The sequence below is a fragment of the Capra hircus genome, chromosome 11 (genome assembly GCF_001704415.2).
Source record: "Capra hircus breed San Clemente chromosome 11, ASM170441v1, whole genome shotgun sequence".
Classification (NCBI taxonomy): Eukaryota; Metazoa; Chordata; class Mammalia; order Artiodactyla; family Bovidae; genus Capra; species Capra hircus.
The window spans coordinates 91771635-92043970 of record NC_030818.1 but is presented as its reverse complement, the minus strand read 5'-3'; the positions used below and the strand labels follow the sequence as shown (position 1 = coordinate 92043970).

Sequence of the window (272336 nt, the reverse complement as noted above, 5' to 3'; positions counted from 1 at the left end):
ACACCCTGCGGCCTGTGGGATCTTAGTTCCAGGGAACCTGAGTCCCCTGCGGTGGAACAGTGAAGCCTGAACCACTGAGCCACCAGAGAAATCCCTCTGCATGCATTTCAGATTGTAGCTACCTCTCTGTTAGCATCCCTTCTTCCAAAGGTTTGTTGAGGTCTTCTTTTCTGCTGTGCTCCTGTCCCAGCTTCGTTGTGATCATGAGCTGGTTTATACCTGCTCTTACCCTTCACTGTCAGTTTCAGGGCCTGAGGAGGGACAGAGGGCAGATACCTGGGCTGATACCATGTCCAAGTGGCTGTCAATCAAAGTCCTGCCTCCCACTGTGTCCTCACCCCCTCCTACCTGGCTTCTGCCCCTGCCCATCCCTGGAGCACACTCCCTGGGTCTCTAGGACCAGGTCTACAGGATCACTTTCTGTTCTCACATGACTTAACGGCTTGGTAACGTTTGACCCTCTCAAGCTTGTTCTTGTTTGACTCTGTCCTGCCTTAGATTCTTGGGGGGACACAGTGTCATGAAGACCCTTCCTGTGTTTCTCCAAACCTCTGCCGAAGCCTCTGGATCTAATTTTCTGGCTTCTCTTCCCTCTGCTTCCTCTGAAATATTATTATTTCTCAGGGGTCCCTTCTCAGCCCCCATTCCTTCTTACCCTAGAGAGTTTCCCTGAGGGCTTCCTCCCTCCCCACAAATTCAGAGGTTTCCCTCCAAAAGCTGATCATTTCCAAATGCTGGCTCCCTGCCCTGATCCCTCACGTGGATCCAGATCCCATCTCCAGCTGTGTCCCAGACCCCTCTTCTTGAGAGGCCTTATGTCAAAAGCTGGCCTTGGCTTTTCCCTCCTCCTGAATCTGTTTCTCTTCCTAGGAAAGGCCACCATCTTCTGTTTAGTTGCCCAGAAACTTGGGTGTCATCCTTGACCATCCTGTTTTCTGTTTCCACACTCAACTGCTCACCAAGTTCTACTACTTTACCTCTCTAATAAATCTCTCCGTGCCCATCCACACTTCACCCCTAAAGCTTCTCTTCACTGGTCTCCCTGTCCCCTGCATTCCACACTACTGCTCACCTCCTGTTAAACAGCAAATTTCACCAAGCTGCTAATGGCTCCCACGACTTAGGAATTAAGTCCAAATGGCCCCCAAGGCTAGAGTTGCCAGATTTAGCACACAAAATACAGGATGTCCAGTTAAATTTGAATTTCAGATAAACAATCTTTTTTTTTTTTTTTTTTTGTTTAAGTGTAAGTATGTCCCACTTACTATCTGGCATCTGGATCCTTTCCACACCCCAACCTCATTTCTTGCTATGCTGTATTTCACATCTGACTCTCAGGCTAGACCGAACTGTTTGAACTTGAACTCCTCAGCTGGAAGAGACAGCTCTCACCAATAAGCTCTTCTTACCTGCTGCCCCCACCCCGAAAGGCCCTGTTCCCTTCTTGCCCTGACCAGCCTCTGCTCACCCCTGGGGTTCCCTCCTCTAAGAAGGCTCTCTGCTCCCTCATAACTGCTGCTCACTCACTCAGTTGTGTCTGACTCCTAGCGACCCCGTGGACTGTCCATGGAATTTTCCCAGGAAAGAACACTGGAGTGGGTTGCTATTTCCTCCCCCAGGGGGATCTTCCCAACCCAGAGACTGCATCCACGTCTCTTGTTTCTCCTGCATTGGCAGGCGGATTCTTTACCCACTGGGCCACCTGGGAAGCCTTCCTCAGAATAGATTTGGCTCCTTCCCTGAGTGGCCAGAGGCCCGTTTCCCTGGACGGCAGCACTTCATCGGCTGGCTTGTCCCCTTAGTTGGCTCTTTTTCTCTCTGTTGCCGACAAGGAGCCGTCAGCAACTCTGTGACCCACATCTGGACCAGCCCGCATGGCCCCATCCAGCTGGAGGCTCCCGGGGGCCTGGAGCCTTGGCTGAGGCCCCAGCTTTCTTTCTGCTCTCTTGGCCTGGGTCCCAGTCTGTTGGTTCACACTCCTCCCTTGCTTGAATTCCCATGAAAAGTGGCCTCCACCCGTAGCCCCCTGCCCAGGACTAGATTACAAGATGCTGAGACAATGGAGGCGGTGAGCCAGATTTCTATCAGGCCTGCCTTGCCATCCCCCGCAGCACTCGCCTGTGCATCTAGGGGTCAGATGCTGACAGCAGAGGTCATAGAGCGCAAGGCTCACTCACACCGGGCCTGCCTGCCCCTGTGGGGGTAAAGGGGAGGGAGCTTGGCCTTAAAGTTGGGACCCTGGCTTTGAATCCCAGTCCTGACCCTTTCGAGCGCCATGCAGAAAGGCCAGATGAGCACACCCCCTCCCCTGGTGCCTCATTTTCTTGTCTGTAAAGTGGGGACAGCAAGGAGACCAAACCAGTCAATCCTCAAAGAAATCAACTCTGAATATTCATTGGAAGGACTGATGCTGAAGCTGAAGCTCCAATACTTAGACCACCTGATCCAAAGAACCAGCTCACTGGAAAAGACCCTGATGCTGGGAAAGATTGAAGTCAAACGGAGAAAAGAGTGGCAGAGGATGAGATGGTTGGATAACATCAGTGACTCCATGGACATGAATTTGGGCAACCTTTGGGAGAGAGTGAGGGAAGTCTGGAGTCCTGCAATCCATGGGGTTGCAAAGAGTTGGACACAACTTAGCGACTAAACAACAAAGTGGGGATAATAATGTTTATCTCACAGCATATGCTGTCAAAGAAGTGTGGCTAACACATGCAAGGGCACACAGCAGCAAATAGGATGCGGCTCCGGCCTTCGCTTGCCTTGCTCAAGGCTGGTGGCTGCAGGATGCTGGGACCAGAGCGCTCCTGGCAGCTTTCTTTCTTCCCAGCGTCACTAACAGGGTATCACTAACCAGTCTCGAGGAGGAGGGCTGTTAGAGCCCACTCTCCACCCCCGCTCTGGCTCCGTTCAGCATCTCCACTGTGAATCAATAGCCCAGGTGAGCACAGAGGAGCTGACAAAGCAAGCTAAAGGTGAGGACAATTAAACAGAGAGGCACAAGGCTAGAGGACAAAGCGGTTGGCCGGGAGCTGGAGAAACCAGGGCCTCCTGCCTCCTCCAGTTTGCCTCTTTCTCTGTCCCAGCACCCTTCAGATCCCAGAGGAATGGGCACTGTGGCCATGTGGTCTATGCTGACTCAGCTTCCACCTTGGTGGAGCAGGGTCCCCCATAGACATTCTTGGGACATTTCTCAGCACTCCTTACTCTTCATCCCATTTATTTATTGATGTCATTATTTATGTCTCAAACTGTCATGCAAAGAGAAAAAAAGAATGGGAAAAAAATTAAGGGAACAGAATATTCAAAACTAGGAATTCCTTGGTGATCCAGTGGTTAAGACTTGGTGCTTTCACTGCCAGGGGCCCGTGTTTGATTCCTGGTTGGTGGGGGCTAAGATTCCACAAGCCATGGGCTCAAAAAAAAAAAAAAAAAAGAGAGAGAGAAAAGAAAAAAGAAAACAACCCAGAAACTGTAGGACAATTACAAAAGGTCAAACACATGTGTAATGAAAATCCCAAAAGGGAAGAAAGAGGCAAAGGAGGAGGAGAGATTTTGGAAGAAAGAATGGCTGAGAATTTTCCAAAATTGATGACAGACTCTCTCTGCCACCTGCTTCCAAATTGTGAGCGCCTTGAGGACAGGAGTCTGTCAGTTTGCAAATGATAATAACCGAAAATGTTTAGGATGACATTTAAGAAGTGTTTTTTAAAAGTTACATGTATACACACAGCCTTTCATTTCCAACTTCAACACATAAAGACCTCAGGAGGTATCATTTCCAGCCTTGCAGGAAGACCAAACTGAAGAAACTGCAAATCTTGGGTCCAACAGAGAACTGAGTTCACAGGGCACACCCTTCCTGAAAAACTGGACTCAGGGGGAAAACACAGAATCACAACCTGATAAGCCTCCCCAGGGGAGCCTCTGGAGCCGTAATGGGCAGGAGCACTCCTGATGGTAACTGATAGATTGCTGGAGGCTCAGTGTGGACCACGTTGAGAGTTTAAAATTCCTAGATAAAATATATGTGGGCTTTAGCTCCAGGTTTTATCTCCAGGTTCTCACAAAGAAGGCTAGAGAGAAATTCTCTCTCACTTCTAGAAGGAGCAGAGGAAGAGTCACTGTTGTTTAGTCGCTAAGTCAAGTCTGACTTTTTTGTGATCTCATGGACTGTACCCTGCCATTAGCCTGCCAGACTCCTCTGTCCATGGAATTTCCCAGATAAGAATACTGGAGTGTGTTGCCATTTCCTTCTTCAGGGGATCTTCCCAATCCAGGGATCAAACCCAAGTCTCCTGCGTTGCAGGTGGATTCTTTACCAATGAGCAACAGGGAAGGAATTGACCACTTTTCAAATACACCTAGGTCTCTGTCTGTAAGGGAGCCGTGTGGTGCCAATGATAAAGATGCCAGTGCATCCCACTGCATCCCACTGCCACTGTGGGTTCAACCCCTGGATCGGGAAGATCCCCCGGAGAAGGAAATGGCAACCCACTCCAGCGTTCTTGCCTGGAGAACCCCGTGGACAGAGGATCTTGGCAGGCTCTAGTACCATGGGGTCTCAAAGAGTCAGACCCAACTGAGCATGAAAGCACAACACATTTGTCAGTAACAAAGGTCTGCCTCCAAGGAAAACTGCTTTACAGAGTCTTATCTGATCTTGGTAAAGGGCAGACGTCCTGTCTTAAATGGGAGTGAGGGAGGAGCTAAGAAGCTCACAGTTCAGGAACTTATGCAGTGCACGTGTGCTCAGCCATGTCCAACTCTTTGAGATCCCATGGACTGTAGCCCTCCAGGCTCCTCTGTCCTTGGGGTTTTCCAGGCAAGAATATTGGAGTGGGTTGCCATTTCTTCCTCTAAGAGATCTTCCTGACCCTGGGATCAAACCTGAGTCTCTTGTGTTTCTTGCATTGGCAGGCAGAATAAAGTCACAGCCCAGCCACTCAGGCACACTACAAAAATGGAACAAACAACTGGGATTTAATCGTAAGACTACAGAATGCTTCCCTCCCCAGTGCCATAGCACACGTCAACAGGTCAACTATTGTTTAGAGAGCTGCAAGACAAAGATGCTATTTAAGATAGACTTCTTAGGGAGACTCAAAGACAATAGGAGAGAAAACAGCAAGGAACTAGAAGAAACTGAAGCCTCTGGCACCTATGGCTGCAGCAAACCTGAAAGACAGCCCTGCTTTTAGCGAGGTTAACATAAAACTTCACACTAAAAGCCTGGTTACCTCAGTTCCTAGTACCAGATACCTCATGGCCAGCTTTCAACAAAAAATTACAAGCCTTGCCAAAGGACACAAAACAGCCTGGTATGAAGAGACAAAGCAAGCATCACACCAAGACTCAAATATAATGCAAGATTTGGACTTGTCAGATAAAGTATTTGAAGCTATGATTAACATATTAAGGGGATTAATATGGAAAGAGTAGGCAGCATGTAAGAACAGATAAATAATGTAAGCAGAGGAAGAAATTCTAAGACTCAGAAGGAAATGCTAGAAATCAAAATCACTGTAACAAAAATGAAGAATGCCTTTGATAGGCGTATCAGTAGACTAGATACAGCCAAAGAAAGAATTGATGAGTCTCAAAATATGTCAATAGAAGCATTCCAATTTGAAATGCAAACAAGAAAAACTCTGTCACTTGTATTCAACATAGTATTAGAAGTCCTAGCCACCGCAATCAGACAAGAAAAAGAAATAAAAGGAATTCAAAATGGAAAGAAAGAAATAAAACTGCCACTATTTGCAGATGACATGATACTACACAAAGAATATCCTAAAGATGGGACCAAAATACTGCTAGAGCTCATCAATGAATTTAGTGAAGTCATGGGATAAAAATACACAGAAATCTATGATACTTATATATTTATAACAAATGATTAGGAGGAAATTAAGAAAACAATCCCATTCATAATTGCTTCAAAAAGAGTAAAATACATAGGAATAAATCTAACTAAGGAGGTAAAAGTCAATACACATATTCAAGGCAATCCCTACTGAAATGGCAAAGGCACGTTTTCACAGAACTAGAACACACAATTCTAAAACTTTAGTCCGGAAATACAAAAGGCCCTGAATAGCCAAAATAATCTTGAGGGAGAAGAACAACGTTGGAAGTATCACATTCCCTGGTTTCAAGCTATACTGCAAACTCACAGTAATCAAAACAGTAGGCACACAAATAGACACATAGATGGATGGAATAGAACAGAGAGTCCAGAACTGAACCCATACTTATATGAGCAGTCAATCTTTGACAAAGAAGGCAGGAATATACAACGAGGAAAGACAGCCACTTCAATAAGTGGTGTTGGCCAAACTGGACAGCTACACGCCAAAGAATCATCTTACACCATGCACAAAAATAAATTCATAATGAATTAAAGACTTAGATGTAAGACCTGAAACCATAAAACTTCTAGAAGAAAACAAAGTCAGCACACTTCTTGACATTGGTCTTAGTAGTATTTATATATATATACATGTGTCAGGCAAGGCAAACAAAACCAAAAATAAACAGATGGGGTTACATCAAACTCAAAACCTTTTGTACTGCGAAGAGTTTCCCAGGTGGTAAAGGATCTGCCTGCCTATGCAGGAAACACAAGAGACGCAAGTTTTATCCCTAGGTTGGGAAGATCCCTTGGAGGAGGAAATGGTATCTGTCCCAGTATTCTCACCTGGAAGATCCCCTGGCCAGAGGAGCCGGGCAGGCTACAGTCCATGGGGTTGCAAAGAGTCAGACACGGCTGAGCAGCTGAGCACACAGGAAAGGAAACCATCAGCAAAACAACACCCACTGAATTGGAGAAGATATTTGCAAATGATACATCTGATGAGGGTTTAGTATCTAAAATATACAAAAATCTCATACAACTCAACACCAAAAAACAAACAACCCAGTTAAAACATGGACAGATGATCTGAAAAGACGTTTTTCCAAAGAAGACATACAGATGGCCAACAGGCACGTGAGAAGATCCTCAGTATCACTAATCATCAGGAAAATGAGGATCAAAACCAAAATGAGATATCGCTTCACATTTGTCAGAATGGCTATTATTTAAAAAAAAAAAAACTGTTGGTGAGGTTGTAGAGAAAAGGGAAATCTGTATGCAGGTCAAGAAGCAACAGTTAGAACTGGACATGGAATAACAGACTGGTTCCAAATCAGGAAAGGAGTACGTCTAGGCTGTGTATCGTCACCCTGCTTATTTAGCTTATATGCAGAGTACATCAAGCGAAATGCCAGGCTGGACAAAGCACAAGCTGGAATCAAGATTGCCGGGAGAAATATCAATAACCTCACATACACAGATGACACCACCCTTATGGCAGAAAATGAAGAACTAAAGAGCCTCTTGATGAAAGTGAAAGAGGAGAGTGAAAAAGTTGGCTTAAAACTCAACATTCAGAAAACGAAGATCATGGCATCCAGCCATGTCAAATAGATGGGGAAAACATGGAACAGTGACAGACTTTATTTTTGGGGGGCTCCAAAATTACTGCAGATGGTGACTGCAGTCATTAAATTAAAAGACGTTCGTTCCTTGGAAGAAAAGCTATGACCAACATAGACAGCATATTAAAAAGTAGAGACATTACTTTGTCAACAAAGGTTTGCCTAGTCAAAGCTATGGTTTTTCCAGGAGTCATGTATGGATGTAAGAGTGGGACTATAAAGAAAGCTGAGCACCAAAGAATTGATGTTCTTAAACTGTGGTGTTGGAGAAGTCTCTTGAGAGTTCAACTGCAAGGAGATCAAACCAGTCCATCCTAAAGGAAATCAGTCCTGAATATTCATTGGAAAGACTGATCCTGAAGCTGAAACTCCAATACTTTGGCCACCTGATGCATGGAACTGACTCATTGGAAAAGACCCTGATGCTGGGAAAGATCGAAGGCAGGAGCAGAAGGGAACAACAGAAGATGAGATGGTTGGATGGCATCACTGACTCAATGGACATGAGTTTGAGCAAGCTCTGAGAGTTGATGATGGACAGGGAAGCCTGGCATGCTGCAGTCCATGGGGTCACAAAGAGTCAGACATGACTCAGCGACTGAACTGAACTGAGAGAAAAGGGAACCCTTGTGCACTATTGGTGGGAAAGTAAATGTCTATATCCAGTCAAACTGTTTCCCAAAGTTGCTTAATTAGCTTTGTTTCTTCCCCCTTTGCCTTCTGCGGGGTGCTGTTATTTCATTTGTCATACAGTTGAGTTTATCTGTTACTGTTTGAATCACTTTGGGGGTTGTCCTTGCACCCTAGTTGCTTCTATTAATTAGCTTTAGAGTATGTGAAACATTGTCAAGGTTCTGTGAGTCAGAGCTACACAAGAAGACAAAGAAATTCCACTGGTCTTTCTCTTCACCACCTTATGTGTGCTTCTCCTTCTTTCTACCTTGTTTGCACCTAACCCCTGTAGATGGCCAATCCCATTAGCCTCTGGTTTATCCTTACTGTATTTCTTCTGCTCAAATGAGCAGACATATATATTTTCTTATGTCTCTTTTAAAAATATATTTATCTTGAAAACACTCGGTCAACATTTCTATAATGTAGATTCCAAGCCTGAGATTTCTGCTGTGTACTGTGTGTGTCTCTGCAGAGCAGAGCAGCGGCTCAGTGAAATGATGAAGAATGAATGAATTCTTGACTGCACACTAATGCACTGGGTGACTTAGGGAAAGTCTCATCATGTTTCTGGACTTCAGTTATTCCAACTTTGTAGGCAAGGGAATGCTCTTCCAGCTCTGATGCAATAGCACACTGTGACGAATGCTGCAAAACATGCAGATCCACCTTGTTTTATTGCACTTCACAGATAACTTTTTTTTTGTACATTGTACATCCAACCAATCTATCAGGGCCATTTTTTTCTAACAGCATTTGCTTGTTTCGTGTCTTTATGCCACATTTTGGTGATTCTCTCAACATTTCAAATATTTTCGTGATTTTTATATTTGTTATGGTAACCTATGATCAGTGATCTTTTTAATCTATTTGTTCATTTATTTTTGGCTGTGCTGGGTCTTCACTGCTGTGTGGGATTTCCTCTAGTTGCAGCGAGCAGGGACTACTCTCTAGGTTGTGATGTGCGGGCTTCTTGTTGCAATGGATTCTCTTGCGGCAGAGCACAAGCTCTAGAACCCTTGGGCTTCACTAGTTGCAGCCCAGGGGCTTGTTAGTTGTGGCTTGCTGGCTCTAGAGCTCGGGTTCAGTTGAGGTTGTGGCATAGTAGGGGCTTTGTTGCTCTGTAGCCCATGGGATGTTCCCAGACCAGGGATCCAATCCTGTCTCCTGCACTGGCAGGGGATTCTTTACCACTGAGCTACCTGGGAACGCCCTAAACGACTACTCAACGCACAGATAAGTCAGAGACTTTCTCCATCACGGCTTCTCAGCTCTGAACTAGGCTCAGTGACTTTCCACGGAGGCTGCTGAATTGCCTGAGCTTATGTCAGCGTGCAACTGTTTTTTTTTTTTCTTACAACATTCACTGACATCCTGTGTATTAATTCTTTGGACTACTCCTTAACTTATGTCACTCTTGGGTTTTCAGAGGCAGTGTGACCCAAGAGGATCTTTCTTCCTAGGGGCAAAGAGGCTTGCAGCCTGGAAACCATCCACTGACCAAAAGGGTGATTCTGACAGCGAGGACTTCCGGCCCTGAAATTGCTGTCAGAATTGCAGGTTGGGGTGGCAGGACCTGCCTGGCCCCCTGTGTGTCACACTTGGTCAGTGTTGCTTCTTGTGGCTGGTTTGAGAGCTAAGACCGTCTCCTTCCCCTTTTCACGTGGGCTGAGGGAATTGGTCTTCACTGCCTTTCGTTTGGTTCAAGAGGCCAGGGCTAAAAATGGTTTCACTTGTGCCTACTATCAGCAAATGTCCCCTGGCTGCAGTACAGGAAATATACAAAGGCCGCAGCACGAAGGAGGCTCTCTCTGGACACATTCTTTTTGATGACGTGCTCCCTGGGCTGCTACCTTAAATGACTCCGGAGGCTCTGTTCATATAGAAAGAATACAAAGCACTAAGGAGGCTGGTCTGCTGGTCTCCGTGCTGGTAGAGTTCCCTGAAATCCTGCAGTGCAGGGGCCCTGGTGCTGCCTCCATCCATTTCCTGAGCCGAAAACCCAAGGCTTAGTTCCACTGAAAATCAGGGAAAGGGAGAACTTTAAGAAATCCTCTGCTTCCAAATTCAGGCAGTTCCAGCATTTTTCAAAAGGTTGGCAGGAAAGTTGGCTGTTGTTGTTCAGGTGCTAAGTCATGTCCAACTCTTTGTGACCCCATGAACTGCAGCACACCAGGCTTCCCTGTCCTTCACCATCTCCGGCACTTTGTTCAAACTTATGTCCATTGAGTCAGTGATGCCATCCAACCATCTCATCCTCCGTTGTCCCCTTCTCCTCCTGCCTTCAGTCTTCTCCAGTATTAGAGTCTTTCCCAATGAATCAGTTCTTCGTACCAGGTAGCCAAAGTAGTGGAGCTTCAACTTTAGCATTAGTCCTTCCAATGAACATTCAGGGTTGATTTCCTTTAGGATTGAGAGGTTTGATCTCCTTGCATGAAATTTAGTACCAAAAATATTATTTGAAAAAAGAGAGAGAGAAATGTCCCAATCAGGTCTTTTCAGAAAATCCCAGGTTTGGTAAAATGGAACAGAGTCCTTTGCTACAGGACTTGTCAGAGTCTTTCATATACTGAAGACTCTGTAAATCCAAGAGGAAGAGGTGGACTGTGGCATTTCTTAAATTTATTTCACTATAGAATTTCCTTTCCCCGCCTTTTTTTGGGAAACTAACGTTTCAGGAAGCATACTGGGAAACTTCCGTGCAAGAATATGTTATCCCCCCAAGTCAGCTTTCCTCAAGAACAATGCATTAGTGAAATGTAAAGTTGCTACAGCACCGGGAACCCATTCTAATCCCCGAGGAACTCTGTGTGTAGCAGAAATTTTTATGGCTCACAGCCATTCATCCCACAGACATGTTGAGAAGCAAACTCTAGGCCTCATTGCAAGCTTAGGCTGGGGATATCTATCAAGAACTAGGAAAAGTATGAGATTGTGTCCTGCTTGTGAGCTACTGTGGGTACCTGTAGGAAACGCAAGAGTCCTGGGTCAGAGACAAAGGACTTTATTACTCACAGCATGGCAAGTGAGTATATTAGTGTATTTGTATACTGATCAAATATACATACGTTTGCATGTTTATATACACAAACATCAGTATATTTGTCCCAGTGAGTCCCACGGGGGTAGGATGCTTGGTTTAGAAAATAAATACAGAGGATACCTGGTTAAATTTGAAATTTAGATAAATGATAAATGCCTTTCTTTAATTTATCTCAAATATTGCATGAGACATATCTATACTAAAAAAGTAGTGACTGGAATTTCCCTGGCAGTCCAGTGGTTAAGACTCTGCGCTTCTACTGCTGGGTTCCATCCCTGACCAAGGAACTGAGATCCTGCATGCCTTCCCGTGTAGCAGATAAATAAATAAGTAGCCATTGCTTATTTGAAACTCAACCTTACATGGGCATCCTATAGTTCAGTAGGCAAATCTACACACATCCAGTTGGATACCTCATATGCGGTGGGTTGCAATACAAGAGATGAGCCCTGAGCTTTGAGAACCCCAAACCTTTTCTTTTTAAAAATATTTATTACATTATTTTTGTCTGTGTTGGGTCTTAGTTTTGTCTCATTGGAGTTCTTGGGCTTACTTACCTGCGAGGCACCCGGGATCTTAGTTCCTGACCAGGAACCCATTCCCTGCATTGGAAGGCAAATTCCCAAATGCTGGACCACCAGGGAAGTCCCAGAGAGCCCCAAACTTCAATAGTGGGCAGGAAGCATGCCTGCCTTTCGATTCAGAGACAAAGACTCTCCATCATCCAAGGCTGTTCACCGTGCAAACGTTCTTAAAAAGATAGTCTGCAACAAACAGCTGTCAGTGTCTCCACTTTCAAGATCTGAGACACCCATGGAGATCTGACTCCCAAAATATCCCAGGTATGGGGAAGAGGGGATGGCTGAGGTCTCTCTCCTCTGGAGTCAGTTTAAGTGCTCGTCAACGGGGCTGCATTCTACCCATTTCTCTTGCTAACCTCCCTCTCCCTCCTCTAGTTACAGTCTGTCTCCTTTGCAGGAGGAAAGGGGGTTATATGATAATTCAAGTTCAGTTCTAATGAAATAACAGATGGCTGCAGGAGCTCCCTGGTGGTCCAGTGGTAAGGACTCAGCACTATCACTGCCAGGGCCAGGGTTCAGGGAACTAAGATCCCTGCAAGTCACACAGAACTCCCCCCCGCCGCAAAAAAAAAAAAAGAGAGAGTGAAAGATGGATGAGAGTGCACGCATGCATGCTAAGTCACTTTAGTCGGGTCCAACTCTTTTGACCCCACGGACTGTAGCCCTCCAGGCTCCTCTGTCCATGGGATTCTCCATCAAGAATACTGGAGTGGGTTGCCATGCCCTCCTCCAGTGGATATTCCCAACCCAGGGATTAAAGTCACATCTCTTATGTGACTTATCTCTTATGCATTAGCAGTTGGGTTCTTTACCGCTAGTGCCACCTGGGAAGCCCATGAGAGTACATAGTCTCCCCCTTTCAGTTCATCCAGCAAGTGTTTGCCCAGTGCCTACTGTGCATGGTCCAAGTGTGAGGGTGGACACTGGAGCTGCAGTGGGGCAGGAGACTGACCGGATCCCTGCCCACAGGGAGCTCACAGTCTAATGCATTTGAAAAGGGGAGCAAGAGGAAAAATGACCTCTCCTTTCTGAAAGGAACAGCTCCAGAGGCAAAGACCCTGCTCAGTTCTCTGCCTGGAGGCCTCACTGCGGCCACGTGGGCTGCTCTTTGCTGCCCACCACCTCATGTGTCTCTATTTCCTCGACTTTGCTCCACTGCAGCTGCTGCCTGGCAATGTCTCCCCTCCACCCCTTGCCTCCTGCTAATACCCTGTTTCTGTTTGGAAAATTTCAGCTCAAATCCTGCCACCTCCATGAACCTTCCTCAGAATGATGCTCCTCTTTTTTTTTTTAATTATAAATTTAAATTTATTTATTTTTGTATGTGTTCCAATAAAACTTTATTTACAAAAGCCTGACGGTAAGCTGAACTTGGGGGCAGGCCATAATTTGCCAATGGCTGTCCTAAAACCTGGAGAGATTTACATAGCCATCTGGAAATAGTGATATATACAGCCTGTGATATATACAACTCAAGACTTGTTGATTTGTTCATTCCATTAATCTTTTTGTTTGTTTGTTTGTTTTTATTGGAGGATAATTGTTTTACAGGATTTTTTTGTTATATACATATATCCCCTCCCTTTTGAAACTCCTTCCCATCTCCCTCATTCTAGGTTGATACAGAGCCCCTGTTTGAGTTTCCTGAGCCATATAGTAAATTCTTGTTGGCTGTTTTACATATGGTAATGTAAGTTTCCATGTTACTCTTTCCAAACATCTCACCCTCTCATCCCCTCTCCCCATGTCCATGAATCTATTCTCTATATCTGTTTCTTCATTGCTGCCCTGTAAATTCTTCAGTACTATTTTTTAAGATTCTGTATATATGAGTTAGAATACAATATTTATGTTTTATCTTTTTGACTTACTTCACTCTGTATAATAGGTTCTAGCTTCATCCACCTCATTAGAACTGACTCAAATGCATTCCTTTTTATGGTTGAGTAATATTCCATTGTATGTATATACCACAACTTCTTTATCCATTCTTCTGTTGATGGACATCGAGGTTGCTTCCTTGTTCTAGCTACTGCAAATAGTGCTACAGTGAACAATGGGATATGTGCATCTTATTCAGTTTTGGTTTCCTCAGGGTATATGCCTAGGAGTGGGATTGCTGGGTCATATGGTGGTTTTATTCCTAGTGTTTTTTAATCTCCATACCGTCTTCCATAGTGGCTGTGTAAATTTACATTCCCACCAACAGTGCAAGAACATTCCCTTTTCTCTACATCCTCCCCAACACTGTTTGTAGACTTTTTGATAAGGGCCATTCTGACAGGTGTGAGGTGATCTCTCATTTTGATTTGCATTTCTCTAATAATGAGTAATGTTGAGCGTCTTTTCATGTGTTTGTTAGACATCTGTATGTCTTCTTTGGAGAAATGTCTGTTTAGGTCTTTTCCCTCCTTTTTGATTGGGTTATATGGTTTTCTAAGTTGTATGAGCTGCTTGTATATTTTGGAAATTAATCCTTTTTCAGTTGTTTCATTTGCTATTATTTTCTCACATTCTGAGGGTTGTCTTTTCACCTTGCTTAGAATTTCCTTTGCTGTGCAAAAGCTTTTAGGTTTAATCAGGTCCCACTTGTTTACTTTTGTTTTTATTTCCATTACTCTAGGAGGTGGGTCATAGAGAATCTTGCTTTGATTTTTGTCATCGAGTGTTCTGCCTTTTTCCTCTAAAAGTTATATAGTTTCTGGTCTTACATTTAGGTCTTTAGTCCATTTTGAGTTTATCTTTGTGTATGGTATAGGAAGTATCCTAATTTCATTCTTTTACATGTAGCTGTCCAGTTTTCCCAGCATCATTTATTTAAGTGGCTGTCTTTGCCTCATTGCATATTCTTACCTCCTTTGTCAACAGTAAGATATGCATAGGGGCATAGGTTTATTTCTGGGCTTTCTATCTTGTTCCATCGGTCTATATTTCTGTTTTTGTGCCAGTACCAAACTGTCTTGATGACTGTAGCTTTGTGCTATAATCTGAAGTCAGAAAAATTGATTCCTCCAGCTCTGTCCTTTCTCAAGATGACTTTGGTTTTTCAGGGTCTCTTGTGTTTCCATATGATCTTTATTTTTAATTGCAGGATAATGAAAAGACGCTTACTCCTTGGAAGGAAAGTTATGACTAACCTAGACAGCATATTAAAAAGCAGAGACATTACTTTGCCAACAAAGGTCTGTCTAGTCAAGGCTATGGTTTTTCCAGTAGTCATGTATGGATGAGAAAGTTGGACTATAAAGAAAGCTGAGCACCAAAGAACTGATCCTTTTGAACTGTGGTGTTGGAGAAGATTCTTGAGAGTCCCTTGGACTGCAAGGAGATCCAGCCAGTTCATCCTAAAGGAAATCAATTCTGGGTGTTCACTGGAAGGACTGATGTTGAAGCTGAAACTCCAATACTTTGGCCACCTGATGAGAAGAGCTGACTCATCTGAAAAGACCCTGATGCTGGGAAAGATTGAGAGCAGGTGGAAAAGGGGATGACAGAGGATGAGATGGTTGGATGGCATCACCTACTCAATGGGCATGGGTTTGGGTGGACTCCGGAAATTGGTGATGGACAGGGAGGCCTGGCGTGCTGCGGTTCATGGGTTGCAAAGAGTTGGACATGACTGAGCGACTGAACTGAACTGAATTACCATATTGTTGGTTTCTGTCATACATCACATGAATCAGCCATAAGTATACATATGTCCACTCCTTCTTGAACCTCCCTCCCACCTCCCACACCATCCCACCCCTCTAGGTTGTCACGGAGCACCAGATTTGAGCTCCCTGCTTCATGCAGTGAATTTCCACTGGCTATCTAATTGTTGTTGTTGTTCAGTCATGCAGTCATGTCTGACTATTTTCAGCCCCATGGACTGCAGCACACCAAGCTTCCCTGTCTCTCTCCATCTCCCGGCGCTCACTCAAACTCACATCCATCGAGTCAGTGATGCCATCCAACCATCTCATCCTCTGTCATCCCCTTCTCCTCCTGCCTTCAGTCTTTCCCAGCATCAGGGCCTTTTCCAATGAGTCAGTTCTTTGCATCAGGTGGCCAAAGTATTGGAGCTTTAGCTTCATCATCAGTCCTTCCAATGAATATTCAGGACTGATTTCCTTTAGGATATACTGGTTGGATTTCCTTGCAGTCCAAGGGACTCTCAAGAGTCTTCTCTAACACCACAGTTCAAAAGCATCAATTCTTTGGCACTCAGCCTTCTTTATGGTCTAACTCTCACATCCATACATGACTACTGGAAAACCCATAACTTTGACTATACAGACCTTTGTTGGTAAAGTACTGTCTCTGCTTTTTAATATGCTATCTAGGTTTGTCATAGCTTTTCTTTCAAGGAGCAAGCGTCTTTTAATTTCATGGCTGCGTCACCATCTGCAATGATTTTGGAGCCCAAGAAAATAAAGTCTGTCACTGTTTCCATTGTGTCCCCACCTATTTGCCATGAAGTGATGGGACCAGATGGTATGATCTTCATTTTTTGAATGTTGAGTTTTAAGTCAGCTTTTTCACTTCCCTCTTTCATCAAAAGACTCTTTGCTGCTGCTGCTGCTGCTAAGTCGCTTCAGTCGTGTCCAATTCTGTGCGACCCCATAGACGGCAGCCCACCAGGCTTCCCCGTCCCTGGGATTCTCCAGGCAAGAATGCTGGAGTGGGTTGCCATGTCCTTCTCCAATTTGTCACCCTGCTTATTTAACTCAAATGCAGAGTACATCATGTGAAATGCCAGGTTGGATGAATATAAGCTGAAATCAAGAATGCCAGGATAAATATTAATAGCTTCACATATGCAGATGATACCACTCATGGCAGAGAAAAAGACTCTTTAGTTCCTCTTTTTTTTTTCTGTGATGAGTGGTATCATCTGCACGGACATGACTGACGTGACTTAGCGTCTCCATGGCTGCCCTGCAGATAGGTTCATCAATACTATTTTTCTAGATTCCATATTTATGTGGGTTAATATGCAATATCCCTTTTTCTCTTTCTGACTTACATCACTCTGTATAATAGGCTCAGGGTGCATCCACCTGTTTAGAACTGAGTCAGAATGATGCTCCCTTGCTTCACGCTCCCACCTGGGTTTCAGCCTCCTTTTGAGCACTGTGGATACATAACCTGCTCTGAATCAGAAATAGAGGGAGGGGCCCTGAGCCTGGACTCTGAGGTCAGACCTCCTGGGTTCCAGGACAGGCTTGGCCGCCTTAAAGCTGAGCCACCCTGTGAAAATCACCCTGGCTCTTTATCTCTGCTTCTCTCATCTGTCGAGAGGGGTCTCAGTGAGGATTGAATGGGGAAAGTCAGGACAAAGACCCAGCATAAAGCAGATGCTTGACCATCAAGTGTGAAACTGAACGCTGGTGAGAAGCTGCTATCTAACACAGGGTGTTCAGCCTGGCACTCCGTGGTGACCTAGAGGGATGGGTTGGGGGGAGGGGAGGGAGGCTCAAGACCAAGGGGATATACATATAATTATGGCTGATTCACCTTGTGGTATAGCAGAAACCAGCACAACACTGTAAAGCAGTTTTCCTCCAATTAAAAAATCAATTCAAAAAATTGCATTATTTTTTTTTAAATGTCACAGTGAAGATGATTATGACAAACTGCTTTACCTTCAGTTTCTGTTGATGCCTCACAACAGCCCTAGCTGGCAAGTATTATAACTCCCACTCTACAGATGTGGAAACTGAGGCTCAGAGACCTCAAGGGATTTGCCCAAGCTGTGCTAGCGAGTGCTGGAGCTGGGTCTCAAACCCTAGCTGGCCTGACTCCAGAGTTCATGTTCTTCCAGAAACAGAAAACCTATGGGGCCTGGGGGCCAAGGTAGCTGAGGACACTGGTCATGGCTTCTGGAAGGCGAGGAACCATGAACCCAAAAGGTGACGATTTTCCATCCTAAGGGGCTCCATATGGAACTCTGGTTGGCTCTGTCTAACACCTTTTCTTGCCGCTCTGCAGGTCCAACGTGAAAGAAATGGGCCATCCGCAAGATGAGTAGATAGCTGAACCTCTGGTTGTCTTGGCAATGCTGTTCCCGACCTCCCACCTCCACCCTTGCCAAGATTTTCCCATAATAAGTCGTTCTGAGGCTTCGCAGAACACAGGCAGCTGATTTCCGTCCACTCTGGCTCCGCCTCCCCATCCCGCCCGCTCCTGTGTCCTTGCTCCGGGGCCCCCGGATGAGTGCTGGAGCTGAGCCCTGCTCCAAGGCCTCCTGCTTGCATGGGACTGGTCTGTTCACTGGAGAGTCAGGACCCTGAGTGTCCTGATGCCGAAGGGAACTGAGGGCCATGCCTGGAGCAGCGGTGGGCAGAGGAAAGCGCTTGACTTAAGCTGGTGGATACAGCCTGCCCCTGATCCCCTCAAGGCATCCCCAGGGACCGATGGCCTCTCTCCTTCTCAGTTCTGCTGACAAATATGGACTCCTCAACTCTCTCTGGCAGCAAACTCTATCCCATCTCCTCTCTGCCAGTTCAGTTCACAGCAGCCACATCCCTTCTCACCCCTCATTGACAGGAAGTCTTGAATCATACTTTTGTGTTTCCAGGGAACTCTGAGGATGCTGTGGGTGTCTTGTCGCTGCAGCCAACAGACGGCCTCATGGCGCTGCTTGGCCACAGACCTCAGTCTGTCTGCTTGGGCTGCCCCATGTGGCCAGGGTTCTTGTTCAGGCCACCGTGACCCACCCAAGGTGAGGCGCTCCACTGGCAACTCACCCCCAGTGTGGTGAGCTCATCCACCTGTGCATGAGGCCCCAACCCTCGGTGCCCACACCCCAAAGCTCTCTGGGGCAGGCAGAGGGGGACTTCTGCACTTCTTAGCACCCTGTCCCCCAGCCTTCTCCCCAGTCCCAGGAACCCACCCAGAGGGTCGGCACCTTCCTTTTCTCCCTCTACAAAGATTAAGAGCGTGTTCTGTCCTGTTTCTCTTCAGGAGACTTACCACGTGGACCAGGGCCTTGGAAATGCACTCAACTTTCAAACTCTCCCTGGACGGGAGGGTGTTCAGGCCTGGCTGAGGGTGGGGCCTCCCCTCATTCCTTCCTGAGCCAAATAACCTCTCCTCCCAGCACTCACAGCCTCTCGTATCAGATTGGCAAAGGAGGCCTCTCTCCCCAGCCTGGAGAAAACAAAGCTCAAGTTAAGCTCTCCCTATGGACCAGCTCTTCATGCTAAAGACAGCATCCACAGCCAGTGGCCAGCCCCCACAACTCCCCTGAGAGGTGGGGTTCATGAATCCACTTTAGGGATAGGCCAGCCCTTCCGTGATGGACTTCATCATAATCAGAAAGGCTGTCATTTGCCAAGTGCCTATGAAACAGCTCACATGTGGGACGCATGTCTCAGATGGCACTGCCCATGCTGGAGATCTGCGAAAATCAGTCCAATGCTCTCTACTCTGATTGTTTTTGCTTTATGGCCACACTGGATCTTTGTCTTTGTGTGGGCTTTCTCTAGCGGCAAGCGGGGGGCCACTCTTCATTGTGATGCACCGGCTTCTCATTGCGGTGGCTTCTCTTGTTGTGGAGCACAGACTCTAGGCTCATGCGCTCCGTAGTTGTGGCACACGGGCTTAGTTGCTCCTTGGCAGGGTGTTTCTTCCCAGATCAGGGATCGAACCCATGTCCCCTGCGCTGGCAGGCAGATTTCTCTCTACTGCACTGCCAGGGAAGTCCACACCCCAGCTTTTCACCCTAATTTTATAGTACCTGGAGGTCGAAAGCTTCTGCAAGCTTACTGCTTTGTGTAAGCTAAACTTCTTACACAATTTGACCCAGAATGTAATGACCTCACACAATGGAAGTTTATTTTTCTCTCATGATAAGATCTAGGAGTTTGGTTCCAAGTTGGTGGGGTAGATGTGGGGTGCAGGCTGCTGATGGGTCTGCCATTGTCAACACAGGGACCCTAGGGTCATCCCACAGACAGAAAGGGGACAAGCAGGGTGGGAGTTTTCGGGACCAGGCCTGAAATGGCACTCATCACATCTTATCATCTGCAACTCCATCATTTGGCCAAACCTAACCTCAAGGAGGCTGGGGAATGTAGGAAGCTGTGAGCCCAGGAAGGAGCAGCACGGATGTCATGGACTCAGTGGTCTCTGCCAAACCAAGCTTTCTCAGATCCTTAGCTTTTCCCTCTTTGCTTGTGATCTCTGTTTCGTATTGAAGTGAAGTGAAGTCGCTCAGTCATGTCCAACTCTTTTGGGACCCCATAAACTGTAGCGTACCAGGCTCCTCTGTCCATGAGATTTTCCAGGCAACAGTACTGGAGTGGATTGCCATTTCCTTCTCCAGGGGATCTTCCCAACCCAGGGCTCGAACCCAGGTCTCCCGCACTGTAGACAGACGCTTTACCGTCTGAGCCACCAGGGAAGTCGCCTCAAACAGGAAACTTAGTTCTCTCTGAGTTACACAAATACACACACCTACAGGTACACTCTGTATCAAGCATTGGTGGGATTGGCACATGTTACTGATAATCTGGAGGTAGAGAGGGGGTAGTGTTACAAATAGCTTCTGGGAAGAGTGGAAAATCTTCATTATCCTAAAGCTCTCCTTTGTCCAACCCTGCTTGTCTGGAAGTGGGCTGGTCCCCCCTCCTCATGCTGGCTTTCTCCATTTTGCTGGCCTTCTCCCCTGCTTCTTCCTCTCCCTCCACCTCATTTCTTATTCTTCCTTTCAAGAAATCCCAGTCCCAAACAAAGCCTTCCTACATCTTATCGTACCCAACCTCATGAGTCTCTCCAAGAAGTTTATCAAGATGTTTCCCCCAAAGACAGTTTCCAGCCCTTAAGAGCTTTGTTCACATTCTCGGTAACCCCTGGAGTAGGTATTCTTACCTTAGTTGATACTTCGGACATCAGGAGAAGCAAAGAACTTGCTTAATTAAAGATCCGATATATAATAAACTCCCCACTTGGCCAGTAGACTTGACTTGGGGGCCGCAGGCTATGGGCTAAGTGTAGCTAAAGAAAGACCCTGACATTTCTTAGGAGCTCTGTATGGTCCTAGGGCTTGATATGTCTTATTTGAGCTGGAATCCTCCCCCGCCCTGATCCCGCCCTCTGCAACTCCTGCCCCCTTTTCACAAAGAAAGTGAGCATCAGAGACAGAGAAGCAACTTGCTTGAAGTCAGCAGCAGGCCGGACAACCCTTTCCTGCCCAGGTAGTCTCCCCCTCTGGGGGCAGAAGCCTGGAAACCTGGATGTTAGCTCCAGATCTGCTCCTATTTGCTCTGGGGCCTTGGCTACACCCCTTGCCAGAGTTAACCCAGTGGGACTGGATTCAGCAGTTTCTCCCAGAGCAGATGCTCAGAAGGCCAGGATTCTACCTCTGCCAACTGTGCTCAAGCTTCTCTAGCCAAGAGACTGTCCTGCTTTTGCAGGCTCAGTTTTGACCCCAGGTTGTAGGCTCATGATGGGCTTTATAGGAAAGGAGTTTGTATTCCCTGTCACCCCCTGACCCCACATCTCCTCCCGCCAGAGTTCCTCATGTAACCAGCAACCTGAGAACTCTGCTGGCCCCAGACTGCTTTCCAAATAACCGAGAGGGCTAAGTTCCTGAGGAAGGAAGGGATTAGACAAATAAGAAGCCAATCCAAAAGCTTTCTTCTTGTTCTGGTCTTGGGGAGTAGCACACGTTCAGTGCTTCAGGATGTCCTCTCTCTGGCTTCCCAGTGCCTCTCCCACCTTCAGACAGCCAGAGCAGGGACCTCCCTGGTGCTCCCGTGGTTAAGCCTCTGTATTCCCAATGTAGGGGGCCTGGGTTAGATCCCGGCTCAGGGAACTAGATCCCACACTCTCCAACGAAGACTCAGCACAGCCAAACAAATAAATAATTTTAAAAAGTAAAACAACCAGAGCACTTTGCCAAGGGTGACCAATTTGTCTCGGTTTGCCTGGGACTTGTCTCATTTTTCAAACAGAAAAACTAGCATTCCAAGAACACCTGTTCACTCCTAGGCAAACTGGGAGGTCAGTTTGCTCTTACCTTTAATATTTTCTTCCTTAAGAATAATATACAATTATTTAAAGTACATATGGACTAAAAAGAAATTTTTAGAACAGAAAGGTGTATTTTGTCTTTGTTTTTCATATATGCCTTTATTTTATTATGTTGAAAAGGTGCCATTCAAAACTTGATTAACTTGAGATAGGACTTTTGTGTTTATCCTTTTGATAGTTCAAAGGAACTGCACCAGAGTTTTCTTATTTTTACTCAAACAACTGTAAATCATACAGGATTTCTTTCATATCGGTTGCAAATTTGAAAACTATTCCCAAGCCTACATGCTTACTATTGCATTCAACTTTCCTGATAACTATTGCACAATTATCTTTTTTATATAAAATATTATTATAACAAAGTTGTTTGGATTTTAAAAGCAACTTACCATACAGCCAGAGTTAGGTGTTTTTTTTTTTTTGGTAATGAACTAAAAAAAAAAAAAGAAGAATGGCTTGGGCTTCGCTGGTTGTCCAGTAGTTAAGAATCCGCCTGCCGATGTAGGAGTCATGGGACAGATCCCTAATCTGGGAAGATCCCACGTGCAGCAGAGCAACCAAGCCCACTGACCACAACTACTGAGCCTGCACCCTGGAACCCATGATTCATGAGGCCATGTGCGGCAGCCGCTGGAGCCCAGGTGCCCTAGAGCCTGTGTCCTGTAACAGAAGGCATTGCAATGAGAAGTCCATGTACCACAACCAGATGTGGTCCTGCTCACCGAAACCAGGGAAAGTTGGGACAGCAACCCAGCCAAAAATAAATAAATAAATAAATGATTTTTTTAAATTACAAAGCTTAGTGATTGAGAATGATTAAGAATTCAGTCTCTGGAATCAGATGTACAAGGACTGAGTCCTGTCTCTGCCCCTTATGGGCTGTGCATCACTGGACAAGTCATCACTCCCCCTGGAGTCTTAGTTTCCTCAGCTGTAAAATGGAGATAATAAAAGCATTTGGCTTCAAAGGGTTGGTGTGAAGATATACTGAGCTGGTGTTTCGTAATATATAGCCCCCAGGGTCACAGAGAAGATACAGACCTAGCCTCACCCGTGAGCATCCGATAGACTGAGATGGGTGAAGGAGGCTGGTACTGAGTGTCCCTGGAGCACGAGGAGGGGCTGGTGAAGTTGGCCCAGGGGATGACAGAAGACTCTTGAGGGATGGAGAGACATTTGAGTGGGGCTTTAACGATAGACAAATAGGAGTTACTCAAGAGGAGAATGGATTAAAAAAAAAAAATAAAAAAATAAAAAATAAAATAAAAAAAAAAAAAAAGAGGAGAATGGAGAAGAATATTCCCAGCAAAGGAAACAGGCTGGGGAAGTGCGTGTCTGTTCAGATTCAGCTGAGCTGGAACTATGTTTCTGGAATCTCCTCTGGGTTGGGGTTGGCCGTAAGAAAACTTTGCATGAGGTTTGGGAAGTGCAAGTGAATGTAGCCTTGTTTGTGGTCAGGTGATGAGGACAGAAACTGTTGCAGCTCATGAAGGCTGGCCAACATCTACTGGCTCTCTCTGTGTTTTTTTTTTTTTTTTAATGGTATGATGCAGCAGGCAGGCCCACACCTGCTCCAGCTCTCTTTCTTCTTCTTTTTTGAGTCCTCATTTGGTTTCTTATAAAGTCATTGAAAGCAGAGTATCTCAGAGTCACTTTTGTGATTTTGTTAAGAAACTACTACATGGCGTAAAATGAAAATTTTCTTTTCTTTTTTTAAACTGAATTATAGTTGTTTACAAAGTTGTGTTATTACTGCTGTACAGCAAAGTGACTCAGTTATACATATATACACATTCTTTTTTTTATTCTTTTCCATGATGGTTTATCATGGGTTTGAATATAGTTCTCTGTGTTATCCAGAAGGACCTTGTTTTCCTTCAGTTTCTTCTGCGTCTTTCCGGTCAGTTTCTTCAATGAAGACTCCACTTCTGCAAGCCAATCACGTGATGGAAGCTAGAGGCCAGGATGCGAGGAGAGACCACGTGGGTTGGTTTGCTCCCGTGAGAACCAGCTTCCCCTCGCTCTCCTCAATTCCTCATCATTTTCCCTCTCTGCTGCCTGCCCTGCTGGCCTCGGATGCAGCAGTAGGCGCAGTGACCATCGCGATGTGCAAACGATTTGCGCGCTGTGCCCCTCTCATCACTGCATCAAGTCAGCTCCCTGGAAGACACGGCCGTTCTCTCCCACGCCTAGTGGTTTTGCTTCTCCCAATGAAACCTGACTGATACCCTGAGTCCTGTGTGGCTGGGAGTTGGAGAACTGGCAACATGGGCAAGGGAGGGGGAGGGGGGGTGACAGAAAATGAGGATAGAGAGGTTGGCTGGGGTCCGCGGACTTGAAAGGCATAAATGTCTGGGCAGGGGGCTTGCAGTTTATCCTGCTGTTATTGAGGAACCATGGGAAGTTTTTGCGCAGGAAAGTGATGTGGCCAGATGGGCACTCTCTCTATAACATGCTTGATTTCTTTGATCATATGTTTTTTATGAGCCAAGCCCTGGGTTGGGTTCTGGGAGAGAAAAAGAGAAGGTCAGACATGGGTCTCACCCCACCCCCACCCCGCCCACACACATACACCCCCCCATCCCAGGGGCTTGTAGGCATATATGAGTTCATTCTCTCATGTGCAGAAGGAACTTCAAGGCAGAGAGTGGTCAGAACCACAAGATGAGTGCTGGTAAGGCAGCGTATTTCCTCAGTTAGAATATGACTTTCTTAAACCATATTTCTTTTGTACTTCCCCTTCCAGGGTTGAGTATATAGCCATTGCTTCTTGGATCGACTTGAAAAATGCTAGTTCTCACTTTGTCAGAAGGAGATAAAAAACCAAAAACCCTGCAAACTTAGGGATTTACACTAAGCAAACAGAGGTTTCAAAAATTGTCTTGTCTCCCCTTGTCTTCATTTACCTAAAAGTGGAGGTGAATCTGGTTATTAATGAGGGGGTGGGACAAAGAGACCATCAACTCTGTGTCCAGGGGTCCTGGCTGGTCAGAGTTGGGGTTCAGATGCCTTAGTACGTAGGTCTAGTTAGGCGATGTCCTCCACCCAGCCACAGGCTATTGTACCCACTGATTCACGCAGGGCTGAGGCGCTGTCTGGGAGGGGCACCCGTGTTCAGACATATGTCTAGGCTCAGACACATGCAGGGGTGTGTGGCAGAATGTGGTGGAGGAGGGAGGGACCGACTGTCAAGGAAGGGACAAGGGACTTGGGGACTTCCCTGGTGGTCCAGTGGTTAAGAATCCTCCTACCAATGTAGGGGATAGGGGTTCAATCCCTGGTCTAGGAACTATGTTCCACATGCTGTGGAGAAAGTAAGCCTGTATGCAACAACTCCTGAGCCTGCACGCCGAGGGCCCGTGCTCTGCAACAATGGAAGTCACTGCAAAGAGAAGCCACACGCTGCAAATAGAGTAGTCCCTTGCACTGCAGCTAGAAAAAAGCCGGCACAGCAGTGAAGAGCCCGCACAGCCAAAGATAAGTCAGTGAACATTTAAAGGCCAAGGGACCTGATGTGGCACAGCAGACTCAGCCCCAGGGCCAAGGAGGGGGACCCGGGGCCTTAGCGGCCATTGTGGAAAACCGCCAGCATCTTCCTGGTCCTCCTGGGAATGCAGGAGCTGTCTCTCTAAACTCCATAACATGTGAGTGTCCAAGAAGCCCTGCTATGGGGTTCCAAGACAGTGTGCAGCCCAGAGAGGAAAGCGCTTTCTCCTTTACAGCCACAGGCAAACCATGGTGGCATGGTGAGGCCTGAAGTGTGGGTGGCAGTGTTACAGGCTGGACTGTGGTGGCCTTGGAGCCTTGGAGAGGATGGGGGGCTGGCCGTATCAGATGATGTCTCCTGCTCAGCTAGCAGCAATGTCACCTTTGGCATTAGTCACTGTCTACTTCTGAGAGCCTTGGCCGTGGCAGTGACATGGAGTGGCAGCCAGGACTGACTCCTCAGGGACCACATCACACTCCTTGGAACTGGAGTTCCTGTGTGAGCAGGTAGGTTTCCAACTTGCAGAACTGAAGGCCAACTGTTAGGGGGACGTTGTTTGTATTCAGAGTTGGCAAGATCTGGGAACGTTCGATGATACCAAAATAAGGATGGAGTGGGTAGAAGGATGGTAATCGGATGGGTAGAGAACTGGAAATCTCTTAGGGAGGAGGAGATTGGTAGGATTTTGTGGAGCCTGGCAAGGAGATATAATACGTGGCTCAGACGGTAAAGAGTCCGCCTGCAATGCAGGAGACCCAGGTTCAATCTCTGAGTTGGGAAGATCCCCTAGAGAAGGGAATGACTACCTACCCCAGTATTCTTGCCTGGAGAATCCCATGGACAGTGAAGGCTACAGTCCGTGGGGCTGCAAAGATTCAGACACACTGATCCACTAACACTTTCACTTCGCTTCAGGAGTGGGGGAGGACCACAACTCCCTGCAGAGCTCGGATGGTGGGAGGAGCTGGAACCCATGGAAGAAAGCCATGCAGATGCAGATTCCCCTTCAGCTCAAGGAAGAACCTTGGAGAGCGAGATCCCTTCACGTAATAGTGAGTACCTGGCTCCGCAGGATTCTGGCAGAGGTGGGTGATTCAATGAGGAGGATGCTGAGAACCTGCAGACTCTAAGCACTGGGTCTCATGAACCAGTCAAATAAAAGTTTGAAAATTATTTTTGGTATCAACACCAGAAAAGGGAGGAAGAACACACACATATGCCTTCCCAAGAGAGGATTTATTAATCATATACCCAAAAAACATGTAAGAAAATATAATTTATGTATCCAGTTTCTGTCGCCACAACAGAGTATCATAAAGCAGTGAATATGAAGAAATTACAACTGGAAACCACAGCCTGGATGTGCCTTAGAAACATAATATCAAAGGGGAAAGAAGACTCACAAAAGACCTGCCACATGATACCATGTATATAAAAGTTTCAAAATGAAGCTAAACCAAAGAATATGTTCTTTAGGGGTGGATACATCTGTGAAAAGACTATTTTTGAAAAGTGAAGGCATCAGAAACACTGCTTTAGGTAGTGATTACAGCGGGTGGGGAGGAAGCCCCGAGCTGGAGCAGGGAAGCACACAGATGACCTTGACAATATCAGCAACTTCTAGCATCCTAATGCACGTGGTTGAAGGACAGACATTTGCTTCATTGCAAAGCTTTGTGACTTCACAGTGTAACATATATTGGGCTTTCCTGGTGATCCAGTGGTTGAGAATCTGCCTTGCAATGCAGGTGATACAAACTCCATCCCCTGGTCCAGGATGATCCCACATGCCTCAGGACAACTAAGCCTGTGTGCTACAATTACTGAGCCTGTGCTCTTGAGCCTGGGAGCTACAGCTACTGAGCCCATGCGCAGCAAATACTGAAGTCCAAGTGTGCTAGGACCCATGCTCCACAAGAGAAGCCCCTGTAGGGAGAAGCCCGCACACCACCGCCAGAGAGTAGCTCCCACTCTCTGCAACTAGAGGAAAACCCCTAGCAGCAGTGAAGACCCAGCACAGTCCAAATAAATAAATACATACATAAATAAATACATTTTGTTTTCAAAAAGAAAAATGTGACATATATTTTTGTCTGTTTGATATTTGCAAAAAACAAACAAACAAAAACACCATGGGCTATATTCAGAATTATGCAAATATGTATATACATGTATATATATGTTTAAACTTTTTTTTTTTTAGTCCTTTCATATTTGGCAGTTTTTTTTACAGCAGCGATTGAAAAAAAAATGTTTTAGACAGAATTCTTTCCAACTGGGCATCGACGTTGACAGTGACGCAGAAACAAAGTTGAATGTTGGACTTGTTCTAGAACTTGCGCTTCGCTCAGTCCTTTTCAACCATCCAGTGTCACCTGAGTATGTGGAAACTCTTTTGCTCACTTGTGCAAATGCAGGAAATTGAGGAACCATACCTCTGGCTGGAAGCTTGCAGCAGGCAGACTGCAGGGCTGGCTGGGGATGCTGTGCAAGCGGAAAATGGGGATGCAATTTGGAGTTTGGAAAGTGTGGTGGTGGAAAGGCAGAGTGGTGAGGAAAGGGGTGAGGGGAAGGATTGCTATAAATGAACTTCAGGAAGGTGAGACTGTGTATCTTTCCTGCTCTTAGGATGGGGGTAGAGTCCACCCTGTGCTCTGGTTCCCCTCTGACCATTACTCTTTGTGGGGTGAGGAGTCTCCAGGGCCAAGGGGACATGCTTTCTCAGAGCTTCCATCTTCCCCTTCTTGGAACCACATCCCTGGTACCTGGCATTCTCTACCCAGAGGTCCTGGGGCCTGCCTCCTGAGGGCAGACCACGCTGGCCCACACTAGCCAGTGTGCACAGGCCTAGGACCATGATGGCTGTGCAGCGACCATATGCGGACACGGTTTAGAGCAAATTGTGCAGGTAGGCGAGGCCCCTATGGTGGTTGATATGGAGCCGTGGGTGGGGACAGGAGGAGAGGAAAGGGCTGGGAACCTTCATTGGTATTCTCATGCCGCTGCACAACTTTTATGGAGTGGGGAGCTGTCCAAGGCTACCTGCATGTCTAAGATTGTCCCCATGTCTGTGAGCCAGTCCCAATAACGTGAAGACAGGATGTGGGATTGAGAGACCACTCTGGCCAATGTGCCCATGTCAGAGGTTTCGGGGGACAGGGGCAGGGATACTCCACGTGCCTGTGTTATCTCCTGACCACAACATAGGACGCTTAGGCATGAACTGCTCTGCAGGTACCGGCTGAACATGGCTCAAGGGTCCTAAGCTCTAGGCTCTCCCTGGCTCTGCCACCAACCAGCTTGGACAAATCAGCTCCCTTCTCTATACATTGAAGGTGGAAGATACCAGGAATCTTGGCCGGTATCAGGGCAAGGAGTATCTCAGTGGAGGAACCACCATCCACCCAAGTGTTCAGCCCCCTGGAGTCACCTCTCTGTGACTCTGGTCCGCCCTGTCTCTTACCAAGATGACTGCACCCAGCAAGCTGAGCCCGTTGCCCTCTTCGTACCCCATCTCAGCTCCATCCTGAAGAAATATCCCAGCAGCAGCGATATGATGGCTGTGGTAGGCAACCTCTAAGATGAACCCCCCTCCCCTGCCCCAGAATTCCCACCTCTAATATTCATTTCCTCACAGAGTCCTCCCTCTGAGTGTGAGCTGAAACTGGGAGCTTGATTCTAATGAGCAGAATATAGAAAAAGTAAAAAGTGATGGATGTCCTGTCCAAGATTAGAGTACAAAACCCCTGTGACTTCTATCATTCTCTTGGTCTTGGAGGGAAACCGGCTGCTGTGTTGTGAGCTGCTCTGTGGAGAGGCCCACAAGACAAGGAGCTGGGGGAGGTGTCCAATCAACAGGAAGGGAAGAACCAAGACCCTCAGTCCCGTGGCCCGTGAGCAATCGAATCCTGCCAGCAAACCCTTGGGGGAGCTTAGAAATTGATCTAACAGGCCATCTCCCAGTAGAGATGGCAGCCCCAGATGACATCGTGAGTCCAGCCTTCAGAGAGATCTGGGCCAGAGGCAGGCAGTTAAGCTGCTCCTGGCTTTCTCACCCCAGAAACCGTGAGACAATGAATGTTTGTGCTTTTAAGCCACTAAATGCTGGAATGCTTTTAAAGCAACAACAGTAACCAATCCTTCCCTTGCCAAACCTGATGGTCCCTGGTCTTCTACATGCCCCCCTCCCTTTTTTTTTTGCTACATCCAATCTGGAGAATCCCAGGGACGGGGGAGCCTGGTAGGCTGCCATCTATGGGGTCACACAGAGTGGGACACGACTGAAGTGACTTATCAGCAGCAGCAGTCCTAGTTGCAGCGCACGGGATATTCACTGTGTCCTGAGGGATCCTTCCTTGCACTGTGGGCTTCTCTCTGGTTGTGGCACTTGGGCTCCAGAGAACACAGGCTCAGTAGTTGCAGTGAGAGGGCCTAGTTGCCCTGTGGCACATGGGATCTTAGTTCCCTGACCAGGGATCTGTTTCTCCTGCTTAGAATCTCTGCAAAAATGGGGCTGTTGCTTCTCCACCACTGCATCTCTGAAAATTCAGGGCAATACCGTGATCAGTATCTACCAGCATTAACAACCAGCAATGCTAAAGAAGCTGAAGTTGAACGGTTCTATGAACACCTACAAGACCTTCTAGAACTAACACCCCAAAAAGATGTCCTTTTCATTATAGGGGAATAGAATGCAAAAGTAAGTCAAGAGATACCTGGAGTAACAGGAAAATTTGGCCCTGGAGTGCAAAACAAAGCATGTCAAGGGCTAACAGAGTTTTGCCAAGAGAACACACTGGTCACAGCAAACACCCTCTTTCAGCAACACAACAGAAGACTCTACACATGGACATCACCAGATGGTCAATACTGAAATCAGATTGATTATATTCTTTGCAGCCAAAGATGGAGAAGGTCTAGAGTCAGCAAAAACAAGACTGGGAGCTGACTGTGACTCAGATGATGAACACCTTATTGTTAAATTCAGACTGAAATTGAAGAAAGTAGGGAAAACCACCAGACCATTCAGGTATGATCTAAATCAAATCCCTTAAGATTATACAGTGGAAGTGAGAAATAAATTCAAGGGATTAGATCTGATAGAGTGCCTGAAGAACTATGGATGGAGGTTTGTGACATTGTACAGCAGGTGGTGATCAAGACCACCCCCAATAAAAAGAAATGCAAAAGGGAAAAATGGTTGTTTGAATAGGCCTTAGAAATAGCTGAGAAAAGAAGAGAACTGAAAGGCAAAGGAGAAAAGGAAAGACATATCCATTTGAATACAGAGTCCCAAAGAATAGCAAGGAGAGATAAGAAAGCCTGGCTCGGCTATTAATGCAAAGAAATAGAGGGAAACAACACAATGGGAAAGACTAGAGATCTCTTCAAGAAAATTAGAGATACCAAGGGAATTATTTCATGTAAAGATGGGCACAATAAAGGACAGAATTGGTGTGGACTTAACAAAAGCAGAAGATATTAAGAAGAATTGGCAAGAATACACAGAAGAACTATACAAAAAAGATGTTCATGACCCAAATAACCACGATGGTGTGATCACTCACCTAGAGCCAGACATCCTGGAATGCAAAGTCAAGTGGACCTTAGGAAGCATCACTACGAACAAAGCTAGAGGAGGAGACGGAAATCTGGTTGAGCTATTTCAAATCCTAACAGATGATGCTGTTAAAGTACTGCCCTCAATATGTCAGCAAATTTGGAAAACTCAGCAGTGGCCACAGGACTGGAAAAGGTCAGTTTTTATTTCATTCCCAAAGAAAGGCAATGCCAAAGAATGCTCAAACTATCACACAATTGCACTCCTTTCACATGCTAGCAAAGTAATGCTCAAAATTCTCCAAGCCATGTTTCAACAGTATGTGAACTGTGAACTTCCAGATGTTCAAGCTGGGTTTAGAAAAGGCAGAGGAACAAGAGATCGTATTGCCAACATCCATTGGATCATCAAAAAAATAAAAGAGTTCCAGAAAAACATCTCAGTTCAGTTCAGTTGCTCAGTCGTGTCTGACTCTTTGCAACCCCATGAATCGCAGCACGCCAGGCCTCCCTGTCCATCACCATCTCCCGGAGTTCACTCAGACTCACTTCCATCGAGTCCGTGATGCCATCCAGCCATCTCATCCTCTGTCGTCCCCTTCTCCTCCTGCCCCCAATCCCTCCCAGCATCAGACTCTTTTCCAATGAGTCAACTCTTTGCATGAGGTGGCCAAAGTACTGGATCTTCAGCTTTAGCATCATTCCTTCCAAAGAAATCCCAGGGTTGATCTCCTTCAGAATGGACTGGTTGGATCTCCTTGCAGTCCAAGGGACTCTCAAGAGTCTTCTCCAACACCACAGTCCAAAAGCATCAATTCTTCAGCGCTCAGCTTTCTTCACAGTCCAACTCTCACATCCATACATGACCACTGGAAAAACCATAGCCTTGACTAGAGGGACCTTAGTCGGCAAAGTAATGTCTCTGCTTTTGAATATACTAACTAGGTTGGTCATAACTTTTCTTCTAAGGAGTAAGAGTCTTTATTGACTATGCCAAAGCCTGTGACTGTGTGGATCACAACAAACTGTGGAAAATTCTTCAAGAGATGGGAATACTGGACCACCTAACCTGCCTCCTGAGAAATTTGCATGCAGGTCAAGAAGCAACAGTTAGAACCGAACATGGAACAGCAGTCTGGTTCCAAATTGGGAAAGGAGTACATCAAGGCTATATATTGTCACCCTGCTTATTTAACTTATATTCAGGGTACATCTTGTGAAATGCCAGGCTGGATGAAGCACAAGCTGGAATCAAGACTGCCGGGAGATGACAGGCAGATGACACCATCCTTATGTCAGAAAGTGAAGAGGAACTAAAGAACCTCTTGATGAAGGTGAAAGAGAAGAGTGAAAAAGTTGTCTTAAAACTCAGCATTCAGAAAACTAAGGTCATGGCATCTGGTCCCATCACTGCATGGCAAATAGATGGGGAAACAATGGAAACAGTGATAGACTTTATGTTTTGAGGCTCCAAATTCACTGCAAATGATGACTGCCGCCATGAAATTAAAAGATGCTTGCTCCTGGAAGAAAAGCTATGACCAACCTAGACAGCATATTAAAAAGCAGAGACATTACTTTGCCAACAAAGGTTCGTCTAGTCAAAACTATGGCTTTTCCAGTAGTCATGTATGGATGTGAGAGTTGGACTATAAAGAAAGCTGAGTGCCAAAGAATTGATGCTTTTGAACTGTGGTGTTTTGGGAAGACTCTTGAGAGTCCCTTGGACTGCAAGGAGATCCAACCAGTCCATCCTAAAGGAAATCAGTCCTGAATATTCATCTGAAGGACTGATGCTGAAGCTGAAGCTACAATACTTTGGCCACTTGATGCATTGAACTGAGACTCATTCGAAAAGACCCTGATGCTGGGAAAGATGGAAGGCAGGAGGAGAAGGGGATGACAGAGGATGAGATGGTTGGATGGCATCACCAACTCAATGGACATGAGTTTGTGTAAACTCTGGAGTTGGTGATGGACAGGGAAGCCTGGTGTGCTGCAGTTCATGGGGTCACAAAGAGTCGGACAGGACTGAGCAACTGAACTGAACTGGTGGGGACATGGCCCTTACAGGATGCAAGTACTCCTGGGACAGATACATGTCCATTCAGGGACCCTGGAGCAGTGCTTCTTCAAAACAAGAGGCCTCTTTCCCCAGTCCTGCCCATGCCTGGGCTGGAGACATAGATTGCCATTGCCTAGCTGGGCTGGACACTGCACAAGCTTACTGGGACCCTCGTGGGTTCATTTCTTTCTTTCTTTCTTTTTTTTTTTTTTTTGAGATTTTTTTTGTTATGGATCATTTTCTAAACTCAACTGAATTTTTTTTTAAGGTTTAGCTATTTTTGTTAAAGAATTACAAGGCACTTGAGGAAACTAGCAGTTACTTTGACTCATCCACTAGTCAGAATAAACTTGTATCAGAATAATGAGATGTTAGTCTGCTACGTAAATCTCAGAAGCTCTTTGTAGCCTCTTTCCCAACAAAACTCTTTATTGAACTTGTTACAAATTTGCTCCTGTTTTATGTTTTGGTTTTTTGGCCACAAGGCATGTGGGGTCTTAGCTCCCTGACCAGGAATTGAATCCACACTCCTTGTAATTGGAAGGTTAACTGCTGGACCTCCAGGGAAACCTCTGGAGGGTTGTTTGTTACAACCACCAAACACATAGTGACTTCAAACACAGACACATCTATTATCCTATGGTTCTGATGTCCGCAGTCTGACACGGGTCTCACTGGATTAAGTTCACGGCATCGGCAAGGCTGTACGGCTTTCCTGAAGCTCCCGGGGACAGTCCGTCTCCTCGACTTTCCAGCTCCAGAGGCTGTCAGCGTCCCTCGACTTATGGCTTCTTCTACCCTCAGAGCAGAGATGAGGGTTTGAATCCTGGCATCGCATCACCCCAACCTCTCCTTCATTCCTAGACCTCTTCTGCCTCCATCACCCACGTTTAAATATTCTTGTCTTGGACTCACCCAGATAATCTAGAATTTTTACATCTGATTTTTAAGATCAGCTGATTAGCAACTTTAATTCCATCCACTGCCTCCACTCCCTTTGCCACATAATGTAACACACTCACAGTTTCTGGGATTCTGACCTGGATGTCCTCAGGCGCTGGTATTACTGCTTGCTGTTCTTAGTAATTGGGCTTCCCTGGTGGCTCAGAGGTTAAAGTGTCTGCCGGGTTTGATCCCTGGGTTGGGAAGATTCCCTGGAGAAGGAAATGGCAACCCACTCCAGTATTCTTGCCTGGAGAATCCCATGGACGGAGGAGCCTGGTGGCCTACAGTCCATGGGGTCACAAAGAGTCGGACACGACTGAGGGACTTCACTTATTCTTAGTAATTAATTAATTAGGCTGCATTGGGTCTTAGCTGTGGCACACAGGATCTTCGTTATGGCATGTAGGACCTTGCGTTTCAGTGCACAGGCTTAGCTGCTCCGAGGTATGTGGGACGTTTGTTCCCAGACCAGGGATCGAACCCACGTCCGCTCTGGTGCAAGGTGGATTTTTAACCACTGGGCCCACCAGGGAGGTCCCAAGGAGGCCAGTATCCTGCTTCCACACCTTGTTGTACTGCAGACTCCAGGGCCCTTGCAGCAGACAGGGGTGGAGTCAGAGGCTCTGGAGTTTGTGTTTTACCCCTGGGGCAGTGAGAAGGCAGGAGGTGGGGGCTGGGGGAGAGCAGAGCAGGTGGGGCTGATGGGGAGTGGGGCGGTTTCCTGGTTCCTCTCACCTCCAAAGAGCCTCCTTCCCCTGCGGCCTCAACAGCTGTCCCCTCCTCCCACCAGCTTCAGGCCCAGGTGGACTCCAAGGTGGGTGAATTAAAACTCAGGCCTTGGGCGTGTCTCTGTTAAGAGCAGAACTCCAGACTTCCCAGGTGGGTTCTTCTGACTCCTGAAAACTTGCTTGTCTGTTTTAAGGTCCGTGTCACCCTGGTCGCCTTCAGGCTGTTGAAGAGACCCCGGTCTTTGATGCAACTTGTGGCAAAAGCCATTCCGATGTGTGTCTCTTTGCGATCCTGAAATGCCTGCATTCTGAGTCACATACAGGTGTCGAGGAGAGCCTGCAGGGGGCTTGTCAGAACCTGCAGATGAATTCCAGTGGGAGCAGGGATGTCGCAACCAGATGGAAAGGAGGCATTTTGTCAAGAGAAGAACTGGAGGAGACGACTGATGATCTGAATGGGAAGTTATTGTTCAGTCACTAAGCTTTGTGCGACTCTTTGTGACCCTGTCGACTAAAAAGATGCAAGTTAAGTTTTAATTGGGGCAAAATGAGACCTGCAGCCTGGGAGATCGCTCTGAGAGATCGCTCTGAGAGATTGCTCCAAAGAGGCAGTGGGGTAAAATCAATATATAAGATTTTGGTGATGGAGGAGGGTTCAGGGTTGGGAACTCATGTACACCTGTGGTGGATTCATCTCAATGTATGGCAAAACAAATACAGTATTGTAAAGTAAAAAAATAAAATAAAATACATAAAGAATCTTGAAGACAAGATTTTGGCGAAGAGGCAGTTCAATACCATTAAGCTCTCCTTTTACAAAAGGTTTTCTGCTAGTTAGGAAGATGTGATGTCACCATGAAGGAATTTAGTGCCTCTTAGATATGAGGAGATTTAAGGACTGAAATAATAAAACCTGTTCCTAAAACATCCAACTATCTAAAGACCTGTCCTACCAGATTCCCTGGAACACAGAGCATCTCGCTACACTTCCTCAGGGGCTGTTGAAGGTCAACAGCTACAGCAGCAGGGGATTCAGTCTCCCTAAAGGCAGATGGCAAAGGCCCCTGATGTTCAGTCACTGGCAAAGCTCTCAGCAGGTGCCAATTTGGAGTTGACAAGTGCTTTTCTGGATATGGCTTCCTGGTGGCTCAGAGGATAAAGCATCTGCCTGCAATGCAGGAGACCTGGGTTCGATCCCTGGGTTGGGAAGATCCCCTGGAGAAGGAAATGGCAACCCACTCCAGTGTTCTTGCCTGGAGAATCCCATGGACAGAGGAGCCTGGCGGGCTGCAGTCCATGGGGTTGCAGAGTCAGACACGACTGAGTGACTTCACTTTTGCTGTCACTTTCTGGATATGAGGAGATGCAAGGATTGGGATCATGAAATCAGTTCCTGAAAATATCCAACTCTCTAAAGACCTGTTCCACCAGTTTCCCTGGAGCGCAGAAACAGGCAGATGGTAAATGCCCCTGCCATTGTTCAGTCGCCAGCAAATGCTCTGGACAAGTGCCAGTTTGTAGCTGATAACCTCATGGACTGCAGCACACTAGGCTCCCCTGTCCTCCACTATCTCCTAGAGATTGCTTAAATCCATATCCTTCGAGGCGGTGATGCTATCTAACAGTCTGATCCTCCACCACCTCCTTCTCCTTTTGCCTTCAGTCTTTCCTATCATCAGGTTTTTTTCCAATGAGCCAGCTCTTTGCATCAGACAGCCAAAGTATTAGAGCTTCTGCTTCGTGATTCCCTTCATGAATCACAGCCTTGTCTTGGCGAAGGGGCTTGTGTAGCTCAATGAAGCTATGTGCCATGCTGCACAGGACCACCCAAGATGAATGGGTCATAGTGAAGAGTTCTGACAAAACGTGGTCCACTGGAGAAGGAAATGGCAACCTGCTCCAGTATTCTTGCCTGAAGAACCCTATGAATGAGGAGTGAAAGAAAGTTGCTTGCTTAGTCATGTCTGACTCTTTGTGACCCCATGGACTATATATAGCCTGTTAGGATTCTCTGCCCATGGAATTCTCCAGGCAAGAATACTGGAGAGGGTAGAAGTTCCTTCTATAGGGGATCTTCCGCACCTAGGGATTGAATCCATGTCTCCTGCATTACAGGCAGACTCTTACCATCTGAACCATCAGGGAAGGCTCTGCCCAACCCCACTAGGCCTCCTCTGCTCTAGAGGCCACACCCCATCCCCATCTTCTGACCTATTTCATTGGCTCCCTTTCAGGCCACAGGTGTGCTGTTCTTCTTGTCAACTCAGCCTTTGATTATGCTGTTCCCTCCTGTAACACTCTTCCCTCTCTCTTCCCTCTGTTACTTTCTACTCATCCTTCAGAAGCCAGCTTGTTGCAGAGAAGTCAATTCTGATTCCATGCTAGAACTGTTTCTTTGATTCACTTTTCGTTGCTTTTGTTATTACAGTCATACATAGCTGACTCAGAGCACCCTACCACTCTGCCTGGCTGTTAAACTAAAGTGCCTTTGTCCAGCTCACAGAGATATAATCTGACCCTGCTCACCTGTGAATGGCTACAAAAAATGAAGAGATGAACACACCCCTTTCCAAAGGCTGGCCCTTCCCAGAGATGTTTTGCAAGATGAAAAACCCTTTTTACTTTCTTCTTCACTTTGTTTCCCTCTCCATTCTGCCGTTTGACTTTAGAGAAGTAATGAGAAACTTCTCTCTCTGGCTCTATAAAAGAACCTGAAATCCAGACCCAGATGAGATGGTTACTTTGACAAATTAGTCTTCCATCTTCTTGGTCAACTGGCTTTCCAAATAAAGTCATACTCCTTGCCTCAACACTTCTAGGATTATTTGGCCTGTCGTGCAGTGAGCAGAGCAAGCTTGGACTCAGTAACAAGCTGGGTCATCACACCTTCAGGAAAGTGTTCTCTGTCCTCCTGACACACATCCGGATTTCCCCACCAGAAGCCCTCAAGGGCACCCCAGACCCTTCTCACATCCTGCACTTCTGTTCCAGCGTCTTTTAGACATTTTTTTTCTGCAGTCGTTTCTCCTTGGTTTTCTCTCCCACCAGTTCATAAGCTTCATGAGGGCAGGAAGTGAGCTGGCTTTCACTCAGTCACTGCATCCTTGGATCTTCATGTAGTGCCTGGCACACAGTAGGTGCTTAAAGAGTATTTGCTGAATGAAGGAAAGGGGATCAAGACTTGTGCCCTCTAAAAATAGAAGATGCTTCATTTGAGAGAGTGAGGCTTCCATCATCAGGAGCATTCAAGTACAACTGGATGTTTGTCTGGAGGGTACATATGTGTAGAGAGGAGTCAAGCAGGAGATGTATGTACCAGGTGAGCTTTCAGATCACCTTTGATCCCAAGAAGCTTGAGACCTGAGGAACCCATGATGAAGTGGCTGGCTGGTGATTGTCTGAGAGACCCACACTGACACCTGGCTCAAATCTAATTCACTTTTTAATCTCCCTTTATAGTTGCAATATTCAAGTCTAAGCATTTATTTTATGATTGGTGTAGTGCTGTGCTCAGTCAAGACTCTTTTTGACCCTGTGGACTGTAGCCCAGCAAGCTCTGTCCATGCAATTTTCCAGGCAAGAATACTGGAATGGGTTGCCATTTCCTTCTCCAGGGCAGTTTTCCCGATCCAGGGACTGAACCCGTGTCTTTTGCATCTACTACATTGGCAGGTGGATTCTTAACCACTGTGCCACCTGGGAAGCCTCCTGATTCTCTTTTTAAACTATGAAAACATATCATTTTCATCTCCATTATTCATTTTCTCATCTTAAGAATGGGATGATAATAATTACACCCCAACCCATGGGATTACTGTGTGTATAAAAATGCTGTCCTGATGTTCTCAGTTGGGTTTCCTAGAAGCAGAGCCTGGGAGGGGCTTCTTGAAAACTTGATTTATTAGAGGCATGTTCTCAGGAAAAGCACGGGTGGAAGGGTGGGGTTGCGTTGAGGAACACAGTTGGGGCAGAGATAGAAAGTAATGAAAGGATGTGGTCTTGGCTGCTGATTTAACCTGTCCCTCAGACTGGTTCCAAATAGGAAAAGGAGTACGTCAAGGCTGCATATTGTCACCCTGCTTATTTAACTTATATGCAGAGTACATCATGAGAAACACTGGACTGGAAAAAACACAAGCTGGAATCAAGATTGCCGGGAGAAGTATCAATAACCTCAGATATGCAGATGACACTACCCTTATGGCAGAAAGTGAAGAGGAACTAAAAAGCCTCTTGATGAAAGTGAAAGAAGAGAGTGAAAAAGTTGGCTTAAAGCTCAACATTCAGAAAACGAAGATCATGGCATCCAGTCCCATCACTTCATCAGAAATAGATGGGGAAACAGTGGAAACAGTGTCAGACTTTATTTTGGGGGCCTCCAAAATCACTGCAGATGGTGACTGCAGCCATGAAATTAAAAGACACTTACTCCTTGGAAGAAAAGTTATGACCAACCTAGATAGCATATTCAAAAGCAGAGACATTACTTTGCCAACTAAGGTCCCTCTAGTCAAGGCTATGGTTTTTCCTGTGGTCATGTATGGGTGTGAGAGTTGGACTGTGAAGAAGGCTGAGCGCTGCAGAATTGATGCTTTTGAACTGTGGTGTTGAAGAAGACTCTTGAGAGTCCCTTGGACTGCAAGGAGATCCAACCAGTCCATTTTGAAGGAGATCAGCCCTGGGGTTTCTTTGGAAGGAATGATGCTAAAGCTGAAACTCCAGTACTTTGGCCACCTCATGCAAAGAGTTGCCTCATTGGAAAAGACTCTGATGCTGGGAGGGATTGGGGGCAGGAGGAAAAGGGGACAACAGAGGATGAGATGGCTGGATGGCATCATGGACTCGATGGATGTGAGTCTGAGTGAACTCCGGGAGTTGGTGATGGACAGGGAGGCCTGGCGTGCTGCGATTCATGGGTCGCAGAGTCAGACACAACTGAGTGACTGAACTGAACTGAGCTGAACTTGGGGATCTCTGAAGCATGAACTGTATCATCTTCCAACAAGAGGGCTGACTTTCTATAACCCAGACCAGTCAGGAGTCATTGGTTGCTGGGTTCTCTGAGAGGGACCTGACCTCCCAAGCAAACAACTTCCATTTGGCCGAGGATAAGAAGAAGGCAGCTAGACTTTAGAAGCCAATCCTGGGATTTTCCCAGTGGTCAGTAGTTAAGACTCTGTGTTGTCAATGCAGGGGGTCTGGGTTGGATCTCCGGTTAGGGAAATAAGATCCCACATGCCGTTTGGTGTGGCCAAAATATACAGTTTTTTAAACAAAAGGGGAAAGAATAATGGATGACATACACTTAAATATGATTTTAAAAATAAATTTTTTAAAAAGCCAAGTGCACCAGTGGGCGTGAAGGAGACCTGGGTGGACTCCGGAAACCTCCACTGTACATGTTCATGGTCACTGGAACGGGAAGGGCTTGACCTTGGTATCCTATCGTGTTGTCAAGGAAGTGGAACCTTCCAAAGTTTCAGCAGCTTGTCCAAAGCCTAGTTATTCCAAGAGTGGAAGTAGACCTTGAATCTAGGGTGTCTGCCTCCAAATCTCTTATCCTTTAAACAATCCTGCTCCCAAGGCCGAGGCTCCCCTGGCTGGGGGAGGGTCTGGCCAGTGGGGGATCTGGGAGCCCCCAGAACCTGGAAAGAAAGGAGCTCCCACCCCAAATACTCAGCATCAATGTGTCAACCAGTCTCAGTAGGGCTCTTGCAAACTCACTCCTTCTGGTTCCCACAAAGGAAGTCAACATGGTCTGGTGAGTGAGAGCTGCTAATAAAAGCCTGCCTGAGCCCCCACTGAAGTGCAAAGGGGACTGACTGACTGTGTGAACCACAAGCCTTTCCTGACTGCAAGGAGAGAAATCAAGCCCGGGGCTACCAGGCTTCCTGCACACACGGACACCTAGGTGCACACCCACCCACAGCACACGAGCATACACACACCACACACAGTTGAACACCAAGATGCCTTTTCAGGCACCTCGCTTGTAGGCAGGCTCATGGCCACCCACAAGCACCCACTTCCTCACACTCAGCCCTGCAGCCGCACACACGGAAACACACTCGCACACTTACAAGTGCAGACACAAAGTTACAACCCACATCCAGATACCAATATGCCTCCCCACCTCACCCCCATCACAGGTGCACATTCAGAAGAACAGAAATGTACACACAGCCACACATGCGTGTGACTATCAGGGTCACTCAAGGAGTCACACGTACTCTAGAGCATATTCTTTCAGTGATCAGATACTCCTTGTGCAGTGGATGTCAGTGGTAAATAATCCACCTGCCAATATGCGAAATGCCAGAGATGCAGGTTCAGTCCCTGGGCAGGGAAGATCCCTTGGAGGAGGAAATGGCAACCCACTCCAGCATTCTTGCCTGGGAAATCCCATGAACAGAGCCCAGCAGGCTATAGTGATGGAGTAGCAAAGAGTTGGACATGGCTAAACTACTGAGTGCCCACCCACATGGCTAAACTACTGAGCGTGCGCGCACACACACACACACATATGCCGATTTGTCTAGACATGCAGGTACGTGGACACACGGACACACGTTCAAGTATCTCCACCCACTCACACACACACCGATTTGTCTAGACATGCAGGTACATGGACACACGGATACACGTTCAAGTATCTGCGCACACACACACACACACACACACACACACACAAAGACAGACACACACATGTACACGCCATAGATAACAAATACACACAACCATTTCCCTCCCCCCAGCTTTACTGAGATATAACTGACCACACACAGTCTGATTTCTCAGTGAGTGAACATGCCAAGCGGTGTAGTTTCTTGAAACATCTTGCCTCGGTGTTCTCTCCCCGCCTCCCCCTCCCCCATCCTTTTTCCCACTCCTGCTCTCCTCCCCCTTCATCTCTCCCCTCCTTCCCTCTTCTCCCAAAGTCTGTGTGTAAGTTCAGTTGCTCAGACGCATCCAACTCTTTGTGATCTCATGGACTGGAGCCTACCGGTCTCCCCTGTCCAAGGGATTCCCTAGGCAAGAATACTGGAGTGGGGTGCCATTTCCTCCTCCAAGGGCTCTTCCCTGCCCAAGGATCGAAGCCGAGTCTCCCGAGTCTCCTGCATTGGCAGGCAGATTCTTTACCACCAATGCCACCTGGGGAGTCCCCTTCCCAAAGTCCATCTCTTATTTTTCTCAGGAGATGGGTGGCTACAACCCTGTTACAGTTGTAAGAAATGCAACGTGAAAATCTTGTGGGCCTGGATTTCTTTCTTCCCTTGTGTTGCTCTGGTGCTTTTTCTTTCTTTCTCTCTGTTTTAAATTGAAGGACAGTTAATTTACAATATTCTGCTCGTTTCATGTGTACAGCAAGGTGACTCGGTTATGTATACATAGATTTTCAGACTCCTTTCCGTTATACAATGATTACTGCAAGATAACGAACAGCAAAGTTCCCTGTGCTCTACAGTAAATCCTGATGGCTCATCTATTCTATATATAGCAGTATGTATCTGCTAACCCTGTGCTCCCGATTCTTCCCTTCCCACCCTCTTTCCTCTTTGGCAACCATAAACTTGCTTTCTGTGTCTGTAAGTCTGTTTCTTTTTTGTAAATGAATTCATTAGTGCAGTGTTTTAGACCCCACATCTAAGTAATATGGTATAATATTGGGCTTTCTGTGTCTGACTTACTTCACTTAGTTTGATCATCTCTGAAAGAAAGTGTTGGTCACTCAGTCGTGTCCGACTCTTTGCAACCCCATGGACTGTAGCCCGCCGGACTCCTCAGTCCATGGCATTTTCCAGGCAAGAACACACTGGAGCGGATTGTCATTTCCTTCTTCAGGGGATCTTCCCGACTCAGGGATTGAACCCAGGTCTCCCACATTGCGGGCAGAGTCTTTACCATCTGAGCCACCAGGGAAGCCTTGACCATCTCTAGGTCTATCCATGTTACTGCAAATAGAATGATTTCATTCTCTTTTATGGCTACACGATATTCCATTTTATATATTTACATCTTCTTTATCCATTCCTCTGTTGATGGACACAATCCACCCTTTTTCTTTTGCTCAGATCAACCTGACTGCCTTTGGCTGAGGGTAGGGCCAGATGCTGATGATCTCAGAGGAGGCGGGTGCTGAGTGGGAAGGAAGATTAAAATCTGTCCTGGAACCCAGAACTTGAAGAATTTGGTTTTAAAGCTAGAGGGACAAGGAAGGGATCTAGTTTTTGGCCACGGGCTGCACCCTTTTCCCCAACTATCAGACCCAATCCCCTCTCCTTAGGAAGAAAGTCTTGAGGCTAGGGAAGAGATAGAAACTTGCTTAAGCACGGACTTGTACCCAGGTCTCTGTATCCTGTTCTGAGCAATTTTCCTCACACCAGCCACACCAACTCACAGTCAAATGGCTGGATGATAAAGATGATGGTGGTGGTGGCGATGGTGATGAAGGTTGTGATAATGATGGTATTGATAACGATGGTGATGGTGATGACGGTGATGGGGGATGATTATGATGGAATTACTGGTAGTGATGAGGGTATTGACTCACACACAGTACCTACTCATGCCAGGCTCTGTTCTACACTCTTAAGTAAATTATTACTTTCACTTTGTCCATGAGGCAGCTAAGGCACAGAAAGGTGACATCACTTGCTCAAGGTCACACAGTAACGATGCCTGGTAAGCTCAGAGAAGACAGTGCCTTGACTCAAATGCTGCACAGGCAGGATGCCAGAGCAAAGAGAGCCTGGGGAGACCCATCCACCCTCTGGGGTCTCTGTACAGATGGGGCATCTGGAGCCCAGGGGAGGGGCCCTCCCCAGGTCACACAGCAAGAGTCTCCTTCAGGGAGAGTTCCAATGCTGACGCTCAACCAAGCCAGGACTCTCTGAAATGGAGAGTCTCATTACAGAGAGAAAAAAAGTCACAGTTACAGTCAACCGCAGGCTGTCTTTGAGTATTGACAGCCTCTAGAAATGATCCGTGGTCAGTCTTGTTCAGGACCCCAGCACGGGCTGTGTACAGTGTGGGGAGACACCCGCTGCCATAGTAAGTATTAAAAATGAGGGGCTTCCCAGGCAGTCCAGGGTTAACACTCCATGCTTCCACTGCAGGGGCATGGGTTTGATTTCTGGTTGGGGAACTAGGATCCCACATGTCATGTGGCATGGCCAAGAAAACAGAAAATGGAGGTCATCTCCTCCTCACCCCACTTTCTGCTTTCTGTACAAAAAGAGACACAGGACTGGACACTTGGGTAGCTTGGTTTTGCCTATGGCAATGATTTGAGATGACCCAAGATGCCCATCCCCCTGCTCCTGTTTCTTCCCAGTTGCTTTCAATTTCTGACATTCCACCATCTGAGATTCATTCCTGTGTCCTGATAACCATTGCAGCTGTCATACAGGGACAGGTGCCTCACATATCTCATCTCATTGGCTCCTGGGAGGAGGCTTCCTCCTTACCCAGATATGGAGACTGATCCTGGGAAGGGCTGCCTCCTCCTGATCAAAGATCCCAGCTAGTAATGGTCAAGCCAAGATGGCCACCCAGGTTTTTTTTTTTTTTTTTTTTTTTTTTTAGAATTCAGGACCTTCTCTCTACTGGGGCAGCCATTGGTAACTTGGAGTCCTCCCAGCTGTGACTCCTGCCTCTAAAAAAAGGGTGGAGTGGACTTTTCATGTAGGTGCCTCCTGGCCAGTGAGCCTGGGGGCATGAAGGTGAAGCATGAAGCTGCCTGATACGGCAGCCAGAGCCAGGCACGGGGCAGGGCAGGTGCCTCCCGACGGTGCTGCAAAGCAGAGAAACAGACCAGGCTCCCAGCGCCTGGCTTGACAGCCCACAGGTCAGAAGCCAGGACTGATGGAGACAGATCTGAATCAACTTTCTTATCTAAAGAAGGGTTTTTAATTTTAAAAAATCTAAAAACTTCATACATTGATGCTTTTGAATTGTGGTGTTGGAGAAGACTCTTGAGAGTCCCTTGGACTGCAAGGAGATCCAACCAGTCCATCTTAAAGGAAATCAATCCTAAATATTCATTGGAAGGACTGATGCTGAAGCAGAAGCTCCAATCCTTTGGCTCTCTGATGCGAAGAACTGACTCATTGGAAAAGATCCCGATGCTGGGAAAGATTGAAGGTGAGAGGAGAAGGGGAAGACAGAGGATGAGATGGCTGGATGGCATCACCGACTCAATGGACAAGAGTTTGAGCAAACTCTGGGAGATAGTGAAGGACAGGGAAGCCTGGCATGCTGTAGCCCATGGGGTCGCAAAGAGTCAGACACGACTGAGCAAGTGAGGAAGTATGTGCTTACAATAAGCACTGGGTCAGGGAACATCTGAGGCAGAGGGAACAGCAGGTACAAATGCCCAGGTGTGGATTATACGTGACCTGTTTGAGGGACAGCACAGAGGAGACGGTGGCTGGAGCCTTCGGGGGCCCAGGAAGAGTGGTGACCAGGGAGCCAGGTTGTGCCTGAGCTGAGGTCTGCAGGGTGAGGAGGGGAGCAGAGGGAATTAGCATGACTTAGCGGGGGGGGGGGGGGGGGGGGAACCTCATGCCCACTGGGTTTAGTGACTCAAAAATTCAAAGAATAACTTTATATAATTGACCATAGGAGCTCACATTTATTCGGTGCCTTACTATATTTAGAACCTCTTTTATGTGAACATATGTCACTTTTTATTCTAACATACCCCTGGGAGGCAGAGATAATTATCTCCATTTTATAGGTAACTATCTATAGAAGAATAGATAGGTATAGGACAGAAAATGTAAGTGATTCTTTTTCCCCTCAAGGTCACCTGGCTTGTGGAATTTCAGGAACAAAAACTGAACCGAGCTGATCCCAGGCTGGTTCTATTACACATTGTTTTTTTTCTAATGCCCAGAACATGACGTTCATTCAAACTCTTAAGAAGACCCAGGACATTAGCGTTTTTAAGTTGCATTTTTATTTTATTTATGTGCTTAATTTGAAAAATAGAGAAGATATTCTCAGGGAATAACAATCCTGAAATATACAAGGGTTTAAGTGGATTATTTCTTTGAGCTTTTTTGAAAGTTGAGAGGAACACACTTTTAACACGGTGGAATGTAGCTTTATTAGTTTTGGTTGCGAAAATAAAATTTTATTTCAACTGGTAGAATTCTTTGGCGCTGGAAGCACTGACAGTTTTCAAAAATGAACCCAAGAGCCTTAAAAAACTTGGCCTTCTCCCTGTTTCTGCCTTTTGAAATTAGATATATGTAAATGCCAGAGGTGGAATTTAACATCATCAGAAAACAAATGACTTCCAAGTACCAAACCAAATAAAAAGGATATATCCTTGCCTGGAGATGATGATTTTAATAGTATTTCCCTGGTTCAATAAAGGATGGAGAAGCTGATGGGCCTTTAAGGAGCCAAGTCAGCCTCTGGTCTCCTGGGCTTGTCAATTCCTCCCATCTTATTTATTGTCCAACTGGAAGGAAAGCAATTATCTGATGCCAGTCTCAAGTCAGAAAGCCTTTTCTTCCTTCCTTCTCTCCCTCCCTCTCCCCACTTCCTTGCCTCAGTAGGGGAGGAAGGCACTGTTCCTTTACCCTCTCCTTTCTGTTAATGCAGCCTGCAAATTAAACTGACAAAGACAGATTAACTGGAGAAAAAGGCATGTGTTCCTTTATTGATGCTAATATTTTTATATGAGGGGGCTTCACAGGAAAAATAAAAGTGAAAACCCAAAGAAGGGATTAGACCTGAGGTCTTATCCATCATTTTAACAAAGGATAATAAATGGTGGAGAAGTGACTAGACAAAGTAAAGGAGTTGGGGCTACTAGGGGTGGTAAATTGTGGGAAGGTATATATCTGGAGGAAGCTAATGGAAGATAAGTGTTATTTGAGTCAGGTTGTTTTGTTTATGCAGACTCACCTGATTGCTGGTGATAAAGGTTGCTCTCCTTCTGGTATGCGTGGGGGTTGGAGGTGGGGGAGGTGGACCTTCACAAGGAGAATTTATGTCATCATTATGAAGGGAAATTTATGCCCTGCTTTTAGGCAGAAAGGTAAGAGGGGGAAAGTGGTAGCAGAGAGTTTTCCCTGTGTCTGCTGCTTCCCAATTACCTTCAGATCCAAATAGTCTTTATGCCAAAGTGACGTATTTTGGGGGTGGTGTATTTTTTTAAATTGTTTTGTTTGATAAGTAGAGAACTTTGTTCACATAAATGCTCCACCATTTTATTTTATTTTATTGGCCATACCACGCGGCATATGGGATCTTAGCTTCCCGACCCAGGGATCAAACTCCTGCCCCCTGTACTGGGAGCACAGAGATTTCACCACTGGACGCTGGGGGTGGGGAGGCTGGGGTGGGGGTGGGGTCGGGTGGCAAGTTCTGTTTCCCTTAATTCCTCCTTCCCTCCCTTCCTTTCTTCTTTCTTTCCTGCCCTCCTTCCTTTTGGACTCCTCTCTCCTTCCTTCCCGTGTGACTTTACTTTTCAGTGACAGTGATAGCAGGGGTGGGACTAATCCCTCCAAGGCAAACTCCGTCCTGCCTTCCTCAGTCCCCAGGGATGATCACTCCAGAGGCTCCCTTCTGTGGACAGGATAAAAGGCGAATTCTTGGTCTCGGCGCCGTCCAAGCCTCTCCGCCATGGCCCCTTAGCCTCGGGCCGGTGGCCCTGTGGCGCCGGGGGAGGACCTTGCCTGTCCTATCCTCTGTCCTTTGCGTGAGCTCCTCTCCTTCCTGTTCTCATCCCCCCAGCTGCCCTCTTGCACCCACACTTCCTCCAGGACTCAGTACTCAGCCTCACCTGCTTCTCCTAACTTGACTATTTCTGGAAGGTGCTGTTGAACACTTTCCCCTTTTGGCCCTGAGAGTTTCCCCTCCTTTCTGGGGCCTGAGGAGCACGTGAGAGAAGAAAGAATGAAACCCAGCTCTGAAAAGTTCTAGTAGGTAATTTTGAGGAAGTCACTCCCCCGTAGTCCGAAACTCATTTCCTCATCTGTAAATTGAAGGGCACGGCTGGCCATCTCCTGGGGCTCCAGGGCCCTGTGCGTCTCTGGTTCCGGGAAAGTTTCCCATTTCTTTGAGCCGGGATTTCTGTGGGTCTGGCTCATCAAACTCTGCAGACCCCGGTCTTCCCCCTGCCCCCTCCCGCTCACTCCCAGCATGCCCCTGCTGATAAGCTCTTCCCCACAAAAGCCTTGAACAGACAATTTCCCATCAACTGAAATGGACTGATGGGGCTTGTAGCTACACAGGAAGTTTTGTTCCTACAGTTATGATAAGTGCTACGAAGGGGACACCTGTGAACTCTGACCCAGTGACATTTCACTCAGGTCCTTAGCCAGGTATAAAAATAGAAGAAGATGTGTTTTTTTTTCTGTTTATTTGCAGGCGGTCCTGCAGACTCAGGATGCCAATCCTTTTTTGTTTTCTACCTTGCAAACATTTTGCAGTTTACCCATTAATTCATGTGGCATCTTTCCAGTATGTGTTGTATTTTGATGTAGTCAAATTTATTTATATTTTTCTTTAAGGTCAGTGCTCTGTGTGTGTGTGTTTAAATAAACACTTACCTATTCTGGAGTAATAATGATATTTTCCTCTGAAGGTTTTAGTTTCTCTTTCCTTTAGGTCAGTTACTCATGTGATCTGTGGCATGGATGTGCACACACACGTGTGTGTGTGCACGCGCATGTGTGTGTGTGCACGTGTGTGTGTGCGCACATGTGTGTGTTAGGAATCTAATTTTACTTTTCATATGGATTGCTCAGAAACACTTTTTAAAATTGTGATAAAGGTCATCACATAAAATTCACATTCAAAATGGGTAAGCCGTGTTTAAGTGCACAGTTCAGGCCATTTAATGCATTCACCGTGCTGTGGAACCCTCGGCACTGTCTATTTCCACAGTGTTCTTCATCAGCCCGAGAGGAAACCAAGTACCCACTTGGCAGTCACTCCCGAGCTCCCTCCCCCAGCCCCTGGTAACCATTTATCTGCTTTCTGTCTCTATGAATTTGCCTATTTTGGATATTTCCATAAAGTTGAGTCATACAATACATGATCTTTTGTGTCTGGTTTCTTTCACTTAGCATGTTTTCAAGGTTCATCCACATGGTAACATGAATCGGTATTTCATTCCTTTTTATGCCAAATAATATTCCACTGTATGGATGTACCAGGTTTTCTTTATCCAGTCACTGCTTGAAGGACACTTGGATTGTTTCCGCTTTTCTGCTGTTATCAATAGCGATGCTATCAGCATGCCCGTGCAAGGTCTTGTTTGCCCACCTGTTTCCAATTCTTTTGGGTTCAGCAATTCTTCCTCCGCTGATCTGTAGCCCCATTTCTGGCCTACACTGAGTGTCCACATGCTTGTGGAAACTCTTCGTAGGCTCCTTATTTCGTTTCCTTAGTCCAGTAATCCATCCTGGCACCAACCCTATGCTGTTAGAGTTTCATGGTGTGTCTTGATATCTGGCTGAACAACAGCCCATGGCTCACCTCCCTGTTTAGTCAAGACTGTCTTGGTTACACCTGGCCCTTTGCTCTTCCATTCAGGTTTTAAGAGCAGCTTGCCAAGTTCCACAAAACTCTGCTGGGATTTGTTTTGATAATATAGGTTGATTTGCAGAAAATGGCTATCTTTGTGATGCTGAAGCCTTCCAGCACACACTCATGGCTCTTTCTCCTCCTCCCTAAAGACTTTGGCTCTGCTTGGGTCAAAGAGAGATTTGGCTCTCCCCTAAGTCTTCACCTGGTGAATTCCTCCTTCTTCTGGTCTCAGGGTCCCCTGCAACCTGTAGTTATCCCTCAGAGCCCTGATCACAAAGGTCCCCTAATCATTCATTGGGTGGGTCTTCTTGGTTAAATGTCTGGGCTGCAGCCATCCCCCAGGGCTACGATCCTACATGTTTACCTTGATATCCTCAGCTTGAAGATCAGGGGCTGACAGATACCGAGGTCCCAGTATTTGTTAAAAGAATGAGGAAGGCCTTCTGGATGCAGAGCACTTTGGTTAGACCTAGAGAGGTGGGGAACAAGAGTTACCTAACTTGCCTCTGCTTCGGCTTTCTTTTCTGAAAATTGGGGGATGGGATTAGCATGCACAGAGGATGACATGAGCTGAAGTATGTGAGAGGCACCTGGAGCAATGCCTGGCAAGTCATCAGAGCTACCTGTGCTCATCTGCCTCATCCCTCTGTCAATATTCAGCCTCACACTCATGTGATTCCAAAGCCCTTTCCCCAACATTATCCCATTTTGATTTTGCCTCTACCATGAACTAGTCACCTTATTCCCTTTCAGCATATGACACAAAGTAGTCTCAGACAGGAAGAATGACTCATCTAAGACCTTAAACCTAGAAGTCTTAACCCAAAGCTAATGTATGAAATCTTGAAGGTGTTTTACAGATCAGCCATTCAGTCAGTAAAAGTGCCAGTTAGATTTTGAGAGCTATATGTTTGTGCATACATGCTCAGTTGCTTTAGTCATGTCCGACTCTTTGTGACCCTATGGACCATAGACCGCCAGGTGCCTCTGTTCATGGGATTCTCCAGGGAAGAATACTGGAGTGGGTTGCCATGCCCTGCTCCAAGGGATCTTCCTGACCCTGGAATCAAACCCGAGTCTCCAAGATTGCAGGCAGATTACTGCTGAGCCACCAAGGAAGAACTAGATAGGTCTTCCCAAAACAAACAAATCCAGATCCAAAGTATTGACTTAAATTATTTTTATTTTATTGTTACTGAAATAGGTATAAACCTAAAATTAACCAGGAAGCTGTCATGCTCACACTCTATAAACCAACCGTAAAACCAAAACAACATTTCTAAGTAGATACAAACGCAACCTCAAAACCAATAAAATACACAATAAGAACATTAAATTAATGTGACTTTTGCATTGAGTATAATAGCGGAGGGATGTTTTTACATGTTCTATTTCCTGTGTCCTGGTCTTTTGATTTTGATCACGATGAGCTATCATTTGAGCCACTTGAATTACTGTCATAGTTTTCTTAAAAAACAAACAAACAAACTCATTTATTGTCCAGTTTGATGGACTGAACAATTGAAACAATGCATCCTTAGATGCAACAATGAAAACATGGGGAATGATGCACTTAGTATAACATCATTCGTATATTTACTGTGATACTCACCACTAATGAACTATTGCAAGTGAGTTCACCCAAGACAATAATGGAGCGGTTTGTGCTTTTGCAAAGGATGTATTGTGCTGATTGTCATGGAACACCTCCTTCCTGAGCAGCCATGTGGGGTTGATGATTCAATTCTCCCACCCATTTACTCTGCAGGAACTGTAACAAGAGGGAAAGGGTCAGGGCACAACTTTTGAAAGAATGACATAGTCCAAGGATACAACATAAACCAATTAGAGCCAAATGGAACCAAAGATGATAACTTAATCCTCAATCAGCAAGTGAAATGACACACCCAGAGGTGCCATGGCAGTTCCAAAGCACTGTTAAAAGACCAAGGAGTGGGCACGATGGCCCAAATCCTGGAACTCTCACCCCTTCCCCCAAATAGTTGGAATAATCCCCTCGCTTATTAGCATATGAAATTACCCAGCCTATAAAAATGAAACACACCAAATTTCGTGGCCCAGTTTGCCCTCTGCAATGGCCCACACTCTCTGGAGTGTGCTGCTTTCTATATCTGAATAAATCCACTTCTTACCTATGACTTTGTCTCTCACTGAATTCTTTCTGCAATGAGACATCAAGAACCTGAGCTTCATTAGGTCCTGAAACCAGGTACTGGGAGTTTTGGCTGGGTTTGAGTCCCAGCCATGTGGGTTCAAGTCCCAAGCAGGGTTTTGGCTGGGTTTGAGTCCCAATCTGAGGTAAAAGGTTTCAGAATCATCAGGAACCTCCATCCTCCCAGGTTTCCAGAAGTCACTTGACCTCCTGCAGCCTCTTATATCCTTCACATATTTGATCAGGGCTCTGTTCTTTTCTCATTAGCATGAAACAATTAAAATGGTGCATCATACCCAGGCTCTGTGCCATTTTCATGGTGTCAAATTACAGTTTCAACTCGTTAAAATATTCAAGAAGCTAATTTCTTAGCCCCTGAAGTTGAAGTTCAAAGGCAAATGATCCCCGCCAGATAAAATTCTGTGTTTCGCAGCAGCAGAATGTATGGCCTGGAGCCCGAGAAGTGAGATAATCGTTGTGGCTACCAGCATAGAACTAAGTCAGCCGGCTGTGCCTACATCAACTCTCCAGAAGTGAAATGTAGTCACGCCGAGCTCAGAAGCACAAACTGTGAAATAGATTTTTTTAAAAAAATTTGTTTTCTAGTTCCGTTCTAAAATAATTCTAGTGGAGAACCATAGGGCCTGTGCAGAATTCTGTTTGAGGAACTCTGGGCCCGAAGACTACTAAGTCTGGGAACAAACCCTGGCAGGGCCGGCGCTAGGTGCCCAGTGACCAGCCCCTCCCATGCGGAGCTCAGGATGTTTGGGGGCTCCAGCGAGAGTGGCTCCCGGCTGCCTGTCGCTGTCATCTGCACCCTTCCTTCCCCAGGAAACAAACAGTGGATCAGACCTCCCAGGCTCTCCTCTTCCCTCGTGTCTGGCGGGGCGCCAGGGCTTCGGGGCTCCTCCCCGCGGTCCTGGGTGACAGACCCCACCCCACCCTCCGATGCTCCGGGTACCCCCTCCGCCCCCGCCCCACGGCCACCCCCACCACGCGCAGGCCCAAGAAGGCAAAGAGGCCCAGCCACCCTCACCAGGGATTGTCTTTTCTTTTTTTGCTGGTTTCAGGCTTTTTTCTGCCTGAGTGAAAATGAAACAAACACCCCCCTGCGCCGCCCTGCCACCAGACACACACGCGCACCAGCACTCGCGCACTAGCGCGCGGGGCCTCCCAGCGGCCGTGTCCGGGGCGGGACCCGCTCTGCACAAACACCGCGGGCCGGGCCGAGCTGGGAGCGTGCCGCCCGCTGCCCAGCGCCCGCCGGCTCCCTCGCGCCCCTGCCCGCCGCCCCGGAGGAGCGCCCGGCGGCCGGCAGACGGGAGCGCAGGCGGCACACCCCGCCCCGGCACGCCCCGCGGGGCTCGGGGGGAGGCAGCGAGCCGACTATTCCGGCAGCCGAGGACGCCGCCGGGGAGCCGAGGCTCCGGCCAGCCCCCAGCGCGCCCAGCTTCTGCAGATCAGGTGGGTCCCACGAGGCGCCGCCCCAGCCCCCTGAGCCCGCGAGCCCCCGGGGGCCTGGAGCCGGGTGGGGGCGGCGCGACGAGAGAACGGGCCGCCGCGCCGGCCCTGCCCTGTTGCTGCCCTGCCCGTGTCCCCGCTTTTGTTCTGAGCGCTCCCGCGGTGCCCAACTCTGACCCGGTCTCTGTCCCATCCCGTCCCCGTCGCAGCCTCTGCCCAGCCTTCCGGACTCGGGCCTCTTGAAGCGCTGCGGGCAGGGCTTCCCACGGGGTCCCGGGGGGGTGGAGGCGGGAGAAGGCAGGCTCAGGGGGCGCAGGGCGGGACCAGCGAGGAAGTCTCGGAAGGAGGGAGGGCTCTGCCCCATCTACGGGGCAGGAGGAGGAAAGGGGCGCCCTCGCCCTGGACAGGGTGGGAAGAGGATCCCTCCGGGAACGGGGCTCCTGGGAGGGCGAAGGAGGGGCGCAGGAACCCCTCAGAGCCGGGGGCGCCGAGAGGGAGAGGTCGGGGAGCTCAGAAAGCCGAGGACCAAGCCCAACACCCAGCACGGGGAAAGTTTCAAACGTAGTAACTTCGGCAGCTACGAGGCCGGAGGCGTCGGGGTGATGGGAGGCGATCGGGGCCCTTGAAGTCTTCAGACCACCACATTCCCACTCCAAAGGGACACCACCCTGCGTTTGAAAATGGCAGAAAAGCAGCTAAACAGAATGATTGCACAAACTCTTGAAAGGCGTCCAAGAAACAGTAAAGTGGAAAAAAATGTCAGCACGCAAAGAGAGAAAGCAGAGCGACTTGAGATTCCCATTCTTCCCGCGGGCCGGGGAGGGGAGGGACTTAGACGCGGAGGTTTGTCAGCCAGCGCGCTCCTCTCTGCGGAGGCGAGACCCGAGCCCCTGCGGCGGCGTTGGTGGCTTTGCTTGTCGTTTGCGCTCCTCCTCAGCAGGCCTCGTGGCCTCCTCCGTTTACTTAGAAATGGGTGGGTCTCAAGGGGCCGGAGGTGGGGCGGGGAGCATCTGGCCCAGCTGCTTCCTAGCTGGGAAACCCTTTCCCAGGGAGAGCCTCCGTTTCTGAGACCACGAAATAGAGACAGCTGTGAGTGAGGAAATGCCAAGGGCAGAGGGGCTGGGGTGGGTGGGGGGTCGCGTGTACCTGGGGGAAGGTTGTGGGTGTTCTGTCGTCCTTCTGCACCTCTTGGGCTACGCGAAGTTCTTTCTTCCTTCCTGGGAGTCATTTCTGGGTCTTCCTTGCCTTCCTTCCCACGTTGAGGGGGGAGGGGGCAGGTGCAGATTCTTAGTTATTGTTACATGGAACAGGTGCACAATGACTGAACGAGCTAGCGCTGGAGACGTCCCTCGGGTTCATCTGGTTATGGGGATTTCAAACTTTGCCCCTGAGAGGCCTAGAGGCCTGGCTCAAGGGGCACCATGGTGGGGGAGGGGAGCCTGGGCTGCAGGGCGCTGATCTTTCCCTTCCATCTTTCAGACAGAACCAGTTCAGGTCTGTCTTTGCCTCCTCTAGATACTGGGAAACCCTGGAGGCTGTTTTCAGTATCAGATTCTTCAGATCCAGTCTGATCTGGCCCATTTTGATGTAGCAACTGAGTCTAGAGGTGTGCAAAGTGATTTGGGCAAGACCCACCAGTGGCCAAGCCTTGCCAGGAAACCTGTGTCCTTAGTCATTGGTCAGGAACACCTTTTCCCGTTACTGGTGGCTCTGAGCTTTTAGCATCGGCCCACCCAGACCCTAAAACCAGGACCACCAGGGCCACCTCTCTACCCTCGGGAGAAACAGCCCAGGAGTCTCCTTCGCTAAGCTTTCCAGGCCTTCAGCGAGCCTTTCACATACAGTTTGGTTTCACAGGCTGAGGTCAAAAGAATTAGGTTCTCCAGAAACTAATCAGCACACTGCAGCTTGCTTTGCCCAGCCTAACAGGTATCAACCGACTTTATCGTTGAGGCAATGTAGGCTGAGAGACCAAGTAACTTGCTGGTGGGCACTCAGTTCCTAAATCGCAGCTGGGATTTGAAAGCAGCTCTGTCTCTAAGGCTTCTGCTCTTTGCATTGCATCATCTCTCAGGATGGCTAGAAACTTATTAATGGGCAATTGTCATGGAGATTGAGGCAAGGGTGCGGGGAGAAAGACTGAAGGGGGACTGGTTAAGGGAGGGGGCTGACATTTATATAGGTGCATTCATAGCATAAATACACTTGTATTTTAACTGAATGTTTTCTGCCCTGTGCATTTGTGGACACTCAATCACTAAGTCAAATTGGACTCTTTTGCGACCCCATGGACGGCATCCTGCCATGCTCCCCTGTCCATGGGATTCTCCAGGCAAAAATACTGGAATGGGTTGCCATTCCCTCCTCCAGGGGATCTTCCTGACCAGTGATCCAACTTCTTTCCCGCTGAGCCACCTTTTCTGCCCTGTATATTCTCATTATTTTAGTTTTCATTTTCTAGATACTTTGCAATTATTTTCTTGAGCTAAGTTTTAACTAAAGTATACTTTTCATACAATTAAATTCACAGTTTGTAAGTGCTAGGTTTACCACATTTTGACAGTTGTTTGTACTCATGTGACCATCACCCAAAATGAGATAAGAGATATGAATTACCCAGGGACGGCAGAGCCTGGTGGACTGCTGTCTATGGGGTCGCACAGAGTCGGACATGACTGAAGCGACTTAGCAGCAGCAGCAGCAGCAGCAGCAGCAGCAGCAGAAGGATCCCATTTGTAGTGAATTTGACTTCCACCCTTCCAAGCAACCAGTTGGTGATTTTCTTCATCACTGATTAATTTTGCCTGCTCTGGAACATCACATAAATGGAATTGTACTGTGTGTCTTTTTCATGTCTGGCTTATTTCATCTGGCACAGTGTTAAATTCACCCAAGTTGTTGTGTATATGAGTGGTTTGTTCCTTTTTAATGCTGAATAGTATTCCATTTTATGGATATACCATCATTGCATATTTATTCTCCTGTTGATGGATATTTGAGTTATTTCCAATTTGGGCTATTATTTCTTCAAGAAGTCTTTTGTGGTCATTTGTTATCACTTAGGAGAGAAATTGTGGGATCATAAAGGGTACCATTTTACATTCCCACAGCAAAGCCTAAGATGTAATTATTCCACATCCTTGTCAAGATATGGTATTGTCCATCTTTTTTGTTTTAGCCTTTTTTAGTGCCTGCATAGTAGTATTTTATAGCTTCTATTCTTATGATAGAATTTTAAGAGTTCTTGGAGAACACAGCATGATCAGGGTGAAGAATATGAAATAAGATGCAAAGAGCCAACTCACTGGAAAAGACCCTGATGTTAAGAAAGACTGAAGGCAAAAGGAAAAGGGGCCAGGAGAGAATGAGATGGTTGGTTAGCATCACTGACTCAATGGCCATGAATCTGAGCAAACTTGGGGAGGTAGGGAAGGACAGAGGAGCCTGGCGAGCTACAGTCCCTAGAACTGCAAAGAGTCCGACACGGCTTAGCAACTGAAAAACAGCAACACGGTGGAGGTCATTGGGAGGCATGACTCCTGCGGGAAGGGACCAAATGGTGGCTGGAATTGTGATTTTAGGAATAGGAATTTATGGGCTCAGGAAAGAGCTCTCTCATGTCAGAATGGAGATTTAAAGATCTGGTCCTTGTACTCTGTAAATAGGCAAGTTGACTCATGCTCGTGGCTTTAAGTGCTAGCTCTGTAACAATCATCTTTATCTCCAGTTCAGATCTCTATTATAAGCCCCCAGTTCACATGTTTAACTGCCCTTTGGGTATCTCTTCTTGGATGTCCCAGAGGCAATGCAGACTGGACAACTCCAGAACAGAATTCATTATCTCCTTTTGGCTTTCTGTCAGGGATCACTGAATGAATAATTGTGCTACTCGCTAAGAGAATACAGAAAGAGGAATGTCTGAGGTTGAGCAATGAGATACTGAATTTAGTTCCAAGCTAACTCTTGTGGAACAATCTCGGAAGATAAGGACTCGATCAGTTCAGTTCAGTTGCTCAGTCCTGTCTGACTCTTTGTGACCCCATGAACCGTAGCACGCCAGACCTCCCTGTCCATCACCAACTCCCAGAGTCCATCCAAACCCATGTCCATTGATTTGGTGATGCCATCCAACCATCTCATCCTCTGTCATCCCCTTCTCCTCCTGCCCTCAATCTTTCTCAACATCAGGGTCTTTTCAAATGAGTTAGCTCTTCGCATCAGGTGGCCAAAGTATTGGAGTTTCAGCTTCAGCATCAGTCCTTCCAGTGAAAACCCAGGACTGATCTCCTTTAGGATGGACTGGTTGGATCTCCTTGCAGTCCAAGGGATTCTCAAGAGTCTTCTCCAACACCACAGTTCAAAAGCGTCGATTCTTCGGCGCTCTGCCTTCTTCACAGTCCAACTCTCACATCCATACATGACCACTGGAAAAACCATAGCCTTGACTAGAGAGACTTTTGTTGGCAAAGTAATATCTCTGCTTTCTAATATGCTGTCTAGTTTGGTCATAACTTTCCTTCCAAGGAGTAAGCATCTTTTAATTTCATGGCTGCAATCACCATCTGCGGTGATTTTGGAGCCCAGAAAAATAAAGTCAGCCACTGTTTCCCCATCTATTTGCCATGAAGTGATGGGACTGGATGCCATGATCTTAGTTTTCTGAATGTTGAGCTTTAAGCTAAATTTTTCACTCTCCTTTTTCACTTTCATCAAGAGGCTCTTTAGTTCTTCTTCACTTTCTGCCATAAGGGTGGTGTCATCTGCATATCTGAGGTGATTGATATTTCTCCCGGCAATCTTGATTCCAGCTTATGTTTCCTCCAGTCCAGCGTTTCTCATGATGTACTCTGCATATAAGTCAAATAAGCAGAGTGACAATATATAGCCTTGACTCACTCCTTTTCCTATTTGAAACCAGTCTGTTGTTTCATGGTCAGTTCTAACTATTGCTTCCTGACCTGCACACAGGTTTCTCAAGAGGCAGGTCAAGTGGTTTGGATCTCTTTGGATCTCAAAGCCATCTCTTTAAGAATTTTCCACAGTTTATTGTGATCCACACAGTCTAAGGCTTAGGCATAGTCAATAAAGCAGAAATAGATGCTTTTCTGGAACTCTCTTGCTTTTTTGATGATCCAGGTCCACTCCTGGTTTGGGACCTCTGGGCTTTTCCCCATGCTGCTTCCTCTGCTTAGAAAACCATTCCCTCCTCCCCTAAAAACCTACTTACAGACTCCTACTCATCCTTCAAGACCCAGCGTAATCATCTCTAAGATGCCAGTCTCTTCATTCTGCTTCTTGCCCCCCGCCGTGAATTAGGCACTTCCCCACATGGATCTCTGGACATCCTGCAGTGCACACTCTGACACATTTGGTCACATGTCATATTTCTCCCCTCCTTGACCATGAACTGCTGGAACCCACCGTGCACGTGACCACAGGGCTCTTTGCCTGGCTCACCCTGCTGGCTGAGAGTGGCCTCCACTGACTGAGTTTGCGCCTCTGCTGCCTGTCAGACCTAGAACAAAATACCTCCCCTCTGAGCCTGGGCTGAAAAGCTCTGCTGATAAAAAGCTTCATGCTCGCTCCTGCAAGAGGGAGGCCAGGTAGGTCAGACTGGGAAATCAAAGAGTGATGTAGATTTGGACCATGGACTGAAGGCAAGGGGGTCGTCATTTAGTGTATTGAACCCAGAATTATTTATAAAATTCCTTGCAGTTTCTAAAAAGAGGAAGTAAAAGTATGCCATAGAAATCTCCAGACAAAGAGCTGGTCTGCTCAGCTTGTCGGAATGGGGGGTGGAGGCGCCAGACCCTCGGCTACCTCTGGTCAGACCTGGCTGCGGCTCTTGCTGGCACTGTGCTCCAACTTTGTTGCCAGATAGAGTTTCCTAAAGGAGAGGTGGCGAGGGCAGCGGGGGGACCTGAGGTTGCGTGTTTACGTGTTGTGTCCGCGGGGAAACTGCATGCAGGGGTTCTCCAGGGATCTGGGTGTAAGGGCATATGCTTCCTGCAGGGTTTGTCTCGGGCCATGTGTGGTGAGCAGATGTGAACAGCAGGATAAAGCATGGAGTTGCTCCCCGGACTGGGTCCTAACTGGAGAGTGAGTGAGCTGAGACAGAGGGGGCACATGTGGGAAGGCAGAGGGAGAGAGGATGTCTAGAAGGATATGGTCAAGAGGGTTGCATGGCTGAAAGGCTAAGTAGAGGACTGGGCCCTGGAAGGGGTCAGCTGGTTGTGGGTTGACTGCAGGACCCTGGTGGGAATGGAAAAATACTATAGCATTGTTCTTCCTGGCCAGTTAGATAAGTGAGGTCGTATATCCCCCTCACTTGAGGCTCACGAAAGCCCTGGGAAGCTGGCAAAGCAGGAATTATCCTCCCATTTTATGTGTGGGGAAACTGAGGCTTAGAGTTTTGATCTTTTGACCAAAGTTTCTCAAGAATGAAGTGAAAGAACTGAGGCATGAAAGCCCAGTCCTCACTCCAAACATAGTTTGACTTGGAGATCCTGGTGGGCTGTGGGCAGGGGAAGTGAAGGTGATTCTAAAGAAAGGGGAAGGCACGGGCTGGGGAGCAGATCCATTCCCAGCCCAAGAGAGGGCTCCTGCCTAGCATTGCCCAGCCCGGAATTAGCCCGAATGCAAAGTAGCTGCTGGAAGAGGGTGGAGAGAGAGGCCAGGTCTTGTGATTAGTTCTTAAAGAAAGTTCCCAACTCCATCCCAGTCTGGGTGTCTTATCTTTCAGAGCCTTACTTTAACATGCCCTGGTCTTGGCCACATGGGGCAGGGGTTTGTCAGGGCAAGTGATCAGGATGGGCTTCTTGGAGGAAGTGACCTTCCAACTGGTGGGTGGCCAAGGTGGGTGGGGGTGGGGTCACTGAAAAGAGCTCTGAACTGAAAGTGAGCTGATCTCACCCCACAGGCCGTGGAGACTGCCGGAGCCTCAGTTTCCTTGTTAACAAAATGGTTTGAGGCTGTGATCCAGGAAACTTGCCCTTGGGCACTATCTGCTGTTAAACAAAAGGCAGACAAGTCCAAACCCACAGGAAATGAACATTTCAAACTAAAAATGTGCCAGGGAGAAGTAGCTGCTGAGGTGTACAGAGAGATCCCAAGCTTTGAGCTTCCCACCTGTGAATTTGAGTACCAGGAACTGTGGTTCTGAAAGATGCACCTCTTGCCAAGATTCATGCTTTGAATCAGATCTTATCCAACATTCATCGGGCCCCCAGATCTTCATTTACTCCTGGTCAGAGCATCTAGAATGCACTCAGCATCTCTGCTAGACACACCTGAGATTGGCAGTGGACAGAGAGGTACAGTCCCCCCGCTGCTTCCCTGCAGAGATGGAAGTCAGCTTGGGAGACAGTCATTAAATAGCCAGCTGCACAGAGGGAGCCATGACGGAGAAGCACGGGAGGCAAGGAGGACCGGGCGGGGGGAGGGGGCAGGGGTCTGTACCTGTCAGGGCAAGTGATCAGGAAGGGCTTCCCGGAGGAAGTGACCTTCCAACTGTGGCCTGCAAGATTCGGAGGCTGAAGAGGGAAGAGTGTTTCGGGCAAAGGTAGGAGGCCCTGAGAAACAGTCATCCTCATCTTCTCCAGGGCTGTTCCCGAATCCAGATGGCCCTGGTGTCTGGAGGGGCACCGAGGGGGGTCAGCTGCCCAGCGGGGTGACGTTGTATTTGGCAGCAGCTATGTGCAAAAGCGCAGCTGTCCTTTCTCCTCTGTCAGGGAAACCACGAGTCCTCAAGTGGCCAGCCAGCTGTCCCCAAGGGGAACTTGCCTGGCATTTGCAGGCAAAGACAAGACAGTTCACAAAATCAACGGTGAGGTTTACTTTAAGGGGAACATGGCCCCCAGAGAGCAGGGACGGGGTCTGGATGCTCTAGCTTGATCTACACTTGTCTGTATGTTGGCGTTTTGTATGGCAAACTATTTTCACATGTTAGCCAGAGCTGTGCAGAGGGGGGTGTGTGCAAATTAATTGAGTGCTTAGGAATTCATTGCCTGGCATGAAAAAGCTCCCTGAATATTTGAGGCTGATGTATTGAGAAACGCAGGAGAATCCGTGGCTGCAAGCAAGGGATGAAGCTTCTAGCTCACTGAGGCAGAGGAGGCGTGTGTGTTGGAAGCATTTTTTGCTGTTGTTCATGGTATCCCTGGGGAAGCTGGAAAAGTAAGCTGCCCAGAACTAGTAGAAGTCGGGCAACAGACAGCACACTTAGGGTCTCCCAACAGGAGCTAATTGTAGTTTTTGCTGTCACTGGAGCCTCTGTAACATTTCAGTGGCATCTGAGCCTCGGTGCTTCTTCTTTAGGACACAAAGCTACTAAGTGACCATGCTGAGGTCACTCTCCTGCATTCCAAGTCCAGATGAATGGCTGGGGGAGGGTCTAGGTCATTCCATTCACGTGGAGGAAGAAGGGTCCTGATGATAAGCTGAGAAGTCACAAAATGCTCCCAAGCTGCCAAGGATTGGGGTCCAGTAGTGCCATGAAATCCTACATGTCTAAGCAGAGTCACAGGGCCATACCTACCAGAGGGAAAAGTGTTCTGGGCCTTGGTCAAGTTATGGAGCCCCTGAGCCTCAACGTTCCCATGTGTAAAATGGGTCGATGTGGATTTGAGAGATAATCTATGTGTTTAGTGCCTGATATGGTGCTGCTGCTGCTGCTAAGTCACTTCAGTCGTGTCCGACTCTTAGCAGGCTCCTCTGTCCACAGGATTTTCCAGGCGAGAGTACTGGAGTGGGGTGCCATTGCCTTCTCCGGACGTGGTGCTAGTGAGTGGCAACTACTGTTACCATTATTATTAGTAGAAGTGATAGTAACTTCATTCTGCTGTAACCAGCGCAGTTATATTCCTGAAGGAAGAAACTCAACATATGAAAATCTAGAGGAATTAAGAAGTGACCACACACATTTATACAAACAGGTTCTCTGCAGGGTGTTCCTTTAAATTTTTACCTTCACAATAGACTTATGATAAGATTTAATGTGTCAAATAAATAAACAAACAAAGGAAGGGCCCTCCTTAAATACTGCTGTTGAAGAGAACAATTTTTTTCCTGGGACTGACAGATCTGTTTGAAGGTCCTGGATTAGCTTCCTCACTGTGGAAGCCTTAAAAAAGGAAGAGGGAAGTTGATTGCCTCAGGACTTGAGGCACCGCCCCCACATACAGCCCCAGGAGAATTGGACTACACTGCCACACTCTCTCCCTGGAAAAACAGACTTCCACAAACACGGAAGGCCAGGATTAGAGCTGGAGGTCATGGTGTGCCCGTAAATGTTTCATGACCAGCTGAGAAATGAAAGCTCAGGGACTTCCCTGGCAGGCCAGTGGTTAGGATTCTGCACTCCCGCTGTAGGGGCATGCGTTTGATCCCTGGTTGGGGAGGCAAGATCCTGCAAGCCATATGACGGGCCGAAACAGCAACAACAGAGACCCTGATATGTCTCGTTTGCCAGTTTTCATAGTAGAAATATTTCCACCGTGAGTGGGGAGCATGGTGCTAGAGCGTATTCTCCACTACATCTAGATACAATAGGTATGAATAACCTTGAGTATAGCCTGTAGGGAAACAATTAGGAAGTGATGAGTTTTGATGACTACCTTTGATCTGACTACATTTCATTTAGTCTTGAGTTTATAGAATTTAATTTTTCATAGTGACTGTGTTTAACAACTTGCTCGCCAAGTTCCTGAAAATTTAACGACTGGCTCTTGCATGAGCCAGCTCCAGCGTGCTGCTGGCTGCAGAGGTCCTTGGGGACCCTAGAGGACCCAGTGAAAATTGATCGTCCCCCGAAACATGTTTCCCCTACCCCGAGGCAGTCTCTGACATGCCAGCCTTCTATTTGCTTTATTACCCTTGTCCCCACGTGAAACTATGTCTTTAATGACTTGTTAATTATTATGGATTTGTTTATTTGTTTACCAACTAGAATGTGAGCTCTGTGAGAACAAAGGCCTTCTTGGGTGGTTCATCTCTGAATCCCCAGTGCTGAGAACACCGCATGCATGCAGCTGCCCCTCAATAGCCATGGATCGAATGCATGAGCAGAGACAGGGCCAGAAGCCTTCAAGGGTTCAAATCTTGCCTCTGCTACAAAGTGCATCTTAAAAAAAAAAACTGGAGTGTAGTTTTACAGTGTTGTGTTAGTTTCAGCTGTACAGCAAGTAGATTCAGTATATTATACATATATATTCAAATTCTTTTCCCTTGTAGGTTATTAAAAGATTTTGCATAGAGTTCCCTGTGTTATTCAGTAGGTCCTTATTGGATGTTTCAAATGTGTGTGCGTGTTAGTTGCTCAGTTGTGTCTGACTCTTTGCAACTCCATGGACTGGGAGCCCGCCAGGTTCCTCTTACCCATGAAGTTCTCCAGGCAGGAATACTGTAGTGGGTTGCCATTCCCTTCTCCAGGGGGTCTTCCCAACCCAGGGATTGAATCCAGGTCTCCTGCATTGCAGGCAGATTCTTTACTATCTGAGCCACCAGGGAAGGCCCATCTTATATATAATAGTGTGTATATGTTGATCCCCAAAGGGTGCATCTTTCCTTGAGCCTCTTTATCTATAAAAGAAAAGAGTTGGAGCAGAGACCCCCAGGGTTCCCTTCAGCTCTAAAAGGTCTAAACCTGATAAAGGCATCCCTTACCCACAGTGCAGCCCAACAGGGATTCTTAGCTGAGCATCCGCAAGGGTGAAAGCCAGTGCACTGTTTCTTAGGACCGTCGGTTTTATTCTTTTCTTCTGGGGATAGCTTTTCACACTGAGTGCAGCGTGGCTTCTCTTGAGCGGCCATGACTGGCCCCAGCCCAACGTCCTGGGCTGTGCAGCCAGAGAGCTCAAGCCAGGCCCTGCCAGTTCAGGGGCAGCAGAGAGTTGGAGGCCGGTTGCATCCATCTGCAGCCACACTTTGAGACTCTCAGCGGCTGGTGAAAACAGATATTTGAGTCTCCTCCTTTTGCAGGTGGATTTTTTACCAACTGAGCTATCAGGAAAATCTGCCTGCAGGAGACCCCGGTTCGATTCCTGGGTTGGGAATATGCCCTGGAGATGGGATAGGCTACCCACTCCAGTATTCTTGGGCTTCTCTTGTGGCTCAGCGAGTAAAGAATCCGCCTGCAGTGCGGGAGACCTGGCTTCAGTTCCTGGGTTGGGAAGATCCCCAGAAGGGAAAGGCTACCCACTCCCGTATTCCGGCCTAGAGAATTCCACAGACTGTATAGTCCATGGGGTTGCGAAGAGTTGGACATGACTGAGCAACTTTCACTTCTCTTTTCCTTTCACAGGTGAGGCTGGACAGGGTTTGGGACTCTCTCTGTGAGGAGCACACCTCCCTGTCCCCAGGGAAGAGGCCACCCATTGCTGTCTAGGGAGTCTACCTGTCTCTTCTCTGTGGTCTGTTTCCCTCGGGGCTGATCTGACTGAATCCAGCCTCCTCTTCCCTGGAAGGCTCTGGGCAGAAGTAGGAACAGAGATAAACCAAGGCCGTATCTTCTGCTGCATCTTACCACCAACCCCCACTTCCCTCAGGTTGTCCCCCATCCCCCAGGGCAAGCTGGGGATGGGCCCACCCACCCCCCAACTACTGACTCTGGGTGCAGCCTCCTTGAGTGCCAGCAACCCCACGGAGCAGCTGATCTCCCAGTCCATCTGCTTTGGGGCAGCATCATAGGGATTTGTTGTTGTTGTTGTTATTTTTTGCGTAGTTCTGTGTTTGTACCATGCTTGGCTCACACTGAGATTCGGATTTGCTTTTCCTGAGGGCCAGGACTTGGGCACGCACTGCAGGGCCAGTGGGGCTCTCAGGGCTCAGCTTCCTCCTTCTCCAGAAGGCAAACTGGAAGGAGGAGCAATTCAGAAGCCAGAGACATCACCAAACAGTAACAGCTCACGCTTACTGAACACTCACTCACTCCAGATGCTGGTCTTGGAGCTTTACAGGAGCCCTGCCTTTTCATCACCCAGAAACCGGGTTTATAAGTGAGGAAATGAAGCACAGAAAGATTCAGCGATTTCCCAGGGCCACATGGTAAGGGAGAGATTTGAGACTCAGATACGGGCAAGATGACGGCGCCCTTCCTCAAAGCTGCACACTGTCTTCAGAAAGAAGACCGCAGAGCGAGCCGGGAGTTGGCAGAGTCCCCAGTCCAGGCCTCTCGCTCAACAGGTGGAGAGATCCAGGCGCAGAGAGGGGTGGAGGCTTCTCTCTGGTCACTCAGGGCCTGGGAGGTCCAGCCAGATCCCAGCAGTGCCCCTCCACTTACACTGCTTGAGGCGGGTTTGGGTACAGAGTCCAGGATTTAGCTGGAAAAGCTCAGAAACTCTTGGCTCCCTTGCCAGCCCCTCCAGGCTGTAGAGAAACAAGTGGCCCACCCGTGCTTGGATGTCACATTTCCTGTTTGTGAGCCTGGGTTGTGGTAGAGCCCTGAGGAAGGGCAAGGGGAGGACAGGGCCTTCCTTTCGGGAATTTGAATTGTTGGGTGGGAGAATTGTTGCAACATTGTGTCTAAATGTTTCATTCTTGTAGACAGGGACACCAAGGCCCCCCAAATGAAGAACCTGGCGGAAGTCACAGAGGGCTCTGGGATCACCCTGGGTTTTGGTTTTGGTCTTAGGGTTTGGTTGGTTTAGTTTTTTTTTTTTTTTTTTCTTTCTTTTCTTTCTGTTCTTTTTGAGATGATACAATCATAGAATGTGTGAGCTGGCAGAGATCTAATCAGTGCCTTGGTTCACCTCCCTCTGTTGCTCAGTTGAGAAGCTGAGGCTGGGGTGGATGTGGGCAGGAATGGGAGAGTACTCTCTTTTTTTTTAATCGTATAATGCTTTACTGTATTTGTTGTTGTTCACTCCGTAAGTGTGTCCGACTGTTTGCGACCCCATGGACTGCAGCACACCAGGCTTCCCTGTCCTTCACTAACTCTTGGAGTTTACTCAAATTCATTTCCATTCAGTCGGTGATGCCATCCAGCCATCTCATCCTCTGTCGCCCCCTTCTCCTACTCAGTCTTTCTCAGCATCAGGGTTTTTTCCAATGAGTCAACTCTTCACATCAGGTGCTTCAGCATCAGTCCTTCTAATGAATATTCAGGGTTGATTTCCTTTAGGATTGACTGATTTAGCTCTTTGCCTTCCAAAGGACTCTCAAGAGTCTTGTCCAACACCACAGTTCAAAAGCATCAGTTCTTGAGCACTCAGCCTTCTTTTTGGTCCAACTCTCACATCTATACATGACTATTGGAAAAAGAGCTTTGGCTAAACGGACCTTTGTCAGCAAAGTGACATCTCTGCTTTATAATACGCTATCTAGGTTGGTCATAGCGTTCCTTCCAAGGAGCAATCATCTTTTAACTTTATGGCTGCAGTTACTGTCCAAAGTGGTTTTGGAGACCAAGAAAATAAAATCTGCTTCTGTTTTCATTTTTTCTCCTTGTATTTGCCATGAAGTGATGGGACCAGATGCCATGATCTTAGTTTTTTGAATGTTGAGTTTTAAGCCAGCTTTCTCACTCCTCTTTCATCTTCGCCATGAGACTCTAGTTCCTCTTCGCTTTTTGCCGTTAGGGTGGTATCATCTGCATATCTGAGGCTGTTGATATTTCAGCCAGCGATCTTGATTCCAACTTGTGATTTATCCAGTCTGGCATTTCGCGTGATGTTCTCTGCACAGAAGTTAAATAATCAGGGTAACAGCCTTGCTGTACTTCCTTTCCCAATTTTGAACCAGTCTGTTGTTCCATGTCCGGTTCTAACTGTTGCTTCTTGACCTGCATACAGGTTTCTCAGGAGGCAAGCAAGGTGGTCTGGTATTCTCATCTCTTTAAGAATTTTCCAGTTTGTTGTGATCCACATAGTCAAAGGCATTAGTATAGTCAGTGGAGCAGAAGTAGATGTTTTTTCTGGGATCCAACGGATGTTGGCAATTTGATCTAAATGTTTCATAGTATATTTAACAATTACTTTATTGTTGAAAATTTGCGCCACTTAAGAAAATATTTTTTTAAATTAATTTTCATTGGATTATAGTTGATTTACAATGTTGTGTTAGTTTCTGCTGTATAGCAAAGTGAATCAGTTATACATATAGCCACTCTTTTTAAAAAAGAATTTCTTATGGCTGTGTCGGGTCTTGGTTTCCACTCTCTAGTTATGGGGCACAGGCTCCAGAGCCCACCGACTCTGTAGTATGCAGCACGTGGACTTAGTTGCCCCAAGGTATGTAAGATCTTAGGGGCTTCTCACGTGGCTCAGTGATAAAGAATATGGCTGCCAGTGCAAGAGACACAAGTTTGATCCCTGGGTCAGAAAGATCCCCTGGAGAAGCAAATAGCAAGCCGCTCCAGTATTTTTGCCTGGAAAATTCCATGGACAGGGGAGCCTGGTGGGCTATAGTCCATGGGGTTGCAAAGAGTTGGACACAACTTAGTGACTAAACAACATATGGGATCTTAGTTCCCTAACCAGGGATCAAACCTGCATCCCTTGCATTGGAAGGCAGATTCTTAACCACTGGGCCACCAGGGAGGTCCCTATATCCACTCTTCCCCACCCCCCCCACTCTTTTTAGAGTGCTTTCTTAAGATTCTAGAAGTGGCTGCTGGCAGAACACTGAGGAGAACTCATGTTTTGAATCAACATACAACAAATACCACTGAATGTCACCTCTTACCCAATGCTGATTAACTAGGAACTTTCCATCTGGTGGGGAGGCAGATATTAATCCAATAATTATGCATTTGCGTCCAAAGAGGGGTCACTGCCCTCAAGAGAAAAAAACAGGAAGCTACATGGAGAATAAGACTCTTCCCTTAGAAAGTACGTTTGTAGCTGAGACCTAAAGGACATGTAGGGTGGGGGTGAATGGGTGTGAGGGAGGTGGGGAAAGGTGTCCCAGGCAGAGGAAAGAGCACGTGCAAAGGCCCTGAGGCAGGAAGCCCCTCATTTTGTACACGAAAAAGCCGAAGCCCAGAGACTGGAAACCGATCCAGCTAAACAACCCCAAGAATCTTTCTCTCCCCTCCACGCCCCCAAATTCTCTCTAACTTTTTTGAGGGAAAGAGGCAGAAGATAAGCAACTAACTAAACAAATGAGTCAGTGGCAGAGCTGAAATGACAAGGACCCACCCCTTCATGACGAGGGAATTTTAGAAAACCCTAAAACGGGCAGTTTTTGAACCATGGGACCTTGACTAAGACAGTTAGCCCCTCAGAGCCCCTGTTTCTTCATCTGTAAAATGATGAAGCCCTTCCTGTGAAAGGACTCCTTGCTGGCTGGTCAGTGTGGGAAACAGCCAGGAACCGCCAGCTCCCGACCTGCATCTCTTCCTAGGTCAGCCCTGGGCCCGGGGTCTGAAGGGGCCTCTCTCCACCCTGTTGTTTGACTGTAATCCTATAACCCACCAGTCAGCATTAACCGTATATGGTACCAGCGTCCCATCAAGACAAAATGAATCTTGGACAGTGAACTTCTAGGAGATAAAGAGGAAACTTGGGAGCCTATTAATACTATACATCCATCATCTCAATAGACACTTAAACAGGCAGCGCTGTTACTCCTCCCAGCAGCCTTGCAAGGGGGGGAGCTCTTCTGCTCCTGGGCTTGGGAAGGACACCGAATCTCTCAGAAGGATCCTGCCTGAGCTCACATGGCTGCAGAGGGGCCACTCCGGGGCGGGGGTGGTGGGGGTGGTGAGGGGTGAGGGCAGCCCCAGCCTGCTCACCTTGGCAGCTACCTTCTGGTCTGTCTGCCCTTGAGACAGCCCTAAGCAGAGGGTCCAGGCGCCAGGAAAGTGCGGCCCAGGGCAGAGGGCAACCCTGGCAGGCAGACACACTGGCTGCCCTTCTAAACCGATAGTCTTTAAATCTTTGTTCAACATTTATCTGGGGTGGAGGGGGGAGGTGCTGGAGGAAGTGGATTTGTAGTGAATCCAAATGGTGAACCTCTTCTCCGTTCTGAATTCATTCTACACAAGAACGTTTTGCAGAACAGAAGGGATAGAAATTCACTGACAAAGTCACTTTCCCAGCTGCAGTGAGTTAATGTCCTAAAAAAACACTGGCTGTTCCCCATTTTTCTTTCTCTCTCCAGTGTGCGTTTGAGCTTTTCCAAGCCAGACAGCTTCTTGGGAGGCTCGTTAGAAGATTTGTTTTGGTTCTGTTTTTATTTGAAATTTATTTAAATATAGATGAGAACAACTAGTCTCAGAAAGGTGGACCACTCTGCCCGTCATTTATTTTGACTGAGCAGCTTGGGGTATTCTTTGGATGACATATTTGAACTTGGCTCCTTTTATTAATTAAGCACAGAAAATATTGCTTGCATTTACATAAAAGACAGCAATGCATTTTCGGAAAGTATCAGAGAACCACTAGATTTAAATAGCTTTTGGTTTGCTTTTAAGAGTAATGTATTCTCATTGTAGAGCATTTGAAAAATGTAGAGAAGTGGAAAGAATAAAGGGATCACACTACCACAATCTCATCACACAGAATTTACCTCTATGACCACGTGACACTAGGCGTTGTTTTGTTCTTGCTGTAAAATATAACATAAACTGTTTTAACATGATTTGAGTGTGCAGTTCAGTAGCACTAAGTACATTTGCTTCACCAGTCTCTAGAACTTTTCCATCATCCCAAACAGAGGCCCTGTACCAACTGAGCAAATAATTTCCCATTTCTAACTCCTTGCAGGTTTCCCTGGTGGTTCAGGGGTAAAGAATCCACCTGCAATGCAGGAGAAGTGAGTTCGATTCCTGGGTTGGGAAGATCCCCTGGAGAAGGAAATGGCAAGCCACTCCAGTAAATTAAACTACCACCACCAAGTCCTTGCAGCACGTAAAAGTGAAAGTCACTCAGTCGTGTCCAACTCTTTACGACCCCATGGACTGTATCCTGCCAGGCTCCTCTCTGTGGAAGTCTCCGGGCCAGAATACTGGAGTGGGTAGCCATTCCCTTCTGCAGGGGATCTTCCCAACCCAGGGATCGAACCCAGGTCTCCCGCCTTGCAGGCAGATTCTTTACTGAATAAGCCACCAGAGAAGCCTTTGCAGCGCATGGTAATCACTATTCTACTTTCTGTGTCTATGAATTCAGCTACTCTAAGTACCTCAGCTAAGTAAAATTACACAATATGGGTCCTTTGGTGTCTGGCTTATTTCACTTAGCATAATGTTTTCAAGGTTTATCCAGGTTGAAGCATGTGTCGGAATTTCATTCCCTTTTCAGGCCAAACAGCATTCCACTGTGTGTCTGGACTGCATTTCTTCATCCATTCACTCGTGGATGGATATCTGAGTTGTCTTCACCTTTTTAGCTTTTGGGAATAATGCTGCTTGAACATCAGTGTACCAATATTTCTCCGAGTCCCTGCTTTCAGTTCTTCTGGGTCTATCGCCAGAAGTAGGATAGCTGAATCATATTGTAATTCTGTGTTTAATTTTTTGAGGAAATGTCCTACATGTCCGGTAACTCTGATGTATAAGATCCAAAATATAAATCAAACTCTATGTGCAATTTTTAAAAAATAATTTTATTTATTTACTTTTGGGCTGTGCTGGATCTTTGTTGCTGCATGGATTTTTTCCTAGTTGCAGCAAGTGGGAGGTACTCTTTAGCCGCGGTACTCGGGCTTCTCATTGAGGTGGCTTCTCTTGTTGTGGAGTACAGGCTCTAGGGCACTTGGGCGACAGTATTTGCCACACGCAAACCACAGTTGTGGTTCCCAGGCTCTAGAGCGCAGGCTCAATAGTCATAGCACATGGTCTTGGTTGCCCCACTACAAGTGGGATCTTCCCGGATCAGGGATCGAACTGGTGTCTCCTGCATTGGCAGGTAGATTTTTTTTTTTTGCCACTGAGCCACCTGGGAAGCCCTATGTGCAATTTTGTGCCTGACTTTCTCACTTAATTTTCCGTTTTATTAACTATTCCTCAAGTTTGCGTTGTTATACCACATTTCCTTTCTCTCCACTCATTGATTTCTGGGCCACAGGAAAAGATTTTGAACTATGATGAGAAAGTAAATAACTTGCTTCTGGTAAACAGCCTTATGTTTTGTTCGTACTTGTCCCAGAAATACTCGCCAAAGATAAGTGGCTGCCCTCAAGAAATTTTTAAATTTCTCCTTGAGGATTCTTGGGGATCATCCAGTTCAGTGTTTTTAAAAGTTCTTTGTCGCCAAGAAACCTTTACTACAATAGCAAAGAGATAAAAAGGAGAGTTGATCTAGAGAAAGGTGGATGGGACTCAGAGTCCCGCTCTCTCAATCACCTCAGCTCTTCTCTGTCTCTGAGGGACTTTGGAGGGGAGATTCTGTTTTTTTTTTTTTTCTGGAACTCAGTTTAAAAACCACCAGACTGAACCAGCAATTTTATTTTAACAAAGAGTGGACATCTTGCGAGAAGAAGGGACTTGCTTGAGGTCAAGTTCATTTTTTAAAATTCATTCATTCATTCATACATTTTCTTAACCTGTAACACCTACTGCACGCATGGCAGCATCACTTAGGGAGCTTGTTAAAAATACAGATTCCCAGGACTCTTGCTTCTGGACTGCAAAGCATAGGCGCGTGGTGAGACTGGGACAGGGACCCTAGCTCCACAGTCCACACTGGGCTCTGTCGAGGGGAGGCTTCCCATTGTAGCACCTGTGTTTGCATATTCAGCCTGTCGACCCGAAAGCCCTTCCCCACCCACCACACTCCTACTCACCCTCTGAGGCCCAGTTCAAACGTAGCCCCTTCCTCTATGAAGCCTGGCTGCAACGGCTTCCTTCCTCTGAGGTCCCCAGAACACAACAGGGGGCTTCATTCTCACTCAGCCACTCACATTTTTTTTCTTTCTATCGTATGTAATTGCTTCCAGGCCTGGCTCCCTGACTACAATGTAAGCTCCTTAGGGAGTTTTTATAATCTCTGCGTGCCCCACGGTACCAGGCATAGATGGGGATGCTTTGTGATTGCTTATTGGCTGGACTTAGATCTAGTACAGCCCCATATTTAGAGGATAAAAAATAAATTGCAGCCCAGATAAAGTCTGCAATTTACAGAAGGTCATACAGCCCATCAGGTGTGTCCTGGGCTCAGCTTGGCACTGGCCAGCTGCCTGGGAGCGCTGTTAGCTGTCTGGCCTGAGCAGAGAGCATTGTCTCTTCTACCTTGCTGCTGCCTCCCATGATAGCCCAGGTTTTCTGAAATCCAGAGAGCTCCGTCTTGCTGGTGATGCAGTGTGCATGCCTGGATGCCTGGCACTGCAAGTAAAATTGAGTTTCATGAAGTTTCACAAAGTATAAAACTTCAGCAGATATTATGTGACCGCCACTTGGACCAAGCCAGTGCTCAGAACCTAAGAAAGCAAGACTAATAGGGACTGTCGGGGTGGGGCGGGGGGTGGGGAGGGGCAGCCAGCCTGCTATCCAGAGGTGGTTGCTCCAAGCCCTCCTGTTATCCTAATTTGTGATCAACAACTGATGCTTTTCTAATTAGCATGCTGGATGCTAAAATAGTTTTTTAAATTGGGAAAACAGGTGCGTTGCTTATTATGAGAAATGTTATACACGGGCTCACAGCACTGAAATCAAAGGAGTTGTGATGTTTATGTATTTACGCTGTGTGGATGGGATAGCAGTTTCTGTTCACTCCCTGCTGTTGTGTGTGTGAAGATGGTATTCCGGTCCTTTACCCCGTCCCAGCCAGGAACTCTGGGTTCTGAGGGATAAGCTGGGACAGAACCCAGCCTCTGGAAACCTGGCTTCTGCCTCTGCAGGGGTTGTTAGCCATTATTGTGCTCTTTCATGGACTCCTTTGGCATCTGTTAAAAAATTAATGTTAGGGGTTGAATTTCAGTTCAACCAAACTGAGATGCTTCCTCATCGGTAATTGGGGGTGATTCCAGTACCTGCCTCTCAGAGAGCTTAGCAAGAATTGAATAATGAATATAAAGTGCTAAGAACCCAGCCCAGCATTCAATAAATAGTAGCATTTGCTGCTGCTCCTGCTTTGTTATTGATTTATTATTATCATATAAAGTACAGACTCCTACTCTTCAGTACCTCACACTCTGGACTGGGATATCTATAATTCAATACAAGTAATTAAAGGTAGACGTAAAGGTGCAGAAGAGAAGCCCGAGAAGGGGCCAAGGTGGACACAGAGAGAATGAAATGGTTTCTGGCTGAAAGAGCACTGGGCGGTGGCTAAGCTTTTGGGTCAGCTAGACCTGGATGAGTTCTGGTTCTGATCCTTAGCTGACTGAGCTTGAGCAAGAGATAGCACCTTCCTGAGCCTCAGTTTCCCTCCCTGTAAAATGGGAGTACCAGTAGGATCCGTAAGGATGTGGTGGACGTCACCTCCTTCCCTCCCATAATCAGCCAGTTAAATCACACATCTTTGTTGCCTTGAACCATATGCCCCTCCTTGTCTTTCTAGCCAACTCTCCCCACCCCTAGAACAGTCTGTTCCTAACTGGCGAGGGATCAGGCAAGTTGCCATCCCTCCCATTGTCCCTGGGCTGGTGTGGCTGGCTCGGTTACAACCCCAGCAGGGTTGCAGAGCTGCTTGGCTTCCTGTGTCCTCATTCCTGGCCAGTGTCCTCTCCTGGTGCCCAAGGCATCTGCTCCTAACCTGGGTGGCTGTCACGCTGCAAGCCTGACATGTTCATAGGAGTGACCTAGCTTCCTATTCCATAGCAAAGGGAAGCCATAGAAGATAATGCTCTGAACTTCCTTCTCATTCCTTTCAAGTCTAGCTGAAATTGCACCCATCTCTGAGACCTAAAGAGGAAAAAATTTCTACAGGACACTGAGGAACACTCTTATCTCTGCTTCATTTTCCTTTGGTCATGTAAGGCTCTCATTGATGAGGAGGATAAAGATTTTATAGGGAAGAGTAGGAGATATCCTACTCTGTGTGAGATGGGGAGTGTATCAGTCAGGATGGAGTATGATATGCTGCAGTAACAAACAACCCCTGAATCTTAGGGATTAAATCCGTAAAGGTAGGGTTTGTTTTTTTTTTTTTGGCTATACCTCTCAGTTTGTGGGATCTTAGTTCCCCAAACTAGAGATTGAACCCAGGCCCTCAGCAGTGAGAGCATGGAGTCCTAACTTCTGGACTGCTAGGGAATTCCCTAAAGCTTTCTTTCTTACTCTAGTTATTGTGAGCATCTTGAGTCAGCCAGGGGCTGTGCTCTTCATTCAAGGAACCAGGCTGATGGAGCAGTTCCCTCCTTGAATGTACTTCATGGCGCACAGAAAGAGAGCCCTTGAGGGTCTTCCACTGGCAATAAATGCTTGGGCCAGCTCACATCTTGCTGGTCAGACTAGTCACATGGCCCTACTCAGCCACAAGGGGACCAGGAAATGAAAGCCTACCATGAAGATGGAGAGTAGTAGGAAATATTTTGTAGAACAGAATTAATGAGTACCCTAGGCACGTTACTCCATTCTTTACCTAGGGTGCTAAATCAACTCTCCAGGCTGAGATAACCAGGCTGGCGGTACAGATAGAGCAGGCTGTCAGCTCTCCTTTGTGAGTGCTAGGAAACCACAACCAGAGAGGAAAAACCCCAAGGCACTTCTCAGGCTCAAGTGTGAAGCAGAGGAACAAAGAGGCACAGGCAACTGCCAGCCTCTCTAGGGTGGGAAAAAAAGCAGCTCCTCATAAATAAGAGCAGCCATGAAGAGGCAGGTGATGCCTGCTGGGAGTTCCAGGTGCTCAATGTGTAGGGAAGGCAGAGGCAGCAAGTGTTGAACCAGGGTTTGCAAACCACGTTCTTCATCTCAGAACTACATGTGTTCTATAAGTGGAGTGCACATTCAGGTGTTTTTGCTCCATTTCTGAGCTATTTGATGTGTATAAGAGGGATGTTCTTTCTGAATTGACTGCCTCACTTATCTCCAGTGCACCTCCGATGCTTACCTTTTTCCAGTGGCATTTCTTTTATTTGTTTATTTATTTGTTTTTTGGCTGCGTCAGGTCTTAGTTGGACCGACGTGTCGTGTGGGACAGTAGTTGCGGCACGTGGGATCTTAGTTCCCCAACCAGGGATCGAACCTGTGTCCCCTGCATTGCAAGCCATGTTCTTAACCACTGGACCACCAGGGAAGTCCTGCCAGTGACATTTCTATGTCCCTTCATGGCATCCAAAATTGTTCAAGAGCAGTGCGGGTAGAAGGGGGAGGGAAGAACAGAGATGTGGCCATCCCTGGAAGAGGATTTGGGGTTTTTCTTGGACATAAATAAGGAAACTCTAGAAGAAGACCGTCGACTGAAGCCCTCAGCCCCTTCCCTGAGTGCTTGATTTCCTGTGTTACCGTTAAGAGGCATCTCCTCCTGGAGAGATGCCAGATACCTGAGTATCAGCTGCAGCTTTCCCACTTCATTGCTGAGTGGGCCCTGATAAGTTATTTCCCTGTCTTGGTGCCTCAGTTTTCTCATCTGTAAATTGAAGTGGCTCAAAAGCCTCAGACCAGACTTGAGAGGAGAGTGGTGCTGGGTGGTGAGGGTGTTCCTGTAGCCGCATGGACGAGGAGGCAGGTAAGACTCCTCTCTGAATCCTCCCAATGTCCATGGAGCCCAGAGGAAGGGAGTGACTCATTGCTGCCATGGGACACTCACCTTGGTTGCAGGATGTATGTGGCTGCAGGAGACTTGGACTTCCCACTACACTGAGCTCTATGAGAGAGAGGCCTTATTGCCTAATCCTTGTCAATCTTAAAGCCTGGACAGTGCCTGGTACTTGGTAGGTGCCAGTATTGCGTGTTAGTTGCTCAGTTGTGTCCAACTCTTTGCGACCCTATGGACTGTAGCCCACCAGGCTTCCCTGTCCTTCACTGTCTCCCAGAGCTTGCTCAGACTCATGTCCATTGAGTCGGTGATGTGATGTACACTATCTCATTTATTATGGTCTAGGAGAGCGACAATTTCATGAAAGGATGGGCATGATAAAGGACAGAAATGGTAAGGACCTAACAGAAGCAGAAGAGATTAAGAAGTCGTGGCAAGAATACACAGAAGAACTGTACAAGAAAGGTCTTAATGACCAGGATAACACCATGGTGTGGTCACTCACCTAGAGCCAGACATCCAAGATTGTGAAGTCAAGTAAGGAAGCATTACTATGAACAAAGCTAGTGGAGGTAATGGAATTCCAGCTGAGCTATTTAAAATCCTAAAAGATGATGCTGTTAAATTGCTGCGCTCCATATGCCTGGAAATTTGAAAAACTCGGCATTGGCCACAGGACTGAAAACATCAGTTTTCATTCCAGTCCAAAAGAAAGGCAATGCCAAAGAATGTTTAGACTACCATACAGTTGTGCTTATTTCACATGCTAGCAAGGTAAAAGCTCAAAGTCCTTCAAGCCAGGCCTCAACAATACATGAACCAAGAACAAGCAGGATTTAGAAAAGGCAGAGGAACTGGAGATCAAATTGCCAACATTCACTGGATCATAGAAAAAACAAACATCCACTTCTGCTTCATTGCTGCTGCTGCTGCTGCTAAGTCGCTTCAGTCGTGTCCGACTCTGTGCGACCCCATAGATGGCAGCCTACCAGGCTCCCCCGTCCCTGGGATTCTCCAAGCAAGAACACTGGAGTGGGTTGCCATTTCCTTCTCCAATGTATGAAAGTGAAAAGTGAAAGTGAAGTCACTCAGTTGTGTCCGACTCTTGGCCACCCCATGGCCTGCAGCCTACCAGGCTCCTCCGTCCATGGGATTTTCCAGGCAAGAGTACTGGAGTGGGGTGCCATTGCCTTCTCCATTAACTACACTAAAGCCTTTGACTGTGTGGATCACAACAAACTGAAAAATTCTTAAAGAGATGGGAATACCAGACCACCTTACCTGTCTCCTGAGAAACTTGTATAAAAGTCAAGAAGCAACAGTGAGAACTGAACATGGAACAATGGACTGGTTCAAAATTGGGAAAGGAGTATGTCAAGGCTGTATATTGTCACCCTGCTTTTTTAACTTCTATGAACTATAACTTCTAAGAACTATACAAAAAAGATCTTCATGACCCAGATAATCACAATGGTGTGATCACCAACCTAGAGCCAGACATCCTGGAATTCAAAGTCATGTGGGGCTTAGGAAGCATCATGACAAACAAAGCTAATGGAGATGATGGAATTCCAGTTGAGCTATTTGAAATCCTAAAAGATGATGCTGTGAAAGTGCTGCCCTCAATATGCCAGCAAATATGGAACACTCAGCAGTGGCCACAGGACTGGAAAAGGTCAGTTTTCATTCCAATCCCAAAGAAAGGCAATGCCAAAGAAAGAGCCTCTATATGAGGGTGAAAGAGTGACAAAGCTGGCTTAAAACTCGACATTCAAAAAACTAAGATCATGGCATCCAGTCCTGTCACTTCATGGCAAATAGAAGAGGAAAAAGTGGAAACAGTGACAGATTTTATTTTCTTGGGCTCCAAAATCACTGCGGACAGTGACCGCAGCCACGAACTTAAAAGATGATTGGTCCTTGAAAGGAAAGTTATGACAAACCTAGATGGCGTATTAAAAAGTAGAGATATCACTTTGCCAGCAAAGGTCCATATAGTCAAAACTATGTTTTTCCAGTAGTCATGTATGGATGTGAAAGTTGGAAGGCTTTCACATAAAGAAGGCTGGCTGAGCTCTGAAGAACTGATGCTTTCGAACGGTGGTGCTGAAAACTCTTGAGAGTCCCTTGTGTCGACTAAAAAAGATGCACAACTTGAAAGCTGCAAGTTAAGCTTTATTTGGGGCAAAATGAGGACTGCAGCTCGGGGAGCAGCACCTCAGATAGTCCTGAGAGACTGCTCCGAAGCGGCAGTGGGGGAAGGTCAATAGGTAAGGTTTTGGTGAAGGCGGAGTTCAATACCATTAAGCACTCATTTTACTAAAGGTTTTTTGCTAGTCATGAGGATTTGATGTCACCATGAAGGGATTTTGTGCTTCTCTAGGTATGAGGAGATGCAAGGATTGAGATCATAAAATCTGTTCATAAAAACATACAACTACCTAGAGACCTATCCCACCAGATTCCCTGGAGCAGAGGGCACCTCACTCCACCCTGAACCCCCTCAGGGGCTGTTGCAGGTCAACAGCTATAGCTGCATGGGGTTCCATTTCCCTAGAGGCAGATGGCAAACGCCTTTGTTGCTCAGTGGTTGGCAGTGCTCTTGATAAGTGCCAATTTGTAGTTGACACTTGAATTGCAAGGAGATAAATCAGTCAATCCTAAAGGAAATCAACCCTGAATATTCACTGGAAGGACTGATGCTGAAGCTGTAGCTCCAGTACTTTGGCCACCTGATGCAAAGAGCCGACTCATTGGAAAAGACCCTGATGCTGGGAAAGATTGAAGGCAAAAGAAGAGGCGAGCAGAGAATAAGATGGTTAGATAGCGTCACCAAGTCAATGAACATGAATTTGAGCAAACTCTGGGAGATAGTGAAGGACAGGGAAGCCTGGTGTGCTGCAGTCCATGGAGTCACTACAAGTTGGACACAAGTTAGCAACTAAGCAGCAACAACAAAAAGAGAGACATTCTCATTTACAGAGGAGAGAAACCAAGTCCCAGGAGGTCAAATGACTTGCCCAGGGTGACATATTTAGTCAATGCTCAGACCAGACTCATTCAAATGCAGGCTCTAACCACTATGCTATACTGCCTCCCACTACTATGATGAGATAGGAACAGTGCTTGTCTGTTCGTGATATTAATAATAATACAAGTTGCCTTTTTCTAAGTACTACGAGGTACCAGGAACTTTACAGATGTTATTCTTCACCTTTTAACGACTTAAGGAGTAGTAAATTATTATCCCTATTTTTATAGATGAGCAAATTGAGGCTCAGAAAGTGATGTGACTTATTCAGGGCCACACAGCAAGAAAGTTGGGGGGTGAGGGGCAGCTGGAATTTAAGCTCAGGCCTGGCTCATTCCAAGAACAGGCAGAAAAAAAGTCATCTCTGCTATGGGCTCCGTTAAGAGATTTTCTTGATTTTGTAGTTGTTTAACTTCTCACCAGGGTTCCTGGAACCTCGTCACTACAGATTAATTCTTGGACAGGCTTTTATGCTCAAGCCAACTTACTGTAAGAAAAAAAATCTAGTGTGTGTGGGGGAAGCCCAAGACAAAGCAACCTCAGGATTTTCTGGTAAATTCTTAGACTCTTAATACTTCCTGGCCTACACAGGGGAGGCAGGGCAAGCTGAGATGATTCTAGCCCCAGGCTAGAGGGGGGTAGCATGGGGTTGGGGAGAGACTGGGCTTGTGCCACCTCCTGGATTGCAAAAATAGCCACAGGAAAGAGTCTGGCTGCTGGAGAGGCTAACCTAAGGCACGGGTTGATAGTCAACACAAGCCTTGAATCCTTAAGTGTCCGAGGGGACTTCATTGAACCCTTTTTCTTTTATTGAGCTGTTTTTACGTAAGACGACCCTGTGATTTATCCTCCAAACCTGCACACCTTTGAGAGTGAATGGGGCATGAAAATGATGACCTGTTACTTGTTCACAACACGTGCAGATCAGAACTGTGGTAGGGAAAGCATCTTGATCTTACAGGCTCTGGGAAACTACCCACACCAGGTTGGGAGGGTGGGTGGCTGTGAAAAGCTAGAGACCAGGTGGTAAAACTAGGAGGGTGGTAAAATAGAACAGGAGACCAGGAGATGGGGCAGGTGGAGCAGTGACTTACCCCCCGGGACACCTCTGCTGCTCTGGCCCTGTGCTAGCCCCCGCCTGGTTAACACAGCGGCAGGAGCTGAGGTCTGCAGAGAGCATTGGGCATTTGTGGGCACACGTGTCCCTCCCGCCAGACTTGCACTTAACAAGTGCAGGGAGTGGATGCCGTTTAGTCTGTGCCCAGCCCAGCCCCAACAGTCTCAGGATTAAGTACTTGCCTTTCAAGCATTTGCTGACGATGCTGTAAATGCTAGTGGGCATGGCTTTCCTGAAGTGTGCCAGGGGAGATGATGTTCGGCTTGCAGAGGGAAGAGTCAGGGGCCCTGTCTGTGAGGAGCTGTTAGGTTCAGTGGCGAGGCAGGTGGAACTTACTGACTCTATGATCTTGCCATATTACTTGACTCTGAGCTTTGGATTCCCTGTCTGGGAAACAGATGGCTCTTTACTGATTGCGGGGCTTCCCTGGTGGCTCAGACAGTTGCCTGCTATGTTGAAGACCCTGGTTTGATCCCAGGTCAGGAAGATCCCCTGGAGAAGGGCATGGCAACCTACTCTAGTATTCTTGCCTGGAGAATCCCATGACAGAGGAGCCTGGCAGGCTACAGTCCACGGGGCTGCAAAGAATCGGACACGACTGAGCAACTAACACTTATGAAAATAGGATTCAATGAGATAGTATGTGTAAATGAAAGGCAGTTTTAATTACTAATAATAAGATTCTGGGAAGGAGGACTCAGCTCTACTGAAAAGATGTGTCTTAGAATCAATCAGAACAGTCCAGAGACGGACCAGACTACTCGGGTTGGTGGTGAAGCCTTCTCATCACTGGAAGTCTTCAAGCAGAGGCAGTCGGGCATGGATGCTATAAATGGTGTGACCACCTTTGGGAGAGAGGCTGGGTTAGCAGGAAATGGGGGAGAGGAAAGCTGAGAAGAGTGACTTGTTTACGTCCCTGTCCATGTCACTTGGAAGACCGTGCTGTCAGCCAGCGAGGGGAGCACATGGGACCAGCAGCCTGGGACTGGTGGGGACTGGCCCTTTAAGAAAGGGGGATCTGCCTCTAGGAGGGAGAACAGGAAATAGGCAGAGGCCCCTGACAGTTTTCTCTTTTTCCCATGCATCGGCCCCTTGCTGGTTCCAGGGCCTCCCATCTTGGCTGAGAGAGAGGAGGCGGCTTCCTTGGGACTTGAGCACTCAGCTGTTCCGATGGGAGCCTGGTAGAGCTTGGGACTTGGCACACCTGTTGGCCCCAGGGCACCCCTCCCTCCATCCAAGGCTGTGCTCTCCCCTCTGGCTCTGGTCTCTGGAGCCTCATCACATACTCTGGATACACCAGCTGCGTCCATCCGGGGGTTCTTCGCCCAGAGTCTGTGGCTGGACACGAGGGTGCCATGAGCCCCCGGAGCTGGCAGGCAATGCAGAGTCAGGGAGACACAGCTCCTACCTTTTCATCTAATGGGGAGGGTTAGTGGTGGTGGTGGGGGGTACGCTGAGGCAAACCCAAGGAGTTGCTTAGAATCGGACCCCTGTCTGTCTATTGCCACCATTCCATTTGCCCCACTCCATGGGATTCTGAGACAGCAGCACCCTTGCCAGGGGAACACGACCTTCCCTCTTCCAGGGGCACGTGGGGCCAGAGGCGGTCACGGGGGTGTCAGTGGGTGGTGCTGAGCTGAAAATTCAGATGTGGCTTCTCCAGCATTCCCCACAGCTTTGGTGCCTGGCTGTCCTGCCTCTCGGCTCTGCCCCTCAGGTGTCAGGGCTGTGCCCATTCACATGCCCCTTCAGGACTCCCTGCTGTTGCTCAGCGCTCCCTTCCCTTGGTGCACAGCAGACCTGCTGGCTCTTGCCTGCACGCTGGCAGCTCCCAAATCGGGCTCTGCCCAGGCTCTCTCTCCATAACAATGTTACTGAGCTGGCTTTGGCAGGTTCTTCAAACTCAGTGCTTCTAGAACCGAGCACCAATGCCCCCTCCTTCCAACCTCTCCTCTCTATTTTTCAATCAACCATCTGATCTCCTGTACCAGCCAGAAACCTGGGGACTAGCTGGGTTTCCGGATCACCTGCAGACAAATCCCTGGGCCCCACCCTGGGCATCCTGCTTGGTTAGAGCTGAGTGGACGTGATGCTCCACGTTTCTAATAAGCTGCCAGGTGATGCCGAGGCTGCTGCTTATTCTAGCCACACTGAGTCACACTGAACTAGACTCGTCTCACTCCCTTCATCCCATGGCTCACTGTTATTCTTGTTACTGGGGCTTCCCTGGTGGCTCAGACAGTAAAGAATCTGCCTGCAATGCAGGAGACCCAGGTTCTATCCCTTGGTTTGGGAAGATCCCCTGGATAAAGGCATGGCAACTCACTCTAGTATTCTTGTCTACAGAATTCCATGGACAGAGGAGGTTTGTGGGCTACAGTCCATAGGGTCGCAAAGCATCTGACAAGACTGAGCGACTAACATATACACACATTCTTATTATTATTACCATAGTTAATATGTATTGAACACTTAGGGGCCAAGCCCTATACCAGGCATGCCTGGTTTCAAAGGCATGCCTTTGTTTCAGCCTACAAAGTTGTACTGAGTACCAGGTGCTGTAATAGACAGTTCCTTATTGGTATAAAACATACAGATGTATCTGCCAGTAGAGTTGACGTTCTGGTCAAGGAAGAAAGAAATTTAAAGGAAAAATAAGTTACCTACAAAAGGAAAGTAATCTAAAATGCAGGACCATCTCGTCGCTCCAAGAATGTGACATTGAAACAAATTTTGAAAGAGAATTCAGTTCTTATAACCCAAGGTCTCAAGATGCCGCTTCTTTCTCATCTCCCAGCTCTCCCCATGACATTAGGTCTCCACATTCCCCCTGGACATTGGCCAGCCACCTCCTGGCTGAGCTCCCTGCCTGGAGATTTAACTTCTCCCACTGACCCTCATCCTTCAGCCAAAAAAGTCTTCTAAAAAGCGAATTGTTGTAGCTCTCTTTGCCTAACAGCATTCAAGGATTCCCTAGTACCTTCAGGAGGAAATGCAGATTCCTCAGGTTCGAGGCTGGTGGTGATGAGATTCAGCTCGGCCCTCCAGCTTCTCTGCCCCCACCCCACCACCATTCTGCCTCCTTCATCCTCCACACTTCAGCTATTCTGGATTGGGGCTTCTCAAATTCTGACTTTGCCGCCCACTCACCCCCAACCCCCGGCACCGGATCACCAGCCCACCCATTCTGTCTCTTCACTTTTTGCACTAGGGGAAGCACCTTCTGCCTGTCTTGGTGCCCCCCGTGTCCCCTACACTCCCTCATCCTCCTTGTAGAGCTGATCTTTGGTACCCGTCCTTTCCCTCCTATGAATCTTCAAACCCTTCTCCCCTTGTCTCTGTCTCATCACGAGTTTTTCAGGGTCAGCAGTGTACTCATGAGTATTTCCCTTTTTCTCCATGGCCTTTCTAATTGGACCCTCTCTCCAGCCCTTCCCAAGGCAAGCTGCTGGCGAGAGGTCCTTGCACTCACTGACATCCCTTCCTCACCTGAGGTTCATTCCTTGAGCCACTGCAATTCAGTGCCCAGCTGCAAGCATCCATGTGTTCTTGATGCCAGCTGCCCCGGGAAGCTCTTCTTTCACATCCTTCCCCTCGCGAGGTGATCTTATCCACTCACATCTCAGTGATGCCTAGAGCTGAATACTGACAGGCCTGTAGCATCTTTCTGGGGCATCCCACAGAGCCTGTCCCAGGGTGGCATTTCTCCTCTTCCTACAATCCTGATCAAACAGAGATGCTCTAAGGATTCTGTCTACTTTCCTCTTTCTAAAGACCACCTCCACCTCCCCGCCCACCTCCAACTGTTGCTTTCAACTCTGTAATTATGTACGGGGTTTCCGCCTCCATGGGTGGTTCTGCTAGTGTTTACAGGCTCCCAACCAATAACTATTTAGGTAACTGTCTCTAGTAGATAGAGTCGAGTCTTCCAAAAAGATGTGTTCAAGTCCTAACCCCAAGTGCCTATGGCTATGAGTTTTTTTTGGAAACAGATTCTTTGTAGATGACTCAAATTCAGATGAGGTCATCCTGGATTTGGGTGGGCTCCAATCCAATGACCAGTGCCCTTATAAGAAGAAGGAAACTTGGACACGACGCAGACGCACGTGAAGAACACTCTGTGGCTCCATAACCATGCAGGAATGGACACAGCGTAGACACCAGGATGCTTTCAAACGGCGGCGCTGTGGAAGACTCTCGAGAGTCCCATGGACTGCAAGGAGATCCAACCAGTCAGTCCTAAAGGAAATCAGCCCCGAATATTCATTGGAAGGATTGTTGCTGAAGCTGAAGCTCCGTATCTTTGCCACCTGATGTGAAAGGCTGATTCACTGGAAAAGACCCTGATGCTGGGAAAGACTGAAGTGCAGTAGGAGAAGGGGTGACAGAGGATGAGATGAGATTAGATAGCATCACCGACTCAGTGGACATGAATTTGAGCAAACTCTGGGAGACAGTGGAGGACAGAAGAGCCTGGTGTGCTACAGTCACAAAGAGCTGGACACGACTTAGCAGCTGAACAACAAGACACAAGAAATGCCAGTGACTGCTACCAGAAGCTGCGAGTTAGGTGTGATGGATTCTCCCTCATGACCTTCAGAAAGAACCAACTCTGCCGACACCTTGACTTTGGACTTCTGGCCTCTAAAACTGTGAGAGAATAAACTTCTGTTGTGTTAAGCCACGCGGTCTGTGGTATGGTCTTACGGAAGCCCTAGGAAGCTCGTATGCTGACCATCTGTCTATCTGTCCATGAGCCCACCCATCGTCAGGCCCTCCTCTGTACCAGACCCTGTGCGAGGACTAGCAGGGATCTTGGGTCAAAGCAGAGCTCCCTGCTGCCCTTGAGAACTTGCACATAGAAGGTAAGATGACATATGGACACACACACACACACACACACACACACACACGCACACACAGAGCAACCTGCTCCAAGCAGGCCATACAAGGGCAGAGCGAATTCGGGAGAGAGAGTCAGCCTTGGCCAGGAAGTGGATCTCAGAGGAGGTGGCATTGAGCTCTCAGCTCTGAAGGCTGCGCGTTCATCAGCCAGCTTTGCAGAGCAAGTGAGAACAGGCCTTCCACAGCCACCAAGCCCACGTGGGTCCCCGCCAAGGAGCCACAGGATCCTGGGAAAGTTCAGCCTCAGCTTCGTCAGCGCCCACACAGGGTGTGAGGCCCAGATAGGGACAAAGAATGTGCCTGGGGCCACATGGCCTGTGGAACCATGTCACTGGATTTATAAAGCACTTTCCTGGGCTTTCTTTTCTCTGCTGGTATTATTGGTATTGACCTCAGTTTTTAAAAAACTCTCTTCACTGCAAACCACCCCCTTGCACAGGCTCTTGGGAAAGTAATGTTTCCAGGGTGGGGCTGGGTAGGGGTGGGCCTGAGCATCCTCCTTATCTTCATGACTGCTTTAGTTCTCACCTGGCCTTGCAGTGAGCCAGGGTGGGAGAGACTTCTCTGGGGCCCTACCAGATTCCGAGTCTCCTCTCTCAAAAGCTATTTCCCCCACTTCTGCTTTTCTCTCTTCCCTGTTTCAGGGCCAGAATTGTGCTCTGTTTTTCTTTCACTGGTATGTTTGGGCCCTCACCTTGGGAGGGTTCAGTGGGGATCCTGAGTGGGCTAGCAATCCTCTGGCATCCTAGCCACCTTCCCCCCACCCCCCACCTCCTCCAAAAGCCAGACCTAGTCTTTCATAAGATGACCCCAGGACCCTGGGGGAACAGGTCTTGAGCAGAAGAGGATTTACACATCCTGAAGGGTTGGGCTGCCTGCCTCCCCTCGCAGCTTAGTTTTCCAGCCTCTCTTTAGTGACAAGAAAGAGAGGAATGCACAAGAAAGAGCCTATTCATGTTGACTCACCACGTCCCTAAGAGGCAGGAGATGTCCATCTGAAAAGGGCCAGTCACATCACCTCCTCGATGAAGCCTTCTGAGATTGCCCCAGTCAGATTTCTATAGGAGCCCAATTCAGAGCTGTACCCCAGACTCAGGCCCAGGCAAGGCAGAGTTGGACTGGGAGGACCTGTACTCCACAGATGAGAAAACAGAGGCACAGAGAAGGAAGCCGGACACGTCTATGTCACACAGTCTGGTGATGATGGCAGAGAAAGGGTTCAAACAGTACTTTTAGCTTCTGGTACAAAATGATTTTCCTTAAAAAAGGAGTCCTCATGGCCAATATATCACATTCCGGAATCAGAAGTTCTGTTTAGATGCAGGGTTTGTTTTTTCTCTTTTTATTTATTTTTTATTTTTGGCCACACTCGGCAGCTTGCAGGAGCTTAGTTCCCCAGCCAGGCATTGGACCCAGGCCCCCTGCAGTGGAAGTATGGAGTTCTAACCCCTGGAGCACCAGGGAAGTCCCATTATTTTTTCTCTATTTTGAAAATTTGATTTTGATCTGATTTGGGCAGAAGTTCCCCAGTTTTCTGCAGACCCCATTGTTTCCTATTGCATTATACCCAAAGTCACAAACTTCCGTCACCCTGGCTTCCACTCGGCATTCATTCAGCAAATATCTATTGAGCCTCTAATAGGTGCCAGGTACTGGGTGATAGGTACCAGGTGCTGATCCAGGTACTGGGAAAACCCAGAAGTGACCAAGATGGAAGACAAGCCACCCCTGCACCCCAGTAGCTCTTGGGTTCCAGTGATATTAGGTTCACAGCAGCTGCCTCATTCTAATGGGGATCCATTAACATCCCCAGCTTGGTCTGGCTTCACCACCACCAGGGATATAAGAATTTGAGGTGCGATGAAATTATGGAAAAACCTCAAGCTTGTCTTCCATTTCAGGGTTGATGACTCAGACCACACAATTCTGTGAGGTTCTTATTTTGCTTTAGTTTCCTTCCTTACAACTTGGGACTGTGATCTTTACCCTACTTTCCTCTAGGGTTGTGTGAAAGCTATCTGGGTATTTGTAGAGCTCTACAGTGAGCTCTAAACAGGGCGTGACTTTTTGACCTTGAGGGCTGCTGAAGTCTTCACCTGTTCAGAAAGCGGTTCGGCTCTGAGGAATGGTGCTGTCCTACTTGGCTTCAAGACTCTCTGCTCAGGGAGGGGTGAGAATTTCTAGGGGAGTCGGGGGGAGGGCACCCCCTCACACCCATTGCCAGATTGTGATAAGAATGATCAGGTGTTGCTTTTTCACTTCCGTCTGGGGTCATCAGCTTGAGGAAGCGGTGAGAACTGAGGGAGGGTGGAGGGGGAGGGGATTTCCTCTTTGTCGGAAGCTCAAACCCAGGCTGCCATCAGTACCTGGACCTTGCCCCTTGGTGGGAGCTCCTCCGATCTTCCAAGCTGTCAACAAAGCCAGCATCTCCCTTCTCTAGAAAGCGTCTGACCTACAGCATGAAGAACTGAGGTTAGCTTCACAGAAGGACTTCCTGGTGCCAGGGGAGAAGGCTGAGGCTCATGATGGAAGCTTGTAGAGGAAGAGGGCGGGCTCTAGCATGGCTTCGGTGGCATCTGTCCTGGAGTTAGGTGGGATGGAGGCAGATCTCAAGAAGGTTGGCTCGGTGTTGCTTGGAAAGAGTCATCGTGATTTCATTTTTCCCAGCTCTTCTCAAGGAAGTAGACTTGCAGGTACAAACCCTCCTGATTGCAGTTATTTATTGTGTGGGCTTCCGCCAGGACCATTTCAGCGCTAATGCTCACAGGTGTATGGCAATGCTTAATGATAATGGGACATTGGGCCAGAACCTCTCCTTCCCTACCTTTCTCCCACCCGCCGGGCTACTTGGTCAACATTTTTATCTGATGTAAAGCTGTGGGAGCAGCAACCTTGGATTAATTGAACACTAGAGTCTGTGGGCGGTTGAGAACCTCAAGCTCTTTCCAAGGAGTAGCTCCTTAATTCTTGCAATAATGGGTAATATGCACGTCTATACCTTTATATGTGCTGGCTGCCACCCAACTGCTATTATCCCTATCTTACAGCTGTAGAAACACAGAAGTTAAGTAAGTTGCCCAGGATTGCACAGCATACAGGGGGACTCAAACCCAGGCAGCCTGGACCCAGAGTCCACATTCAGAACCACCACGCTGGAAGCTCCTCGCCCACCTTGAGAAGTGGGGACTGTGATTATCTCCAACATACAGAAGAGGAAACCAACCAGATTGTTCCATCAGTCACAAGCATCACCAAGAATGTCTTTTATAACTGCCCGGAACACGTTTAGGGTTAAGCAAATAGCAATAGCTTGCGCCCTTTGTGTCTATAGCAAGCTTTCCCGGGAACACTTAATCCTTGTGCTCCCACAGAGGTAAGCAGGGTGGGGATCTGGACTTTCGTGTTTCCCAGCTGAAAGGGGTCTGGGATGTGAAGCTAGGGCACCTCACACCTGGGCTGCACCTATTTACGTTGGCCGCAGCTTTGAGGCCCTGTGATCCTTTGACTCGGGGTGTGGCCGAGAGACAGTCACTCAATGCTGGCTATCATCTGACAGGCCCTGGACTATCAGGGTTGGAAGGGGCCTTAGTGATTTACTGAGTGATGAGATTAGTCAGCCTGGCTGGGAATGGTTCCAGGCTCTTACCTGGACAGCCTCTGGCCTCCTTTGATCAGTGGAGCGACAGGGCCTGAGGCTTACTTGCTCTAGTTCCCTGCCTCCCAATTAAAGAATGACCACAGGTATGCGTTCCATTGTTTCGAGAGTCCTTAGCCTCAGGCTGCTTTAGGGAAAAAGAAAGATCCTGTTGGATCTCCTGGAAGATGAATCTTCTGCCTTCCAGTTTTATATGCTCTGTAGATAACCCACCTGGAGACTCTGATTCCATAACCTGGAGAGAGTCCTCCTGGAGGCAGCTCAGGAGGAAGGGCAGCAAAGACCCACCGGCTGGTTACCTTGAGTAAGTCATGGAGGTCTCAGAGCCTCTCTCCCTTTCCTGACTACAGGGTGGGTGAGCCTGAGGACCCACCGAGATAAAGGGAGAGGCTGTTTTGTAAACAGTAAAGGGGGAGACCGTGTGATCAGGGGCTGCTTGCCGGAAGGACTGATCTGTCTTGGCCCAGCTCCTTAGCCTCTAAACGCTGTCCCCCTTTCCTTTGTCCACTGACCACGGTCCAGATGCCTGGATCATTTACAACCGCTAACTTTCTCTGAGCCTGTAGAGAGGTGCTCCATGGTGCTCAGAATTGGGGTGTTGAACCCCAGAGAAGGAAACTGCAGGTTTACCCAGGACCCTACGTCCTGCAAGCCAGAGTCGGGGAAGCCAGAACGCCCAAGCGAAGGCAGTTTCCAGCAGGAAGGTTTCTGTTCATATTTGCTCTTCATATATACACAGAAAAGGCACATTTGTGATGAATTTCACAAAGTGGACACACACCTGTGTCACCACTACCCGGCTCAAGAAATGACTTGACCAGCCCCCTGGGAACTCCCTCGGGGCCCCTTCCTAGTCTCGCCCGCCCCGACTCTGACTTTTAGCACCAAGGCTTGATTTCACCTCTGAATGGTAAACAAATGGAATCTGTCCAGAGCTTCTTTCACTCAGTGCTGTGTGTGTGGGAGCTTCATCCTGGTGATGTCAGTGGCTGCAGCAGGTTCCTTCTCCCTGATGTACATGGGACGCCCACACTTGGTCACACCTGATCTGTCCGATGGTGGGCAGGGGGGTCGTTTCCAGTTTTCCATGCGCTCTGAATGTTCTAGTCCACGTCTCGGGGTGAGTTGATATGCACTTTCTTTGCAGATACGAACTTGGGGTGGAATGATAGGCTCGTAAGAGGTGGTTGGCTTGGTTGTAGTAGATGCCAGCAGGAAGGATTTAAACAAGTCGTTAAGCAGGACTTCTAGACGTGCAGACTGTGGTGGGCTCGCTCTTGTCACACCTCTTGAAATTTCCTCCGGAAAACAGGAGGAAGAGGCTGAGTTAGGCAGGCCCGCGTTGGAGGCTGGGGTGGGTAGTCCTTGGCCTCTGTCTGGTTTTGTTCCCCTTTCCATAGTCTGTCTGGGTGCCCAGTCTGTGCTCCCAAGGAGGTATCTGAGTCCACTTGGAAGGGATGGGTAGGAGGGTTTTAAGCTTCATTTCTCTGCATCAGCCAAAGCCCCCTGTGTCCTGTTTTACATTGTAGGATTTTGAGAATGACAACATGTGATTATTGTTTTGTTTTTCTTAAAAATAAAAAAGCTTTAGCTATGCAACATTGAAAATTGTTGAAGGGACCGCTGTGAGGTCCCTTCCATTTGGATAATTCTATTTTGGGATCAGGAGTGGGGTGTGGGAAGGGTTAAGCATTATTCAGTCAAAGAGCAGGGCTGGGCCTCAGTGACCTTTTTAAAGTTCTTAAAGCTCAGCTCATGATGCGGGAGATCTCAGTACCTTCTATTAAAATAGTCTTCAGACAAACAGAAAGCTTACAGGATGTGGGGGAGAGGCTCCACGTGGAGGGACGTTTGGGCAGCCTTTCAGCTAGGAGTCTTGAGGACTCGCTCCTTCAGCCACCCCTCTGCATTTTTGTTTTTGTTTTTTCTTTTTTAATTCTCCACCAGCTGTTCCTGGTGGTTGTCACTTGGGTTGTTTGGGTTCAGAATGGTTCTTGTTTTCGCCCAGGAGTGGGTGACGCTGCTGTCTGTCCTGAGGGTGGTGGCTTTCCTTCCTCCAACGCCAGGCTGAGTTTGGACCTGTAGTTTCGCTTGGTGAGGGAGGCTGGGCCCTTCCTGGGCACCGAGAGAGGAACGTCTCTGCCTTTGGCATGCAGTTCTGAGTCAACAGGCCTGATAAACAGCCCACTTCCCAGGATCAGCAAGGAACAAAGCCCCTGACGGCTACAGGATCCGCCCACCCCTCTTCCTGAAACAGCTGCTTATTCTTTTGACAGGAGTCAGAACGCTGCACCTTCGCTTCCTCCCAGCTCTGCCTCCTTCTGCAAAACGGAGCTCAATAGAACTTGGTACTTTTGCCTTTTACTCTGGGAGGAGAGAAGCAGACGATGAGGTATGTGACATGGTGGAATGATCTACCTCTGCCGGGCTGGGGTCCCTGGGGGTATGGTGAGCCGGCTGCAGCGTGGACACTCCCAGGGGAGGAGCCCCGCTCTCCCCCTGACTTCTTGCTGGAATCCTCCAGTCATTCTGGAAGACAACAAAGTCCTCCTCTCCCGGCGTTGGATCTAGAAGTGGGTGCTGGCGGGATGCTGGCTCCGTCCCTGGAAGCTCTGCTGGAGTTTGCTGCCCCTGGCAGGACCTCACAGGGTGGGGCTGCAACCTGGGGTTTTTCTGGGGCTCAAAGTGCCTGCATGCAGAGCCCTCTCGGGGCAGCACTGACCCTTCATTTACTTCGCCTTATTTCTCCTGGGAAAACTCTTGCACAATGATTCCTGGGTCAGGCAGCAAGGAAAAGCTGGCTGGACCCAGGCTTCAGATTTCCTGAAGGGGATTCTAGAAAGGGCATTGTGAGAATCCCTGCAAAAACAGGTTGTTCCGCCTGTGGTGACTGGAGCAACAGCTAGTCGTATATTTAGTCTGAGGCTTGTCTCTTAGTTTCCTCTGTCTGCGTTTACTTTGACCCTTATAATGAAAAACATAACTGGAAACAGACTTCCATGTGCCTTTTTTCCCCCCCACAAATTATACCATGTTTCTTCTAACACAGAGCATCTCTCCCTAATGCCCACCAGTTCAGAGAGATTTTAGGGTAAAAGCAGAACTCTGTCCTCACCCCCAGCACCACCTCCCTGCCAGGAGCTGGGCCAGGAGGGCACAGGGTCTGCTTTTCAAACACAGCATCCCCCCATCACCCCCTTGAGGGTAAGCCCAGTGATCTCAGCCTTTGTGAAAGGCTATAATCTCAGTTTCCTCAGCTATAAAGCTGCTGTGCTGACCAGGATGAGGGATGAACAGGATGGAGTGAGTAAGGAAGGCTCAAATGCCAGGTACACAGGAGGCACCTGGAGGTGGCAGGGGCATTGAACTGACTAAGCGCACCAGCTGGTCCAAGGAAGCCTGTGATGGGCTAGCTTTGGGCCAGTTGCTTAGTGATAACCGTGAAAGGCAGGCTTCCCAGGTGGTATTAGTGGTGAGGAACCCACCTGCCAATGCAGGAAACGTAAGAGAGGCAGGAGCCATCTTCCTGGGTCAGGAAGATCCCATGGAGGAGGGCACAGCTTCCCGCTCCAGTATTCTTGTCTGGAGAATCCCATGGACAGAAGAACCTGGTGGGCTACAGTCTATAAGGTCACAAGAGTTGGACACTGAAGCAACTTAGCATGTATGTACCCACTCATGCAACCATGAAAGGCAAAACGAAAGGATGTGGCTAAGAGACCTGGCTGCTGAATCTGTGGGTAAGCCTGCACGTCCGCTGAGGACAAAAGAAATAAAAGGATGAGGCCTGGAGGCCAGCTTTCTGGACCTGAATCCTGGCCCCACTGCTTTATGCTGTGTGACACTGGGCAAGTCACTTAACCTTTCTGAGCCTCCATTTTCATGTCTGTAAAATGAGGATAATACTAGAGTGACTTAACGGGGTCATTATGAGGCTTACCTGGGAGACTGCTGGTAAAGCGTTTAGCCCAGGCCCTGGCCTGGTTCAGTTGAGGGGCATCCAAGTGTTGCAGGGCCAGAAGCTTATTTCATTTCCAGGCTCACTTTAGGAAAAAGAATGCAAAGTGGAAGTAAATGCCGCCATCCCTTGGTATCCACTGGGGATTGGTTCTGAGACCCTCGCAGATACCAAAATCCAGGGACACTCAAGTCCCTTACATAACATGGTATGGTATTTACATAGAACCCACATACATCTTCCCATTTACTTTTAATCACCTCAAGATTACTTAGAATACCTAGTACAGTGTAAATGCTATGTAAATGGTTGCCTGCACGCAGCAAATTCGAGTTTTGCTTTTTGAAGCTTTCCTGGAATTTTTTGTTTTTTAATGTTTTTGATCCGTGGTTGGTTGAATCTGCGGATGAAACCCATGGGTATGGAAGGCTGGCCGTATTTAGGAAAGGAGGAGACATCCGAACATGTAACAAAAACTGACAAATGCTCTCCATAGGAAAAAATCCAGAAAATAACATTGTAATAAAGTGTGAAGATAATATAAAAATGATTAGTATTACTCAGCTGTCGGATGCACCTGTTATATTTTGGCTGCAAACTCTTGGACTGCCTCTTTGCTGACTTTGTAATATCATTTTAAATTGAGACAAAAAGAAGACAAATCAGTTTTTGCCTCTGCTGCTGCTGCTAAGTCGCTTCGGTTGTATCTGACTCTGTGCGACCCCATAGATCCCATAGAGTTTAGCTTCAAAAAGCAAAACTCGAATTTGCTGCGTGCAGCCCACCAGGCTCCCCTGTTCCTGGGATTCTCCAGGCAAGAACACTGGAATGGGTTGCCATTTCCTTCTCCAGTGCATGAAAGTGAAAGGTGAAAGTGAAGCTGCTCAGTCATGCCGACTCTCAGCGACCCCGTGGACTGCAGCCCACCAGGCTCCTCCGTCCCTGGGATTCTCCAGGCGAGAGTCCTGGAGTTTTGCCTCTAGTATGGTTAAGTCAAAGGTTGCATTTTATTACCTCGAGTTTAGAATAGTTTCTTTTGGCTTCACAGCTTGTTATTGGTGATGCCATGGCTGTGAATCGCTTGGCAGTTTCCTGCTCAGGTGACTCCAGCCAGAGCTCCAGAGAACTCAGCTCTTCCATCCTGAATGGGGTGGTAAGACTGTGTTGGGGGAATATGGGCACCAGGTAGCTGTGAACTCTGGATTACCGTGACCCCTGAGACCCCCCAAGTGGGGAACAGAACAGCAGTTAGTTCAGCTCCTTCTCTGGATCACAGTGGGAGGCTCCTGGGAGCTCAGCAAGGCCCACCTGGGGCAGGTTGGGTCTGCAGGGAGTGGGGTCAGGCCCCAGGCCCCACCTGCAGTCCCAGGACTGGTGTGATTCCTCCAGACAGGGCTGCACCTCGTCTCCGGGAAGCATTTGAGCCTTAACCACTCCCCACCCCAACGGGAGAGCAGGCCCAGTTTGCCAAGGGGGCCTGACATGGAGGTTTCTTAAGCTTCCAGGTCAGTTGACCTGTGGACTCAACATGACTTGGTTGGCAGTCTTCTCTCGTGATCATCACTTCCAGGAAACTGGGGCTGTTGCAGAAAGATGAGTTTGGTGTGGCTGAGTGAACCTGTCCTCGGCAATGAGACTTCCAGCCCTCTGGCTGATTTCTCACCAGGTCCCAGGTCAATCAAGAAAGACTGTGGTGGAAAGTTAAGTCCACAGGACTTGTTTCAAGGACGGGGAGACTGAGGCCAGAGAAACCATGACTCGGTTCACAAAGCCACTTCATGTGGCCGCTGGGGGTGCCATTTGAGCACCCTCTTCTTCCCTTCCCCATCGTGAGCCATGGGGCAAACGTGATGTCCGCGGGACCCTGAGCTGGGGGCAGTGGGGAGTGGAGCTGACTAGCACATCAGTCAGCGGGCAGGGAGGGCTCGCCTGTGACCCTTCTGGGTCCTGCAGTCTCTGATGGAGCCACGTGTTTCTGACTCTTTCCCGTAAAAAAAGCAGCGTCCTCATTTCGACTGCCATTTGTGGAGCGTTTACTGCCCACCAGCACAACGTGCTGTGTAAACATGGCCTCCTTTTGTCCTTTCAAGAACCCTAGAGGGGGGCGTATTTGAAGCTCCATTTTGTCTGTGTAAACAGAGGCTCAGAGCCAGAGAACTTGCCTGGGGTGTGCGTCAAGGGCTGCACAGCCTTAGCTGCCAGACTCATTTCTGCCCGGAACGCTGGATCTAAATGTTACGATGGAGGATGTGGAAGATGAATGATAGGAAGTTTCCCGAAGGGTGACTAATAGTCAGTTCCTGGCCCTCCCTCCCACCCCACTGCCCGCCCCCTCACCTGCTTTGTTTCGATTGCAACACTTGTCACTGTCTGACACGTATCGTTTTGAGTCTCCTGACCCCATGCAGTGCTCCAGAAGTGACTGCGGCTCAAGGTTGCAGGACGGGATGGGTTCCAGGGACGGGGGGGGGGACGAATCACAGGCAGAGAGGAGGATTTAGCCTGCGGGAAGGCACTACTTTCCCCCTGCTCTGCCCCAGATAATGGCTTTTCCAGGGCTTCTGAGTGCCCAGTGATTCAAGCTGAGATGCTCACCTCTCCCCCTGATGTGAGATGGGGAAATCAAGGGCCACTAGACTTCCCTTCAGAGAGGAGTTTTGCTGGAAAGGAATACCTGAACTTATACCAGATGGGGTGGAATGATGAGATTCTTTCAAGCCTTGGTTGTGTGTATCATCTGTGTGGAAGAATTAATTTATGGGCCTCATGGAAAAGTCTGACGCTCCAGGGAAACAGAAGCAGAAAAGGAGGCAGGGGAAGGGGGTAAGGAAGGTGGAGAAATGACAGTGTGACCCTGCCTTGAGAAATGCACTGGGGTTTTTAGCACCATCTGCACATATTCCAGGAGTGCGGGTGGTTTTATTTGGAAGCCATGGTAAGGGCTGAGTTCTGGGAGTGGCCCAGGAGTGGCCCGTGTGGGTGGCAGGTTGGATTCAGAGAGAAATCTCAAACACCATTGACAAGAGGGCTGAGAGATGCTCGGAGGGCTCAGGTGGAACTGGGCCTGGCTGGGCTAACCAGATGCTCTGAGGGGTGGGGCCAGGTGACTCAGATAGTCACACTCTCCCATGTAAGACAGGGTGTTAGTACCTGTAGGGCCTAATTCAGGGGCTTCCCGGGTGGCTCAGTGGTAAAGAGTCTGCCTACAATGCAGGGGAGGTTTGTGTTAGTTGCTCAGTCGTGTCCAACTGTATGCTACCCCATTGACTGTAGCCCACCAGGCTTTTCTGTCCATGGGATTCTCCAGGCAAGAATACTGGAGTGGGTTGCCATGTTCTCTTCCAGGGGATCTTCCCGACCCACGGATTGAACCCTGGTCTCCTGCATTGTAGGTGGGCTCTTTACCATCTGAGCAACAAGGAAAGGGTGCAATGCAGGGGTCATGGGTTCAGTCCCTGGTTTGAGAAGATCCCCTGGAGGAGGGCATGGCAACCCACTCCAGTATTCTTACCTGGAGAATCCCATGGGCAGAGGAGCCTGGCTGTGCTACTGCCTATAGGGTCACAAAGAATCAGACGCTACTGAGCACACACAGGGCCTAATTCTATGCTCTACCCCTCAAATGGGCTATTTAGAAGCAAGCCCACATTTCCTACTTGGTGGGTAAGATAGTCAACTACCAGTCTTCAGAATGACGCAGTTTTGAAAATTCTGAGACAAACACATCAGTGAAGGGCTTTTAGACCATATTGCCTGCCAAATGCCTCATCATATCCAGAGAGAAAAATGAAAATGTTTTCAAAGACCCACTGGTCTCCCTGCCAACCCTTCTGTCGCCGGTGCTTTGCTGAAGGACTCGAGATTGACTCATTTGGGCAGCTTCCAACTGTGAGTCTTTTAACAAGAGTGACACCTGACCACAGCAAAAAGTCAGCAGATTCAAGTCATTTATAGGATCCAGAAAGAAATGGGCTCCAAGGGACTTCCCTGGTGGTCTGGTGGTTAAGAATCTGCAGGTTAAGAATCCCTTCCAATGCAGGGGTTGATGGTTGATCCCTGGTCCAGGACCTAAGGCCGGTCCCACAAGCTGCTGGACAACTAAGCCTGCACTCTACAAGGAAGACCCAGAGCAGCCAAAATTTAAAAAATAAGAAAAATATTAAAAATGGGCTTCAAGAGTTGTCTCTGGGGCTAATTTCTGAGTTAAAAAAAATTAAACACCTGCATTTGGAGAGGGGATGAGGGTGTGTCCCTGATGTACGTGTCAGTGTTCTCTACGATGAGAGTTGTTTGTTTAACGTTTCTTACACTGCGAGAAAATTTGTGTTTGATCCTCAGCAGGTGGGGTTGATAAAGCTTCAGATGGCTGGGGCTTGATCAAAGAAAATCAAAGTCGCCTGGCCTTTCCAAAGAGCTCTTAATCAGGCTGCAGCACAGAACAGATGGATAGACCTTCGGAGCCCCTAATTTGCATCAATTTGCATTTATTGTTTAGCATGTTCTTATTCCAAAACCCTTATTCTTTTCTCTCAAATATGTTTTGAGCTTTTGCTGAGTATCAGGCACTTTGCTTTCTTCACTGGATCCTCCCAACAGCCTGTTTTATGGACATCAGTAAGAAGAACTGGCAAATTGTGAGCATTTACAGGATGCCAGGCACAATGCTAAGCATTTTACAGAGGCCATCTCTTGGAACCATCACCATTTTTATCCCCATTTTAAAGACGAGGAAACCCATCTAATGTGGTCCATTACAAGTCCAAGTGTCCCTTTTCTGAATCCCTTAGGGCCAAATATGTTGGAATTCAGAATTTTTTTTTGTATGCAGAGTATTTATCATATTTTATGTAATGTCCCAATGCAGCAGCAGTAGCACATAACAAAATACATCAATATTTATACAAAGAAACATTTAAACAGCCTCACTGAGAGGGATAAAGATTATAAATAGCCTCACATCTATTTATTAGGGCCTGGATGTCAATTGAATTATAAACAGGCTTTCAGTTTACAGAGCTTGCTGGAGTCAGATGAGGGTCTGAGAAGCTGCTGTGTGTTTGGAGTTAGCCAGTTTTGTATGTCTCAAATCGCTACTTCACTCCCAAACTCTAATCACCATCCACACTTCTCTGGGAGGGACCGCAGCAGTAGAGTGGGGTGGCCACAGTCTCAGTCCAGACCTGTTTGTTTCCAAACCCTGGCCTTTCCTTGCACGCAATGCTCATGGTATTGACATAGAAATCAAGTGGCTTTTCCCAGCCGCCAGGATGAGTTGCAAGCATTCCTCTGCATTTTGTAACTTTGCCTTGGGTCCCGGGCTCTGTGTACCAGCTCACGAGGTATTCACAAGGAAGAAGCTCAAACTGAGGTGTCCCTGTGGCCCAGCAGGTCAATCTTCTCATGGTCTGTGGAACACCACTGGTCACAGTTGTATCTGAAAGCAGGAGGGTGAGTTATGACCTGGAGTTCAGCCCTGGCTTTTCCATTTCCAAACAGAGCTCACTTTCTAAGCAAGAAATGTCATGGCTGGTAACCCCACACTTCCTCTTCTTTAACTGGATTTAATAATAAAAGTGATGAAGGGACTATCCCTGGCGGTCCACTGATTAAGACTCCGCTCTTCCAACGCAAGGGGTGGGTGCAGGTTCTATCACTGGTCAGGGAACTAAGATCCCACATACCACTCAGTGAGGCCAAAAAGTTGTTTAAAAAGTAGGGAGGAAAAAGGAAATAATAATAAAGGTGATGGAGCACAGGAGATCCAAGCCAGGAATCATTTCAGAACCCTCTTTGAAAAGAGTTAGAGAATAACCTGTTCCATGAAGGACCATCTTGGTGCCTTCTCACTTTATTTCACACACTCACTAGGTGATGGCCTCCTCTGGCTCTTTGAGGGCACGGAGGATTCAGGGTTAAATAAGAAGACATTCCTTTTGCCCTCAGGAAGCTCACAGGAATGATCAGAGGTGATGGAGCCAAATGTGGTTGTTGCCACGTAAGCCGCCTCCCAAGGTGATATGTGCGGCAACGTGAGCAGAGTGATGGGGGAGCTGGAGGAAGGAAAGGGGACTACGCTGGTGGTTAGGGGTAGGGAGTGATGTCTTGCCACTCACACGGTTCACTGGACCCAGGGTAGATAAAGCACAACCAGGGAAGCTGGAAGAAGACTCAAGGAGCTGGAGGGACTGTAGACATGTTTATTCTCTCCCAGCGGCAGCAGCAAGTCTTCAAAGACTACCGATTAACTAAGACAGACAAAAGTGGCCCGTGGCCAAGTAGATGCGAAGGCCCAGTGCTACCAAGGTCAGTAGTATTGTTGTTTACAGAACACAAGGTGAGAGGCTGTGAGAGGGTGGGACAGGAGAGCCTGACTGACTCCATGTTGGCAGTCATTTTCTCCACAGGTGGTTTCACCAAGGCCATGGCACTGGCTCCCTGCTGTCTACTCTCACGGTTCCTCCACCTGCTGGTCCTCTCCTTCTTGCCCCCTTCTCTATCCTACCTTCGAGTGTCGGCATCTTTAAGCTTCAGCCCAGGGCCCTCCTTCCCTTTTGTCTCTCTCCATTATCTCCTTGGTAATTGAATTCATTCCCTTCACGTTAAATATCATCCTTGGTCTATGGACACTCCCCCAATTGCACAGCCTGCCCACATTTCTCTGATGAACTGCAGAGTTGAGTTCTGCTTGCCTGTGAGTCTCCATTCAGATGTTCACACACTCCTTGAAATTCATGCATCCAAGAGGGAACTCATCATTATTTTCCTCCAAGCCTATTCCTCCTCCAACCAATCTCACTAAATTCTACAACCTACCTGCTTAAGCAGAAACCTTATTTCTTTCTTCCTCCCTAATGGCTAAATTGCCAGCCAAATCCTATCAATTCTCTCTCTAAAGGAGGTTTTGAATGAAATCAACCATTGAACCAGCCCATCTCCTCTTTTTTAAAGAATTTCATGTATTTAATTTTGGTTGCCCTGGCTCTTTGTTGCTAGGCAAGGGCTTTCTCTAGTTGTGGTGGGCAGACTTCTCATTGCGATGGCTTCTTTTGTTGTGGATCACAGGCTCTGAGCGTGTGGCGCTTCAGTGGCTGTAGCACATAGGCTCAACAGTAGTTGTGGCCTGAGGGCTTCAGAGCGCCTGGTATGTGGGATCATCCCAGACTAGGGATTGAACCCTTGTCCCCTGCATCAGCAGGCAGATTCTTAACCACTGGACCACCAGGGAAGTCTCCAGTCCATCTCCCCTGTTGCAATTAGAATGGTCTAGCTTGTCATTTTATCTGTTCCCCACACCCAGTGCCCAGATGGGTCTCTCTGAAGATGGGTCGGGTGACTCTCCAGCTTCAGATGCTTTTGTGCGTCCCCACCCTCTTTCCATGCCCTTCCAGCTTCTGACTGCCCCTGCCCGCCCTCTGACTCCTGGCCATCACCACCACCACCCCGCCTCTTTCATTCAGGTGGGACAGCTGCACTATTTTTTTCTTGTCCACGTTTTTTGCTTTTGTTTTCCCAAACACAGGAAGCTTTTTCTCTAATCAGCCTGGTATAGATGCTATTTCTGAAATAGTCTCATCCCTTCTCGTGGGACTTTCTTTTCCATCCTATCTTCACCCCATGGGAAGCTTTAAAATCATCTGCCCAGTGAGCCCTTCCCCAGCCACCCAAGTCAAAGTACTTCCCAAGCTGTAGTTCTCTACCCAGCACCCCTTCCCCCTTGGATCACAATTTCATGCAGCAATGAAGAAATATTTATGTACCTACTACGCGCCAGCTGTGTGGGTATGGGAGGGAAAGGCCACCTGGGAAATGGTTGGGTCTCAGTTGTAAAAGACCAGCATGCTTTCCGCTCTGAACGGTGGAGCACGTAGTTAGGATATCAGAGGCAGCAGAGCCATTGAATTGATCATTCCCCAAGGTCACATGCCGAGAGTTAGTGCTGTCGAGTCAGAGGAGGCCAGCAACTATGGGAACCATTAGCTCAACCCTCACTCTAGAAAAATGGTACAGATGAACTTGTTTGCAAAGTAGAAATAGTCACAGATGTAGAGAGCAAATTTAAGGTTATCAAGTGGGGGAGGGGCAAGATGGGATGAACTGAGAGATTGGTATTCACATACTGATCCTGCTGTGTATTAAATAGATAACTAATGAGAACCTGATGACTAATGAGAACCTTCTGTATAGCACAAGGAACTGTACTCAGTGCTCTGTGGTGACCTAACTGGGAAGGCGGAGAAGGCAATGGCATCCCACTCCAGTAACCTTGCCTGGAAAATCCCATGGATGGGGGAGCCTGGAAGGCTGCAGTCCATGGGGTCGCTAAGAGTCAGACACGACTGAGCGACTTCGCTTTCACTTTTCCCTTTCCTGCATTGGAGAAGGAAATGGCAACCCACTCCAGTGTTCTTGCCTGGAGAATCCCAGGGACAGGGGAGCCTGGTGGGCTGCTGTCTGTGGGGTCGCACAGAGTCGGACACGACTGAAGTGACTTAGCAGCAGCAGCAGCTGGGAAGGAAATCTAAAAATGAGGGGATATGTGTATATGTATAGCTGATTTACTTTACTGTATAGTGAAAACTAATACAACATTTTAGAGTAACTGTACTCCAATAAAAATGAATAAACCCTCTCCCATGTCTATGGTGGATCTTGTGATCAGTCAGGATACTTTCCCTCTGAGCCTCAAAGTGGCCTTAGCATCTTTTGCAACTCAGGCAGCCCCATCAGTTCATTGAATTGGCTATTTGCCGTTGCAGACCCATGCAATTTAAGGTAGAAACTTCTCCTTGCACGCGTGCCTGCTCAGTTGCTTCAGTCGTGTCCAACTCTTTGCAATGCTATGGACTGTGTCCCACCAGACACTTCTGTCCATGGGATTCTCCAGGCAAGAGTACTGGAGTGGGTTGCCGTGCCCTCCTTCAGGGGGTCTTCTCCATCCAGGGATCGAACTTGCATCTCCTGCATTGCAGGCGGATTCTTCACTGCTGAGCCCCTGGGGAAGCCCAGAACATGTGCCTTAGCACTTGTTAAATATTCATCACCTTTTCCTTTTAGAAAGGACATAGGTAGAAATAATTCTTGAAAAAAATCATATCCCACTCTTGATATGTTTAATCTATTTCCCCCCCTCTTCTTTTCTTTTCCCAGGAGAAAATAATGAATGTCAAAGGAAAAGTGATTCTGTCAATGCTGGTTGTCTCAACTGTCATTGTTGTGTTTTGGGAATATATCCACAGGTAATTATGGAACATGATAAAGTGATGTTAATGAACATCTCCATCAGCCAAGTCACCAGGTTGAATTGAAATTAGGATTTCTTCCTTCCTGTTTCCCTGAGCCCTAGACTTTAATGACTCTCTTTAAAATCATTAGAGCTTCAAGCACTTTCTAAGGAATTAATTATCTTTCTTCCTGCCATGTTCCTAATATCTCAATTTTTATATAGCTTTGCAGTTCTGGGCAGGCTAGAGCCAGAAACAGTAAGGTCTTATTAAGACCAAAATGTCATATTAAAATATGACCAGATATGGAAATTGCATTAAGAAATTTCAGGCAGGAATTCCACGAGAAATTCACCCTGATTTTTGCAGTCCTGAAATATTTGCAAAGTTCAAAGGAACAACTCAAAGTTGTTCACTTTTGCTGCAAAATACACTTTGAATGGCTGGTGATTCATTTGTGCCTGGCTAAACTTTTGAGTGCTTTGTCTGTTTTTTTTTTAACTCTGGAAAACAAAATGAATGAAATATTTCTGAGTTTTCAAATTCATCAGTGGATTCACCTCAAATATTTGAGCTGCTTCGTGTGTTTTGAGAAAATATAATGCCTTGGAGGTTCCAGCTGGAGAGGCTTCTGACAGAAAGAAGTCTCCCCAGGCAGCTACAAAAATGCACAATGGTTTTGACTTTAAGAGCCATCAGTACAGTTCAGCCTTTCTTTCAAAAAGGCTACCTTACACCTAGAGGTGGATGAACCTAGAGCCTGTTATACATAGTGAAAGAAGTCAGAAAGAGAGAAACAAGTGTTATATATTAACGCTTTTATATGGAATCTGGAAAGATGGTGCAGATGAAACTATCTGCAGAGCAGCAAAGGAGATGCAGACGCAAAGAACAGGCTTGTGGACACAGTGAGGGAAGGAGAGGGTGCAATGAACTGAGAGAACAGCATTGAAAAATATATATTGCCATATGTAAAATAGAGAGCCAGTGGGAATTTGCTGGATGCCGCAGGGAGATCAAATCCAATGCTCTGTGACAATTTAGAGGGGTGTGATGGGATGGGTGGTGGGAGGGAGGTTCAAGAGGGAGGGGACATATGTATATCTATGACTGATTCATGTTTATGTATGGCAGAAACCAACACAATATTGTAATTATCCTCCAATTAGAAATAAATTCAAATAAATAAATAAGGCCACCGTACAACATCTCTGGGCCAGGAGCACTGTCTTGTCACCATTGATATCTTCATGGTCTTAGTAGGTTCCCAAGTTCAAAATGATGGCCTGGATAAACATTCAGTTCAGTTCAGTTCAGTCGTTCAGTCGTGTTCGACTCTTTGCGACCCCATGAATCGCAGCACACCAGGCCTCCCTGTCTATCACCAACTCTTAGAGTTCACTCAAACTCGTGTCCATCGAGTCGGTGATGCCATCCAGCCATCTCATCCTCTCTCGTCCCCTTCTCCTCCTGCCCCCAATCCCTCCCAGCATCAGAGTCTTTTCCAATGAGTCAACTCTTCGCATGAGGTGGCCAAAGTATTGGAGTTTCAGCTTTAGCATTATTCCTTCCAAAGAACACCCAGGGCTGATCTCCTTTAGAATGGACTGGTTGGATCTCCTTGCAGTCCAAGGGACTCTCAAGAGTCTTCTCCAACACCACAGTTCAAAAGAATCAATTCTTTGGTGCTCAGCCTTCTTCACAGTCCAACTCTCACATCCATATATGACCACAGGAAAAACCATAGCCTTGACTAGATGGACCTTTGTTGGCAAAGTAATGTCTCTGCTTTTGAATATGTATAAACATTAGAATGTTGCTTTCAGTTCTTAAATTCTAAGATGTGATGAGCTGGTAGGACTGTCCTGGCTGCTTATAAAGGATCTGCACCTTCAGGTACATCAGTGGAAGGAGGAATCTCTGGACTCTGGAGCTGTTTTTCCCCAGGGTGACCTAACCAGTTCTGGAGTATTATTGTTTCATTCTGAAAAACTCGTTTTAAAAGAAACAGGACAAGCTAGAGAGTGACCATGTTAAAGGGGTCTACAAACCAGGTTTTTCAAATTGAAGGAAACTATGGGTACTTAGTCCAAAGAAAAGGTGACTCAGTGTTGGATGCAGGGACCCTGGGGCTCCCTTTTGTTGAGAGCGGAGGAAGTATCCTGGCTGGAGTCTGGAACTAGGCTGGCTGGGGCTGGTCCTGTGCCATGACTTGCCTCCTCTGTGACCCTGGGCAAGTTACTTCACCACTCTGTTCCTTGGTTTTCAATAAGTTTCCCTGTTGTTTAAAATGGGCATAATGGTAGTACCTGCTTCATAGGGTTGTTGGATTAAATAAGTTATTGTGTATAGAGCACTTAGGGCAGTGCCCTCAGAGAACGTTCGCTGCCATCACCATCATCACCACCATTCTCATCATCTGCTCAGAGGTAAGATTTGGCAAATAGAAGGAAGAGCTCCAGCAGCTGGAAGAATCCAACAGAAGAGCGAGCGTCCTTTGGGGTCTTGCCCTGAGCTGAGCTACTTGTGTAGGTAACCTTGAGAGCATTTGAGCTCTGAATGCTTGATTGGATAACCTTGGCGTTTTGAATTGCAGCCAGAGTCACACTTCCAAATTTTGGGTACTTCACAAAATTAAAATATGGGAGCCAGAGGCCCAAATGTGCATATTGGCACTAGGCTCCCATAAAGAGGGTTTATTTTGCCATGCTGGGTACACTGTCTGTGCACAGTAACTAGAGCAGCTTCTGGCTGCTCTTCAGGGCCATAGTCTGGCACCCAGACTGCAGCCACATCATTCTTCAATGTGGGGAATCTATTTGAACACCTGCAAGAGGTTTAAAAGGCAGCAGATTCTCTGCCACCCTGAGAATTGGCCTTGTGATGGTGTGAGGTGAGCTGAGGGCACTAACCTTAGACAGGTGGGCAGCACTTTAGCTAAAAAGGATTTTAAAGTAGCTCAATCAAACACGTCAACTGCTAAGTAAAGAGAGACTACTACCGATAGAGCATCCTGAAAGAATGTCATCCAGGACAGGGTTTGATTTGAGGTTGGATTTAAAAAAAAAAAAATCTTAGAATTTTAGAGATGGAAGAAACTTTAAATGTTTATGATAAAATAATGATGGTGAGGGCGATTTTGATGATAGTACCTACTAGTTATTGAGCGTTCGAATGTGCCAGGAACTGCACTAGGCATTCCCTCCAGTTCTTAAAATAGCCCTGCAAGCTAAGCATTAGTCTGCAGAGTCTGTGTATCTAGATGGGGCACACTGAGTCTCCCCAGTGTTAAACGTGAATGTCCGAGGTCACATTTTCAGGAAGATTTAGGTCTGAGGCTGTCAGAATATATAGCTTGACCCACGATACAACCCTTCCTTCGGCTGAGGGTTCTCATTTTTCAAGTGAGAAAATGGAGACCAAATAGGTGAAATGACTTAGCGGTGAATTTATGTCCAAGTTCTAATTGGAGCTCAGATCTGATTTCGTTGTCCAGGGCCCCTTCTTGAGCTGGTTGTTCACGCCAAGTGCTGTGAGGGGTACAGTGTGAAGCCCAGGGAATTCCTACCCTCAGGAGGTTAAACTCTAGATGGAGCAAGCAGATGTGTACATCAATACCGACAGTGCAAAGCGAAGGAAGGATATCAGAGGGAGAGAAAAGGAACCGTGAGAGTTCAAGGAGGCAAAGATTATGTTAGACTTAGACAGCGATCTGTTTTTTGCAGGGGGAGAGGCGTTCATTCACAAGTATTTATTGAGCAGCTACTATGTGGCAGTCACTGTACTCAGATTGTACCACAGGAGAGGGGGCATTTGAACTGTGCCTTGAAGGATGAATATGTGTTAAATATCATGCTCTGCAAGGTGGATGTTGCTGGGACCTGAAATGTCACAGGCCTCTGGGAGGGGAGGGTGAAAAGGGCAAGATGGCAAATTTAAAAGATGGAACAAGACGGCAAGTCTGACTCTACAAAATGATGTCCTGAGCGCCTGGTGGGGGTCTGAGTCCTAGTTTGCAGAGGGCCCTCCCCCTCCTCTTTCCCTTCTTCCTAACCCCCTCTTGTCGGGTCTGGAGTCAGATTCCCCAGGTTCAAGTACTGTTTCTTCTAGCAATCCAATCTTAGACAAAACCGCTTAATGCCTAGGTGCCTCCAAGGAAGCATAGATCCTCCTTCATTGATTGTTGTGAGGATTTAATGAGCTAATACATGTCAATTGCTTAGAACAGTCCCTGGCCGAGTATTAGCTGTTATGAATATTGTCAGATTAATAAACAGATTTAGAAACAAGAGATATTAGAACTTGATCCACAAGTGTTGAGCTCAGAGGGGTAACTGTAGGTGGAAAGAGGGCAAGCATTTCACTCTGGTTAAGAGATATGGACTCCCAGCAGGGGCAGAAGGCAGAGTCTGAAACAAGTATTAGTCATTTATATTTTTTTTCAGTGATGAGGGCAGCTAGGGCCAGACAGGTGCAGAGCCAGGGCAGGTGCCTGAGCCCAGGTCCAGAACTCTTTCTACCAGACTCTATCCCTTTTATTCATGGGGAGAAGGAAGCAAGAAAGATTTAACCATTGGGCACAGCTTCCATGCACAGAATGGTGGAAGAATCCAGTATGACAAGTCTTATCCCTTTGCCCCCAAAATATCTCTGAAGTCAGTGCACTCCGCTCTCTCCATCTCTTTGGCTGCCTTGACCTGGGGCCTGGACCACTGCCAACACCTCCTGAATAGTCATCCATTTACTCTCTTACTGCCTACAGAGATGACTCTGTCCCACTCCTGCCTAAAACTCTTCAAGGGCAAAATCCACAGCAGGCTACAGTGAGGGGACCTCCAACCGGAGGTCCATTTATTTCCTTCTCCATTTATTTCCTTGCACATTTAAATGCTTCCTTCCTTTTTCAGGGCCTTTGCATATATATTTTTGGTCTCCAAGAGACACTCTTTAAAATTTCTCTTCCCCTGGACTTCTAGTCATCCTTCAGAACTCAGCTGAAACATGATCCCCTCCTCTGGGAAGCCTTCCAGGTCTTCCTGTTAAGTGCTCCTAGTTACTTTTCTTCTTTCTTATTTTTTTTTTTAACATCTCTCCTTGGAGTTCACAGTCCCGTGGCTGTGTGATATAGGGTCTGCCCTCCCCACTAGCTTGTCTCTGCCGCAAGGATGTACAGGGACTCTGTCTCAGACAGCACTGTGTCCCCAGTGCTAGGCATGTGGCACAGGCTCAGCAAGTACTTGTGGACTGGAGGGAGGTGGTCTGCTGGAGGAGTCTGATAGGCACTGGTCCAGTCTTGTAGATGCCTGCAGATGGTTTCACTGCCTTCGTTAGCTTTAGAAATGCCCTTTGAGGCTGCTCCCCCTTTGAGGAGGCTCTGAGATGGTAGGGTGCCAGCTCGGCAGTCATTGGTTTTCTGGGGGAAGATAGATCCTGGGCAAGGGATGGGCCATGGTGCTCCCCACTAGGAGTCGAGAGGGGGGCCATCTGGGGAGCAAGCGCCTCTCTCTCAGTGAAGCCACTGTGGCCGATGGAGAGCTGCCATCTTCTATTTTTAAGCTAAGAGTTGAGGTTCTCCAGAGATCTTCTGCCACTGCTTGTTCTGGGTAATCCAGAAGTGATCCAAGTCCCTTGGTGTCATTGGTTTTATCTCAAAGGAAGGTAGGAGCCTCGTTCTTGTTCAGTTGCTCAGTCGTGTCTGGCTCTTTGCAATTCCATGGACTGCAGCACTCCAGGTTTCCCTATCACTATCTCCCAGAGTTTGCTCAAACTCATGTCCGTTGAGTCTGTAATGCCATCCAACCATCGTACCCTCTGTCGTCCCCTTCTCTTCCTGCCTTCAATCTTTCCCAGGATCGGGGTCTTTTCCAGTGAGTCAGTTGTTTGCATCAGGTGGCCAAAGTATTGGAGCTTCAGTTTCAGCATCAGTCCTTCCAATGATTAAGGATTGATTTCCTTTTGGATGGACTGGTTGGGTCTCCTTGCAGTCCAAGGGACTCTCAAGAGTCTTCTCCAACACCACAGTTCAAAAGCATCAATTCTTCGGTGCTCAGCATTCTTTATGGTCCAAGTCTCTCATCCATACATGACTACTGGAAAAACCATAGCTTTGACTAGATGGACCTTTATTGGGAAAGTAATGTCTCTGCTTTTTAATACATTGTCTAGGTTTGTTATACCTTTTCTTCTAAGGAGTAGGCTGTGGTCACCATCTGCAGTGATTTTGGAGCCCAAGAAAATAAAGTCTGTCACTGTTTCCATTGTTTCCCCATCTATTTGCCATGAAGTGATGGGATTGGATGCCATGACCTTATTTTTTTGAATGTTGAGTTTTAAGCCAGCTTTTTCACTGTCCTCCTTCACCTTCATCAAAAGGTTCTTTAGTTTCTCTTCACTTTCTGCCGTAAGGGTGGTGTCATCTGCATATCTGAGGTTATTGATTTTTCTCCCAGCAATCTTGATTCCAGCTTGTGCTTCATCTAGCCCAGCATTTCTCATGATGTGCTCTGCATTTAAGTTAAATAAGCAGGGTGACAATATACAGTCTTGCCATAATCCTTTACCAATTTTGAGCCAGTCCATTGTTCCATGTCTGGTTCTAACTGTTGCTTCTTGACCTGCATACAGATTTCTCAGGAGGCAGGTCAGGTGGTCTGGTATTTGTATCTCTTTCAGAATTTTCCACAGTATGTTGTGATCCACACAGTCAAAGGCTTTAGCATAGTCAGTGAGGCAGAAGTAGCTGTTTTTCTGGAACTCTCTTGCTTTTTCTATGATCCAACAGATGTTGGCAATTTGATCTCTGATTCCTCTGCCTTTTCTAAATCCAGCTTGAACATCTGGAAGTTCTTAGTTCACTTACTGTTGAAGCCTAGTTTGGAGAATTTTCTGCATTACTTTGCTAGCATGTGGAATGAATGGAAACCTGGAAGTAGCCAAAACCCAGGCTCTCAATTTGACCCGGGGCTTCAGTGATAATGGCTGCAAAATAGCTTTTCCGAATTAAAAGTAATATGATACATTTTCATTTCTCATTTGCTTTTAGCCCAGAAGGCTCTTTGTTCTGGATAAACCCATCAAGGTAAGTGCTTTTAATTCTAGGTTTCTATGGGATTCTCTCCTTGCCTGCTTTGGCTCCCCTACAGTCCATTCTTAACGTGGCAGGTGGTGACACAGCTCTGGTCACATGTGGAGGGGAAGGGTCTCAGGAGTCTGGACTGTATTCCTCCAGCCCCTTAGTCTTGTCTCTCTAGAGCCACGACTCATGTTTTGTCCTTGCTTTTCATCAAATATCTCTCTCTTCAAGTAGTCTTGTTTGGAGAACATTCCTGCCTTGCTTATAAAAAAAAAAATCAGGGTAGATATTGTCCATTATGCTACCCACCACATGTTGTATAAAGACCCTTGCAAGAAATTTCATTGTGATAAAGGATCAGGAAAAAAGTTTGGGTCTCCTGATGAACTAGTGTGTGGTGTAGTAGTATTGTTATTATTGGTCTCGAGGACTCTGCAAGCCTTGATTTTTCAATCTTTGGCTTGGCTGCCAGGAAGCTCAGAGCAAAGTGTTATGTTCAACTGCTTGAACTTTCCTTGACCTTCATTTTTGAAATAATTTCTCCCCTGGTATTAAATCTTGGCTTTTATGCTTACATGTCATATGACTTTGGCAATTTGCTCAAACCCAGTCAACCAGTATCTCAGTTACAAAAATAAAGGTAAAATTTTTATTCTCCCAGAGTGGCTCAGATGATCAAGGTCAAGTGAACATACCTACTGAGTGACTAAAATGTTTGTTTCCTCTTGCTTCATTTTTATTCTTGTATTTTTCCCCTGTTTATTGTAACCATACCTCCTTAATCATAAACTACTTCAAGCACTTCTTGAAGAGATGGGATTTAAAGCATGTTTCTTTTTTTAATTATGCTGTTCATACCTCATCACCTTATTTGTTCAACTGAAGGGTATTGTTTCCTGGCTTCCCCTTCTTTTCCCTCTTTTGGAAGGTCCCCACCCTGGAGAGGCTCTCACAGGGAGTGTGGACACGTCAGTATGTGCGTGGTGAAAGTGGCTTCTAATTACAGTTGGTTGAGCTTCTTTCTGGTTTACAGACCCTCCGATTTCCTGCGTCTGTCACTGCTGACCTTTTGTAGCAACTCAGATTCTCCTCATTTAGCCAAAAAGATCATTCTTGGAAATGTGAACTGTTTTGTTTAAAGACTACAACTGGCTACAGTCATTTTCGTCTTAGAAAGCTCTTTTGTGTGTGCCACTTATATTTAGGCTTCAAAGCCACCCTCATGGTAGGTTTCCTATCGTCGTTGTTATTATTATCTCTGACTTTTCAGAGGAGAAAATTCAAGATTCAGAGAGGGAAAATGTCCTCTCACAGTCACCCAGCTAGTAAGCGGCAGACCCAAGATGCAGATTTATGGATTAGTGTCCCCCCAACTTTGTCATTCCATTTTTCTCCTTCTCTCCCTGTGAGGGGCCCCTGGATGGGCTGTGTGCCAGGGGCTGCCCACGGGAAGGGAGATCCAGGTGGCGTCAGGTGCGTCCTCTCCCGTTCAGCTCCAGCAGCATCACTTGTGTTCATTTTACAAATGAGCGATTTTTTAAACAAAATTTTAAATGACATACCATAAAAAGAGTTTGGAAATCCCCCCGTTTGGGACTGCCTCGTTTTCTAAAAATGTTTGTCATTTTTTCTCATTTCTTAGAAACCCAGAAGTCAGTGGCAGCAGCATTCAGAAGGGCTGGTGGTTTCCGAGATGGTTTAACAATGGGTAAGGCGGTCGCATAGTGATTCGTTTATCCACCCAATACTATAGAGAGCAGATAGAATGGTTTCACAGCCATGACCTCAGTCATTTGTATTTCTGGCTTATTGGAAACACACAAGGCCTCTATTTCATGGTTGGGACTGGGCCATTAAGTTTGGCGGTCTTGTTTTTATTTTTTCCCCATTTAAGTTGAGGGTGAATGAAGTTCAGGCTAAAGTTGGGATTGTAGGAAAGCCTATCATAAACTAAAATGTTTTTATGAGGACTGTTTTATTAGTTTTCCCTCCTCTTGAAATAACCTGATGGTTGTTGGGTCATTAAATTGCTAACTGTGCTGACCTGCAAGGATAATAAGCAAGCTGAGTACTGCACCATTTCAACAAAAGTAGGTCTTTATGAATAAACGTGTAGTATTATGAACCTTTCTCCAGACATTCACTTGGTGCACGTGTTCTCTGCCTTGGAACCCATTTTCATAAGGTCCTCAGCCACCATCCTGATACCATAGTCAGCCTCCTTGCCTTCCTCAGCTTATTTTTCCCTTTGTATGTATGACCCGCAGTTACCAAGAAGAAGATGAAGACGTAGACGAAGAAAAGGAACAAAGAAAGGAAGACGAAAGCAAGCTTAAGCTGTCGGACTGGTTCAACCCATTGTAAGAAAAGAAGTGTCATCCTATTTCCAGTAAATCCTTAGCTCAGCATAAAGGGGCAGGGGCTATGGAGGCGACAGTGCCGTGGAGAACAGCCCTGACTAGAGGGACAGAGGCTTAGCATCTATTAGACCTTTACACCAGATTAGATGAGAAACTTGAGAGGCTGGTTGTCTTGACTTATTTGTTTGAGCAATAACTACAATGATTCTGACAGCAGTCAGCCAATGGCAGCAGAAGAATCACAAAATACTGGGGCTGGAAGGGGGTCTCATAGGCCACAGGGTACTATGGAAAGTTACAAAGCTAGAGTCAGAGCAAGAAAATCCTGAGATTCAGATAGCTTGTCTGTAAAATGGCAGTGATGTTACAGAAGCTCATAGGGCCATGTGTACATTCTTTAAACAAGCATACAACAAATGTTTATCAAACACTCATGATACGCTAGCTGGTGTTTTACACACTACTGGTCACTATCCATTAATGTGTTCAGAAACTAGCTGAATGGGTTAAAAGCAGCCTTTTAAAAATTGAAATCAATAGAAAATCAGAGGGCATCACCTGAGGAAGGATAGGTATTGTTAAGTGGGTTTTGCTTCTATATATATGTGTATGTACGTGTGTTTTTGATATGAAATGTATTTATTACTGTGAATCATGGTAAGAAATTCTGTACTAGGCATTGTGTTAGGTATAGGAGATAACAGAAATCAAGCAGCATGGTTATATTCAAGAAGTTCACGGTCCTGTAGGGGCTCTAGACGTGTAACTAGTGTTTGCCCAGATTGATTAAGGAGCTGTGAGCAACCTGACTTAGAAGGCTGTGGTTTGGGGAGTAGGGAGGTGGGAGTTGTCCAGGATGACCATGAGTCCTGAGGGACCAGTGGGTGGTGGTGCCAGGAAAGGGTCTAGCACTGGTGAAGGGGAGGGGCCATGAGCTCAACTAGGGATGCATATGGATTCAGCAACTTGTGGGGCAACTGGACAGAGATTCACAGGGTGCCTATCTTAGTTGTTCAGGCTATAACAAAATACCATAGACTGGATGGCTTATAAACAACAAATACGTATTTCCTACAGTTCTGGAGGCTAGGGGGGTGGTCCAAGTTCAAGGCCCCAGATGAGGACCCACTTCCTAGTATATTCATGATGGTGTTCTCACCTTATTCTCATGTGGTAGAAGGGGAAAGGGAGCTCTCAGGAGTCTCTTTACTAAGGGCACTAATCCCATTGATGAGGGCTCCAGCCTCATGACCTAATCCTCTCCCTAAGGCTCCACCCCTTACGTTTCAACACATGAATTTTGGGGGGAATAGTCAGAATAGTCAGAATAGTCAGTCTGTAGCAGTGGCCCTAAGTGAGGCAGAAGATAGGTGGTGGAGATGTAGGAAGAGGAGCCTTCAGCCTACAGGGGGCAATGGGATCTGCAGGCCCGGATGAGGCACCAGGCCAATGTCTGACATCAGCATTTAGAGGGCCAGTGGAGGGAGAGAAGTCCTAAGAGGAGCAGGAGTGGCCGTAGAGGTAGGAGGAGGATCAGGGGAGAACAGCAGCTACTGCAGCATGAGGGATCTTGGTTCTGCAAAGACTGAATGTGTTCTGGCAAGTTCTCTTATTTTGGGACAAAGGATCCATGCCAGTGTCAAAGGATGGGAATTTTGCTCCCTCCCCGCAAAGTATCATTTAAGGAGCTGGACAACAGGGTAGCCATCTATGGGATGCTAAACCATTCCTGGAGCACTGTGGTTTGATAAGCCCCTTAGGTATGTGTGTGTGTGTGTGAGGGGGGTGAGAGCCCTCACAATGGCCAGCTAGATGAGCTAGCGACATAGTTGCCAAGCTTGCTTCAAAGGAGGGTGGTACACTTTCACTGTGGTACTTCTGCTTTGCTGAGTGGGACCTGGAGGCAGGGGCCGGGGCTGCATTACTCTGGTCAGAGAAGAGAAACATCACAGCCCGCAGCTGTCACTCTCCCCATTGCCCTCCAAATGAATGATGAGCAGATATTTAAAGAATATTAATATGTAGTGGCACCAAATCTAAGCCTTCTAAGGGCACTAAAATGTATTTCTTGCATAAATGAATGAAAGATGAACAACTGAATTCACAGATGACATGTTTATAGAAATGTATCCTTTTCTGTAAACTACCAGAAGCATGTTAAGTATATTGTAGATACATTTTTTATATCAACATCTCAGCCTCATATCATCACATTCTCTTAATTTTTCTCCTACTTTCTCAGTCTCTTTAATGGGGCCCTTCCCTCTTCCCAAGCCTCAAATACTAGCTTCTGGAGGTTGAGTCCAGTATCCTCATCTCTTTTCTTTATACTATCTTCCAACATGCTCTCATCCATTTCCGTGGCATTAGATACCATCCGTGGGAGAATGACTCCCGCATTTACATCTTAAGTCCAAAGGTTTTCTCTGAGCCCCTGCTTACGTCTAACTGTGTGTCTCACAGAGTTTTTGATTCACCCCACCCCCGTTCTTCTCATTCCTATTTAAGTCAGAGTCCAGGAGACCTCTCCAATTCATCCTTCGCTCTTTCCTCCATCCATCCTACAGTCTAATCCATTAGCATGTTCTGTTAATTCTTCCTCCAGAATTCTTCCTCCAGAATTCTTCCTACATCATCTCCTTCTCGCCACCCCACAGCTCTTGTCTTTGTCCTGCTGCCTGGAAGAAGTCCAGTGAAGAACATGCTGTATGCACGCTACATCTTTCATGAACTGCTGCCCGATTCATAGAATTTTAATCCTTCCTCTGCCCAGCCCCTGGGGACCACAGTGTTCCCACTAAGAAGTATATGCACATGCTCAGTCAAGTCTGCCTCTGTGACCCCATGGACTGTAGCCTGCCAGGCTCTTCTGTCCATGGAGTTTTCCAGGCCAGAATACTGGAATGGGTTGCCATTTTCTGCTCCAGGGGGTTTTCCCATCCCAGGGATCTAATCAGCATTTCCTGCATGGGAGGCAGATTCTTTACCAATGATGCCACCTGGGAAGCCCATAAATAAGTATGTAAGATGTAAATGCTACCAGATACCTAGGTAGGTGTATGTTTGGGTTATGGAGGCCCTTCTGTGTTGCGGGAAACCTTTGGCCTGTACTTGGGGAACCTGACAAGCGGAGGTAACACAGCAGATGTGCTGCTTGGAAAGAAGGCATTTGGGCAGTTTTCTGTCTTTCCTGGTACTTTTTCCTTCTTCTAGAGCCCCATCTTGGTGACCTTGGACATCTTTTGGTCTTACACATGTGTTGCTTGCCTGCTGTCACTTCTTTTTTTGTTTTTCCGGGGTGGGGTGGGAGGGGTTCATCCAGGAAGCTGATCTCAAGCATCCTCCCACCCCCTCGTCCTCCCCTTGGCCTGCCTTTTCAGCCTGTCATCTGGCTTCCTAGTCAGGGTCACTGATGTGTGGGAATGGCCAGTGGGATTTAATAATTAACAGCTGGGAAATAGAAAATTTTAATTTTTAATGAAACATTAATTTTTAATATTACTATATATATATATATATATATATTTTTTTTTTCCTTTCCCTTGCTCAGAGGAATCTTCCCCATCAAGTAACCAAACTGGACATTGGTGTCCTGACTCAGTCCTTTCTAGAAGGTGTAGAACTGAGTGGTCGTGCAATGGAAGAGTGGCAGGTGGCAGGCTGGCCCCCTGTCAGGACTTTGAGACCCTCAAGGGGTAGGCAGGTCTCATTCCCCTGATCTTGGAGCTCAGCACGGGGCCTGACAGGGAGCAGGGACTTAGCAGAAGTACCTGGAGGAGTTTAGTGCCTTGGTCTGACCCCTCCTGTTGATTAAGTGGTAGTTCCCTTCTCCTACTCTCCAACCGCCTACTTTCTTTATTTGTGAAATGAGGGTGGTGACAGAACCCACTCTAGAAGGTAGTTTTGAGTATTCAGTGAAAGAATGAAAGCCAAGGATTGAGCCCCGATGTCTGGAAGCGTTAAATAAGAATACTATCCTTTCCTCCTTTTCCTCCTCCCCTTCCTCTTCTCTTTCTTAAAAATATTACCTTCTCACCAAATGTTCAGCTCACATGCAGCTCCATGGCTTAGCTAATGGGTTGGGTCAGAACGGCTAAGAGATCCCTGACAGGCTTCACTAAGGACGGCAATGGGGTTTGCATTCAGAAATAGTGGTTATAGAATGATAAGCCTGTGTTTGTGTGTGTGTGTGGTTTTTCTGGTTTGAAACCTGGTCATTTAACAAAGCTGGGGGTTTTATGTGACTAAAAGCATCCCATAAGCTTTTAAAAACAAAATACAAAAGCTCATTTCTCATCTGTACTGATAAAAATGCTGAAGTGTCTAAGTTGAGTGGAAATGATGAGAACCCTGGTTTTTAACCCCAGTTCGTTAGCCTAGCAAGTAAATAAATGGGCAATAGATGCAGTGGTTCGGAGCATGGACTTACCGAGTCAGACTGTCTGGGTTCGGATTCCAGCTTGGCTCCTTAGCTGCTTTGTGACCTCCAACAAGTTATTTAACTGTTCTGAGCTGCAGTTTCCGCTTTGATAAAACGGGAATCAAAATAGCAGCTTCCTCTGAAGGGTGAAGCCCTGGGTACTATGGCTTGTTCCATAGGAAGTATCCAGGGTACATTAGTTACACCCCCATTAGCTGTTTGGCCTTGGACAAGTCAACAAGCTTTTCTGAGCCTTGGTTTTCTTATCTGTACAAAGAACATAATACATGACAGGGCTTTTGCAAGGACTACCTGAGAAAGTGTGTGTGTGTGTGAAAGTGTCTCATGCAGGCCGGTGCAGATCCCAAAATAGCTGCTTTCACAATTGAGGGGAAACCGGGAGCAGCTGTCCAGGGCCGCCAAGCCGCTGGCACACCCGGGGGGGTGCAGGTAGAGCTGGGCTGTGGGGTTTGAGACGAGACCCGGAGGGGAGGGCCGGCCCGGCACTGTCCCTCCCCACCTCTGGAGGAGACTCCTGTGTGTGGAGGAGGGAAGCAGGCCTGCCGCGGGGCACTGGGAGTGGGTGGGAGGGCCTGGTTGGTTCTAGAACAGGAGGACCGCAGAGCTTGGTGGTGGAAGGACAGGAGGTGTGGACGAGTGTCTCTTGGGGGCTGGGGTGAGGAGGAGGTGACCAGGCCTTGCCCAGCCCCCCTGGAAAAACTTAGCTTCACCCCTGGCGGAGGGGCAGTGTTGTGAAAACCCACTCTCCACCCATGTGTGAGGGAGAGAGGAAGTTCTCAGAGGGCTGATCTATTTGCCAACATCTCTTTGATAGCCTCACCAAGGCCACTTGCACACAGCAGGGGCCCGATGGGGCCACCAAGACTTTGCCCCAGTCACTGGGCCTCTCCCCGCAGTGGCTGAAGTGCAGGCACATGGCGGGGCCCTTGTGTGACAGGGGTTGCTCTAAATGACTGTGCTTCAGTCTCCACTTCCCGCCAGGGAAGGGCAGTCTCTTGCAAACCCAAATGGGGTTGGAGCTGAGTCCCCACCCCATTCCCGCCTTAGCCTGGGCCCCAGCCTCTGCTCAGCCTTTCTGCATTTACTCTTTATAGTTGGTTGGTTTGTCTTCGCTCTTACATTGCTTCCTGTGTTTGTGTTGGCTCTGCCAAGTCCCTTTCAAGTGTGCTGAGTGCACAGAACACTCCCCTCCCCCACCCCCGGCTTTGTAAGGAGGAGACGTGATCTGAGAGAGGTGACAGCCAGGGTCCCCGTGTTTCATCCCTGGCTACTGTGAGCCTGCAGGATCCTTTCTTAGTGACTGTCTGCTCCTTGTATGTCAAATGAACAATAACACCAGAAACCCCTTAGTCCTATACCCAGGTTACAACCAAAAATTCCTTTCTGGCAAAAGGCAGATTGAAACAGCTTCTTCCTCTTTCATCTCTAATGTCACTGTCTTGTCCCTCTGCGTCAGGCATCAGGGCTTTCTCTGGGTCAGATGGCACCCATTGGGATAAATAAGGTCTAAAGATGCCACTGGCAGCTTAGGAAGGGGCTGGGGAGATGGGAGTGGGATATTGAAGGAAGATGAGGATAGGGGAGGCAGGAAAGGGGGACAGAGGGCATGAGCTATACAGGTAAGACCCCCCTAGGGCCCCCGCTAAAGCAGCCCCCAGGCACCTGGGCCACCGTCTCCTGTTCCTCACCCAGAAGATGCCGCAGATGTCTCACTGCCAGCTGACTGTTGGGGTTAAACTCCCATTAGGATTCAAGGATGGTTACCACCAGCCACGGCTGAGCCGTTTTCCATCAGATGTCTCCGTCCCACCTTAGCAAGGCCATCCTGACTCATGGACTCTGTTTTGTCACCAGTAAACGCCCCGAGGTTGTGACTATGACAGATTGGAAGGCGCCCGTGGTGTGGGAAGGCACTTACAACCGAGCCGTCTTAGACGATTACTACGCCAAGCAGAAAATTACCGTCGGCCTGACGGTTTTCGCCGTCGGAAGGTAGGTGTCGCTAATAAAAATAACCTTGACTTTTCCTTTGTCCCACTGTCAGAAGGTTGGTGAGGGGCTCCCTGGGCTCATGGAGGCTGTTCCTGGATGTGTCTGAATCATTAGACAGGAGAATGGAGCAATAGGACTGTTTCAGGCTCCTTTTAGCTGAGGCCCCAAGAGCCTGAGAACAAGACAGTGGATGGGAGTGGACAGCTTCCCACCTGAGCGAGGCCTCGGTTGCAGGTTAGAGTGTCTGCCACACTCACTGGGCCTGGAGTTTCCAGCACACACAGCGCCGCCTCCACTCTGACCTCCACGGCCCTCTCTGGGAATTCCAAAAATGCCAGCTATTAGACAGCCCAAACGTGTGTCATTGTTTCTCCCACACACTCAAGACCCCAACTGAGAACTAAGGACAGAAGTGACTAAGCGCGGAGCTTCCCCACGTCAGCCTGGCTGACCACTCTCCCCAGGCTTCCGCAGCTGCCTCTGCCCTTCTCCTCCTAGAGGCTTTGGCCCCCGGAGATCTGGCCAACCAGAACTTCTTCTTCCAGAGGTTGGATGGGTTCCTGTTTCTGCTTCCAGTTCCTTGTTTAGAACGACATTTCTCCCCAAACTGCAATCATTCTTACTTAAAAGTTGGAGCTGTGATAATAGTTTAAAATATAACCCATTTTGTTCCTTTGGTGATTTTTTTTTTTCTTTATCAAAACGAAAGCAAAGGTTTACTTTTCCTATTAGCCTCCTCCCTGCAACCCCCCTCCACGGGCCTTCCCATCTGTATCTTTTCCGAGCGCCACATGGGAAGTTGACTGCTCGCTTGTACAGAGAGCGGTGAAGGCCCGGGTGGATCTGAGTGAGGATCTGTGCGTCTTCACTTCCAAGACCGTCCCCAGCCCAGAGCCCGGAAGCCATCGCCCTCACCCTACTGGTCAAGTCCTGATGTCACCACCTGTGCTGATCCCAGGGGCATCTCTGATGGAGAAGGGTGACTCTGGAATTTTGACATTTTTACTGGAAGAATCTGTACTGTTATGAGTCTGGAGCAGATGCTTAGCTCACCTCATCCTTTGGTATGAGAGGGGACGAGCCAGCCACCCTGTAGACTGATTTACTCCTGATGTTTCCACAAAGAACAGAATGTGGCCAGCGGTTCCACGATGGCTTCACCCTCGTATTCGCAGCTTCACAGAACCAAACAGTAAATTGTACACCCTGAGCTCTCCTCTTGGAGGCAGGAGGGGACTGCTTGTACTCTGCAGCAATAAATCCTCCCAAGAGTGGATCTGGACTTTTAGGAGGTGTGATGTTTGGTTTGTTTTCAAATAATAGTGCCCGGAGCCAATTGCAATGCTTTCATCTCTAAATAATGTTAACCCTCACAAGGGCCCCCTCCCCTCCCCCTAGGATTGTCTTCCAAGCTTCAGGGCACAATAGATTTTTTTTTCAGAGCCATGGCAAAGTCCCTCTTCATATTGCTCAGATATATTCTACTGTAAACCCCGGGGTTTTTCCAGAGACCAATATTAAAACCACAGTTTATTTTTGTAGAAACAAATGGGAATCCAAACTGCAACTAAGGAGCAAAAACAAATGCCAGTTATTATTACTCACAAAATGTCATAACTGGCCGTGAGTGTGATCAGTAAATTAAACTTAGTCCACATCCGCTGAGCATGAGTCTGGGGGTGATGCAAGTTGTGTTAAGCCAACTCCCTCTTTCCTTCTCTATCATCCCCACGCTGTCACATGATAAGTGTGTAGTTTGGCTCACAAAAGACATGAACATGTTTTTGGAATAAATAAGTAAATAGCTAAAATACCACATCTGTTAGAAGGACCTAAGTCCAAAACACTGACAACACAAACTGCTGGCAAAAATATGGAGCAAGCAGAACTCTGATTCACTGCTGGCGAGAAGGCAAGATGGTTCAGCCGCTTTGGAAGAAAGCTGAACATATTCTTATCATACAGTCTAGCAATTGCATCCTTGGTATTCACCAAAAAAAGCTGAAACTTTATAGCCACACAAAATCTTACATACAGATGTTTAAACGCAGCTTTAGTCATAGTTTCTAAAACTTGGACATAACTAAGATGTCCTTTAGTAGGTGAATGGATTAATAAACTGTTGTGGTACGTCAGGTGGTAGAATATATTATCAGTGCAAAAAACACAAAATCTATCAAGCCATGGAAGAGATAGAGGAACCTTAAATGCATATTATTAAGTAAAAGAAACCATTCTGAAAAGATTGCCTGCTGTCAGATTCCAACCTCGTAACATTCTGGAAAAGGCAAAACTATGGAGACAGTAAAAAGATCAGTAGTTGCCAAGGGTCGGCAAAGGGGAATGGATGAATGGGCAGAATACAGAATTTTTAGGGCAGTGAAAATACTCTGTATGATATCATACATAGTGAAAAATACTTGTCATTATATATTTGTCGAAATCCATAGAATACACACAACCAAGAGTGAACTTTTTTTAGGAAAGGAAATGAGATAGTTAAAATAAGTTTAAATCAGAGGGTGTTTGCTCTGGTATTTGGATGGGTCTTATAATGGTGGTAGCTGGATAATGTATTGGTGTTTGGCGTAACCACTAGAAAATTCTCAAAGTGAATGTATAATGTGGAAGGATATTCATGTCCCCCATAACCCATTCTCTGGGTCCCAGAGAAGGAGAAGAGAGTGGCGATGCTTAGTCTTAAGGCATCCCCAAAGGACCTAAGAGGCGTGCCACCCTTTCATCTGGTAGGGCAGGATAACATTGGAGTGGATGTTGGGGTTTCTGAGAGATGCCTGAGAACTAGCGCCACCTGATGTTGATCACAGGGTACAACCTTCCAGTTATAAAATGAGCAAGTTCTGGGGATCTGATGTAAAGCATTGTGGTTATTGTTAATAATATTGTTTTCTATATTTATAAAGTTATTCAGATAATAAATCTCAAATCTTCTCCCCAAAACAGAAATGATGATTATGTGATGCGATGAAGGTGTTAACTAATGCTACTGCTGCTGCTAAGTCGCTTCAGTCGTGTCCGACTCTGTGCGACCCCATAGACGGCAGCCCACCAGGCTCCCCCGTCCCTGGGATTCTCCAGGCAAGAACACTGGAGTGGGTTGCCATTTCCTTCTCCAATGCATGAAGGTGAAAAGAGAAAGTGAAGTCACTCAGTCATGTCTGACTCTTAGCGACCCCATGGACTGCAGCCTACCAGGCTTCTCCGTCCATGGGATTTTCCAGGCAAGAGTACTGGAGTGGGGTGCCATTGCCTTCTCCGAACTAATGCTACAGTGGTGGTAATTTTGTGACATATGTGTGCTTCATGCTCAGCCACTTCAGTCATGTCTGACTCTTTGTGACTGTATGGACTGTAGCCCACCAGGCTGCTCTGTCCATGGTATTTTCCAGGCAGGAATACTGGGGCAGATTGCCATGCCCTCCTCCAGGGGATCTTCCTGACCCCAGGCGTCAAACCTGCATCTCCTGCGTCTCTTGCATCACAGGCAGATTCTCTGCCCACTGAGCCATCTGGGAAGCCCTTTTGTAATAGATGAATATACCGAATCAACACTTGGGACATCTTAAACTTAAACTATGCTATATGTCAATTATATCTCAATAAAACAGTACCAAAAAAGGACTAGCACACTTTCGCCTACCCAGAGTCTGAACCAACTGATAAATAAGACAAAGGGATAAATAAGGTAGATGGTAGTGATGATCATCTTCACTGCGGTGAAAGCTGATATTGAAGAATATGGGTTATAAAGCTGAAGGCCCTGGGCCTCCTGATGTTGAACCACAGAATTAGAAAGACGTAGGCACCCTTCATCCATAGCACGAGAAACTGCAGGTGTCTGGATGTTGGAGAAGGGCCTGTATCATTTAGCTACACTGTAGGGCCCAGAGCAGTTGTGAATACATGTTCTCTCCACCTGACTGGCTTCCAAGAGTGAGAGAGGAGGGGCTGGCCTGCCTGGTCACCTTTCAGAATCATCAGGTAAGTCACTTTATCTCCTCAAAGTTGAGTGACTGTGTGGTGGAGAGCGGCCAGAAATAATAGTACAGCAAATCCCAGTGTGTGTGTTCACCCGCTCAGTCTTGTCCGACTCTTTGAGACCCCTGTGGACTGTAGCCTGCCAGGCTCCTCCGTCCATGGAATTTTCCAGGCAAGAATACTGGAGTGGGTTTCCATTTCCTCCTCCAGGGGATCTTCCCAGTGTTCGAATCGCACCTCCCTCGTCTCCTGCATTGCAGGCTGAGTCTTTACCACTGACCCACCGGAGAAACCTGCAGAAGTCCCAGAGGTTACGTTTATCCCATTCTTCTTTGTTTCAGATACATTGAGCATTACTTGGAGGAGTTCTTAACATCTGCTAATAAGCACTTCATGGTTGGCCACCGAGTCATCTTTTACGTCATGGTGGACGACGTCTCCAGGATGCCTTTGATAGAGCTGGGCCCTCTGCGCTCCTTCAAAGTGTTTGAGGTCAAGCCTGAGAGGAGGTGGCAGGACGTCAGCATGGTGCGCATGAAGACCATCGGGGAGCACATCGTGGCCCACATCCAGCGTGAGGTTGACTTCCTCTTCTGCATGGACGTGGACCAGGTCTTCCAAGACGAGTTCGGGGTGGAGACCCTGGGTGAGTCGGTGGCCCAGCTACAGGCCTGGTGGTACAAGGCAGATCCCGATGAGTTTACCTACGAGAGGCGCAAGGAGTCTGCAGCATACATTCCCTTCGGCGAAGGGGATTTTTATTACCATGCAGCCATTTTTGGGGGAACACCCACTCAGGTCCTTAACATCACCCAGGAATGCTTCAAAGGAATCCTCAAGGACAAGAAAAATGACATAGAAGCCCAATGGCATGATGAGAGCCATCTAAACAAGTATTTCCTTCTCAACAAACCCACTAAAATCTTATCCCCAGAATACTGCTGGGATTATCACATAGGCCTACCTGCGGATATTAAGCTTGTCAAGATGTCTTGGCAGACAAAAGAGTATAATGTGGTTAGAAATAACGTCTGACTTTGTGCCAGTACATTTTTGAATTTGAGAGAGTATTATTCTGGCTACTTCCTCAGAAAAGTAACACTTAATTTTAACTTTAAAAAAAAAAAAAAACCTAACAAAAGACCAACACAGCAAGTACATATTATTTCTCCTTGTAACTTTGAGCCTTGTAATACGGGAGAATGAACCTGTGGTAATCGGATGTAAATTCCCAGTGATTTCTTACCTATTCTCAGTTGTGGGGGAGGGGAATGGATACACTATCAGTTGAACCAAAAAAGAAAAAAAATTGTCATAGACAAAAGCCAGAAACATTCTACACGTGCCAATTAACTTACTGGAGAGAAGTACGCAAAGGGAAGTGTTTGGCAACAAGATAATGATTGTGAGGGGCTGTCCTCTTGATTTCAGTGTCTTCCTGTCTCTGCTGGGTCTGAAGCAACACAGAGTTGCTTTTGCAGCAGGAGAACTCTTAGTAGGACATAGTCTACCTTGGTGATCCTCAAATGGTTTAGTCAATGGCCTTTCCTTATCAGGATATTGGCTTCTGTGCCAAGACTAGTCAAGATTCCCAGTACATATGGTGAAGATGTTGGGAATCACAGGCAATCTGAGTGGGTCAGTGGGTGCTCAGCACAAAATGAAAACAAAGCCTCCAAGTAAGTTGGCCATGAAATAAGCAAAGAGAGAGTAGAAAGACAGGGAGCTGATCCCTGTGGGGCATTGCCTTCTCTGAGGGGCACAGGGCATGCGGTTGGCATATAAATACAGCACGGATCCAGGCAGTTGTGGGTGGTCGCCAGTGAACTCAGCCATTATGACGGCCAGAGCACTGTTGTCTTGTAAGATGCTTCTTGTTTTGGCCAAGTCATATTCAGTATGCTGGACTCTGGAACTTGAGTCTTCAGATCCTTGGCCAGAGGAAGTGGATGGTGTCTGAGGAAACAAAATCCTGCAGGGGACTGGAGAGAATTGCCAGGGGTTCCATTTCCCAGACCTGGGCTTCATGACAGTCAGTTGTCAGAAACTCCTGCCACCATCTGCCCTAACCCTCAGCCCAGCAAGCCCCACGTTTGCAGGGCTGACATCAAGGAACCTCTTGTTTCCCCTTGCCCCATCTGCACTACTGAAGTATAACAACCAGACGTGTTTAATAAAATGGTTAGCTGATTTTATGTCAAAAGTAGAGGGGGTGGCGATGGGAGATCCAGTCCTTGTGACTGAACACCTTACCATTCAATTCCTTTCTGTGAGAGAAGCTATGAAATTTTATATATTATTTAAAGTTAAGCAAGTCAGTGTAAAGGGAGAAAGGAGGCAACATTTATATATGCAGGCATGTTTATATTTTGCTCGTGTTCCAGTTTATGTCATTGCTTTACATTTTCAAGTGATTGACTTAAAGAGCCGCCTCCCCGGCTTGATGCTCAGCAGTGTGGGCGTCTTTGATTAAATGAAACCTTCATTTTCTCGACTGTTTTACTGTGCCTCCTACTCTTCCGTTCTTGCCAAAATTTTTTACAACCCAGTAAAACAAAAGAAAACCAACAAAAATCCTGAAGAATTGGGCTTGTAGAAGAAAAGGGAGATCAAAGGTCAGTTAGGACTCTTGCTTCTGTATAATTCAAGTTTTGGGGAATCCATTCTGGACTAGGGAGAGTTCATGGTTTAAGTCTGAAAACAAAGAAATGACGTTTCTTCAAAGATCAGAGAAAAGGAATGAAGTTTCCTTTTGAAAGGATCTTGATTTTTTTTTTTAATTCACTTAAATTTAAAATCCAAATGGACAAACTCAAAAATCAATAGTTCAATGTTAAAAAGCTAAAATAAAATTCCTGATTTACAATTAAATAAATTATTTTCTCAGTATATTCTGGTCTTTGTCATGGATTGTGCATTTTCTCTCAAAGATGTTCAGGACTGTCAGTAACAGAATTTTAAATACTTAGACTTCAAAAAGTCATTGGGTCCTTCTAAAAAATGTATGTACAAAGATAGAAAGGCCATGGTTGAGATTTGCTAATGTTTATAACAACGCCTGCTCATATAGAGCTTCCCAAAGTGATGCACTGAAGTAATTAAATGCCAGTAGGATTAGGCTTGCCTGTGAAGGTCAGGGCGGGCAAGAGGGCAAAGGGAGAAAACCATGCCATAACCATTTCTGGTGGTTACTAGTCCTGACCTCTGGGGAATATATCTGGCCAAGGGAGCCCCAAGACCGACTTGCTGAATTTCTAGCATGACTGGGTGGGTGTGTTTGTTATGAATACAAAGTCAAAGTAGAGCAGGCTGATGTAGTGTGGTGCGTGGGATATACAAGAGGGCATGATTCCCTCATAGTAGAGACTTATTGCCATTTTGCAGATGAGCAAAGTGAGGTTCAGAAAGGTTAAACCACACAGAAAGCATCTGAGCTGTAGCTCACATCAGAGAAGCTGACAAGGATAAATGTGTTGAGCCACTTCAGGCTCCTCAAGTGGCCCCCCACACAGAGAGGGCCACATTTCCTATCAGGGAACATGCTTTATGGAAGAATCTAATAAAGGGGAATTTTTGCCATAAGAATTAATATTTTAAAAACCAGGTGTGCTCCTAGGCTCACACCACTTCCCACTTTTTCTGCACTAAACCTGCCCCACGCGTGCATGCGTGTTAAGTTGCTTCAGTTGTGTCCAGCTTTTTGTGACCCTGGGGACTAGCCTGCCAGACTCCTCTGTCCATGAGATTCTCCTGGCAAGAATACTGGAGTGAGTTGCCATGCCCTCCTCCAGGGGATTTTCCCAACCCAGAGAATGAACCCACGTCTCTTCCATCTCCTTCACTGACAGGCAGGTTCCTTACCACCAGTGCCACCTGGGACACCGAAACCTGCCCCAAGGGCATTAAATTAGTTTAAATATATCATGTGAAAATAAATAAAAGACTCTGTGATCATTCTTAACTTTAGCTTGTGCCTGCAGGACCACTATAAGCCCCATGGGCACACAGAAGCTGTTATGCCAAGGCATTTTGCCTTGGAGGGCAAAGCTGGGTGAAGGGGCAGGTGAAAGGGACAGCCATACCTTCTTCTTTCACTCTGGGGGTCCCAGGAAGCTGGAGAGAAAGAAGTTTCTGTAAGGCTGGAAGGGGCTGTCATCGCTTGTCTGTCTTGTAACGACTCATTTTTTCCTCTCAGCCAAAGTCACCATGTAATTTACTGATAGAAATATTGACAGTTCTAGGAATCTATTAAATCACCATTTATTAAATGTACCTTATGAACATGAATAACAGGCAGGTAGCATACTCACAAGTGTGAAACACCATGGAAGGCATGAATACATAATAAACGATGCATACCTTTTAAAGAGAGAAAGCTAGGGTAAGTGGGGATCTACTGTTCAAGTCTCAGGGATTCAAACCCAGCACTGTCTGACTCTAAATCCTTTGTTCTTTCCACAGCTCAAGTCTTTCTCTTTCAAACATACACACACACACACACACACACACACACACACACACACACACACACACACACACACACACACACACACACACACACACTTTAACCATTTTGTTTTTGAAACCGAGGGCATCAAGGAATCACCACCAAGAACTCTCAATTCTTGTACTAGCATTAAAGAAAGAGAACTTAGTAGACTCAAACTTCACAGATGGATGGTAGGTCTAAACTCATCCTGGAGCCTGGCTGGAAAGCAGTCAAACAGAACCTGAGCGATACGAGGCTCAGGGAAGTTCAAGGGCTGAGAGGGTACAGAGGAGAGAAGGTCTGGGAGGTGGAAGCAGTCTCAGAGGGGCTGCTTCTGAATTAAGCACTGAGAGAAGAGAAAGGAATCACTAAGAAGTGGAAATGGAATGAGGTTTCGGAGGGAGGAACAGCAGGTACGAAGCACGGACTATTCTGAGGCTTTTAGGGAGACCCTGGATGAAATCTCATAGGAGACCCTGTGTGAAAAGCAGCAAAGAGCTTGACAGGGCTTTGGCTGGTTGGGAGCTGCACATTTGCCCAGCATCTGTGCCTTTCTTTCTCGCTTTATCTCCTTCGTAGAGTCTCTGTGGTTTCCATGGCAACTAATGCCATGGTTGGGCCAAGTGACCCAGACTAAGCTAATCAACATTTTCCCTCCCCCCGCCCCCAGGGGGGCAGATGATCTAAACTAGTCCAATCAAGTTGAATCTCAGGCCTTTAACTGGAAATGTGGATGCATTAGGATGATACTGATGACGTTAGAAGCTGCTAACACGTCTGGCTTCCCAGGTGGCACTAGTGGTAAAGAACCTGCCTGCCAATGCAGGTAAACATAACTTCCCCTGGGTTGGGAAGATCCCCTGGAGGAGGAAATGGCAACCCACTCCAGTATTCTTTCCTGGAGAGTCCCAAGGACAGAGGAACCCAGTGGGCTACAGTCCACAAAGTCATATAGAGTTGTACACGACTGAAGCGACTTAGCATGCATGGAACACTTTTGGGGACCACAAGGTAGGTCAGCCTTAGGATGAAATTGACAATAGGATCCTAAGAGCAGAGGCACTGAAGGAACCGCAGTCCTCCATGACAGCCCTGGGCCAGGGGCTCCAGCCTTATCTAAAGCCTGCATGGCCTGTGGGCTCTTGAATGTGTGAGCCAACAAAGTCCCATCATTAAGACACTTGGAATCGGGTTTCTCTTAGAACTAAAAATATCCCCATTGAACAAACCCTTCTAGAATTATTAGTTCCTTAAAGTCTGCCTTTCCGTGAGCTCCAGCACCCATTACATCACCTGGCTCATAGACACTGCTAAAAGAGTGTCTATTAGATGGATGAATAAATGAATCATCACCTCCACTCGCATCATGCCTCATAAGAAGTGCTTTTTTGCAATCAAGAAAAATGTTTTTGATTGTGGACTCTGTGTCCTACTACAAAGTAGATGCGTTTCTACCTGGTCAGAGTGAGAGGTGATAGTCTCTCTGTCATGTCCAATTCTCCAACTCTTTGTGACCCCATGGACTGTAGCCCAGCAGGCTCCTCTGTCCATGGGATTCTCCAGGCAAGAATACTGGAGTGGGTAGCCATTCCTTTCTCCAGGGGATCTTCCTGACTCAGGGATCAAACCCTGGTCTGCACTGCAGGCAGAGTATTTACCATCTGAGCCACTGGAGAAGCCCTTTCTATCTGGTACCTGGAATTATTTCTTCTAGAGCTTCAGGCTGTAACCTGCAGCTCTGGGTTCAGTGTTGCTCGAGGTCAGTGATGCAGGGGACAAACTTCCGCCATCAGAGTAAAACAGCGGTTCTCAAGCAGGATGATTTTGCACAATCACCACCACTGCTGCACACACACACCCACTCCTGCACCAACTCCTGGGATATTTGGCAATGTCTTAAGATCTTATTGGTTGTACAATCTGTAGGAGGAGGGTTGCTATGCACATATAGTGGTCAGAGGCCAGGGATGCTCCTCAACATCCTACAGTGCACAGGGAAGCCCTCACAACAAAGCATTATCTGACTCAAAATGTCAATCCTGATGAGCTGGAAAAATCTGGTGTTAAATTCCCTTGAACTTCATTAAGAAAGAAACATGGGGAGCCAATATGCACAATACCCACCCATCTATATCCAGGGAATATTCCCTGATCGGTACTAAAAGCTTCCAATTCATCTGTTCTTAGTTCTCGGTAACAGTCACAGCTGGCTGCTACTGGCGCACTAAGCGCGGCCGAGAGGAGCTACCCCATGTCCGAGGTCAGGGGCAGAAGCTGGGAGGACCCCATGCCTGAAGGGCGGCGGCCAAGAGGAGTTACCCCACGTCCGAGGTCAGGGGCAGCGGCCGAGAGTGCCAGGCTGCGACGGCGCAGGAACGGCCGAGAAGAGCTACCCTGCATCCGAGGCTGGGGGCGGCGGCTGGAGGAGCAACCCAACGCCGAGGCCAGGGGCGGTGGCAGGGAAGAGCAATCCCACGTCCAAGGAGCGGTGGCTGCGCGGGCGCAGGAGGGCCTAGAGGAGCTATCCCACGTTGAAGGTCAGGAAGGGCGGCAGTGAGGAGGTACCCCTCATCCGAGGTAAGGAGCAGCAGCTGCACTTTGCTAGAGCAGCCGTGAAGAGATACCCCACGCCTAAGGTAAGAGAAATCCAAGTAAGATGGTAGATGTTGCAAGAGGGCATCAGAGGGCAGACACACTGAAACCATACTCACAGAAAACTAGTCAATCTAATCACACTAGGACCACAGCCTTGTCTAACTCAATGAAACTAAGCCATGCCCGCGGGGCAACCCAAGACTGGCGGGTTATGGTGGAGAGGTCTGACAGAATGTGGTCCACTGGAGAAGGGAATGGCAAACCACTTCAGTATTCTTGCCTTGAGAACCCCATGAACAGTATGAAAAGGCAAAATGATAGGATACTGAAAGAGGAACTTCCCAGGTCAGTAGGTGCCCAGCAGCCTACTGGAGATGAGTGGAGAAATAACTCCAGAAAGAATGAAGGGATGGAGCCAAAGCAAAAACAATACCCAGCTGTGGATGTGACTGGTGATAGAAGCAAAGTCCGATGCTGTAAAGAGCAACATTGTGTAGGAACCTGGAATGTCAGGTCCATGAATCAAGGCAAATTGGAAGTAGTCAAACAAGAGATGGCAAGAGTGAACATCGACATTATTTAACTTATATGCAGAGTACATCATGAGAAACGCTGGACTGGAAGAAACACAAGCTGGAATCAAGATTGCTGGGAGAAATATTATTAACCTCAGATATGCAGATGATACCACCCTTATGGCAGAAGGTGAAGAAGAACTAAAGAGCCTCTTGATGAAAGTGAAAGTGGAGAGTGAAAAAGTTGGCTTAAAGCTCAACATTCAGAAAACGAAGATCATGGCATCTGGTCCCATCACTTGATGGGAAATAGATGGGGAAACAGTGGAAACGGTGTCAGACTTTATGTTTTTGGGCTCCAAAATCACTGCAGATGGTGACTGCAGCCATGAAATTAAAAGACGTTTACTCCTTGGAAGAAAAGTTATGATCAACCTAGATAGCATATTCAAAAGCAGAGACATTACTTTGCTGACTAAGGTCCGTCTAGTCAAGGCTATGGTTTTTCCAGTAGTCATGTATGGATGTGAGAGTTGGACTGTGAAGAAGGCTGAGCTCTGAAGAATTGGTGCTTTTGAACTGCGGTGTTGGAGAAGACTCTTGAGGGTCCCTTGGACTGCAAGGAGATCCAACCAGTCCATTCTGAAGGAGATCAGCCCTGGGGTTTCTTTGGAAGGGATGATGCTAAAGCTGAAACTCCAGTACTTTGGCCACCTCATGCGAAGAGTTGACTCACTGGAAAAGAGTCTGATGCTGGGAGGGATTGGGGGCAGGAGGAGAAGGGGATGACAGAGGATGAGATGCCTGGATGGCATCACGGACTCGATGGATGAGACTCTGAGTGAACTCCGGGAGTTGGTGATGGACAGGGAGGCCTGGCGTGCTGCGATTCATGGGGTCGCAAAGAGTCGGACATGACTGAGCGACTGAACTGAATTGAACTGAACATTCACAGCTAAGACGCAAGTAGTTCCCCATACTGGACACCAGAGGGCAGGAATTTCCAAAGACAACACAATCCTAGGCAAATGCTGCTGATGAAAACACTAAAGATGATTAAGAACATTCTTTTCTGAACCTGGAGAGAACTGCATATTTGTAGAAAAGCATAAGAATTTTGCATAGAAATGAAGATCGCTATAAATATTTAAAGTATGTGGCTGTGAAAAATCAGCCAAAGTTAGAACACACTTTTAGTAAATTGATGCTTTGGAATTGTGGTGTTGGAGAAGACTCGAGAGTCCCTTGGACAGAAAGGAGATCAAACCAGTCAGTCCTAAAGGAAGTCAACCCTCAGTATTCACTGGACGGACTGATTCTGAAGCTGAAGTTGCAATACTTTGGCCACTTGATGTGAAGAGCCAACTCACTGGAAAAGACCTTGATGCTGGGAAAGATTGAAGGCAGGAGGAGAAGAAGGCAGGAGAGGATGAGATGATTGGATGGTATCACCAACTCAATGGACATGAATTTGAGCAAATTCCAGGAGATAGTGAAGGACAGGGAAGCCTGGCATGCTGCAGTCCACGGGGTCACAGAGAGTGGGACATGACTTAGCAACTGAGGAACAACAATAACAACAAAACTGTTCAGAATAAAAGGTGGTTATGCTAGCTAGGTGTTTTAAAGATATTTTCGTTGCAAAGGACTGACATTCCCCTTGATTTGTATAAATCCCAAAGGGAGGTTCCTGGGAGGCTACTGGAGAGTTCTACTGAATACAAGGGATAGTTGACAGCCAGATAGTGGTACACTGAGGCCAGTTCATACCTGCTTGTCAGAACTTGTTGAGTGCAATACTTCCCTACTCCCTGTTCAGAAACTTCATGTGGTTGCTTGATATCGGCCACAGTGGGAATATTTGCACCATGGAAATCAGCAAACACTAGGAATCAGGGTTTCATCCTCTTCCTTTCCATTTCCATGTGTGTGTGTTTTAAGGATTGTGTAAAAATTTACTAGCACGTCACTACAACCAGGCCATAAGGAAGAGCCAGGGAAGTACAAGGGCCTCAAGAGTTGAAAACTGTGAACTTCCCCTAAAGGTCTGCAGATACGACCAAGCTCCAACTATCTCCAGACTCAAGGTTTCTTCCTTCAAAACTCTAAATTCCTGGAAAAGAAAAGCCAAATAGCATAGCATCCATTCATGGTTTCAGCAGCTGCACCTTGGAGCAGGTTTACTGGAGGACAGATTGCTCTCTGGGGTGGTTCTCAGAGAAGGACATGCTGTTGTGAGCTGCGATGATGTCACTGAAGTATCTACGACATTTACTTATAGCCGTCTGGCTGTCAATCAGTTCTTTCCAGATATCTAAACTATTCCCTGCTACCAGGATTCAAAACCATTATGCACAATTGTAGCACAGCCTCCCTCACCTAATCGACCTCAGAAAGTGGAAATGTTAGTCACTCAGTCATGTCTGACTCTTTGCAACCCCCGTGGACTGTAGTCTGCTAGGCTCCTCTGTCCATGGAATTCTCCAGGCAAGAATTACTGGCATGGGTAGCCATTCCCTTCTCCAGGCGATCTTCCAGACCCAGGGATTGAACCTGGGTGTCTTGCATTCCAGGCAGATTCTTTACCATCTGAGCAACCAGGGAAGGGACGAGTAGACCACAGAAGCCACAGCTAACGTCAGAGGGCCAAGCTTCTCAGAGTCTGCTATCTCCAGGTAATAACCATTTTGCCTTTGGTTCCTTGGAAAGCCCATCTGACTGTTCTGCAATCTGTAAAATAAATAGTAAATTTAGGTCACATGAGAATTAGTAGTAAAAGACAAGGAAGGAAGAGGGGGAAACATTACAGTAAAACTCCTATCTTTCCAAAGGAAGGAAAAAATAAAAATAAAGGGAGGGGATGATGAGGACATTGAGGATGAGGACATTGAGGATGATGAGGATGTGCTCAAGAGCACATTTCTTTACTCCAGAATTCAGATGGCCTCTGCTGGTAAGTCTTCTATCAAGGCTAACAACAGTCTTCATCCATCATCCCAGTTTGCTTCAGACCCTTTTAAATGTGTAAAATTTAAAGGTCATAAGAGTCCAGTGGCAGGGTAACTGTCTGAATCATGTACCAGCTGGCGTGCTTTCTCCTGTCCAAGGTCCTAGTGGAAGCTCACTGCTTTTACACTCATCAGACAAGTGGGAGATTGCTGGATACCCTTATCCGTGGGAACACTGCCTCCAAAATTCAAAGTATGACATAGGAGTTATGTCTCTCTTTAGTAGTAGGAGACTTAAAGCTGCATTCTGGTTCTCAAACTTGGTTGCTTTCTGGAATTACCTGGAGAGCTAATACTGATGCTTGGTTCCAACCCCAGGAATCCTGATTCAGTTGGTATGGGTGGGCACTGGGACTTTCAAGAGCTTCGTGAAGCACTGGGAAGCCATCCCTCCACCTAGACTGGCAGAATTTTCTGGGGTAACTATTTTGGAACCCTGGATTGTATTGAAGGCTTGCGTCTTCCAGGGGAGGGCTTGAATGGTAAATTAAGATTGTTGGTGATAGTGGTTTAGTCACTAAGTTGTGTCTAACTCTTTTGTGACCCATGGACTGTAGCCCGCCAAGCTCCTCTGTCCATGGGATTTCCCAGGCAAGAATACTGGAGTGGGTTGCCATTTCCTTCTCTAGGGGATCTTCTCAACCCAGGGATTGAACCCGAGTCTCCAGGATTGACAAGCAGATTCTTTACCACTGAGCCACCAGGGAAGCCCAGATTAAGGTTAATTGCAATCGATTTCAGCTCTTGGCACATAGCAGCCACTCATGCCCTCCTCCCAGCCATTGGACAGACCGTTGTGCATGTGTTCCTGGAGTGACTTACTCACAGCTTGCGGAAGCCAGGGTGGGCAAAAAGGACCCTGTCTTCCAAATATTGGGTGTCTGTGCTCTGATTGCTTCTGATCACAGAGGTGCAGAGAGGCAAACAACGATGGGCTTCCCATCATCGCTGCAAGTCCCTCCCCTTCCAGCGGAAGTGACTTCCAGGGGACCTTAAAGGGTCCACAACCATCACCTCTCCCTTCATTGTGTTTTCTTTTTCTCCCATTGGTTCTAGATATTAAAGACAAGGACATTCAAAAATAATACATATAAAGGGAAATTAGTAAGTGACCATGAATACCCAGGGAAAGGCTCAGAAAAGACTTCAAAGACCTTAAGTTTATAAGTTAGACTGATTCTTAACACAGAGACAGCCTACAACGATCAAAAAGAGCAAAAATAATAATTGAAAGCTATAACAAAAAACAGCAAACTGCAGTGGAAAGAGGATAATCTGCTTTCCAGAGTTACCACAGAATTTGATTCAAATGTCCAGTTTTCAATAACAACAACAAAAAAATCACAAGTCATGCAAGCAAACAGGAAAGTGTGGGCCATTCAAAGGAAAAAACAAATACCAACTGTTCCTAAAAATAAAAAAAAAAAGACTTGATGGAAAATATCCTAGATAAAGACTCTAAAATAACTGTCAAAGATGCCCAAAGAACTAAAGGAAGAGGTGGAAAAATTTAAAAATGAAGTATGAACAAAATGGAAATGTCAATAGAGAGAAGATCTAAAAATAAACCAAAAAGTAATCCAGGAGCTGAAAATTACAACAACAGAAATAAAAAATCTGCTAGAGGGATTCAAAGACAGGTTTGAGGAAGTAGAAAAAAGAATCCATGAACTTGAAAATAGGACTGTGGAAATTATTGTGTCTGAGAAACTGAAAGAAAAAAGATTGCATAAGAGTGTACAGAGCTTAGGAGATGTGTGGGATACTAGCAAGCTGAGCAATATATGTATTGGAAGAGCCCCAGCAGGAGAGGAGAATGTATTTGAAAAAGTAACACTTGAAACTCTCCCAAGTTTGATGAAAGACATGACTATAAACATCCAAGAAGCTCAATACACTCCAAGTAAGAGGGGCTCAAAGTGACCCACACCAAGACACATGATAATCAAACTTTTGGACGACAAAGGGAAAATCTTGAAAGAAAGCAAGAGAGAAGTGATTCATCACATAGGACAGAACCTCAATAAGATTATTGGCAGATGGCTTCGGAAGCCAAAAGGGAGTCTTGCAGGTTGAAATGAAAGGACATTAGCCAGTTACCCAAACCTACATGAAGAAATAAAAGATTGCATAAAAGTATACATATGGGCGATTATAAAAGCTAGTATTATAACAGCTGCTTGTAACTCCACTTTCTGTTTTCTACATTGTTAAAGAGACACACACACGCATATATATATATTTTAAAATTAGTATTATTATAAACTAGTATTATTTAAAAACTAGTATTTTAAAACTGTCTAAAACTAGTATTATTATAACTTTTGTTTGTTTTCTACATTATTAAAGAGACAGATAAATATATATATACATATGTTTTATTTATTTATTTATTTATTTTTAAAATTTTATTTATTTTTTTATTTTTAAAATTTTATTTTATTTTTATTTATTTTTTTTTGTCATTTTATTTTATTTTAAATCTTTAATTCTTACATGCGTTCCCAAACATGAACCCCCCTCCCACCTCCCTCCCCATAACATCTCTCTGGGTCATCCCCATGCACCAGCTCCAAGCATGCTGTATCCTGCATCAGACATAGACTGGTGATTCAATTCTTACATGATAGTATACATGTTAGAATGTCATTCTCCCAAATCATCTCACCCTCTCCCTCCCTCTGAGTCCAAAAGTCCATTATACACATCTGTGTCTCTTTCCCTGTCTTGCATACAGGGTCGTCATTGCCATCTTCCTAAATTCCATATATATGTGTTAGTATACTGTATTGGTGTTTTTCTTTCTGGCTTACTTCACTCTGTATAATCGGCTCCAGTTTCATCCATCTCATCAGAACTGATTCAAATGAATTCTTTTTTACGGCTGAGTAATACTCCATTGTGTATATGTACCACAGCTTTCTTATCCATTCATCTGCTGGTGGACATAAAATTACCTGTCTAAAAACTAGTATTATTATTATAACTTTGGTTTGTAACTCCAAATTTTGTTTTCTACATACTTTAAGAGACTAATAAATTTAAATGAATTATTAGTTTATGTTTTGGGGCATGCAGTGTATAAAGGTGTGTAATTTCATGACATCAGCTGCCACAAGGGGTGGGGACAGAGCTGAAAAGGAACAGGGTTTTGGTGTGTCTGGGCTTCCCTGGTGGCTCAGATGGGAAACAATCTGCCTGCAATGCAGGAGACTGGGGTTCAGTCCCTGGGTCAGGAGGATCCCCTGGAGAAGGGAATGGCTACCCACTCCAGTATTCTTGCCTGGAGAATCCCATGGACAGAGCAACACCTACAGTCCATGGGGTTGCAAAGAGTCAGACTCGACTTTGGTGTGCTTATGAAGTCAAGCTGGTATAAATTCTAATTTGAGTGCTATTACTTCAGGATGTTACATGCAAACCCCAAGATTACCACAAAGACAATAGCTATAGAATGCAAACAAGAGGAAATGAGAAATAATCTCAGATACTTCACTATGGAAAAATCAACTAAACACAAAGGATGACAGTAATGCAGGAAGTAAGGGACACAAAGAAAGCTGTAAGGCATATAGCAAGCAGACAGCAAAACGGCAGAAGTTAGGTCCCTCCCTCTCAGTACTTTACTTTAAATGTAAATAAAAATAAAGGTAAAACATTTATTCTCATGTAGTGACTGGGATGAACAATGTCACGGGAAAATCCCTGCCTAAGTGACTAAATAAATGTCTCTTTCTGTTCTTGTGTGTTCTTCTTATATCGTTTCCCTGTTTATTGCAACCACGCCTTCTTAATTGTAAGCCATCTAAAACAATTCCTGAATGGAGATGGGCTTTAAAATAGGTTTCATAACATTTTTATACCGATTCATGCCTCACCACCCTATTTGTCCAGCTAAAGAGCATCGCATCCCCTGGTTCCACCACCGCCACCTTTTAACCGGCCTCCTGATGGCCCCCATCTTGGAGAGGTTCTCACAAAAAGAGAAACTTCCCTATGTGAGTAGTGAAGATAACTTCTGAATACAGTTTAACTGTAAGTAAATTTTAACTTCCTCTCTTTGTCACAATGGGTGATTAACATTGATCTACCTTTCATTTCATTGACCTTTCCTTCTACAGTGTCCAATTTCTTTGTAAGTCTACCCGCTAACATTTTTATTTCAAATATAATACTTTTGAAGTTCTAGTTTTTAATTGCTTTCATTCATTTGCTGATTCCTATCTGTTCACTCATTTTGAACAAGTTGTCCATTAAATGCTCAAACTTTTTTTTTTTTTAATAAAAGCTGCTTTAAAGTCCTTATTTACGATTTCCAATGTTTGAGTTATATTGGGGTTCATTTCTTGTCAGTATGTGTCCCATATTCCTATCTGGCATTATGGATGGCATGTAGAAATTCTGGATCTGTTATTTTCCTCTGTAGAGTGCTGATTTTTGTTTGGACAGTTAGTTAACTGATCTGGACCTAAAGTCCAAAACCTATTTCTACTGCAGAAGGCATCAGTTGAAATTACTCAATTTTTATAGCCTTGTAAATGTTGCTATCTCCTGGGGAAACTAAAGTCTTTCCTATGCACGGACAGTTAAATTGTCATCCAAGGTTTTGGTAAGAGTTTCTATGCCAAGTTTGGGGTACCTCATTCTGTGTATCCCTTTTTCTGGGATTTCCCTATGCTTTTCAGCCTCCTTAACAACTCTATCCTCTGACTCTTCAAGTCTTTCTATTGAGTTGTAGCCACTTAGCTCTATGTGAATTGAGGGATAACCTCAAATGAAAAGCTGTATAAATGTGAATTTTACCCAATACACTTCCCTCCCTTCAAGGACTGGCATATTTCAATCTCTCTCATTTACCTTCAGACATTGATAATTTTATTTAACTTTTTCTTTAAATTTAACCCAGAGCATATGACTATTATATAATATATGGGAGCATTAGTCTGGTATAACGTATTCAGTTGTGATCCAAAAGAGATTCTAATTCTGCACTAATTTAACTTAGTTATCCTCCTTTACCACCTTTTTTTCTTTGAGGAAGAACTGAAATCAACAGAAAATCTCTAACATTGATACAGCTTTTATTTTGTATATGAATCATGTATAAAGTGAAAGTGTTAGTTGCTCAGTCATGTCCAACTCTTTGTGACCCCATGAACTGCATCATGCCAGGCTTCCCTGTCCTTCACTATCTCCTGGAATTTGCTCAAATTTATGTCCATTGAGTAGGTGATGCCATCAAAGCATCTCATCCTCTGCCCCCCTTTTCTCCTTTTGCCTTCAGTCTTTCCCAGCATCAGGGTCTTTTCCAATGAGTTGACACTTTGTATCAGGTGGCCAAAATATTGAAACTTTAGCTTCAGCATCAGTCCTTCCAATGAAAATTCAGGATTGACTTCCTTTAGGGCTGACTGGTTTGATCTCCTTGCTGTCCAAGGGACTCTCAGGCGTCTTCTCCAGCACCACAATTCAAAAGCATCAATTTACCAAGTGTTAGTCACTCAGTTGCATCCAACTCTTTGAGATCCCATGGACTGTAGCCCTCCAGGATCCTCTGTCCATGGGATTTCCCAGGCAAGAATACGGGAGTGGGTAGCCATTCCCTTCTCCAGGGGATCTTCCCAGTGCAGGGAGTGAATCTGGGTTTCCCACATTGCAGGCAAATTCTTTCCCATCTGAGCCACCGGGGAAGCCCTGAATCCTGTTTGTATTATTTCAGGTAATTGTAAACCACTGGTGAACAATAATGGCTTCCTTATTCTTTTTTTGAATGGTATATTATGATGAGCTAAAGATTTTCTAATTTTGATGAAGTATACTTTATCATTTTTTCAGCTGTTGTTTTCTGTCACCTAAGGGACATTTATCTACCCCCAAATTACAAAGATATTCTCCTATGCTTTTCTCTAAAAGCAAAATACTCTCTGACATAAATCACAGCAGGATCCTCTATGACCCACCTCTGAGAGTAATGGAAATAAAAGCAAAAATAAACAAATGGGACCTAATTAAACTTAAAAGCTTTTGTACAACGAAGGAAACTATAAGCAAGGTGAAAAGACAGCCTTCAGAATGGGAGAAAATAGCAAATGAAGCAACTGACAAAGAATTAATCTCAAAAATGTACATGCAGCTCATGCAGCTCAATATCAGAAAAATAAATGACCCAGTCAAAAAATGGACCAAAGAACTAAAGAGACATTTCTCCAAAGAAGACATACAGATGGCTAACAAACACATGAAAAGATGTTCAACATCACTCATATCAGAGAAACGCAAATCAAAACCACAATGAGGTACCTCTCATGCCAGTCAGAATGGCTGCTATCAAAAAATCTACAAACAATAAATGCTGGAGAGGGTGTGGGAAAAAGAGAACCCTCTTACATTGTTGGTGGGAATGCAAACTAGTATAGGCACTATGGAGAACAGTGCGGAGATTCCTTAAAATACTGGAAATAGAACTGAGTTATGACCCAGCAATCCCACTGCTGGGCATACACACCGAGGAAACCAGAATAGAAAGAGACACGTGTACCCCAATGTTCATCACAGCACTGTCTACAATAGCCAGGACATGGAAGCAACCTAGATGTCTATCGGCAGATGAATGGATAAGTCGGTGGTACATGTACACAATGGAATATTACTCAGCCATTAAAAAGAATGCATTTGAACCAGTTCTAATGAGGTAGATGAAACTGGAGCCTATTATACAGAGTGAAGTAAGTCAGAAAGAAAAACACCAATACAGTATATTAATGCATATATGGAATTTAGAAAGATGGTAACAATAACCCTATATGTGAGACAGCAAAAGAGACACAGATGTAGAGAACAGACTTTTGGACTCTGTGGGAGAAGGTGAAGGTGGGATGATTTGAGAGAATAGCATTGAAACATGTCTATTACCATATGTGAAATAGATGACCAGTCCAAGTTCAATGCATGAAACAGGGCGCTCAAAGCAGGTGCCCTGGGAAAACCCTGAGGGATGGGATGGGGAGGGAGGGGAGACAGGGGTTCACGATGGGGGAACACATGTACATCATGGCTGATTCATGTCAATGTATAGCAGAAACCACTACAGTATTGTAAAGTAATTAGCCTCCAATAAAAATAAACAAAATACCTTTTTAGAAAACTTGTTACTTTAGCTTTTATGCTTAGATCTGTAATTCATGTTGAATTAAATTTTTGTATGGTGTGAAATACACACAATAACAGTGATGAGTTGCAAAATTTGGAGTGAGAAAAGCCAAATACAACAAGTGAATCAGTACCGTTCTATTTATGTGAAGTTTTAGAGCAGGACTAGCTGAGCTATGGTAATAGAATCAGAAAACTGGTTTCTTGGGTGTGGGAAGGTAGTAACTCCATTGGGCACAGGAAACGTTTTGGGGTTATGGAGATGTTCTTAAAGAAGTTTTTACATACACATGTACATTTGTTACAAATCCAATGAACTGTACACTTACATTGCATGTGTTTTACTTTGTTTAAATTATACACCAGTTAAAACTGTATTATGAATCTTTAAAAAATCCCCAAGGAAAGAAAGAAACTTAAGTCATGTTTTTTTTAGTTGGACAAAAGCTAGTCCCCTGGTAATGACAAAGAGAAGCTACTGGCATATGAATTGTCAGAGTAACAATGTCTAATTCTTTCATCATCAAGAGAGAATTTGATGACATCATCAATCACAGGAGACTGAAATAATAAACACACAAACTGGCGGGCATCGCAGAACCAATACTTGGTTATCTGATTCACGATTTTTCAAAGATCTCAAAATGTTCTGCCTGAGAACTGTCTACTCTCTTAGGTTTCGCTACCTGAATCCCCAAACCACTATACCATAAACATTGTCTCTGAGAAGAGCTGTATAAAATTCCTATGTAATCTTTGTGAAACAAAAGGTAAGAATTTGTCCTTAATGTCAACCATTGAGTCATATCAAGTTCCTTTTCTGTACACAGAGGATTTCATATTCCTTAGATTAAGTATCACAAAGGAGTTTTGTAAACTTGGCTCAGATTCCAAGGTCAGTATACAAATAATCAAAAAATGATAGTTTAACCACTGGCCAGTGATCTGAATCAATTTTATATTCAAATACTTTCGAGAAAGAGCATATATTTTATGCTGTTACTGATCCTATCACCTTTCTTAGAATGATCTTCATAATACTGTTTAATTAAAATAATTAATTCCTTCATAACTATACAACTTTTTAGAGTCCAATTAAGTATTTTCATAACAGTCCCTTTCTCTGACACCCACCCTGTGAGTTAGGCTTGGAAGTGGCTTTTATATTTTTCGTTTCTGTAGGAAAAGAGTCCTTTGTACGTCAGAAAAGATGTTAAGTTTTAAGATCTCTTGTATTAAGGCCAGCTTAGGCCAGCTAATGTCCTAAGTCTTTGGGAAACTAGCTCAAATTGTGTTTCTACTGACTTTACATTTTCATACAGGGAGATATCCAAGGATCAGAGGTGCCTTACATCACCCCAACCAATGTTTATTACTTCGTTTATTACAGTTTCAGTCATGGAGAAGCAGGAGTCAGCACAGCATACTCTGTGTGCATTCTGCTTCATTTAATCTAGTTTTATCTGTTTCTCTTTATTCCCAGGAAAGAATGGGATACCAAAGGAAAACAATTCAATTGTTATTATTTTTAGTGTTTCTGTGGACCTTTCAGAGAATGTACCATTTCAGGTAACTTTAAAAAATTAATGATATTTTATTCTCATGTTGGTAAAGGATCTAGGGTATTCAGAAAGGTGATAAATTTTCCCCCTGAATGAATCATCATCCAAATATATTGATCCAAATATGCCCCATTATATCCAAATATATTAGCATAAACATAGGCTTCAGCATAAAAGTTCTTTGTTTCTAATGTGATCAAAGGTAGTGTAATTTCTGTAAGTCCATATGTGCCCGGAGAAGCAATGTGAAGCTACCAAGACAGTTACCATGTAATTAATGACAGTATAATGTTAGAACATGTTGTAAACTGCCATTTTTACATGGGTGGCATTAAAAAAAAAAGTCCCTAATATTGGTGACTTCTCACATTAGGTGTGGTATTTGTCCTCTACATATTTGAGCAAGTGGAGAGATTTCCCTGGAAATTAGGAAATTTCCTTGTTTTTTCTTTTGCTTGGTTTCTTTGGCTGAGCTGCATGGCTTTTGGCAGTGAAAGAAGAGTCCTAACCATTGGACCATCAGGGAATTCCCACAAATGTCATTGTTTAAGAGTCCTAACCATTGGACCATCAGGGAATTCCCACAAATGTCATTGTTTAAACATTATTAAGCAAACTTCTCTGTCATTTGTATCTCAAATAATTACTTGTTTTTTTATGATGTAGCATGCAGTCATGATTGTCATGATTTTTATCATGTTTATTACTGTATCTCTATAACCAACAATGTATTTGGCACCTACTGTGTGTCTTAGTCTATTTTAAGCTACTTTAACAAAATTCCATAGACTGGTTGGCTTATGAACTACAGAGATTTCTCACAGTTCTGGAGGTTGAGAAGTCCAGGATCAAGGCACCAACAGATTTGGTGTCTGTTGAGGACACACTTTCTAGTTCATACACAGCCATCTTCCCAATGTGTCCTTCAGGAGCAGAAAAGTCTCTGCCATGGGGTCTCTTTTCCAAGGGCACCAATCGCATTCATGAGGGCTCCATCCTCATGATCTAATCACCCCCTAAAGGCCCTACCTCCTAATGCCATCACCTTAGGAGTTAGGGCTTCAACATACGAATTTGAGGGGAATGCAAATATTTCATATATAACATTACATGTTCATTAAATATTTGGTAATATTAGATAACAAAATTAGGTAATAAAATGAATAGGTTTATAGGGATATAAGTCCTGGGTGTTCATTGGTAGGACTGATGTTGAAACTGAAACTCCAATACTTTGGCCACCTGATGCGAAGAGCTGACTCATTTGAAAAGACCCTGATGCTGGGAAAGGTTAAGGGCAGAAGGAGAAGGGGACAACAGAGGACGAGGTGGTTGGATGGCATCACCGACTCAATTGACATGAGTTTGGGTGAACTCCGGGAGTTGGTGATGGACAGGGAGGCCTGGCGTGCTGTGGTTCATGGAGTTGCAAAGAGTTGGACATGACTGAGCGACTGGACTGAACTGAACTCTGTCTGCTTGCTAAGTTGCTTCAGTCATGTCCTAAGCTTTGCGACCCCATGGACTATGGCCTGCCAGGCTTCTCTGTTCATGGAATTCTCCAGACAAGAATACTGGAGTGGGTAGCCATTCCCTCCTCCAGGGGATCTTCCCAACCCAGGGACTGAACCTACGTCTCCTGCATTGCAGGCAGATTCTTTACCGCTGAGCCACCAGGGAAGTCCCAGGGAAATAACTCTAGTTACATTAAATGTGGAAACCCTTTATATAAGTTTGAAATTAATACAATGCTTTTCATTTATTCTAAGCACAAAGAAAGTACAGAGAATCTATCAGTGCTGGTAAGTCTTTATCCACAAATAGGCGATGACTTCTTCTTTGAAGACTAAATCAGTTGGAGGGCAATGGACTATCTGCAAGTCCTTGGCAGGGTAAACCCAAAGGCAGGGCAAACCAAAGCAACTTTACAAATTAAGGTATTTACAAGTGGAGATATTTGTTTAAGGTTGGAGCACCAGGAGTCAAAGAAAGAGCAGACTGGCAGGGTGCTATCTCTGATAGAGGAGTGAGACCTGGTTAGAGGAAGCGTGTTACAGAAGCCAGAAGCCAGCCTACAGGAACCCTGGATCTTTTAAAGCTCTGGGGAAACGCATGGGAGTTGAGTATTGGCTAAAAGACCCCCAGGTATGAATCACACACCACCCGAAAAATCATGCCATCAGAGTGTGTGCAGAGAGGAAGCTTCCTCAAAGTTTGCCCAAGATTCAGTATCCTCAGGTGTTCCTCTACTTCCCTCCCTGTGCTCACGGAAACACACGTAGTGAAGTGAAAGCAACTGTCCTTTGTGTTGCTTGCTGTCTTCAGGGTCCTTGTCTCTCTCATGGGTCCACGATTGCAACATCCCCACTAAGACCAGGGCCTCGGAACTCTCCATCACCTGAAAAAAGCAGGAAAATCCCAGGCAAAGGTGGGAACATTCAAGGAAAGCCTGCTACAGCACATGCTGTGAGAAAGAATGGATTAAAATGCTTTCTGCCAAAATGTTTTCAGTGCAATACAACCTAACAATCATCCTCTTATTCATATTAGCTCTTCTTAGCATCAGGAGTCTATAGCTGTAGCATAGTAATACTTCTCATCCAAGCCATTGTTATTGATGGAAGCGGTGCCTGGTAGAATGTCACATCTCAGCCGCATTCCAACATTGCAGTTACGCCCGTCTGTGTACATAGGCACAAAGACAATCTCATGACATGTGACTCAGCTCCACAGCTGTCTAATCCCCTTATCTCAGTCCAGAATCAGCTTTCCCAGGGTGTCTTAGCAAGAGTGCCATAGAGCTTTTATGAAAGAGGGAAAGCAAGGGCTCAGGCACAATTGCTGGTCTTTTCACCTACTATGTGACTATGGACAAGATAATAAAAGTTGTGCTTCAGTTTATTTCATAGGAGTGGATTGAATTAGATAATACTTAGGAAAGTATTCAATAAGTATTAATGAAAAAAATCTAAATGTATCTGGCAAATTAGGGAATACTCCCCTTAAGAAGGGATATTTAAATGAGACCTAAATGCTATGTGGGAATTAGCTGGTGGAACCTGTGGCGTGTTTAAGCGACTAACAAAAGGCCAGTGAGCCTGAAAAACTGTCAATGTGGGGCTAGGTAGGAAAGGTGGGTGGAAGAGTGTGAAGCGTCAGATCATGCAAAATATCATGGCTCTATAAGGAATATGGACATGATCCTTAGGACAGTGGGAGGCCACTGGACATTGGTAAATAGAATAATGATTGGTAACATTGGAGCTTCAGAAACATGTTATTGGAAGCAGAGTGGAAATAGAGCATGGGTGAAGGTGAAGTCGGTCAGTCGTGTCCGACTCTCTGTGACCCCGTGGACTGCAGCCTACCAGGCTTCTTGGTCCATGGGATTCTCCAGGCAAGAGTACTGGAGTGGTTTACCATTTCATTCTCTAAGAAATAGAGTGTGAATCAGTTGAAAAGGGAAAATGCAGGGATAAGCAGAGGGCAGCACATCGCTAATTACATGAATAGAAATATGAAGGAAGGTTCATTATATCGTGCTCTTTCCATTTGTGTACCTTTTCAAAGGTACACAAACTTTTAAAAATTGAACAGTGAGGCCAATGAAGAGGCTTTGGTAGTAGCCCAGACACGGAACGATGCTGACCTGAAGTCATATGCTGGCAGGGAATGGAGATAGGGGATGGATTTGAGATGTTTTGGAGATACAACCATCCGGGTTTAATGGTGGGTTTGATGTTGGGATTCAGAGGGGCTCTGAGTGGAGAATGACTCTCCTGTTTCTGCCGTGCAAATCCAAGCAGATTCAGTGAGTTAAGGTAACATAGAAAGAGGACCTACTTTGGGGAAAAGATGATGACTTTAAACGTCTTCCTTTGGTAGCATCTGTGCAAAATTCAAGTAGAAGACTTCAGAACACAGTTGGGTATACTAAATTTATGGGAGAAGTATCATTCTATGTAAGAACTTGAAGCCACAGAAAAATGCCCAGAAGATTGTCAGTTGAGCAAACAGAGAACTTAAGAAAAATCCTTCTGAGAATAATGATCGCATCAAGGCTGCTGAGCAGACAGGATATTTAAGGGTAACCTTAGGCAGAAAATAGGAATATATTCTCATTGTGGTAGAAGTCACTACAGGTAAATTTGGGGATGAGGTTGCAGAAAGTTGAGGGAGCTTCCGTCTGATAATTGCCATTTTCTCTGTGAATTAGAAGATGAGAACGAGAACTATGGGAACAGATAGACTCCTGGGAAGCACAGAGAATTACTCTCAGGGTGGAAATCATGATTTTTCCATGCCACAACCATCAAAGTTCATTATTAATTTTCTGCTTCACGCTTATTTTGCATTTTACATTTGATAATACATCTCAAACTCTCTCTATATTATGTGACTCTTTGCATTATTTTTCCTAATAGGTCTGTGAATACTCAAACAGAAGAATTAAAGCTATCAGACTGGTTTTTTCCCAAGTAAGAATTCCAGATCTAATACGTGTGAGATTAATCCGTAGACTGCTCAATAGGAATTAACAGATGGCAAAAATACTGTGACTGGCATTCCAAATGTTGGAGGGCAGATAGATCTTTGATGGTTATTTAAAAAAATAAGCAGTAGCCGAGATCAACTGGAAATGGACATTAGGACCTATGTCCTCCATGAATGAGAATTTAGATGATAGAAACACAAAGCACCCTAGAATGACGGAGAGTCACCAAATGTAAGGGTACATTTGAGATCGTTTGATTGTTTCTCCTCATTTCACCAATGAGAGAACCAAAGCCCAGATCCGGTGGGTGGGCTGTCTGTACACTTCGTGCTTTAATACAACAGCTTTCTTCTGGGCTCTCTGCCTCCATCTTCTTACTGTATGCACCAGGCTTTCACCTTGATGCTGTAGATCTGAGGACCTGTCTCAATTAAAACTTTGAAAGGAGACATCCAGTTACTGGATAATGATCCATGACTCATCCTCCCACAATATCACTACGTTGGTCAGATCTAATCAGACCATGCAAAGCATACCAGCTATTTAAACAGAGGTTTAAGTATAAAGAATTGCTGATTACCATATAGTCATTAAGGGGCTTCCCAGGTGATGCTAGCGGAAGAACCTGCCAATGCAGGAGGCCTCAGAGATGTCAGTTCCATCCCTGGGTTGGGAAGATCCCCTGAAGGAGGGCATGACAACCCAGTGTTCTTGCCTGGAGAATCCCATGAACAGAGGAGCCTGGCAGGCTACAGTCCATGGAGTCACAAAGAGTCAGACACTTCTAAAACAACTTAGCACCCATGGACAGCCATAAAGTCATTAACTAGGTAACCTGAAAAATGGAAAATAGAGCTCTAAGGTGTCATAGAGGGAACAGCTATAGGAAGTAATTATTTTCCCTGGTTCTAAAGAAAGAAAAGGAAGGGAATGGAATTATTACACCTTAAAAACTTAGAGACAAATCTCACAGGGCTTAAACTCTGCTGTTGCTCACCTGGTGTGGGTGCCTCTGAGCTCCAGGGAAGCCTCTTGGGGCAGAGAACCAGCCCTTCTACGGAGGAGCACGGCGAGACTGGTTCTGCACGTGTTGCAAAAACTGAAAGTTGGATTCAATTGCTCAGGAAAAGAACTGCTATTACTGTGGTAAAGATGCATTCCTGGAATGGGACTTGCAGGAACAGGATGCAGACAAGAAGCCCACAGGAAACAGAAAAGAGCAAGTTTCTTCTTCCTCCAAACTTGTAATTTTCCTCCAATGCCCTCTATTAGTAGAGCCTACCAGGGTGCCCATTGGCAAAGGAGAAATGTGATTTGCAGTGTCCCAGCTCAACATAATAAAGCAGGGTATACTGTGGTGGGTTTAACTTTGAAAGACAATAGCTTAATAACTGATACAGCATCCCCCTAATAAGACAGGTAAGTTATAGCCTCATAATTCAAGGTATTGATCAATCACAACAGGTGAAAAAAGGACAAAACCATATAATCATTTAAGCAGATTCCAAATCAGTTCAGTTCAGTCCAGTCTCTCAGTCGTGTCCGACTCTTTGCGACCCCATGAATTGCAGCACGCCAGGCCTCCCTGTCCATCACCAGCTCCTGGAGTTCACTTAGACTCATGTCCATCGAGTCAGTGATGCCATCCAGCCATCTCATCCTCTGTCATCCCCTTCTCCTCCTGCCCCCAGTCCCTCCCAGCATCAGAGTCTTTTCCAATGAGTCAGCTCTTCGCATGAGGTGGCCAAAGTACTGGAGTTTCAGCTTTAGCATCAGTCCTTCCACAGAACACCCAGGACTGATCTCCTTTAGAATGAACTGGCCTCAGTGGGCTACTTTTAAGTTTCAATCTCCATTCCTTTTTCTTTGGTGGGGTGTGTGCGTGTTTAAACAGCAGAGATTTATTTTCTCCCATTTCCGAAGGCTGGAAATAGAAGATCAAGGTATTGGCAAGTTTGGTTGCTTCTGAGGTCTCTCTTCTTGACTTGCAGCTGCCTATCTCCTTGCTGTGTCCTCACAAGGCTTTTTCTCTGTGTACACATCCCGGGTGTCTCTTACTCTTATAAGGACACCAGCCCTGTTGGCTTTGGCCCTGTTCTTATGACCTCATTTAACCTTAACGTGTTAGTTGCTCAGTCGTGTCTGACTCTTTGCGATTCCATGGACTGTAGCCCACCAGGCTCCTCTGCCCATGGAATTTTCCAGGCAAGAATACTGGAGTGGGTTGCCTTTCTCTTCTCCAGTGGGTCTTTCCGACCCAGGTATCAAACTTGGGCCTCCTGCATTGTAGGCAGGCTCTTTACCATCTGAGCCACTGGGAAAGTCCCGTTTAACCTTAATTACGTCTCTAAAGGCCCTATCTCCAAATATTCAGACTGGGGTTACCCCTTCAGCACGTGAATCTGGAGGAGACATTCAGTCCATAACAAGCTCTGAAACAGCTAATGGAATCTTTCTTTTGCTGCATGTCAACTCCTATTTCATTTTTCATTTTTTTCATTGATGATCACTAAAGCTGAACACATTTTCATATGAATATTGGCCACTTAGACATTCACTTTTGTAAACTGCCTGTTTATATCTCTTCTCTTTATCCCACACAATGGATTGTCTTTTTCTTATAGATTTGAATACACATAATATAAAATTCACTATTTTAATTGTTTAAAAATGTACAATTTGGGGCTTTCCCGGCGGTCCAGTAGTTAAGAATATGTCTTGCAATGCAAGGAAACTTGTTTAATCCCTGATGCACAAAGACTCCACATGCTGCAGAGCAGCTAAGCCCGTGGGCCATAACTACTGAGCCCGCATGCTGCAACTACTGAAGCCTGTGCTCCACAGCAAGGGAAGCCACTCAATGAGAAGCCCATGCACCACAATGAAGAGCAGCCCCTGCTCAACTAGAGAAACGCCTGTGCAGCAACCAGGACCTAGCGCCACCAAAAACTTGAGTAAATAAGTCCTTTAGAAATGTATAGCTCTAGCTATCTAATTCCAGAATATCTTCATCATAGCAAAAAAGAAGCTCTGCCCATTCAGAAGTAACTTCTCATTCCCTGCTCCTTGACAAACACTAATCTGCTTTCCATCTCTCTGGACTTGATTCTTCTGGACATTTCCTATGAAGGGAGCATAGTATGTTTTGTTACTTTTTCAATGTCTGACTTCTTTCACTTTGCATGTTTTATTTATTTATTTTCCAGATTTTATTTTATTTATTTTTTTTACTTTACAATATTGTATTGGTTTTGCCATACATCAACATGAATCCGCCATGGGTGTACACATATTCCCAATCCTGAACCCCGCCTCCCACCTCCCTCCCTGTACCATCTCTCTGGGTCAACCCACTGCACCAGCCCCAAGCAGCCTGTATCCTGCATCAAACCTAGACTGGTGATTCGTTTCTTATATGATATTATACATGTTTCAATGCCATTCTCCCAAATCAACCCACCCTCTCCCTCTCCCACAGAGATACATCTGTGTCTCTTTTGTTTTGCATGTTTTAAAGATTCATCTATATTGTAGCATGTATCAGTATTTCATTCCTTTTCATAGCTGAATAATATTCCGTGGTATGGATGTACCACACATCCATTCACCAGTAAATGGATATTAGGTTGTTTCCACTTTGGGGCTATTATAAGTAATGGTGCTATAAACATTCATGTACAAGTTTTAATTTTAAATCATACTTTCAGTCTCCTTGGGTAAACATCTAGAAGTGGGTTTACTGGGTACATGGTAATCCTAAATTAAACTTTTTGAGAAACCACCAAGCTCTTTTCCATACAGTTACATCATTTTATGTTCCCATCAACAATGCATGAGTGTTTCAGTTTCTCTACATCCTTTCCAACACTTGCTATTTTTTGTTTTGCTGGGGGTGTGTGTTTGTTTTTGCTTATGTTACGGCCATTCTAGTGTATGTGAAATATCTTATTATAGTTCTGATTTACATTTCTCTAATGACTAATGATGTTGATCTTGAGATGTCTTTGTCTGGCTTTGGCATCAAAGTAATATTGGCCTCACAGAATGAGTTAGAAAGTTCTATTTCTTTGGAAGACTTTGAGAATGTAATTGGTGTTAATTCTTTAAGTGTTTGGTAGAATTCAGCAGTTAAACCATCTGATCCTGGGCTTTCTTTGTTAGCAGATCTTCAATTACCTTTACTTGTGATAGGTCTCTAAGATTTTCTAGTTCTTCTTGAACCAGTTTTAGTAGTTTGTGTCTTTCTAGAAATTTATCCATTTCATCTATAAGGTCTATAAAAATGTCCCCATTTCTGTTCTTGATTTTAATAATTTGAGTCATCTCTGATTTTTTCCTGGTCAGTTTAATTAAAGGTATGCCAGTTTCATTAATCTTTGCAAAGAATTGACTTTTGGCTTCATTGATTCTGTCATTTTTTTTCTCTATTCAGTTCTCTCTGCGCCAGTCTTTATTATTTCCTCTTTCTGTTGCCTTTAGTTTTGTTTTCCCCTTTTTTCCCCCCCCCAGTTTCCCCCTTTTTTCCCCTTAAGGTGGAATGTGTGGTGACTAATATGAGATCTTTCTTTTTTAAAACATGGATGTTTACAGCTATACATTTCCCTCTGAGTACTGATTTTCACTGTCTCCCGTAAGGTTTAGCATGTTGTACCTTCATTTTGATTTATCTCAATTTCTTTTCTAATTTCCTCATGATTTTGGAGTTTTTTGTTTTTGTTTTTTTCCCTTATGATTTTTTTCCTTTGACACATTGGTTGTCTAGGTGGGTTGTTTAATTTCCAGATGTTTATGAATGTTCTAGACTTATTTCTGTTACTGATTTCTCATTACATTCCAGTATCATTGGAAAAGATAGTTTGTATATTTCCAGTCACTTTAAGGTGATTGAGCCTTGTCTTATGGTCTAAGATGAGATTTATCCTGGAGAGTATTCCATGTGTGTTTGAGAAGGACATGTATGTACTCTGTTGTTGGATAAAGTGTTCTGTGTGTGTCTGATTTGTTCTTTTGCCTGCTCAAATCTTCTGTTGACATCCTAAAGTGAATTTTTTCCTTTCAGCTATACACGTCTCAACTTCAGTATTTCTATTTCATTTGCTTTTATAACTTGTATCTTTAATATTCTCTATTTGTTAAGACAATGTTCTTCTGGTTTTCTTTAGTTCTCTGTCCATGGCTTCCTTTAGCACGTTGAAAGTGAAGTTGCTCAGTCGCGTCCGACTCTCTGCGACCCTGTGGACTATAGCCCACCAAGCTCCTCCATCCGTGGGATTCTCCAGGCAAGAATACTGGAGTGGGTTGCCATTTAGCATGTTAAGCATATATTAAAAGGTTGATTTAAAGTCTTTTTAGAAAAATTCAGTCAATGTCTGGACAGTTCTCATTTATTTGTTTTCCTGTGAATGGGCTATACATTCTTCTTTATTTGGATAACTCTTAAATTTTGGTTAAAAACTAGACATTTTGAGTATTATAATATAGTTTCTCTGAAAATCAGATACTTTTGCCTCCTCAGAGTTTGTTGTTCTTATTTGCTCTTGGTTGGCTGTTTGGTTTTGTTTTTACCTTTTTTCCTAGTTTCCCCACCTTTTCCCTTTAAGGTGGAAGGTGAGGCTATTAATATGAGATCTTTCTTTTCTTATGGTTGTTTGTTTAGTGGCTTTTCCAAACTATTTTTTAAAAGACTGTATTCTTTTTCTTGTTTGGTCCCAGAAGTCTCTGAGCTACCCTTAGGTTGTAGCCAGCAAGTTGTTTGACAGAGATTTCCTTAAAGTGCCTAAAACCTGAGAGAGGGAGGTGTTAGAGGGCAGAAGGAGGAGGAAGAGAAAATGAAGGAGGAGGAGGAGAAGGAGAAGGAAAAAAACAGAAAGAGAGGAAAACAAAACAAAGAGAAGAAGACACTTACATTCTTCAAAGACTTGCTCTGTGTTTGGGCCCGCCTCCAACACAGCCCAGTTGCTTATAACTCTGCCTTAGCTTTCACTTCTTGTGTGCCCTGAGCCTAAATATCTGTCGGAGGTGAAAGCCTAGGATGTTCACAGGTCTCTTCTGAATGTTCGTTCTGCCCTGAACATGTGCATGGATTCCTCAGTTCCTTGTTCTATGTGTGTCTGATTGACGCATGGAATCTTGTCAAAGCCCCTACTTCCCAAAGAACTGTCTTTCAAATGTTTCCTCCCCAGGCTTTCAGCATATATAGAGTTTAACTGAAATCTTTTGTTTCAGGCGAAAGGGGCTTGTTCTTTTACAACTTTTTTTTCAAAGAATACCCTCCCCTTCATTTCTTAGAGAATGTTAAGTACAAGAAAAAAAGCACTATGAGTCAATCCTTCAAGGAACTCTCAGGTAGCTTAAAAAGATAAACACAATCGCTGGGAATTAGATCCACTCTTCTCCCCGCTGAGTCAGATACCCACACTGAGAACATAACATGCTTTTGTCTTTTCAATGCCACTGTTATACTAGGAAGAGCATTGGTGCAAGGCTAGGTTAGAATACCTCAAAGGTTTTCTAGTCCTACCATAGTGAGTCTTTTCTTTTTTCTTTTCTTTTTGAGATAACTTTTGCTGGGTTGCTCTAAATATTTGGCCATCTTCCAAAGTTCTGACAGAGTTGATTCTGATAGTATGCAACAATGTTAACACTGGCAGCATTTCAGATTATGAAAACTGGGAAGTTCGTTTTTTAAAATATTGCTTCTGAGAAGAATCAGTGTCCATAGCTTAAGACGGTAGAGCTTGTCCAACTGTAGGAAAAAATGTTACTTTAGACTTTGGGTGACATTTCAACTATGCATCCTCAAAGATCTTGGAACAATAATATAATCAGTACATGTACTTTTGTAATGATCTCACCCTAATGATGCATCCATGAAATTAAAAGATGCTTACCCCTTGGAAGGAAAGTTATGACCAACTTAGATAGCATATTAAAAAGCAGAGACACTACTTTATTAACATAGGTCCATCTAGTCAAGGCTATGGTTTTTCCAGTAGTCATGTATGGACGTGAGAGTTGGACTGTGAAGAAAGCTGAGCACCGAAGAATTGATGGTTTTGAACTGTGGTGTTGGAGAAGACTCTTGAGAGTCCCTTGGACTGCAAGGAGATCCAACCAGTCCATTCTGAAGGAGATCAGTCCTGGGTGTTCATTGGAAGGACTGATGTTGAAGTTGAAACTCCAATACTTTGGCCGCCTGATACAAAGAGCTGACTCATTTGCAAAGACCCTGATGCTGGAAAAGACTGAGGGCAGAAGGAGAAGGGAACGACAGAGGGTAGTATGATTGGATGGCATCACCAACTCAATGGACATGAGTTTGGGTGAACTCTGCGAGTTGGTGATGGACAGGAAGGCCTGGCGTGCTGCGGTTCATGGGGTCGCAAAGAGTCAGACACGATTGAGCGACTGAACTGAAATGAACTGAGTCATTTCTGATACACTGTTTCTTCAGTTTATCATGCCATCAAGGCTCTGGGTTAGAAATAAGGAAATACTGCAGTCAGACATAGGCTTTATACATTAGCAATATCTACTACAAGTTTATTAAAAGTATTTTGCTCATAATTCTTATATCTTCCTTACAGTGCCGTAAATCGCTCAAACGTAACTACCAGCTGGGCAGCTCCAGTTGTGTGGCATGGCACTTATGATGAAGTGGTGCTGGAAAATTATTACGCAAGTCATAGAATTACTGTGGGGTTGACTGTGTTTGCTGTGGGAAGGTAGGTATTGCTGAATGACCTTTATATTCAGGTGTTTTATTTTAGAAAATGGGAGATTATCAACAATCTACCTCAAGAATTTAGAAAAAGTAGAACAAAATAAAGCCAAAGAAAGCAGAAATAAGGAGGTAATAAAGGTGAGAGCAGGAATCCATGAAATTGAAAACAGAAAAGTCTTAGAGAAAAATCAATGAAACAAAAATGTGGTTCTTTGGGGAAAAAAAAAACAAAACTCAATAAAATCCATAATCACCCAGGAAGACTAGCCAAGAAAAAAAAATAATGCAAATTACAAATATTGGGAAAGAAACAGGGTCTATCAGCTCAGACCTTGTAGACTTTAAAAGGATAATCAGGGAACAGTATAACATTCTCTACATATCTGACAACTTAGAGGACATGGACCGTATAAAGCACATACAACCACAATTCACCCAACATGAAACAGATCATTTGAATAACCCTGTATCTATTGAGGAAATAGAATTTATAATTTTAAAAACTCCCAAAGGGGCTTCCCTGGTGGCTTAGCTAGTAAAGAATCTGCTTGCAATGCAGGAGACCTGGGTTCGATCCCTGGGTTGGGATAGTCCCTTTGAGAAGGGAACAGCTACCCACTCCAGTATTCTGGCCTGGAGAATTCCATGGACTATATAAAGTCCATGGGGTCACAAAGAAAGGACTTTCACTTTCAAAGTCCTCAGGCGCAGATAGTTTCATCAGAGAATTCTGCCGAATACTTAAAGAAAAATTAACATCAATTCTACATAGTCTTTTTCAGAAAAGAGACTAGAAAGGAACACACCCCAAATCATTTTATGAAGCAAATTCTGCCTTGATATCAAAATCATACCAAAAAGAGTACGAAAAAGTATTAAGCTGAACAATACTTATCACTCATTAAAATGGTAAAGTTATCAGCTTTATACCAACTTGCTGTTAAATATTGGTAGTAATTTATTGTTTAATTAAAAGAAAACAGAAAGAGGAAGAAAGGGAGGAGGAAGGGAAGACTCCTTACTGAAGAAGTTTCCCATGACCTCCTCCCGAGACTCACTGTGGTCTCTTCAAGTTGCTGCCCCAGGATCTGTAACAAGATCCCGGGAAGTGACCCTATTCCGGGGCAGTACTTCTACCTTCAGGACACAGATGGAGTTTCTGGTTCCTTCCTACACCCTCCTGAATAGAACGCAGGGTCTTAAAAGGGTACTGTATAAGGGAAGGGGCACTGAAACCACAGCTTCAGTAACCTCACCATGAAACCCCGACTCTGTTTTAAAGAACCTCTGAAAGCTCAGGAATAAATGGCATCAATTTCCTCTGAAATTAGGAGTATAGGTGGGACTGAAACTAGGAGGATAGATTTAAAGTATCTACATGGAAATTTTCAACATGAATATCTGCTACAGGAATGAACAGTTAAGCCAATAAAATAAAACAGAAAAATGCCATGCACATATTAAAGGCTTTCTGTTTATTGGCAATAGCACTGTAGAGACCTGTAGGGAAAGACTTCCATAAATGATGTTGGAGAAAATGTCAACACAGGAAAACTTAAATTGTACCTTTACAGCATACCATGTACAAACATACAAACATCAATCACTAGGTAGTTTGAAGACCAATAGTTAAAAGAAAAACTGTGTCTTCACGAACTCAGGATAGAAAAGGATTTATTAATCAAGACATAGAAACTACTAATCACAAAGGAAAAGATTGATAAGTCTGACTGCTTATGAGTGAACTCTGGGAGTTGGTGATGGACAGGGAGGCCTGGCGTGCTGTGATTCATGGGGTCGCAAATAGTCGGACACGACTGAGCGACTGAACTGAACTGAAGGAAAAAATCAGAGAAACACAAACTGAAGGCCATTTTACAAAATACACGGTCAGGGTCATGACCAACAAGAAGAGAAATTGACAGCGTGGAAGAGACTAGGGAGACTAGAAGAGACTAGTGACTGAATGCAGTGTGCTCTGGATTGGATCCTGGAAACCGAAAAGGTCATTACGGAAGCTGGTGAAAATCACATAAAACCTGTGGTTTAGCTAATAGTCGTTTACCACTGATAATTTCCTAGTTTTGACAAATGTACTATGGTTATATAATATATTACTATTAGGGGAAGGTGGGTAGAGCATATGTGGGAGCTCTGTAATATATCTGCAACTTTTCTGTAAATCTAATGCTATGCTAAGCTTCAGTCGTGTCTGACTCTTTGCGAACCTATGGACTGTAGCCTGCCAGGGTCCTCTGTCCACGGGATTTTCCAGGCAAGAATACTGGAGTGGGTTGCCATTTCTTTCTCCAGGGGATCTTCCCAATCCAGGGACTGAACCAACATCTCTTAAGTCTCCTGTATTGGCAGGCAGGTTCTTTACCACTAGCACCACCTGGGAAGCAGGCCTTGCTAAGATCCAGTGTAGTAAGTCTAATAGCATTCCAACACAGAAAATATTTTAAAAATTGGGGGAAAAAATGTTTGCCATTGTAGCGACAGTAAGGTTTTTTTTAATTGTAAATGCCTGATATTAAGCTTTCGATTGATTGCTGAGACATCCATTTTATTTATTTTTTCATTGGCCACAATGTACAGCTTGTGGGATCTTAGTTCCCTGACCAGGGAGAAAACTTGGGCCCTGTGCCATAAAAGGGCAGAGTCGTAACCACTGGACCACCAGGGAATCCCCTGAGATATCCACTTTAAAGACATCCATCTCAAATAGAAATATTGCTTACTAGCTAAACAACTAGATAAAGAGCCAAGTCCCCATACCCATGAAATCTTCCTTTTAGAAAGTCCTGAGTGATCTGATCTACATAAATGACCACTTGCATGACCCCATTTTCCCCCTCGCTTTAACTTCCGCTTTTACGTTTAAAATTTGTCAACAGAGTGAACTTGCAAAATCCTAGTCACCCCACCCTCAACCCAGTAAAGGCAGAACCCTAGGGCCTTTGTGTTTCTCTCTTTCTTTCCCACCACCTCCAACTTTTGACCTCACTGTGTGGCCCCAGGCATGCCACGTATCCTCTAGGATTTGTGATTAATAAAGCTTATTTTCTCAAAGTTCCCTATGGTTGTTGTTGAGGTGCTCCTTGAGATTATAATAAGAATGACAAAGACTGGTCCAGCCATAATGTAGACTCTGGTGATGTCTGGTGGGAAGTAGGGATCTCTTACCACAAGTAGTAGGGACTCCAGTGAGTGCCCCCAGGCACTCCTAGCCGATAGCATCACTGTCAATAGGCAGAGATTGACACAAAACAGCCCCACATCACATCATAGACAAAAATTAACTCAAATGGATAACAGACTTAAATATGAAAGATAAAACAAGAAAGTGACTAGAAAAACATATAGGAGAGTATTTTCACTACTTTGAGGGAGCAAAGATTCCTGAAGTATGACACAAAAACACTAACCATAAAAGAAATATGGATAAATATGGACTTTGGATTTGAGTTGCTAGCTTCCAGCTCAATATAATATTTTAAGTGATATTTTTTTCATAATGTACCTAATAATTTTAGATACTCCAAACTAGAGTTTTCTCCTGACTCCATCTGTTGTATTTCTTAAGACTCTGATCAATATCCGGAACTTATTTCTAGTGATCATATACATAAGCATCATTTGAACTAGTCACATATATTGCCTTTTCTTTTTTGAATTTACCTGAGGCCATTTATTACTACAAGAATCCTTAACTGGCTGGAGAGATTGGAAATGAAAAAGTTTACCTTCAGCCCAGCAATCTTAGCACCATATTAAAGGGCATAGGGCAAAATAAGAAACCAGTGCTGACAGCGGACACAAAGCGTGTTGCCTCTGACTTTTTATGCATAATTAACTACTCTAAGTAAGCCACAGGCATCAGTAACTGCTCTTGCAATGACCTATGACCTTTCCTGCCTACAACCTCTAAAGCAAGTCCCAACTGCTCTGATAACCCTGAAAATTCAGGCTTTTGTTTTGTGCTGGGCACGGTTCAGGTTTCTGATCTCACCAAGTTTCATTCCCTCTCGTGAGAAATTCCTCTTTTCTCCTCTGATCCATAAAACCTCACCAGGGAGAGGAAAGGCAGACGATTTCACTTTTACACTACTTAAATACAACTCAAGTAGCATATCTTAACGTTTGCTTCCTTAGTAGCATTTTTCAATAAAACTACAGTAAGTGTAATTTAAATAGTATGTGTTTCACTAACATACAAGAAAATGAACTTAATTGCTTCTTATTTACTTCACAGATACGTTGACCGTTATTTGCACACATTTATAAACTCAGCTGATAAATATTTTATGGTTGGCCAGAAAGTCATCATTTACGTCATGATAGATGACTTCTCTAAGGTGCCCTGGGTAGATATGGCTCCCCTCCGAATGCTGAAAATTTTTGAAATAAAGCAAGAGAAGAGATGGCAAGACATCAGTATGATGCGTATGAAGACCATCAGTGAACACGTTGCGGATCACATCCAATATGAAGTTGACTTCCTCTTCTGCATGGATGTGGATCAAATCTTTGTAAAAAAATATGGACTGGAGACTCTGGGGGAATCAGTAGGTCAGTTACACGCTCATTGGTATAAGACAAGTCCTACAGAGTTACCTTACGAGAGAAGTCAGTTATCAGAAGCATATATACCTATTGGTAAGGGGGACTTTTATTACCATGCTGCTGTATTTGGCGGTACTCCCGTTCAGGTTCTCAGTATTGCTAGGGAGTGCTTCAGAGGAATCATGAATGACAAGAAAAATAACATTGAGGCAGTGTGGCATGATGAAAGTCACTTGAACAAGTATTTTTTCCTCCATAAACCCACTAAAATCTTGTCACCAGAATACTGCTGGGATCAGTCTGGACCTAATAGTATTAAGAATGGCACTTTCAAACTCTATTGGGCTTTTAAAAATTATGATTTTCTTAGGCAGTCGGTGTAATTTTATAGCTCTTTCTTTGTGTTGCTGAATTTAAAAGCATCATTTGGTCTTGTCTTTAAAAAATTAGTACTTGACAAATTGTAGCACCATAAAAATAATCACTAATAGAATGACAAACTAACCAACACAATTATATTCATACTTTTCATCACCTTTCTTTTTGAATCATATAGCATAGGGTACAGCAGTAACAGAATGAATATATTGACGTCAGATGGAAATATAGTGTTCTCATATCTTGTGTGAATTTCGAGGAAGTATTTTTTTGGATCACATTGGACAAAATAGAATCTATCAGGAGAAGATGAAATCTGAAATATTTTCACTGATCCAGCTAGATATATATTTCTTATATTGCTTAAGGAAAGGGATAATCTAGGGGTATGGATAAGGGAAATCGGTGCAACTATACTAATCTACTCTCTACGTAAAATTTTGAGAACATTAAACCTGCCACCAGATGGGCAGACAGTTACTAGAAAACTGGGTTATTCAAAAAGAACTGTTTTTTTTTTTCTTTTTAACTTTTTAATTTGTATTGGGGTGTAGCCTATTAACAATGTTGTGATAGTTTCAGGTGAACAGTGAAGGGACTCAGTCATACAAACGGACGTGTCCATTCTCTCCCAAACTCCCCTCCCATCCAGGCTCCCACATAACATTGAGCAGAGTTTCATGTGCCATACAGTAGGTCATTTTTTCTTATCTATGTTTAATATAACAGAGTGTACATGTCCATCCCAAATTCCCTAACTATCCCTTCTGCCCTTCCTTCCCACCTACGGCCATAAGTTAAAAATGTGTTTTAAAACTACACAGTTATCTGTTGTAAAAACTAATAAGGAAAATTTAAATATAGAGAGAAAACTAAAAGTCTTCCTATACTCTCCCTTTGAAAACCTATCACTTGAGGGGGTGGTCCTAACATGGTGGAGGAATAGGACGGGGAGACCACTTTCTCCCCGACAAATTCATCAAAAGAACATTTGAACGCTGAGTAAATTCCACAAAACAACCTCTGAATGCTGGCAGAGGACATCAGGCACCCAGAAAAGCAGCCCATTGTCTTCAAAAGGAAGTAGGAAAAAATATAAAAGATAAAAAGAGAGACAAAAGAGGTAGGGATGGAGATCCATTCAGGGAAGGGAGACTTAAAAAGGAGAGAAGTTTCCAAACACCAGGAAACACTCTCACTGGTGAGTCTGTGGCGAGCCTTGGAACCTCAGAGGGCAACACAACCGGGAGGGAAAATAAATAAATAATTAAAAGCCACAGATTACCTGCCCAGTGGTGACTCCCAGCAGAGAAACAGTGCTGACGCCTGCATCTGCCACTAGCAAGCAGGGGCTGGGCAGGGAGGCGCAGGCTGCATTGCTTAGAGTGAGGACTGGGCCTGAATGCCCCGAGGGCAATCTGAGGGAACTAACTAACAAACCAGACTGTGGGACAGTTACCCCCTGAAAAGCCCTAAACTGAAACACCGCCAGCCCCGCTCACAGCTAAGAAAGGACTGACCAGAGCTAGCCGGCTGCTGACTGGCCCATCCCCAGCCAGAGAGAGATAATGGAGAAAAGACAATCTCTTTAACAGTGGTGCTGGGAAAACTGGTCAACCACTTGCAAAAGAATGAAACTAGAACACTTTCTAACACCATACACAAAAATAAACTAAAAATGGATTAAAGATCTAAACGTAAGACCAGAAACGATAAAACTCCCAGAGGAGAACATAGGCAAAACACTCTCTGACATAAATCACAGCAGGATCCTCTATGAACCACCTTCCCAGAATATTGGAAATAAAAGCAAAAACAGACAAATGGGACCTAAATAAAATTAAAAGCTTCTGCACAACAAAGGAAAATATAAGCAAGGTGAAAAGACAGCCTTTAGAATGGGAGAGACTAATAGCAAATGAAGCAACTGACAAAGAATTAATCTCAAAAATATATAAGCAACTCCTGCAGCTCAACTCCAGAAAAATAAACAACCCAGTCAAAAAATGGGCCAAAGAACTAAATAGACATTTCTCCAAAGAAGACATACAGATGGCTAACAAACACATGAAAAGATGCTCAACATCACTCATTATCAGAGAAATGCAAATCATAACCACAATGAGGTACCATTTCATGCCAGTCAGAAAGGCTGCTATCCAAAAGTCTACAAGCAATAAATGCTGGAGAGGGTGTGGAGAAAAGGGAACCCTCTTACACTGTTGGTGGGAATGCAAACTAGTACAGCCACTATGGAAAACAGTGTGGAGATTCCTTAAAAAACTGGAAATAGAACTGCCATATGACCTAGCAATCCCACTGCTGGGCATACACACCAAAGAAACCAGAATAGAAAGAGACACATGTACCCCAATGTTCATTGCAGCACTGTTTATAATAGCCAGGATATGGAAGCAACCTAGATGTCCATCAGCAGACAAATGGATAAGAAAGCTGTGGTATGCATACACAATGAAGTATTACTCAGCCATTAAAAAGAATACATTTGAATCAGTTCTAATGAGGTGGATGAAACTGGAGCCTATTATACAGAGCAAAGTAAGCCAAAATAAAAAACACCAGTACACTATACTAACGAATATATATGGAATTTAGAAAGGTGGTAACAATAACGCTGTATGTGAGACAGCAAGAGACACAGGTGTATAGAACAGTCTTCTGGACTCTGTGGGAGAGGGCGAAGGTGGGATGATTTGGGAGAATGGCATTGAAACATGTATATCATCATATGTGAAATGAATCGCCAGACCAGGTTCAATGCATGATACAGGATGCTCGGGACTGGTGCACTGGGATGACCCAGAGGGATGGGATGGTGAGGGAGGCGGGAGGGGGGTTCAGGATGGGGAACATGTGTACACCCGTGGCAGATTCATGTCAATGTATGGTGAAACCAATACAATATTGAAAGTAATTAGCCTCCAATTAAAATAAATAAATTTATATTTAAAAAGCTATCACTCAATATTTCCTTTATTTGCATTTATATACCCACCACATGAATATATACACACACGCATGTGTGCCTGTGCATATATGCTTATACACTATTTTATATAAATTAACTTACATCACAAAATGCACAGATGCATGCAGGCATACACATTTTCTCGATTGTCAGGGTCTAGTTAGGAAAACTGGAGAAGGCAATGGCACCCCACTCCAGTACTCTTGCCTGGAAAATCCCATGGATGGAGGAGCCTGGTGGGCTGCAGTCCATGGGGTCGCTAAGAGTCGGGCATGACTGAGCGACTTCACTTTCACTTTTCCCTTTCATGCACTGGAGAAGGAAATGGCAACCCACTCCAGTGTTCTTGCCTGGAGAATCCCAGGGACGGGGGAGCCTGGTGGGCTGCCGTCTGTGGGGTCGCACAGAGTCAGACACGACTGAAGCGACTTAAATGCATTTAGGAAATTAGAACTGCTGTTCCAGGTATTTCAAACAATGGGAATTTAACGCAGGGGATTAGACATATATAAGTGATAAAAGAGTTGAGGAGAAAATAAGATATATATGTATATATACATCTTCTTCATCCATTCTGTCGATTGACACTTACTTAGGTTTTTTCCATGTTTTAACTATTGGAAATAGTGCTACTATGAATACTGGGTGCATGTATCTTTATGAATTAGAGTTTTCTCCAGATATATGCCCGTGAGTGGGATTACTGGATCATATAACTCTATTTTCAGTTTCTTAAAGACCTTCCATACTGTTCTCCATAGCTGCTGCAACAACTTACATCTCCACCGAAAGTATAGGAGGGTTCCTTTTCCTCTACCCCTCTCCAGCATTTATTATTTGTAGACTTTTAAATTATATGTATATATTCATTCAATGAAGGACTGAGGAAAAAAATTGTAGGATGTCCAGAAAGCGCTAGAACCTAACATGAGCTGCCTGGCATGAGATGAAACAACAAAGAGGATTTTTAGTCACTGCTAGAGATGCCACCCAAAGGAGACAGAGAAAGACAGAGACCACCCACCCACACACACACACACACACACACACACACACACACACACACACAGATGGGCTTTTCCCTTCTACCTTGCTCTCTTCTGCCACTGTTTTCCATTTTCTGGTGCTATACAATAATCAGAGGTAAGAGAGTCTGGAAATATGCTGCACTGGGCAGATGAGAAAAATGAGAGACCCAACAGCTGGCAGACAAATGGCTATCACCACCCACCCATTCTGCCTTGAAACGGCCATTCTCATTCTTCCCCCCATACCTAACTCTCATAAAACAACTTTATGTTTCCACTTTGCAGAATTCAACTAACTTTTGTACAAGTAAAGAATCACTTTCTTCTCAAAAAGGTGAAACACAAATTACCATCTGACATTATTTCCCTCCCCATGTTCAAGAACCCAAGATAATATGAGGTCTCCTCCCTCAGAATGGTACATGACTCTTCATAGTTTGGTGAACTCTGATATAAATTGGAAAGAAAAGAAATAACCACTCCTCATTAAGAAAGAAATTGTAGAGGAAAGAAATAGGGAAAATAATTGTGTGTGTGCTAATCACTCAGTCATGTCTGACTCTTTGCAACCCCATGGACTAGAGCCCACCAGTCTTCTCTGTCCATGAAATTTCCCAGGCAAGACTATTGGAGTGGATTGACATTTCCTTTGGTTAACATATAAAGACATACATTTGTATATAACTATATATATTGTTTCTATTTGTAATATAAATATAAGAAAAATGTGCAGGCCTGTGGCAGTTGTCATTTTTGTAGCTGGTTACAGAGTCAAATTCACATTTATCATTTCTTCCTTCTATCACTGATTTCATGTACCTTGCCCTCTGTTAGAAGCTCATCTATGTACAGTTCTTTATCTAGTGTGGTGGCTTTATACATTTGTTGTCTGGTATCTGACTCTTTAGTGGGTCTTTACTGGATTGCTGGTTTTCTCATCAGTTCAGTTCAGTCACTCAGTTGTGTCCGACTCTTTGCGACCCCATGAATCGCAGCACGCCAGGCCTCCCTGTCCATCACCAACTCCCAGAGTTCACTCAGACTCACGTCCATCGAGTCAGTGATGCCATCCAGCCATCTCATCCTCTTTTGTCCCCTTCTCCTCCTGCCCCCAATCCCTCCCAGCATCAGAGTCTTTTCCAATGAGTCAACGCTTCACATGAGGTGGCCAAAGTACTGGAGTTTCAGCTTTAGCATCATTCCTTCCAAAGAAATCCCAGGGCTGATCTCGTTTAGAATGGACTGGTTGGATCTCCTTGCAGTCCAAGGGACTCTCAAGAGTCTTCTCCAACACCACAGTTCAAAAGCATCGATTCTTTGGGGCTCAGCCTTCTTCACAGTCCAACTCTCACATTCATACATGACCACTGGAAAAGCCATAGACTTGGCTAGACGGACCTTTGTTTTCTCATAAAGACTGTCTAATAAGAAGCTCCAAGGGAACACCTTAAGTTCTGAACACAGTCCTCCTTCTACTATCATGTAGTTGCAATCTTTTTTATTTTGATAATTGTTATCAGTAGCCCCACCCAGACCCCTTCTCTGGCTGTTGACTCAGCATGAAGGAAAGATAAAAAGTTCAGAAAAAAGCATCTGATTCCAATTCAACAGGACCATCACTATGTTTCCTGGTGGAAACATGCCTTCTTTATGCCCTCATTCCTTCCTTAACTTTCTTCAGTTGCTAAGTCATGTTCAACTCTGCAACTCCATGGACTGTAGCCTGCCAGGTCCCTCTGTCCATGGGATTTCCTAGGCAAGAATACTGGAGTGGGTTGCCATTTCGTTTTCAGGGGGATCTTAGCAACCCAGGGATCAAACATGGGTCTCATGCATTGGCCACAGATTCTTTACCATTGAGCCACCAGGGAAGCCCCTCTTTGTGCCCTCAGCTCAGTTCAGTTCATTTCAGTTGCTCAGTCATGTCCGACTCTTTGTCACCCCATGGACTGCATCATGCCAGGCATTCCTGTCCAACACCAACTCCCAGAGCTTGCTCAAACTCATGTCCATTGATTGAGTCGGTGATGCTATCCAATCATCTCATCCTCTGTCGTCCCCTTCTCCTCCAGCCCTCAATCTTTCCCAGCATCAGGGTCTTTTCCAGTGAGTCAGTTCTTTGAATCAGGTGGCCAAAATACTGGAATTTCCAATTCAGCATGAGTCCTTCCAATGAATATTCAGGACTGATTTCCTGTAGGATGGACTGGTTGGATCTCCTTGCAGTCCAAGGGACTCTCAAGAGTTTTCTCCAACACCACAGCTCAAAAGCATCAATTCTTTGGTGCTCAGCTTTCTTTATAGTCCAACTCTCACACCCATACATGACTACTGAGAAAACCATAGCTTTGACTAGATGGACCTATGTTGGCAAAGTAATGTATCTGTTTTTTAATATGGTATTTAGGTTGGTCATAGCTTTTCTTCCAAGAAGCAAGCTTCTTTTAATTTCATTGCTGCAGTCATCATCTGCAGTGATTTTGGAGCCTCCCAAAATTAAGTCTGTCACTGTTTCCATTGTTTCTCCATCTATTTGCCATGACGTGATGGGACCAGATGCCATGATCTTAGTTTTTTGAATGTTGAGTTTTAAGCCAACTTTTTCACTCTCCTCTTTCACTTTCATCAAGAGGCTCTTTAGTTCTTCTTCACTTTCTGCCATAAGGGTGCTGTTATCTGCATATCTGAGTTTGTTGATATTTCTCCCAGAAATCTCGATTCCAGCTTTTGCTTCATCCAGTCCAGCATTTCTCACTGTGTACTCTGCATATAAGTTAAAAAAGCAGGGTGACAATACACAGCCTTGATGTACTACTTTCCCAATATGGAACCAGCCTGTTGTTCCATGTCTAGTTCTAACTGTTGCTTCTTGAGCTGCATACAGATTTCTCAGCAGGCAGGTAGGGTGGTCTAATATTCCCATCTCTTTCAGAATGTTCCACAGCTTGTTGTAATCCACACAGTCAAAGGCTTTGGTACAGTCAATAAAAGTGAAGTAGATGTTTATCTCAAACTCTCTTGCTTTTTTGATGATACAATGTCATAGTCAACAGAAGAGTTCAAAATGCAGCACTTGGATGGAATCTCAAAAATGACAGAATGATCTCTGTTCATTTCCAAGGCAAACCATTCAATATCACGATAATCCAAATCTATGCCCTGATCAGTATAGCTGAAGAAGCTGAAGTTGAAGCTTCATAGCTGAAGTATGAAGACCTACAAGACCTTTTAGAACTAACACCAAAAACAGATGTCTTTTCATCATAGGGGAATGGAACACAAAAGTAGGAAGTCAAGAAACACCTGGAGTAGCTGGCAAATTGGGCTTGGAGTACAGAATGAAGCAGGCAAAAGGCTAATAGAGTTTTCCAAGAGAACGCACTGGTCATAGAAAATACCCTCCTCCAACAACACAAGGGAAGACTCTACACATGGACATCACCAGATGGCCAACACCAAAATCAGACTGATTATATTCTTTGCAGCCAAAGATGGAGAAGCTCTATACAGTCAGCAAAAACAAGACTGGGAGCTGACTGTGGCTCAGATCGTGAACTCCTTATTGGCAATTCAGACTTAAATTGAAGAAAGTAGGGAAAAGCACTAGACCATTCAAGTATGACCTAAATCAAATCCCTTATGATTATACAGTGGAAGTGAGAAATAGATTTAAGGGACTAGATCTTATAGACAGAGTGCCTGATGAACTATGGATGGAGGTTCGTGACACTGTACCAGAGACAGGGATCAAGACCATCCCCAAGAAAAGGAAATGCAAAAAAGCACAATGGCTGTCTGAGGAGGCCTTACAAATAGCTGTGAAAAGATGAGAAGTGAAAAGCAAAGGAGAAAAGGAAAGATATAAGCATCTGAATGCAGAGCTCCAAAGAATAGCAAGGAGAGATAAGAAAGCCTTCCTCAGTTATCAGTGCAAAGAAATAGAGGAAAACAATAGAATGGGAAAGACTAGAGATCTCTTCAGGAAAATTAGAGAAACCAAGGGAACATTTCATGCAAAGATGGGCTCAATAAAGGACAGAATGGTATGGACCTTACAGAAGCAGAAGATATTAAGAAGAGGTGGCAAGAATACACAGAAGAACTGTACAAAAAAAGGCCTTCATGACCCAGATAATCACGATGATTGGATCACTCACACTCACCTAGAGCCAGACATCCTGGAATGTGAAGTCAAGTGGGCCTTAGGAAGCATCACTATGACCTAAGCTAGTGGAGGTGATGGAATTCCAGTTGAGTTATTTCAAATTCTGAAAGATGATGCTGTGAAAGATGAAAGTGGCACTCAATATGCCAGCAAATTCGGAAAACTCAGCAGTGGCCACAAGACTGGAAATGGTCAGTTTTCATTCCAATCCCAAAGAGAGGCAATGCCAAAGAATGCTCAAACTCCCACACAATTGCACTCATCTCACACACTAGCAGAGTAATGTTCAAAAGTCTCCAAGCCAGGTTTCAGCAATACGTGAACCGTGAACTTCCAGATGTTCAAGCTGGTTTTAGAAAAGCAGAGGAACCAGAGATCAAATTGCCAACATCCGCTGGACCATCAAAAAAGCTAGAGAATTCCAGAAAACATCTATTTCTGCATTATTGATTATGCCAAAGCCTTTGACTGTGTGGATCACAATAAACTGTGGAAAATTCTGAAAGAGATGGGAATACCAGACCACCTGACCTGCCTCCTGAGAAATCTGTATGCAGGTCAAGAAGCAACAGTTAGAACTGGACATGGAATAACAGACTGGTTCCACATAGGAAAAGGAGTACGTCAAGGCTGTATATTGTGACCCTGTTTATTTAACTTATACGCAGAGCACATCATGAGAACTGCTGAGCTGGATGAAGAACAAACTAGAATTAAGATTGCTGGGAGAAATATCAAAAAACTCAGATATGTAGATGACACCATCCTTATGGCAGAAAGTGAAGAGGAACTAAAGAGCCTCTTGACAAAAGTGAAGGTGGAGAGTGAAAAAGTTGGCTTAAAGCTCAACAATTCAGATAACTAAGATCATGGCATCCAGTTCCATCACTTCATGGGAAATAGATTGGGAAACAGTGGAAACAGTGGCAGACTTTATTTTGGGGGGCTCCAAAATCACTGAAGATGGTCACTGCAGCCATGAAATTAAAAGATGCTTATTCCTAGGAAGGAAAGTTATGACCAACCTGGACAGCATATTAAAGAGCAGAGACATTACTTTGCCAAGAAAGGTCCATCTAGTCAAGGCTATGATTTTTCCAGTGGTCATGTATGGATGTGAGAGTTGAACTATTAAGAAAGCTGAGCAATGAAGAATTGATGGTTTTGAACTGTGGTGTTGGATAAGACTCTTGAGAGTCCCTTGGACTGCAAGGAGATCAAACCAGTTCATCCTAAAGGAGATCAGTCCTGAGTGTTCATTGAAAGGACTGATATTGAAGCTGAAACTCAAATACTTTGGCCACGTGATGCAAAGAACTGACTCATTGGAAAAGATCCTGTTGCTGGGAAAGATTGAGGGCAAGACAAGAAGGGGACGACAGAGGATGAGATGGTTGGATGGCATCACCGACACGATGGACATGAGTGGGTAAACTCTGGGAGTTGGTGATGGACAGGGAGTCATGGTGTGCTGCAGTCCATGGGGTCACAAAGAGTTGGAGACAACTGAGCAACTGAACTGAACTAAACTGAAGAAAAACTCATTGGTTAGCTCAAGGTTTGAGAAAAGTTAATTTCAGGTGGAACCAGGTGTTGTCATAGCAAAACAGAATTTTAAAACAAACCTTTTAATTTTGTATAGAGAAGGGAAAAAAGTCTGACACTTGTAGTTGTTTCCTTCTGCTGCTTATGAGAGACATTTAAAAAGTCTGACAATCGCAGCCCATTTCCTCCACTTGGAGCCCCCCTAGCCTTCCTGCCTGTTTCCCTGTCAGAAATGGCCTTGATCACTGCCTCTTGTACAATGTCACAAACCTCCATCCATAGTTCTTCAGGCACGGTCAGATCTAATCCCTTCAATCTATTTGTCACTTCCACTGTATAATCATAAGGGATTTGATTTATGTCATACCTGAATGGTCCAGTGGTTTTCCCTACTTTCTTCAATTTAAGTCTGAATTTGGCAACATGGATTTCATGATCTGAGCCACAGTCAGCTAGCTCCCAGACTTGTTTTTGCTGACTGTATAGAGCTTCTCCATCTTTGGCTGCAAAGAATATAATCAATCTGATTCTGGTGTTGACCATCTGGTGATGTCCATGTATAGAGTTTTCTCTTGTGTTGTTGGAAGAGGGTGTTTGCTATGATCAATGCCACTTCATACCCGTGCCCATTAAGCAAGCACTATGGTGGCTACAGGAAGAGGCTGTCCAACATCACAGAACAAATGATCTTCTCCACTTGATTACTGAAAATCTCCTCTACTGAGATTACTCTCTGGGGAGCATTTTCATGGGATGCACATTATCCTTACACTCTGTGCCAATTTCAGCCCCTACACGACCTCGGACCTTCTTGTCACTAACGTTCCAAACTGCCAGTGTCCATTCTCACAGAAATGGTTTCCATTTGATAGTGGATTGTAGCTGCATACAGCTAAGATTTAGTTTGTTGGATCAGAGAGCATTAAGTTCGTGGTGGGTAGGACAGGTTACAACAAATTTAGAATCCTCATGGATCTAGCATTCATTTCCTCCTTGAGCTGTGCAAAATGCTCCGTACAGTACATTTCCCATTTGAATCTGCTAAGGGGCACAGAAGCTTCCTCTGCAGATTCCGCCTTATTTAGAGCCTGCCCCTGACTTGGGGATCACCAGTTTCTCAGTAAACAGGTCATAGGGGCACACTCAAATACAATATATGTTGCCTCCAATATCCAAACAGTCCCACTGAGTTTGATGCCTCTAGTTTGGAGGTAAGTGGTGCAATGAGCAGGAAACTGTCATGAGTAGATACCCACAGCAAGCTCATCAGAAATGTCAGTGGTGTGGCAAGCCACCAAACTTTGATGGGGTTCTTCTTCCACCTTCTGGTATACATTTGTAGTAGCACGACATCTAGGATTCTTGCTTTTTTCCTGCTCAAAATACCCAGCATGATGCTAACAATGATATCCTGTGAGACGCTCAGGTGACTGCAGACCCTGTGGCTCCTGTTATGACAACGCAGCTCTCGAGTTCACGTACCTCTAAGGTTTACCGATGTCTCTCTCAGGTAAAAGCAAGCTGCTTCTGATCATCTGTATTAACTGATATAAGGAAAAACATTGGTCAGTGCAGACCAAATACCCGGAACTGTGTTCATTCGCTCTGGGAACAAGATGTAACAACACCTAGAAAAAGTAGCTGTAATTGGCGTCACTGCTTAATTAACTTTATAATGATCCACAGGCATTCTCCAGATTTATCTGGCTTTTATACTAGCCAAACATGCAAGTTAAACAAGGATGTGATAGGGATCAACAGCCTGTAATATTCAAGTCCTTCATGGTAGCACTAATCTTTACAGTCTCCACATGAAGATATTATTACTCTTGATTTATTATTTAGTAGGAGAGCCTTTTACTTGACTTCCATTTGACCCTGCTTACCACGTTAACCCTTACATCATGGGTAAAAGGCTGATGTAAGTATTCAACCAGTTGCTAAATATCAATATTTCAACCATGAATCCAGGAATTCAAAAACTGCAGAGGGACTCTTTTCTGTGCTGGGACCACTGTGAGACATGAATTTGAGTAAACTCCGGGAGATAGTGAAGGACAGGGAAGCCTGATGTGCTGCAGTCCATGGGGTTGCAAAGAGTTGGATACAACTTAGCGACTGAGCTACTGTGAGATAAACTCAGGACGGAATTTAATTTAATTTATCCCCTCTTCTCCATAAGCCCTCACTGGTTCAGCAGGCCACAGTGCCATTTTCTGGCCCCTAGAAATTACTGTCAACTCAGAGCTGGTGTTCATTCTGCGTTTTCTCCCAAAGACCACAGGTCCCCCCTCAAGGTGACATACACACCCTTCAGTTAAGGGACTCCAGAGTTGTTACCTGGCTTAGATGTGGGAACATGGTAAGGCACCATACCTCTGCCCAGCAGGCCTAGAGATTTTCCAGTGATGGAAATCCCATAACTTTCATTGAATCAGAGTCCATTTCAGCACGAGTATCTCCCTACACTGATTCATTTCTCAATGACTTAGTAAAGGAACATGTCTTCTAAGGCCTTCCCCTCCTCCCTGGAAGGGGAATGCTTTGAACATGATAAATTCACTCCGAAGTTCTTATCTTCCTAAACCTTTGGATTTCTTCTACATCATACTATGGAAGCTATGACATCTTAACTTCACTGATTATAGAATAACACTGAATTCAAATTTTAGTTTAGCAACTAAGAAAACTCTTAGAACCACTTATAGTTGACTAAGAAAACATATTAAATCCAGAATCTTGGGTAAGTGCACCTGTTTCAGTAACTATAGTTCAATCCAGTATTATATTCCATTCATCTTGATCTAACATCAGTTTGAATCCATTCTCACATGTGTTTCCCTGCTACTATGAATTAGCAAGAGCTTAAAATTCTTTTAATGCAACTGTCTCCTACTGAAGCATAGTTTAAATTCTCTCCTGAGTGAGTGAAGTCGCTCAGTTGTGTCCGACTCTTTGCGATCCCATGGACTGTAGCCCACCAAGCTTCTCCGTCCATGGGATTCTCCAGGCAAGAATACTGGAGTGGGTTGCCATTTCCTTTTCCAGGAGATCTGCCCAACCCAGGGATCAAACCCAGGTCTCCCGCATTGCGGGCAGAAGCTTTAACCTCTGAGCCACCAGGGAAGCCCTCTCCAGGGGCATGCAATATCTGACTCTAGGTGTTAAGTCTTCAGGCAATGAGAATATGCATCACCTTGTAAATCAACTGTCTTGGGGGGATCATTACAACATCTTAAGCAGGAAATGCTTGTCTCCCCAGAGTTGAGGAGAAGGAGGAATTGATTCTATTGACAAAGGAAGCAAAGAAGGATTACAGTTACAAGTTTTCAGATTCATTTGAATCTGATAGGGATACAGTAAAGGGACAAAGTAGGTGATTAAACAGTTAATCCCATTAGGGAGTTGTAAGTAGAAAAATATGGGAGACCCCTGTAAGTTTAATGATTACTCAAAAAAAAAAAAAAAAAAGATTTGTTTAACCACAAAACCAAGCAGGCTTGCTTAGCAACAAAACCACATAAAAGAAGCTGAAGACGTGCCTCAAAACAATCAACAAGTGGAGGCATGAGACTCTCCTCCTGCTCAGTTGTTCGGGGAATCAGGACATGCTCTCTCCACACAGAAAAAACAGTAATTTGTGGACCTAGGAACAAGAAAATTCCCCTGTCCAACCTGGAGGAAGAATTGATAATGGAAGCCTGGTGTCTACTCAAGAATGACAAAGAAGTCCCTCTCCCCACCCCTTTTCTTTTGATTATGAAACTGCAGCCCACTAAATTCTTGGGTGCAGCACCTTCTTGCCCACCCACTGGTAAGCCTCATAAGCATTTGATGCTAGTGAATTACTTCTTGTCTATCACTTTGCCTCTCACGAATTCTTACTGTGTTGAGGTATAAAAGACTGGAGATCCATGGAGTTCCCCTGAAATGCCACAAAGTGGTTTCAAATCCACCCAAATGTTCTTATTCCTAAAGGTCCTAGTCTTTCCCATTCTGTAATTTAAGACATGGGCTTCCCTGGTGGCGCAGAGGTTAAAGCATCTGCCTGCAATGCAGGAGACCTGGGTTCAATCCCTGGGTTGGGCAGATCTCCTGGAAAAGGAAATGGCAACCCACTCCAGTATTCTTGCCTGGAGAATCCCATGGACTGAGGAGGCAGGTGGGCTACAGTCCATGGGGTCTCAGAGAGTCAAGGTACTTTTAGAAGCTGTATACTCAGCTATTCAAATTATGTATGTCACACAAATAGACTTTTAGCCTTATCTTCAGCCGCAATGACCACTCACGTGCACACATGTGCACATAGAAAATGGCACCATAAGAGCCGTCTTGTTCTGAGAGGTTGAATTTCTAGACTTTTTATTTTATTTCTCTAAACTCTCCAGAGCAGTCAGGAGCAGCAATCCCATCTCACAGACTTTGCACTATTTACAGACATAAGGGCAAGTATAGCAGCTACATAATGTCTTCCATTTGGCTGACATTTCCTACCAAGCAATAATAGGTTATAACATAATTTAAATAATTGTGATGCCACTATATGCCACAGACTTTTAGTAACCGACAAGTAGAATAGGGTTCTACTTGTAAGGTTTCATGGTAGTCAAACTTAAATAGGTGAGCAACCTGATACTAGAATTCCACTTTGAGAGGCAATTTCTTTGGTAGATAGTTTGCAAAATGGACATTATTATCCCCTCTCTATATCCATGAGGTTTTCGCATTGCCCTAAATAATGTTCTCGAACAGCCAGATGTGTGAATATAGACTAGTAATCCCCAGCCAACTGACCAGAGCACTGCAGACACACAAATGTTTCCTCCGCTGAGATGAGCTGGCCCAGCTGAGCAGCAAATGGTGCACAGACTCATGAGCAAAAAAGGGTCAAGCATTGCTGCTTTGAGCCATTAAGGTTTGGAGTGAGTTATTATACAGCAAAAGCTAACTGATTGATACCAGAGTACTCCAAGTACATAGTAGCAACCATATCAATCAGGGTCTAGTCGGGAAAATCTGGATATTTAAAATGAGGGATTCTAATTCAAGAATTGATTATGCAGATGATGAAATTGCTAAGGCACCCTCAGGGGGACAATGTGGTGACTGAGAAGCTGTGACAAACCCAAGAGCCAGAAAGAGCAGAAAGCGGTGATGTTACTTAAAAAAAAAAAACCCACCAGGGTCATCAGGGAGGGCTGGAACCCCCTACAGGCATGAAGGGCACAGCTATCTGACGGAAGCTGGAATCACAAAAACTTTAACTTTGCCCTTGTGCTTTTTCTTTAAACTGTCTAGTGTTTTTAGATATACCATAGCCGCCAACCCACCAGTTGGTCCTTGATTTCTGTGTGTCCTTCATTTCCTTATATAGGTTAATATATGTATGTAGCATATGGCCTGGCCCATAGGTCACTGTTATACCATATAGCCAAAGTTATGGTTTTTCCAGTAGTCATGTATGGATGTGAAAGTTGGACCGTGAAAAAGCCTGAGCACCAAAAAATGGATGCTTTCAAATTGTGATGCTGGAGAAGATTCTTGAGAGTCTCGGACTGCAAGGAAATCAAACTAATCAATCCCAAACCAAATCAACCCTGAATATTCATCAGAAGGACTGATCTGAAGCTGAAGTTCCAATACTTGGGTTATCTAATGTGAAGAGCCAACTCATTGGAAAAGACCCTGATAGTAGGAAAGATTGAAGGTCTTTGTTAGATAGCATCTAACCTATGGTTAGATAGCATCACCTACTCAATGGACATGAATTTGAGCAAACTCTGGAAGATAGTTGAGACTAAGAGAGATAGTTGAGACCACAGAGACTGAGACAGAACTGTGTTTGAGTGTCTCCTGTGGAGGTACGGGTCAGCAGTGGCCTGCCACAGGGACAGGGGATCTGGCTGCAGCAGACTTGTGTATGGCATAAGCCCTCTTGGAGGAAATTGCCATTAACCCCACCACAGAGCTGCCAGAACTTGCACAGGACTGGGAATTAGACTCTTAGAGGGCACAAACAGAACCTTGTGCACCAGGACCCAGAAGAAAGGAGCAGTGACCCCACAAAAGACTGACCTAGGCTTGCCTGTGAGTGTCCAAAAGTCTCCAGTGGAGGCGTGGGTCAGTGGTGGCCTGCCTCAGGGTTGGGGATACTGAGTGTAGCAGTACATACATGGGATCTTTTGAAGGAGGTCACCATTATCTTCATTGCCTCCACCATAGTTTGGCCCCAGGTATGGAGAAGGAAATGGCAACCCACTCCAGTATTCTTGCCTGGAGAATCCCATGGACAGAGGAGCCTGGTGGGCTACAGTCCATGGGGTCGCAAAGAGTCGGACACGGCTGAGCGACTTAACTAACTTAACTAAGTAGCAAGGATGGAACACACCTCCACCCATCAACAGAAAATTGGGATAAAGATTTACTGAACATGGCCCCGTCCATCAGAACAAGACCCAGTTTCCACCTCAGGCAGTACTCGCCATCAGGAAGCTTCCATAAGCCTCTTATCCTTCACTATCAGAGGGCAGAGAGACTGAAAACCACAGTCACAGAAAACTAACAGATCAAATCACATGGACCACAACCTTGTCTAACTCAATGAAACTATGAGCCAAGCCATGTAGGGCCACCCAAGACAGACTGGTCATGGTGGAGAGTTCTGACAAAATGTGGTCCACTGGAGAAGGGAATGGCAAACCACTTCAGTATTCTTGCCTTGAGTCCCCATGAACAGTATGAAAAGGCAAAAAGATAGGACAGTGAAGGATGAACTCTCCAGATTGGCAGATGCCCAATGTGCTACTGGAGATCAGGAGAAATAACTCCAGAAATAATGAAGAGACAGAGCCAAAGCAAAAACAACACCCAGCTGTGGATGTGACTGGTGATGGAAGCAAGGTCTGATGTCGTAAAGAGCAATATGGCATAGGAACCTGGAATGTTAGGTCCATGAATCAAGGCAAATTGGAAGTGGTAAAACGAGATGGTAAGAGTGAATGTAGACATTCTAGGAATCAGCAAACTAAAATGGACTGGAATGGGTGAATTTACCTCAGATGACCATTATATCTACTACTGTGGGCAAGAATCCTTAGAAGAAATGGAGTGGCCGTCATAGTCAATAAAAGAGTCCAAACTGCAGTACTTGAATGCAATCTCAAAAATGACAGAATGATCTCTGTTCGTTTCCAAGGCAAACCATTCAATATCACGGTAATCCAAGTCTATGCCAAGACCAGTATAGCTGAAGAAGCTGAAGTTGAATGATTCTATGAAGACCTACAAGACCTTTTAGAACTAACACCAAAAAAAAAAAAAAAAGGGTCTTTTTCATATAGGGGACTGGAAAGCAAAAGTAGGAAGTCAAGAAACACCTGGAGTAACTGGCATATTTTGCCTTGGAGTACAGAATGAAGTGGGGAAAAGGCTAATAGAGTTTTGCCAAGGGAATGCACTGGTCATAGCAAACACCCTCTTCCAACAATACAAGAGAAGACTCTACACATGGACATCACCAAATGGCCAACACCAAAATCAGATTGATTATATTCTTTGCAGCCAAAGATGGAGAAGCTCTATACAGTCAGCAAAAACAAGACCAGGAGCTGACTGTGGCTCAGATATGAACTCCTTATTGGCAATTCAGACTTAAATTGAAGAAAGTAGGGAAAACCACTAGACCATTCAAGTATGACATAAATCAAATCCCTTATGATTATACAGTGGAAGTGACAAATAGATTGAAGGGACTAGATCTTATAGACAGAGTGCCTGATGAACTATGGACAAAGGTTCATGACACTGTACAGGAAACATGGATAAAGACCATCCCCATGGAAAAGAAATGCAAAAAAGCACAATGGCTGTCTGAGGAGGCCTTACATATAGCTGTGAAAAGAAGAGAAGTGAAAAGCAAAGGAGAAAAAGAAAGATATAAGCATCTGAATGCAGAGTTCTAAAGAATAGCAAGAAGAGATAAGAAAGCCTTCCTCAGTTATCAGTGCAAAGAAATAGAGGAAAACAATAGAATGGGAAAGACTAGAGATCTCTTCAAGAAAATTAGAGGAAGCAAGGAAATATTTCATGCAAAGATGGGCTCAATAAAGGACAGAATGGTATGGACCTTACAGAAGCAGAAGATATTAAGAAGAGGTGGCAACAATACACAGAAGAACTGTACAAAAAAGATCTTCATGACCCAGATAATCATGATGGTGTGATCACTCACCTAGAGCCAGACATCCTGGAATGTGAAGTCAAGTGGGCCTTAGAAAGCATCACTGTGAACAAAGCTAGTGGAGGTGATGGAATTCCAGTTGAGTTATTTCTAATCCTGAAAGATGATGCTGTGAAAGTGTTGTAGTCAATATACCAGCAACTTTGGAAAACTCAGCAGTGGCCACAGGACTGGAAAAGGTCAGTTTTCATTCCAATCCCAAAGAAAGGCAATGCCAAAGAATGCTCAAACTACCTCACAGTTTCACTCATCTCACATGCTAGCAGAGTAATGTTCAAAAGTCTCCAAGCCAGGCTTCAGCAATACGTGAACTGTGAACTTCCAGATGTTCAAGCTGGTTTTAGAAAAGGCAGAGGAACCAGAGATCAAATTGCCAACATCCGCTGGACCATCGAAAAAGGAAGAGAGTAACAGAAAAATATCTCTCTGCTTTACTGACTGTGTGTATCACAATAAACTGTGGAAAATTCTGAAAGAGATGGTAATACCAGACCACCTGGCCTGCCTCTTGTGAAATCTGTATACAGGTCAAGAAGCAACAGCTAGAACTGGACATGGAACAACAGACTGGTTCCAAATAGGAAAAAGAGTACATCAGGGCTGTATATCGTCACCCTGTTTATTTAACTTATATGCAGAGTACATCATGAGAAATGCTGGGCTGGAAGAAGCACAAACTGCATTCAAGATTGCTGGCAGAAATATCAATAGCCTCAGATATGCAGATGACACCACCCTTATGACAGAAAGTGAAGAAGAACTAAAGAGCCTCTTGATGAAAGTGAAAGAGGAGAGTGAAAAAGTTGGCTTAGAACTCAACATTCAGAAAACTAAGATCATGGCATCCAGTCCCATTACTTCATGGCAAATAGATGGGGAAACAGTGGAAACAGTGGCTCCAAAATCACTGCAGATGGTGATTGCAGCCATGAAATTAAATGTCACTTGCTGCTTGGAAGGAAAGTTATGACCAACCTAGACACTTATTAATGCACCCACAGCTCACAGAACTGTGATCCAATCCAAACTCCTGACTCAAATCCCACCCTTTTGACTCCTAGCCAGTGCTCCTCCACTGACCCCCAAGGTCTCTAGATAGGAACATTTTGGATACTAATGTAGATAGCATATTAAAAAGCAGAGACATTACTTTGTCAACAAAGGTCTGTCTAGTCAAGGCTATGGTTTTTCCAGTAGTCATGTATAGATATGAGAGTTGAACTATAAAGAAAGCTGAGCACTGAGGAATTGATGCTTTTGAACTGTGGTGTTGGAGGAGACTCTTGACGGTCCCTTGGACTTCAAGGAGATCCAACCAGTCCATTCTAAAGGAGATCAGTTCATTGGAAGGACTGATGCTGAAGCTGAAACTCCAATACTTTGGCCACCTCATGCGAAGAGCTGACTCATTGGAAAAGACTCTGATGCTGGGAAAGATTGAGGGCAGGAGGAGAAGGGGACGACAGAGGATGAGATGGCTGGATGGCATCACGGACTCGATGGACGTGAGTCTGAGTGAACTCCAGGAGTTGGTGATGGACAGGGAGGCCTGGTGTGCTCCAGTCCATGGGGTTGCAAAGAGCCAGACAGGACTGAGTGACTGAACTGGGAGACAGTGAAGGACAAGAAAGCCTGGAGTACCGCAGTTCACGGTTGCACAGAGAGTCAGACGTGACTTAAGTGACTGAACAACAGCAACAATACTGGTTATCATCATCATATATTTTTATGGCAGGAACTATTGTTCCCCAAAGCCTTTGTCTTCAATGAGCACCTCATTCATGGGAACCCAGGGATAACTTAATTAGCTCTTTACTGCTGTATTCCATAGCCTGCCACATACCTCTCTCTGAATACGAATGTGACTTCTCAATTGCCTTTAAATCCCCATTCAGTGCAGTCGCTCAGTCGTGTCCGACTCTTTGTGACCCCGTGAATCACAGCACGCCAGGCCTCCGGTCCATCACCAACTCCCGGAGTTCACTCAGACTCACGTCCATCGAGTCAGTGATGCCATCCAGCCATCTCATTCTCGGTCGTCCCCTTCTCCTCCTGCCCCCAATCCCTCCCAGCATCAGAGTCTTTTCCAATGAGTCATCCCTTCACATGAGGTGGCCAAAGTACTGGAGTTTCAGCTTTAGCATCATTCCTTCCAAAGAAACCCCAGGGCTGATCTCCTTCAGAATGGACTGGTTGGATCTCCTTGCAGTCCAAGGGACTCTTAAGAGTCTTCTCCAATACCAAAGTTCAAAAGCATCAATTCTTCCGCACTCAACTTTCTTCACAGTCCAACTCTCACATCCATACATGGCCTAATAACCAATTCTAGATTCCCCCAATTTTCCGAAGTTTTTGTGGCCTACAACCCTTCTTTCTGGTATCAATACCTGAATTTATTAGTGCATTGAAAATGATTCTGATTCATCAAAACAAAAAAATTATGAAATGGTGTGTTGGGTAGGAAAATTGAACCCTCAAATCTTCATGACCTTTACACACACACAAAAACTTTCTTACTCACCATACATGAATAGTGGGGGCTGGAATCAGATAATCTGCTTCATATTGTCACCTGGGGACCCAGAATAATGGTGGGTCCACTACTGATGACACTGTTAGTCACAGTATCAGGGAAAGAGAGATGTTTCAGTGCCCCAGCCTGGACTTACCACATGCCCCTGCCAAACACGAAAGGGCTAGGAAATGCTATTTGCCATCTGCCTGGGAAGGAAGAGGGAACTAGACAGTACTGAGTAAGAGCAGTGTTTACTACAGAACGGTAGGAGGCAGTGCAGAGTACTTAGCAAATAGCAGCTGAAGATATATAAAGGGACTACGGAAGGAAATGCACACACGAGATTCTGCTGTAGGTATAAATCTGAGTACCAACCCTGAACGCATCACTTATTATCTGCTTGCTGACCTCCATACCCTTGGAAACACGTGCCATAATGTTAGTCCTTGACTGTATTACAGATAATCTCAAACTGAACTCCCTTAAGCCTCAAAGTCCCAGGTAGGAGAGTTTGATGAGCACAGCAGGTGGTTGAGGTCGCATGTCCACATTTAAGCTGCAGCCGGCAAGGGGAGGAAAGTTCTGCCTATTTCAGATTCCATTCTGGACAGAAGGATGCTTTTGCTTCTTGAATTTAGGATTCCCTCTAGAAGAAGGATGTCTGGATTTGGGGCAGCCAAGACATTAAAATGTACCTTGTATAGTCTGATTTGCATATTTAAGAATGTCATATAAACAGAATCACAGGACATAAGTCCTTTTTTTTTTCCGGCTTCTTCCACATTGAGGTCCGTTTATGTTGGTGCATGTATCAGTACTCTGGTCTTTTCTATTTCTGAGCACTGTTCCATTGTATGGACACGCCATGGCACAATTTGTTTACCTATTCACTTGTTGAACGTCTGGGTTGTTTCCACCTTTTGGCTCCTACCAAGAAAGCTACTATGAACAGTCACGAACCGGTCTGTCTATGGACATAAGCTTCCATTTCTCTTGGGTAAATATCTAGGAGAGGACTTGCTAAATTAAATGTTAAGTGCTTGCTTGAATGATTAAGAAATTGCCAAACTCTTCCAAAGTAGTACCATTTTACATTTCCACCAACAGCATGTGAGAGCTCTGGTTCTTTGCATACTCACCAACGCTAGCGTGGTCAGTTTTCTTAATTTTAGCCATTCTAATAGGTACATGGTGGTAAATATGGTGATTTCAATTTGCATTTGCTAAAGACTAATGATGCGTGTGTGCTAGTCACTTCAGTCATGCCTGACTCTTTTGACCTCATGGACGTAGCCTGCCAAGCACCTCCTCTGTCTATGGTTCTCCAGGCAAGAATACTGGAGTGGATTGCCATGCCCTCCTTCAAGGAAAGATTAATGATAATAAGGACTAATATGATATTCTCATATACTTAATTACCTTCTCTGTATGTTTTAACTTTTTGGTGAAATATCTATTTAAACATTTTGCCCATTTTAAACTATATTTGTCCCAATCTCTAGTTTCCTTTTCACTGTCTTAATTGTTTTTTCTCCCTTACATTTTATTGTTTAAATTTTACATGTAGGTCAGTAATCCATTTTGAGTTAACTTTTTTTCTTTTTTGGGGGGAGGTATGGTGCAAGGTACTGATCAAAGTTCTCTCTCTCTTTTTTTTTGCCATATGTACATCCAATTGTTTGAGTCATTTGTTTAAAAAAAAACTATCTTTTTTTTCCCCAAAATTACTTTTTCCTATTTGCCAAGATCAATTGTCCATAAAGGTGTAGATCAATTTCTGGACTCTGGGTCCTGTCCCAATAATCCTTTTGTCTATCTTAAAATCAGACAGTCTTAATCACTGTACCTTTAAATATAAAATTATACCAAAATAAAAAGGTTATTTAAAAATATAAAAGTGCAAAGGCGTAATAGAAAATGAGCAAAGCTATAAACAGTTTACAGAGAAGGAATTACGACGGCTCTTAAATATCCAAAAAGATGCTCAACGTCAGCCATAATAAAATAAATGCAAATTAAAACTCCAATGAGATACAATGCCCACCTTTCAGACTGTCAAATACTAAAAATTTTAACAGTGCATTATATTGATGAGGGTATAAGGAAATGGGTGCTTTCATACACTGATGGTACACGTTAAGCCGGAACAATTTCTATGGAAAACAATTCAGTAACATTCACTTAAATTTTAAATAGATTTAACCTTTGACCCCAAAATTCCATTGCTTGGAATTTATCCTGCAGTGTAATTCAATGTTAGGACTTCCCTGGTGTCTCAGACGGCAAAGAATCTGCCTGCAATGCAAGGGATTGGGGTTCGATCTCTGGGTTAGGATGATCCCCTGGAGAAGCGAATGGCTACCCCCTTGAGTATTCTTGCCTGGAGAATTCCACGGACAGAGAGCCTGGCAAGCTACAGTCCATGGGGTTGCAAAGGGTTGGGCACGACTGAGCGACTAACACCTAGAGTTCAGCATCTGTTCATAGAGCATGTTCAAGTTTTTCCACTGTGACATTCCTCAGAATAGCTAAGACAATAAACAATCAAAATCTCTAGCAACAGAAAACCGGTGGAATAAATCATGATATAGTCATATAACAATATACAGATCAGTAGAAAAAGGATGAGTCAAATATACAAGATGTACTGGAAAGATCTTCAAAATGTGCTAATAAAGGAGGCATTCAAAGTACTGAACAGTGTTTTCAATATGCTGCTGTGTGAAAAGGGGAACTATATACTTAAAAATGTATATATGCTTTCAGGGCACAGAATAGTTATGGAATAAAACCCAAGAAACTGTGAACAGTGGCTGTCACTAGGGATGATGGGAAAAATCGGTGCTGAGGTAGAAGAAAATTTAGTGTACATTATATAACACTTTTTCTGTTAGAATGTGTTTTTTTTCCCCAAAGGAAACCTATTTTAAAGAAGTTTTTCAATAAGAAAAACTGTTCTTTAAAAAATTTTTCAATAAGAAAAACTTCTTAAAATAGTGTTTCAATAAGAAAAACGATTTTTAAAGAAAATAAGGATGCATGCTATCTCAACACAGAGTGAACATCTCAGGAAGTGTAAGTCCATAGGATTATCATTTTTTCCATTGTGCTCTTTTGCACTTGACAAATTTTAAAACATGGAAATGTGTTTCTTCCATAATCAGAAAGATAACGACTTTTAAAATATTCTAAGAAAGCATAAGAGGAGATTAGCTTTACCTGGAATAATGGACAATGCCTAAATCAAGATAAGGAAAAAGATGTTACATTTTCTTCTGTCATCCATAAACACACATAGCGCATTTTTCATAATGCATTTCTGTAGGCAAAAGTCATCAAAACGGAAGGAAGCACAACAAAGGAAACTAAAAGCAAAGCATTTGTAAGTCCTTTAGTTTTTCAAATAAGAAAAAGGTCTACCATCTGGTAGCCTTGAGCAAAACTTCCTACCAAATGTATCATTATGACAGCATCATTATGACTTTTTAACGTTCTCATCATAAAAGGGTGGTGACATCACCATTAGCATAAAAGACTCAAACACCTGAGAAGTATTGCACAATATCTGGTTTTTCTTTTAGAATCCCTGAAATATAATGCTCGGAAAACATCCTAGGACTTTTTCTCTTTATATCACCAAAACTAAAGGTAAGGCTCTTAGGAGGGAAAGATATGAAGGTTTGGGTCATCTGGCAAATTCCCAGATAGGGATCATCCCCAAACTTTGGCCTTGAAAATACCTTGTATAAGATAGGACACACATCAACATACTACTGGCCTTTAAAAATAATGTCAGTGGGGCTTCCCAGGTGACGCTAGTGATTAAAAAAAATGTCATTGAGGGCAGATTGTCAGAAAATAATCTGGCTAAATGGAATCTTATCACAAGCATTTCTAACCATCTTGAATTTTTTTTTTTGACTGTGCTGTGCAGCCTTCAGGATCTTAGTTTCCTGACCAGGGATCAAACCTCTATCCCCTGCATTGAGAGCACAGTGTCTTAACCACTGGACTGCCAGGGAAATCTCTAATGGTCTTGGATTTAAAAGGTGGCCATATCACACTGCAGGCACAGTAAAATTGTGCCCAGTTAAAGCATTCCCAATGTGGTATTATTTATGCAAAAATTATAAGATAGAAATGTAATGCAAGCCACATTTGTAACTTGAAATGTTACAAATGTGAAGCTACACTGCAAAAATGTAAGAGAATCATAAAATTCACTTTAATGATATATTTTGCTTAATCCACAATATTTAAAATTTGTTTTCAACATGAAGATATAAGCATCTGAACGCAGGGTTCCAAAGAACAGCAAGAAGAGATAAGAAAGCCTTCTTCAATGATCAATGCAAAGAAATCGAGGAAAACAACAGAATGGGAAAGACTAGAGATCTCTTCAAGAAAATTAGAGATACCAAAGGAACATTTCATGCAAAGATGGGCTTGATAAAGGACAGAAATGGCATGGACCTAATAGAAGCAGAAGATATTAAGAAGAGGTGGCAAGAATACACAGAAGAACTGTACAAAAAAGATCTTCACGACCTGGCTAATTATGATGATGTGATCACTCATCTAGAGCCAGACATCCTGGAATGTGAAGTCAAGTGGGCCTTAGAAAGCATCACTATGCACAAAGCTAGTGGAGGTGATGGAATTCCAGTGGAGCTATTTCAAATCCTGAAAGATGATGCTGTGAAAGTGTTGTGGTCAATATGCCAGCAAATTTGGAAAACTCAGCAGTGGCCACAGGACTGGAAAAGGTCAATTTTGATTCCAATCCCAAAGAAAGGCAATGCAAAAGAATGCTCAAACTACCGCACAATTGCACTCATCTCACATGCTAGTCAAGTAATGCTCCAAATTCTCCAAGCCAGGCTTCCACAATACGTGAACTGTGAACTCCCTAATGTTCAAGCTGGTTTTAGAAAAGGCAGAGGAACAAGAGATCAAATTGCTAACATCCGCTGGATCATGGAAAAAGCAAGAAAGTTCCAGAAAAACATCTATTTCTGCTTTCTTGACTATGCCAAAGCCTTTGACTGTGTGGATCACAATAAACTGTGGAAAATTCTGAAAGAGATGGGAATACCAGACCACCTGACCTGCCTCTTGAGAAACTTGTATTCAGGTCAGGAAGCAACAGTTAGAACTGGACATGGAACAACAGACTGGTTTCAAATAGGAAAAGGAGTACATTGTCACCCTGCTTATTTAACTTATATGCAGAATACATCATGAGAAATGCTGGACTGGAAGAAACACAAGCTGGAATCAAGATTGCTGGGAGAAATATCAATAACCTCAGATATGCAGATGACACCACCCTTATGGCCGAAAGTTAAGAGGAACTAAAAAGCCTCTTGATGAAAGTGAAAGAGGAGAGTGAAAAAGTTGGCTTAAAGCTCAACATTCAGAAGACTAAGATCATGCATCTGGTCCCATCACTTCATGGGAAATAGATGGGGAAACAGTGGAAACAGTGTCAGACTTTATGTTTTTGGGCTCCAAAATCACTGCAGATGGTGACTGCAGCCATGAAATTAAAAGACGCTTACTCCTTGGAAGAAAAGTTATGACCAACCTAGATAGCATATTCAAAAGCAGAGACATTACTTTGCCGACTAAGTCCGTCTAGTCAAGGCTATGATTTTTCCAGTGGTCGTGTATGGATGTGAGAGTTGGACTGTGGAGAAGGCTGAGCGCCGAAGAATTGATGCTTTTGAATTGTGGTGTTGGAGAATACTCCTGAGAGTCCCTTGAACTGCAGTGAGATCCAACCAGTCCATTCTGAAGGAGATCAGCCCTGGGGTTTCTTTGGAAGGGATGATGCTAAAGCCGAAACTCCAGTACTTTGGCCACCTGATGAGAAGAGTTGACTCACTGGAAAAGACTCCGATGCTGGGAGGGATTGGGGGCAGGAGGAGAAGGGGACGACAGAGGATGAGATGGCTGGATGGCATCACTGACTTGATGGACATGAGTCTGAGTGAACTCCGGGAGTTGGTGATGGACAGGGAGGCCTGGCGTGCTGCGATTCATGGGGTCACAGAGAGTTGGACACGACTGAGCAACTGAACTGGACTGAATGAGAGATTCCATATTATGTTTTCATACCAAGTCTTCCAAGTCCGCTGTTGCATTAGCAACGTTTTAAGTATTTACTAGTCACTTGTTGCTAGTGACCACCATGTAGGAAGGCACAGATCTAAAACATCCTGCTCACTGAACTCATGTTCAAAAAGTAAATATCAGAGACCTCCACTTTACTCCAACACATAACCTACCAGCAGGACCTTTTTTTGGGTGATGAAATCAGTTAATGCTTGTAAACCATAACCCTTAACCTGACCAAACACCTTCAACACAAGCTTAGTCATTGGTTGAAGCCAAATATTCCATTTAAGAGCTTACTGCCTTTAATTTAAATTTTTAATCACTGTTTACAACACTGGTAGCTCAGACAGTGAATAATCTGCCCACAGTGCAGGATTAGATCCTGGGTGAGGAAGATTCGCTGGAGAAAAGAATGATTACCTACTCCAGTATTCTTGTCTCAAGGATCCCATGGACAGAGGATCCTGGCAGGCTACAATCTATGGGGTCACAAAGAGTCAGACATGACTGAGCGACTAACACTTTTTTCTCACTTTCACCTTTGAAAGAGTGTGTATGGTTTTAGGTTTCTGGCACTCTAGACTTTGATTAAATTACCAGGCAAAATCTTTGTGAGGAAAATACATGTATATATACGTATCAGCTTTGGAGTAGAATATAGCTAATGCGTAATGATATCATCCTTAGGACCCCCATTTTATTGTCACAGAAGCCTAAGTGAAATAGAATGAGTTTCACTGAATTTCATTTATGTAAATAGGATGGACTTTGATAAAGGACTTTGAAAAGAATAGTCTTCCCTTGTGGCTGGCTTCCCTTGTGGCTGGCCTCCCTTGTGGCTCAGCTGGTAAAGAATCTGCCTGCAATGCGGGAGACCTGGGTTTGACCCCTGCATTGGGAAGATCTCCTGGAGAAGGAGAAGGCTACCCATTCCAGTATTCTGTCCTGGAGAATTCCATGGACTATAGTCCATGGGGTCACAAAGAGTCGGACACGACTGAGCGACTTTCCCTTATGAAAAGAATATCACAGGACCTTTGCACCTAATCTAAAATGAATCCCTCCTAAAGGGCTCATCTTATGGGTGACTTCTCCAGTACTTCAAACACAGTAGGTGATTTTCCTGACTCAAGCCTGCTTTCTTTCTAATGCTGAGCATTCTGGAATCAGACACTTGGACCGATGGCCAAGTTTCCGCAAATTAATATGTTATTAGAAGATGGCAAGAAAGTTGTTTTCTACTTCCCAGAAACCTTTTTCTCCCCTTTTTTTTCTAGGAGACAATGGATGCCAAATGGAAACTGCTCTTATTGATTGCATTTGCTTTATCCTTGATGTTGATTATGCATCATTCTCAGTAAATATAATAGACTGATGAATTATTTTATTTAATGACTGGCAGAGTTGATCTAAAATGCTGAGTGTTGTTCAAAAACTATTAATAAGTATTCCCTAAATTAATCAGGAGTTACTTTCCCTTTGGGGAACAAATAAAATCATAAATATATTAATTCTTTCATTTTTCAACCTTCAACAAATATTTATTGAGTGCCTCCTTGGTGCCAGGCCCTATTCTAAGTTCTAGGAACTTAGTACTTAGGAACAACACAAAGTAAGCGCTCTTATGAAGCTTTACATTCTAGGTGGAGGAGATGGACAATAAGCAAAGAAATATTTAACATAATGTCAGGAGCATTGTATTTTATGTCATAACACTATGAGAAAGAAATTATGCAAGATAAGAGGATTGAGAGTGTTGGGGAGCTATTTTAGATACATTTTAAGTTATATCAATAATCCTTCTAATAGAAAAAGACTCAAAGTAACCTCCTACAGAAACACAGCTATACTGAGAAATAAATTAGTTAATCTGCTAATATTCTCTCTCACAGAAAAATTCAAATCCTTCCCTCCTCCACGGGCTTCTTTTCATGATCTTTTTAAAAGGAGTAATGCAATGCTCCTGGTGCTCTTTGACTATCAGCTAATCTGTGAGAGCTAATACCTTCTAAAATTAACCCTACTGTTTTGGTTTCATGTTCTATGTGTTATTTGCCCTTTAGAGGTATTGTGCCTTAACAGAAAGGACTGGTGGTCACTTGTAATAGTATTAATATCATCCTTTTGAAGATAATGTGCTTGCTCAAAAAGGAAATAATAGACCATAAGCTCATTGCAGGCCTGGATTTCAGAACTGTAATATCATGTCAGAATGAGATGCCATGTATTCCAGAACAGGAGCATTGTGCCTGGCATATAGTAGATACTTAGTAATTATCTGGCTAACGAGTGAATGAAAGGATCTGAATTCTATATATTTTTTTTTTGTTATTCAATTGCAACGGCAATTTTTCAAATTTAATACTAAAATGCCTTTTTATCTTGTATCCAAAGAATAAAGAAGAACCTAGAGAAGATGAATTTCTGCTGGTAAGAATCTTTTTTTCTATAAGCACTTTACAAACTGCATGGAGGGCAAACTGAACAGAGTCAAGTGGGTTCTGATGTAATGGCCGTCAGGAAGGCCAGAAAACTAGACGGACCTCTCTGGAGGCAACACTGACAAATGTGGGGGCATCAGTTCAGAAATTTTTATGCACACACATATGTGCATGCACACGAGCTTGCATGGATATCTTCCAGTTTCGCTCGCTTGACACACTCATTTGCTTAAACCAGATAAGTTTTTGACATTTTCTATGGTTTAAGCATGTATCTTTGTCCAGGATGATATTTTTCTTCAGATGGACAGCCCTCTTAAGTCAATCATGTTTTCTACCATTGATAGTTGTGTAGGACCCAAGAAATTAGTGAGTTCAGTTCAGTCACTCAGTTGTGTCCGACTCTTTGTGACCCCATGAATCGCAGCACGCCAGGCCTCCCTGTCCATCACCATCTCCCGGAGTTCACTCAGACTCACGTCCATCGAGTCCGTGATGCCATCCAGCCATCTCATCCTCTGTCGTCCCCTTCTCCTCCTGCCCCCAATCCCTCTCAGCAGCAGAGTCTTTTCCAATGAGTCAACTCTTCGCATGAGGTGGCCAAAGTACTGGAGTTTCAGCTTCAGCATCATTCCCTCCAAAGAAATCCCAGGGCTGATCTCCTTTAGGATGGACTGGTTGGATCTCCTCGCAGTCCAAGGGACTCTCAAGAGTCTTCTCCAACACCACAGTTCAAAAGCATCAATTCTTCGGCGCTCAGCCTTCTTCACAGTCCAACTCTCACATCCATACATGACCACAGGAAAAACCATAGCCTTGACTAGACGGAACTTTGTTGGCAAAGTAATGTCTCTGCTTTTCAATATGCTATCTAGAAATCAGTGAAACCAACCCTAAAAACAACTTTTTTTTTAAAGTTCTCCACTTGTCACTGTACACTTTTTAATGAAGTTGGGCAATTTGTATTTTGAAAGAGCATAAATCTTGAGCAGTCCTATAAGGAAATAACTTCAGTTAAAAGCATCTAGAAAATGTCAAAAGATACACTTTAAAGTGTTCTTTAATATATGATTTTGAAATAATTTATAGATTCACAGGCATTGCAAAGATAGTGTAAAGAAATCACCTACCTTTCACCCAATTTCCCCCAGTGTCACATGTTACACTCAATAACAATTCAATTCAATAACAAAACAGGAAATCAGTGTTGGGACAATGTATGTATATAATTAAATGACATTTTATCCCATGTGTAGATTCATGTAACCACCACAGCAAATCAAAATACAAAACTATTCCGTCACCACGAAGATCTCCTCTGAGCTACCATTTACACTCACAGCCAATTCCTCTCCCTGATTCTCCCTGAATCCCAGGACCACCAAACTTATAATTGTATTTAAATTGCATTTATAATTGTATTTATCTTGCATTTTCAGAGGCATCCTCTGATACTGCTCCAGCTTGAGGTTTCAGGTTCTCAACTCTGCCTCCTTGCTCGTGTAGGAAGAGTCTCAACTCCTTGTTGCTAATGAATAACAAGGGGCTGAGAGTTTAGGTTCCTGGCATGGTCTCCACTGACACTGACCACAGGAAGATGGCCACACTGCTAAGCAGTGGTGAAGGTTCTAACCCCCACTACACCAGTGAGGAGGGGAGGGAGGCCTCATACAGTCAGGCAAGCACAGAAGTTTTAGCTCTCCGCTTGGTCTTTGTTGGAGGGACGGATGCGGGGCCACAGTTATTGTGTCATACTGGGCTGGAGTAGAGTGAGTAGTCTCAGAGTTTTCTGTGTTGCTAGGCTGTCCTTTTCCTGGTCCTTTAATTGTAAAGAGTAGGCTTTTCTCAAGGTTCTTTTTGTGTTTATACCCATTGTTACTTCTGGGTTACTGGCTTCTCTTGGACTCGATCTGGAATACATGTGGCAGAAAACCCAGGGAACTCACCACCATGACAACGCTCGGGTTCTGGGGAGCCTGCCTGAACTGCCTTCTTTGCTTTCAGCCTTCTTAGCTTTGCTTTATAAACAATGTCCAGGGTGTCTTGCTATTTTTAGGGGTGGTTGTTGTTTGATTGCTAAGTTGTGTCTGGCTCATTGCAGCTCCGTGGACTGCAGCACACCAGGTTTCCCTGCCTTCCTTTATCTGCCAGAGTTTGCTTAAATTCAAGTCCATTGAGTTGGTGATGCTATCTCATCATCTCATCCTCTGCTATCCCCTTCTCCTTTTGACTTCAGCCTTTTCCAGCATCAGTGTCTATACCAAAGAGTTGGCTCTTTGCATCAGGTGACCTAAGCATTGGAGCTTCAGCAACAGTCCTTCAATGAATATTCAGGGTTGATTTCCTTTAGGATTGACTGGTTTGATCTCCTTGCTGTCCAAGGGACTCTCAAGAGTCTTCTCCAGCACCACAATTCAAAACCATCAGTTCTTTGGTGCTCAGCCTTCTTTACGGTCCAACTCTCTCATCCGTATATGACTACCAGAAAAACCATAGCTTTGACTATCTGGACCTCATCTCACATGCTAGCAAAGTAAAGCTTAAAATTCTCCAAGCCAGGCTTCAACAGTACATGAACCGTGAACTTCCAGATGTTCATACTGGATTTAGGAAAGGCAGAGGAACCAGAGATTAAATTGCCAACATCCATTGGATCATCGAAAAAGCAAGAGAGGTCCAGAAAAAACATCTACTTCTGCTTTATTGACTACACCAAAGTCTTTGACTGTGCGGATTACAGCAAACAGTGGAACATTCTTAAATAGATGGGAATACCAGACCACCTGACCTACCTCCTGAGAAATCTGTATGCAGGTCAAGAAGCAACTGTTAGAACTAGACATGGAACAACAGACTAGTTCCAAATTGGGAAAGGAGTACGTCAAGGCTGTATATTGTCACCCTGCTTATTTAACTTATAGGTAGAGTACATCATGCGAAATGCCTGGCTGGACAAAACACAAGCTGGAGTCAAGATTGCTGGGAGAAATATCAATCTCAGATATGCAGATGACACTTATGGCAGAAAGTGAATTGGAACTGAAGAGTCTCTTGATGAAAGTGAAAGAGGAGAGTGAAAAAGTTGACTTAAAACTCAACATTCAGAAAACCAAGATCATGGCATCCAGTCCCATCACTTCATAGCAAATAGATGGGGAAACAATGGAAACAGTGACAGACTTTATTTTGGGGGGCTCCAAAATCACTGAAAATGGTAAGGGCAGCCATGAAATTAAAAGAAGCCTGCTTCTTGGAAGAAAAGCTATGACCAACTTAGACAACATATTAAAAAGCAGAGACATTACTTTGCCAACAAAGATCTGTCTAGTCAAAGCTATGATTTTTTCCAGTAGTCACGTATGGGTGTGAGAGTTGGACCACAAAGAAAGCTGAGCACCGAAGAATTGATGCTTTTAAATTGTAGTGTTGGAGAAGACTCTTGAGAGTCCCTTGGACTGCAAGGAGATCCAATCAGTCCATCCTAAAGGAAATAAGTCCTGAATATTCATTGAATGGACTGATGCTGAAGCTGAAACTCCAATACCTTGGCCACCTGATGCGAAGAACTAGCTCACTGGAAAAGACCCTGATGCTGGAAAAGATTGAAGGCAGGAGGAGAAGGGGATGACAGAGGATGAGACGGTTGGATGGCATCACTGACTCGATGGGCATGAGTTTGAATAAGCTCTGGGAGTTGGTGATGGACAGGGAGGCCTGGCATGCTACAGTCCATGGGTTAGAAAGAGTAGGACATGACTGAGTGACTGAACTGAACTGAATTGATACGGACCTTTGTCGACAAAGTGATGTCTCTGCTCTTTAATATGCTGTCTAGGTTTGTTATAGCTTTTCTTCCAAGGAGCATGTGTCTTTTAGTTTTATGGCTGTAGTCAATGTCTGCAGTGATTTTGAAGCCCAAGAAAAGGACACCTGTCACTGCTTCCACTTTTTCCCCTTCTATTTGCCATGAAGTGATGGGACTGGATGCCATGATCTTGGTTTTTTTTAATGCTGAGTTTTAAGCCAGCTTTGTCACACTCCACTTTCATCTTCATCCAGAGGCTGTTTGGTTCCTCTTCACTTTCTGCCATTATCATCTGCACATCTGAGGTTGTCGATATTTCTCCTGGCCATCTTCATTCCAGCTTGTGATTCATCCAGCCCAGCATTTTGCATGATACCCTTGGCATGCGTGTTTGCTAAGTCACTTCAGTCAAGTCCAACTCTTTGCAACCTTGTGGACTGTAGCCGGCCAGGCTCCTCTGTCCATGGGATTCTCCAGGCAAGAATACTAGAGTCGGTTGCCATGCCCTCCTCTAGGGGATCATCCCTACCCAGGGATTGAACCTACATCCCTTACATCTCTTCCATTGGCAGGCAAGTTCTTTGCCACTAGCACCACCTACTCTATATATAAGTTAAATAAGCAAGGTGAAAATATACAGCCTTGTCATACTCCTTTCCCAATTTTAAGCCAGTCAGTTGTTCCATGTCTGCTTTCAAGTGTTGTTTCTTGACCACTTAGAGGTTTCTCAGCAGACAAGTAAGGTGGTCTGGTACTCCCATCTCCTTAAAAATCTTTCGGTTTGTTGTGATCCACACAGAGGCTTTAGTGTAGTCAGTGAAGCAGAAGTAGATGTTTTTCTGGGATTCCCTCACTTTCTCTTTGATTCAACGAATGTTCACAATTTGATCTCTGGTTCCTTAGCCTTTTCTAAACTCAGCTTGTACGTCTGGAAGTTCTCAGTTGGCGTTGCCCTTTGGGATTGGAATAATTGACCTTTTCCAGGCCTGTGGCCACTGCTGAGTTTTCCAAATTTGCTGACATATTTAGGGCAGCAATTTAACAGCATCATCTTTTTAGAATTGGAAATAGCTCAGCTGGAGTTCCATCACCTCCACTAGCTTTGTTCATAGTAGTGCTTCCTAAGGCCCACTTGACTTCACACTCCAGGATGTCTGGCTCTAGGTGAGTGACCACATCATCATCATTATCTAGGTCATTAAGACCTTTCTTGTATACATAGGGGTAGAAATAGGGAAAATTAGGACTATTCCATTTTTATGGAAGCACAGGAAACTAAAAGTTATTCTTATTTTACAAAAATTCCCCATTTATGAAAGTGAAGTCCCCTCATAACCTTGTTAATTATGTAGTTAACTTAAAAGTACAATAAAACCTTAGTGTATCCTATCTTTAAGTGGAAACCAAAGATGAACATTCAGACTCCTACTGCAACTCCTTTATTTTAAAACATGAGAGTTTTAATTACATAATAAGATACTAATGTTTGATAAATTAAATCTGCATTTTCTATGAATATGCATTATTTTCTGGCTCTGTTAATTTTAAAAATATATCCCCTCCACCAATACTGTTCCTTGTCTTCATGCCCTTGGTCATAACCTCTTCACCCTACACCACTTTCTTAGAGTAACCCTTATTATTCCAGACTCAATTTACATATTTCTTCTCCAATTGGTTTTCCCTTAACCCAAATTTAGGCTGGATGCCTTATTTATATGTGCTCATGGAGATCTGTTTTCCCCATTAGCACTTATTTTTCTTATCATCTTTCCTGCTCCTCTATCAGCTTCATGAGGACAGGAGATGATCTAAATGCTCATAGTTACAGAACCAGCAACATGAATTTGTTGAATGAGCAGATTACTCTTACATGATTTTCATTTTGTACCTAGGGATCAAGAACCAGGAGAACCTCAGCTCTCAGACTGGTTTAATCCTAAGTAAGAACCAAAAATTCTACTAAAAAATAATAATAATATAGAATTATAGCAATGCATTAATAATGTAATAATATTATATTATAATAACATAATAATAGTATAATAATATTAATATAACTCTATTTGAATGGGGAGGTTTTTTTTTTTTTTTCATCATCAAATTGTAGCTAAACTGGGAGGTTTCCAGGACTTGGAGTTTTCACTTTTAAAAGTTTTTATATACAATCATAGGACCTATTTATCAAGAATTAGACAATTAAGGGTCATAATGAGAAAGCTGTTGTCTGGTTTAATGTTCCTGGTTTTATTAGGGGGAAAAAATCTCTTTAGTAACAGCTTGAAAAATGTCATTAATAACTCCTTTTGATTTTGGCATTAACATTCAGAGGGAAATTTCATTCTTTATAATGGCTGTATACAATAATTTAATTATTAACCATTCCCTGTTGATTTTATATTGTTTGCAACTTGGGGGCTATTGTAAGTAATATTTCAGTGAATAACCTTGTACATATATTTTTGTTAACTGCTGTGTGAATTTATCTATAAGATAAATTCCCATCATGGAATCATTAGTTTAAGAGGATATAAGCATTTAAAATATTGCTTTAGGTTGCTAAATTGCCCTTTAATAATTATACTATTTATTTTCTAATCTATAGAGGATAAATGTTAATGGAGTGGAAAACATTTTGTAACTTGCAAAGCTTAATTGAAATATCTCCATTCCATTTGTATTTCTGTAATCCTTACTGAATTTGAGCATTCTTTATGTGTATTATTTGTTTATATTTCATCCCTTTTTTGTATTTATATTTTTAATGGATTGCAGTTGCAGAGAATTAGATTAATAATAATCCTTGCTTTATGATTCACTCTCATCATTATTCATGTCAAATTCACTTTGTGTGTTTTTTTGCTTATTTTTAATGAAGCAAAAATTACAAGTTCTATAACTTCAACAGGGCTTTCCTGTGATGGTTCAGTGGTAAAGAATTCACCTGCCAATGCAGGAGACACAGGTTCAGTCTTCCTGGGTGGGGAAGGTCCCCTGGGGAAGGAAATGGCAACCCATGCCAGTATTCTTCCTTGGGGAAATCCCATGGACAGAGGAGCCTGGAGGGCTACAGTCCATGGGGTCACAAAAGGTTGGAAACGACTCAGTCCTTTTCAATACCCCCACTCTATCTCCTTGCCCTACCCCTTGAAATAACCACAATCCTGAATCCTGGTTCATCATCCTCTTGCTTTCTTTTTTTAAGTGTAAATTTATATCTTCCAAGTATATTCTGGGAAGTCAATTTTAAAATTTTAGTTGTTTATGATTTTATACCCAGGATGCCATGATGTATGTAATCTTCAAAGACTTATTTTTTTCCCTTAAAATTAGATTGCTAAAATTCATCACCAATTTGCATATCATTGTCATTCATTTTGATGGCTGCATAATAATTGACTGTGGAAATATACCACAGTTTGTTCATATACTGCTTGGTCAAAGGGCACTTGCACTGTTTCCAGAGTTTAAAATAGAAAAAATTTATAGATAAAATAGCTGCCCAACATCTTCAACATTTGTCTCCCTCACTCCAGCCCCGGCCTCCTTGATATTCCAGAGATACACCAAGTAGGTTCTCACCTCAGGGCCTTTGCACCTTCTGTTTTCCTCTGTGTAGTTAAATGGCCCATTCTCTCACTTCCATCAGGACTCCACTCTAATGTTATTTTATCAGTGACACCTTCTCCAACTACTCATATAAGATAGCACCTCCCATTCCCTTTTCCCTTCACTCTGCTTTATTTTTCTCCATTGCACTCATCAACTTCTGACATATACTTATTGGCAGGTTTATTCATTTATTATCTGCCTCTCCCAATAGAATGCACCTAGAAAAAAAATCCTATGCATAGTAGACACTCAATATTTGTAGAATAATACATGAAACATCTTGACTGATTGAAATGATAGCACTTTCATAACACAACACAGCATTACATAATATTTGTAATAATATTGGTAGTAGTGGTAATAATGGTAGAAGGCATTCTTTAATTAGAGGGTTCGTGCTTTATTATTAAGCATCATATATTGGCTTACAGTCTAAAATGAAATGACCAGAAATTCCCTGGAGGTCCAGTGGTTAAGACTTGGTGCCTTTACTGCCATAGACCCAGGTTCCATCCCTGGTCAGGAAGCTAAGATCCCTTAAGCCGTGCCATGTGGCCAAAATAATAGTAATAATAATAATAAATAAAACTTTAAAAAACCAGTTCTGGGTAACATCTAATAAAAATGAACACACATAAACAGGAATCCTACTTGTAGGACTAGCTGATAAAAATAACAGCAATGATACATAAGATACAAGATTAAGAAAGTTTACTGTATCGTTTTTCATAGTGAGAAAAATTCCAGAAATAAAATGAATGCCTATTCATAAGGAAATGGCTAAACTCCACCTTGTGGAATATTACGTAGCTGTTAAAAATGAATAAGAACCTGTGCAGAAAAACTTGGAAGGATTTTCACAAGGTTGTATTGAGTAAGAAAATCAAGGTACAGATAAATGTGCATTGTTTCATTATTATAAAACAAGATTTTAAAAGTCTGGATACACATGTGTATTTATGTATATGTGTACATTATTCACATACTATTATTCACAGCTCAGAGTTGGCACTCATTGCTGGGAAATATTCATGTCATTGAGTCCATGCATAAACTCCGCTGGAGTCCAGGTAGCTGGGGCCTCTCTCTATACAGACAGTAAGCCAGCCACAAGGGAAGCTAGACAAGCATGTGGCTAACATTTGGAGGGCAGGTCATCTTGTCCCTTTCAGAGGATGTCATCTGGCCAGATTTGCCTCTCAGGAGAAGAGCTTAGTACCGATAGTCTAAATCTAATTTAATGACCACTATAAATCTAATGACTCTTCTTCCTTCTCTGTTTTATCAAACAATTTCTAAACACATGTTTTTGATTGCTTGCTGCTTTCAGAGATGCTTTTTTCTTTCATTCTGGCAGCAAATCTTTGATCTAATGAGGAAAGAGAATCTTCAAATCCTTTCATTGTCTCAAACAGACACTGATTCGCATCTGCAGCCTAATTTCTAAGTATCATCACTTAGAAATTGTGACAAGGCCACATATGGCCAGTTTTAAGGTAGAGCCTGAGACTTATGAAATAGAAGTGGCTTATCAAATAGACTTATCAAATAGAAGTGGCTGACTATTAATTTTAAGAACAGGGAGGGTTCAAATGTATAAAAAATAAACAAATGCATAAGCTAAAACAGTAAAAGGGGCAGTTTTGAAGAATTTGTTATTATATTATAACTAATATATTATTAAGGGTTGACATATCCTAACCATAAGGGGTCTGTTTCTGATTAACACCTGTGATCGCTAATAGCAAAATAGCTTCTCACATTGTATTCAGTTCCTTCCAAAATGAAAGGTCTTAATTGACTTTAATAGTTTAACACCCTGCCTCCAGCCAAAATGTTTATTAAGAATACCGTGGCTTCTGCTGCCATTTTGTTATTATTACAAGCAAATCCAATATCATTCTTCCTTTATGAACTAATCACATTTTCTTCTAGGTGGCAGTGATGGGGGCCTAGCATTAAGGAGAAATGAAAAGAGAATCCTTTGATCTTCTAGGAAAAGAGGAGGAAGAAAAAGGAAAAGAAGTTGGGGGTTGAGGGGGATATAAGGAGATAGTGGTGCTGTCTGCTTTAGGAATACTCAGAGAAATGTTCAGACACTGGGCTACTTCAGTTTCGGCTGTAGTCAGAGCTCTGGTGGCTCAGCTGGTAAAGAATCTGCCTGAAATGCGGGACACCTGGGTTTGATCCCTGGTTTGGGAAGATACCCTGGAGAAGGTAAAGGCTACCTACTCCAGTATTCTGGCCTGGATAATTCCATGGACTGTATAGTACATGGGGTCACAAAGAGTTGGACATGACTGAGCGACTTTCACTTTCACAGAGCTCAAAGAAAAAAGTCCCTGGGCTCAAAAGGCAGTATGGCGTAAGGACTGAAGTAAAGATTTGGAAGCCCACTGGCTGATCTTGAAGTCAGACTCTGCCATTTATTAACTGTGTGATACTAAGTAATGTACTCAACAAATCTGTGACCTAAATTCCCTCATATGAAAAATAGGGATGATAATGGAATTTATAGGACATTGCAAGGATTCAACGAGTAATGGAAAAAGCCCTTTATCATGATTCCAGGAACATAGTAGGCACTTGATAATCATTAGTTATTATCACTTGGACAACAACCTTTCCCCTCATAATTAGGTGGTACCTGATTGATTTGTTTCTTGTCTGTTCAACAGAAAACGTCCTGATGTAATAACAACAACCAACTGGCTTGCTCCAGTCATATGGGAAGGAACTTACGATAGATCGGTCCTGGAAAAATACTACAAAAGGCTGAACATCACCGTAGGCTTGGCTATAATATGTGTTCCTGGAAAGTAGGCACTACGAATTAATAGTCACTTTTTTTTTTTTAATTTTGGGAAGAAATGTGGATAAGCAAACACCCATAGACTTTCCACATTTAGAGAGCTATTTATGAATGAAGTAAAGTGAAGTCGCTCAGTCGTGTCCGACTCTTTGCGACCCCATGAACTGTAGCCTACCAGGCTTCTCAGTCTAGGGGATTCTCCAGGCAAGAGTACTGGAGTGGGGTGCCATTTCCTTCTCCAGGGGATCTTCCTGACCCAGGGATCGAACCCCCATCTCCTGCATTGTAGGCAGACGCTTTACCCTCTGAGCCACCAGGCAAGTTTATTTATGAATAGCTTTAACCATTATTTCTGGCTGACAGTATAATTATTTTTAGTGGTTACTTTCTTCAGCCATATCTGAATCCTTAATACTATGTGGGAATCTTTTCATTTATATCCAGTTAGTTTTCACAACCAACTCGATGGTTCTTCTCAGGCTCACAGGATCGCTACATTCTCTTTCACTAACCAATACATTTAAGTTTTAGACCCAACTGCTCTACCCTGACCTATTGATAGTTCTTAAGCAACAGTGATGGGCTTTGCAGGTGGCGCTAGTGGTAAAGAATCCATTTTGCTATTGGCAAATACAGGAGACATAAAAGACGTGGGTTTGATCCCTGGGTTGGAAAGATCCCCTGTAGCAGGGCACAGCAACCTGTTGCCTAAACTCGGCCTCTGTTCACCTGTGGCAAACAGAAACAAGGAGATAGAGTTTTGGGTGAAGTAAAAAAGAGTAGCTTTTATTGCTTTGCCAGGCAAAGGAGGCCCCAGTGGGCTCATGCCCTGAAGGCCAAGTGGCCCACCTTGGAGGGGGTAGTAAGGAGTTTTATAGTGTTCAAGGAGCAGGGTGTGATCAGCTTGTGGACAAATCTTGGATTGGTTGGCCATCAAAGTGAAGTTTCAAGCATCATCAACCTGCTTTCAACCAGTCTAGGGTCTATGTTCTTGTGGTCAGCAGTTTTCATCTGGAGGGGGTTCTGCTTCCTATAAAAACAACTTAGGAATGTGTGTCAGGCCTTTATATCTTTCAGGAAACAGAATTTGGTGATTGTTATGTAGCAGAATTATAGTCTAAATTGTTACCAGGTCCTTAGCCCAACAGCTATTCTTTGCTTCCACGTCTTCACATTTCCCAATCATTAACTTTTGAGTCAGCAGTTTATTTCAAAAGACAAGGACGCAGGGACTTGCACATGGTTTCAAACCCACTCTAGCATTCTTGCCGAGAGATTCCCCTTGGACAGAGAAGTCTGCTGGTGGGCTACAGTCCATAGCGTCACAAAGAGTTGGACATGACTGAAGTGATGTTAGCACGTTTAAATGACAGGTAATTTCCTGATGATTTTGGAAAAATAAGACTTTTTTGTTGTGTGTTTGTTCTTCATGTTTCCTAGGTTTTCAAATCAGAGCTTCACTGAGTTCGTCCATTCTGCAAACAAGCACTTCATGTTTGGCTACAACGTTGTCATTTACATCTTGCTGGATAGCTTCTCCACCCTGCCTCCCATAGTGCTGGGTCCCCTTCGAACATTTAAACTATTTTTAATGGTCAAAAGTGATATAGGGGAAGATTTTTATTTCACATACATGATGAACTTATTTAACTACATCATAACACACATCCAATATGAAGTCAACTTTCTCTTCATTATGAATGCAAACCAGATCTTCAAGGATGATTTTGGAGTGGAAACCCTGGGAAAATCTGTAGCTCAACTTAGTGCATGGTGGTATTTTAAAGATGGTGACACTTTCCCTTATGAGAGAAGACGTAAATCAGCAGCCTTCATCCCTTTCGAAGAGGGAGATTTCTACTACCATAGTGCAATTTTTGGTGGCACAGTTGAGGAGGTTTTAAACTTAATTAGAGAATGTCAGAAAGGAGCTCTTCAAGACATTGAAAATCAACTTAGCAGCACATATGAACATCACCTAAACAAATATCTTTTTATCAAGAAACCGACTAAGCTATTATCACCAGAATACAATTGGGATCCAAGTTTTAGAACCCCTCCGCAAATTAAATGTGTCAAGATAGCATGGCAGTCAAAAAATGTTTGATGGTTGTATTAGTGGGTTTGCGGATTAACAACTTCATTACAATAATTCCTCAAATATGAAACTCATTAAAATGTTCAGTTTTAGGAAATTAGAAAAGTGTGCAATCTTCCAAAATAAATTGTTTTTCTCCTTCTAATTTTGAACCACCTAAATATAACTTATGTTGGATTACAAATAAATGAATATTAACCAACGTTAATGCACAGTGATGATGTTATATATGATTTAGATACAGATATATATTATAAATAATGTAGAAATATTTTGGAGGCATAAAATGAATGTTTTATGAAGAAACACATCCAGATTCTAGTTCAAAAAATAATAATAGAAGGATAGATGAATAAGTGGATAGATATATACGTAAATACATATGGGATATTTTTTTAAATTGATTACTTTTATTTTTGAACGCACTAGGTCTTCTTTGGTGGCTCAGATGGTGAAGAGTCTGCCTGCAGTGTGGGAGACTCGGGTTCCATCCTTAGGTTGGGAAGATCCCCTAGAGAAGGAAATGGCACTCTAGCATTCTTGCCTGGAAAATCCTATGGGCAGAGGAGCCTGGCAGGCTACAGTCCATGGGGATGAAAAGAGTCGACCCGACTGAGCAAGTTCACTTGCTCTTTCAGGTCTTCTGTGCTGCATGTGGGCTTTCTCCAGTTGCAGCGAGTGGGGCTCCTTTCTAGTTTCGGTGCAAGAGCTTCCCATCGTGGTGGCCTCTCCTGTTGGAGAGCATGGGCTCTAGAGCACTGGCTCAGTAGTTGTGGCTCATGGGCATGTAAAATCTCCCCAGATCAGGGACGTAACCAGTGTCCCCTGCCTTGCAAGGCAGATTCTTAACCACTGGACCACCAGGGAAGCCCAGGGATAGGTGTAAGGGAAAAAAATATTTGTCAACTCATTCAATTACTTACCCAGGTTTTTAGTGTTGAGATATATATTGCTTGTGGTTAATCTGCTCAATTAGTATTCAGTCTATCTAGTACCTGATTAAATTTAGGTGAGCTGGAAACATTCTAACAAATATGTATCTTACTTTTATTGTTGCAAAGATATTGAGTTCATTTTAAAAAATACTACAAGAATTTTATTTTTTAAAAAGTTATATATCTACTTAATTCCATGGTAAATATATCAGATGCCATCAGGAATAGGAAGAATGTTTCAAAAATGTATAATGTGCCTTCAAGCAGCCTACAGTCTAGCATGAGAGATAAAACTAACTACAAATATCTCTTTCAACAAGTTCAAAAGTACCAAAAACTCATAAGGAAGACATGGCTAAAATAGTATGATGGTTCAGGAAAGGGAGTTATCACCTCCATAAGAATCTTTAATCAACACTGAATATTCATTGGGAGGACTGATGCTGAAGCTGAAGCTCCAGTACTTTGGTCACCTGATGGGAAGAGCCGACTCATTGGAAAACACCTTGACACTGGGAAAGATTGAAGGCAGGAGGAGAAGGGAATGACAGAGGATGAGATGGTTGGATGGCATCACCGACTCAGTGGACATGAGTTTGAGCAAATTCTGGGAGATGTGAAGGACAGGGAAGCCTTTGCACGCTGTGGTGGTCCATGGGGTTGTAAAGAGTCAGATATGACTGGACAACTGAACAGCAACAAAGACTCTTTAGGGAGTCATATCCACTATGTTTCCATAAATTAGTGAGGCATTACAGCACAGTTGTAAGAACTGGAGGTTCTAAAGTAAAAAATAAGTCATTATTTTAAGCCTCTTTTATGGGAGAAAAACAATCTTAGTAAGTAGTCTATAAAGGATAAGAATTATTGGTTGTTAAAAATGCTAAAATTGTAAGGAATAATGATGATGACTTTAGCAGTCTTATGATGGTCTCCAATGATCCCGATATCCTGGTATTCATGTCCTTATGAACTGCCCCCCACCCACCCACCTGCAGTATAAGCTGAATGTAGTGACTTCCTTCCAACCTATAGAATATGACAAAGATGATGGGCTGTCCATTCCATGATGAGGTTACATAAGGTTGTGATTTCCATTTTACTAGCAGACCCTCTTTCTTGTTGTCTTTGATTAATCAAGTTGAAATGTTGGAGAGACTTTCTCAGCAAGGAATCAAGGGCAGTCATCAACCAACAGCTAGAAAGGAACCGAGGCCCTCAGTCCAACAACCCTCAAGAAACTGAATTCTGCCAACAACCATGTCAGTTTCAAAGCAGATCTTTCCCCAGTTGAGTCTTCACATGTGACCTTCTCTTCAGCTAATACCTTAATTGCAGCCTTGTGAGAGACCCAGAAGTAGAAGAAACCATGCCCAGATCCTTGAATCACAGAAACTGTGAGATAATAAAGATGTGTTGCTTTAAGACATTGAGTTCTGGGGTAATTTGTTGTACAGCAAGAGATAATGAATACAGATACTGTACCTGAAAGTGGGGATGATGACACTAAAAATTCTAAAATTGTGGAGCAATTTGGGAACTAAATAGTGGATGGAAGAAGCTGGGAAGATTTCCCAGCACATGACAGAACCCACATTTCTCTGAACAGACTGTTAGCAGAAATGTAAACTTTGAGGATGCTGTCAGTGAGAGCTCAAAAGGAAGTGAGGAACATATTACTGGTAACTGTCGGAAGGGAGATCTTTGTTATGTAGAGACAGAAAGCGTGACAACATTGCCCCCTCCAGGTATGTGGAAAACAGAACATGTACCTGAGAAGCTTGGTTTTATAAAGAGATTTTAAAGCTTCCTTCTTGCTGTTTATAACAATGTGTGAGCAAATGAAGTGAGGAAAGAACTATGAAATGAAATAGCTCACTTCCTTTTTAAAATTAATTTATTTTAATTGGAGGATAATTTCTTTACAGTATTCATATCTCAACATGAGTCCCCCGGGTGCACATGTGTCTCCCCATCCTGAGCCCCCTCCCATCTCCCTCTCACCCCATCCCTCTGGGTTGTCCCAGAGCACTAGCTCTGAGTGTCCCGCTTCATGCATCAAACTTGCACTGGTCATCTTTTTACATGTGGTAATACACATGTGTCAGTACTAAAATAGCCCACTTGCTTTGCAACTTCTGGTCCCAGATGAGATGACAGAGACTCGCTTTCCCTTTTACTTCTCTCAAAATACAACTAAAAATCCTGGAAATAATTACAGATAACCATAAAAGGACTCTGAAAGGAAGGCGGGCTGGCTAGGGACCCTAGGACTTGAGGAACAATACGGTGGCAAGTCCCCTGGTGTTTCTCTTCCTTCCTGTATATCCTAGATGGGTACTGAAGAAAGCCCACAACTCAAACCACCAAAAGGTGCAGACTTTTAACAGTTCCAGCAAAAGCCAGCTCTCTCTGGCTGAAGGGCCTGGAAAGAGGCAGCAGAGACCTAGTGGGGAACCCCATCTTCACTCCATACCTGGCTGGCCTGCCCAGCAGCACCTGCAAGAGTAGGCACCTGCCCCCAGCGGAAGTACCAATAGGCCCAGGGCCTCCTGGCCCTCCACTCATCAACAGAGGGAGACCTGTATCCAAAATCTCCTGGACCACATTCAGTGGCAAAGGATGACTCCCAGCGCTAGAGGGAGAAGGAAGCCCAGGCTGATGTTTCCCTCCCTCGGTGGCACAGATGGAATAAGAAGCATGTTGGCACAAGGTGCCCTAGAGAGAAGGTCCTGGGAAACACTGTCCCACAGGCTCAGCATCCTCTACCCATCCCCTACCCTAGCAGCACTGGGGGCCCAGGAAAGTACCTTCCACCCTCCTCAAGCAGCACCATCAGTGATTAAGCAGGCCCCAGGTGTTAGCCTTGAGAACAGGCTCGGGGATGCAGGAACTGCCCCAAGGCCCAGCATCTCCTGCACTCTCTCCAGCAGGACCTGCCTGGGAAAGCACAGTCGGCCCCTGCAGGTAGCACCAACAGGATCAAACAGGGGCGCTGGTGTTGCCAGGTGAACACAGTGAACCAGAGAGGCACTCTCTAGGCTCTGAAACCTATGTTGTCATTGGAGCCAAAGCCGAAGAAAGTAAGCAAGGGACTATGCCCTAAACATAAGCAGGGTGACTGCCTGCTGAAAGAAAAGACAGAGTCGCGTAACTTAATTCTCAAAATGTCCAGGATACAAAAAAGCAAATTGCTCATCATACCAAGAACCAGAAAATTCACAACCTGAATGAGAAAAGGCAATCAACTGACATCAATATAAAGATAAACCAAATATCTGAATTATCTGACAAGGATTTGAGAGTAGCCATCATAAAAAATGCTTCAGGAGGAGGGGTAAATTGGAAGATTGGAATTGACATATGCTCAATACTATATATTAAAAAAGTAAGTAATAAGAACTGTGTAGCACAGAGAACTCTACTCAATGCTCTGTAATGATCCATATAGGAAAAGAATATAAAAAAGTAGACGTATGTGTATGTATAACCAATTTACTTTGCTGTATAGCAGAAACTAACAAAACATTGTGACTCTATGCTCCAATAAAAATTAATTTAAAAATTAAAAATCCAATTCTTGTTTCACTAAGAAAAAAATGCTTCAATAAGCAATTCCAAATTATCTCTAAACAAATGACAAAATAGAAAACTTCAGCAAAAACATTTCTCTCTGTAGAAGGACGCATAATATATTTATCTATCACTTATGTGTTACTTTACAAAACACAAAGTAACATTACATCCTATGGAGGGATATATACATGAGCAAAAACATAAGGATATGAATTGCAAGAATGATCACCAAGTTTACTTTTATCACAGGAAGGAAATGCAATTCGAAAGGGAAATACACTGTGCTTCCTCTAGATGTGAAATGTTTTATTTCTTAAGCTTCATTGTTGATACATGTTCCTTATAATAATCTTTACATGTTTATGTCTGAAATATTTCATAATAAAAATGACTACTGAAAAACTCTGCTAAGTGATGGCTGTCTCTTGCAGCTTCAGACTTTTCACTCAGTACCTTAAACAAAGCATTAGTGTTTAACATGGTTAATTTTTGCTTTAACTTTTAAGGCTTTTAAAATGTAGAAGAAGAAATATAAAATTAGAATATCTTAAAAGAAACTCAGTCAGAAACTTTTACTTTTCGCAAAAGTAACTTTAGGCCCTTTTCTCATACCATTTACAAAAAATTGACTCAAAATGGATCAAAAATCTAAATGTATATCCCCAAGTCTTCCCTATTGTAAACAGGGGTGCTGTGAACATCAAGGTGCATGTATCTTTTCAAATTAGGGTTTTCTTGATTTCTGCCCAGAAGTGGGATTGCAAGATAATTCGGTAACTCTACTTTTAGTTTCTTTGAGGAACCTCCATACTGTTCTCCATAGTGGTTGCACTAATTTATATTTCCAATAATAGTGTCTAGGAAGGTTCCTTTTCCCCACATCCTCTCCAGCGTTTATTACTTGTAGATTTTGTTAATGATTGCCATTGTGAATGGTGTGAGGTAATACCTCACTGTGGTTTTGGTTTGCATTTCTTTAATAGTTAGCAACTAAAGAGCCTCTTGATGAAAGTGAAAGAGGAGAGTGAAAAAGTTGGCTTAAAACTCAACATTCAAAAACTAAGATCATCGCATATGGTCCCATCACTTCATGGCAAATAGATGGGGAAACAATGAAAACAGTAAAAAACTTTATTTTGGGGAGCTCCAAAATCACTGCAAAGCAAAAGCAACACCCAGCTGTGGATGTGACTGGTGATAGAAGCAAGGTCCGATGCTGTAAAGAGCAACATTGCATAGGAACCAGGAATGTTAGGTCCATGAATCAAGGCAACTTGGAAGTGGTCAAACAAGAAATGGCAAGACTGAATGTCGACATTTTAGGAATCAGCGAACTAAAATGAACTGGAATGGGTGAATTTAACTCAGATGACAATTATATCTACTACTGTGGGCAGAAATTCCTCAGAAGAAATGGAGTAGCCATCATAGTCAAAAAAAGGGTTTGAAATGAAGTACTTGGATGCAATCTCAAAAATGAAAGAATGATCTCTGTTCATTTCCAAGGCAAACCACTCAATATCACGGTAATCCAAGTTTATGCCCCAGTCAGTAATGCTGAAGAAGCTGAAGTCGAATGGTTCTATGAAGACATACAAGACCTTTTAGAACTAACACCAAAAAAAGAGATGTCCTTTTCATTATAGGGGACTGGAATGCAGAAGTAGGAGGTCAAGAAACACCTGGAGTAACAGGCAAATTTGGCCTTGGAGTGCGGAATAAAGCAGGGCAAGAGCTCATAGAATTTTGCCAAGAGAATGCACTGGTCATAGCAAACACCCTCTTCCTACAACACAAGGGAAGACTCTACACATGGACATCACCAGATGGCCAACACCAAAATCAGACTGATTACATTCTTTGTAGCCAAAGGTGGAGAAGCTCTATACAGTCAGCAACAACAAGACTGGGAGCTGACTGTGGCTCAGATTATGAACTCCTTATTGACAAATTCAGACTTAATTGAAGAAGGGAAAACCACTAGACCATTCATGTATGACCTAAATCAAATACCTTATGATTATACAGTGGAAGTGAGAAATAGATTTGAGGGACTATATCTGATAGAGTGCCTGATGAACTATGGATGGATGTTTGTGACATTGTACAGGAGGCAGGGATCAAGACCATCCCTAAGAAAAAAAATGCAAAAAAGCACAATGGCTGTCTGGGGAGGCCGTACAAATAGCTGTGAAAAGAAGAGAGGCAAAAAGCAAAGGAGAAAAGGAAATATATACCCATTTGAATGCAGAGTTCCAAAGAATAGCAAGGAGAAATAAGAAAGCCTTCTTCAGCAATCAGTGCAAAGAAATAGAGGAAAAGAATAGATGGGAAAGACTAGAGATCTCTTCAAGAAAATGAGAGATACCAAGGGAACATTTCATGCAGAGAATGGCTCAATAAAGGACGGAAATGGTATGGACCTAACAGAAGCAGAAGATATTAAGAAGAGGTGGCAAGAATACACAGAAGAACTGTGCAAAGAAGATCTTCATGACCAAGATAATCATGATGGTATGATCACTCACCTAGAGCCAGACATCCTGAAATGTGAAGTCAAGTGGGCCTTGGGAAGCATCAGTACATTAGTGGAGGTAACGGAATTCCAGTTGAGCTATTTCAAATCCTAAAAGATGATGCTGTGAAAGTACTGCACTCAATATGCCAGCAAATTTGGAAAACTCAGCAGTGGCCACAGGACTGGAAAAGGTCAGTTTTCATTCCAATCCTAACGAAAGGCAATGCCAAAGAATGCTCAAACTGCTGCACAATTGCACTCATCTCACACGTTAGTAAAGTAATGCTCAAAATTCCTCAAGCCAGGCTACAACAGTATGTGAACCATGAACTTCCAGATATTCAAGCTGGTTTTAGAAAAGGCAGAGGAACCAGAGATCAAATTACCAACAACCTCTGGATCATGGAAAAAGCAAGACAGTTCCAGAAAACATCTATTTCTGCTTTATTGACTATGCCAAAGCCTTTGACTGTGTGGATCACAATAAACTGTGAAAAATTCTGAAAGAGATGGGAATACCAGACCACCTGACCTGCCTCTTGAGAAACCTATATGCAGGCCAGGAAGCATCAAACAGTTAGAACTGGACATGGAACAACAGATTGGTTCCAAATAGGAAAAGGAGTACATCAAGGCTGTATATTGTCACCCTGCTTATTTAACTTATATGCAGAGTACATCATGAGAAACGCTGGGCTGGATGAAGCACAAGCTGGAATCAAGATTGCTGGGAGAAATATCAATAACCTCAGATATGCAGATGACACCACCCTTATTGCAGAAAGTGAAAAAGAACTAAAGAGCCTCTTGATGAAAGTGAGAGAAGGGAGTGAAAAAGTTAGCTTAAAGCTCAGCATTCAGAAAACGAAGATCATGGCATCTGGTCCCATCACTTCATGGGAAATAGATGAGGAAACAGTGTCAGACTTTTTTGGGGGCTCCAAAATCACTGCAGATGGTGACTGCAGCCATGAAATTAAAAGATGCTTACTCTTTGGAAGGAAAGTTATGACCCACCTAGATAGCATATTAAAAAGCAGAGACATCACTTTGTCAAAAAAGGTCCATCCAGTCAAGGCTATGGTTTTTCCAGTGGTCATGTATGAATGTGAGAGTTGGACTGTGAAGAAGGCTGAACACTGAAGAATTGATGCTTTTGTACTGTGGTGTTGGAGAAGACTCTTGAGAGTCCCTTGGACTGCAAGGAGATCCAACCAGTCCATCCTAAAGGAGATCAGTCCTGGGTATTCATTGGAAGGACTGATGTTGAAGCTGAAACTCCAATACTTTGGCCACCTGATGCGAAGAGCTGACTTATTTGAAAAGACCCTGATGCTGGGAGGGATTGGGGGCAGGAGGAGAAGGGGACGACCTAGGATGAGATGGCTGGATGGCATCACTGACTCGATGGACGTGAGTTTGAGCAAGCTCTGGGAGTTGGTGAAGGACAGGGTGACCTGGTGTGCTGCATCCATGGGGTCACAACGAGTTGGACACGATTGAGTGACTGAACTGAACTGAACTGAATATTGAGCATGCTTTTATGTGTGTGTTGTTCATTTGTAAATATTCTTTGGAGAAATGTCTATTTAGGTCTTTTGCCTATTTTTTGGTTAGGTTGTTTGTTTGTTTTTTCTTTTTTTAAATTTTAAAAATATAAATTTATTTATTTTAATAGGAGTCTAATTTCTTTACAGTATGGTATTGGTTTTGCCATACGTTGACATGAATCCACCACGGGTGTACATGTGCTCCCCATCCTGAACTCCCCTCCCACCTTCCTCCCCATACCATGTCTCTTAAGCTTTGTGAACTGTTTGTATATTCCGGAAATTAATCACTGGTCAGTAACATTACAGGACTTGCCTGGTGGCTCAGATGGTAAAGCGTCTGTCTACAATGAGGGAGACCTGGGTGGCCAGTAACGTTATTTGCAAATAGTTTCTCCCAGTCCTAAGATTGTTGTTTGTGGTTTGTGGTTTCCTTTACTGTGTAACAACTTTAAGTTTAATTAGGTCCCATTTGTTCATTTTTGTTTTTATTTCCATTACTCTAGGAGATACATCCAAAAATATATTGCTGCACTTTGTGTCAAACAGTGTGCTGCCTATATTTTCCTTTAGGAGTTTTATAGTATCTGGTCTTACATTTCAGTCTTCAATCCATTTTTATTTTATTTTTGTATACGGTGTTAAAGAAGTTCTAATTTCATTCTTTTACATGCAGCGGTCCAGTTTTCCCCGCATCACTTATTGAAGAGACTGTCTTTTTCCCATTGTATATTCTTGCCTTCTTTGTCATAGATTAAATGACCATAAGTGTGTGGCTTTATTTCTGGGTTCTCTACCCTTTTCTACTGATCTCAGTTCAGTTCAGCTCAGTTGCTCAGTCGTGTCTGACTCTTTGCGAGCCCATGAGTCGCAGCACGCCAGGCCTCCCTGTCATCACCAACTCCTGGAGTTCACTCAGACTCATGTCCATCGATTTAGTGATGCCATCCAGCCATCCCATCCTTGGTCGTCCCCTTCTCCTCATGCTCCCAATCCCTCCCAGCATCAGAGTCTTTTCCAATGAGTCAACTCTTTGCATGAGGTGGCCAAAGTACTGGAGTTTCAGCTTTAGCATCATTCCTTCCAAAGAAATCCCAGGGCTGATCTCCTTCAGAATGGACTGGTTGGATCTCCTTGAAGTCCAAGGGACTCTCTTGTCTGTTTTTGTGCCAGTACCATACAGTATTGATAACTGTAGCTTTTCAGTATAGCCTAAAGTCAGGGAGTGTGATTCCTGAGCTCTGTTCTTCTTTCTCAAGATTGTTCTAGCTATTTGGAGTCTTTTGTGTTTCCATACATTTTAAATTTTTGTTCTCATTCTGTGAAAAATGCCATTGGTAATTTGATAGGGATTGCACTGAATCTGTAGATTGCCTTGGGGGACTATGGTTATTTTGACAATATTCAGTCTTCCAATCCAAGAATACAGTTTACCTTTCTGTTTGTGTCATCTTCGATTTTTTTCATCAGCATCTTACAGTTTTCAGAGTACAGGTTTTTGTTTCCTTAGATAGATTTATTTATAGGCATTTTATTATTTTTGATGGAGAAGGGAATGGCAACCCACTCCAGTATTCTTGCCTGGAGAATTCCATGGACAGATGGACCTGTAGGCTACAGTTCTTGGGGTCATAAAGAGTTGGATATGACTGAGCGACTATCACTTTCACTTTTCACCTTATTATTTTTGATGTGATGGTAAGCAAAATTGTTTTTTTTTATTTCTCTTTCTGATAGTAAATATGTATACGTATATACACAAGACTTTTGTATATTAAAATTTTGTACCTAGCAACTCTACCAAATTCATTGATGAGCTCCAGCAGTTTTCTGGTAGGGTTTTTGGGTTTTTTTTGGGGTGGCATTTCTGTGTATAATAGAGCATCAGGTCATCTATAAACAGAGCAGTTTTACTTCTTCTTTTCCAACTTGAAAATCTTTTATCTTTCTTCCCTGATTACTGTGTCCAGAATTTCCAAAACTATGTTGAATAAAAGTGGTGAGAGTGGGCATCCTTGTCTTATTCCTGATCTTAGAGGAAATGCTTTCAGCTTTCCAGCACTGAGTATGATGTTAGCCCCGAGTACACCATAAGTGGCTTTTATTATGTTGAGATATGTTCCCTCTATACCCACTTTCTGAAGTTTGAAAATTGTTGTTCAGTCAGTCAGTCGTGTCCAACTCTTTGGGACCCCATAGACTGCAGCATGCCAGGCTTCCTTGTCCTTCACTATCTCTTAAAGTTTGCTCAAACTCATGTCCACTGAGTGAATGATGCCACCCAACCACCTCATCCTCTATTGTCCCCTTCTCCTCCTGCCCTCAATCTTTCCCAGTATCAGGGTCTTTTCCAGTGAGTTGGCTCTTTGCATCAGGAGGCCAAAGTATTAGAGCTTCAGCATCAGTCCTTCCAATGACTATTCAGGGTTGATTTCCTTCAGAATTGGCTGGTTTGCTCTCCTTGCAGTCCAAGGGACTCTCAAGAGTCTTCTCCAGCATCACAATTCAAAAGTAGCAATTCTCTGGCTCTCAGCCTTCTTTATGGACCAACTTTCACATCCATACATGACTACTGGAGAAACTATAGCTTCAACTATATGGACCTTTGTCGGCAAAGTGATGTCTCTGCTTTTTAATACGCTGTCAAGATTGGTCATAGCTTTCCTTCCAAGCAGCAAGTGCTCCTTTATTTTCACGAAATGATGGAACTGGATGCCATGATCTTAGTTTTTTAATTTAATTTTTTAATCGAAGAATAATTGCTTTACAGAATTTTGTTGTTTTCTGTCAGACATCAACATGAATCAGCTTAGTTGTTTTAAAGCTAAATTTCAAGCCAGATTTTTCACTCTCCTCTTTCACCTTCATCAAGAGGCTCTTTAGTTCCTCTTCCCTTTCTTCCGTTAGGGTGATATCATCTACTTATCTGACATTGTTGATATTTCTCCTGTCAATCTTGATTGCAGCTTATAAGTCATCCAGCCCCATATTTTGCACGATTTACTCTCCACGCAAGTTAAACCAGTAGGGTGACGACATACTGCTTTGTTGTACTCCTTTCCCAATTTAGAATGAGTCAGTTGATCCATGTTCTGTTCTAAACTGTTCCTTCTTGACCCACATACTAGTTTCTCAGGAGGCAGGTAAGGTTCCTCACTATCCCTGTGTTTTATTCAGCTTCTCAGTGAGGCCTCCCTAATCACCTGGTCTAAATTTATAGAGTCCCCTTCTCTAAAATTTTAAACTTAATTCTTTCTTCCTTTAATTTATTTCTTCTCCTCAAAATCTATAGCCATATAGCATATTATACACTTTATTTATTTATCTTATTTATCATCCCCACAAGATTGTAAGCATCCCTGAGTTCAAGGTTTTTGTCCACAGATGTCCACTCAATGCCTAGAAAAGTAACTGGCCTGTCGAAATTATTCAATCAATATTTGTCAGATTAATAAAAGAACACATGACTGATGCATTTGGAAACTGTCCTCCGACTCTTAATTCGTCTGCTTCTTTTTAAGCATCTAACTAGACAGGGGAGCCTGGCATGCCAGTCCATGGGGTCTCAAAGAGTCTAACAGGACTTAGCGACTGAACCAGGACAAAGGAGTACATAAAAATTGACACTAGATGGCGCAATATTACAAAGAAAGTAAGCTAATTCGTTTCTGCTGGCGGGAATTGTTTCAAGAAAAGCCTAACTTGCCAAGTTTCCTCTGGCCTCCCCACTTCCTGGCCTGCTCCTGTTATGCTTTGCTGTAATTACACAAATTTCACTGAGTTATGCCCCGCCTGCATAAATGTTATTCTGCCCTGCCGAGTATCTCAGTGCCGTGTGCCAGTCCTTGTTACCAAGATCCTCCTCCCCACCCCTCGCAACCTTCCAGCCTATCTTCAACTGGTCCTTAATGCGCTAGAGCCTTCAGTTTCTGAAGCTGGGGGTGGTCTGTGGTGAGAAAGAATCTGTCCCCTCTGAGTCACACTCTGTTGAGCAGGGGATGTCAAAGGTTTTACCCCCGACCTCTTCTCTCTCTAGAACTCACTTTGGACTCGTGGGTTCCAAGGGTTGGGGATGGATCTGAATGACAGCTGCCACGGAGTCTTAAGAATCACCACTCCCCTGTACCACTTAATGCTTTCTTACTGGGCCAACTAACCCATCTTGACTGCTTATTCCCAGCAGGTGACTCGGTGCTCATGCCAAGTTCATAATAGGCTGGGGTGACGAACTCATTCCAGTTTTCCAGGGATTTTCCCTGTTTTAACACAGGAAGTCTCAAGTTCCGGGTAATCCCTCAGTCTGGAGCAAACCAGGGCAGTTGATAATTGTACATAAAGCCCAGATCTCACCCCACTCAAACTCAAACCAGAACCGGGTCACATCTGTGTGAATTTTTAGTGCACATCTAGATTTCTGTTCTCTACTCCCGCCCACGTCACCAGCTGCCACTCCGTCAGTGGAGTCCGTCTCCCCTGTGTCACCTGTCTTCATTTTCTCCTCTAGGCTCTCACTGCAAAAGTTAGTGGGAAACTACAGCAACCAAGACAAGAGGGGATCACTGAAGATTCAGGGTCTTCAGGGATGAAGCTTTGGATCACACCACCTGGTATAGTTGCTGGCTCGTAGCAAAGGAAATATGGCCTGAGTAGGGGAAGGAAGGAAGTTACAAGCATCAACTACAGGCTCATGACCAGAGAGAAGAGGGGACGGATCCCTAAATATTATTTTCTTCTTTCCTTAATGTATTTCTATAAATCTGTGTGCTTATGTGTTTGTGTATATACAAACTAATTTTTTCTTCCTTTTCACTGTAAGAATTAATGGCAGTGGTTAACTTTAAAGTTTCATCTTTAGCTTACAGAATATTCAAGAGGGACTCTAATAACTAAAGTTGAGGAGTAACTGACATCACCCAAGGATCACTAAAATAACATTTGTGATCTTTTCTTTTTTGTGGAAAAGGTGAGAGTGCCTGTTTCTACAAAGGACAGTTGTATTTTGTTAAAGAAAAGTTGAAGTATGTTATTGCTGTACCAGAAGTTGAAATAGATGTAGAAAGTTGTGCACGGATATTGAGTAGGCAAAGTGACAGGCTGGTCCAGTTATTACACCATCGTCTCTCAGTCCAAACCCACACTTTCATACTCTGCTTTGTGATGCTAGGGTTGGGACAATAAGAACTATATTTCTACTTTGCCAGTTGACTTTCTGTTTGATTCTGCAAGGCAGAGGAGGGAGAACGGATGCTGTCTTCTCTTACTGATGGTTAACAAGTATAGTATTGACCTTTGGGTTGGGGGATACTCCTAGAACCAGCCTCATCATGCCTAATCAAATATATCATCAATTGTCAGCCTCAGGCGCTGTCTCAGAGGTCTCAGGGTACTCTCCTTCTAACTCCTTTTGTCCCTACAGTCCCTGGAGTGATAGCTTCAACGTACAGTTCCTAGCTGTGGGTTAGCTCAGTATCCCCTTTTTCTCCTTTTAAGTTCTCTAAAACTACTTCAGTTTAGTTCAGTCACTCAGTCATGTCCGACTCTTTGTGACTCCATGGACTGCAGCACATCAGGCTTCCCTGTCCATCACAAACTCCCAGAGCTTGCTCAAACTCATGCCATCCAACCATCTCATCCTTTGTTGTCCCCTTTTCCCCTGCCTTCAATCTTTCCCAGCATCAGGGTCTTTTCCAATAAGTCAGTTCTTCACATCAGGTGGCCAAAACTACTTAATCAATTCCTTATATTAAATTCTCTCTGTTGAAATTCCAGGTGTTTTTCTGTTGTGAATATATCCTGACTGATACAGTTACCCTGCCAAGTAAATAACCCTAACCACCTGACCTAACCCAGGTCGGTAGGTGCCCAATATGCTACTGAAGATCAGTGGAGAAATAACTCCAGAAAGAATGAAGGGATGGAGCCAAAACAAAAACAACACCCAGTTGTGAATGGGGCTGGTGATGGAAGCAGGGTTCAATGCTGTAAAGAGCAATATGGCATAGGAACCTGAAATGCTAGGTCCATGAATCAAGGCAACTTGGAAGTGGTCAAACAGGAGATGACAAGAGTGAACATCAACATTCTAGGAATCAGTGAACTAAGATGGACTGGAATGGGTGAATTTAACTCAGATGACAATTATATCTACTACTGTGGGCAGGAATCCCTTAGAAGAAATGGAGTAGCCATCATGGTCAACAAAAGAGTCTGAAATGCAGTACTTGGATGCAATCTCAAAAATGACAGAATGCTCTCTATTCATCTCCAAGGCAAACCATTCAATATCATGGTAATCCAAGTCTATGCCCTGACCAGTAATGCTGAAGAAGCTGAAGTTGAACAGTTCTGTGAAGACCTACAACACCTTCTAGAGCTAACACCCCCAAAAGATGTTCTTTTCATCATAGGGGACTGGAATGCAAAAGTAGGAAGTCAAGAAACACTTGGAGTAACAGGCAAATTCAGCCTTGGAGTACAGAATGAAGCAGGGCAAAGGCTAATAAAGTTCTGCCAAGAGAACTCACTGCTCACAGCAAACACCCTCTTCCAACAACACAAGAGAAGACTCTACACATGGACATCGCCAGATGGTCAACACCGAAATCAGATTGATTACATTCTTTGTAGGAAATGGCAACCCTCTCCAGTGTTCTTGCCTGGAGAATCCCAGGGACAGGGGAGCCTGGTGGGCTGCCGCCTGTGGGGTCACACAGAGTCGGACATGACTGAAGTTACTTAGCAGCGGCAGCAGCCAAAGATGGAGAAGCTCTATACAGTCAGCAAAAACAAGACCGGGAGCTGACTGTGGCTCGGATCATGAACTCCTTATTACCAAATTCAGACAGAAATTGAAGAAAGTGGAGAAAACCGCTAGACCATTCAGGTATGACCTAACCACCAGAAGGGCTAGCTTATTCCTGCCTGGAGAATCCCATGGACAGAGAAGCCTGGCGGGCTATGTTCCATAGGGTCAGAAAGAGTCAGACACGACTGAGTGACTTAGCATGCATGTATGTATCTTGCAAAGAAGGTATCTATTACTGTCCAGAGAAGCGTGGTTAATTTAACAAGCACTTAAAATTGTATTTGTATATTAAAATGATATTGTATGGTGCAAGTCTCCATAAAATATCGGTAAATAGTTAATGAGCGTTGTATTTATATCATATCCACAATCAGAATGTTAATATTACCTACTTCCGTTTGGCCACCCAAGTGTTGGTAAGCAAACAGTAGTGAATCGAGAGCAGCACTGGAACGCAAGTGTGAGTGCGTGTGGGCACCCTGATACCCACACTTTAATAACCAGGTCTAGACTATGAAGTTCAGTGTGAGATAAACACTCTGGAGCTGACATTTGCTGGCCGACGAGGTCAAGCCCACACAGCATCACAGGAGATCAGGCAGTGCTTGTCATCTTCCGGCAGCCTGGGGGTGCAATGCTCAGGCTCAAATGTTAGTGAATCTTCTACATTGATAAGGCACAAAGCTGAGACTGGTGTGTTGATGGAAGGTCTTGACCCGCTTTGGAACCAGAACATTCACTGGGGAGCCAGAGAAGTGCCTTTTGCCAGCAGGCATGTGGTTTTCTACCCGAGGATGGATTTCCTCCGAATTGGTTGTTGTGTTCTTCAATTAGACCCAGTCTCATTCGTCCCCGGTGACCTTCGGAGGCTGTGTTTCACATGTTGGATGATCCGTTACAGTGGCATTAAAACAGATAGATAGTTTATGGCAGCTCTGCAGGAAAATATTATTTTTTTAGAACACCACAGAGTAGTAAGCGCAGTGTTCCTCAGGCTTATTTTCCAAAAATGCTTTTAATAGGAGGATTTCCTTCACAGCTCAGTAGGTAAAGAATCTGCCTGCAATATAGGAGACCCAGGTTCAATTCCTGGGTTGGGAAGATTCCCCTGGAGAATGAAGTGGCAAACCACTCCAGTGTTCTTGCCTGGAGAATCCCATGGACAGAGGGGCCCAGTGGGCTACAGTCCACGGGGTGCAAAAAGTCGGACACAACTGAGTGACTAACACTTTCACTTTGGGGCTTCCCTGATAGCTCTGCTGGGAAAGAATCCACCTTCAATGTAGGAGACTCCAGTTTGATTCCTGGGTTGGGAAGATCTCCTGGAGAAGGGATAAACTAAATACTCCAGTGTTCATAGGATTCCCTGGTGGCTCAGATGGTAAGGAATCTGCTTGCAATGCTGGAGACCTGGGTTCCATCCCTGGGTTGGGAAGATCCCCTGGAGAAGGGAAAGGCTACCCACTCCACTGTTCTGGCCTATACAGTCCATGGAATTCTCTGGACTGGTTGATGGCAGCTCTGCAGGATAATATTATTTCTTAACACACCGCAGAGTAGTAAACTCAGGTTGCCTCAGGTTTATTTTCCAAAAACACTTTTAATAGGAAGAAAGATGAAGGAAATTGAAAGCAGAATTGTGTAAATACTTTGTTGTTTTTCTGGGCGGGTCTGCGGTTGAGTTAGGGTCTACGGAGCATATCGTGGTATGGAGACCAGATTGGAGCGTGGATGGTGGATTAGCTAGAAGTCTATGTCAAGGCCTGTTTCTTGAATGGGGTGACCATCCTGTGCTTCTGCAGGGGCTTCTGTCTCTATTGTCAGGAAACCACCCAACAGTGTAAACAGGGTGTGTGTCCATCTTCACCTGCCTCCCCACTGCCCTGGGAACTCCTGGGGTGACGGGAACAGGCGTCTGACCTCGATGGGTATGCTTTGCTCCGTGCTGTTTGTTCAGTATCCTCTCTGCTTTTGTGCTCTTGTAATGAGGGTGGGTGATATTTCCTTGTCACTGTCCTTTGAGCATTATTTCAGAGATAATAAGCTCAATATATGGTGTCTTTATCTTAGAGGCCAAAGATGGAACTGCTTGTGACAAGGAGATGTGAGTCATGCCAGGAAGAACCAAGCAAATTTTCTAAATCCCAGCCTCCAGCTGCCTCCGAGACACAAACATCATATACCATTTTCTGTTTCTAAAACCAATTCTGCCAAGACCTTGCTTCCTATACTTATGAACACAATTTCAGCTTGCAGGAAAGCCTCCTAAAATAGATAGAAAGATTTTGTGTGGTGCCTATATGTGGCTGAAGGACTATTTTCACACTTTAATTTCCACCAGGAAGAAATCCCTAGTAGTTTGCATAATACACAGATAGTGCCATATATAAATGGTACAAGGTAGTTGTTTTTAGTTTGACATTTTCTTAAGTGACATAGAGAACTCACGAGAAGTATCTATTTATATAGTTTTGCCTGTATTCACTTCCAAATACTTCAGTAAAGAAGGAATAAAGGAGAACTAAAAAAAGATGGTTTGTATGTAAAAGTGGGGTAGAATTGGAATGGTGCTCAGAATTAGTTCATCTCACACTGTGATCTGGTTATGCTTTGTTATTATTGTTTATATATATATGTATATATATTTTTAGAAATCTGAGTTCCCCTCAGTTATAACCCAAACACACCTGCCGGGCATTATTTTTTTTAATTAGAGATGCTCCATCCTGCCCTGAGGTTCCAGCGGCGATCGTTTGGTGGTTGTTGCTGACGCACTTTTTCGGAGGCTGTCAGGAGTGTCTCTAGAGCCCCAGGGACCCCTGCAGAACTGCCCCCCGCCCCATGCAGGCCCTCCTGGGAGACCCTCCTCTCCCAGGTGCACGGCCCCTTCGTGTGGGAAGAGAACCGCTTCCCTTCTTGCTGAGGTGCTGCCCCTGGTGTTCCTCGGAGGAGGGAGAGGAGTATTTTTGCCACTTTACAGAAGAGAAATGTAGGCGACAGCGTGGTCCAGATGGTGCAAGAAGAGGGATCTCTTGGAGGTACCTGGGTCCTCTCCCACAAATCACCGGAGAAGCGTGTACTCTCCCTGGTTCTTCTCAAAATAACCAATTAGATGGACTGTATGCATCCATCCTAACATGCTTTTTATTCTTCGTTTGTACCTTCGGAGGATCCCAAGGTGAAAGACACTCGTAAAGAGGACAATGTTTTACCCAAAACACAGGATTCTGTGGTTTATGCCAAAGAAGATAAAAAGAAACCAAAGGCAAAATCTTTAATCCAGAGTAGGGTAGGTAAGGTGAAATTCTGTGTGGCTGCTGGCAATTCAGAATGCTGCAGAGCTGAGAATGTGCTTTTCTAGACTTACTTCATCCTGCAGAGATGTGACTGACAATGCTCTGATGTAAGATCCTGACTGTCTACAAACAAATGCTAGAGAGGGTGTGGAGAAAAGGGAACCCTCTTACACTGTTGGTGGGAATGCAAGCTAGTACAGCCACTATGGAGAACAGTGTGGAGATTCCTTAAAAAACTGGAAATAGAACTGCCATATGACCCAGAAATCCCACTGCTGGGCATACACACTGAGGAAACCAGAATAGAAAGAGACACATGTACCCCAGTTCATTGCAGCACTGTTTATAATAGCCAGGACATGGAAGCAACCTAGACGTCCATTGGCAGACGAATGGATAAGACAGCTGTGGTACATATACACAATGGAGCATTACTCAGCCATTAAAAAGAATACATTTGAATCAGTTCTAATGAGGTGAAATTGGAGCCTATTATACAGAGTGAAGTAAGCCAGAAAGAAAAACAGTATACTCACGCATATATATGGAATTTAGAAAGATGGTAACTATGACCCTATATGCAAGACAGCAAAAGAGACACAGATGTATAGAATAATTTTTGGACTCTGTGGGAGAAGGCAAGGGTGAGATGCTTTGAAAGAACAACATTGAAACATGTGTAATATCATATGTGAAACAGATCGCCAGTCCAGGTTCAGTGCATGAGACAGGGTGCTCAGGGCTGGTGCACTGGGATGACCCTGAGGGATGGGATGGGGAGGGAGGCGGGAGGGAGGGTCAGGATAGGGAACACATGTTCGCCCATGGCTGATTCATGTCAATGTATGGCAAAAACCACTACACTATTGTAAAGTAATTAGCCTCCAATTAAAATAATAAATTAATCAATAAAAAATAAAATCCTGGTAACTGTCTGATTTATTAATACATTGGTTATTGTGTAGGGCTGTGGTGCTACTGCTGCTGCTAAGCTGCTTCAGTCGTGTCTGACTCTGTGCGACCCCAGAGACTGCAGCCCACCAGGCTCCCCCGTCCCTGGGATTCTCCAGGCAAGAACACTGGAGTGGGTTGCCATTTCCTTCTCCAATGCATGAAAATGAAAAGTGAAAGTGAAGTCGCTCAGTCGTATCCAACTCTTAGCGACTCCATGGACCGCAGCCTACCAGGCTCCTCCATCCGTGGGATTTTCCAGGCAAGAGAACTGGAGTAGGTTGCCACTGGAGTTAAAAAACAAAGTTCCATGGTTGAGGACTGTGGGCTTCTCCTGTTATGAAGCCCAAGATGAACACAGGACTTAGAACCCATTCTGTTGTCTCTCTGGACGTCAGGGTGGGCATGGTTTCCCTGAAGGGCCATTGACACAGAAAACAACCAACAAGCATGTCAACCTTTTGAGGGAATGTGAGCATAAAAGCCCTCTGAACTGTTTGGAGGATGAGGGACTTTTAAAAGACTAAATTTCAGAAGTGATTTTAAAAGGAGATAATTTAAAATAGATTTCTCCCAGTCCCACTCCTATTTTTAGTGCTATTCTACAGCTACAGCCACTAGTACCATTGTTACCCCTATTAATGTTATTAGTACTACTCCTGCCATTATTGCTAGTGCTAGTATTAGTATTACTGTTACTGCTAACAGTAACAGTACTGTTACTACTAAGTACTACTGCTAGCACTACTGTTGCAACTGTTACTGGCGCTATTGTTACTACTACTGTTGGCCTGTTATGACTATTATTAATATTACTGTTGCTGTTGGCACTGCTGGTACTACCATTGTTAGTGCTACTTTTACTACCATTGTTAGCACTACTGTTACTAGTATCATTACTGCGACTGTTACTCTCATTAGTACTAATGTTACTACCACTGTTAGTACTACTGGTACCACTATTATTAGTGCTTCTGTTACTACTGTTGTTAGCGCTACTGTTATTCCTATTACTGGTATTACTGTTACTATTACTGTTAGCACTACTGTTGCTCTTATTATTCGTGCTAGTGTTACCACTAGTATTAATGCTACCGTTACTACTATTACTAGTGCTACTGTGATCACCACTGCTAGTGCTACTGTTACTATTATTATTAGCACTACTGTTATTACTATTATTACTATTGTTAGCACTACTGTTACTACTATTATTAGTGCTGTTGTTACTACTATTATTAGTACTGCTATTACTGTTAGCACTATTGTTACTAGTATTATTCATGCTACTGTTACTACCGTTATTAGCTCTGATGGGGGTCCAGGCTCTGAAGAAGCTGCTTCTGTGGCCATGTTCCCTGTAGGTGTGATGGATACTTAGGAGACCCTGGTCCCGTGGCTAGCTGTGGAGAGAGAGGAGGGTGGCTGGAGGGAGGGGTCCCCTTGCCTTCTCCACAGCGTCTGACAAGTTTGGAAGTCCTTTCTCTTACCACACAAAATGACTCCAGTTTTATCCTCTTTGCTCGCTGCTTCTTAGCTTCCTGTATTTGCTTCAAGCTATAGAGTTGGCTGTTTCCTTGACATTTTTCTCTGGTTATTCCCCCGCCGTACTCCCCATCCCAGGACAAAGCATTGTCCTGCTGTGCACCAGGCTCTGGTCTGGACACGCGGGGGTGTTCAGACATGCTCCTTCCATCCACAGAGCTTGCGGCCTGGTGGGCCAGGCAGATGCATGAGCACCGAGGTCATCCTGCTTTGAGCCACCCTCTGGGGCTATCACTGAGACTGTTGAACCTTTATGACCTGACACTCTGTAATATATTGACAGCAATAGAAAATTCAGCCACTGAGTAAAGTGTCCTTCTTTGGAAGATACACCCTGTGGGAGCTGCCTAGGTGGCCGAGTGCACAGCATGCCCTCCTTCTGGGAGGAGTGTGGTGTCCTAGGACTCACACTCCAGCTGTCACCCTGCTGGACCTGGGACCTGGGCACACTCCGTATCTGCAGGGGGCCCTCTGGGTTTGTTTGAAGACTGCCTTGAGTGTTAATATCAAAGGCACAGATAGAGGAACCTCTGGGACTCAGTGGGGCCTGCCCCTTTTCTCTCCTCTTCTGTCCCTCATCCTCCAGCCTGGGGCATGGGGGTGGCTCTCCTAGGGCAGGGGGCTGGAAAGGGCAAGAGTGGACGCATGTCCATTCCTGATCAAGGAATGGGATGGGCTGCGACTGCAGTCTCCCATTTTGGATCATGAGCCCATCAGTGGCCACATCTGTGTCTTTTCAGATGTTGAAGGAACCGCCTGGCCCACTTCTTTCTCTTTGCTCTCACCTGTTGCTTTTGATCAGGATGAGGACAAACTTTTCAAGAATCTTGGGATTTTTTAAGCATTTAACACGTCCAGTTGCAATGCTAGTTACATGATTTTATCTGCCAATTAAGTTGAGTGACTCAAGTGTACAGCTTCAACCCCTACCTAGTTAAACCCAGTTCTTGAATATGTTTTGAAGGAGTACATCTGCGTGACCTTAAAATGTGATGTTGATGTCTGGTGGTTGCTTTGCATTTATTTCTAACTGAATGAGCTGGATACATACTTGTCGAAAGCTCACTGCATTTGTCTCTGGCCTGAGTTCCATGAGTGTCTCACAGACACAGGGATGACTCGGACTCCCAGGGTCTGGGACCTTTGTGGACACAACGCAGATGTCGAGGGACACCAAGCCCAGCGTCCGGACGAAAGCAGAATCAAGGGCAGTGGGGAAATGGAGGTGTTGTGTAGGGCCTGGGCTCCCTGGACCAGGTTGCCTACCAGTGACACAGGAGGCTCTGAGAATGCTGAGCTGTAACTCTGGTTTGGGTCAGAAAAGTACAATGCACGTCAGCTTGAAAACACTGTCTGTGTTATTTTCCTGCAGATGGCGATGTGTTTAAAGCCCAGACTCCTAACCAGGAAACCCAAGGAGCTCCGGAAGTCAAGGAGGCCCCGGGCGAGGACGTGGAGGTGCCTGTGGACGAGGTGGGTGGCCCCTCACCCTGCCTGCAGGCATCCCCGGCCCCTCCCCCAAGCTCTCCCTGGCCCCTCTGGAATGTTCTTTGCCCCATGAAGTTAACACCCTTCAGATCCTATGGCTCACACTTTCCTGTCTATCTTTCCCCCCAAGACACTCCTGCTACAAGGACCCTCTGATCAGTCGTCTAGGTTTGTGACTGCATACTCGGCCTTGTCATTTTTTTTGTTCCTGTCTTTTCCCCCACTAAGCTGCAAACTCCACAGCAATGGGATGGTCTGTGTTGCTTACTTGTGTAGCCCCTGTTCCCAGCGGAGGGCCTGGCAGGTAGGAGGCTCCTAGGGATCACTGGTGGAAAGATGGGATGAATGATGTCTTCAGACCCTGTGGTCGGGAACCAGGCATCTGTTCCTTCCTAGCTTCCTGCTCTCAGGCCTCAGCCTCCTGTCCCTGCAATGAGGTGATGTCATGGAGCCAGTTAGCATGGGCACCGAGTGAGGTTGTGCATGTGGAAGGGTCCCGTCTAGGGCTTGGAGCGCTGTGGACACTTGCTCACTGTTCCCGTCCTCCTGGCTTCACGGAAGAGGGAGGTGAAGCTTTGTGTGTCCCCCCAGAGGAGAGGAGGGGACAGATGAGCTGGCCGAGGGGCTGATCTCGAGGCTGGGCTCCTGCACAGGAGCAGAAGCAAAGGGCTGCACCTCCAGGCTCAGCTGGCAGGAGCTGTTGGGCCCTTGGGGCTCAGCATTAGCATCAGTCTGGCCACTTGTCACCTCACTTTAAGTCAGGTGTGGCTACGTGACCCGCCATCACTGATGACATGCGATGCGTCCAGGCAGAGGCCTTAAAGGCCAGTGTGGACTTGACCATGTGCCCTTTCTGCCTCTGAGGTCATGGGAGTACCAGGGGTTAGAGTCTCCCGGCTGGCTGATTTTGGGAGGCCCTCATCTGCCCCTGGAGCCCCCATGGGAGCCTTTGATTTTGACCCCAGAACATACAATTTTCCCCAGGGTGGAGAGAGGCCCCAGGGCACAAACTGCTATAGCTCATTGCCTTTTGCCAACAAGCCATGACCACCAGGAAGGTGCCCACAAAGAGTAGTATGCCCACAGCCTTGTAGGGAGCAGGGCCAGGCAGTCTCTTGAACCCAGAGAGGAGTGCTGTTCGAGGTCCCCACGGGAACGCTGGGAATTGCGGAGGGTCTGCAGTGACCAGTCTCTCCCCTTTTTACCCCAAAGGGATTTGCAGTGTCTCTTAACATTTCCCCAGCAATTTTATTACGGAGGTGGGCATTCGGTGGCGCAGCTAAAGGTAAAACACAGAGCAGATGCCATCCTGGGTGTGAAGAAACCTCTGTGGGAGAAAGGGTGGATTTTGTCTCTGCCCGTACAAGTGTCAGGAGGCCACAGGGCTTCACGCGCTCTTTGCAGCTTGGAGGGCCTGTGACGCAGGTTGACTGTGACTAAATCCGGCGTGTGGTTTATTTGCTTCCCAGAACCCAGCCGAGATCGTCAAAGATACTGAAGAGACAAACAGACATACGTCTGATTTCGAGAGCAACAGGGTGATTTATCTCTGCTTTCATTTTGGACTGCCCAGCTTGAGTCTACAGCACCTCTTCATCTTTGTAACATGCTGGGTGGAGCCCCCGCTGGATGGGACAAGGGTTGGAGAGCCAAGTCACCCCAGGATAGCATTGTTGGACCAGAGTGTGTGTCTTCCGGGCAGGCTGTACTCACCTCGTGTCTCTTGTGTGTCAGAAACTGCAGGCGTGGTTTTCATGGTTCTACATTAATCCTAATTACCCTTTGCTGTATTTCCGGTCACAGACTGAAAAGCTTTTTCCCCAACAACTTTCAAGATGTGTTTTTAGAAAGGGAGGAAGGAGAGGGGCGCCTTGGCAGCAGGTGTGGGGGAGGATCCATTGTTCTGAGTGCCCTGGGCGTCGGTTTTGTGGGGTGTCAGTGTGGTGTCAATGGCACCCCACTCCAGTCCTCTTGCCTGGAAAATCCCATGGATGGAGGAGCCTGGTAGGCTGCAGTCCATGGGGTCGCAAACAGTTGGACACGACTGAGCAACTTCATTTTCACCTTTCATTTTCATGCATTGGAGAAGGAAATGGCAACCCACTCCAGTGTCCTTGCCTAGAGAATCCCAGGAACGGGGGAGCCTGGTGGGCTACCATCTATGGTAGACAGAGTCGGACACGACTGAAGCGACTTAGCAGCAGCAGCACCAGCAGCAGTATGGTGTAAACGACATGCCTTGGCTGAGGTTGCGTGTGGCACAGACTCTGTAGATGGCAGTGTGAGCTAGCTCAGAACGCACTGTGTGGTTTTGGTTTTCTCTCTTTCCCGTCCAGATGCTTTAGGTGTGCTTATCAATGCATGCAGCGTGTTTATCCTGTAGTAAGTGATGAGATCATGTGACTCATCTCTATGATCTATGTGTACTGGGAAAACACAATTGATGCCCTTCTATTTTAACTTTTTAAATCAAGAAATATTTGACAACTAAAACCTGTCTATTTTTTAAGGTGCGCAACTTGATATATGTATTGATTGTGAAATAATCACCATAATCCAGCTGATTAACAGAGACGTGTGTGTGTGTGGTGAGAGCATTCAAGACAAAATTCACTTAAATGTACAGTCTATGGAGCGGAGAAACAGATTTTGGGAATTTGTTTTAAAAATTCCTCAGATTTTTTTTTTTCAAGGTGGCTTTTTGTTTTTAGATTCTCGGTCCCAGGCAGGAGCTTGTGTAACACACGTGGATGTTGAGTCTGAGTGTGTTTGATGGCAGAATATAAGCCATTCCTCAGTGTGATGGCCTTGTAGATGATCGTCTCCTCCTCTGGAACTTGCCCCGCAGTGTCCAGGCTCCATGCATGGGAAGAGAGAGCAGTGACTCCAGAAGTGGGGGACTGTGGGCTGCTGGAGCTGGAGTCAACCCCTGGTTCTGGCGCATCTTGGAAAGGAGAATTTGTGGGAAAGGACATGGGTCCTCAGGAAGCTGGTTCAGGTTTTGTAACCTGAGCAAGTTTATGATCTGAAACAGATGGCTAGAGGGAATAATCTTTCAAACAACCCTTTTTCCTTCCTTACAGTCTTAACTATTTCTGACTAGGAGGCAGCATTCAGGGCAAGACATGCTGTGTCCAGGCTGTGTCCAGACGGTTAGGGAAGCCTTTCAAACGAAGATGGGGGGTGTTTACAAGGATGCTCATGGTGGGTGACAAGTGTAAGGCTGTGTCTGGGGTTGGGAGGGCATTGGCCAGGGCACTGGGTGACCAGGGGCCAAAGGTCCCCTGCTTGTGTTTCCTGGAGGAAAGGGCGCTGTTAGGATTCAGTAGCGGAGTAATGGAATACCGCGGTTTAATGGAAACACGGCATCAGTGTCTCATCTGTGCTGAGTTTATACCGTCACCTAGAGGTTTGCACACTGTAGGAATTCATCTCTGCCTTATTGACTTGTTCTGTAGATACATTTCCTCGAGCCTCTAGGGACATCTTGTGTATTAGCAGCTGACTTCAGTCAGGGGACAATTTCTTAGCATGTATCAAAGTGACTTTCTCAATGCCAGCAATATCACTGGAATAATGGCAAACACAAGCACCTCGTTTGTACATATCTGGCCTAAGGACCTGAACTTGGGGCAGGAAGGTGATAAGGAGTGTCCGAGCCTCCTTCTCTTGCCCAAACAGGATGAATTAAGTTGGGCAAAAGGGCTGGATGGGGCCGACGCATTTTCACCGAGCTCTACCCCAGGGGCTGGGCATGGTGCTGCCCCCTGACAGTCTCACCCCAGCTCACCTACACATGGCTCTTTCAGGTGGCATCAGCCTCCCTTTATAATCAAAACCAGTGAGATGGAGAGATGTGAGCGGGTCTACCACGCTGGCAGTCAGGAAGCAGGGTGCTGGGCTCTGAACCCAGTTTCAAATGATCTACAGTCGGTGTTTCCTCCTCCCCAGGGAGTGGGCTGGCTGCGTCTCGCTCCTTGGAGGGACACTGCCCACACCGGGCTTCCAGGACGGGTGCACCGTGGGGCTGGGTGCTGGCTTCCTTGGGTGCAAGGCTGCCGGATGTTTCGGTCCTTTCAGGTGCACACGACTCGTCTCGGCTCCAGCATAAGACAAACAAAAACCCCAGTGGCGTGAAATGCCTCTGAGGTTGAAGGTTGTCAGCCCTAAAACCTAGCCCATGTTCTATGGGATCAGAAAGAGAGCAAGCATTGTATAAGCCCTGCAGTAGCTAGTAACACTAATGAAAAGAAATAATACTCTACACTTCCTGGCCAATAGGCTGCAGGATCTATCTGCTCTCAGTGGACCGGGGTTTCTCTTGGCATTGCATTTGTCTGTTCATTTGAAAAATCAATCTTTTGATGTTTATTTGACCTTGGATATATAGATTTCTTGGGTACGTGGTTTCTAGCTTGATCACTCTCCCCAAACTGATTGTGAAATGCTGAGGGGCTGATATGTGTCCTTTACAGTGTCTAAGACAGTGCCTTATACAGTAGGTGCTTCATAAATTCTATGGAAATTGCTTCACATTGCCTGTGACTCAGTTGCTTAAACTGAAGAGTGTGATCTTGGGATAAAATGGTAATGACTGTGCTAAGCTGTAGGATAGCATATTGTTATGAACAAAACACAAGAAAAGGTATGACCAACCTAGACAGCGTAAAAAGCAGAGACATTACTTAACCAACAAAGGTCTGTCTAGTCAAAGCTATGGTTTTTCCAATAGTCATGTGTTGATGTGAGTTGGACTATAAAAAAAGCTGAGCACTGAAGAATTGATGCTTTTAAACTGTGGTGTTGGAGAAGACTCTTGAGGGTCCCTTGGACTGCAAGGAAATCAAACCAGTCAATCCTAAAGGAAATAAATCCTGAATATTCATTGGAAAGACTGATGCTGAAGCTGAAGTTCCAATATTTTGGCCAGCTGATGCAAAGAATTGACTCTTTAGAAAAGACCCTGATGCTGGGAAAGATTGAAGGCAGGAGGAGAAGGGGATGACAGAGGATGAGATGGTTGGATGGCATCACTGGCTCGATGGACATGAGTTTGAGTAAGCTCCGGGACTGGGTGATGGACAGGGAGGCCTGGAGTGCTGCAGTCCATGGGGTCGCAAAGTCGGACATGACTGAGTGACTGAACTGAACTGATGAACAGTGTTTAGAAATACATATTACATTTCTGATATTGGATCTCAAGGGTTTCTGTTTCATTTTGTTGAAAATTTTTAGGATAAAGCATACTTATATATAGCATGAGACTTGGTGTTCTGACTGTTTATTTTGGTGCGCTTAGTTCATCGTACCATTAAGTTCAGGGATGTGAAGCACGTTTGCAGTGCTGCACAGCTGCATCCTCAGGGTGCTTTAAATGTGTTAGTTACAGTCAGGACAACTTTGCCCACATCTGACACTTCAAAAATATTTTCCTACTTGAAAAGGTGGAATCTTATCAATGTTCATTAGCTAATTTGGAAAACTCTTCTGTGAATTTATAAAGATGACATGTGTATGTTCCTGCTTCGTCTATTTCAAACTGTGTTCCTGACACATGTTTTTAATTAAATTGGGTGCTTGAGAACTGTCACAATCAAGGTGGGTTTCAATCTCTCCAGTCCTGCTCGTGCCTGATTTGTTTGGATCCATCCATTGTAAGAACTTCATGAGTGCTGCCTGCTAAGTTTGTAAAACATTTTAAAGTTTGTAAAAAGTTTGTCTAAAAGTTTAGAAGAGATTCAGTCCCTCTCCAAAGGAATGTGAAGATGAAGTCACAGACCATATGTTTAGGGCTCACCAAGCCTGGCAGGAATTCTGCACCCTGGGAAGAGTTCAGAGTGATCTGCAGGCAGGTTTGCATGGGAGTTGTCCAGCCTCTGGGAATCTAAGCCTCAATATCTAACTCTAAGTTATGGGTTATCAACCTTTTAATTGATTTTTTTTGAGCTTTTCCTGCCTTCCAAAAGGTTATGCATTTAAAAATGTCCTGGAGAATTTTGTGTATTCATGGAGTGGGGAGGGAGAGTGGTTGACGTTAATATTTTGGGTGCTCTCCATGGAGGTTATTCTGGCACTTTCTACCACCTTTTGGCCACTTGATGGGAAGAGCTAACTCACTGGAAAAGACCCTGATGCTGGGAAAGATTGAAGGCCGGAGAAGAAGGGAATGACAGAGGATGAGATGGTTGAATGGCATCACCGACGCAATGGACACGAGTTTGAGCGAGCTCCGGGAGTTGGTGAAGGATAGGGAAGCCTGGCGTGCTGCAGTCCGTGGGGTCGCAAAGAGCTGGACAAGTTGTATCTGAATGACACAATGAACTGAAGAACAACCTCATCATTGCCATTTCAAGTTTCTTCCGCCCTCCGGGGCTCCTTACTGAAACCAATATCCTCATTAAGCTTTCTGGATCCTTCACTAAGAGGTGGTAGCTCTTCCTCCGTGACACCCAGGTGCGTTTTGTTTGTATTTCTTACACCATCTGAGTCACACGTTGGCACTTCTTAGAGTTATTTGTGCGCTTCTCCTGTGTCCTCTGACAGAGTAAGTTTGGTGAAGAAAGAGTTTTTTTTTTATTTTTATTTTTTACTATATTCTTAACAACTCTCACATCGCCCGGCATGCAGGAGTAACTGGTCTTGAATCTGATCAAGCACCTTGAGCACAGTAGATGCCTATTGTGTAGCTGGCCTAGAGGCAGGGCTGCGGCAAAGCTGGGGCCAGGAAATCATTCCCAACAGAGAGAGCTAAAAATGAAGCTGGATATTCAGTAAGTCTCCAGAGACTGTGTCTTAAGAAGTCATCAAAGCCTTGACCTTTCTCTACATGAAAATTAAGTTCTCTTGGGAAAATACCATAAAGCCAAAAGTCAGCCAAAATATGGAAGAAACTATCTGCAAGGCAAATTTTCTTAATTTACAAAGAGTTTGTTAAGCCATTAATATAATCCCGTAAAAGAAAAGATGTAAGAAAATATATCCACGTTATTCCTATTTAAAGAAATACAAACAAGAAATGGTGAGTTTATTTTAAAAATCAGGCTGACAATGTCCAGGGCTGGGAAAATGCACGGAGGATGAAATGCCTCTTAACAGGGTCAAAGGTAAATGGTGCAGCCTTTGGGGAAGGGAATTTTGCTCTTCCTATGAAAATTAAATCTGCACATGTTTTTAAACCATCATTTCCATAGCTAGGAATATCCCACAAATATACTCATAAATAACAAGAAATAGAAACAAATGAGATATTCATCTTTTGGGGTTGGTTGATTATGCTTCATCCATACAATGGAAAACGCTGCAGCTGTAAAAACAATAAGATAGACACATGTGTACTGAGGTTGGGGGCTCCAGAATATTATATTAAGTGAAAAAAATCAAGGTGCAACTGAGCATATAATATTCTCTATTTTGTATAAAAATATGTAACAAGATTCACACAAAAATGAAGAGTTTAGAGTGGGGAGAGGGTAGTGCTGACCAAATGGAAGGGAAAGATGACCCCAGCAGTGGTAGCCAGGATGGTTAAGGCTTAGAGCCAACTCCTGAGTGATATTTATAACAGGAAAGAATTTGACCCAGCCAGGAAGGTGAGAGGAGTTTGGGAGATTAAGGATGTATTTGACAATATCCTTCTTGCAGATAGTTGATTACTATATTTATTTTTCTAGTAATAGGAAGAAGAAGATGAAAAGCTTTATGAAGATAATGAAAGGAAGGTTTGTATCAACAGATTCTGTAGTTTTGTGTTTCCTATTCTGAAGACAGACCTAACAAGATAATCAAAGGATGCCCAAACCTTGTCAGGTGCTTGTTAGAAATATAACATCTCTGTCTCCATCATACACCATAGCTCTGTTCTCTAGAGGCAGAAAACCAAGTCAGAGGAAAGGAAATGTTAAGACATTTCAAGCAGGTAGATGGATCCACTGTAAAAGCAGATGAAAAACATAGGAGGGAAGACTCCTTTAGGGTCATCTATCAGGAGACTTCTCTCCCCCGTCCCCCCGCCCTGATGTATCTGCCTTCAGGCACCCAGAGACACCCATCTGGGTTGTCCAGGGAGCCAGGAATGCTCCATGCTGTCAGGCTCAGGATGAACATGTCCGCAGGCTGAGGGCATCGGGGAGGACGGGCTCCCAAAGCCACGAGGCTCACAGCCCCTGGGAAGGCATGGCTCTGGCCGAGCAGCTGGCCCCACGTGGCGGGCGATGGCGCATCCAGCTCCATGGTGTTCCTCTCCAGTAGCTGTGTCCTAGATAGCATCAAGGTCTCCTTGTTATTTGTTAAATGATTACATGATCGTAATGAGTTTTGTCTGAGTGCATAGTTTATTTACTTATTCCTAAGTTCACTTAGACTCCTCGTCGCTCTATAAAAAAATACCTGAGCCATAAATAGTAATACTTTGGGCAGTAAATACTAATGTTTGGGAAGGTACCTAATCAAAACCAGCACCTGGAAGCCACCTGAACTTTGACATCAGATCAACTCATCCATCATGCACCCTGTGTGACCTTAGGAAGACCCCTTGACATTTCAGAGTCTCAGTTTCCTCTGCTGCAAGTCTGTTCAGTAGTTAATCACCAAATTAACCTCCAGGATTAGTGAATATGTGGATAAAATATGCTCGATGACACGCTTTTATTTGTATGAGTAAAATAGCGAACTGTAGGAGAATCCTGACAGCCCCGGGGGAGAAGGCGCACGTGAGCTACAGTCCTACGTGTGAGTATATTTCTACATGCAGCCGAGTTAGAGAGGACCAGACTCCAGCTTTAGTGCTTCTGCTAATTTGCAAGTCTTGTTAAGTAATTTTACCTCTCTGAACCTCATTCATTCAATCAATGATTATTGTACATTTACAAGTTTACTTTCCTTGAAAGAATTAATTGAGACAGTGGATTTGAAAGTTCTTGAAAAATATCTTTATGTTTAAAATGATGTTTATGTGATTTATATTGAAGCTAAATAATGAAAGCGCACGTTTTCCAGTTGGAAAGTGGGCACTGGATTTTCCCTCTCTTAGCTCTCTTGTTAAAAGCAGTGTGATCAGTTTTACCTGGCATTCTGTCCTTTGGAATGTCTTTAGGAAGGACCCCTCAGCGACCAGCCGGTGCTGAAAACATCACAGTGTGTGTCCGCTCTGATGTCCCTGAAAACTGAAGTCACGTCCACTTGGCTTTCAGTGTCCGGTGATTCTCTGGGAAATTTACCATTTGTTTGATGTAGGTATTACTTGCTCTTTTATTCAGAATGTTTAACCAAACACAGTGGATGAAGAATGCAGACCTTGAACACATATAAACTGTGTCGTGAACACAGTTTCACTTCCCTGAGCCCCAGCATTTTTGTTTGTAAAGCTGAGAATTTCTAACCTGTGAAGTCAGTATGGAGATTAGAATTATTCTTAAAAAGCCTTAAACAGTGGATTGAGAGTTAATTATAGCAGTTATTACTGTTATCCTCCAGTCTCATTGCGGTTTCTAGCACAGGTTTCAAGTCCATGGAAGCAGGAATTGTATTTTCATTTTTGTCAGTATCAGGCACATACAATGCCTTACTCATAGTTAGCATTAATTGTATTTTTAAATTGAATCTTCTTCTATGATATCTCATATTTTACAATTAAGAACACTTTACCAAACTATAAAGAGTTCAGGGTTCTTGTAGAATTATTAGCAGATACAAATAAGAGAAAAGTGAAAATGTTGAATTCCTGTTTAGAATCTGTTTTCACTTTTGTGTATATTCTTAAGACTATTATCCATTTATTTTTTTATGTAGCAAATTAAAGGAACAATGACTCTGCTAATAATAGAAAAGTCTATTTTAACAAGTGCTATGAATCAGTATTGAGGATATTATCAGCATTTACCTTTTCTTTCTCAATATACTTCAGAATGGTGGTTTTATTTATTTAAATAAATGTAAACATCTTGAGCAAAGCTGCCATTCACATTAAAAAAATACCCTGCCCCCACAAAAATGACATATCAATCAGGTGCTTGTATGGAATTCTTTCAGAGCAACATTAGTTTCACTTCTTGGGTATCATCTTGGGTGTCCATCTGTTTGGATCAGTTCATTTCATGCCAGCAGTTTTACTTCTCTTTTACTGGAATAAATATTCTATTGATTTCTCATTAGATATATTTTTGTGATTACAGTGAAATATTGAGAGTCTTAGGGAAGTACAGTCAACCCTTGAACTGCAGGGGTCTATTTATATGCATGTCTGTTCAATAGTAAATATCGCCCCCCTGCACGAGCCCCATGGTGGTTTGCAGCTGTGAGTGTGGACCCTCGGGTGGGGAGGGACACCCTATGTGGAGGGCCAACTATAGTTATGCTCAGATTTTTATCTGCATCAGTATTGGCCTCCTGAGCCCCACTCCAAGGGTCAATTACAAATGGATAGAATAGTTTATCCAGTAATACATTAAAAAATGGAAACTAAAGTTTAAAACCTTAAGTAGATGTGAAATTACTCTTTTTCCGTCCTACATTGGCTGATAACAACTGAAACCAAACACCAACAAAGGGCAATCGGATACCCTGGTGTGCAAGTTTGTGGTCTGGTTTTATTTCTGCTTCATAGGACATGATCAGAACACATGACCACTCTTGACTGGCAGGCATCCAGACTGGCTGCCACAGTGACAGGTTCTAGCTGCAAAGCATGTAAGGAGATAAAATGATAATTGTGAAGAGTTTTCCAAAGGCTTAAAAAATCAAGTGTTCTTTGATAATAAGTGTGCTATCTGTCATAAAACACTTCCTAGATAAGATTTTTAACATATATATTCATTGATTTATGAGATATTCTATCACCTTGTAGAGGTGCATTTTGTATGCTTTGTGACAATGTTATGTATGCAGGCTTCCCTGGTAGCTCAGCTGGTAAAGAATCCACCTTCAATGAAGAAGACCCTCATTGGATCCTTGGGTTGGGAAGATCCCCTGGAAAGGGGAATGGCTACCCCCTCCAGTATTCTGATCTAGAGAATTCCATGGACTGTATAGTCCATGGAGTCGCAAAGAGGTGAACACGACTGAGTGACTTTCACTTTCACTAGGTATGATTAGATCAAGTTAAAGTCACTTCAAATGCATGTTAAAGGCAAGGTTGGACTAGACCTCAAAACCTCTGGAACATTAAGTGCTGTCAATGTGATGGAAAAACATCAGATTTTGTCTGACTTTAAAGCATTTATAATTTAGCACGTTGGAAAAGCAAGAGAGAAACAGTACCCAGCAACACATAAATAGAGCTCACGTCTGTTTAAATTTATTCCTTGGGACATAATGTAAACTTAAAAATAATGAATACTTGGGTGTTGCTTGTTCTGTTAAAATCTTTATGTTTATAAATTGGAACATTTAGAACACAAGCCTACATTGAGAATCTGCTGTCTAGCGTCTGATTTGACAACGGAACACTGAGGGTCATTTTGTCTGTGGGTTATTGCCCTAGGCTGGAATTCATGCAAGACCTTCAAGGGCAAGGCTCTTCTGCACATGCAGTGGACTTCAGAGTTTCAGCTTCTTGTCCAAGAATGTTCTGTTAATAGTGCTGTTAATGGTGTTCTGTTAATAATGTTGAACTAGAAGCAGCACCCAGGTGAGAAAAAGGGGGATCTTCAGATGGCCTGGCCGTGCCATTGGTGAGCATGCAGTGTCAGCCTCGTGGAGGACGCTGGTGGTGGCTTCCCTCCCCACGTCCTCCCTTCCTTTCAGTGGAGGGTGGATCCCTATCCTTCCCCTGAAGAAGTGTAACTTCTAAGTTTCCCCTTCTGGTCTGATCTTCCATTGTTTCCCTAAAGCTGTGTCTCTAATCAATTCATGAGTTACCTCTTCCAAGAAGCTCATCAATTACCTTTCCTGGTCATTTCTGAATGCCCTTTTCTTTCGGCAATTATGCACGCTATTTTAATCTTGTCATTTTTTTCTGATTCCCCCAAGTTATTGTGTGTGCTTTCAAGGGTTTCAGCAGCTCTCTCTTGCCTGCTGGCTTCTATTTATCCTGTGAGGTGGCAGTCCCTTCTGTCTGGCCGTGATTTCTGCTCCATCTTCGTCTCTGCCAAGGAGCACGAGCTGTTAAAAAATTCTTAAAAATTTTTTAAAATATAAATGTATTTATTTTAATTAGAGGCTAATTATTTTTACAATATTGTATTGGTTTTGCCATATATGAACATGAATCCACCACGGCTGTACACCTGTTCCCCATCCTGAACCCCCCTCCCATGATAAAAAAATTCTTAACTGAAGAAGCCTGGGCCTCCTAGAACTAAAATCTGAGATGAGAAAGATCGTGTGCTCTCATAGCTTTTAGTCTTCAGTGTTTACCTGTGGTTGAAAAATTGAAAACTTCAGACCATTGTGGCTCTGGGTGGAGTCATAATACCAAGAAAATCGGAATAAAAATAGAACACTGTGGATAATTCTGGTGCAGTAGAGAACAGAAATTATCTATTGTTGATGAGCATTGAGTGCTTATTTGTTTAAAACGAGTCATGTTCTGTTTTGCATTTTGGTTTCCTGTTATTATGACTCCACAGTAAATAATGTTGTGAATCAAAACCTCTTAGGATGAGGGGTCTTGAAAGAAATGTCGTGGATAGCTCTGTTTCACGTGGGTTGCGTATTGATGCACCTCATCGTGATGAGATCAGATCAGAAAAGTGACTTGATATATTTCTAACTGTAAAATGAGTGATAAGACAGCAAAAAAAAAAATCAAGTAGCAGTTTCTCTCAATTGACATAAATCACATATAAGTGATTTAATACGCTTAACAAGTGCTGGGCTCAGAATGCGAGGCATTTCCCATTGCCCGCAGCTACCGAAAAACACCATTTAAGCATCTTGCTGAAATAAAATGCACACCTAATCCAAAACAGTAATTTACTCTTGTTGTCTGCTTTATCAGGCAATCAGCAGAGGGGTTTCATTTAATTCCCTTTGCCAGAAATGCCAATAAAGCTGGGGAGTTTTTGATCTCTCATTGTCTCTGACTCAGGATTTTTGTGACCAAATGAAAGCGACATCGATTCTTTAATTGATTTTTGAAATTCATTGCCTGCCCAGTATCTTTACCAATTTTTCCCTTTTATTATTTTGATACCACTTTGCCACTAAAGCTGAATGTTTTATTCCTTCCCTAAGAGGCAAGGTTAATACTGAGCAGCAGTGGAGTTTCAAAGGCTAAGTGTAAGTCATCCCTGCTAAGTGGGCTTTGGTGAACTAAAAGTTTTAGAGAATTATACAGCTTCAGAAAAATAAAGCTTAGATTCCCCTATACATAGGAGATTGCTTTGGACTCAAGCAGAAAGAGAAATGTTCACTGTTGAATAAAAGAGAGGCTTTACCTTCATCACAGCTGCAGGCATATATTCTGTGAAATGCTTTTTATTAATGAAGCAGAGGTGTTGAATTGGTGTTTGATCATAGAACATACGCAGATGAACCGATCTGTCTTTTCATATGGTGGGCTCCATCCAAACACTTTTGTTGAATTTATGCCAGTGTTAAAAATCATGGTTAGGGACCTGACTTACTTTTAATTATGAAAATTAGTAGTGTGTGATCTATCTACAATGTTTTTGTAAGGGACCAAACAACCTAGGGTTTAGACCTGTGTAATGTAGATGTGAGAGTTGGACTGTGAAGAAAGCTGAGTGCGGAAGAATTGATGCTTTTGAACTGTGATCTTGGAGAAGACTCTTGAGGGTCCCTTGGACTGCAAGGAGATCCAACCAGTCCATTCGGAAGGAGATCAGCCCTGGGATTTCTTTGGAAGGAATGATGCTAAAGCTGAAACTCCAGTACTTTGGCCACCTCATGCAAAGAGTTGACTCATTGGAAAAGACTCTGATGCTGGGAGGGATTGGGGGCAGGAGGAGAAGGGGACGACAGAGGATGAGATGGCTGGATGGCATCACGGACTCGATGAACGTGAGTCTGAGTGAACTCCAGGAGATGGTGATGGACAGGGAGGCCTGGCGTGCTGCGATTCATGGGGTCGCAAAGAGTTGGACACGACTGAGCGACTGAACTGAACTGAACTGAATGTAGACAGGGTCACGCATATAATTTTCGGAAGCAAAAAGTAACATTTAAAATTTTCATTTCTGGGAAAGCTTTATTGGCCTCCTGTACCAACCACATTCTGGAAAGATGCTTTTAGGTGAATTCAGAACTTAGCTGCCAGAAATTAATAGCCATATTTTGGAAGAAAAAATATCTTTTCCATGAGTAGTTTTAGTGGGAAGAAAATCGGAAACTTGAAGAGGAGAGGGGCTGGAAGGTCCACAGGAACATTGAATGAGATTGTTTGGGGCCCTTTGTCTTGATCCCACATATTTTCTGTGGCCCTGGCAGCCCTTTCCCGAGAGCTAAGATGAGAAATATTCAAAGCTGAGGTCTACTGTTGAGATCACACAGAGTTACTATCCACAACACCGTGTAATAGTGGTTCAAGTCAAGGCATGTTTCTTATTTATTCATCTTCAGGGTTTGTCTATGTTGATATTTGAAGAAGAGGAATCCACGGCAGGGCAACAATCAGTTCTGTAAGTAAAAGTCAAATTTCTTCTTGTGAATAGAATGAGTAGGAAGAGACAGGCTTTTCGGAAGTTGTAAAATATCAGGTTTCCACCTTACACTCAATAATGCACCTCACAAATCAGTCAGCACTACAAGCACAGAGCATGTATGCACGTCAGCAACCTCTGTGTTGATCTGGGTGCAGTGAAATGCCCCCGAGCATCCTTCCCTTCCATCCTCAGTGTTGGAAGCCCGTGTGCCATTCATATTCTCTGTCAGCACCATCCAAACACCCATCACGAAGTCTACGCACTCATACCTGGTAATAAACCCGCATTAGACCAACCACTGACTCCCCATTCCAGGTGTCTGTCCACGCAATATACTGGGTCTAACCACCCTTATGGCAGAAAGTGAAGAGGAGCTAAAAAGCCTCTTGATGAAAGTGAAAGAGGAGAGTGAAAAAGTTGGCTTAAAGCTCAACATTCAGAAAATGAAGATCATGGCATCCGGTCCCATCACTTCATGGGAAATAGACGAGGAAACAGTGGAAACGGTGTCAGACTTTATTTTTTTAGGCTCCAGAATCACTACAGATGGTGACTGCAGCCATGAAATTAAAAGACGCTTACTCCTTGGAAGAAAAGTTATGACCAACCTAGATAGCATATTCAAAAGCAGAGACATTACTTTGCCGAGTAAGGCCCATCTAGTCAAGGCTATGATTTTTCCAGTGGTCATGTATGGATGTGAGAGTTGGACTGTGAAGAAAGCTGAGTGCCGAAGAATTGATGCTTTTGAACTGTGGTGTTGGAGAAGACTCTTGAGGGTCCCTTGGACTGCAAGGAGATCCAACCCGTCCATTCGGAAGGAGATCAGCCCTGGGATTTCTTTGGAAGGAATGATGCTAAAGCTGAAACTTCAGTACTTTGGCCACCTCATGCAAAGAGTTGCCTCATTGGAAAAGACTCTGATGCTGGGAGGGATTGGGGGCAGGAGGAGAAGGGGTCGACAGAGGATGAGATGGCTGGATGGCATCACGGACTCAATGAACGTGAGTCTGAGTGAACTCCGGGAGATGGTGATGGACAGGGAGGCCTGGCGTGCTGTGATTTATGGGGTGGCAAATAGTCAGATACGACTGAGCAACTGAACTGAACTGAAAGGCCCTTATGCTGGGAAAGATTGAAGGCAGGAGGAGACGGGGAAGACAGAGGATGAGATGGCTGGATGGCGTCACCGAGTTGATGGACATGAGTTTGGGTAAGCTCCGGGAGTTGGTGATGGACAGGGAGGCCTGGTGTGCTGCAGTCCATGAGGCCGCACAGTCAGACATGACTGAGCCACTGAACTGAGCTGCTGGGCTCTTCAAATGCTGGTTGAGAAGCTCCCCCCTCCACAGTGATGGTTCTCCAGTCTTTCCTTCTACTGAGGAGGAAATAGAAACATCTCTTTGCTTCTTTCAATACCACAATGTTTGGTGATTTCCCTATCACAGTAGTATTTTAAATCAATTTCAAATCTTCAGTGAGGAAGTGCCATGTGTTCAGTGCCTATTCAGGTGTAAGAGACTCTGCAGGGTTCTGACATAGGAAGATGCTCTAAGATGCCGACTTGTCACCTGGTTCATGAATCTCTGTTCTGTTGATTCTGGCCCAGAGACTGCAGGCTGGGGGAGCAGGAGCTAGTGAATGGGAAGGGGGTCAGGATTGTATTGTTTGTAAATGTATTTATTTATTCATCTGCGTCAGGTCTTTGGGGCTTCTCAGGTGGCACAAGTGATAAAGAACCTGCTTGCCAATGCAGAAGATGTGAGAGATGCGGGTTCAGTCCCTGGTTCAGGAAAACCCCCTGGAGAAGGAAATGGCAACCCACTTCAGTGTTCTTGAGTGGAGAATCCCACGGACAGAGGAGCCTGGTAGGCTACAGTTCCTGGAGCTGTAGACTTGGGCATGACTGAAGCGACTTGGCACGCACGCACATCGGGTCTTGTTTGTGGCACTAGGGATCTTTACTGCATCATGCAGGATCTTTGTTGCGGTGCACGGGTTCTCTAGTTGTGGCGTCTGGGCCCCGGAGCAGGAGAGCTTAGTAGCTGTAGCGTGCAGATTGCGGCATGTGGGATCTTAGTTCCTTGACAGGGATTGAACCTACATTCCTTCAATTGGAAGGCAGATTCTTAATCACCAGACAACCAGGAAAGTGCTTAGGACTGTGTTTTTAATGCAAAGTTTCTCTTCTTGCTTGCTGTGTATAAGAATATGTAACTAAAAATAAAGAATCAGATTAAAAAAGTAACAAAAAGCTATCTTGATTGGTGAAGCTGGTGGCTTCTTTTTCCTAATTCTAGTTCGGAAATTCTCCTTGCAAATGGTGAGCTTGAATGTTGTGACTGAGTTTATTTTCGATCTTGGAGGTTTCACGTGTAAAGTGATAATGGACTCAGGGCACCACTATTCGAGTTAGTGCACAAGCATCTATTGTTTATAATATGCTGTACTCCATCAAATTTTGATTTGATTTGATATTTTAGGGTGGTGGTTCTCAAACTTATTCTCAGGACCCCTTTATATACTCCAATAATCATGGACTGCAAAAACCTGTGTTTACATGGGTTATATCTGTCAGTAGTTACTATATTGCAGTCCCATCAGCAGTGTGTGAGGGTTCTCTTTTCTCTAGAGCCTTGCCAAAATGTGTTATTTATTGTCCTTTTGATGTTAGCCATGCTGACAGCTGTGAGGTGATATTTCACTGTATTCTGATATTCTTTTCACTGGTGATTAGTGATGCTGAGCATCTTTTCATGTGTCTGTTGCAGTTGCTCCTATTTTGACCATTGGCGTTCTCTGAGCTTGGCTCCTGTGTTCCTTTGACATGTCCCTTTGACGAGTTTTATTGTTTTAAGAACACTTTTTCTGTTACTAGAGGTGTCTCCTTTCTCATCTTGAGCTGTCTGCCTTGGAATCCCGTTTACCTAAGGAGCCCCCCGCCCCCCCGCCCCGCCCAGTGGTATGCCCCTACACTTGGTGGCACTCACTCCTGGCTGAAATCCACATGCCCCGCCGTCTCGGTCTCCTCCTCCTGAGCTCTGCTCTAGGGAAGTCGGTGCTCTGTCCTTTCGCTCCTGGAGGAGTCTGTCTGTCTTGAGATTCCAGCCTGATTGTTGCCCTGTGATTCCCACCTCTCTGATGTGTTCACGGTTGTAATTCTGTGGATGATCTGACTTTTTCTTGTTGTTAGGATGGGAGCAATTCTCTTTGCAGCTCTTTACATTCCAAGGTGAAGCTGGGCCATTCTGATGTGAGAAATGTTTGAGAGGACAGGATGGTCATGGAACACTTAGAGTTACCCTTGGGAATCAGTGTGAACTAGGTTCATAGGTCCTGGTCTCCAGTTTGGAGTACAACAGAGAAGGGCTGGACCCTGAAAGCTTGACTAAGGGAACTTATCTGGTCCAGTGTGACCTGTGGGCTTCCTTGATCTTGGTCTGGGCTCCCAGGCCAGGTCAGAGTAAGGCCAGCCCCTGGTGGACCATGGCGAGGTGGGCAGCCTCCCAGCACAGGCTGCGTGGTTTGGCACGTCACTGTTTTGCGTGTGTGACAACTTCTGGCCGGCTGACCTCTGTTGCAAACATCAGTTCTCAGTGTCCAGTTGTAGCTGAATATTCCAGTCCTAAGGGCTCTTGCTTATGTTCAGAGAACGAAGTATCAGCTGCTAACACTGATGGTTTCTATTTCAGGAAGACAATTCAGGAATGTCTTTTAAGAAAAAGTTTCCCTTAAGACACAACACAAAGAAAAAAGGTATGTCATGTAGATATTGAAGAAATAGAAATGTACATATTCTGTAATAATACAGCTATGCGCGAGGATACTGGAAGATCCTGTTATAAACAGCTAGTTGGATTTGTCTCCTGAAACATAGTTAAAATATGCATGAAACATTTGACAGAGCAAAGGTCTTTATTTCCTGCCCCCAGAAAGCCTCATAGTAATAACACCACCAAATGAGAAAATTCCTTTCCTAATTTCTTGCATACCTATTCCTTTGTAATCATAGTGGTTTATAGTTGTAGTTTTGAAAGCGGTTTGTGATAGATTTTCCTGTACATACCTTCTAGTGGAGCGTATCAACCATGAGGAGCAGGAAATGATGTGCCACAGAATTAAATGACGCAGTGCGTCGCAGACTATGAAGATGGATGTGTTCTTAACCGTTTGTCTTTTTATTGAGTAAGTTGGGTGTTTTATGGATGAGGAAACTGAGGCATAGATAGGGTGCATCCTTCCTAGGGTGGCAGGGTGATTTCCTAGGTTCCTGAACTTGTAACATTGTAGCCAGAACTCACTCCAGGGTGTATCTTCCTTTTTTTAAAGTTATTATTGAATTTGCTACAATATTGCTTCTATTTTAGGGTTTTGGTTTTTTGGCCTCAAGGCATGCGGGACCTTAGTTAGCTGACCAGGGATCAAACCCGAACCCCTGGCATCAGGAGGCCAAGTCTTAACCATTGGACTACCTGGGAAGTCCTCAGGGTGTGTTTTCTGAGGTCTGAAGTCTTACATCTGGGGGTAGGGGTAGAATCCTATAGTTCACCCTCGAGGCCTTAACGGCGGCTCAGATCTCCACCAGTAGCTTGTAGGCTCTTTCAGTTCAATTCAGTTCAATCACTCAGTCGTGTCTGGCTCTTTGTGACCTCGTGGAGTGCAGCACGCCAGGCCTCCCTGTCCATCGCCAACTCCCAGAGCTTACTCAAACTCATGTCCATTGGGTCAGTGATGCCATCCAACCATCTCTCCCTCTGTCGTCCCCTTCTCCTCCTGCCTTAAATCTTTCCCAACATCAGGGTCTTTTCAGCTCTTCCCATCAGGTGGCCAAAGTATTGGAGTTTCAGCTTCAGCATCAGTCCTTCCAATGAATATTCAGGACTGATTTCCTTTAGGATGGACTCACTTTCCTTTAGGAGTGTATGCTATGCGGGTGTACTTTATTCCCCCTACAGAGCACCCGCAGGCTCCTTTCTCTGAAGTGTGGTGATTACAACCAGGCCAGACAATCGTGTCCTGTGAAAGGAGCTAGTCGTCGGGATTATCCAACACTGTGCTGCTCCCCCGCCCTTCCTCGTGGGCTCCATGTGTGGGGACCTGTGGTTGTTCCCCTTGAGGAAGGTAGAGGAGGAGTGTTTGTCATGGGAGAGGTTGAAGGGGTTCCTTGTATAGAGGCAGGTTAGCCCCGACTCCCATTTGGTGGGCAGGGGATCACCCATCACATCTCAATAGCCGACTTCCTTTAGCATTCATATGTGGTAAAACCTGGTGGCTCAGATGGTAAAGAATCTGCCTGCCAGGCAGGAGACCTGGGTTTGATCCCTGAGTCAGGAAGATGCCCCGGAGGAGGAAATGGCAACCCAGTGCAGTATTCTTGCCTGGAGAATTCCACTGACAGAGGAGCCCGGTGGGCTACAGTCCATGGGGTTGAAAAGAGTTGGACTCAACTGAACGAATAACACTAAACGTAGATTAAACCAACCCCGCGGGAAGCCTTGAAGGGAAAAGAGAGCTGAAGGAACAGTTGGAAGATTTTCTGTGGAAGAGGTGAGCATGGAGTCTTGTCAGACCTCAGGAGTCAGAGCTGCCAGGAGTCGGACGGGACCCAGTGAGCCTGGGTCGGGAGAGCCGCGGTGGTTTCAGGCTCCAAGACGGCAGAGTTCATTGTGTGACCTTTCATGCTGTTTCTCACCAATATCCTGGGAGGAGCGACAGATCCAGGAAGACCGGGTTCCTCAGACTGGCCCTGTGTTGTGATGTTTTGGTTCAATTTTAAAATTGCATTGTGATTGTCAGTGTCTCCACAATCAAAATCTTCCAACCACAATTTCCATTGAATGTGTGGGAATGTCTGCCTTTCCATTTTCTACTCTTCTTGGTAACTTAAGAGAAAATTCCTCATTCATAAACACCAGTAAGGTGATCAGAGAAGATACTTTGTTTTCAAGAAGAGAGGTTTTTATAAATTGGATCCCAGGTATTAAAAGGCGAAGGTAGTGTTTACCCTACAGGGGAGCAGACGGCTACGTGGGCCCCAGGTTGCCACCTAGTGGCCAGAAAGAAACCTGCTGAGCATCACCAATAAGCGTGTCCATGCAGTTTAAGGGACTTCCTTGTAGCTCAAATTGTACAGAATCTTCCTGCAATGCAAGAGACCAGGGTTCAGTCCCTGGGTTGGGAAGATCTGGGCAATCCACTCCAGTAATCTTGCCTGGAGAATCCCATGGACAGAGAAACCTGGAGGGCTACAGTTCTTGGGGTTGCAAAGAGTTGGATACGACTTAGCGACTGACACACACCTGCAGTTTAGGGTGTGTCTAAGCCCCTACTTCTCTTTCCTTCTTGCTATTCGATATTCCACAGAAGGATGCTCACGAGGCGACAGTTCATCCCAGAGAGGCATCTCCGTGGACAGAGTCTACCTCATCTTCCCTTCCAATCTCTCTGTGCCCTTTCCCTACAGCCAAGGACCTGCATACTTGGAAAAAGCCCCATTAAATGCTGTCGGCTTTTATGGAGCCTTAAGTATATAAAATGTGTATTGAACCATCTGCAGTAACAATAATTTAAAAATATGCATGGATCCCACAATTCCTGCACAGACATCTTCTGAGTTTTATTTTCGTTTTAACAACCTTGCCAGGTGACGATCGTCATTTTACAGAGGAGGAATCAGAGTGATTATCTGTCTTGTCGTTGGTGGCAGGGGTGACAGAGGAAACCACAGGGATTCAAGCAGCTCCGCCCCGCTTCCCCCTCCCCACTCTTGCCAGGGAGGCGCTGAGCTGGGTGCTGGGGGTGGGGGTGAGCTGGATTGTGGCTGTGGCCCCGGAAGTGGGGCTTAGGGTGGGCTTGTCCATAACGCCAGTCCTGAGCGCCCAATGAGGGGGCTGTGAGTGATGTCAGGATCCCCATCCCCCCGACCCCTGCCCTCCGGTTTGTTTGCAAGTGGCCAGGCTGCCTCTGGGCTCTACCTGGGAGCTCTGGCGTTCAAGGACAGCTCCAGAGGCCTCTGAGCAGTGTTTCGTCTTAAGTATAGGACACAGAGCTGCTGGAGATCATTGTGGCCCAACACAAAGCTTTGTTTAGGGGAAGGGAATGAGCCTGTTTTGTTTAGGGGAAGGGAATGAGCCTGTTTCACACCTCACTTGGACAGCATTACCTTCCGTCCTGAGTACTCACGGCTGTTAGCACCCATGTATCCTGTCAAGTTTTCTAATCTGTGCTTCAAAAGTCTCGGAAGTCTTACCAGTCAACACACTGTTTCCAAAACACTGCAGTGCCTTACCTTTTGTGAGAGTTTGCAAGTTTCATTTTTCTAGGAGACTGAGGCAGTTTTAAATCCCTGAAGTTGAATTCTAAACAGTAATACTTTTTTTTTTTTCTCACTAAGAGTAATTTTTTACTGTGTTTCACTGCAATTATTTTTGTTTGTTTTTGAAAACTGGGAAGTGGCGAAGGAATCAAAGAATCAGAAAAAAAAATTAATTTTTCCCCCTCTGTGATTTCCACCTGCTCTTCTCTGCTTCAGAGCTCACAGTTCCTGGGGCACAGTCCTAGGAGCAGCGCCATGCTGCCCATTCCCCAGGCGGCCTGGCTTCTGAATCCCTTTTTGCACAAGTGGGTCTCCTGGCCATTTGGTGCCCTTGGGTACTGTGAGCTGGAGAAACACCAGCTGTAGCTGGGCCAGGCCAGATGCTCACTCCACTTCAAGGCTTCATTAGAGGCCTTTTTGAGGGGTGGAGGCTATGATTTTAGGGTGCAGCTTGCTTGGGGCAGGTGCATGGGGATGACCCAGAGAGATGTTGTGGGGAGGGAGGTGGGAGGGGGGTTCATGTTTGGGGAAAAAAAAAAAAAAAAAAAGAAACTAAGGATAATGAGTGACTCAATCCTAAATGAGGAATCTGGGTGGCCCACTGCTAAATATAGTATTATTTTAGTATACAATTATGTTAGTTATATTTTAGCAGGAGATTCAGACAGTAAGCTATAAGCATAATAAATAAGTAAATCAGTAAATATATTATAAAGTTATGGGTGTTCTGGAAAAAGAAGTAAGATGAGGAGAATCAGTGATGGGACATACATTTCACTTCAAGTAGCTGGGTATCTACTTAAACATGTTTAAGTATGTCATTTTATGGAGAAAGAATAAAACCACTTCACATCCTTAAAAAAAAAAAAAAAAAAAGAAATTGTTAAAAATGGATTTTCAACATTTTTAAAAAGCAATCAATTAGCTTGGCTCTGTGATGACCTGTTATTGATTGTCATTCATAGAGCTTCTAACAGTTGGTGAGAGTTTTGGTCCAGGAGACCGAGGCAGGATCCTCTCAGGAGTGGGGAACACAGACCCCATAGACCCCACTGCCAGGCCTTTTAAAAAAAGACCTTATTGAATTTGTTGCAGCGTGTTGTTGTTCAGTCCCTCAGTCATGTGTGACTGTCTGCGACACCAGGCTTGTTTCTGGTTTATGTTTTGAGTTTTTGGCCACCAGGCATGTGGGAATCTTAGCTCCCTGACTGGGGATCAAACCCACACCCCTAGCATGGGAAGGTGAAGTCTTAGCTGCACCAGGGACATCCTGCCCAGCTGTGTGATTAACATGGCTTTAGCGTAAATCGCATCGTGGCTGTGCTGTGATTTCCTGAGATCTGTCTCTTTTGACACTCTGCTTTGTTTGGTGGAAACAGCCACTCAAACGAAATGAATTGCCCAGATTTATTGTTTAGTTCTCACGTCTTGTCCCTGGGTAAAGCTGGGGGACTTCCCTGCCATGTGCGGTTTTCATCAGAGCGACCTTGAGCAGAACAGGATTCTCTGGGTTTTGGGCTCTCAGCCCTCACGTTCTCCCACCCCAGAGTGACCCCTTCTGCTGTCTCCTCTTCCTACCGGGTGGCCCATGGATAAGCCTCTCCTCTTGGGAGCAGTCATCAGTTACTCACAGTGCACAGTGAGGTTAAATTGGTGACTTGGCTTTCCTTGTAGATGGAGCCACCTTTTCTTTGAAGACTCTGGCTATTAGTAAGGAGGTGTGGGGGTCCAGTGAGTGAAGTGAAAGTCTCTCAGTCGTGTCCGACTCCTTGCGACCCCATGGACTTAGTCCATGGAATTCTCCAGGCCAGAACACTGGAGTGGGTAGCCCTTCCCTTCTCCAGGGCATCTTCCCAATCCAGGGATCGAACCCAGGTCTCCCACATTGCAGGCGGATTCTTTTACCAGCTGAGCCACAAGGGAAGCCTGAGTTCTAAATTCTGTTGCTCTGTCTTCCCATGTAGGCTTGTGAGTGCACTTCTGCTCTGTAGGTAAGGAGGTTAGCCATGCAGATGATTCAGTACAGTTCAGTTCAGTTCAGTTGCTCAGTCCTGTCTGACTCTTTGCGAACAGCACGCCAGGCCTCCCTGTCCATCACCAACTCCTGGAGCCCACCCAAACCCATGTCCATTGAGTCGGTGATGCCATCCAATCATCTCATCCTCTGTCGTCCCCTTCTCCTCCTGCCCTCAATCTTTCCCAGTATCAATGTCTTTTCAGATGAGTCAGCTCTTAGCATCAGGTGGCCAAAGTATTGGAGTTTCAGCTTCAACATCAGTCCTACCAATGAACACCCAAGACTGATCTCCTTTAGGATGGACTTGTTGGATCTCCTTGCAGTCCAAGGGACTCTCAAGAGTCTTCAACACCACAGTTCAAAAGCATCAATTCTCTGGCACTCAGCTTTCTTTATAGTCCAACTCTTACATCCATACATGACCACTGGAAATGGACCTTTGTTGACAAAGTAATGTCTCTGCTTTTAATATGCTATCTAGGTTGGTCATAACTTTCCATCCAAGGGGTAAGCATCTTTTAATTTCATGGCTGCAATCACCATCTGTGGTGATTTTGGAGCCCCCCAAAATAAAGTCAGCCACTGTTTCCACTGTTTCCCCATCTCGTTCCCATGAAGTGATGGGACTGGATACTACGATCTTAGTTTTCTGAATGTTGAGCTTTAAGCCAACATTTTTACTCTCTACTTTCACTTTCATCAAGAAGCTCTTTAATTCTTCTTCACTTTCTGCCATAAGGGTGGTGTCATCTGCATATCTGAGGTGATTGATATTTCTCCCGGCAATCTTGATTCCAGCTTGTGCTTCTTCCAGCCCAGCGTTTCTCATGATGTACTCTGCATAAAAGTTAAATAAGCAGGGTGACAATATACAGCCTTGATGTACTTCTTTTCCTATTTGGAACCAGTCTGTTGTTCCATGTCCAGTTTTAACTGTTGCTTCCTGACCTGCATACAGGTTTCTCAAGAGGCAGGTCAAGTGGTCTGGTCTTCCCATCTCTTTCCACCGTTTGTTGTGATCCACACAGTCAAAGGCTTTGGCATAGTCAATAAAGCAGAAATAGATGTTTTTCTGGAATTCTCTTGCTTTTTCGATGATCCAGTGGATGCTGTCAATTTGATCTCTGGTTCCGCGGCCTTTTCTAAAACCAGTTGCAGACGATTACTCCACTGTAGTACTCCACTCTTGTTTTACCCAAGGATGAGGAAAGCTGAAAAGAAACCAGACGCTTCCTGTTGGCTTGGTGGTCCGGGCCCCAGTCTTGTGCTGTGAACACCATGCATCCACAGTCACGTCTCATTCTGCATCCTCACAAGTGCGCTGTCTGCAGTAACTAACCAGTTGGTGCTTCTTTCCATTCGTAAATTATGAGCGCTGTTATTTGAGAGGGGCTTCCCAGGTGGCGCTAGTGGTAAAGAACCCGCCTGCCAATGCAAGTAGATACAAGAGACCTGGCTTCGGTCCCTGGGTTGGGAAGACCCCTTCGTTACTCGAGAGACCTGCTGAGTGATATTCTGTGATCCTTTACTTTGACGTAAACTGATGTTGGGGTTTACCACATGGGACAAAGGACGGTAAGCCCTGCCCCTACATCCAGAGTCTGCTAACAGCCCTGGACCAGCTTAGCCTCTGGGTGAGACAGGGTGTAGCTACTCCAGGGAAGGGGAGTGGGCAGTAGAGTCTCAAGATGTCAACGGCAAAGAGGCTGAGGTTGTTTTGGGGGCAAGGAGGGATGCTGGAAGTGCCCACCTCCAGGCATGTGGGAGAGTGAGCAGCCATCACTCTAGAGGGCTGCTGGAGACCGAGTCCTCGGGAGGATATGACTTGGGTCGTCTCTCCTGCAGGGCGCTTTGCAGTATGCGCGCCTCTCAACCAGCAGCCTACATCATGGAGTTTTTCTTGAGGCTGTAAAATCAGAGATAAGTGCTTATTTTGTATCTCCAGATGTCATCTAGGTTACAACTTAAAACAAGTGGTGGGTCTATGACTTAAATTTACTTTCATTTGGGGAGGGGGCTAGTCTCTGTTTTCCAAGTTTTCTGTGATGAGCAGCCCATTTGAATGCAGAAAACGAAATTATTTTAGGAATAAAGACTCTTACCGGTTGCAGGAGAGTGCGCCATGTTGATCTGTGATTCTAGGTTTCCGGTTGGGTCTTCAAGTCACTGTCAGAGAGTCTGTGAATTCGAACTACTTTCTGATCTGATTTGTAAAAGGGCTTGGGCTTCCTGGGTGGCTCAATGGTAGATATGGCTTTGATCCGTGGGTTGGGAAGATCCCCACTCCCACATACTTGTCTGGAAAATCCCATGGACAGAGGAGCCTGATGGGCTACAGTCCATGGGGTTTTGAAAAAGTCGGACACAATTTAATGACTAAAACAACAACAAAACACAAAGACTTGGTAAATGTCTTTGCTGACGTGTTTAAAAACATGCCTTGCTCACAGAGAAATCAGATGCCTACATAATTGTTACCAAACACAAAAATTAAATGCCATCTAACTTAGGGTTTCTAACTTTCACAAAGTAATTACCCCTTAAACCAAAACATTGGATTCATTTTCACAAATTTGAGCCTGACATCTTAATTCATAACGAGCAGCTGCAGTAGACTCCGGCAGTCTCAAACATTAGTGAAATGAAGAGGAGGTTTTAAAGCAAGTATTGAATTCAGGACTTAACAATACGTTCAAATCACACGACTGCAAAATGGGCATTAGGGGACTTCTTTGTGGACAAAGGCAGTGTTTTTTCTGATTTCATCCAGCTGTTGTGGTTTTTGGTGGCCTCTGACCTCCCATAACTGTCAACGAAATCAGTCTTCTCTTGAAAATCTCAGTTCTTATTCCTTTTCCTCTCTGCTCCAACTTTTAGATTCTCTCAGCTGCTGTTGCTGGCAGCTTAATCTCTCCAATCAACTCTCCTAACAGCTTCTCCGATTTCTTCCTTTATGACTGGCAGCTCCCCCAGCTGTTCTCGCCTATCTTTTTCGTCTCACTTGCCAACATGTCAGGTCTTCAGAATAGCCTCAGTCTAGTTCTTTGGCCCCTGAGTTCAATTTAACTGGAGTGCTTATTAGCAAAAATATTTCTGTGTTAATTATGTTAGTGGAAACTTGACACACTGACGTGTTTAGGAGCACATATCTGTAATAGAATAACCATTTTCATGCTATGTTGATGGATTGGCAGAGGTGCTCATGAACTTTAAAATACCTGAAATCAAAGCAGAGTTGTCAGATAAGAGGCTCAGTGGGTGGATTGGCAGAAGTTTTGTTTTTTTAAAATTAATTTTAATTGGAGGCTGATTACTTTACAATATTGTAGTGGTTTTTGCCATACATTCACATGAATCAGCCATGGGTGTACATGTGTTCCCCATCCTGACTCTCCCTCCCATCTCCCTCCCCATCCCATCCCTCAGGGTCATCCCCGTGTACCAGCCCTGAGCACCCTGTCTCATGCATCAAACCTGGACTGGTGATCTGTTTCACATACGATAATATACACGTTTCAGTGCTATTCTCTCAAGTCATCCCACCCTCGCCTTCTCCCACAGAGTCCAAAAGTCTGTTCTTTACATCTGTGTCTGTTTTGCTGTCTCGCATACTGGGTCATCGTTACCATCTTTCTAAATTCCATATATATGTATTAATATACTGTATTGGTGTTTTTCTTTCTGACTTACTTCACTCTGTATAATAGGCTCCAGTTTCATTCATCTCATTAGAACTGATTCAAATGCATTCTTTTTAGTGGCTGAGTAATAGTCCATCATGTATAGATACCACAGAATTTCTTATCCATTTGTCTGCCGACGGACATCTAGGTTGCTTCCATGTCCTGGCTATTGTAAACAGTACTCGGCAGAAGTTTTATTGCACTTCTTTATGTTGTCCGTGTGTGGACCAGCACTTTGTAACTTGCAAGTATTGATGTAAACTGCACATTTCTGGTTTTAGCATTTTTCATTGGAGACTGAATATGATATTTTTCCTGCCTTTTACTGTTGAGATTTTTGATGAGCAGCTGCCGTGGAAACTGAGCGACGTTTTCTGCTTGTTGGTGGATACACCCAACATGCTCGCTTTACAGTTTGCTGTTCTGGCTGGAGAGCCCCTGGCCACCTGGGATCCCCTGTATGGAGGGAAGGAAATACCACCACATGCCCTCCGCTGCCTACTGGGAAACTGCAGGAGGGAGGAGCTAAAAACACAGACGAAAACCTTAACTAAAATCTGATCTTTCTCTTAGAGGAAGAAAAACAAGAAGATCAAAATTCCGTTGCCCCATAGTCTCAGAGACCACAGTTGGCATAGCATTGGTCTGACCTCCTGTGTCATAAGGCAGGGTCCTGCTTTCACCAAAATGGCTCTAAATGCCTTTGCTCACCTCTTTGTGCTGGTATTCCCCTTGTTCTTTTAGCCATAGGTCTCACACCACCAACTCATGAGATGGAAACCTTTAAGTCAGTGAATCAATATCTGGGTTTTCCTTTCTTTCTTTTTCCAGCATCTCTCAAGAACCTTAGCAAGAATAAGAAAGTGGTTCCGTTTCCTGGTAAGAGAACAGTTATTGTCATGGTTTATGAGGTGCCTGTGAAACGGGTCCTTGGCAATTACCCCAGAAAAATGTGTGCACAGCGCCCCTGCTGGGCCACCCCTGGAACTTCCATTTGGGGTCAGCGTCCACACAGCCTGTCTGGCTCGGAACAAAAGGTGACCCTCTTATGACTGTGCTCTGACCTCTGCAAACCCTCTTTTGTATGGCACCATATTTAGGTGGGTGGACAAAGGAGGGTTTTCACTCAGCAACATGGTCACACTGTCTGTCCGTCAGCCAGTGATTCAGTCCAGGCGGACTTTGCATTGTTGAACTATGCAGTTATTTTAAGATTTCACTGTATTTATAGCACTTTATAAGAAAAAAGGAAAGAAGAGAAAAAAAAACCAACCTGATACTTGGGGTAAGAAGGTGCAGGTTTCAGACAGGAAACTTCAGACAAATACGGAAATTCTTAGGGGCCCTGAAGTGACATGTTTTTAGCCGCATTTAGGGGCCTGTTGGATTATGGGTTCAGTTCTGACAGGAAACAATATAGAACAAGTGTGCAAGGCCAGAGACACCTCACTGATGATTGCATTCAAAAGGGGAAGTGAACTTAGGGATTTTTGAAATGTGTTTTATTACATATCAATACCACACATATATTACTGTATATTAATGTTTAATGCAATTTCATATTAAAGAGTATGGTAATCTATTATTCACATCTCGCTACCATTTTTAATTTTTCACATTCTAATTTTATATGTCTTTAGGGATGCTTTATGTGTGGGACTAGGCACTGCTGGTCCATTTATTATTTATTCCATTTTTTTCATTTATCAGACATTTTCCAAGTACCTTCCATGTGCCAGGCTGAGCTGAGAACTTGGGAAAAAACGATGCCTAGGACACAACCCCTGCCCTCAGGCAGCTGCCAAGTGGGGACTCTGACCAAGCAGAGGTCAGCCCACCTGCAGGTTCAGTAGAGAGCCTGTAGGGAGTGCTAGGCCGGCTGTGAGTGGTACGCAGTTGCAACTTCCTGGGGTTTGCCAAGTGTAGTTTCAGCTCCTCCTGCCTCTTGCCTTGGCCTTTCATTTTCATGTAATCAACTATTACCTTGTGAAGGTTTTTAGTCTTTCTTCTATAATAATCTCCTCCTTTGTTTTTTCTCTTTAAACTTTTTGTGGTAATAATAAGTATCATGTGTACAGTTTGCCTTCCATATCCGTGGATTCAACCAACTGCAGATCAAAAATATTAGGAAAAAAATTCCAGAAAGTTCCCAAAAGCAAAACTTTGCCCAGTGCAGGTGACTATTTATAGAGTGTCTAACTGTACCGTGTAACAGCTGCTTACATAGCATTTGCATCATATTGAGCGTTCTAAGAATCTAGATGTGATTTAAAGTATACAGGAGAACGTGCCTAGGTTGTGTGCAAACACCATGTCCTGTCATGTAAGGGACTGGACATCTGTGAGGTCCCTGGAACCACACACATGGAGGGATCAGTGTTTACAGTTCACTGTGGCCTTCGATCGCTTATCACCATGATCTTACATATTTGAGGATCCACACTTTCACCTGTTTTGTTTTTTTCCAAGAAAGAAATAGCTGAGACCCAGGAAGAGAGAAGGCAATCTGTCCAAGATATTTTGAATGTAGGTGGGTGAACCAGGACTCATGAGTCACTTAAACCATCCTTTAACAACGAAACAGAATAGTGGGAAGCTGCCCACCCCGAGCTCCGCACCGAGTGCTGAGAGAATACAGGTGAGCTCGGGGGCGCTTTGCCATTCTCTGGAAGCTCATTGCTCCCAGGTTGGGACACAGATGGACGCAGACACAGATAGAAGCTTGTGCTGGAGACCCTGGAAATGTCCCGAGGAGAGAGTGGCTGATGTCTGGGGCCAGGAGAGAGGATGCAGGGAGCGACGGGAGGTCTTATAAAGGAGGGGGTTGTGCAGGTGGACTGCGAAGGGTTGCGGGGGGGATCTGCTGGGAGGGGTAGGCAGTGCTGAGAAGGGGATCAGGGCAGGGGGCTGAGTGTGCAGATGTGTGGAGGGGAGGTAGGAGCGGGCGGTGCAGCTGGAGCAGAAGGATGTCGGGGGGCCATGTGAGGGGAAGAGACGGGGACGCAGATGCCCTAACCCAGGTCTGCTGTGTTCCCGAGAGCAGGCAGGGCCAGGTGCTGGTAAAGGTATCAGCTCCAAGTATCAGTGTTCATTTCTCAGCTGCACAAATCTTGCCACAGTGTGGAGGCTCTCCTGGGTGTCTCCCCTCCCAGTGCTGACTTAGATCTGGGGGCTTCGTGATGTTGCTGCCTTCCAGAGGAAGAGCGAGGCAGGAGGTTACATGAGACCCTTCCCAGGTGAGCCAGGAACGAAATTTCACGTTCACAGCCCTGTTGTTGGAAGAGGCCCTAGCCCCCTGCCCCATCCCAGGTGCGAGCTGGCTGGGAACCGTCCGTGGCAGCTGGACACTAGGGCTGGGAGCACAGCTGGGTCTGCTGGTCACTGTGCCATGCCCCTGGGTGTCATTCTAGGGGCCTGGTCTTTGTCCTGTAGATAATATTAAAGCAGGGAGATGACGTGATCAGATTTGCGTTTTAAAATCATCACTGTGACAGTAGGAGGCAGGGGCGGGAAGGTTAAGAGCGTTCCTGTCTGTAACATCTATTAGATGGCGGTGTCTGGACCACAGCTGTAGGGCTGCACAGGAGAGGCAGACTTCAGGACCACATGGATCAGACCTGGCCGTGGAAGGGATGGGAGAGATAAGGCTGACGCTGGAGCTGGGGTCTCTGGATTGGGCTCTGGGGTAAAGTTACTCCTGCAAACAAGAGCAGGAGCAAGCTGGGGGGAAGGGAGGTATCAGTGTGCTGAGTTGTGAGGCTCCTGGCTTCTCTGGGGCTCTGCGAAGTTCCAGCTGAAGGTGTCTTTCCCCAGGCTGTTTCAAGCGGTGGTGTTTTCAGGTTTCAGGAACATCCTCTGCTTTCTGACAACAGAGGGCTTTTATTTCTGTAGGATTCGCTCGGCGTTGGTGAGCTCGGCTTGGCTGGCGGGAGGTTGATAAGCGCACAGTGATCTTCCTCCTCTCCTTAGGTGGTTCTTCACGTGTTGGTGCCTCTTCTGGAGAACAGTGGCTCTGGATTCTCCTGCACTGACACTTTGTTTTTAATTTTCATGAAAGTGCCTTCCCTCCCTTTGTGACTCTTAGAAAAAGCCAGTGTTCCCAGTAGCTTGTCAACTTTCAAACAGTGAATGGATCACATTGCTGAATGAGAGTAAAAGCGACAAACCATGTAAAAGCACTTTGTCAGCGTAATGTCATACGTGAAAACTATTTTCTTAATATTATCACTGTCATTTTGAAATCAGTGATATAGTAGCAGTGCTTGTCAATGTTCGATTTAGCTCATGTGGTTTCGATGGCTACTATGTTTACTGGTGATTTTGTTTTATTTTGTTTACTGAAAATAAGAAAAGGAACCAAATGACATTTCTAGAGGAAAAAAATACACCTGTATGACTAGACACCCCAGTTAAAAAAGAAGACCGAAGAGAACCACCAATGGGATAGCAGTCACAGGCATCATCACCAAGACAACCATATGTGAGACTGACAAGCAAGAATCGCTTGAGCCATCATCCTGGGACCAGTCATCTGAAGAACAGACACCTGGGAAGCAAGAACCATTTGAACAGGCATCCTTGGGACAACCGTCCCAGGAACAGCTGACTCAGGGAGAAGACAAAGAGCAACAAATACCATGAAAACAAAGTATCAGCTGTAGTTGTGAAGAACAACAGTCTGAAGCTAGAAAGGATCATAAGGTGAAAGAAAACCACATTAGGCATTTTTGTTCACATGATGCTAAAGAGGTTTGCCAGTAGGATATTACAATTGTGAATTTCATATTTTGGTGCCCAGGCATAGAGTTTTCAAACAATGATTAAGACTAAATGTATCCGGAATTCTTTCTTCTGTTCCCTGAGTGTAAAGCTGGGAGGGGGTGGTTGGTGAGATTGAATGGATATTAGTCATGTGGCCTAGATCATCCCTTTTTCTTAGAACCTCACCCTTATCTGGCATTCCAGGGTGCCTCAGCCATCCCCAAATGATACATATTTGCGTAGTTATCCATAATTAATTACTCCTATTTAAAAGTGATTTAAGACATTATTATAATACATACTGGGGCTTCCCAGGTGGTGCTAGTGGTGAAGAATCGGCCTGCCAGTGTAAGAGATGCAAAAAAAACCCAGATTCAATCCCTGTGTTGGGACGATCTCCTGGAGGAGGAAAATGGCTCACTCCAGTATTCTTGCCTGAAAAATTCCACGGACAAGAGGAGCCTGGCGGGCTACAGTTCATAGGGTCACAAAGAGTTGGACACAACTGAGCAACTGCACATACATGTAATACATATGATACATAAATCTACACACAAACATATCTGCATTATATATACGGATACCTGCACATGTCAGAAATGGGCAATAGAACCCCAGCGAATGGTGAAATTTTGGTGATGAGGAGAATGGACTTTGAAGTCAGACTATACAAGTGTGACCTCTCCACTCACTAAGTATGTGAACTAGGTCTGTGTCTCATCCATTAATTGGGATGATTGAAAATGATAATGGTTAATAAAAAGCCCTTTGAACAGCGATGAACACACGGGAGGCACTAAAAGTGTTGACTGTGCCGTTATTTCATTTTGGTTGTTGTCTTCTCTGTTAAATGAGAGAAGACAAGCTGGAGTTTCTGCTAAGATTATCAGATTTGACTCTTAGGAGGGTTACCTGAGCTGCCCCACTGCTAGAACAAAGATGGCAACCAGGATTTCAGGATTGTCAAGCCCTAGTTAAAAGTCATACCAGTTCTTCACCATCTGTTAATTAGTAATACAGTGTTTGCATGTGGAAGGAGAAAGGAGAGCTATTGTTTCACCATTTCATGGGTTCTTGGTTTCGTTAGACTTGACCGTGGCATTTGTTACACCTTAAGAAGGAAATTGTAACCAAATGGAAACCATCTCCATCTTGTCTTTAGATATTTTCAGTTAATTAATACATTTCTGATGGAGAACCCATTTTGCCCTGGCTTCATTCTCACTGTATGTCTTGGTGCATGAGAAGGAATTTAGAACTGTATGTCCCATTCCTTTTGCCCAAGCCCTCTGTTCCTGTGTCTGGTGTGTGTTATTGTGGAAAGAAGACGGATTTGGGGTAAGAACCTCTGGTCCAGTCCATGTTGCCCTTTATGGACCTGATGGTCTTGACCTTGGTCTCCTGTAAAGCGAGAAGGATGATGTGAGAGGTAGGAGTGAGTCCAGAGATCGTGGCATTTACACCATAGGGATTAGTTGATTGACTCAAAAACACAGGTGACCTGTGCAGCTTATGGGTGACAGGGTAGGACTTGGACTCATGGTTTCCTTTTTTTCTCCCTTAAAAAAATTTTTTTTAGATACAAATCACTCAAATATTTAATCTGTCTTAGTATAGAATTATTGTAATGGCAAATGAAACTAAACTCTCTAAAATATACAATAGTGTGCTGGTATAAGATTGAGTCTTTATTTTAATGGATACATAAATACTGCTTCATTTAAAATACTGCATCCAATGACACCCACATTTGGGGCCTAACTTTAGCATGGTCTGGATGCTGGAGGAGTAATTCAGGATTACAGTCAAACAAAAAATTGAAATTCAAGCAATGCCATAGCAGCTCAGCACACTTAGAGAATAGGGGCTGGGAGCTGGGAGGCGAGAAGATTGAGAAGGGGTAGACCAAGGGGTCGCCTTAGATCAACTAAAATGAGATGGCCACTAACCCCGAACTAATTTCAGAATCATTTTGAAATACATTTTCAAGGTTGTTTTCTGCATCAGTGCCTGCCCAGCAGCAAGCCATTGCCTGGATGCCCTGCTGTTAGTTTCCATCTCATACTGTAGATCCTGGACGCTCAACACGACACAGACTGCGGCCCGAAGATCACCCAGAAGCCAGACTTTACAGACACACCAGTTCTTATGCGAACTGGGAGAGGACTGTGGCCAGACCACAGCTTTAGGAAGTTTCCCCTTTAACCTGCTTGTTTATGTCTTTCAGATGGCCTGAGAGTGGAAACCATTAAATTTAAAAAATCACCTTTGTATCCACTTGAAGCCAATTTTTCTTCCATCATGATGCTTCCATCTCACATATGGACAATTTAACAGCAAGAAACCATGTTTGGGGTGAAGCGAGGCCCCAAGCAGTAGTGTCCCCTCAGGTGCTAGAGATGACGGCTTGGATCTCATGTTGTTCTGATTCCTTTTCCTGAAGGTATTTCTTTTTAGTAAACATTTAGAAGAGTGAAATGTGGTTCTTTAAAATTAAGGCTCACAGGGATAGTTCAGAAAACCAGAAGGGTTTGGAATAATGTCTGCACGTTTCCCCTCATTACTTTTCTCTTTCTTGGAATGTGTATTGAAAAGTATGGTTTCATTTTTATGTAACATGTAACTTCTCACACAGAGGTATCTAGAACTTCCACTATGTGAAGTTCAAAGCGTGAAAATATTTTATCTGCTGAATGATTAATTCCAAAAGGAAGAAAAAAATTACCAAGGTGAGCTGCGAAATGGATTTTAAAATTTACTTTTTCTTGATGACAAAAGTAATACCCACATAGCTAAGTGCAAAGATTTAACAGTTTTCTTTAGCAAAGATTTTAATTACAGCAAATAGTATATGCCTTCAAATCACTCTCTTCAGAATTGGGGGGTTGTTTCACTGAGCTCACATAGAGCTGTTGGCTGTTCAGAGTTGGGGGTTGTTTCACTGAGTGCATAGAGCTGTTGGCTGTGTTTTTTTGCATTCTAGTCATAGTTAAAGAAGCTGTAGGCTATTTACCTTTGCATTTTGGTAAAAAACATAATATACTATCAACAAGGTTAAATTTCAAAATTAGAGATTTATTTACTTTTTAATATTTACTATTTAACTGGAGGATAATTACTTTACAATGTTGTGTTGATTTCTGCCATATAACAGCATGAATCAGCCATAACTATACATACGTCCACTCCCTCTTGAACCTTCCTCCCTCCAAAATTAGAGATTTAAATATTGTCATCTCCAAGATACAGGCATTGCTATGTTGAGAAATTCAGCATATATTCTGTTACACTTATTGATATTATAGTTATAACCATTGGTAACAGGCTCGACAGTGTCAACTTCTTATATTTGATATTTAAAATGCTTTAAAAGTTGGTGGGCATTGAAATGTGTCATAACCTATTGGAGTATACAGGAGAAAGTGAAGAAGTAAGAAAAAGTTTGAATGTCTGCCGAGCCTTCTGAACTGAGTAGGGAAACCAGAAGGAAAATGAGCAGAGTAGAAACATATTTCTCTTTTACAAAAATATATGGTAAAATAAACTATTTGTGTTTCCACTGAAGTAGCGCATGTTATTTGTATGTGAGAAGTTGCTTCTTTCTTATTAAGGTTCTCTTTTTGCTTTTGGCTTTTATAGTTCAATCATGATATGTCTAGGTACATATCTCTTCGAGTTTATCCAACTTGGAGTTGGTTGAGTTCAGTGTTCAACTATTGATTGGACAGAGATTTTGGGTATGAGATGTTGGAGGGCTCCAAACCCATTCTGGGCTTCCCAGATGACTCCGTGGGTAAAGAATCCACCTGCAGTGCGGAGATGCAGGTGACACAGGATCAATCCCCGGGTCAGGAAGATCCCCTGGAGGAGGGCATGGCAGCCCTCTCCAGTGTTCTGGCCTGGAGAATCCCCTGGACAGAGGAACTACGGTCCATTGGGTCTCAGAGTTGGACATGTCTGAAGCAACTGCATGCACCCACGCACACAAACCCATTCTGCCTTCACCCCTGGGTGCTAAGCTGTGGTTTTCACAGTTGTGAGATGATCCATTTTCAAGGTGATTGTTGATCTGGGGGGAGGGAGCTAGGAATAGGTCAAGTTAAAACGTCACAAAACCTTAAGAGTCAGTAGTTTTTCTTAAATAAATGATCCTTGGATACCTGCAACCCTTTGATTAATTTCTAGAGTACTGGAAAAGTGATTTTGACCCTTTTTGCTAGTGTTCTTTTTACTTTTACGAAGGAATGGACTTTTGATGGTCCTTACTCTGTTATTTCAGAAACGCTTCTCTTGTGTTATTCTTGATGTGACAACCGGTGAGAATGCAGATCCCTTCAGTTTTGCACCTGCCATGTGTTTTTAATTCTGTTCTCTCTTAGTTTATATAAACACAGAGAAGCAGAGCAGCAATCCCATATGGCCACCAGACTGGGAAATGGCATGTCAAGTCCTCTGTCTTGGAAGTTCTCAGTCTCTGCAATCAGTACATGTGGGAGTCTCCTTCACTTAACTTTGGGTGAATGTGGAAAGTGAAAGTGAAGGTCACTCAGTCATGTCCGACTCTTTGTGACCCCATGGACTGTATAGTCCTGAATTCTCCGGGCCAGAATACTGGAGTGGGTAGCCTTTCCCTTCTCCAGGGGATCTTCCCAACCCAGGGATCGAGCCCAGGTCTCCTGCATTGCAGGTGGATTCTTTACCAGCTGAACCACCAGCGAAGCTCTTGGGTAAATGCGGGAGGAAGTGTTAGTCTTCTCCACTTAAAGGGAAGCAGGGAAGGAAAAGCTGAAGCATTCTCCATTAAGCCAATGATTAAGATGATCTTACAATTTATCATCTGAACTAGGGTACTTTTGATAGGGAGAAAGATTACTAAAATAATTTAATATATGTATGTGTATATAAAGGGAGGGAGGGAGGGAGAGAGACATATACCCAGCTGCTCATGTATACACACACACACACACACACACACACACACACACACAAACATACACTGAGAGTTATTGACCTCCAAACTAATTTTTACCACATTGTTGCATCTGAAGATGGTTCTATTAAAAAACAAATTCTGAAACTTTTGAAAGCAAGTTTTGTATAAAATAAAAAGTATCCACATACCTTAAAGCAAACAGGGCTTTTTGATATAGATAATCTGAACTAAGAAAAAGCAGAATAACCACTCTTGGTACATATTCATGTATGTTAACTGCCTTCCTAAAATTATATTTGTTTAATACCATGTCCTTGTATTTTCAAAAGATATCAGCATTTAATAAGGTCTAATTATTTCATCTTCTGTGTGTACTATTATATTTTTAATTCAGAAAATACTTTCTCTAGAGGTGCTGAGGGACCTGGTAAACTCAGAGCAAGTTTTGCTAAGTGTGAAAATCCTCACTACTGTTTAAAAAATATTGACATTAAAAATATTTCAGGCCAATATTTTTGTAGTTATTGCCCATTTCTTCCACTCAGGGGGCCTTTTGTTGACAAATACTTTTACAGGGCAAAACTCAGCAAAGAAATTATTTCTATTGATGATTTTTAAAAACGTTTTGTTAAATTTTTATGCTGCAGAATCACAGAGCCTCTCAATTTTGTGTTATTGTGATAAAATATAAATTTATCCAATTAAAAAATAGATTCTTCATAAGCTTCCTACCAGTTGAGAAAATTCCACGAAAATTATGGAATTTCCAATCACATCCTCCACTTGAACTCTCATCATTCAATATGTTGAATGCTTCCTGTGCTTTCTTGGCTGCCCTGCATGGCATGTGGGATCCCAGACCATGGATGGAACCCTTGCTCCCTGCAGTGGAAGCTCAGAATCTTAACCACTGGACTGCTAGGGAAGTCCCATGCTTTGCCTTTTTAAGGATACATTTCAATGAACCTCCTGGTTTTAAGCTTTTTCCTCAATAATTGGAAGTTGCCAAAGCTTGCAATTATATAAAATATGGTTGCAATTATATAAAATAAGGTTAAACACTCTATTTGGCTCTGTTTGTGGAATAATCTGATCAAAGCTTACAACTGGTTTTGAACAGACTATAACCAGAATTTAGAAAAATTTGAGAAGTATTTATTCCAGTATGGATTAGAAACAAGATAGTAAAACGTGTTTTGTGGGCCATGCAAATCAAGAATACTGGAGATCGTGGGTAAGTGCTGGGGCTCTTGTCCATGGAAAATGCATGACTTTGAAGCACAAATGCTGTGCTGGTGACCCCAGCTTCCAGTGTCTTCTGCTTGCTTCCTGAGTCTCATATGAGTCCGGGTAGGGAGAGAAGTTGCCCACCTTTGTTCATTCTATAATCCCTTTAGTTGGCTCTCTGGTCATTTGCTGCAGCCCTTCTGTGGCTGTCCAAAGAGGTACCTTGTCTTCTCATGAAGTGTTAGTGATGTGGCCATCAATTCAAATAGATGGGTACAGGTTGTATCTGGAAATGGTATCTTGGCTGGAACAATGCTGCCTATCACCAAGATTATGGATTTCTTTTAAGCTGTATCTCTGCTTCTTATTTATAAGGTGAGGTGAAGTGAAAGTCGCTCAGTCGTGTCCGACTCTTTGTGACCCCATGGACTATACAGTCCATGGAATTCTCCAGGCCAGAATACTAGAGTGGGTAGCCTTTCCCTTCTCAAGGGGATCTTCCCAGCCCAGGGATCAAACCCAGGTCTCTCGCATTGCAGGCGGATTCTTTACCAGCTGAGCCACAAAGGAAGCCCAATTTATAAGGTGTGTCTAGTATTATTCACAGCTCATAACTCAACGAAACAATTGAAAAGAATATTTAGAGAAAGCCCAACTTTAATTGCACATCATGGACTCACAGGTTGCTATGTTTATCCCTCAAGTTTACTACATTAAATGCTGAAATAAAACACTTATAAAAGAATATGAGATTTGACTTTAAATTTGGAGGTTTAGAGTGGTCTGCCCAAAGAATTAAAAAATGCTGGGTGTAGTGTGTTGTTGGCATTGTTCACTGGCTACACTAACAGGCATTACTTTGAATAAAGTTTCCATTGTGTATTTTTCAGTGGTAAAACAAGTTTACATGCCCATGAAGATGAATTCACTCCTGAAAAAAATACACAAAGGATATTCAAAATTTAAAAAATTTTAAAATCAATGAGCTTCATTTTTCTCTTATTCCTCAAGGGACATATTTTGATGTATTAATATTTCTAGAATTCTGCATAATGGATGAATTCCAGAGTGTGATGGAAGAGGAATCGGAGGACACCCACCTCTGTGGGATACACACTCTGGTGAGCTCGCCGGCAGATTGCAGTGCCTGGAAGCAATTCCTTCTTTTATTTTTATTGAAAAAGATATGACTGATGAAAACTCAGAATTTTTCGGGCAACACTGATTTGGGGCACGTTTTCATGTTTTCCCCTAAGTTTTTACAAAAGATGCTCTTCTGCGATGCTTTCCGCAGATCAGAGCACAGGCAGCGAAGAGCCTGCGGCATCCTTTCCTGGGGCAGGATCCACTGCGTGTGCCCCCGAGGGGAGGATGCGGTCAGCCCATCACCTGATTGCTCCTGGTGCTCTGGTCCCCTGTCCTGGAGGGCATCCTCTCCGATGTCGATGTCGCAGGTGCAGAGCACACACCGTCATGCAGGTGTCACTCTGGTGTGCCTCTTTGCTTGAGGGGTTAGAGGACACAGGGCAGTGTGAACCGGGCTTCTCTGGTGGGAAGGGGGTGGGGAGGAGAGCAGCTGTAGGGCTGAGCCAGACATGGCGGGACTGCACCTCCACGCACTCTGACCTACTGGTTTCCCATGGTGCACCTCCACGCACTCTAACCTGCTGGTTTCCCATGGTGCACCTCCACGCACTCTGACCTACTGGTTTCCCATGGTGCACCTCCACGCACTCTGACCTGCTGGTTTCCCATGGTGCAGCTCCACGCACTCTGACCTGCTGGTTTCCCATGGTGCACCTCCACGCACTCTGACCTGCTGGTTTCCCATGGTGCACCTCCACGCACTCTGACCTACTGGTTTCCCATGATGCACCTCCATGCACTCTGACCTGCTGATTTCCCACGGTGTGGATTCCCATTGTTTCCCATTGTTCTTGGTGAGGATTCCAGGTTGGCCCATCTTCCCCCATACTCTTGGGGTTCGTGTGAGTTCACTTGAATTTTCGATGACTTTTTTCCTATCTAGCTTAGTGCCCGAGATTGCTAGTTCTGATGTTCAATCTGCCATTTGATACCAGAGGTGTGAGTTGTCAACACAAACAATAAATTGATAGGAGGAGGAGCTGGCTCATGTCTCTGGAGAAAGTTTTCAGACGTTTATTGCTGCATGAATCTGCATCCAGGCTGAACAGCAGGTGACAGTAAATCCTGCTGTTCCGTCTAAGCTTTTCTACCGTCTTGCAGTGACTACAGAGGCAGGGTAAAGAGTATTTCCAGAGGAAATAACTTACAAGAACAGTTCACCATGATTTCCCAGGTGGGATTCGGAATTACGAGTCTCCCTGCGTTACTAAAGTATTGATAACTCTGAGCCTTCGTTGTGGTAGCAAGCTTCATACAGTGTTTCCTTGGATGTTGCCGTCCACTGCAGCAAGGAGGAAGCCAGAAAGATTCTCTGGTAGTGGCAAATCAGCCCTTTGTTATTGGTCATTGTAAAATATCACAGTGTACAAATAGTTATTCTGTGTTCAGTCGCTCAGTGGTGTCCAATTCTTTGTGACCCTATGGACTCTAGCCTGCCAGGCTCCTCTGTCCATAGGAGTCTCCAGGCAAGAATACTGGCGTGGGTTGCCATTTCCTCCTCCAGGGAGGAGGAATTTTCCTGACCCAGGGATTGAACCTACGTCTCTATGTCTCCGGCATTGGCAGGTGGCTCCCACCACTAGCACCATCTGGGAAGCCCAGTTAATCAATCTAGACCTTTAGGAAAGTCAGATCAGAAAGTCAAAGAAGTCTACAAATAAATCCATCCTTTAAGCTGTTCTGTACGCATGCCTAGTTTTGCTAATGGAAAGTATTCTGAAAAAATTTACCTCTGATAACTTACTGGCCATGGTCTGAAGTAGGTCATTTATGTCTATCTGCCCCTTCTCTTCCTTCCTTTGAGTGTTCACTGCATTTCTAGTGAGGGGATGTGTTGAGATGCTCATGTTTAATGCCTAAAGGAGTGACCTTAGCCAGCCAGAAATGAAATCTAGCTTGTTGAGAGCAATCCAGCATGCTGTTTGGCATTCTCAGAGTCAGTGGCGGCTGTCTGGGTGCAGCTGAGGCTGATCAGTTTTGGATTTTCATGAGGTCAGAGTCATGTGGGCAGAGGCTACATTCAACTCTTGTTGTTGTTCAGTCCATGAGTCATGTCCGACTCTTTGCGACCCCATGGACTGCAGCACATCAGGCTTCCCTGTCCTCCACTATATCTTGGAGTTTGCTTAAATTCATGTCCATAGAGTCGGTGATGCCATCCAACCATCTCATCCTCTGTCATCCGCCTCTCCTTTTACCTTCAGTCTTTCCCAGCATCAGGGCCTTTCCCAATGACACGTTTCAACTCTATGTAGCACATAATACAAGAATCTCCATTCTCTCTGGCGGATCCCCCCAAGCTCCTTGTCATCAGACTCAGGTAGGGGACAGATTCCTTGACTGGTCTTTCTGAGGCCCTTGGGTGCATTCCCTGTGGCAGTACCTGCAGGGGAGATGCTGAGGCCGTGGTGAACGAAGACTGCAGGTGATCACCCGAGGCATAGGGCGATGGACAGGAGAAAATCTAATTTAATCTGTATATATGGGAACCTCACATAGTCAAGAGGGTCAGACACGGAAAGGTAAAGTGGGGTTTGCACAGCATCCTGAGCTCAGGAATAGGCTGGGCCTGGGGCTGTCAGGGTTGGGAGGGCCATTGCCTGGACAACGCAGGGAAGGGCAGGTGCTAGGTGATGAGATGCCAGCCCTGTCACACAAGCAGGGCCACGTGCACAGAATCAGACTACAGCTGTTGTTTCTCTGGGGAAAACCCACAACTGAAATTCTTTAAGGTAGTTAAGGGAGGGGCACACGAATTTTTCTTGAACCTGCAGGGTCTTGACTGCCTTAAGTTCAGAATAACACTCCTGCCCGAGGGCACATCTTGGGGAGGCCTGTTCTAAACCCTACATGCTCCTTCAGCCAACTGGAGCATTTGAGCCAGCATTTCCTCATTTGAAGAGTGAGGATGATATTTTGTCTTTGAGATCCTCTGGCTGGTTAGTAAGTCTGTGTTAACAAAGACATATTTAAGTGTGAGACGAAGGTGGCACATGGCATGCGGGATAGTAAACTCGTCGTTCCCAGGAGGAACCCCTGGGCTTCCCCCAGAGTCGCCAAAGCTTGGCCACCGTCCAGCCCTGTCCGTCCTTTGGAGCGTGACTTCGGAGGGCTCAGGGAGTGCTGAGTCCACTGCTCATCTGGGGACGGGGTTCCAATGGGCCCTGCTGAGGCGCTGGGTTCCGATAAGCTGGGAATGCCAGTAGGCCTGGCACGTCCCTGGCTTTGCTGTGGTATTGCCAGAAGCAGCCAGAAGTGACCCTGGTGGGCCGTGCAGGCGGCCATGAAGGGTCTGTGACGCGATTCCAGGAACTGTGACAGCTGAGGAAGCCAGTGGGGGTTCCCACACCGTGCTTTATAGGCATCCTTTTGGATTCTCGATAGAGAAAAAAGCATGGTCACACGTGGGTAATGAAAGCAATGTCTCTCCCCTTTGCTGTCCTCCTGAAACTATCATCACACTGTCAATCTGCTGTACTTCAGTGTAAGATAGAAAGTTTAAAAAAGAAAAGAAAGAAATGCTTCTAAACACTCAAGGGCCCCCAATCCTCCATTATATAAGGACATAGATGCATATAAATATACAGATACACTTTGAGTTGTAGGATAAAGGCGAGCTCGGAGTTCCCCGATATGCTGACTGGTCGGGAAATGACCGCCTGCCCTGTTAGGGGCAGTGGTCCCCTTGTGCGTATAGGTGCCTCCCTGCTGTCATACAGACACTGAAAACGGACCCTGCTCAGGTGAGAACAGAACAGGCTAGTCCTTTCAACTCTAGAGCAGAAGGAACTTCTCTCAAATCTGAAGACCTGCCCTCCTCTGCCGGCCTCCCATCCTCTGGTCCTCCTGGTCTCAGCAGTGGGTGCGGCCTCTCTGAGGTCTTGGATCTGAACTCTGGGTTTCTCAGAGTCGGTGGCGGCTGCCTGGGTGCAGCTGAGGCTGATCACAGGATGGCTACTGAGGAATGTAATGGAATATGAATGTTTATGCTAGAAATGGCCCATTTACTCAAACTTTTGAATTAAAGAATGCCAGAATATAAGACAAAAGGAGAACTGTTTTATGGGGAATTGGACTCAAATAACCAGGCACTTGTCCAGGTTTCAAAGTAGTTATACCAGTGGCCAAGTTAATTTGATAACTTGAGTTAAGTGGGTGTGGAGGGGGTTTCCCTTTGTAGATTATAAAAGTCATGGGCATGCAGTTTGGTTTCTAGAAAATGAATTAGGCAGCTGCTTTACCTTCTGGCACAATCATGACCTGGACTGTGGGTACCGTGTGTCCATCCTGCTTGCTGGGGTCTGGCCTTGGCTGTGCGCAGCCCCACTCAGTCTTTCCTCCCGGCTCAGTAGGCCCGCCCTGGCCTGGCCCACTGCACCCACTTTGTGTCTGTTTCAACCTTCCTGGACGTTCAGTTCGTCATCGCTTCCACCTGCACCCCATCAACTCTTCCTGCCCTACCCACTTCACCATCAGCAGCATGAGGAAGCAGGTGCTTAGGTTCCAGATGTGTTCTGAGCAATTGGAAAAGCGAGTTAAAGGCATCTCTCAGTGAGCTGAGGAATGTTTTCCAGGCTGAAAGTGGGGGTAAACTGACAGGAATACAGCTCTTCATGTTGAAGCAACTAAGAAAAACACACGGAGAAGAAGTAAAACAATATAAAATATAGCCGGGACTTGCAAATGATAAGCAATTTATTTTCCTTTCACACCATATTGGATCACAGAGAAGAGTGATGTCATTATTTTATTATTTATAGCTACTGGGACTTAGCCATCTGAGAATTGGCTGGGGTATCTGGATTTCAGACCATTTGTTTTCTGCTTTTATCATTAATCATCCCTCCAGCCAAACACTGGAGCTACGGAAATGCAGAGATCCCGAGCTCCCAGCTGTTGTGAGTGTGGAAGAGTTACTGTGAAACAGCGTGTTTGCACGTGCATCCTTTGGGCCAAAGACGGTGGAAATACACATCTGTGTGCAGTGCTAGCATTACAAACACTGTCAGCGGTCACCCCCACCTGCCCATCCTCCCGAGTGGGCAGGGCAGCAGGATATGGTGAGGACCAGGGAAAAGAGCCCCGTGTCCTAAATGCCTGCCTTTGAGTAACCAAGCTCCCAGCCTACTTCCTTATTTGCAAAACCCTCCCCTCACCATCCTCCCCCTCCCCATCACTGTGGTACCCCCTTTCTGACAGGTGCACTCTCAAGATGCACATGGTTACACCGTACATCACTCCCTAGTGGTTGACCCGGGCACTCGGCCTCCCCAATCCTGGGTGTCCAGCCACTGATGTCCAAAGATGGCACGAGTCTCTCACCTCAAAAGAGCATGACCTTCGACGGCTGCCGTGACACTGCAGTGCCCAGCGTGGCAGCCACTGGCCACACATCACCATCGGGAACCTGAAACACGGCTCTTCCAAACTGAGACCTGTAAACACAAAGCACACACTGGACTTGAAGTGAAGTGTCTCACTCACATCGGCTGACATGGAAGAGAGAATATTCTGGTCTATGAAGCTCAACACGATTCGAACTATTAAAATGAACTGTGTACCTGTTTTGTTTTACTTCCTTTAATGTGACTTCTGGAAGACTTGGAATTGTACACGTGGCTCCCGTCTGTGGCTCCCACGTTCTCTTCCCCTTGGACGGCGCTGTTCTAACTTCCTGGCCTGCCCAGCTGCTGGGTGGTGCGGGAGTCGCACTGCCGTGCTCACTGCGAGACAGCGGGCCTGGAGGAAGAGGCGGCCTGTCCAGAGCAGCTGCACTCTTGGTTTCAGTCTTAGTGGCATCTTCATGTATCAGTAAGATCTCAGGGGACTTCCCTGGTGGCTCAGTGGTGCCAATGCAGCAGATGGGGGTTCGATCCCTGGTCCAGGAAGATCCCACATGCTGCAGAGCAACGAAACCCGTGGGCCACAACAGACTGTAAACTAGGAGGAGTTTCCGGTCATTGGAGCCCAGGAGGCGGGTACCCCTGTACTTCCAGATCTCTGGAAGGTGATCTGGAGGTGAGATCTCTGGAAGGTGATCTGGGGATGAGGTCTCTGGAAGGTGATTTGGAGATGAGGTCTCTGGAAGGTGCGTCTGGAGATGAGGTCTCTGGAAGGTGAGTCTGGGGATGGCACAGCTTAGTGTGGGAACTGTAGTCAGGTGGACTCCATCTCACTATCTACTTGAGTCTGGTTGAAACAGCTCATAAGACACAGGGGCTGTTTTAAAAAGGCCTTAATATCCTCTGGATTCCTAAGTGCAATGCTCAGTCATTCCCCAATTCATGCGCACACCTGAGTTCATTAAATACTTCCAAGTGCTGGGCTTGGGCCAGGTTTGCAGGAATCAGACCCAAATAAGAAAGTGTTTTTTTGTTTTTGTTTTTGTCTTCAAAGACGAATTATTCTTTTGGATGGAACGCACAACAAATACAACTGATAACTGACCACTGAACAATGAAGGAATTGTGGGGAAAACCAAGCTGGTCCTAAGTATCTGAGCTTCTGCATCCGTGGATTCAACCAGCTGCTTCCCTGATGAATGCACTGTAATATCCACGTGTGAGTGGACCCACGCGATTCTGTCCCTGTTATTCAAGGTCAACTGAACATATTTTTGACAGCCTAAGGGTGGTAGGAAATGTGCAGCCACAGGGCAGAGCTCCGAGTGCGCTGGCTCTGGCCGTCTGCACGACGGCTGAGCCTGTCCAGCTCTCACATCCTCTCTAAGATGCTGCGGGGGCCGCGTGTCCACCTGAAACCCGGGCCGCGGTCCCCTCCTCCTGACGCCTTCACTACTGCGGTGTGTGTCAGGGATGGAAAACACCCCTTCCCGGGCCACTGCTCAAGGCACTGAGAGGACACAGGGTTATAAAGAGGAGGTGACTTTCTGGGCTATGAAAACAACTTTCTGTTATTTTTTGTTAACCACCATTGTCCTTAACTCTGAGGTAGTTAAAGTGAGTACCTCCCAGGCTTCCTGTGGGGGGTTGTGTGAGGGATTCAGACAAGCATAAGCCCACAACCCGGGGGTGGAGGACCCCCATCTCCAGGATTCCCACCCCCCATGGTGCCCACCGGAGCCCTGGTCCTTTGTTGGAGAACAAATACTCTTTGCACATGTAGGCAGAATCCTGAGAAACTCCCAAGCTGGGGGCAACTTTCCCAACCTTCTGTTGGTGGGATCCAGGTTTGATGGAAGAGACCTGGAGAATCAGAAGTTTTTGATAGAGGTAAAGGCTGGTGGGTCTTCCCAGGAGGCACTAGTGGTAAAGAATCCACTTGCTAGTGTCAGAGACAAAAGAGACTTGGGCTTGATCCTTGGGTCGGGAAGATCCCGGAGAAGGAAATGGCACCCCCCCACTCCAGCATTCTTGCCTGGAGAATTCCATGGACAGAGGAGGCTGGTGGGCTACAGTCCACAGGGTCACAAAGAATCGGACACGACTGAGTGACTGAGCATACGCTCGCGCGCTCGCGCACACACACACACACAAAGACTGATTCCTTACTTGATGAATTATTTTGAAATGAAACCGTGATCAGTGTTCCTAATACTTTGCCTGCTGTTCTGGTTTGATGTGAAATGGAGCAGGACCTCATGGTCCTTGCTCTCCACCCCTGTGTCCTCAGCCTGCCTTTTGCTTGTGGAAAAACTTTAGCCAAAGAATAAGTATAGTCAAAGAACTGAGAACATGCAGAAACAAAGGGAAACAGTCAAACAAGACCAAAGATGCTGCGGGGGCTGCATGTCCACCTGAAATCCATGGCTAAATAATAACAGTTTAGTCATTACACAAAGTCAAGGACCTTTCCTTCCTCCTATAGATAATATTCAGAGCCGTGTTCCTGCTGGGAGGTGCCGATTGTAGTGAGGGATTCAGACATAGTTTTACACCCTGTCTGACTCGGTCCCACAACCAGGGAGGGAGGTCTGGTGTGTTCATGGTGAGTGCTGTTTACTCGTGACCCAGGAGAGGAGCAGAATGGTTAGCTTATTATGTAAAGAATCAGAAATGCCAGAAGCTGTCATCTGAGTTCTTTTCAATATTGTATTTCTTAAATATAAGACTGTCCTTAAATACAACTCAGAACCACTACCTCTGCAATATTATTGGCAGAGGCCTCCTCCTCTTTCTAGGCTGCTGCTGCTGCTGCTAAGTCGCTTCAGTCGTGTCCGACTCTGTGCGACCCCATAGACGGCAGCCCAGTAGGCTCCCCCATCCCTGGGATTCTCCAGGCAAGAACACTGGAGTGGGTTTCCTTCTCCAGTGCATGAAAGTGAAAAGTGGAAGTGAAGTCGCTCAGTCGTGAGTCATGTAATTAAAAAAGAAAGTGCCCAGAGATTTCTGTGTATAATGTTATATTTTGCAATGTTGCTGAGTTCATTGCTGAGATATAGTAATCTTCTGGCGGCATCTTTAGGATTTTCTCTGTATAGTATCATGTCTTCTGCAAACAGTGACAGTTTTACTTCTTTTCCAAGTTGGATTTCTTTTATTTCTTTTCTTTTCTGATTGCTGGGACTAGGACTTCCAAAACTATTTTGAATAAAAGTGGTGAGAATAGGCACCGCTGTCTTGCTCCTGATCTTAGAGATAATGCTTTCAGCTTTCCGTGTGCTGTTAGCTGTGGGCTTGTCATATACGCGGCCTTGATTATGTTGACCTATGTTCCCTCTATGTGCTCTTTCTGGAGAGTTTTTTTTTTTTTAATCACAAATGGGTATCAAATGTTGTCAGAAGCCTTTTCTGCATCTATTGAGATGATGATATGGTTTTTATTCTTTAATTTGCTAATGTGGTGTATTGTATCACATTGACTGATGTGCAGATACTGAAAAATCCTTGCGCCCTTGGGGTAAACCCCACTTGATCATGGTGTGTGATCTTTTTAATGTAATGTTGGATTCAGTTTGAGAGTATTTGTTGAGGGTGGGTGAGACTTGCAGCCTGCAGTGAGGCAGGCGATCAGCAGAGTACCCGCTCCTCCTCTGTTATGTGTATTGGTTGTCTCTCCTTTCAGAGGGAAGTGTCCAAAGGCCCTTCAGCGCTGAGGTTAGAACTTCTGCCTTCAGAACTTGCCTGCATTTGACTGCAAGGAGCTCCCCTCCACGAAGATGGAAGTTTGGTTAATCTTACTCGAGCTCTAAGTTCTTTGAGCAGAGCTAATGCTTTTGGAATTTAGGATATAGTGTCATTATTTCAGCGAGGGTTTTTAACACAAGAGCTTCACACTGTTGGCATCAGGCAGAGACAAAGCCATGTGGGACTTACTGGCTTTCTTAGGAAAAAAGGAAGATAAATGAAACTCCCCAGAACGAGAAGGCCTGGGGATCTGGTCCTGCGGCAAGGCAGGCCTGGGAGACAAAAGCCACTGTACCCGCAGACTTGTCCATCATGGGCCCTGGGAGAGACAGAAGACACTAATTAAATCAGTGAAGAGGAAAGATACATAAACCGAACTCCTTTACTGAGAGATGTTGTGAAGAAGCAGAAGAGAGCCGAGGGGGACCTCAGGGGTGTGTCTTACCCCAGCACATAGGAGGCCAGTCTTGAGAAGCTCTGCTCAGACTCTCAGGGACGAGCGGTCACCTCAGCCGCCCAGACACAGGCCTGAGTGAGTACGGGTCCTATCGCCCTGTGGTTAGGGAAAGAGGCAGCCTTTCACATTTCTAGTAAGATCTGTGATCCAGTTCAAATAGAGCCAGTATTACAGGTTCAGGAAAAAGGATTTTGTTCACAAAAAAGGAGATGGCTCAGCTCAGAAGCAGCACCTGGGTTTCATCTAACGTGTCACGATTCTCCAGGGGTTTGCGTCCGGAGAGAGTCAAGACTCTGTCACCTGGGCTGGACACACGTGATCTCCCAGCTCATGGATGTGACTTTTCCTGACTGAGGGGCCACAAGTGAGAAACCCGTTGGGGTTCAAGACTTGTCGGGAGAAAGAGGTGTAAAGCAGCTGGTCAGTAATTTCTGCATTGACTTCATGTTTACATGACTGTGTTTCTGTCTGTATCAGGTTAAGTAAACCCTCCCGTCAAAGTGAACTCCACCTCTTACCCTGCTTTGCTCCTCCGACACTAGGAAGGCACCTGCGGCTCACGGGGCATCTCCACAGACGGCCGCTCCAGGGGCCCTTGCTGGTTTGGATCCAAAGCCTCGGGTCCTGGATGTGTCCCTCCTCCTCCTTCCCCCGACCATTCTCCTCCTCACTTCTCCCTCCCTCCCCTCTTCCCTCCTTCTCTCTCTCCTCCACCCTCCCCCACTTTCTTCTCTTCACCCTGGCTCTTAACTCATGCTAAGTGGACAGAACTGAATCAACGTCGTTGCTTATAAATCTCAACATTTCCCAGCAGCAGTGCTGCTGGGAGGACCTTCCCAGTGCTGGGACTTAGCCTGGTCTGATGGGAGGGGTGTGGAGAGGGCTGGGGGGGTTGGCAGGGGGCTGGCCAGCGGAAGATCCCCCATCCTCATGGTCCACCTGCTCGCTTCTTCACAGGTGGTCTGCTCTCAGCTAACCCTTCTGGGTGTCACTGGACCCCGTATCAGACTTCCTTGTCACACACTTATTACAGAAGTTTTAGGAATTTCAAGGTAACAACGACAGCATTAGCTCCGTGCTTGTATCTTGGGTCAGCTGTTAACATTTTGCCTCTGAATTCAAACTGAATGAACACAAAACAGGGGCAGAAAGACTTGTGATTGACTGGGGAGGTGGGTTATTGCTCCACTGATCAGTTGACTTGAATTTTTTTTCATTTTCTTTTTTTAAATTTTATTTTTACTTTTTATTTATTATTATTATTATTTTTTTACTTTACAATATTGTTTTGGTTTTGCCACAATCAACATGAATCCGCCACAGCTGTACACGTGTTCCCAATCCCGAACCCCCCTCCCACCTCCCCCCGTTGTGTATCAAGCTGTCTGAAGTTTATGGAATCCTTCAGTTGGGGTTTTGATATTCTGGAATTCCCAAAATCTGTGTGAGAGTAGCATTGTGGGTCCAAGACTTACTGGCCCAGAAGACAGTAAACTCCTTACCA

At 44.8% G+C, this 272336-nt stretch overlaps 2 protein-coding genes and 1 long non-coding RNA gene across 7 annotated transcripts; 2 read left to right on the top strand and 1 right to left on the bottom strand.

Moving 5' to 3' along the window:
* LOC108637163 lies at nt 48321–53066 on the bottom strand. Of its 2 annotated transcripts, none has more exons than XR_001918853.1 (3): nt 52947–53066; nt 50748–50906; nt 48321–49604 (listed from the first exon to the last, which is right to left on the bottom strand). It is a non-coding gene; the product is annotated as an uncharacterized LOC108637163 (long non-coding RNA). The 2 variants fall into 2 exon arrangements; XR_001918854.1 differs by lacking the exon at nt 48321–49604 and adding an exon at nt 50363–50602.
* Nucleotides 52314–123980, top strand: LOC102168270 (N-acetyllactosaminide alpha-1,3-galactosyltransferase). Of its 4 annotated transcripts, none has more exons than XM_018055706.1 (8): nt 52670–52772; nt 90328–90443; nt 101157–101245; nt 108273–108308; nt 109945–110010; nt 110570–110662; nt 116958–117095; nt 121436–123980. In XM_018055706.1, exons 3-8 carry the CDS (start codon nt 101166–101168, stop codon nt 122127–122129), a joined length of 1107 nt encoding a protein of 368 aa, XP_017911195.1. In that variant the 5' UTR covers nt 52670–52772; nt 90328–90443; nt 101157–101165; the 3' UTR covers nt 122130–123980. The 4 variants fall into 4 exon arrangements, with proteins under 4 accessions (XP_017911196.1, XP_017911194.1, XP_017911195.1 ...); XM_005687037.3 differs by lacking the exon at nt 52670–52772 and adding an exon at nt 53756–53858; XM_018055707.1 differs by lacking the exons at nt 90328–90443; nt 121436–123980 and adding an exon at nt 117828–120051 and having other exon boundaries at nt 52314–52772.
* On the top strand, nt 139483–157908 carry LOC102191624 (N-acetyllactosaminide alpha-1,3-galactosyltransferase-like). The gene is made up of 6 exons (XM_005687035.2): nt 139483–139620; nt 140334–140419; nt 142182–142214; nt 144837–144890; nt 152494–152631; nt 156886–157908. The coding sequence occupies exons 2-6, from the start codon at nt 140340–140342 to the stop codon at nt 157577–157579; spliced, it is 999 nt and encodes a 332-aa protein (XP_005687092.2). The 5' UTR covers nt 139483–139620; nt 140334–140339; the 3' UTR covers nt 157580–157908.

What these genes read in the sequence shown, in the direction of transcription:
- LOC102191624 (XM_005687035.2), top strand. Translation starts at nt 140,340, where the DNA reads ATGGGATACCAAAGGAAAACAATTCAATTGTTATTATTTTTAGTGTTT. An exon ending in CAGAGAATGTACCATTTCAG is followed by an intron (nt 140,420 to 142,181) that starts GTAACTTTAAAA and finishes ATTTATTCTAAG; the next exon opens with CACAAAGAAAGTACAGAGAA. An exon ending in TCAGACTGGTTTTTTCCCAA is followed by an intron (nt 144,891 to 152,493) that starts GTAAGAATTCCA and finishes TCTTCCTTACAG; the next exon opens with TGCCGTAAATCGCTCAAACG.
- LOC102168270 (XM_018055705.1), top strand. Translation starts at nt 52,401, where the DNA reads ATGAAACAAACACCCCCCTGCGCCGCCCTGCCACCAGACACACACGCG. An exon ending in TTTTGGGAATATATCCACAG is followed by an intron (nt 101,246 to 108,272) that starts GTAATTATGGAA and finishes ATTTGCTTTTAG; the next exon opens with CCCAGAAGGCTCTTTGTTCT. An exon ending in CCGAGATGGTTTAACAATGG is followed by an intron (nt 110,011 to 110,569) that starts GTAAGGCGGTCG and finishes TATGACCCGCAG; the next exon opens with TTACCAAGAAGAAGATGAAG.